The 288,358-nt window shown below is 41.1% G+C and overlaps 1 protein-coding gene and 3 long non-coding RNA genes across 4 annotated transcripts; 2 read left to right on the top strand and 2 right to left on the bottom strand.

Annotated features, from left to right (window-relative positions):
- The first annotated feature begins 32,514 nt into the window (after positions 1–32,514).
- Positions 32,515–56,474, top strand: LOC125319631. Its single transcript, XR_007200837.1, has 3 exons — positions 32,515–32,528; positions 52,058–52,064; positions 56,376–56,474. It is a non-coding gene; the product is annotated as an uncharacterized LOC125319631 (long non-coding RNA).
- An 18,724-nt stretch (positions 56,475–75,198) lies between these two features.
- CPLX1 (complexin 1) lies at positions 75,199–186,617 on the bottom strand. Its single transcript, XM_048290977.1, has 4 exons — positions 186,394–186,617; positions 185,480–185,582; positions 118,917–119,092; positions 75,199–79,946 (listed from the first exon to the last, which is right to left on the bottom strand). The coding sequence occupies exons 2-4, from the start codon at positions 185,508–185,510 to the stop codon at positions 79,749–79,751; spliced, it is 405 nt and encodes a 134-aa protein (XP_048146934.1). The 5' UTR covers positions 185,511–185,582; positions 186,394–186,617; the 3' UTR covers positions 75,199–79,748.
- A 104-nt stretch (positions 186,618–186,721) lies between these two features.
- LOC125319628 lies at positions 186,722–193,092 on the top strand. Its single transcript, XR_007200833.1, has 3 exons — positions 186,722–187,187; positions 187,995–188,052; positions 192,405–193,092. It is a non-coding gene; the product is annotated as an uncharacterized LOC125319628 (long non-coding RNA).
- An 83,383-nt stretch (positions 193,093–276,475) lies between these two features.
- On the bottom strand, positions 276,476–283,927 carry LOC125320518. Its single transcript, XR_007201146.1, has 4 exons — positions 283,733–283,927; positions 281,566–281,696; positions 278,913–278,952; positions 276,476–278,833 (listed from the first exon to the last, which is right to left on the bottom strand). It is a non-coding gene; the product is annotated as an uncharacterized LOC125320518 (long non-coding RNA).
- Between the last annotated feature and the right edge of the window lie 4,431 nt (positions 283,928–288,358).

Below are 288,358 nucleotides of genomic sequence, written 5' to 3'. Positions count from 1 at the left end.
GTCAGACTCCTAACATGTGAGGTCTGTTCACGTCACCTCAGCTTGTAATACTTTTTGGAGAAGCATCACTTACACAGAAACAGTCACTTTCAGAACTCAAAAGCTGTGCTGTGTGCCAGGGTCACTGTTGATCCATGTGAATCCCTTCCTTGGAACAGTTCAATCTTGAAATATGCACACAGGACTTTGGAAGCCCACCACCTTGACTTTTACAATACTTCAAACAGATAAGGGATGAACATTTTTCAGTCTTTTCCCTGACAATTATAAGATGTATCCTTGCCCCTTTTGTGTGTTCCTTGGCCTGTTCTTTTGTTTTTTGTCTTGATTTGCTTCACTTTCAAAAAAAGAAAAACAGCTTTCAAGATCAATAATAGTAACCCATGGAGAACATACTGTGTCCAGAACCTGCTCATCTCCACAGTTTGCTACTGAGCCTTCCCTGTTCTTCCCTGCCATCTGAGACCTGTGAACCCTGAAAACCCTAGTACCTCTGGTTGTGGTTTTTTTGCTGCTGGAACACCTGTGGACAGTAGCTGTTTTTTATCTTTCTCTCCCATATGCAGGTTTGTCAAAAACCTGTGACTCATGTCTTCCTTGACTACAGCCAAGCCTTTAATGGTGGTTTTCTCCCACTGGGAGTGTTCAGATTTCTCTGCTATGTGGCTTTGTAGTAAGTGCAGAGGTAGAAGTACATCAGGGCAGATGTACTGCGAAGTCGCATCCATAGCACCGTCTCCTTATATATCTCCTTATTATACTTCCCATTACTGTTCCCTGCACATACTTGGGTGTAGGTGTGGTCTGGTCACCAATAGACAGGGGTGTAGCACTGAGGAGTCAGAGCAAGCTGTCTTCTTACCTCTCAGCATCCTCACCAGATGGGAATTGCAATCCTGTGCTCACTTCAGAGAATAAAAAGCACTTTTTGCTTAACCTGAAATGAAATTCTCAGCACCATGAGGTGGGGTGTGTTGCAGAAGCTTCTCTCCAGCTGGGCTGAGTGAGACCAGTGAATCCTAAACACTTCGATGTTTTTGAGTACCCCATTTTCAGCACTGGAAGTGTTAGACTTACATGATATTGTTGCAGTCTCAGAACTGAGTAATATCCCTGTAAAGCTGGAGAAGACCTCACAGTTTTAGTAAGGCTGTCTCTTCTTCCTTTCTCCTCTTATTTAAAATCTCCGTAAGACCCTCTATGCTCTGCCATTTTGTGGGGTTTTTTTCCCAGTGAAATAATTCCATTCCAAGATGGTTGATCATCTTAATTAGAAGTCTGGGTTGGTAAGCAGAGCTTGTTCTAGATATTTACCAGCTGTGCCTCAGAAACAAAAGCACAGGATTCGGAAAGCACATGACAATGCTTCCATGTAACTGTAATCACAATACGCCCTGTACAAACGAACCCTGCAATCTAGTTAATCTTCTTTGACCAAAGAGTCAGAAAGCAAAGCCAGAGCATAAGATGAGATGTGGAGGGTTAATCAGTGAGACTGGGACAGAGAGTGAATTCAAAAATGTGCAACCTTTGTCTCCTTTAGTGATGAACTGAGATGAGGTAAAATGTGCAAGCAAAAAAGTGCCTACACCTGAAGTGTCTGAGACAGGAACCTACTAGTGCCTGTATTGGGCCCTCAGGGCCTGATATCCACACACAGTTCCATACCATCCCATGGTTGTCATAAAGTTGATTTTACCTGGATCTTACCTGTGGAACTAGTGCCTGATGAAGCATGGCATAATGTTTGTTATCCTTTTGTTCCCCCATATGCCCATCATTCTGCAAAGGGCTTTCCTTCCTCACTCCAGAAGCGACCAACAGAGGGTACCCATGGATCTTTGCCAGCCTCCCAGATCTTTCCACAGGCTATAGCTCTGCTCACTTTTCAGCTATTTGGTGAAATCTCAACTCTCAGTTTCTGTAGCTGCAATGATTAAATGCCTCTGCAAGGCATTTGCCCTGGCAAATTCCCCATCCTGCTGTGTTCGTCAGTGGGGTATCATCCAGACCGTGTTCCATTCACAGTAATCTTCTATTAGATGACGGCTTCCTTCGTTCCAGACTCTCCCTGCCCAGGCAAGACTAGATATGATGACAGAAGTTTTTTCTATAGCAGTGCATCTACAGAGTTCAATGCTTCCTGCAGCTTTCTCAGGATGGTGGCCCTCCAGCACAGTTCACAGCCCAACAAAACAGCTGTTGTAGGTTTTACTTGGTCTATGTCTTCCTGGATTCAGAAGCTTACAGATTAGATACATGTTGTTAGGTTCTGATTTATCCAGTTGTGCAAAACAAAACTAATGTTTTCATTAATTTTTGTGGGTCATATCTCAAGTGTAAGACTCTTCCACTTAGATCTATGGGAATACCATGTCATTGTGAGAGATGCAGGTTAATCAGGGTGTGCTGTCTGCATTGTTCTCTTCCTGTTTGGCAGGGTTCTGACAGAGCCTAAAGCTCAGTCTGAAAGAAGAAATGGTCTGAATGTCATGGAAAAGACAATATGAAGTAGTCAGCATGGAAAAGGCAGTGATAACAGGCTCTGGGAGACAAAGCAATTCTACCCAAAAATTCTTCACAGGTGGCGTACGTACAGACAGAAGCAACATGTGTGGTTCTGCAGAGCAAATTCAGTCATAAATGAAAAACTTGAGCTGTTGATTTGGGTCCATGCCACAATGGGAAGAAAGAACTAGTGAGACTCAGAAGTCTGCTTGCGCAGAAAGCATCCTGTCTCTGGGATGCCTTCAGTTTAGGGGAAGTACTTTGACAAAGAAATGTAGGATACAATTTCCTCCATCTAAATGAACAGAGAATACTTCAATGACAAAAGCTTCACACAACTGTATTTCTCAGGAAAGATACACGACTATTTTAATGCTTTGTATTTGCCAGTTGCTTATTTCCTGAGACGACTTCAATTTCCTTTAGAAATGTACAGGTGAATTTTTTGTGGGAGTCAAACCCTAGAAGGTCCATGACCCAACAGATCTGTGATGCCTAGAGCAAGAAAAGTGACCCCTAAACTTAACAACATTGTGGGTAATTATAGGCTCTGGTGAACCCTTGTAAATGACAGAAACAGGGTTGTGCTATTCAACATAATAGACACAGTATGTAGCAAAAAGATTCACTATGCCTGTGGTAATAAAACTCAGTCAGTGAGAGGAGATGCTCATCACCCTGTGCTGACCAAGTGTACCTCTACTGTTTTCATTTCCCATCCTACTTCCTCAATTTCAGGTGCTTCATATTTTTCTACTTTGCTGTATCATTAGGCCTGTTCTATGTGATTTTTCTGCTGGTAAAGGAATGATACTAATGAGAGAAACTGCCATTTAATTTTAATCTCTCATTATTTCATAAGTCATATATTCATTGAGATGTTTTTCTTCAGTAGATTGAGGGGGATTGATTTCTCTAGAGCATTGTTGGCTTTTGAACCCTGTAATTTGCAGGAATTTTATGCCATGATGCTGCAGAAAAGGTGACATTTAAGAGCTTTTATTATTGTGTACAATCTTTGCTTAGGAAGGATAGCTACTATTCATGAGCTGGGTCTATTCAGAACCAATTGTTAAGGTCTGGAGACAGAAAGCTGTCTGTATAGATTGTAAACAGAATTTCACAGCCTTAAACTTTATTGTTTTTTAGAGATACCTATGCAAGACTACTTTTTATTCATCTCTTAACAGCCCCACATCTGATCTGACTGGGTACCTTTCCTTTGATTCAATTGCATTTCCTCTTTCTTTTACGTGACTGGGAAAACACATGCATTTCTCTGTGCTGACTCACACTCATTTCTTTAGCTGTCTTCCAAGGATGCAGTCAAAGATAAGGCCAAAACTACTTTTGTTGTTCTATTGAAAGCCTTTAGAGCTAGGCTGGATTGAACGATGTAGTCTTCAATTTTGTAAAGTCCTCTTTCTCCTTTAATTTTTACCCTGTTCCTTGCCCTGAAAAACTTTCTAAAGAACTGAGTTTGACTGTTTTGTGTGATGAGGTGCCACCTTCTCCTGAAGTCTGATAGTTGGGAACAGTACCTAATGGGATTGTCTGTCAGTTATGACACCTTCCTGCTCAGCAAAGAAATAAAGAACAACCATTTATTTGGAACTTCATATAAATGGATATGAAAATTTTTATGGTGAATTACTGTCAGTTATATTCTCTTTTAATTACTGTCATATCCTTTTGGTGAGTTGTTTTATCACTACAGGTTTTTTCTGCAGGTTGGAAACTTTTGATGATTTAATTAATTCTCCTGTTTTGTGTTTCTGTCCTACATGATTTTACTTTGGACTAAATTCCTCTAAGAAAGTTCACTTGCATCAGAAGCAGAGGAATATTTATTATTAAAGTATTATGAAGCATGCTGGCTACATTTCAATTTTAGTTGCAAACACACAATAACTCTGTGGTGTAATTTTTAATACATTGCCATGCCCTTTTTTGGTATAGTTTAGAAGAATGTTTCTAAGTGTACTGAATGTTAGAGGTCTTTGTTAATGGGCATTATGCATAGCTATTTTTTTTTAAGAATACTTAAGTAATTTAGTTCGGCTTAGCTTTGTATGAGACTGTAAATGAAACTAACTCATTACACAGTTTTCTAGTTCATGCCAACAATCCCTAAAAAGCTGAGTGACATTTCTGGGTGTTGAAGAAAATGAAATCTTGAAAAAAAATAGAGGAGTGTCACTTAATGCACTAAGGTTCTTCTCTCCAAAATAAGTTCTTCCTCAGCTAAAGCATTTCAATTAGAAATGTGGCTATTCTGACCCATAATAAGGGACTTCCCCTACTCTCACCTGTCTTACCAATTACATCTCAATAGTCACAGTATAGAAGTGTCAGTAATTGCAGTCTTAGAAAAAATCTCCTCCTGAAAGAGCTGTGGATGACTCACTGGCTTAAATATACTCTCTGACTCAACCGATAGCACTGTGGTGATGTGCACAGACTAAGAAGTAGAGCCTTTTCCCAGGAGCCTGGGAGTCTGGGGGAAGGTAAGACTGTTCTACCTGTGGTGGACTAATGGGAGAAAAGCTGGAAGAGAAAAGAAGAAAGAACAAAGAGCAGGATACAACTGAGTCTCTGAAGTTGCCCGTCTGAACTTCAGATCTGTTCTTCACATGCTGAAGTAGACATCTGAGATTCCAGACAGACTTCTGAAATCCCAACAGGATTAAGGTATTTTTCTGGAATACCTTCAGTTTAGGATGATTTGCACAAAGCAGTGTGTTTCAACTCTCAGCCTGGCTCTGAGGTGCTCTCCCAGTGCATATCCTGGTTTCTTTTGGTTTGTGTTCAGTGGTGGCTAATTGTTCAGGTACTGCTGTGCTTGCATCTGGGAGACTGGAGCTGTGAGTGAGCAAAGCACCTCCAAATACACCCTTCCTAAGGAGAGCACAATGAGCCTGTACACTGCCCATAATGTTTGGTACTCTTTCATGTTGCTCAATCAATTCTTCTTGAGAAACAACTCATACTTAGGGAAGGAATGGATCTTTTCTTGTTGCATGTGCTATTCATGCTTCATCAATAGGCTGAAAGAATGATCCAGCTCTGCTCATGGCTGCCATAAGCTTGCACTTGCTCTTTTAAAACAGACATTCCTGCAAAGCTTTAAATTTCCTCATCCATTTAGAGCAGACAATGCTTCTCATTTGATTTTTCTTCTTTTGAGCGTTCCAGCTGTGAGAGAATTTAATAAGCCATATACTTGAATTTGTCCTAGAAAAGATGGGTTTGGAGCTGCCCTTTCATTTTCAGACTCTGACAGTTCTCATCTGGAAAATCTTTTTATATTTCTTGATAACTTCTTTTGTACTCATACAGTAGTCACTGCCAATTATACTCTTCTCAGCTATTATTCTGGGAAGTGTTTATCCATGGCTTTGAAACTCAGCTGGATGTACGGCTGAGCTGAAATACACAAAATTGTGTCCTTCTCCATGAGATCACAAGACTAGCTTATGGCTTGCAGCTTTTACAGATGTCGACCTAGTTTTATTTGCCTTATGCCTTTAGAGCTCTTAGATATTGTTGAGTCATGTTATCTGGCTCTGTGCTATGATCCCAAAGGATGGATAATATTGTAATTTGTGTAAAATTGGATTTTTTAAAATGTATTAATAGTAGTTCAGCAGCTTGAAGAGAAAAGATCAATTCTCACAGAACTGTCAGCAGTTGCAGACATCACTTCCAGGGTTCTTGGAGATGTCACTGAGTCTGATAATTTGTCTAATAAATGTGGTCCTAAAAGCTCAATAAAAAATAAAAGCTCAGGTTAAAAAAAAAAAGAGAGAAGTATTTTAGAAGCTGTCAACTCTCTTGTTTAAAGTGAGAGACAGCAGATGGGCATTTCTAAAAGTCTGTGTGTCTGTTCCAGGACTGGGTTTCCTTAACTAAACTGAGAAAATACCTGATCCTGTATACAGCATTTCTCTAACAGTAAGAAACCAGCCTAAAAGCAGACCCACATATCTGCTACAGATCTGAAAGGGACAGTACTGAAAGGGACAAGACAGAGACCTGTCTCTCTCCTGCCTGTGGATCACTTCTTGCTACTTAGCAACATTTCCCTTGGCCCAGGTTCAGGTAACTGCAGAATACCTTGAGCTCCTGGATGCCTTGTCACTCACTCCTGTCTACCCAAGCCTTACAATTCACTGGTCTCTGTAAGGTGCTCTTCATGCCCAAGAAGAAGAACGGCCATTTGTAACTGCTTTGCATGGGATCTATTTAGTGCAAAGTACAGTACAGAAAAGGGGAATGAACAGAGATCTGTGAGGGCTTTGGTGATGAGTAAACAGACTTCTACTACTAGGGAAAATAGTAAATACACTGCATCACGGAAAAGAGAAAACTGAGAAGGTATTTGAGATGGTTCTGTAGATTCTCATGCAGTTTGGGAAAGGTGAATGGAGTTTGACTATTCATTCCCCTTCAAAACAAAAAGTTACAGAGCAACACGTGATATTAGAAGGAAGGAGTTTCAAAACAGAAGGATTTTTTTTGTTCTTTATGTAGTTTACCATTAATCAGTATAATTCCTTGCTGCAGGATACTGTGACTGTTAAAAGTTCACACGGGTTCAGAAGGCAACTTGACAAATTCATAGAAAAGAAATTAATTGGGGGCTCTTGCATATAAAAACATCTCCTTTGGCTGGGGAAGTCCTTGAACTGCAAATTGCTCGTGATTAGAAGAGTATTGCTGCATGCTTACCCTGTTCTGCTCTCTCCTGTACATTTGCTCTTGTCTAGTGTTACAGACAAGCTGGGCTAAATGGTCCTTTGAGTTAGACCAAAAATAGCCATTTTTATGTTAAAAGAAGAGATTGTGTGGACAGTGTTGCATAACCCAGTTTTAAGATTTCCACAATGTTGTAGCTCTCCTCAAACTTGAGAAGCTGGATGTTATTTATGATAGAGAAATAAGGTGCAGTATTTTGCTCTCTCTTACCATGTTGCTGATTGCAACTATGTGATCATTGTTTGCTTAACAAATACAAAATAATTGTTTCTTCCCTTCTTCAAAATATACTCAGGTAGAGAGACGACCACCTTATCCTGCTACCTGAATACCTTCCAGCTGTGCACTAACTCGCATAACTGATGACCAAGGGGCAGCTGGGGGAAGGGCTGCATCTGTTCTGCTCAGCCCAAATCTCAAGTGTTACTCTCTTTTGCCTTTCTTCTGGAGAAGTTCACTAACAGAGATATTTAAAGCCTTTTCTCATGCTTGTAGGACTCTCTTAAAGGATAGGTTGATTTTGCTCGTTTTTTCTTTGTTAATTAATGTGCCTCTAAGTCTCTGCTTTATGAAACTCAGCTTTTCTCCTATCATGTCTTTTGATGTTTCTGTTTTAAATTTCCAATTGTTCCACTGCTGTCTTGAGGGATCAAGACTTATATTTACTTTTTAATTTCTAGCAAATTCAGGATTTTTCTTTTTGCATTTTAAATACAAAAAGAAATGTGATTGTTCTGACCCATAATTTAGGACTTTCCCCTACTCTCACCTGTCTTTCCAGTTATGTCTCAATATTTACAGTATAGCATCCTTGCTTATGTCAGTAATTGCAAACTTAGAAAAACATTTTTCAACCACCACCTTATTCTCCAGTGTAAAAGGGTTCTTTGCTCTGAAAACTCCATTTATGAGCCCTCTTAATGATAGTGGCTAGGATTTGCAGTGCACTTTTGGGTGTGTAACACACCAGTGAGGCACCTGGCCTAAGTCTTTCTGATTTATTCTGCCCAGCCTTCTTGTCAAAGGAGATTTAAGGTTGCTTTATCACTTCATGAACAAGAGGTTTGTCTTACGCCCTTTATCTCTTTCCTTGGCTACTCCAGCTGAGAGCCTTGTGCTGCTTGATGCATGTAACAGGCTGCAGTACAATGTCCTGGAGCTCTTATAGTCTGAGACAGGCTTGTTTTAGGTGGGGGAGCAGAAGTAACTGTTGCCTGGTTGGCTGTATATTAAAAAGGACAAGCAGCCCTAACCCCCATGAGGGCAGTCTAGTTGGTAGTTTGGATATCAAGTTCTCCTGGAGTGCAAGAAGTCAGAACTGAATAGTTGTGCACTCCTCAAGCCATTCAAGTATGGTTGTACTGGGGAATGACGTAGGCAGAGGGAGGTTATGTAATCAGAGCCAAGAAGTGAGTCTTGTTGACCCGTGCTGGGCCTTCAGCCCTACATGCCCAACAGTGCCTCATTGCTGGGTTAGTTTGGCCTTGTGATGAGAGGAGCTTGAGTCTGTCTATAGCCCTTACAGCCAGACTTAAAATGTGGTGAACCAATCTGTGTGGATCATAACAGTGATCTAGAACTCCACAGGGCTCTATGGCCAGATCCCGTTGCAACTGGACAGCACTGGTCTGTAATAGTGGTGATGGATATTCAGACCAGATGTGTAGCTCTCGGGGCATCCCCTCACAGAAGAAAAGCCTGTTGTCTGGCAGGGTTGGGCATACCTGGGCTTCCAGTAAGCACTGCTCAGAGCCTGTGTTGTGAAAACCTTTCTGTGAAGGTGAGTTGGTGTGCCCTACAGACAGTGTAATAAGATTAGAGACCAAAACATACAATTTCCAAACCCTCTTATGGCTGCCCATCTGTTTTAGAAACTCACCAATACCCACTAAGCCTTTGTGTTGTTCCAAGAGCACTGGGAATGTCTGCTGACTGATCCCAACTCCTTCAAGAATGCACATTCGTCCCACTCCAGTCACTGCTTCTTGCACAGAGCACTTGAGGTGTGTCCATACCAGGAGCCAAACTTCTCATGTTACCACTGGAGCACCTGTGACACTTAAGGTTCATTAAGCAGAAGACATAGATTTCAGTTTTTAATCAAGAGGTCTTGACTCAAAAATATGTAAATGCCTCCAATCTCTTCTGCCTTTTCTTGTAGTTGGAAGGACTTGAAAGTGAGCTTACTACGCAGTGAGGAAGGGAGAGGTCAGTACTCCATAAAGATGAAGGCTGCTTTGGATATATTAGTGCATCCTCCAGGGTGCTCATAACTTACAGCTGAAACAGGGAGTTCTCCATGGACTCTGGCTGCTCAGAAGAAGGAGGCAATTTTCTGTATCTCATTAGCATGCTTAGGGAAAGATTTACATATAAAAGTCTGCCTTGTTGGACAGGAACAACACAAGGTAGCGATATTTTTAATGATAGAAACATCCAGGCACAATCTCCCCAGTGTATTTCCCCACAAATCTGCTTCATATCTACAATCTGTTAGATCATCCAGGAGACAGAATGAGTCATGTCAAAGCTACCCTTGTTAAGTTGCTGACTCCAAGCAGAGTAGGTGAAGAGTGCTAAAAACAAACCCAGGGAAACAGGCCATTTTCTACAGCTAAGACCTCCTGACAAAAGTGAGTGATTAAGGGTTAATATGAAAACTGAAAGTTTCTTTAAATTAAGAAAGATGATGAATCTATGTTTCACTTGTTTAGCTTGGTGTATGAGAACTCTGAAAGGGTACATTTACTGTTCTAACTGTATAGGTCCTGAAATCCAGTGTGAAGTCTGTATTAAAACTGCTTTCAGCTTATTGTACCACAGGGAAGTGATTAATTTTCAGGCCCACCTGTTGCCTGAATGTCCATGGGAGTAAGATTAGTTCCCAACTTTTGTTAATGCTGTATGAAGACCTATCCTGACTGCTCAAATTCCTCCTCTACAGCCCAAATCTGCAGTCACTGGCCAGTGGACTAGGGCAGATTTACAGCTGATGGGAGAAAATAAGTACTGTTAGAGACACTGGGAGTTAGAGGAATATTAATTTACCTCTCAGGACAAGTATAGAGGGTTTATTCCTTCTTGTGCTCTCTAGAAATATCTGAGAGGAGCAGATTCAGTCTCAGCCAGTTCTGCCAGAAGTAACATCACTGTAGAAACATAAACACCTTGAGAACACTTAATGCAAAATTTTCAGATTTTTTTTCCCCAAAAATTGCATAACATTCTTCTGTCTGGGCAAAATCAGATTCAAAAATTACTTCCTGAAGTCTAAATGCCTTTATTTTTCTTCCCTCTCTTTTGTGTTCACTTGGGATTTTGTTTAGTTAGTTCATTGGTTTTGTTGCTACTTAAACAATGAGGGATTTCTAAAATTATGCTTTTTCCTTACAGCACATTTTTCTGTGTCAGTTCCTGAAAATTTCTTTTCAGAATAGATGGTACACGTGTTATACAGTAAGTCAATTTTGAACCCAGTTCTTGCAGAAATAGATGGCTCCTTCTTTTATGTGCTTTTGATCACATAAGAGATCATTTAAGCTCGATAAGCACTAAGAAAAGTTTAATTAAGCATGTGATGAGCTGATAATGTAGACCTGTGAGGGATTATCTGTCTGAGATTATCCCTCCAAATCCCCGAATTTAGTAGGCTGGAGGGTTGTTTGTGAAAATCTGGGGAAAGAAAAGGAAGATGTATACACAGTATACATGAGCATAATTTTTGACATGTTAAATCCTTTACTTATAAATTTTTTATTATGCCAGGTGAAATAAAGTGCAAAGATTGAGCCAGCCATAGTTTTTCCTAGTAATTCATTGAGCAGAAGCTGTTTGCAGTCTGCACCTTCACACTGCCGGTAGGAGGGAGACTGAAGGTGCTGATGCCTCAGTATACTGCTGTTTGCCGAGGTTTATCTTGCCCGCACAGATGATTTTTCTTTCCCATCCTGTTGTCAAGGTAAAGAATTGCTACTAATCATACATTTGGTAAGCTATTACAGCAGTTCCTAGCTTCCTATCTTTCAGCACAGGTGGCATTTTCCATGAAAAAGGGGATAAATATCAGCTGACCACAGATGAGGATGTCCAAGAAGTTTGAACTGTGTGCTTGATGTGCAGTCTGTACATTCACAAAACCTCAAAATAATTGCTATCTCTTATTTTATTTCCCACTTCCTTTGCATCCTTCTTTCTTTAATTAATTTGTCCATTTGGGGGAGGAAAATATTTTGATTACTCACAAAATCACCAGAAGGAGAGTAAAATCACCAGGTGGTGAGGGCAGGAAAGGCTGGCACTAGGGCAGTAGAGTCTAGTCTAGCTGTGTTGTCCAACCCAAGTTTTTTTAGGTTTAATGGCCAGATTCTGCTCTGTGGTAGCTCATGCTGGTAAAACCATGAGCTACATAGTCCATCAGCAGAGGTTTTATTCTCTTCTTTAAAAATTGAGTAGGTGAAATTATTATGGCATTGATAACTGCCTTTCAATTAACAGGCTCTTGCCATGACTAGTAAGGACAAATAGATAAAAACATAACTGGCTGCTGAGTCCCAGGGACAGCAGGTGGAAAGAAGATGAATTGTCATCTTTCTGAGACTTGGTCTTGGATTTTATCAGTGAAGTGCAATTTGGGCCCAAATAGCATATCCCAGTATAAAAACATTTTTTTAAGCATTTCAGAGGTCAGAATGAGACCAGCACTTGAGACATGCTATTCTCACCTGCTTGTATACCTTTCAATTTCCATTTGTGGAGGTTTTTCCAGGCTATTATTCTTGCTCTGCTCGAAATGATCAGGCAGTGCTGTGAGAATTACTACACAAGAAAACAAATTTGCAGCACAGCAGGCTAGGACATTCAGACTTGCTTCAGACAGGCAGATGATGATGTCCTAACTTGTTGAGGGTTTCAGATTTGCATAGAGCTTTTTATTTTACCTTAATTTGCCAACAGTTCTTGAAAATCAGCTGTGCAGTTTCCCTCAGATGCACAGAATTCAATACTGTGCATAGGCCATTGTCTCCTTTACCTTGTATACAGTCGGGATAAAGGAATGCTCAGCCAAGACCCAGGACTGGTCCCAAGGGCTTGAAGTAGAGAAAGGTAGCAGAATTCACAAAGGAAAGGAGGGAGAACAGACTACAAACCTCCAGGTCTTTCAAAGTGTTAGGACTGCTAGGATTGTATTATGAATCTGACAGCATCCATCTTACTTCTTCTTGACTCCCTAGTCCCACAGTTTGGAGAAGGCACCTAGATTTTATCAGAAAACGAGAGACAAAATTCACTATGTCATTTATCTCTTAATTGCCCCCAAATGTGCCTGATCCATCTGACTGAACCCCTTTCAGCAGAGGTGCAAATATGCACAAACTTACCAATAATGAGGTTCTGAGACCATAACTGCACCTGGTTAGTCCAGCTAACCATCTCATCTGTAGGTTGGTACTGGCTTCCTAGACACATCCCCCTGCAGACCCTTTTCTGAAGATCTCAGTGAAACCAATGTATTCAAACAGACTAACTTGTCATTAGATATGCCACTTGTTGATATATGCTTTTCAAAGAAAAAGAGCTAAAAAAGTGAGTTTGGACAGAAAGAAAATCACGGTGACTGGTTCTGTCACTTTTGGGAAAGCAGATGGAGTGCTGTGTCACAGATGTTTTCTATAACATCCCACCTGACACAATTAGCATTTTTCTATACACTCAGCATCCAGGATGATATTTTTCCATGCCAGGTGTGTAGCTCTGGCTAAATGCTATTTAGAAAGTTTCAGGTGAACCTGCTCAGCTGTTTTGAATGAGACTGAGAATATCTTCATTGGCATATTCCTACCTGATATCCAAAAGAAATGGGCTAACTGAGAAGGGAGAAGAGTAGAGAGAAGGGAATTTCTGGTGAGAAGGTACAAGTGTATGAGATGTCTGATCCAGATGTGCTGGATAATCTGGCAAGAAACTATGCGTGTATCTGGGGCCATAGACTCTAAACAGACAGGATTCTTTTCTCTCACCAGCTCCTGTACCGTCAGTCAATAATTGTGTCAGCAACAGCAATCAGTCTCAGACATTGCTTCTTGATAAGGCAGAAGATATTTCCAGGTCAAATCAGAGATTGCTTTGATAGTTGAAACAACTATAAAAAAAATCACTAACTTCAGAGCATAAAGGAAAATTCCTATAGAGTTCATTTCTCAATCCTGTAATGACTAGATTAAAAGAAGCATTGCATTTATGAATTGTCTAGAAATCCTCATAATCTTCCTCTGTTTTTTAAACTAATTAAAGTAAGTAATTTTCCATCCTCTGCCACTGCTCTGTCTTGGCACATAGTGATAGCTTTTTAGCCTTTAGATGTGCCATTCACATCCAAATTTTTATTGATTTGCTCCATGCTGTTTAACTCCAAAGATCGGTTTCCTGTGGCCTTGTAATATTAAAACAGCTACAAAGATAATCTAGTGCATCTATATTCTGTGCATGTATGGTGTGATTGCTCCAAATACTGATGGGTTTTGTTTATTACAGAAAAATGGCAGAGCTTCCTTTCCTATAGTACATTAATTTCTCCATATGTACAAAAAAATGATAGTTTTCTTCTTTAAAGATAGCTGTAGGGAAGAAGGGATGTGTCTTGTTTGTTAGTATGCCAGCAAGGGAAAATAAGCTAGTTGTGAAAGCAAATAGTTAACCAAAAAGCATAGCACTGCTCCTGGCTTCCTCACTGTCTTTCCCTTCCTCATCATGACCCTGGCATGTCTTACACATTGCCTGCTCTCTCCACACGTTAGCTCCCCATTCTGCCTCGTGCAGGGCAAACATATCTAGCCCATCACCCACTTCCTCTCTGGTTCTTCAGCCCCATGTGCCAGATCTTTTCCTCCCAGAGTAAGGAGAAAGAGCACAGTAGAAAGAAGGAATATGTGCCACTTTACAAACTGGCCATCATGAATTAATATTTGATATGGCAGAGACAACAAAGCCTCAGCTGTACATCTTTGCTGCTTAACTAAACACTTGCTGTTTTCTGAGTCTCCAGTGTGAAAGAAAGGTAAAGACATTCCTAATTTGCTGAAGGCCCAGATAAATGGCACCATGTCTCTGCTACTGTTGCAGGGAAAGGGATTGAGAAAGCCTGGGAAGAAAGTTTAGCTTTTTCTTGCCAAGAACAGCTCATTTAAGATGCAAGGTGACACAGCAATCAGTGTGATGGATTGTGACAAGTCTGGCAGACTAAAATTTCTCAGGAGAGATGCTGTGACAGCTTCAGGTTGTAACATTTGCCCATTTTTCTGTTCTGCTTCTGTTTTCTGTAAAGAGAAAAGTTAATTTTAATAAAAATAAAAGTTTCTTTAAGTAAAAATAAAAATTATTAATGATGATGATGACAACAGCATTTTTTTCTCTCTTCCAGAACTGCAAAGTTTCAACAAGATACATTCCTCATTATGCCTTTTGAAAGGATGTCTGTATTCAAAGAAGAAGGAGAAGAAAGGAAAAGTCTGATTTCTGGACTTAAAAGAACTCTTATAAAAGGCAGATATTTAGATCAGACTGAAATGGCCTGAAACCATCTTTATTATTCCGGCATTCAAGCAGTCAGCTTGCCTGCTTGAAATTCTACACATCTTATAGATGAAACATATTCTTTAGGTGTGCTCAGTGGCTGCATGACTCCTCATCAAGTAAAGTATTTTGCAGTCAGTGGGTTGGATCCACACTTTGGATCGAACTGGGTGCAAGATTACTCTGTACATGTCATTTCTTTCAAGCCACTGTGAAGGACTGTTGCCAGCTAAAATCCATGTATTGCCCACATTATGCAACAATAAGCCAGCATGTATCTTAGAAGCTGTCTAGATACAAACTAGTCTCTGTAGAGAATTGCCAGACTCCTGTATTTGGGTGAGCAACCAATAAATGGCTGATAACACCTATCACTTTCCCAAGGAGTTTCACCTGGATTGCACTGGATTTCACTTTCACTGTGGTCCCGCCTGTAATGGAGCACCCAGATAATGCGCAGAATAGCAACTTAGATGAATTTGGGCTCACAAAGCTGAACAGAGGAGGGAATACATATACAGTGGTTTGAATTAACTATATAGAAAAAGAAGCTCCTAACAGCTTCTAGGGATACAACTATACACAGACAGACAGAAAGCAATAGACACCAAATAATGGAATTTGGGTCGAATTAGACAAATAAGTGGAACTGGTAGTTAAGGAGAAGGAATCCCTTAGCAATTTTTTACGTCAAAGGTGAATACCAGAAAGGGTCTGAATAATTTCAGGAAAGAAGGGCCATTCTATACCTAGCAATCTACTTGTAGCCAGTGTTGACAGTTTTTTGAAATGATAAGCAGAGGCTGTGCTTAGGGCTGTGCTTTGAGATCCAAATCTCTTTAAAAGATCATCCTACTTTTTTTCCCAGCATTTGGGCAAGCATGGTTCTGTTGTATATCTGAGTGCAGGGTCTGAGCTTAGGAAGAAGAGCATGTCAAAGCTATTACCTATTGCCACCTACCCCTACACACTGTGCGTTTCAAAGCCTGCAGAGGCCCATTCACACCAGCTGGGCCGAGTGTATTCCCCCCACTGAGGGGTTTCCTGCAGGTAGCAGCTGCGAGGTCTGCCTTCTCTTTCCCACTCCAGGACTGGCAGTCCTTGGCAAAATGGAAGTAGTGTCTTCAGCATCTGTATTTCGGTGCTGTTGAAGCTGAGTAGTGGCAGCTGCCTGGAGTACAAGGAAAACACTGCTTTTTCTCTTTGGACTGGTACTGTTTTGGCAAACTTATTGTCCTTCCTTTCCTTATTCAAATCTTGTTGGTAAGTATCTAAGCTGATTTTCTTGGGCCAAAATGCTTTCTGACAGAAGATCTCAATTTCTGAGACAAATGATGGAAAAAAATTTTGAAAAATTAAGGAGACTTTTTCTGCTGTTGGTCTGCCAGTCTGTTTTCTAAAGTAGACTGTTCTTTGAGCTTACATCTGCCTGTGGTCTTCCAGTAGTTCTTTTCAAAATTTTTTTCTCTACTTCTTTTTTTATGTAGCTCTAGCTATATGATGGGTCAGGCCACCTGAACATTCCTAGCCTTTCAAGAGAACTGGCACAAATAGGAATCACCTATCTTCATTCATCGTCAATCATCCATCTAGAGCAATCATCTCTCTATATCTAGAAAATTGATTATCTACCCTAGAGAGCCTCTTCCCTCTCATGCCAGTGTTGTTCCCTGCTTGCTCTCTCCTGTTGGAGACTGTCAGAGAGGGTACCTGTGAGAGTTGGCAGAGGTGAACCTTAAGGGAGATCATGGAAACTTGGTTGTTTTCTGCAGCTCTCCTACTCAGCTTGTCACTAGAACTGAGAAGTTAAAATTTAACTACATAATTACAAGCTCATGTCATGTCCATGACTTTTGACATGGTCTGTTTCTCTATTCTCCTAAGACAGCAGATTCCACAAATTTATTCCCCACTGGACTCTTTCACTTCTTTAAACCAATTTCGTGCTAATTTTATGGAGTTTCCCTTTGCTCTAGGACTGCAGAACAGTCTTTCTCTGGAAGTCTACCACCTGATTGCCTTTACCTGTCCAATCCTTGCTGTGACCCATTTTGAGTGGTACAGAACATAACTGCACACAATGGTTATGAAATAGAGGTACCATGGTTTTATGTACAAAAGAATGATTCCCCCCATCTTCTCCATCTTTCCCTGGTCATGCTTAGCATTATTCTGGGTGTTTTTCAACTAATGCTTTTGTATGCTGAAGCAATATTTACAGAGGCCTGTCTGCAGTGACTCGGACAGCTCTGTTCTTAGCTGAATTACCAGTTCTGCTCCTAGTGCCACAGTAACAGGGCTTAGAATTATTTATCTGTAGACACACTGTTTTGTGTTCATGCTGGAGGTCATCAGCCATTCTTTTGCCCACTAAATCAGTTTTGAAAGGTCGTTCTGAACTGCCTAATCATTAACTGTGGCATTTGACTGAAAGGCAATCAGACTATCCGCAGCAGGATTGGAGGTTTCACTATTAAGCTCCTTCACAAGTTTTCAGATGAGGATGCTAAATAAAACCCGAGGGACATAATTACTGAATATTTTCCACTCAGCAAAATGACCATTAAGTTTCTTTTTCTTTAACTTAATATCAGTCTATGAAAGAACCTAGTTTTCTTAACAACCCCTCTGATTTTGGGATGCTTTCCACTCCTTCCCCAGTGCACCTTTGGGTAAGTGATCCTCAGGATAATTCTGGGCCTCTGCTTCTACCCATTTCTGGATTTCCAATGATCATGCAGCACAGGCAGAGCAGACCTCTTGTTTCTAGGACTAGCCCTGATTGCCTGCTGATTTCCTGTTTCTCCAGTGAGCCTGTCACAGAATAGGTTGAGAAGCCTTACAACCTTCAGTGATGTTGCACCCTCCTCCTTCCATTCTTAAAACTCATAGATGGTGATTGCTGGCAGCAAGATGCTGACTGAGAGGTGAGCCAGGTAGAGATGATTATTCACATTGGCCACCACAATGGAACAGCTCCCTCTGACACTTCCTGCCATGTTGCTAAGATGCTGCAACTGCAGTGTTACAGATGCATATAGAATATTACAGAATGCACAGCCAGCACCTACACAGAAGACCAATATTATAACCTGTACCAAAAGAGTAGGTCTGCAAGACCTTAGCTATGTGCTCTTACTGAAGCTTAACTCACAATCATGTGAAGCTAATTACTGTGGTTTGTGCTGGCCTCCAGGTCACCTTCCTTAAGATAATTCCCAAGAGACAGAGCAGGAAGACTGGGATATCCAATCAGGTTAAGCTATGAATTTCTCAACTCACTTAAAAGAGAGTGCTTCTGGAGAGAAGAATGGTGAGATCCTGAAGGAAAGGCAGAGTTGATGGCACTGGGAACCTGAGAAGGGTCTGGTGTATGATGGTGCAATGAATCTCAGCTGAGATGTGCTGGGCTCTCCCCTTTGTGTACAGAAGAGGCCTCAGCTTGCACACGCTCAGATTTATCTGTATCTCTTAGAACTGTCCTGATCTTTCATCTTGTCTGACATGAGTTGCACAAAGACATTTAGGAATCCTGTGGCAGGACAGGACAACTCACTCATTCTATTCGTACTCTCCTCTGTTTTCAGCCGCAATGCAATCACTATTAAACATTAATGCACAAACAATCTCAGCTTTCCCTGCTGAAAGAAGGAAGGCAAAGCTGTTGGAATCTCTGTAGATTCAAGAAGGGGGCACATTAACTGTTAACAATCATGCAAAGAAATGAATGGTTCTTCTCTGCACTAGGTACTTCTTTCTACATTTTCTGTAGAGTAATTTACCATTTTTTGCCCTAATAGTTGTTTCTAAGCAGATGAAGTGTGAATTTTCAGTTATTGTGATCTATATTTGCTATGATTTGCCATTTAAGAAATACTGGTTTTAATTTTATATGTCCTTTATTCTTCCTTGAAAGAAAAATTAATTTACCATCTTCATTCAATGGATAATCCTCCTCTCCTGCACTGATGTTCACAAAGCATTCTGAAAGGACACTGTTTTCTTCCAGCAAATTCTCTGCATCTTCACTTCAATGCTGTACAAGTAAAATTTGTTTCAGAGGCATATAAGGAGAGATCTCTTTGTATATTCAGTGTCATTAGCATCTGAAAGTCTCTAAATAATGGGTTTGTGGCAAAAAACACCTGTGTCATTCTGCTTTTACAGGGCTGTGAAGGGATGAATTGGCCAGAAAACAGCTTCTTGGATTTCATCCATAGAGAAAGATAGCCAATTCAGGAGTCTGGAACTGCCAAGAGAAGGTCAGCAGGAGAGTTCAAAGCTTTTGGAAAGACCAAGAAACACAATCCTTTTTGTCCAGGAGCTGACAGATTGCAATAAAGAAAGCAGGAAATAGCGAATTTTTTTTTTTCTTCTGTGGAATGATATGTTGCTCCTGAAATATACACCAAAAAGCCCCTGCAAAACAAACAAACAAACAAAGAAACAGACCCACACAAACCTAAAAGAACACTCCATCTGAAAAGAAAAGTAAGGATGAGGCATTAAAACTCAATTTTTATGCTTACCTCCCATTTTCTTTCAGTGAGGAAACCGATAGTGGGAAATATATCACTGCACAGAAAAGTTTCAGGAAATTATTACCACTAAAGGATTTCCATGTGAAATCCTCACTCCTCAGTCTGGGGCCAGGCTCAGAACTCAAAGGTTCAAGGTCACCTGAAATTCAGCCGAAGAACAAGATGGGAAAAATGAGCTCCATATTACAGTATTTCAGGTCACTGAACTTGTGTTTCAAAAAATCCCCTTCTGATATTTATTTCCCAAAGGTCTTCAGTGAATGAAGTGATAATTTGAAGGGATTCTTGGCCCAGGAAAATAGTATGAAACATCTGTCCTTATTTTTCTGCTGTAACTGGGAAGGTTACTGGTTTAGCTCTGCTGAGACAAGGGAATGCGTTCACAGAAATGACGGTAGGACATTCATTTCCTCACTTCACCTGCCTTGTTGACAGGACAAGGCTGAATTCCCCTTAAATAACAATAAAGGGTTTAAGAGTGGTGTAGACTCACAGGTGTACTCTGCTAGAAAAGAGGGCACTTTACTATTCTGGTGAATGGTACCTTTAATAGTTATATTGCAATGCAGCAGTAGGAAAGGAACATATACCTTGATTCTTGTGCCCGTTCACAGAGACACACCTTCAGTGATGCTCATGCTTTCTAACTGCAGGAGTCATTTCTGCATTTTTCAACTACAGTTGCAGAAACTACCCCTAATAATAGCAAACTGGTCTGATGACTTGGTGGCTCCTGAGTCTTGGATGGAAGCAGAAGGCAAGCACCAGGGGGACAGAAAGAGAAGTGCCATAACTGAGTTGATTGTATCCTCCTGTCTGCAAGACACAGTTATTCCCGAACAAGACAGGGTTCAAATGTAAAGGACACAAGCAATCCCGTGTGTCCTGTAAATACCATATTTCACTGTAGTTAACAGTCATTGTTTAGACTCCTTCTATAGCTGGTGGAGAAAGAGGCTTTTTCAAGGATGATATTGCCCAGCCAGAGTCTGCATAACTTTTGGGAAGAGGAGCTCTCCACAGGCCACAGTTCCTGACAGAAAATATCTACTTCTGGCATAAGATCCTCCATTTACTGCAATGTGGCTTTGTGCTGCAGTGTGATCCTCTCCATGAGCCACAGGGGGAATCACTGCTCTGGAGCTTGGAAAACTTCCTCCCCCTTCTCCTTTTCTGACCTTGGTGTTTGCAGAGTCATTTCTTGCATTTTTTTTACCTCCCCATTCACAGCATTGCAACCATTCTTAAATACCTTTGCTCATAGGTGACACGAGTGTGACTGAGGGGATCACTGATGTTCTGTGTTGGGTCTGTTGGAAACAGCTGGAACTGCCTAGAATCAGCTGTGTCCAGGACAAGTTAGCCATTGGCCTCTTCTCACAAAGGCCACTGCTGCAGACCCTCTGCTACCAAAGTCTGGACACCTACGTCAAATATTTTCCACCACTTGTCTCTGTGAAACTGAATTGTCATTAAATTATATATTCACCATACACTCCTTAGAAACTCACTTGTATCCACAAAAAACATTCTACACCTGAAAATCAAAGTAACATCATCACAAAACCCAACAAAGATGGACAGTTTATACACACAAAGAAAGTCTTGCTCTTGTCCTTTCTCCACATTACAACTACAAAATTATTGCATTATCTAAAAATGTCCACCCTTTTCCAGGAAGGTGGGACCTCAGCACATGTGGTGGCACCTTGGGAAGACAAATGTTATCACCACAAATACGTCTCCTTCCTCCTCCTTTCCCCCCGCTTTTATTGCTAAGCACAAGGTCATATAGTATTGGGTATCCACTGCATTCCCAGCTGTGTCCCCTCCCCACTCCTCACCCACCCACCGCCTGCTCTCTGCAGGGCCAAGTGAGAAGCAGAGAAGGATTTGTGCTGTTCAAGAACTGTTCAGAAATAACTTAAACAGAAGTATGTCACTGACATTATTTTAGTCACAAATGCAAAGCAGGGCATTATATTAGCTGTTAAGAAGAAAGTTAGCTTCATAACTTCCTCTCAGCCAGAGCGCAGTACAGCAGTAAGCCACTACTAGTCCTTCTTTCTACAGCTGAAAAGTGGTTTGCTTCACAGACATGTCCTTTCACCAAATAAATCATCTCATGAGAACAGTGTGCATAACTGATGCTAATTAATCTGCATATAGAAAAATATGTATTTCTTTGATTCAAGGTATAAGGTAGGCTTTTTATCTTAAATAAGTTTTCCAAGATAAGTTTTTCAAATGTCATTGCAGAAAAAAGTTCTGCCAGAAATGTTCTGAAATCCCCCAAGCTGAACAGAGAATGGCTCAGTCATGCCAGCTGCAAAAGCAAACAAACAGAAAGTGAGCTGTTCCATAGCTGACCAACAAATGGGAGAAACATGACTGAAATTTTCCATGTTAATTCGGCAAGCTTCAGTTAGGGAGAGAAGAATTTGTTATTTTAAAAGACACCACTGTGGCCAGTTGCTTAGATACTAAAAATGTGTTCACTGTGTTCCTGAAATGTGTTGCTTTACTGAGAGATGGATGGTTGCTCCATTTCTATAGGCAGAGGCACGTTCATGGGACTGGAAGAGTGAAAATCCAATGCTTATAATGCTCTTTTCAAAGAATCACTGTAAATTTGCCTCCCTTCCCTGACTCGGCAAGATGAAAAGGCATCTGTTTGTAGGCAAGTAGCCAGTGCCTCTCATTAACTGAAGTGTTCTGGTTGGGATTAATGGCTGTATGAAGATGGAGAGTCCACTTCTCCTGAAGCACATCTCCACAGGTTTCTGGAGCAGCACAGTGGGGAAAGAAATGACCATAGACCATCAAGGGTGTTTCTGAGAGAGAGAGAGACAGAGAGACAGAGAGAGGGAAAGAGATTCTTCTCCGGATTTATAGAATTAAAACAATTCGATGACCTGGACATCCACTCTAAAAACTCATTCCACACACTATGAGACTCTGAAGGAGTTTGCTCACCATTTTGAGAAATGTATTGCATTCCATGGACTATTTTGTGTTCCAGCCATTTTCCTGGCCCATCACTGAGAGTTAGTGGAAAGAATTAAAGAAAAACATGCTTAACATTCCTTAATTCAGTATTGAAGAACTTGCATGCAAAATTCCTTGAGGTGTCTTTCCTGCATGACATGCAGGATTCATTCCCAGCTGAGAGGGTGGTAAACAATCAGGGCAGAAATATGAAGTATTGTTGTCTTCTCATGTATGACTCTCTCCCCTTGACTAGGAACCTTGTCACACTTTTGCCCTGTAGCCTGTGTCCCTGGCCTATGGAAATGCTTTGTCCCTTTATTCTTGCTTCCCTAAGCTGATTGAGTGTGGGCTGTGTTTCTCAGGGGGTCTTTCTGCTTTTGCAAAGGGCAAGTGTTTGACGTATGGCATAAATTGTAAAAGGGCAGTCACCAACAGAGCACAGCAAAAGCCCATGTTGTCAGAACATTAATTAAATAATGAGTCCCTGTAATTGTGGGTAGGCAGGTAAGGGAATCACTGGCGAGCTAAGGTTATGGCTATAAGCAGTATAAGTGCTCTAAGTTTGATCTTTCAAATTCAACAATGTACGTCTTTGTGTATATCTGTTGGGGTGGCTCAGCCCAGTCTTGGGCTGAGGCAATGCCAATCATACCAGGGCCATCCATTGGGTGGATTTCCCCGCCCAAGACAGTGGGTCAGAGGGCAGATCAGGGAATGGCACTGAAGTCTAGGCCACCTCCCCTTGGGTGATCCCCAAGTTTAAGCTACCTCCCCCTGTTCTGGAAAGTTCTACGTTGTCCGGTTATGCACTGGTTTCCTGTTGTGACTCCCACCTCCCTGTTTTCCCCATTGGTTCAAGTTTAATTGTATCCTCCCCCTTGGTTGTACTCCATTGCTTGCTTCCCTTTTCCCTGCCTTGTTCCACCCCCCCCTTAAAAAGCCATGCACGGCTTTCCTTGGGTCCTTTCTGGTCCCTGGACCCTCTGGCAATAAACCTGTGTTGGAACCCACACCAGCGGCCCCTCTCTGTTTCTTTACCTCTGGGTTGACACGAGCCCAGACACCAGCTGCCTGTCGTGCCTCCTCTGAGGAGGAAGCAGCACGCGTGTCTAGTTTGAGCCCTGCTTTGCCACCGAAGGCGTTCCTTGGGACGTTGTGGAAGTGACACTGCGTTCCGTCTGACCGAGGGCATGCCAGAGCTTGACCCTTCAAGCCAGCCTGCGTCATATATCTTCAGTATGTCTTCAAAATATAGTTCCTTTACTGTAATTGTTATAGCTGAAAATTTGTAATTTTTCAGTTTATGCAAATCCAGTATAGCTCCATTGTTTTTTTAGTGAAGCAATCTCAGTCTGAAAAGATATGACTCCAGAAGGAGCATTATCTGCTGGTACATTGATTGCCTAAAAAATGAATTGATCTTTCAAGCAGACAATGGTGCAGCAGGCCTTTATGAATGGGTTGTTTATGCAGTCATTTGCAAATGTCCTACCTGAATAATTTTCTTCCACAAAAGGCCATTTCATCAGAATAAAAACTTTACCAAAATTTTCTGATGAAATTTCCTTGAAAAGAAAAGGATGCAGTAAAGTTCTTTGATAAGGTCAGCCCATTTAAGAGCAAGCTTTCAATTTTCTGTGATGTACCATTGTTCTTGTTTAAATTTTTGCTTTTATTATAACAGTAAACAAAAGCAGTTCATATGTGAATGCAGCATTGTGATGATGCCATGGCATTTGACTTCTTCCAAGTTCCTTCTTTTCACCAAAATTTGCTTCTAAGGAAGAACTAACAGGGTTGGTTTCTTTTTTTCTTACCTGCTTGTGATTTAAGAGTCTGGTATTTCTAATGGCCTTCTTAAACACATAGCCGAATTATTAGTGGGTCGTCATGAGCAGTTTGAGTCCTGTCATTTCTTATTATTAATCTCTGCTAAATGTTGTAATGTTTCTAGGCAGTGACTGAGGGAAAACCTGTATTGTGATCTTTCAACTCAGACCAAGGTTTAAGACAATAATAATAGTATTATTAATAATAATAATAACAACTGGATTTCATAATTTCTGTGCCATGCCTGAAAGGGGCTTGCAGTTGAGTTGAAGGAAAAAGCTTCATCCTGCTCTCACTTGTTGCCAGCTAGAACTGAACTCCACAGAAGTCGCTGGGTAACATTCTCTTCTTGAAGCCAGGAAATCAGTTAGGAATCTACTATGTGAGTTAATTTTCTTCAGGACACTGGTCTGTTTGTTTTTTACTACATTGAAGAAAATTTTTGGGCAGACACGGGTGACCAGCAACATAGAAATATTTCAGCCAGATTTGCAAAGTGAAGTTGGACTGCCCATTCCTAAGGAGGAATGTCCAACTAAACAAGTGTTTGCAGTGGGACCAGGAAATTTGGAGGATGTGTGGTAGTTTTTTGATCCTTATGATACAATGGGAGTTAGAAACTGGTCTTATTTCAGATGTTTTCCAGTTTGCGATGCTTGATTTAGAAACTCTCTTTAGTTGTAATATGTTTGTCTACTTTAGGTAGGTATATGTGGGTGTATGTCTAATTATGTGGATTCTTTTAAATTGTGCACCAAATGAGAAGTCTTCCTATTTCATTTAAAGAATCAGAGTTCAACATTTGTACCTGAGCTGCCTCCCTTTTGGATGTTAAGAAGCACGTCCAAACCTGTTGTGAACAATTGTTTGATGAAGTAAATGTATATGATGGTCCTATCTTTTCCCTTTATGTATGAAGAAAGTCTTGATTAATTCACTCTCACACTTCAGACTTCTAGGTAGTTCATTTAGGGCATATGAATCTCCTTTCATTGCTTCCACAGTCAAAACAAAAATGTGTGAGTGCTAGTGAGAAATCTGTTTCATGGCACTTAGCCATACATTAAATATTCTGGCAGAAACATATGACAATTACTAGTTCATGTACAAAACTCATGAAATGTCATCTATTTCAGTCCCACAGTAGCTTTTTCCTCAAACAACAATCGATTTCTGTAATGAGTGTAACAGAAAATCCCGACATTAATCCCTTAGTAGAAACACAGTATATTGTCATAGATTAACAGGATGACTTCTCAAATCAGATTAAGCCTTCTGCTTCAGTCTCATGACTTAGTTGTAAGGTCATTGTTAATGACTTAGAAATTAGTACCATGAGGTATGTGAAGGTCTTTTGGAACTATATGCAGCTAATAATTCAGCTGTGCATCTCCTACTCATTCACAGACTCATCAGCCAAGTTTTCTGTGCCATAACTTAAGATTGAGGAGATTTTTCATGTTGTAAATCTGTATAATTCCTGGACACAGCTCCTGCTATCTCCACCAATTTGTTTTTTCCCACCTGCCTGGCAGTAAGTATCTTATAGGTACTTTTTTCAGGGCTGGGTGTGCATTGAACTCTCCCAGGCACTAACATAAACCCATTCTCAGGGACTTCTTCCTTGGTTTGGAAGACAGGCCTTCAGTTTCATAAATGAGTATTGCATTAGTGTCTCTGTAATAGATCCAATGCCTTATTGGACCAGGTGCAATACGAATAGATGGTAAAGCCACAGAACCTGTCTGAGAGGCTGTTAGCTCATGTAGTCTAAAGTTCTTGCCATCAGCCTAAAGCTGACAGTTTTCTTTCTTTTATTTTGTGTGATTTTTTTTGGTTCATTCCCTGGAAATGACACCATGGAGTCTCCTACTTAAGATGCAGACCAATTGCAGCTGTATATGAGTCATCATCAGAATGACGGAGAAAAGCATCTCAACAGGGTTGTATGATCTAATGAAACTGCCTGTGCTGCAGTTCTGTGGGCTTAGCTATTCCTCGCACACAGTCTTTGGCAAATGTAACAGGCCACCCCCAGTATCTTCCCCACCCATGACCCCATCTACCCAAACATGCATGTCTGAATGGTATCAAGTATTGAGGAGGAGCCTGCAACACTGCCGAGCAGCAGAAGGGAGAGGCTTTTCCTGCTGATAGAACGTCAGAAGCTCAAGTTCTTGAGAAACAGGACTTACAAGTGGTGCTGCACAGTCATTCTTGTCTCATTCCTATAGAATTCACAGTTCAGGCTGAGCTTCTGTGAAGAGGAAGCAGGAGAAATGCAGTGCCACTGGCAGCTCAAACAATTTACATAATGCAGGGGACCAGTGCAACACATGGGACTTCTTGAAACCATCTAAGACCAAGTTTCCTCTGTTTTATGCTTCTTAGCACCCAGGCTGTTTAGTTTGGCTCTCTTAGGCTCTGTTTTGTGGATGCTGGAGATACTTGTAATGCATTCAGTGTAAATAAAGGCCTCCCCCACTCCTGCTCTCTCCATGTGTGACTTTCTTTTTTGAGTTCTTTGTGTATGGGACAAAATGCAATAGCACTCACACTGTGCAGTCAGCGCTGCGTATTTATGCATTATGTGTAAGCACAGTGTAGGAGGCTCAAGGGTGCATACAGTCATATCTGGGGTTTGTGTAGCGAGCCTGCTACAAAAGGTATTTACTTGCCTTCCACTTGTTTGGTTGGTTTCAGGTAGCATTTAGAAGGAAGATCATCTGTTTGCAGAAATAAAAGGCACTGTCTCACTGTAGTTGGAGACAGGCTGTGCCAAGTCTGATTTTTGGGTTGAGAAGGCACAATTGAATTTTTTAAAAGGATGAGAAGATAATCCCTTTCTATTAAGGTCATAGAATTTTAAAGGTAAATTCCATAAAAGAGAACCACTCAAAAAAAGGAGCACAGCTGTCAACCAGAGGTGTTTCTTTGCTAATATTCTGACTCTAACCACTGCTATATTAGCATGCTATATCCATTTATATATAAATTTTCGTTAATTAGCTGTGAGATCTTTCTGAGATGCTGTAAGCAAATGCATCCTTTCCAGAAGACACTTCCTGCTTCATTGCAGCAATGCTTATGTGTTGAGTTATACCTTCTTCAGTTTAAGTTTATTTATGTGCTATTAAAGCACTGGAGATAAATGTTTCTTATTTCTTTTTTCTGATATTCCAAATAATGGGGGTTTTATGTCAATAACCATCCACAGTATTCCTTATATTTTGTTTTTGTGCCTCTCCCTATTTCTTTAAATACGTGTCTTGGTCCTGGGTTGACAGAAAACCAAAGATGTGCATTAATCTCAGCAGAGAGCACCTCATGGTCTGAATTGTCATTATCTCTCCAGGACATTATCTGCTTGTTTTTTCAAAAGACAGACAAAAAGGAGAAAAGTCTGAGCTGTTTTGTTCTTCCCTCTTGCAAGATTGTTAAATTCTTTTCACAAATGAATTTGTGGTGGTCCCACTGGCTGTACTAGAGATTCTGTTTCATTTGGTGCCTCTGTTTTTTTAATGACATTGCTACCTGACTGTTTTGAAAAAGCAATCTCAGAACACACAGTCCTGCTCTCTGTGCTGGCACTCAGTTCAGCCAGTTCCAGCTCTGGGTCATAACCCTGATTTTCAGAGCTCTGTGATGAAATGCACAGAAGATGCAGGTGGAGTCCTCTGATCTCCCAAGTGGACTTTTTGTGTAACACAGAGAACAACTCGCCTGACAATTCTTGGATCAGTCCTGGAAATGGTGGAAGAAATGGGATGTGTTTTAGAAGGACCTTCAGCACAAATCCTAGCTCTGTCAGAGTAAACGTCCTCCTCCTCAGCCAGCATACTCTTTGACAGCTGGCTTCCAAAGGTGTTTCTCACAGTAAGTGAAGCTAGACACGCAAATGGCAGAGAGGATGGGTCAGAAGGGAAAGTGAGGACATTTCGTGAGAGCTAGACTGACTGCTAAAATCTTCTGCTGGGAGACATAAAAATAGCTTTCTCTGCAAATCCAGCTTTTCTCTTACACAAATGTTCTTCTTCTTTTGAATAGAAAGGAACAGCTAATAAATTAATAAAATCCCATTGCTCCTCTTTTGTGAAAGGGGAGAACAGTCATTTATTATGAAATGGAAGCATCTTAGACAATTACCGTTGCAGACATAATTTTGGGATTAACATTCAAGCTGCAAACTCTTCTATCTTATGACTAAAATGGTTTCTGCTTAGTGGTTCATTGAAATAGAAACACGCCAAATTCATTTCATTCAGTGGGACTGTGGAAACCTCATGCTGATTACTTATGCTTTGGCTTTTATTTCGATGACACCAAATCTTATAATTTCTGCAAAATTTCCAGTTTTAGGTATCATCACAAAAAATATGTAGACAGGAAGTCCCACTGGCCTTGAACTTGCCTTCTGTTTGTTGTTTTGAGTGAGAAGGGTTTCCTCCATGTAGCCTCTATTTTGACAAAGAGAACTTTTATGGGGGCCATCTTCTTTCTCTACATTTTCCTTGACACCATTTCATTTACCAAAACAAAAACTGGAGCTCTTTCCTCTTTTGGCCTCATGACATTTCGTTTGGATTAATTTTGCCATTCCACTGAAGGTAAACTTGCATATAATAATGAACCACATAAAAAATTGTCAACCTTTTCTTTTTGGAATAATCAAGTATCTGCCATTACAGGCCCTTCCTTAACCAGCTGTCACAGTTCAAGTCCTTCCCTTTTAAGTAGAGCTCTTCACAGATGTTTATTGATCTGCTACAATGAACTAAAATAGATTAAACCATATTAAATTGTTTAGAGACCTTGTCTGCTGAGTTGACTTTTATATAGTGTCCATCTGATGACATTCACACTGCAGTTCTTAATTTCTGCTCTAGAGGCCTGCCTGAAAGTCACAGTTTATTTTAAAGTTTATTCAGGGGTTAGGTCCTCTCTCATACTATTTTGTGCTGTTGTTTGGAGATGCAGGGCTTTTATCTTATTAAGCATTTCAGCAGTGCTCTGTGTGATAGTGCAGATCCTTGGCCAGTTGCAACACAAACGTAATGGCTGCTGCCAGTTAACACCATGCTCACTCTGGGACAGGGGCACTTTGGCAAAAGCAAGGCCTGTCTCCTCCCGTCCCTGAAGCCTCTGCTGAGGAATCATAGGCACTCTCTACCATGCTGAGAGAAAGAGGGCTGCATATCACAGAACCACATAATCATTCAGGTTGGAAAAGACTCCCAAGATCCTCAAGTCCAACCTTTGACTGAACACCTTCATGTGAACAAGTGCCATGTCCTGTCATTCCCTAAACACTTCCAGGGACAGTGATCCATCTCCTCCCTGGGAATAGGGAATGTTTTGTTGCTGCCCTTCTGTATTTGTCAGTTTGGGTCTGGAACATTAGTGTGGGACACTCCAGAGCATGGACACCCAATTAGCACCAGCACATTGCTCCTGATGTGTGACTGTGGGCAGAAGCAACAAAACTGATCTCCAGCATTACATCCCAAAAAACCCTGAAAACTGTGGGAGAAGAGAACAAGGCCCAAACAAAGCCCAGCACTACACACAGAGTCCTCATCTGGAGCTGCTTGTTTAACCTCTGTTTGGTAACTGAAAAAATCTGGGCTAAAACCTTTCACATCAAGCAGTCTGATGAAATGTATTTGACGGCGTTCATCTTTGTTCGTAGGTGTCATACTAGCTTTAGTTGGGTTTGGAACCACCTGAAGTCAACAACGAATCACAAAAGCTCTGAACCAGAAACTCAAGTTAGTCAGTGTTATTTGGATTTTAAAAAGTTCAGATGTGCTAGGTGCTAAGGAGCTATATCATATAAGGCTACAAGAAGCTAAACTCCCTGTAGGAGTAGCCAGTGAAAGCTGACCAAGTCTCTCAAAATGCCCTAGCGTTTGGTAAGCTGATTGGAGACTGAAGAACTACCAGAGTCTTCTTCTTTTAAAGACTGACTAGACACTTGTGCTGGTAGTTAACTTACAGGAATAGGACTTCCTATAGTGAATGCTTTTCAAGGGGGAAGCAAGTTAAAATAGCTTGTTGTTGTTTAATACATGGGAAAAAATAAAATATTTGCTAGGTTTTTTGAAAAGTAATTTGTAATTTTTATGAATAATCTTTCTTGTTGATGTATTGAGAGCACAGGAATGGCCAAATTCCACAAGATAAATACAAGAAGCCTAGCATGCTGACTTTAGCAGGAGCTACTGCTGGTTCTTCAGGAAACAGGGTGAGAAAAGAGGCTTTTTAGTGTTTGTAAAGGGACTGAATCCCTTTAGATGTTTTGTTAAGATTCCAGTCTTTCAGACTGTTTGTTAGAATACTCAGTTTTTTTTATTCTGAAAGTTTTTTCCTGGTCATAAGGAAGTCAAAATTCCTTTGAAAAACTGCAGTAAACTTTTTGTGACAGATCTATCACCACACAGAAAAGCTGCACTGAAATGTGAAGAGAGTCTACTTGGCCTTGTTTAAGGCTTACATATAGATATAAAAATTTATATATTTTTTATATGAAAGGAGAGTACATGGGCAGTAAAGATAAAAACCAAAACTCTTGGGGTTTAGGTGTTATGCTATATCCTTTTTTTTGTGCTGCTTTATTCTTCATCACTGCCAGAGTGCTTTTTTCTTATTGTTGTGTTTATTATTTTTGTATCCATGGCAACCGTGAGTCTTTGCCAAGGAGCCATCCCTGTGTGTCTCCTTTTGAGAGGCTGTAATCCTAAAAACTATGCTATTTCTGCTTGAATGTTTCTTACATTGAACATGTCTTAATTTGTAAGTGTTCCGAAGCAATGAAGAAGCATTTTTGCTTTTTTATATTATTGGTGTTTAAAAAAACAACAGAGGAATTTGGGAACAGAGAGATATAGGATTATTTTTTTATGTGTGGATTTAATGCTTCTGGAAATCCCATCAAGAGCACAGCAGTTCATATTGGTTATTTATGTTCATGTGAATAACCCTAATGTGTTAAAAATCTGCAGTATTTCAGATAGACTAATATATTTCTCCCTTTCTAATATTCACACCACAGTTGTAGGCTGGCAGCTGAGAAAAAAAACCCATCTGGAATAACCAAACAACCTTACAGACCACCTTTTTCCTAGAGCATTAAAACAGATGTCAACCTCTGCATCCCCCACAACAATGTCCATGCTATAGAGGGCAAAACTCATTTCAGTGGAAAAAAAGTGAACGGAGTTATTCTATTTTGGTTTCATTTCTACCTGTGTGAAGTTTCATGGATTGTAGTAAACAAAAGTGGTTTATACAAATATGCTTTGTGGACACAAAAATGCTGCTAGCAAGAATTTTTCTTGCTATTTTCTAAGTCCGTGAGAGACTTTTCTCTCTCACAGAAGATAGTAGCAGAGTTCTATAAACAATGAACACCTGCGACCTTGCAAAAGCCTTGTTTATAGTACAGTAGAAAAATATTTTGACAATGGATGTTTTAGGATTTTAGCCAATCACCCCCAAGGGGTGGCTGATCCTTTGTCTAATCAGACTATGAAGAAAAAAGTCTATAAAAGAGTTTGTAAAATAATTAAATCAATCTTGCTGCACAATTCCTGCCTGTTGGATCTTCTCTCCTCCTCACTACAGCTGTGGGATATGGTATAATTACTACGGTAATATTTACATCAGTAATAATGCTTTTCTGCCATTAAAATCTTTGTGATCTACAAATTGCGTTAAGAGGAAGGTAAAAACACCGGTAGGAAGTTCTTGTCTGTTTTGACCTCATCCCCACAGCTCAGCGTACGCTGTCTGAGTTCTGCATAGCATGACATTGTGACTCCCTTAACAGCTCTTTAAACAGCCACAGACCTTTCTTGCAAGTTCCAATATATATGGAACAGGTTGCACTTCCTTTTAACCTGGCCCACTTTAACAGGAATCTTTGATAAGTGGCTTCTTGAGATTCTGAACTAAAGGACAACTTCCCATACAAATGGGAAAGAACCAGCCAAAATCTTAACATTATATCCCAATGCATCTGCATTTCTTTTCCCGTTTCCTGTAATCAGATGGCTCTCAAAATACCGTTACGTAGAAGAAAACTTTCTAGCATTATCACAGAAGATAGCTATTTTCTATATTGATATTATAAACAACTGAATCTTAAAGTGGACCCCCAAAATGTCGCCTCCTTGTAGAATTTCTGGGGGACAATAAATGTACTTATGAAATAATACGTGAAATGGGATAAATTTCCTCCATAAGTACACCAGGAAAACTTCTTGCTCCGGACAGTAAATTGTCCAAGTGAATACATGTCTAACACTCTCTTAGATTGTCTGTTCAACACTTGTAAGTATCAGGACGTTAAGCTGTGATACACCCTGCAAATTCAATGGAGTATATTTCCTGCCTGCGGTGAGATGTAGGTATAAAGGAAGGCCTTTAGCAGCTCTCATGAGGTACTGATGGACATTAGGTGTTTGTCAGGATGTGGTGGAAGACTCCATTCTGTGGGAAGTCAAGGACTATGGAAGCAGGTGTACTAGTTTGAAAACAAACCAGTGGGAGGCACAAAGTCAGAATAACAATTTAATGGGGAAATAAAAAAGAGGCAGAAAACACTGGTTCAAACTGACAGCGTCAGGATACAACCCGACACCCTGTTAGTCAGGGTGGTGCTAGCAGTCCGGTAAGATGGTGGCTGCAGTCCTCCTGAAGTGGTGGATGTGGTTCTGTCAAAGTGGTGATCCTGTAAAAGGGTCTGCTCTTCCTCAGAAGGTCCAGTGGTGGCAATGTAGCTCCTGTCCTCTGGGAACCCAGTGGAAAGGGTGTCTGTGGTGTTTGGAATCTCAGATTATATCCAGGATGGAATGCTTGGTTCCTCCCCTTTGGGTGGAGCATCTCACAATGGGATGATGAGTCATGAGGCCAGGCGTTGATGGGCTCATTAACAGAAGATAGTCCAGAGGGAGGAGGCAAGGGAACACTGCCCCACCTGGTTTCAACATCTCATGAGGATGGTAATAGAATACACTGCAACCCAGGACAGCAGGATTTGTGGAGATACTTTCAGAAAGCCTAGAGGACAAGGAGAAGGCAGGATCATGCAGCCAGCTCATGGCAGTTCAAGGTATCAGGTAGTGTAAACACTGTTTCCTGCTGCCCAGCATGCCTAGAGTGCAGGGATGGAGCCTGGTAAGCGGCTGTGCTCTGAGGTGCCTGCTTTTGCATGCAGTCTCAAGCCGTCTTTACTGGGATTTTGCACCCATGCTCTGGACAGGGTCAAGTTGTCCTGCCCTCCAGATCCAAAGCCCAAATGACAATTCTTGGCTACTTTTCACAGAATCATAGAGCCATTGAATAAACTGAGTTGGAAGGGACCCACAAGGACCAGCGAGTCCAACTCTTATCTCTCCTATTCAGGACATCCCCAAAAATCACATCATGTGCCCAAGAGCATTGTCCGAACACTTCTTGAACTCTGGCAGGGTTGGTGACCACTTCCCTGGGGAGTCTGTTCTAGTGCTCAACCACCCTCAGGGTGAAGAAACTTCTCCTAATATCTAACCTAAGGACATAGCAGCCTCTTTCAGCTGTACTGTGATCCCTGGAGCACAAGTATTGCTGCTTGGATGGCATTGCACTCCCTCTGAGTTTCCTGAGGAGGAAACAACCACTGCCGAGTGTTTTCATGTTGCTTCATGCGCATGTGTGGAGGGATCCAGTTAACCAGAGGGCTTCTCTTCTGCTGCTGGAGATCTGTGATGGAGGAAGAAAACATCCTGCAGCCAGTCTGGGAACTCCTTTGTCATGTTGGAAAGAAACTGATGTGGATCTACATTAACGGACTCCATAGAGTGTTTTCCCAGGAGGAGTAGCTCTGGACCTTCTGTTCCAGCCTGCTCTGAAATGACCATAATTTGCCCTGGCCAGGTACTTGAGCCGCTGAAAGGTGGGTGTTGAACAAGAAAGGACCTCTCAGTGTTCATGCTTTGCATCCTATTCTCCTCATCGATAGCCACAAATTACTTCTGTAGGATGCAGGATTAGCCTGAAATGACCACTGGACCAAACACAGATTTTCTCTCTGCAGATGAACAGATCTAAGAGTGCTCAACAAGCAGGCACAGTTCAGAGAAAACTGCCAGCTGTCCTGATAAATGGGTCCCCAAAGCATCTGTGCTGCAGCAAGGAGAACACTGTGCTTAGATACCTCCAGATAATCCACTGTGACAGAGGTGTGAGCATCCTTGGCCACACCACTATTTAATAATTCACCTTGGAAGGAGAAGGGTTTGTGAAGTTTATTTAGATAGGATGCTGATGTACCTTTTATTCCCAGGCACACTCCCACTATCGTCAGTGATAATTTTGGGAGGAATTGGCTACCACTGAATGTTTAAAACTTACACAGGAATTTTCAGAAGTCCACTGTTTGTGACCAAAGGGCCACGCTGCATTTCAGTACTTCCCCAGGAGATGGTGACTTGTGGCATTTTATCTGCTGTCTACTCTCCTCTTGAAAGTTTAGCTTTGAAAGCCAGTCTGGGAGCAGAACTTCTTAGAAAATTACTCTTCCCACTCTAATTTGTGATGATGAGTGCCTTGGCTTTAAATATTACAGTCATAAAGATTTTACTGACTTCTATTTCATGCTTAATGTGTACCCATTACTAGCTAATGACAAACTAAAGAGTGCCTCATGTAGTGGAATTTCTGCTTGGAGGTGAAGTTTAAAGATGCCTTTTGAATTAATAGTTTAATGATTCTGTTTGCATGTGAATACAACCAATTTCTGCACATCTGGTTTGCTCTTCCCAGCAGACTGAAAGTGTAGCAGGAGGGAGTTTAAATAAATGGCATTGCCTAAGGTGCAAGGAAAACCCAGCAAGAAATTAAAGCGATGAAGCTGTGATGAAGATGTTGTTGTTGTACCCAGGCTTCTTCTTTGTTATATCTGTAAGTACTCTCTGGGTTACAGAGCTCAGGAGTGAGTGGCAGGCAGTGTGTGTTCCCTCATTTCTCTTTGGAAATAGTATTCAATCAAAACAGTGTGCTTTACCACCAACTCCCACCACATCTGTCTTGACTGCTTTTTTTTTTCCTTTTCATTTTGTTTGTTTGGTTTTGTGAGAGGGAGATACAAGGGTTATAATAATTTGGTCTCTACTGCTGAAACACGGTGACTGCTGGTAACACTTGACTTCTCTGAATCTCATTTCTTCTCCCTTCAGCAATGCCTGCAGCTCCTCTCCCTCCCTGTCTGCCTGCCCCTCAGCTCTCCTTCAGTCTCCTTTCCACACATCACCTCAGCATCTCCCTGTAGCTCATTTGTGTCTTCTCTTTATTAAGAAATGAGGCTAAAAAAAAGCAGAGGGAAAGTGGAGAATACCACAGGGCAGAGCTGGACTTAAAATTATTTGTTGGTCTCTTCAAAATAGCAAACAGGTAAATTTCTGGATATTTCTTAACGTAAGTCAAGATATTCCTTTTCCATCCCAGTATTTCTGTGTTTAGGCTTAAGTGCCCCAAACTTCTTTGCTAGTGTTGCTGTAATTTCACAATTGTAAATTCACAATTTAATTGCATTCTAATCATAATTATAAATGTATAGTTGTGATGTCCAGTTCTGCTGTAAATGTTTCTGGTGAGGCATCTCCTGAAGCATTTCCTTGCATATAGTATTTTGGTTCTGTTGGAGGATCATAATGCCTCTTGTGTTTTAGGAGATACTGTTACAATTTATTATGCCAGTGAACGTAATTTATTAGGCCTTTTTCTAGTTCTTATAGGGAAAACTGGATGTCTGTATCAGCTGCCAGGGCAAACATGGTGGACTGTGTGATCATCTCCTTACTTTACATATAGTTTTGGTTTTTATATATGAAAAAGATATTGTTTTTTTGATTTTCAGTCCTAATTCAATATTGCACACCACTGAACCAGACTTGTTCTGACTCACTGTAAAGAATAGAGACACTTGACTTTTACCTCATACTTTGCAGGACATGAAGTGTAATGCCATCTGATCTCACCCTCTAGCTGTCCTTCTTGAATTTTAGCCTCTTCAGTGTTGCATCTTTTGGCACATCTAAAACAATAACGGATGCGTTGATAATACTGACTTTTAATCAGAATGTTGGCAGCAGCCAACTTAATCTGTTCATATATGATACATGTTTTTTTCACGTGCAGGTAATGGCCAAAGAGAGCTCCTGAGGGCTGTGAGATGGGTAGTATTGATAGTAATTTTCTTGCCTTCCTGTTGGGGTTCCTCCCCCCTGGCGTGGGGTCCAGGGGGTGAGGGTCCCTGGAGTAGAGACATGACCTATGGGGTTTCCCTACTCCCTGGCCAATCTTGTTCCCCATTGGTTGTTTTGTGTTCCCCTGTGCGAGGAGGATTCTGCTGGTCCCGTGATTATGACAGTTCTTGGGCAAGACCCCGGACATGCGGCTGGAAAATAAACATCTCTAAAACATCTATCAGGAATCAGTCCCTATTCTTCCACGGGCCTCACTGTCTTATGCATGTTGCAGTAATCCCCACTGCAACAATGGTGGAGAATGCGGGCATAACGAGTCAGCGACTGTGAAACAATCAAGATTTTGAAGATCCCCAAAAATTCGTGAGTAAAGAAACTTTCTGGATCTCTCTTCTCACCTTGGTTTGGCTGTTCTCTCTGGACTATGGAGGAATCGTGGGAAATGTGGCTGTCTAAGCCGCAGAAAGAAATGTATCTAGAAGGTAAAGGAGTCCTGGCACAGCAAAACAGGAAACTTGCTCTGGGAGATCTAGAACATTTTTTTGACTGGCTTTTCAAAAATTTCTTTTATATTTCTCGAGACTTACATTTTGATATTAATCCTCCTGGAATTGGTAACTGGAATTTTTGGTCTGAAATCTTGGGTGAGATATTGGCTCAGTCAAAATATGGACTAGTGATAGAACTTCTCCGTGCATCTCCTGTAATCAGTGAAGCTCTTCAGGAGCATTTGCATGGTCCCATTACCTCTGTGGCGGAAGATGACCATCATCGCATGGCTGAGACCGCGTGGCAGCCATCCTAGGAGCATGTGACTGCAGCCACAGGGTCTCCTCTACCCGTGCCGGCAGAGGTGCCTGCGCTGGATGTGCCTGGCCCCCTTGGGAGCCCGCGCCTTGTTGTTGACCCCATCCCTGTCTCAGGGTCCCCTGCCCCACGACCACAAGTGAGGGAACGACGCTGCAGGTGCTGCAGGTGCCATGGGCCACGTGCAGCAGAGAGGCGACCCCTGCGAGCAACCAGGAACCGGGGGTCAGTGTGGAAGCCCGCTCTGAGCACACGGCTCAGAGAGCTTTGTAGAGTGAAAAGCGGCAGTTTCCACAGTGACACGAGAAGCTCTGCAGTGCAGCACTGAGCTGAAGCAGTGCTGCTCAGAGGGTGCGGAGCAGCAGCAGTGCAGGGGTCCGACCGCTGGAGTCAGCAAGGCAGTGGCCACACAGGACCAGCAGCCACAACACAGATGCAAGCATGTAATGGGACAAGTTCTAGCAACGAAAATCACAGGAATTGTGAAATGGTAACAATGTCAAAAACAACTGTGGTTTTGTAACGAGATGTGACAACCAGGAAGATGTATTCATCCATAGAACTGCCATTAAAAGGAATAACCCTGAAAAATAGCTCCAAAGTGTAGGAGATGGAGAAGTTGTACAATTTGATATAGTGCAAGGAAGAAAAGGCCCACAGGCGGCCCACGTGACAGGGCCTGGGGGTATTCCAGTCAAAGGCAGCCGTTATGCACAAAATTATAAACAATATCCATCCCAGCAACTTCCCTACCCACAACCTACTTTCCCCTTTTACCCTATACCCAATATGAACCCTTTCCTAAGTTTACCCCATCCCCAATTTATTCCTGATCCGTTTTTCACCCCGTGGCTTCCCTATACAATTCCTTTTCCCCACAACTCCTCTCCAATGCCGAGGGGGAGATGAAAAAGGGGCGGGAAGAAATTAACTGTTATTGTTTAGAGTTTCAACAGGTACAAATGGAAGAAACCCTCTCCTGCCTGAGTTTCCCCACAAAGCATGCTCAGAGAGTCCTGTCTCCCTTCTGCCAACCCTAAGATGTTCCAGAGGAAAATCTGTTTGGACATTTAGAGACTCAGGAGGGTGGCTTGTTTACTTTTGAAACTGCTCTTGTTATCTTATGTTTATCCAGTTGTTTTCAATGTTAAGTTTTAAATCTCTTTTAGTTAAAACAAAAGGGTGAAGTGTTGGGGTCCCTCCCCCCTGGCCTGGGGTCCGAGGGGAGGGGATCCTGGGGTAGAGGCACGGGGTTTCCCTACTCCCTGGTCAGCCTCATTGGTTGTTTTGTGTTCCCCTGCACGGGTCCCCTCCTCGGGTCCCATGATTGCAACAGTTCTTCGGCAGTCCCCGGCCATGCAGCTGGAGAAATAAACATCTCTGAAACATCTATCAAGAATCGGTCCCTATTTCTTTCCACAGGCCCCGCTGTTTTATGCATGTTGCAGTAATCCCCACTGCAACAACTTCCTGGCTGGTGATCGACTTGAGAAACTGTTGTGTATAAAGTGCTGTTCTGATACACCTGTGATATGTTCTAGTCATTTCTTTTCAGTCAAACATGCCATAACATACAAGGGAAGTTCTTGCTCTTCTGTATGCATTCACAGTCACTTGGAGTTTACAATGTCTAGAGAGGCATCATGTATCTCAAAATGTATAGCAAAAATCTTTCCTTAATTTATACTACTACATAATACCCACCTTTTGCCTTCTGGTGCCATGAATTTTTTATTCCTTCTCATTACGTTTAATGCTCTGTCCTTTGGCACTGGCTCTGACTGGTCTAGAAATCTAGATTTCAAAAATTTTATGAAACTTTTCTCTAAGTGTGAACTCTTCCATTTTCTGTTGCTCTGTTGTAGGCAGGCACCCTTTGTTACATTGTATGGTCTTTTTTGTTTCCTGGATTCTCACTCAGTACTTATCTCAAGATATTTATGAATTCTCCCTGAAAAGTACTTTCTTTTCATGCTAATATTTGTGTGAGGAAAGAAAATAGTTTATGCAACCTGCCTGAATCTGTTTTCTGCTTGCTTCCATGAAATATCAGTTGAGGTCTATGGGTATTCATTGGCTTCTTCTATGCAAATATGTACCAGAAAACAACCAGAACCTGGTATGGTGATTAAACCATTACTTTCCTCAGGCCCTGCCAAGCTTGATTCCTGAGTTTTCTACAGTACTTCTGATTTCATATTCCAAAAGCAAGAGAATTTTTGTGACAATCTTTATTTTGTCTGTTCAATGCCTAGTGTAACTCCAGACCAATTCTTCAACCAGTACCTCATCAAAGAAACAAGACACAGTATTTTTTGAGTGACTTTCAGTGAGACACATGCAGATCCAACCATACATGGCTCAGGTTTTTAGGCTATGCATGGCCAGAGTGAGAAAATTGCAAAAGAACTATGGAAGTCTAACATACATGTATAATGCAAGCAGCAGAAAGCAGAGTTAAAATTTCTGCTTTGTGTTTTTTTCACTTTTGGTCTGTGACGTTTTTTTTTTAATTTATTATGGTCAGTATGATTCCCAGTGCAACAATAACCCTTTTGAGAGTAAAAGCCTTCATGGCAAGCAATGACTTTCTGCTAAAAATTATGTTTAAAATAAATCTGCTAAAAATGGTTTCATTAAACAAACATCCCAAAGGCTCTCATATTCACAAGAAGCTACATAAAGCAATTACTATGTTTTTTACAAAGCAAAATCCAAGTAGTCTGTTTGTATGCTAAAGGAAATTTCTAGAGAACAAAGCAGTAATGAATGAAATGCGAGTACCAGCTCATCACAGCCAAACTTACTACAGTGATTGCATGAAACACCTTCAGAACAATGTTCCTCACATGGCACAGAGCACTGACAGAGGGCTCTTACTCATACACCACCTCCTGTTTTGCCAGGTTTTAAATGCACGCTGCAAAACTGGGCCTGCTCTAGTGGCTAGTTAAGATTCAGGACTAAGTTAATGGCATCACATTAGTGATGGGTAATTGTGAAATCCACTTTATGCCTGGTAGAAATCTTATAGACTCTATGTTAAAGTCAATTATTTTGTTCTTGGCGCATAATCAGCATGCAAAGAAGACATTCCTTGCTACAGAAGCTTGTGAGCCAAACAGAAGTTACCAAGCATAGGGTGGAAAATGTGGAAGAAGAAGAGCATAGAGTACTTATCAGCATGATGGTAAGAAAATCTTCTGGAGGGGTCCTTCCGTGACTGGGTTCTGGAGACTATTGTGAATCAAAGGTTAGTGATCCACAGTACAGCTAACCTGAGCGTCCAGGAGCCACTCAATGCTGCAAAGCCATGGGGTTCTCAGCATCTGAAGTGATGTAAGATTTACTTTATATCTATATTTCTTCCTTTTTTCTAAAGCAACTCTTTTATTAAGCAATTTTTTGTCAGACCTTTCTTACTGAGACCAGAAAAAGACCTGCACCATCTCACTCTCTTTTATCTCACCTCTTTTCAGCTTACCTTCACCCTCTCACTAATGCAGAAGAGGCCAAAACCTGGGCTACAGGGGAGGAGGTTCCTTGGTTTTGGCTCACTATGCCTAAGTAATTGGATGGAACTGAGGGTGTAATAGAGATTTGTCTCTTGATAGGGGCGGTAGAAATGGAGAATGGAGAATCTGTTGAGTGAGGGAGCTCTGTGAACATGGAGCACGAGGCCATGCACAGGCAGATGGAAGAGCCATTGCAGAAGAGCAGCTTTCCAAAAGTTGCATTATGTAGACTGGGGATTGGGTGTTATGGAGACAATGCTAGATATGGAGCTCAGATGTCAGGCCAGTCAGTTCTGTGCTATTATTTTTGCTAGCCTTTGTCAGAGGGGCTAGGGGGGGACATCCTGGAAGTAAATCTTTTAACATTTCTTCAAAGACAGAAAAAGAAATAAACCAAGATAAAGTGTTTGCAATGTGGCTTTTATTCAACATTATCCCTTGCTCCATTCTATTTAGATGCTGAAATACTTTTATTATGGAATGCCATTTCTGGCAATCCTGTAAAGAGTATTAAAGAGAGAGGGTGGAAGGCAAGAAAAAGAGGACTGTTTAGTTGTCTGGAGGTGCTATTGTCAGTCATCTGTTTTCTTTCAGACATACCCATAAAATTGTAGAGAAACAGCAGAAATAACTGGGGCTTTGCCTGTGGTCATGGCTTTATTTTGCAGTCTCACTGCTGTAGGTGAAGAGCTATTCAATGTGACCAGCCACTCTGCAAAGCAACACATCAATTGAATTGCCTTCTCCTGAAACATTTCTCTTTACTTGCCTTCAGATCTCATCCTAAAAGCAGGGACAGAAAAGGTAAAAATTACCAGGGCTAAATGGTAATGACCTTATGAATCAAACAGAGAGAATGTGCCATAAGCAGTGTTATAGCACTGGAAATATAAGGACCCCTCATATAACCATGATGAAGAATGGGAAACATCATCTGCTTTCTTCTTGCTGATGGCCTGGAGGTAGGGAGAAAACCTGTGTGGGAAGGGAAGAATGGAAGCAGGGACAAGCTCCTTGCAGAACCATTTCCCACTCACACACGAGCAAAGATTATGTTTTGTCAGCTGGTGGTGACTTTGAAAGTATGTGTAAGACCACAGCCTCAGCTCTCTCTCTGTCTGCACATCCCTGCGAGCACTGTTGAGCCAGAGCTTGGAAATGTCTTACTAGATTCTGCCATCCCAAAGATCAGGGGGAAGCTCTTTCACATCCTCCTTTAGGTTGTCTACTTCCCTCACAGGGCTAAGTCACCCCTGAGTGAACAGTATTCAGGTGGCCTACTGGGCTTTTCATGCATTTGCCAGCCCAAAATTAATTGGTTTTGCATTAGCTTCTCCTTTCAGCTGTTCTTCTCAGTTATCATTACAACTCATGCCTTTACAGCAGCATCCCTAAGAATGCTTTTAGTTCATTAATCCTAAGCAGCTCCAGCTCTGGCCCAGGTATCCTGCCTCTAGGTTTTGTTGATCCTCACAAAGAACTTTATAGACCACACTGAACAGAACTTCTGTTGCTATTGAAAATATAAGAGGCGTGTCTTTGAACAGTAGAGGCCAAATAGAGCTTTTGAGAGCAAAGTAAATTTCTTTACCAAACCTCTTTGCAATCTAAGGATTGCAAATAATGTTAAGACATTATCTGCTTTATAAAGGAGGTAAGAGTGGGTTTCTTCCTATGAGTTAGGAAGGGAATTAAGTGTGCATGTGAATATGCAGCAGCCTTTCTAATGGTGGTCCATACAGTGGGTCAAGGATGGAAAATGCCTTGTTGAAAAAGAAAGTTAAAATAATGAAAAATATGGTTGCTATGTGCAACTTTATTTTACATTTGAATTCAAGCTACCTTCCTCTGATTGCAAATGAGAAATAAAAGCATCTGTCACTCTCTTAGAGGTTGCCAGCCTGCCTAGCACAGGGGCATTATGGCAGAGGAAAGGAGCTGCCATATCTGGGGTTCTAGAAGTGGTCACAGAGAGGTTTGGTCTTGAGCGGTTCCAGGGAGGTAGCAGGACCTAGACCAGTAAAAGTCAGAGTGCTGTATAGCATGTTCAAGAAGACAAGGTCCTCAAGAAACAACTTTCTTCTGCAAGTGGGTATATCCATAAATAAGGTTTCTCGGTGACTTTTCTAGGAGTCACACAACTCAAAACTGCCTTGTCCATTGCATGCAAAGAATTCTGGAAGAAATCATTTTTGTAGTCAGACAGCAGTAGTCATATAGGAGGTGTTTCTCAGCCTGCCACTTATTTCAGTCAAGTCACTTCATCCCACAGGGCCGCAGTTTCTTGCTCTATAAACTGCATAAATGGTAAGGTCCCTCTGTGAGGTCCTTTCAGCTTTACCTGTATATAGCTTATAAAATAGTGATCCCTAATTGTCCTTCCTTAAGGAATGGATTAGTGGGCTATTTCATTCATGTCAGGTCTGTTATTAAGGCAGAGGATTTATTTATCACAGGATGTCTGTTGGGAGTGAGCCTCAGGTAGAACCAGAAAGAGCTCTAGGACCTCTGACTCATTCTCAAAGAAGCCACTTTCTTTTGTGTTAACCTGTGAGAGAGGAAACTCTGGCTGTGAATCCATTCACTCTTTCCATTTCCAGTTTACTCAGGAACCGGTTCAGTTAAATGTCTGTCTTGATGCTGGATATGGCTTTCAAAACCTGTAGACTTAAAATTATTCTGAAAGTGAAACATGTTTTAAATGTGGTGGGATTTTTAACAGGCCTTGCTTGTTTTTTTTCCCTTAAGCATACATTTCTCTGTAACAACCTTTTATTTTTATTATCAACCTTGAGTGTATTTTTAGCTGTCTATATATGCATGCAGGATCACGAATACCTTAAATGTCACATATAAATGGAGGAGTCATTTATCCCATCATACTGATAGCACAGCTGGTGGCAATCATTCCAACTTCAAGCTAACTAAGGTTGTCATGTTTAAAATTCTACCGAGAATGAGTTTAATAAAGAAAGACTCTGGCAACAGGCAAAGCTTTGCAGAGACTACAGATCATTGGACGTTCTGTGAATTTTTTTTACTGTGATGAGTCTTCCTGTCTATTAATTCTGATTTTTATATCAATTTCCTTATTGTGATATTTTCTCATAGTCTATCCCCAAATTTTTCAATAATCCTGATAATTCTTTGCAAAGATATCTTGCTAACTGCACTAAGTTAAAGTCAAATAATCTGTGGCAAGGAAGAGGAACATACTTAGAAGAAGTTTAATAATGGTATTCAATATTCACATTCATGTGTGTTTTTTTCTGGTTGTATCTCTCCTTGTGAAATTCAATTTTTAATATCTCCTGAGGTGTTCTTCAGCATGATACAGCACAGTATAATAGGACTTACTAGATGTAATTAAAATCTCACAATTCTTAAGTCAAACCTCTTGCAGGAAGATTACCTTCCACTTCTAGACACCTATTAAACATCCACAACAGCAAGCAGTCTGTTGGCTATTACAAATTTCTGTGAGACAGCTCTAATCCTAAGCCTGCTACTGCCTCAGACTAAGGTTCACTAGCCTGTCAGGGACTTAGCTAGCTTTGCTAACATGACGCTGTCCCAGTTCACATGCACACATGCACATTGGTGGTTATGACAAGTACCATCATGGCCCCTCTGCCTACCCAGTACCCCTTCCCCAGTCTTGTGCCCCCTTTCCTGCCCTTGAGTGCCTGACTCACTGCTGATCCAGCTTTGTGATCACTGCAGACACACAGCACTCATGTACTCGTCCCACAAGCAGGCCACACTCTCAGGTCCCCCAAATCCCAGCATGGGCTGTCTGCACATCTGATACCTCAGCTCAGAACTGAGTCTGCCCTGCTCATCAGCTGGTATCAGCTTGAAGATTGCCAGTGAATACACACACACACACACACACACACACACACAGACTTTCCCCATGCACAGCAGGTTTTGGGGAAGGTACAAACATTCACCTCTTCCAGCAGCTGGTACCAGCCCAAGGGCTCTGTGTGACCTGTGCTCCAACTCCAGCTGTTGGTGCTGAGCCATGGACTCACACTGGTGACCCCAGAAGCTGCTTTTCAGGATACAAACTGTTCCTCCCCCAGTGGCTGGAGGTTAAAGACCCCCCTCACTCCAGTTGCTGGCACTGAGAGCCCCCCCTCACTCACTCTGAAGCCAGCACCTCTGGCTGGAGGCGCCCACAGCCTGGTCCGGCTCCAGGAGCTGCTCCCCGCTCCTCACGCTGCTCCCCAGCCCCTGGCACTGAGTCCTGCAGCAGCCACGTGCCTGGGATAGGGCATGAGGTCATGCAGAGAGGTGGCTGAGAACAGGCAGGACACACTGCGGTGATCAGGTGAAGGGCTCTGCCGGACAAGCCACTGAGCAGCCCCAGCTCACAGGCGACAGGCGCCTTCTGTACCCTTGTCTGCCCACCCCACCTCTTTGTTCCTCCCTGCTCCCTCTTCCCTGCACATCTCCTCCTTGGCTGGCATAGTTCCACTGACCCACCCCAACACCCTGGATCCTCAGCTTTACATCCTTATGCTTTGCCAATTTCCAGGTTTGCCTACAGATTCTTATAGTTCATCAGCCGTTGTCACTGACAAGGTTTGTTTCTGGTTATTTTTTCCAGCAAAGATAATTGCACAGATTTGAGCCTGATTGCCTCTTTTCCTTTGTTTATTGCCACAGCTGAGAAAATAAATTCTCACACTCCACATATCCATACATAAACATTTAATTTATAAGCTTTCCTGTCTACCCCCATATTCTGCCCCTTTCCCCTGCATGTCCCTTATGCATCTGTACAACTCTATCGATACTCTCACTTTCCCCAACTGGTTGTCTAAGAATAGTTTGGGTTGGAAGGGATGTTAAAGATCACTCAGCTCTTACCCCTTTGCTGTGGACAAGGACACCTTCCACTACAGCAAGTTGCTCAAAGTTCCATCCAACCTGGCCTTGAACAATTCCAGGAAGGAGGCATTCTCTAGGCAACCTGTTTCAGTGCCTCACCACCCTTACAGTGCTTTGCTGGTAATAAAATTCTCAGCTCCACTTCTTTCCTTATCAATTAGTGCAACTTAGCTGGCTTCTTTTGGGCCTTTGTCTTTGTTCAAGCAGTTGATCAGAACTTCTGTCCTGTGAGAGAACTGTTTGCTCTCTTTCCTGTCATCCCAAATTTGCAAAGCCCCTTGTTGGAAAATCTTCAAGGAATAAAGTTTCTCACGCTTCCTATGTTCTTTCAGTCTTGTGTAGCAGTTGTCTCCAATAGACTTGTCAAATAAATGGAAAAATTCTGGAGTAGGTATTCCAGCTATGCATCTGACCTGCCAGGTCAGGCCATCAGGTAGGTCAGATTGCTACTTAGCTTGCACAGCTCCCAGATTTCCAGTATTCCCAACTATCTGACAACTATCTGTATTTTTTTCCACAAATGAAATTATTAAACAAATTCAATCCCACTGCAAATATTTCTTATCTGTGTTTTCATTCCAGTTCAGGATAGAATAAATTGATATCAGAAAACTTGTTTTTTCCAGAGAATTGAAAAGTCCATTCTCTAGCCTTCTCTTGGTCTTGATCTCCTTCATAGAAACGTGGAGAAGTGCTAACTGCAGTATGCATGGTCACATACTAGGGAATTAATTACATGTTGTTGTATGCATTTTTATCACAGACAAAATCTCTCAGCCATCAGAAATCTCCAGAGTTTTCTGTGTAATCTCACTGAAAATATGCAACTGAAAAATATTCAGGAAAATATCAGTCAAGGAGAGGAAACTAGCTGCGTATTGTCACACCTGGCAGATTGATGGCTGAGGGAGAAATTAGGATTCTAACTGAGCACCTTAATAAATTGAGCTGAATTAGATGAAAAATTCTTAATTGTTAGGCATCATTCTAATTTCTAATGACAGTGAAATATTAAGCACAGAAAAATAACTATCCGTTCTGTATTCTTTAGTTACCTGTCAGGGTAATGATCATAAACTCACTGTGAATAGTGGGAATGATCTTTTTAGCAGAAGAAATTGCCACGGGCCTTCGAGTACACATATTAATCTTCTTCACAAAAAGCTCTGTATGAATTCAGCATACTATAATACCAGAGCAGCTCTGGGGCAAAGACCATTTCTTTGCTGTAGGTTCCCCATAACTTGCATAGAATTTGGTTAATTAATGACCACCCAGTACATAATTTTCCTTCTCCTCAGCATCCTTCTCTTAATATGTAACTGCAATATTCATACAGTTTTTACTGGGGGACACCCATGGGACAGCTTCTGTCAGAAACTGCATTTCTAATTTGTGTATGGTTGATCATTTCCAAAGGAACTCTGATGGGCTTGAAGGGTGCCCCTTGCCTTTGACTATCACATTCTGCAAAACTAGACTGACAGGGATACCCAGCTGGAATTAAGAGTTTAAGATTGCACCTGGCTCCCTACTCAGCATTTCTTCACAGTGTCTTGCGACAATATTTAGAGGGCCTCATGTGACCCCTCTGCCAATCCCATCTCTGCATACAGAGATGCAAGTAGAGAGCCTGGCTTCTCCTGTGAGCAAAGGTGAAGATGTAGTCATTCATTGAGCACAGTTGCCATGTGAACCCACAGCATATAATGTGGACTAAAATGACAAGGCTTTGGTTTGGGAAGTTGTAAGATTTCTGTATCCAAACACTTTGAATCAACCAAAGCCTTAGGGCAGAAGCAGCTTGTAAACATTCAGGAACTAGCAGAGTAAAACTGCTTCTTTCTAACCCTCACAGTTCAGCAAATATTTTGTGGAAAATACAGATTTTTAAAATGAATGTCAGCAGAGCCTTTTCTTTAGCACAAGGCATCTGTATTTTAAAAGACCCTTTCATCTCATCTCAATTTGTCTTCTTTAAGCATAACTACAATGACCAGTATAATAAAAATGTTGTCTCTTGGCCTCTGCATTGTCATTTGTCTCTCTCTGTTTATCTCACTGCAGACCTTCGGAGTGGATCTGGACAGATTTTCACCAATCAGAAAATGGCTTATCCCTTTCCAAATACTATTTTTCTCTCCGCTTTCTTTCTTTTCCTTCCTTCCTTCTTTCTTTTCCTTCCTTCCTTCTTTCTTTTCCTTCCTTCCTTCCTTCCTTCCTTCCTTCCTTCCTTCCTCCCTCCCTCCCTTCCTCCCTTCCTTTCTTTCTTTCTTTTTCTTTCTTTCTTTCTTTCTTTCTTTCTTTCTTTCTTTCTTTCTTTCTTTCTTTCTTTCTTTCTTTCTTTCTTTCTTTCTTTCTTTCTTTCTTTCTTTTTTCTTCTCTTTGGAGTAGCAAGATGAAAACTGTAGAAAACAGCAACAAAATTCCTGAAAAATGAAAATGCCACTGCTTTTCAAAGCTCCAAATCAAAATCTTATTGAAACATCTGAAGGGTTTCACTGGGAAAAAAAAAGTTTCTGTTTTTCATAGGTCTTTCGGTCCAGAAGGAGCACTGACAGGTAGGTGGGAATATTTGTGTGATACACCATGTATCTGATCCTCTGCAGGCCTGACACACTTCAGGTGGTCCCCATTCTTGTTCTTTCTCTGTCCCTCCCGTTCACATGCAGCACTGTTTTTACTCCCTTGGGATTTTTTGTCCAAATCATCTTTTGGACCTTCCAAATCCATCAGCTTTTTTTGCCTCCAGTCACTGACCTGCAGAGTGCTATCATTGTGTGTGTATCCTGGGACATCATTATGATTTCCAGTAGCTTACAGGCGCTAGGCCAATTCAGTCAGCTTTAGAACTGATTTTATTAAAATGCATGGATACAGAGAACTGTATTTAGATTCCCCAGTCATGCCTACTTGAAGCCATGTGTGGTATCTGTCTGGTTCTGGTGTTTCCTGAACAGTTTCTTTCAGTTTACACAGAACACCCTTTCCTGTTATATATCTGCCTTTTTAATAACATTTAGATTTCTTTTTACAGCTTATTCATTTTCTAGATATTCCAGTTGTTCTGCCTTACATTTTAAAGGATTAATGAAAATAACAGGACCTGGTGTCATTGTGCCCTTTACTTGTGAGCATTTTGAGTGTCCTTAGGGATTTCCTTCATGCAAATGACAATCTTTTTTCATCTGGCTTTTATAGCTCAATTTCTCCCTAATGAGATGAAACTTTTTTATACTGCTTTGGGATACTTTTTAGCATTTTTGTCTCAAAGATTATGATTCTTTGGCTGATTCAATTAAATGGAGGAAAAATTCAGAGAATTTAAAGAACAAGTATTTTGTTTCTTAAATGACAACACAGATCCTTATGACTTCAGCCTGTCTTGTACAGATTTCTGATGTTTCATAAGAATTTGAATTACATAATCCTTTCTATAAAACATTATTTCTGCTATTAGTTGAAAATAGGTAAAAAATGCCACATATAAATAAAGGAATATCTTTTACTTGCACAAAGAAACAGGAAGACAGAAAAATATTTTTATTGACTGAAAACAAAGGCTAGCTTAGAAAACATAACAGGTGATCCTGGCCCTCTACTGAGTCTTAGTGAGGCACATCTGGAGAGCTGCGTCCAGTTCTGGACTCCTCAGTACAGAAGAGACATGGAGCTTCTGGAACAAGTCCAGAAGAGGGCTACGAAGATGTTCGAGGGACTGGAGCATCTTTCTTACAAGGAAAGGCTGAGGGAGCTGGATCTGTTCAGCTGAAGGGACAATGGAGAGGGGACCTTAACAATGTCTATCAGTATCTGAAGGGAGGGGGTCAGAGGATGGATCCAGGCACTTCTTGGAGGTGTTGAACAATAAGACAAGAGGCAACGGGCAGAAACTGATGCACAGGAAGTTCCAGTTGAACACGAAGAAGAACTTCTTTACCGTGCAAGTGACCGTGCTCTAGAACAGGTTGCCCAGAGAGGGTGTGGAGTCTCCCTCACCGGAGATATTAAAGAAACATCGGGTGAGATCCTGTGCAATGTGCTCTAGGAAGACCCTGCTTGAAACTTGAGCAGGGAGGTAGGACCGGATGGCCCACTGTGGTCCCTTTCGATCTTACCCATTCTGTGAGCCTGTGATACATTTATAAAAGAATTGGTTTGGACAAAAGCATTTGTTAAATTTACTTGCTTATTGTCCTTTAAATCTAAACACATTCTCTGTTCATTCCTTATGCTTAGCCAAGTTCTAATTACATTCTCTGTACTGTATACTCTTTATACTGTAGTATCTTTCTGCTGATTCATGCAGATTCCCAGAATATTCATTGTTCATATGAAGGTGCATTTCCCATGTCTACCCTATGCAGTATGATTTTCCCCTCAGTTTTTCATATTTTTGCAGCAGCCAGTAGTGAGAAAGCCATTCTTGGGCCATTGATGGAGAGCACTGGGGTGGTTTTATGCAGTTAGCCTGAGTTGGAGGGACCGAGAGACACAGTGTTTCCCTTCCTGCATGCAGTAAAGTAGTTCTCCAGCCAGAGATGGAGTTCTCTCTAGAGAGTAGAAAGTGTAGTCAGATGAGATGGGTAAGGCACAAGCCTCCAAAAGTCTGAAAAAAGAGTAAAGCTGCTGGGGAGACTCCAGTCAGGGATAACGTCTCAAGGGAGGATACAAAAAAGCCCAGTGTGACAACAACAACATGACACAGGATTGTTGCGTTGAACCATGACCAACCCCAGGGCCAGCCGGATCAAGTGGGCCAAAAGGTCCATTGGTTTGATGCTTCCACAGCCCAAAAGCCCTGAGCATTCAAAAGGCTGTGAAAAATACATAAATCCGTGCCTTACCATTGGCCGCAGCCCTCCCCTCCCCTTATTTCTCATATTTGGTTGTAATTCCAGAGAGTTCTATGGATTTCGGTAGTTAATTTTCCCCTCTTACTCCTCCCTGCTTACCCCTTCTCCCATTTGCTGTAATTCCTTCTCCCCGCCTTGGTAACACCTGCTGGCTGATGTTCCATTGGTTACTGTGTGTTTTCCACGCCCATATTGTGGGGGTACAAGACCCCCTGCAAGCCACGCTTCTTTGGCTTTCTCCATGGATTTTTCTTCTCCAATAAACCCTCTCCCTCCATGAAGGAGTCCCTTCGTTTCTTCCCTACCTCCTTCACACACCCTTGCCATCAGTGGGCAAGGCGAACCCCGAGCAGGTGCTTTGCCTGCCCTCCTGCACCGCGATCGGCTTCCATCCTTCCCTGCTCGGAGCAGGCAGAAGATTGCCTGGTGCTGGGACAGCGTGCTAGCTGGCTACAACAGTGTGGCACAGGATCTTCAGATCCATCTCTGAGATGTATTTGATTCACTCCAGGCAAATGATACAGGAATAACCTATGGTCCCAAGGGACCATTTGAAAGGGAAGAATAGCTTCTCTAATTATCTTCAGAAGGAGCACACATTTTCTGAAGATCGCTCAGAGTGGTGAAAGATTATTAAGAGACATACCAGGATGCATCACAATTCCATGTCAGCTGAGAACAGAACTAAATTAAAAGAACTTGGGAACATTATTCCAATACACAAGTGTTTGAAATGGTGATTGTTGCGAATGGGACACAGAAGATCATTGACTGAAATATTACCTCAAGTTTGTGGACCTTACCTGTCCTGGGAGTTGAGAGGCATATCTGTCTTTTGTGCTGATGGGTATGAATGTGGCTGGAGCTAACATTTGTCACCCTTCTTGTGGTGGCATTGCTCCACTGTACAAAACTACCCCAAAGAAGGTGGAGCAGGAATCATCAGGCACAACTGCACAACCAGGTTAAGTTTCATACTAAGTACCATGTCAGTACCATTTTTCTCCAAAGATGGGTGAATGATCAGCCTTCTTGCAGAAGAGGCGATATTATAGATGACAAGTCCTGAAACTCTTTTGAAGTTCAGAGTAGGTAAAAATTGCCACTGTGATATTTTTTCTTTCTGCGCAACAAAACATTCTATTTTAATACCTTTATCCAAATGTTGTATTTCAGTTCGAGCTGTATCTCTATGCAAGATGCTGTAACACCAGTACCTACACTGTGACTTTGTGCAGCATGTCACGTAAGAAGAAAATTAAGCCTAACATGCAAAGTGTTTACTGTGAGTCTTACGAAGACTTAGCAAGAAATCGTGGTAGCAAGAAATTATAATACACATTATTATCGAAATTCCAGCCATTCCTGGACTTCTTGCCAAGTCATCAAGACTCAAGTAGGATGTATGGTTATGAATAGATGAGACAAATTTTGTTTCAGACAGGAAAAAAATCCACAGAACTGAAGTATTCTATGTTAACCTATGAGAAGGAAGTAAGGATGTGACAATTAATAGGCTTACTCCACTAACTTCTGAGTTGTAAGGTGCCTCATTATCAGCAATTCCTACAGTTTTGGAAAAACGAACTAATATTATGCGCTGGGAGTCATTTTCCATACTTGCTCTCAGCGTCAGAAAAGACTGGTTACATTTGGCACTTGAATGTGTCTCTAGCAATCAGTGTAGCTGCATATATTCTGCATGATGTTGATTAATTAGATTTCTGATCATAAAGGGTAGTAGAAAACAGATGCACAGATACTGAACTCTATATGAAGGGCAACTGCTCTTGGTAAAAAGTCCTCTTTTTTGCTCTGGCAAAGCCTTCAAAGTTGTTCAAAAGCCTTACATTTCATGATGGGAATATAAGATTTTTGTTTTCCATGACTGGTGATAGGCTGGGGGAAGAATTTAAAAAACAAGCAAGAAAACGAACCCACACAAACCCCCAAACAAACAAAAACTGAACAACCAAAAAAAAAATGTAGAGCCTTTCTGAGTATCCAGCTCTTATTCCAAGGCAAACTTTGTCTGTGATCATGCTCAGCTCCAGGAAAACAACAAAACAAAATTATGATATGTTATTAAAAGGAAAACAAATCCCAGAATGATTAATTGTCTAACAAGAATAGAAGAAGGCAGTCTCCCTGACCAACAGGTAGAGTGGCTTTGAAATGCCATTGAAGTCCTTGCTTCTACAAAAAACACAATCCTTTATTGGAAGTGAAATGAAAGTGAAGCAGTGGAATTGTTTGCAGAAAAGGAAGTCATAAAAAGCACATGTGGACGGAAGGAGGGTTAAGCCACTTGAACTTATTTGAAGTGTACTTGCCCTAGGCAGACACAAAATGCGTATTGCTGATCATATGGCAAGCAAAGAGTAGTGTTTTGCAGACTTCTTTATAGGACACAGCGAGACTCAGAGAGAGGAAGGGAGGGAGGGCTGCAGAATGCAGAGGCCTTCCAGGTTTCAGAAAAATGTCTTGTTTACTGAAGCTTGGAACCTAAAGACATCCTTATTCTAGCTGCAAGACTAAGATTATCAATGACATTAAGAACATGTCCAAAGAGGTTCAGTCTAAGGAAGCAGAAATCTTGTATTTTGTCAAGTCTTATACCTGTGGATTGCTATATGACTTCAGGCCAAGTGGGGACTGCAATTTCTTCTAATATCCCTTAAGTAATATTTACAGACAAGAACTAATCCAGACAATATTTCGTTTTTCTCAAAGTATAGTGGTCCATTCTGGACACAGTATTGCATCTGAAACCTTTCCCCTCCCATGGAGTGTCTATTCAACATTACTATTACACATCCCAAAAGAGGTGCAGTGGAATCTTGCTGCTCTTTGTGAGTTAGTTTCACCCTCAAACCCCTAACATTATACTAGCCATCTGGTTGCCTTTTTCATATGTGACATTTGGTTTTTTCCCCTCACTATATATCACTTGTCTCTGTGGCATTTCATCTAGTTGACCCCAGGCCATCTGTCCAATTTGTAGAGGTAATTTTGAATTCTGTTCCAGTCCTCCCGAGTGCACCTTTCAGTTTGTGTCATCTGCAAATACTGTAAATGCACTTACTCTTCATTCTCCTAGTCATTAATGAAACAACTGAATAACACAAGGCACAGGACAGACCCCCCCATGGGAAACAATTTGCATCTCTCCCCACAAATTACAGTGAATCTCCAGTAACTATTCTGACTGTTTTCTAAGAAAAAAATAGACCACCACTCAGCCAGATCTCTGCTCCCTAGAGAGCTCCTGAGATCCATGGGTTCATTGTGCCCTAACAAGAAAGTGATGTGCAGGTTTACGGAAACTGGTATGTATTACATCCTCTTGTAACCTTACAAGTGAGGCCAGTTACTCCATCCTTGACAAATGCCTTCCTCCTGTCTTTTTCTTCCTTTCCTCTACAGTGAGCTTCATTTAGTCCCAAATTCCGTGGTTTCTGCAGGAGAAGTTAGAGTGATTACTTCAGAGCTCTCAAAGGGTCAGTTTTCCCCTTTTACAATAGTGGATATATGTTTGCCCTGCACTTTCACAGGGCTTCACATTTCCTCTACTACTTCTCAGAAACAGTAATCTTTATGTTTGCTTTGGCTGTTTCCTTCACCTTTCTCTAAACTTGGCCAGCTTTCACAGTATTTTTATCCTGTTCTTTTCCTTACTTTAGCCAGTGTTTTTTTGCATTGTAATGTTGTCTGGTGACAGTTTCATGAAGATTAGAGAGAGAAAACAAAGAAGTGCAGTATTTGTTTGTGTCACCCATTGTTTGCTCTCTTTTCCCATGTAGTAACAGATCTATACTTTGCTGTCACGTATTTTGTTGTTCTTAAAGAATATTTTTTCATGGCTTTCTCACGTGCCTCGTACATATTCCTCCCTGTTTATATCATGGTATTGTGGCTTTTGAGCCTCTAGGGTAACATTTGTAGTAAATGTTTGCACTTTTCTCCACAGCTGTGAAGACTTCCATCGGTGGAAAGGAAATTCTCCTGAAGATGAGATTACCAATAAAAATGCAGATGTGATGCTATAAAAATGCAAAATATGAGGAGCTGACGTGGCAAACATTAAGTGTGGTTGGTAAGGTCATAACAGACTAGTAGAACAGATCTCTGAGAGGTAAGATAAGAACATGCCCTCACTATTTTGCATTCCCTTTGTTTTGCTTTATTACCTACTTTCTCCTTGTTAGAATGTGTGCTGATATGATCGAGAAATAGATGAGAAAATAAGAGAACCTAGAGAATTCGGACAGTACACTTACTTTTCTGCTCTTTTGGTATCATGTTTCAGCTCCAGTCAGTTCACTAGGAATAATCACATGTAGTTGCTTTCTAAAGACAGCTGAATATCTTAAATGGCTTGATGGCATAACCATTTCATATGTCTCTCTCAATGGGATGTTTTAGGCTAACGCATATTGCAGACTGTGGAACTTCAAGTGTAAATTGTTAATCAGAGTAACTGGAAGCAGTTTAGGACTATGACATTGATGGAGAAGTAATATTTGCAGTTTTCAGACTAATGTAAGAAAATTAATGACTAATCTTGTTGTTGGCCCAATCTTAAAAAGTAAACACCCACAAAGTGACAGCACAGATGGCTTGAAAAGTCTTGTACGAGAGAATTGGCATTGATTGCAAGGCTGAGCTGGAAAACAGTTTAAGATGCCTACTGTTCAACAGGTTTTCCTTACTGCAGGATTAGACACTACATATCAAACTGGATGTGAAATAAATTTCTACTGGCTTGGTACCTATTGGGCAGAGGGATGAGTGACAGTACCTGTACAACGCTCATTTCCTAGCTGCCATCATGTCTGCAGATTCTACAGGTTCAGGAGACACCAGAAAACTGTTTTTTTCTTAGTGAAGGTGACTGGCACAGCTTCTTGTGCCATGTGCTTCCCTGCTTAGGAATTCTGACCTAATGGCTCTGGTCAGCCCATACTACAGTGATGATCAGGAATGACTGCATGTGAGAAGACTTCTTCAATTAGGTCAGCTTCTGCTCATGTGAACAAGAATACAGAGACAATGTGGTCACACTCAGCAGGGTCATGTCTGCCTTTCTAAAGAGCTGGTAAGCTGACCTTTTTTTTTCTTTGGAATAAGTGTGGGGATTCATCCAGTTGGCCGCCTTCAGGATTTTTATCAAGATTCTGGTCATCACACATCCATGTTGAGTGGGCAATAGGCAGCAGATATGTGAATATACTTAGCTGACTGAGGTTGTGTGGCCTATTTGGTATAAGCAAGTTTGGAGATATTATGTGTTTTTAATTTGGAAGCTACTTCTCTGTAGAATTAAATTTTTGTAGGTAGGACAAGAAGCAAGCAATAACAGACACTCAAGTAATGTTTAGATGTAAGTGTAACTGATCTGCATTATGACAGAGATCATTCTCATACAATGCTACTTTCAGTGAAGCAGTATTATGTATAGGATATCTTTTGCTGTCATTGAAAACTGTTAAGTATATACAGCATGCCTTCTTGGAAAAAGTAGTCTTAAGTCTGAATTAGAAGAGTCCTGTCCCCATTTTGCAGCATTGTGTTGAACGTGAAGCCAACTGGTGCTGTTTTAATGAGATCTGGATAGTGCACACAGGAAGTTAGAGACAAGATGCAATGTGTTTGACACTGTCCCACATGATATCCTTGTTTCCAAATTGGAGAGGCATGGATTTGATGGATGGAGCACTTGGTGGATAAAGAGCTGGCTGGATGGTAGCAGGCAAAGAGTTGTGGTCAACAGCTCTTTTTCCATGGGGACACCAGTGACCAGTGGTGTCCCTCAGGGGTCAGTACTGGTGCTGATACTGTTCAACATCTTACAAGCGTCATGGACAGTGGGATCAATGGCAGCCTCAGCAAGTTTGCCACCAACACCAAGCTGTGTGGGGCAGTCGACACGCTGGAGGGAAGGGATGTCATCCACAGGGAGCTGGACAGGCTGGAGAGGTGGGGCTGTGCGAACCCCATGAAGTTCAGCAAGGCCAAGTGCAAGGTCCTGCACCTGGGTCAGGGCAATCCTAGACACAGCTACAAGAAGAGAGGATTCTGCCCCTCTGCTCTGCTCAGCTGAGACCTCACCTGGAACACTGCATTCAGCTCTGGTGCCCCCAGCATAAGAAGGACATGGAACTGTTGGAGCAAGTCCAGAAGATGGCCACGAACCTGCTAAGAGGGCTGGAGCACCCTGCCTATGAAGACAGGCTGAGAAAGTTGGGGCTGTTCATCCTAGAGAAGAGAAAGTTGTGTGAAGACATCATAGCAACCTCCCAGTATCTGAAGGATCCTACAGGGATGCCAGAGAGAGACTCTTCATCAGGAACTGTAGGGATAGGACAAGGAGTAATGGGTACAAATTAAAAGAGGGGAAATTTAGGTTAGATCGTGGGAAGAAGTTCTTCACTCTGAGGGTGGTGAGGCACTAGAACAGGTTGCCCAGGGAGGCTGTGGAGGTCCCAGCCCTGGCAGTGTTGAAGGCCAGGCTGGATAAGGGTTTGAGCAACCTGACAGAGTGGGAGATGTCTCTGCCCAAGGCAGCAGGGGTTGGGGCTAGACAGTCTTTGAGGTCCCTTCCAACTCTTAATATTCTGTGATCCCGTGAATCTGACCTATTCAGCTTTGCCTCAATTTTCTGTACAAAGCTTCATGTCTCCTCTCCGAGAACTTCTCTCCATTGGAATAGTCAGTCTGCAGTCCTGGGGCTTCTCTTTATTTCCTTCAGAACATCTTACCACTTAATAGCTGGTGCCTCTGCTTTCAGCAAGTTCCAGATTATTTGGTTTTAGTCTGGAGAGTACAATGAGAAATTATAACCTGTAAATTCTGGGTCTTCATGCTCAACCAATAGGCACTTCCTTTTCTGTCTTCTGTCAGAAAAAACCAAAAAGGAACCTGAGTCTCTGGTCCTGGCTTTTTCTTTAGGAAGTCTTAATTTTTTCTGCAGTTTTGAAGGGTGAGACCAACAACAGAATGAAGCAAGACTAAGGAAAACTTTTTTTTTTTTTTTTGCATGCTTGCTGCCTATAGGACACTCCTCTTCCTCCAGTCTGCAGTCCTGAATGGTTCATGGTTTTCCCTTTCTTCTCCTTTATTTTTATTCTGATTATTCTCCTTTTCTTCCATCAAGCCCTTGGTTATTGCCAAGAATTTATGCATTCAGTCCCATTCACTCCAAAGCAACTGGATGGAAATGTGTCAAGAAGGAAAAACAGTTTTTGATGGCAATATCATAATAGAAGAAAAAAGAGGTTATTCTGGAAATGTTCTCCTTTATCGTATTTCTTCATAACATCTGTGAAGACAACCTTCATTCCAGGTTCCCTGAGGACAAATTTACCAAGCATGCTTCAAGAGGAAGGGAGGAAATTGAGAAGTAAATTTTGGAGTTACGGAGAGTCCTGCCTTGCAGATTAGGTCCATGTGGGACTATCAGACTATCTTAAGCATCAAACTAAATGTGAGGTGTTCTGTTTATTACTGGTGAACAAAAGGTCTTATTGTAAGAAAAGTGCAGTTTCCAAGGAGTAAAAACATCTTCATGCTTAATTGACAGATATCATTGTTTAGAAAAGAAAAAAAAAGTCAAGGGAAAGGGTACATATAAGATTTGAAACATTTTTAAGCTATGAGTTTTCTTTGAAGTTTGACTTTAATATCGGAAGATTGCACAACCGAAGAGAGTATTAAAGTCATTTATTTGTTTGTCTCAACAAATAAACAGGCTCAACACATCAAAAACCCAGACACCTTTGGTCATAAAGGGTAGAAAAATTAAGGGGGACGGAAATAGTCCTGCAGTTCTACACTATTTGCTTCTGCAACTGAATATGGATCCAATGTTCGTGTATAGGGAGGTTTGCACTTCTCTGGCTGAGAGCATTATACCAACACATGCAGATGTCCAGCATTTCCTGGTTGTGTATGTTTCACCTTTCACAACAAACAGGTTTACACAGTTTGGGACTGAGCTCAGATTATACTGGACTATTTATGTTTAGCATTGGGAAGGCTCTTCAGAGCACTCATGTGGTAGGCAGTGCTCATAATGCACAGTAAGTAGAAAAGGCAGTGCTGCAGATGTTTTCTAAGAAAGAAGACAAAGTGGCAGGACCCTAGGGACAGCTTTGAACAGAGATGAAGGAGTTCACAGGGATAAAGAGCTGAGGAATGTCATGGAATACCAAATTCTGAAGAGGATGGGGTAGAAGGATCAGTATTTGCTACAGAATGTGTTGACCTGGTCATGAAAGCTTCATTAATTTTGCAGCTGCTCATTTTTTAGCACTAATGGAATGCATCCATAAATATATAACGTTAAAAGAAAGTTTAGGGTTATCCTTAGGAAGATATGAACAAGAAGGTTAATAAACCATCTCTCACTCAATGCTCTGCTAACATATAGAAAAAGGCATCACAGCTTTGCGATGAAATGGGATGAAGCATCAACATTTTTGAGATGGAAGAATTTGAAAACTTCAAACATTTTAGGAATTCAGTTTTGCAGCAGAAGTGGTTATATTTCCTGGTGAAAATTGCTTCTGAATGAAAAACAGGTTTCTAGTTATGGAAAATATTTTCTGTTAACAACTTCAGAAAATTTTAGGCCTTTGCTAGGGGAAGAAACATGCAGTCAAAAATTCCTGACCAGGAGTAGCTAAAAAATAGTGAGATTGATTTCTTCTTCTCTTCCATACTATTAAAACAAAATGCTATTCATGTAACTGTGTCTTTTGAGCACTGTGCTCTCACTTACAGCATAAATCACCGTATTTCCATGTCTCTTGAAGGTACAGAACAGTGAAAATGAGAGGTCAGCCAGAGAGTGTGTTAAGTATAATCATATCAAGACATAGAAAACAAGCCTGGTTTCCTGCTAAAAAGAATTGGTCCGAGAGAGAAGAGTTCACATACCTTTAACCAGGGAACAATGCACAGCGAGTTATATGAAGAGGCTGGATATATTGGCTGTGCAGTTGAGTCTTACTATCTGATTGTGATAGAAAAAGCTAACAATTGTGCCAATTAGACAGCCATAAATCACCATTTGAGGCTAGATGTTGGTGGCAACCATAGGAAATAACTAATCATGGCTGTGCAAGCAGTATGTTGTTTCCTAGCAGCGGGTAAATGAAAATGAGCTTGAAGCAGGCTAGTCAAGTGTGTCTGTCAGGTGTGGTGTGGAACACTGTACCAGTTGCTGTATTGTGTATCGATATAGCTCTCCAGAAAAACTACAATTTGTTTTCCTTTCTCTCGTATATCTACTGGTGTCTTCTCTCAAATGGGAGAAGTCAGGTCCTGGCCTCAGGACAATTACCAGATGTTCTGAGCGTGATTTCTGGTTTGGTTTCAGTGTCTGCTCTTAGCATTCCCTGTTAATGGAGCTGCCTGGAATAAAAGACTATTTTCTTCTCAGCAGTAAAGAATTAAGTATTACGTTGTTTGTATTTTTTCTATAACGTCTTGATGAAATTAGCATTTTCTTTCCCTGTCAGTTTCCAGAGGGAAATTTCATTTTGCTCGAATTTATGGGTAAAAGAAACTTTTGACTGGCAAGTTTCCTCACTAGAGAGGACACAGTAAACCCTCAAATGGCATGAAATATTTACCAAAATAAAGCTGAAATATTTACCAAAAGAGCAAGAATGCTTTTGATGCTGCTACTGAAAAACTGCAACAAGCACATTCCCTTTTCATGTTCTTTCATCTTGTCAGAAAACTCAGAAGAAAATAAGAAGTATTGTGGGAGCATTCTCACTGCCTCTGATAAGATTCTTTCTACTTACTCTAAAATCCAGAAGATCCTTTCATTCTAAAGGAACATCGTTAAAGAGTTCAGAGCATTCCAAATACATTGATATTTCTGGGATAAATCTGCAGAAGTGAAAGGACCTTCCCTGTCATTTACTTTGTTGAGCTAACCAAAGTACCTATGGTGCTAAACCAAACAATAATGCATGCACTCAACAGTCTTGCATCTGAATTTTTGAAAGAGTGCAAGTCCCAGTTTATTTCAGCAGAATGAGTTCTGCTGAAAAATGCCACAGGAGAGTTATGGAAATAATCTCTGTGTACCTGCAGCTCCTCATGTACTTCTTTGACTTGCTCCATCTTCATAGACACCAGTTGAAGGAGACCTGAAAGGTACTTAGATAATTATGCCTGTACTACAAGATGACTTCTCTTGTCCCCAGATTCAAGCTTCACTTAGGAAGGCACTCTACCGTGCTTTCATGTCTTGAGAGAAACCTCCAGCTCCTTCCTTCTTGTGCTCAGCATTGCATGTAGTACACATATTTTACTGGAGTCTGGGAGGAAGCCTATCCAGATACCTTTGCTGTTTCAGGTTTGTAAGGTCCAGTGGTATCCCATGCAGGAATCAGGGGATAATTGCCCACTGCTTCTTCTTGCCTGCATGAAAATGAATGCCTAGAATAATGTCACTCAACATGGGCTCACCAAGCCCATCTTCCACTATGGAACTGGGAAATGAAAACAGGCTACCCAGGAATGAAGGATTTCTTTTTTTTTCCAAGCCACCTGTTCTTGCCCACAGATCTGCTTTAAGCTGACACTCCTGCAAGCAAGAAGCATGAACTGAAGCAATGGGAGACATACCATAACTTTGAATCGGGGAGCAGATGTCCCACTTGGCCTGCAAAGGTCCTGTTGAGCATAGTAGCATCCCTAAGATAATTTATTATCTAGTACAACTGGGATTTACAAGGATAAATATCTGATGGAGTCTTTTTGTGTGAGCTAATGTGACTAATTCATTTGGTTCCCTATAAAGCCTGGCACGGGCCCTCTGAGACCAACATTTTTTGAGAACTTTTTCCTGTGAAATTCTGTGATAGTAAGTCATTAGGGAAGCTATCAGGAACAGGTGGCAGCAGCAGCTTCTTCAGCTGTGCTTCCAAAATGTTTGTGTTTAATATTACTTTGATGTAGCAGGTTGTTTCTTTTTGTATATTAACTTTAAGAAATATATGGATCTTGATAAGTGCTCTCAAAAGTCTCATACTTGAGCTGTTCCAGTGCAGGAGCTGAAACTGAAGAAAGTACTTGCATTTGAAGAACAAAAAAACCATTTAGGCTATTGTCAGAACCTTAGTGGGTGGTGACAGACTGACATGTACATACTGTTGGAAACAATAATATTGCAAGCAGAAAAGCATCAAATTTCCCAAACTGACATGAAAATGATTAAGGCCCTAAAGCCTGTAAAAGCTGAGTTTATCAGGGACTCCAACTTACAGTTTCCAGGGAACAAAGCAATTAATATTTGCTCAAGCAAGAGATCAGTCTTCTGCTGCAGGTGTACTTCCCTGTACTGAAAGATCAGAGCAAGCCACAAAGATATTGATGTCAGCAAATGACCTCACTACTTAGTATAGACTCACACTTCACTGCCTCTGCATGTAATGCTTAAGGGTGAAAGAATTAGCTGTATTCTGTACCAGACTAACTAAGCAATCAATTTTCTATGAGTGCTTTTTAAGTACTAATTTTTATAAAAGCTGGTATCTTAAAATTATTTTTGCAATTTTATCTCCTATGTAGTGATTAATCTGCCTGCTTTGTACCACTATTAAAATCATGTACAAAACCTGCACTCTTGCATCAGGTTTTGGTTGTGATGTTATTCATCCTTGTTAGTCAAAAGGTTACCAAATTAATGAATGAGAATAAAGAATGGTGACAGAAGGACCAGGAAGTAACTTCAACTTTCTGAAGAAGCAGGCCTAGTTAGTAGTCAGTGCTAAACTAAGATTAAGGATTTTTCCACAGCTGCCATGTAGGAAAGTCCATGCTCTGTAATTCTGTTCACAGCATTATTCTGTGATGCCCAAATACAAGATAATCTTTGATGAGCAGCCGCCCTATCAGAACGTGTACTTTGAAAATGTTGTCAGGAGGAACTGAGCGAAGCTCATACACACCACAAGAAATGCCTTGATTTTCAGGTCACAGCACAAGAGCCCTTGTCTTTGTCTAAATCTGAATAGCCACGAGTACTTTTATTTTACCATCCACATAGATAATGCTCTGCCCAGAGTACTGGCCTAGAGAATATATGAGTGTCTTTTTTTTTCTAGTCTCTGGGGCTGCTATGAGAAGAAATCCAGGAAGAGAATTTACCTTCAGTCACTGCACAATGCAGATTTTGGTCACAACCTTCTTACAGCCTGCCTGTTTGTAGTTTTACTTGTTAAGCTCCTTATGGGTAAAAAACCATCTGTGTCTCCTAAGTAACTCCCAGTCTTACAGGAATGCAAGCACCCACATTAGCAGGAAGAGAAGCAGTTCATAGACAACATAGAAATGCACTGTGGTCGTCATTATGCCTGTCACAAAAGGAACTATTGAAAAGGACTCAAAAAGGGAAAGAATCAAGGAATTCTACAAGTGAGGCTTTAATTCAGCAGGAGTATAACGAAAGGCTCAAAGCTGAATTTTCTTCTCTCTTCCCTGGCCCTTTGAATACTTCATGTCTTCAAGAAAAATGCATTCATTTTGATAGAAACAGATTATTCATTGTTTCAATTTACCTATAAAGGCAACAGATAAATGCAAATTATAAAGAGAGCACTAGTGTGAAATGGTAACTTCATGTAACCATCTATAAAAATACCTGGAGGCAGTAAAGCCCATTCTGAATAGCATTTCAAGGCTGTAACTTCCAAAGCTATCTAAGAAATGCTAAAACTTTTTTCTTGATTACCTTGTCCAAAAATCTTTTAAGCCTTCATTCAAAATCTCAGTGCTACCTCTCAGAGAAAAAGTGTGAAACAAGACAGAAATTAAGCTGAACAATAAATGGTGGATTTTCTCCACATCTGCAAGCAGGAAGAAGGTGTCAGTGAAAGTGTGAGATAATAAATACAATTTTTTTCTGGTTAAGGGAAGAAAGTAGAACAAGGAAATCAAAGGTAAAAAAAAATCTTTTTCACAAAGCAATAGCTAGACCAGCTATGTAACAAAAAGTCCATGGAAAACAAGTTAACAGAAATACAATATGCACTGGTCTCCAGTTTCCACAAGATAAGTTACTAATGACAGGGAACAGTTTTTCAGAGTTGTTGGACAGTCCACTCAGTACTGACTACTGAACTACTTACAAAAATCATTCTGGATTAGCTTTCAATTTTTGGATGAAAGACCTAGAAAGCAAAGAACTATATAGGTCTAAAAAAAACCCCTTTATCAGACAATGAAAATATCCTTCCCTTTGATGGTCTTAAGACACTTAAAGTTACTTTTCAGATTTAACTTTTGCCTTATTATAGCTGAGTTGGAGGATTAACATGGTGCACATTTCATAAAACCATATATATTCTCTTCTGGGAGAATGCTGTCCCTGCTGTGCCTTCCATAGCCTGGTTTCTCCTGGCAGGCCCATTCAGAGGATTGATTGAAAATGAGTCATTCTAAAAATACATTGGTTTTTAAATCTTCCTGAAAATTCAAGAAGATTTAATAGTGCAAATATATCACTGTGACAAATTTAATTAAGAAAGAAAAAAAAGGCAGATTAAACGAATGTCTTTCCTAAATGATATGAAGTTACTTTCAGCCAATTAAATGATGTCAGCTTTTGCTAACCATTTCTTTGAGAAAAAGTACAATTAGAAAAAAGGCCCCTCCAAAGACAGCTGAGAACCTGCAGAAAATGTTCTCATCTGTGCTGAAACAGCACCCTCTAAACTCCAACTTAAAACTTTAGCTCTTAGAATACATGCATCTTTGTAGGATGGCCGCTGCTGAAACCCATTCATTCCAAGAAGTAAATGCTCAGCTGGAATTACTTTTCACATGCTAGGAGTGTAGTGATTCATTGTATCCTCAGAAAGTTGTCTCAGATTAGCTTGGGAATGATGCTGATCAGAATTTGACAGCATGCCATCTTAGTTTGTTTCACAAGAGCTTCCCCTTCTTCCTTCTGGTGTGGAATGAGAACTGAGCACAGGTACTGTTTGGGACAGAACTGGCATAGTCTCCATTACTTAGCCAAGCATGAACACAAACCGATGTTAAATCCCCTGCAAACTAGGACTGGAGGAGGGAGAGAACAGCAAATGACAGAAACTGGATTTTTACTAAGTCGTCAGGCTGTATCCATGAGGAAGAAGGACTGAAAAAGGATTCAGAGAGAGAAAATAGCAGACCTGATGGCAGCAGGGTAAGAGTTGTTAAAGCAGGAGTTCAGAGTTTTACAGACAAGGTAAGGGATGTAAGGTCAGTATCAATCCTCCATCAAATTTTTTTTTGCAGAGAGGCAGCTCTGAAATCAATGAACAATTAGAATTCTTAATTTATTAGAAGCTTAGAGCAAGCACTTAGCAGCAACAGGACTCAATAGTATTCTTAACCCTTGCAAACTTGTTCATGTTTTTAATTCAGTTAATGCACAAAGACATGAAAAAATACTCTTCTATTAAACTCCTCCATGGAATCTGCTAACATCATAAGCCACACTTAGAAAAGCTGTAGAAGGAAATTTATCCAAGGTTTACAAAGTTTGGAGATGTTTTCAGTTTTATATAATTTACCTTACTACCACATGCAGAAGTTTATAAATTATATCACTCCCATAATTAATATTTGACACAAAAATTAAATACAAGTCAATTAGTAAGAGGAAAATTTCAGTAAGTTACTGTCTCTCTGCATCATTAGAAATGCAAGACATTTTCTATTTCCATTTTCTCACCCCATACTCTATAGCTCATAAACTCAAGATGCTCTCTTTGCTCTGCTGAAGTTAAGCTGTGTGACTCTATCTTTATTCTGGTATTCTCATCAATTTAAAATAGCTCTGTCATTTCTTAACATGCAGCACATTGAAATGCACAATAAGCATGTGGTTAAAACCCAGTATTGCCCAAGTTTTGTCAGAAAAACTTTTTACTGTCTGTGGATCTCTCTTTTTTTACAAAAGTTTTTACCATTATTGATTATACATCTAAATTTCATGCTTATTCTTTGGTACAAGTCCCATTTTCCAGCATGTAACGAAAAGATGGGAAAACATTTCTCTAGATGTGGAAGCATCCCCTTGAGCATTTTGATAGCTTTAAAAATTTGATACTCTCATATATTTTGCATTTATAATTCATGCAGATTTCAGTGTGAAACAGGCTCTTTCTGGTAGTTTTTGCAGAAGGAAATCTCCTTGGAGTCTCAGATGGTTGCTTTTTCCTTGCAAGAAGAATCTAATAATTAATCCATGCCATAGGATATAAATACCCAGTTTCTATGGATTTCAATTTGTCTTATTTTTAAAGCAGGTTCAGTTCTGCCTTGGCAGTTTTCTTCTTCAATGTAAATAAATGTCTATATAATGATTTATATTCTAGGAGCATCTCATAGTTACAGACACCTGAAGCCACAGTGGCACACAGTACCTGAAAAAAACATCAATGAAAAACTTCTAGATTCAAAGTGAAAGTAAACAAAAAGAAGAGGCAGAGAAAAGCCACCCAATCCTGGTCTGGTGACCTAGCTCCTAGTCCACCTGGTTTTCTCCACAGGTTTTTCCAGCATTCTTCCTCTGGGATCCAGTTCACCACCGCTGAAACAAGCCAGTTTTTTCCCAGGGTGTGAAGAGGAGAATATTGTTCATCTGTCACTCCTGTATTCATTCAGTTTGGTTTTGCCTCAGCCATAGAGTATCCTAAGAGCAGGATAAGACACCAAATACTGAATCTTCATCTTACTGTAATGATACCTTTTGCTAGCCAGGTCTCAAAGACAAGAAAATATTCAAGGAAAAATAAGCACTTGAGTCATGTTTGTCAATGAGAAAGGAGAATTTTGCTAGCAAGAACTCAGTGTTTGTGACATAACTTTAGCAGGTTTTTTAGTGGGCTGGGATATTTTGTCTGGCATTTGTGTGTATCTGTGTGTGTTTGACTGATTGCACATTCTATAGCAGCCTTTTCTCCCAGGAACTTCACATGCCTCGTGGACTTTCTGGACAATTTGGATAGGTCACTCACTCATAGCCAGCTCTGACAAGTGCTCTCATCTGCAGCTTCCTATTAGCTCTGCAGTATTTATTTGGTTCTTTTCCTTGCATGGGAGGGAGGTTTTCAAGGCTGCGTTTGTTGCTGTGGGGTTAGTTCCTCCATTGCTCCCATCGTTTATAATTGTTATTTTCTCACAGTTCCTTGACAGTGACAAATCTACACTTGCCTACAGGTTTTCATCCTCAAAACTGTGACCGCAATTAAATCCAGACCTCAGTTGTTGGTCTGTCCTGCCTTTTTTCCCCCCACTTTTTCTTGAACAGTTTGACTTTTGCCCAGCCTCAAAAGTAACCGGGGTTTTTTTAAAGTACTGGTAAACTGTAATGCTCCAATTCAAAGTAATGCCTGCCTTGAATGTTGTGGCCCCACTGGACTCTTTTCTGTGGTGATTGCTACTAAAATATCAGTGCTTGGTAGTGACTACTGCATTTAGAAGTTATTTTCAGGTAGGGTGGACACAGCTTAGTTATTGTGTTTTATCCAACACTCTCTCTGTGAACAAGCACTGCCTCTTATGGCAGTGGAAGAGGTCAAAGAGGTCTAAGGCAGAGGCTAAAAAGAAAAATCCATTCATTTAATTTTTACCACTTTACATGAAATATTATTAGAAATCATCCTATGCTTTATAGCTGAGCTTGAAGTTAAGAGAAAATTGGTGAGTAATTGCCAAGTAAATTAGTAGATGTGGTTTTGAGGAAATGACAGGGTAAACACTGCTAACTGGGGCTTCAATTTGTTACTTTTTCTTAGCTTTAGAGCATGAGTTCACAGAAAATGTGGAGGACTTCAAGGAAGGCGTAACCTTGTTATTTTGAATTTCTTTGTCCTGTGCTCTGTCCCATCTCATATTTATTTGGAAGACGTCTGCTACTTCAAATCAGGGTGTTTGGTTGCTCTCTTTTCTCAAGGTCTTCTTGCCAAAGAAGAGCCAAGCTGTATCTGGTGACTCACAGAGATATAATAGTATATTCTCCTCTTAAAAAGACATTTTCACAGCAAGCCTGACCACAGGGGGAGATTAGGAGAAGGGAGCTATGGAGGGACGGAACCCCTACTCTGTGGAGTCAAGTCTTGGTGGCGTACCGTAGCCATTCATCTTCTGCCTTAACCTTTTCACAAGAGCTCATGACACATTTGGAATATGTTCATTGGCCACATGTCCTTGGAAGGCAATTTGTCCTCAGCACATAAACTGCAAAAGCTAGTAGTTTCCCAGTGCTGTCTGGTCCTCCCTTTTCTTGTCTAATCTCAATTTTCTTTGTACCGCATTCTGCCCATACTGCTGCCTTGCAGCAGCTGGCCTTACATCTTCTCTTTGGCACAAGGCTATGCTACAGTCACATGGCACCCATGGTCCTGCAGGAATGTGTTTCTCCATAAAGTCTCATCTCGGAAGCTGAGAGAGTAACAGAGTCATGTTGAGGTGATGCCTGCTCATGTGACCTCCGTGCCACTCAGAATCGCTTTGAACCTAAACACCTGGCTTTGGATGCAGTGCATTTTTTGTTTACACAATTCAAAGTTTTAGGCATTGGAGGATTATTTTGTCAGATAAGTATCTCTGATCCCACTGGGAAATAGTAGGAAGTGTCCACTGTTTGATGAATCAATTAAAACTAATTTCTCAACAGCCAAGCCATCTTTGGGCTTATTAATATGGGTAAATTTCTTGTTGATCTGTCATTTTTCATCACGTTAATACCATCCCAATAGCATGGAAAGCTTAGTATAGTTAATCCTCTTGAAGATGAGAGCTGTTGCTTTTTTTTCCCCTCCCTAGAACATGAAGGTCTTCTTTGGAGAAGCATAAATAGAGTTTCTTCACTGTCAACTGCCAAAGTCTATTGGCAATAGCAAGGCAGTCTGTGAAAGATGTAAGCTTAAGTCTCCACCAATTAATGAACCAGAGCACTGTTAAATGCCTGCAGAGACTTAGGATGGACCAGAGCCAGACATTCTCTGCCAAACAGCAACACACTGGGGAAAAGTGGATGTGCACTACCTTCAAATATGAGCTTACAGATGTTGCTGTTATTTTTCATATTTAAACATTCTGTGGTGACTGCACTTAAAAATGTTGCATGAGCCTGGGTGAAGCTCTCACTCTTGGGAAAGAAATGGATTAAGCCTGGCAGAGAAATATGTTTCTTAAGCCTACCATTCACAACAAACAAATCCTAGGTTCCTAGGCAAAAGGAAAGTCCTTGCATTTTAACTCAAAAGCAAGGAAGCTCAGTGAGAGCTCAGGTGTCCTATTTGAGGGAAAGGATCTGTTTCGAATTCCCTTTTTGGCCCACTAGCACTCAGAAGTTGGAGAAGTTTCTTGACAAACATATTGGTAACCAAATAATCAGGATTCCAGTAGGCAGAAGGAAAGAAATACGGAAGCAGAAAGCAAAGTATGAAGATGCTGTATGCTGTCACTGACCTGTGTTCCAGTGACAGCTGGGGAGCTTGCTTGCACAGTGTGCCATTTCTGGGGTGGTTTCTCAGAACAAATGTGGACATCAGCTTGCCAAGCTGCCCTTGAAGGCCAGGCTGAACTGTGTGCTCCACTGCCTGAAACTTAATCCTCACCAGCTTCTTTTCTGCCTGGGGAAAGCTCCTAGTATGCCTGCTATGTTGGGATAAGGGACAAGGGAACAAAGAAGCTGTTGGTGAGGGTGATTGTTGGTGGTGAGGGCAGAGGTCCCAGGTCCACATCAACAGACAGACACAGAAGCAATGAATCCTGTAAATGTGGCAATAGAGAAGTGAGTCATTTAATGCAAGGGCGGAGCTGGCCAAAAAATGTTTTCACCTGGAAATGTCTCGTCCTTTCTCTTTCAAGGTAAAAAGGAGACAGGTTTGGAAAGCCAATTATGTGAGGTGTAGGTCTGTGATTTCAAGTAGACTATGTGTTGCTTTGTGGTCACTATGCAGAGCAGAAAACAGCTTTCTCTGCTAGGCAAGGAAGGCAAATGTGTTTTCTGGCAGAGATTAGTTGACAAGAGAGATAAACAGACAATGCTGCAGCTCTAGGAAGCTCTTCCAATATTTCCCTAGCCAAGCCCTGAGTTTCCCAGGTTTATGAAACCTTTCCTCTGGCAACTGCAAGTCCTTCACCGTCAGCAAACAGGAGCACTGCCAAGAGTGACTGTGCAGAGACTCACAAACTGCAGAAAGGAGAGATATGTACCTTAGCTTTGTCTCTCCAGAACATTTCAAGGGTCCCTCAGTCTTGCTGAGCAGTCATTCCCTATTCCATAGCATGTCACTTTACTATTAGTATGTGTTTGTGCCCTTCCTCACACCTTTTGCTTTTATTTAGTCATAAAATCTGTGTACTCTGCAGAGAAGCAAGCCAGGAATTTACAAGCCGGGGCAGTTGAGGCTTAAGGGGTCTTTTAGGGTCATCAGTGGAGAAATGTGTTTTAGCACAGTAAATCACTTTCTCAATACGGTGCTCTCTCTCTCACTCACTCTCTCACTCTCTCTCACTCACTCTCTCTCTCTCACTCATTTCTGCCCACTTGACCAGGCAATAGTGTTCTGGCACATGAGATCTGCTGGGCAGTAGGCTCCTTCTGGCAGACCTGTGCCTCTATTGCTGCAGCAGCTGCTACCTGATATTTGATACCCTGGATGCAGCCCAGCCTGGTCTTCACTGCAGACTTCCTGCCACCTGTCTGACAGTGACCATGACCAGTCACGGGACTGTGGAACATCACTTACAACGAACCTGGCTTTTGTTCAGCCCTAAGCATTGTTTTCCATGCTGACTACAGTCTCTCTTGGGCCCTCACTCAGAGCTACTAGTGGCAAAGAGGCAGGAAGGGGTCTTGCAAAAGTTCTGCTCTTTGTTATCTCTTACATTATTACTAATATGTAAAGTCTTTAGAGGGTTTTTTTTTTATCTGCTTTGACTAAAAAAGAATTTTTTTAAAGCCAAGAATTTTGTCTTCACTGCTCTTCCTGGAAGATCCTTGGCCCTGACCTGGAAGAAGAACTCATGGTGAGGTACTTGATATTCTACTTCTGCTGAGACTTAATTTAACAACCATGCAATATCTGCTGAATTCCTTGAGTGATGCAGGGCTACCTCTTCTCAGCTTTTAGAAGAGGAAATGATGAATGAAAGAAATTTTTTGAGTGGAAAACACTTGTAGACCCTGAGAAGTAAAAAACTTCTAAGTGAAAGATGGTTGCTCCCTGGTCACCTTTTAAGAGGCTTAGATCAGCTCATGCAGAGGGAAAAAAGTCACCAAGAGGTAAGTTTTACTATCAGTGAACATTTAATTGTATTGAACTGACTGTGCCTCCCCTGTTTGCTAAGCTTCTTTAAGGGGGCATTCCATGTGCTCCACTACATAATTATGTAATAGAATTTACAGCCGGTAAATAAATTTCCATTTGAAATTATATGTATTTAAATATCTGACTATCCGCTAGGTTGCTCTAACCAATTTTCTTGGTATTATAACCTGCAGCAACGTTTGGTAAGTGATTTCTTTTTAATCTGCTTCATCTCATCATTCCCAGGAGTCTTTCTGACATACATTCCTTTGATATTGTTGACATCTGTTTCAAGAGTCCTCAGAGAAGGCTGCTTATGTAAAGGAAAATGTGTCTTGCTGGAACAGCTCAGAGATGGTTCAGTATTATTATTCTCATTTCACCAGTGGGTGAAAATGATTAGTTCTGTTGCTCTAGCTTCCCCTACTCAGGCAAGTGAACTATACAATGGCAGTGTTCTCTCTTGTTGCTTTGCACAGGGGTGGATCTCCACAAACTGTTCTTGTGCACAGTTTTAGTGTTCATGCTGAGCTATCCTTCATAACCACAGTGAATAAGAGAACTTGCATAGTCTGCCTAGCAAATTTGCACTAAAATATTCTACTCTCATTTTTCTCCCCCAAATGTAGTGCAGAGCTGTGTTGAGTTGACCAAAAAAACCCCAAACCCATGAGCAATCACCATCTGCTTGCCCATTATTTTAAATCTGTTGTGGGCATTTTAGTTTTCATCTCCTTTTCATAGCCTTTTAAGTTAGTCTGGCTCATGTCCACACTAAAAAAGGCCGCAATACCACAAAAAAGGATTATTTTATTTTTTAGGTAAAAACATGAGATCATTAGGAGCTTCCTAACACTATACTATAACAAAATGTGAAAAATCTCCAAATGCCTTGCATCTCATTCCCATTTAGCACTGAAACCAAATTCTTTATTTAATCATCTAAATGAGAAGGGCTTTCAATCTGTAACTTGATTGTCTGCTAACAGTTGGCAATATATGTGTTGGAATTTCTTCAAATATTACTTTGAAAGAGATAATAATGGGTTTTGTCCCCAAGTGTCCCAGATGAGTTTCAGTAGCAAGATGTTTTTTCAGATAATCAAATGTCTATTAATCTATTTATTTCTAAGCTCATTCACTCTAAAATGTTCAGGTTTAGTCTGAGATTCCCACAGCATTCTCCTGGTGAAACTGTGTTTCCATGGTGTGGTCAGGTGCACTGTTTACTGGGTAAAAACTGTCTGGATGGCCAGGCCCAGAGAGTGGTGGTGAATGGAGTTACATCCAGCTGGGGACCACTCACAAGTGGGGCTCCTCAGGGTTCAGTTTTGGGGCTGATCCTCTTCATCAAGCACCTGGACGAGCAGCTCCAGAGTAGGGCAGTCCCTGGAGGGTGTGGAGCACAAGTCCCATAAGGAGCGGCTGAGGGAGCTGGGGTTGTTTAGTCTGGAGAAAAGGAGGCTCAGGGGAGACCTTATCACCCTCTACAACTACCGGAAAGGAAGCTGTAGGCAGGAAGGGCTCAGTCTCATCTCCCAGGTGACAAGCAACAGGGTGAGAGGAAATGGTCTCTAGCAGCCCCAGGGAAGGTCTAGACTAGATATTAGGAATATATATTCTTTTTTTTTCAGAAAGAATTGTATAACATTGGAACAGACTTCAACAAAGAAGTAGTGGGTGGAGTCACCATTCCTAAAAGTGTTCAGAAAATGCCTGGATATGGCCCTTGAGTACATGGCTTAATGGTAAACATAATGGTGGAGCTACATTGATGGCTAGACTTGATGATCTTAAGAGTCTTCTCTTGTGATTCTATGATTTGCCACACTCAGTCTTCACAAAAAGGAGGTTTCTTTGTGGCTGAGGGGTGAATATCTGAAGAGTATTTGCTCAGATCTTGATAAGATATGGAAACAAGAATAGGTGTCTCAATTTCAATGATTTAAAAGCAAGCTGCTAGATACTGGGTTCACATATGCAGAAAATTCACAACTTATCCAGCTATGAAACTGATAGTCCCATATCAGCCATGCACCAGCTTCAGGTTGATGACATACATAAACAAAGTTGCAGTGATTGTACACATATTTTGGCTATTTTCAGCAAAAGTAAGCTGAAAAAAACAGAATATGAAGTATTAATACTTTAATTATATTTCAGTACACATTGTCTCTTTTTGTGCAGGTCTTTTGTGCTGGTCTTTTCTTGGGTTTGACTTTTTTGACCAGCAGCTGACAAATTGGAAAGATATGTTCTGTTTTGTGTAAATTTAAAAATATTTTTTAATTAAAAATTTAATAGAACTTAACTATATTTCAGCCAGACAGTTGTTGTTTGCGATGGTCTAAACCTGTCATAGCCCTGCTGAAATGTTCACCACACAGGTTTTAAATAAGTCATTTTCTAATTCAAAATATGCTCAGCTGCTGCAGCTTCAGCTTCCCAAATACAATGTTCTATCTGACCCTCTCACACAAGAAGAGGTTTTCTGAGAAAAGCAAATCTCAGATGAAAAAATTGTTTCCACCTCACAGCACTAGCAGAATTCAGCTTCTCAATACCAAAGGGTCAGGAAGGCATGGGTGTTTGACATCACATGTTCCAGCCATTTGTCTTTTTCAGATGTACTTTTACCACCTATCTCAAACTACCTGTACAACCACAGGTGACCGGCTGTAGCAGAGTTATCTTCAACAAGGAATACCCCAATGCAGTGTGGGTTTTTTGGTGGTGGTGGCTTTTTGTTGGGTTGGGTTGGGTTTGGGGTTTTTTTGTTGGTTTTTGGTTTGGTTTGGTTTGGTTGTTTGTTTTTTAACTGAAAAGGGGAGGGTCAGTTACAGAAGAAATAAAAATCTCAGTTGGGATTTTTTAATTGGGGATGTTTATGGTTGCCACAAACCTCCTGGGATGCCACACACAGAATAGCATTGTGCCAGCAATGCTCAGAAGCCTTCATTCAAACTACATTTTCAAAGAGAGCTTTATGGGGCCTAGATCATCCTTGGCACTTCAGGAAGAAAATGAATTAAGACACTAAAATGGATGTAATCAGGACCATGGTGAGTACCTTTGCACCCACATTTTCATTTGGAAGTTTAATATCTGTCCCAATTATATAGTCTGTGCCACCACTGCTGTCAGTGAAGAGTGGGATCTTGTAGTAGGGCTAATCATTGCATCCCAGGATCACTGTCTGAGAAATAAATCACTAATGCGTCTTCATAACTGGAGTAATTTTTCACTCCAGAGGCACTCATGATGTGTCTGCTGTTTTCTTTTTTTGTTCTCCTCTGGAGAGGATTTTACCTGACAAAGTGTACTTTTAAAATGGGAAAAGGTAGATTGTACCAGCTTAACCACTGGAATTTATCCTTCTGTATTTCTTTTTAATAAGAAAGCAGAAGCTGTTTAAAAAGAATAATTTATCTCCATTGCTAAATGAAGCCTGTCAAAATCACCTGCTTTCCTTCTTCAATATTTGGATCTTGTCCCCAACACTTCTCTGATATGATAAATCTGGTTCCCTTAAGCTGTCTGTTTCTTGGGGGAACCAGTGAAAAATATTTTCTTGCCCTGTTAGCTTCCTCAAACCTTGCCTGAAACCTGAAGTACATGGAGAGCCTGCCCTTGAACTCACAGTCTGCAGCAGCATTAGCATGTGTTAGTTTTAGCAGTGTTATGCTCAAATTCTGAGTAGGTATTCTGGCATGTAAATAACATGGGTTGATTCTCTGTGACAGTCCTGTGGCTGCCTCTGTTAGTAAAAAACTCAGAAAAACCTGAATGATTATACAATGGTCCTAAGGAAGGATCGGCAAAAGGGTATCAGCTTTTCCTATGAGATGTATGGTAATACCTTTTTCTAACATGATGCAACACTTTCATGCTGAATATTACAACTAATGATTTGTGCCTGAGCAAGTAAGATGAGGCTTAGCTGTGTGGAATTTGCCATCCAAAGAGTTTCATATATATCATGGATTCTGGATCCTGAGATGCATTTTGTGTCATTTCACATCAGTGCAATGTATTTTGTCTTAAGATCCAAACATATTCTCACTAAACCATAGCTAAATGTCTGCGTTTCTTTCAAAGGAGTGTTGTTCTGCTCTTCCTAAGGAAAATTAATTCCTAGTAGCAAACTTATTTAAAATTTGCTAATCACCTGCACACATTAAACCTCATCAGTGTTTTTGATAAATGAAAAAATGAGCATATTTATTCAAATAACATCCATGTTGCTCCTCAATTCTGTTACCATTCTATTTGTATATGAGCAACCATACTTTGATTTCCAAGTGTAGCCTGGAAGGAATTTCATAGGAAAGCATTGCAAACAATTTATGAAATCACTGGGGTTTTTTATTGGCTGTGATTCCATTTTAAAAGAACATCATACCATTTACCCACATCATGCAGGAAAAAATACCAGGAAAACAACAAATTAAGATCACATTCACAATGTCTCTACTTTTAATCATCCTCAAGTACTGCATGCATCTGAAAGAAAGCTGGGGAGCATTTCTACTAGAAAATGCATGGCTAAGTTAAATTTTGCTCTGTGTGTGTGAAAGAGAGAAAACAGGCAATTTTTTTAATGACAGTACTGAAACATTTTACTAACTCAGTGCATGAGGAAACAGTTATCTTGATAACATATATTCAGAACAAATACAGACAACTTTCAGATACATAAGACATTACATTTAGATCACAACAGTTAATTTCTAACAATGCTTGTTCTAGCACAAAAAGCTTGGCAAAAAGATGTATTCAGCAGCACTGGTATGGTGTTTCTTGATGAAGGAGAGAGGTTGGGAGGGATCTAGCCAACGTATGATACTAGAAACATAGAGGAACTCCAAAGTGATTAAGCACATGATCTTATATTTTGTTTTATTAATTTTAAACACAAGAGTAGCATTGATATTGCAGTCTGATTTCATATGGCTTTCTCTACATATAAATGTGAGTTCACAAGGTCAATGGCAAACTTAATCATTTACCCTCCAAATGTGAAGGCCCTTTGACTATTTTTTTACTAACCCAGTAAGGTCTTGGAGCTGTGAGGGAAAATGACTGCAGTGTCTAGCCAACAACCTTTCTGTGTAAATAAAAACCAGTTATAAAACTAAAATACCTCATTTACCTGAGATTGAACAGACCAGTGATGCAAATAAAACAATGTCATGAAAGACAAAAAGATATTCAGAATCCAAACAATGAACCATGCTTCTCTTTGGTCTCTTAAGTGCTTCATCACCTGCTTGAGTGCCAAGGGGGAGTGTGTGAGACAATGCTTTTAACTTCCATACGTGAGTCAAAGGTGTCTGTGTCCCTTGTTACCAGTTCTGAGTCGGAAGGGAAATAGACAGGCAGAAGAGATGGGAGAGTGCCTTGCTCTTGAGTCTGTTCAGCATGGCTTAGGCACTTTGGGACCATGTAATGACTTGAGGAGTGCCAAAAGTTATGTGAGGCAAAACCAGGCAAAACCTATCCAGTACCTGTGGTAGATTTTCTCACATGTTTCTTATGGCAAGAAAAGGAAAATGGGATTAACTCTCTGTTGTCAGTGGAGGAAGGGCTGCTGCAGGTGTGGCGAGTTGAGACACAGAAGTGATGAGATGGTTGAGCTGGGAAGCTCCCACAACAAAAAAGACTTAAGTAAACATTATTTAATAAAACACCCTCCCTTACCTCCTGCTTTGTGACCCTGGAATGAGGCCTACCAGACTCAGCATGGAGATCCTATAGCCTTCTTCAGGGGTTCAGTCCAGATGTTCACACAGATCAGGAGCTCAGCTCACAAGGGCAGTATTTTTAGTGCTCTGAGCCCAGGGATAGCAGTACCTCCTTAAGAAATTTCAGTACAGGCTACACAGGATCCTGACTTAGACCACTCATTCAGTGTCACAGCTGCTGAGGCACAGTTATCAAGAACAGTACCAGTCTTCCTTTCTCTCTCTCTCTCTTCTTCCTTTCTTCTCCAATTTCCTCACCTTCCACAGAGGAGTGCACAGACCTGCACATCAAGCTACCAGAGAGACTGTGAAAACAATCAGTATTAACATTCTGCAAGGAGGATGCTAGGCAGAAAATTCTGATCTTATATCAGGAACAGTATTTGGTTGGATGAGGAAGGGAGTCAGTGATGGGAGTTAGGGAAAGGTCAGCAAACAAGTAGTAGAGAAAAACCAAAGTAAAGTGGAATAAGATTATCTTCTCGTTTGTTTATTTGTTTGTTTGCAGAGCTCTGCAGCACAAGTCCAGGAGAATATACGAATGGACACATTCCTTTTAGCACAGGCACACTTCTGCTGGTCCTGCTTATGTACTAGAGGATGCATGGCGCAGAGATTAATCAGGGCATTTCAAAGGTATTGACATCTTTATGTCAGTGATCTAGGTTAGGAGATCCAGCTACCAGTAAGTGGCTGAAGAGCCAGGCTCTGCCTTTTAGCTTTTGGGGATGTTGGATACTCTGTGGCAGAGCATCAAAACGAGCGCTCCTTTTGTCTCAGAGTTTTCAATTCTGTGAGATTTACTTAAATAGGCTCAAATTACTAGTTGCTGAATTTGCATGAGCTGAGTAGGACATTCTGCCTAGAAATGGTAAATTGTTCAACACTACCATGCTATACCCAAGCACAGATTCATAGAGTGTTCTGGATCATTAAAAGTCTTAGGAGGGAGACATTCATCTTGCTTTAAATGAAAGTTATGGGGGAAAAAAGTTCCCCTGACATTATCCAAATGAGTAAAACCTGCCTTCTCTTTCCTCTGGGTAGCCCTTGGCAGCTTGTACTAGAACCAACAAGTCTTGTTCATAGATCCAGCCTGAAACAAGTTGTATCCTTATCAACTTTTTCTGACTTGTATATCAGTCAAACCTCTTCAGCCTCCACGTTGGATTCAATAGAAAGGTGTGTTTGAAATTACTTGAGCCTGAATAAAAATTGTGCAAGGAGAGCATGCTATATTTATTCTCTTTCAAAATACTTTTTCCCTATTAAAACAGATGCTACTGGAAGGTACAGAGCTCTCATGCTCAATTCCTTAACCATGGTACAGATTTCTGTTTACCTGAAAAGGTGTAAATGTCTTCTAAAGTATCTTATTTAGGAAAATACTGAAATGTTTGCCTAAACTCACTTACACTGAACCAGTGCAAAGAAGGTCCATTGAAATAAAATGCTTAATTTAGGTACCTAGTGAAATATCTGAGATTATCCTCCTTTTCTTTGCCAGCAGAAAGAGTGTATTTGCTTTCAAATCTCATCCATGTACTTAGGATATTTTTGTTTCTCTCAGGACAGGGACAAGCAATGCTAGTTCTGCCAGACAAATCCTAATTTTCCTGACAATACGGTGAGACTGAGATGGCATGATGGTCTCACAGCATCAACTACAGAGACCTAGCCAGATGCAAAATATCAGGATTAGTTCTTCAGATGACAAGCCAGATAACTGATCATGAGGACTTGTGTTCAAAATAGGTATATATATATATTGAATCTATGTATGTATTAGCAAGTCAACATCTCCCATAGAATTTGGATTTTCTTACGCAGTTTTGTGATATCTCCAATGTTTCATTGAGGAGACCTCTGTACCTGTGTCTGCAAAAGGCCACAAAGATAATGGTGAGAAAAACATTTTCTCCCACCCTGCTAGCATCAAGGGATACCACACACTGCTGTAATATTAATTAGCTCCTGCACAGCACTGGAGAAGCATCCTCACTTCATGCCTTTGTTGTAGGTAGAGACTGAAACCTTCATTTTACAGGTGTAGAAGCTCAGTGGGGCAGAAAACAAGTGACCTCCCCAAGGCAATGCAGTAATTTAGCACAATAAACATCATAGATATTTATGGATCTGCCATGACTCACATTCAGGCCACCACACACTCCCACACACTGCAGGAAAGGGTGGGCAGGACACAGCTACTACAATATGCTGGAACCCAAACGTCCAACCCACAAGCACTGCTGGGAATGGGATGGTTGAATACGGCAGAAAGATTGGTTAAAAAGAGCAGCAAATACACTTGTCATTGGCTTCAGAGGGGTTGGGGAGGTCCTCTACCAGAGCACTATGCACTCTCCTATGGTTTCAGCTCTCTGTATGGCAAGTGCCTGACCAATTTGCTCATTCAAGGTAAATATATGGCTAATTCCCAAAGTAACATGACTCTTGCTTAGATTCTGAGGCATTTAACTTCTACAGTATCTGAGGGCAGATGACTCACTTCTTCCACAGTTCTGAGTGATGTCAGCTGTGTAAGTCATGCATGATTTACTTTCCAAACGATCTTTTATTTATGTCATGGATGGAATTAAAACAGAAAAGCTCTGCTTCCATGGGAGAACTGAGATATCCCTTCCAAGAGCAGATGTGCTCAACAAAAAATGGCTAATGTGATCCAATCAATAGGAATATTACAATAATGACTAATTATTATCAATAATAAAAATAATATAATTTTTAAAAATTAAAGAGGCCACTGTTCATACTTAGTGAACACTCCTTCTTGCATTGGATGGAAATGAGATTGTTCCTTTTCTATGCCTGATGTGCAGTTGCCTTATTTAACATACATAGTACTATGGCTTATAATAAAAGTTGTGTAGTCTGCAGCTTTTTAATCTTTACATCCATTCAGAGGCATCTACTGGACTATATACAAAATAAAGGAATGGATGAGTCTGGGGGTGGAGGAAAGGGAAAGAGGCAGTCAGAAGGGAATGGGAAGCGAAGGGACTCCTAGTGAGCAGTAGAGGGCAGAGGTGGGGAGGACTGCGGGATGAATGGCAAGATTGTAAATCCCCATTGGGCAAAAGAGAAATCCTTTGCAGTACTGTTTATGCCCATCTAACAGTCTGCAGCTATTACTTCTTGAACATGTCCTGCAGGGGGCCTGGTAAGTATTTGATGACTGTGTCTAGGATGCTCTCTTCTTCTTCCTCCTCCTCATCCCCACAGCCAGGAGGGATCGCCTTCTTTGGGCGTGTCAGACTCCCTTCAGCATTAGCTTCCAGTGCAGCCTGCGCCTCTGCTTCCTTTTCTTCCTTCTTCTTTATCCCATACTGCAGGGGAGAGATAACACATTGTCTGAATCATATGAGAAATAACACATCTGCTGAACAGGATGGCTGATGAAGCCAGACACTGCATGTGGTGCCTCATATTCTGCAGTAAGAACATTCCGTATTCTCATTTTGCTCTTTTACACAGACACCAAAAATATCCATCCTAACAACCCTCCACTAAGTATAGCCGAGTGGATGGACAGCCTTTACAAGACAAGATGCTCAGATCACTCAGAAACAAGCACAGGGGAGAAAATGGGACTATGCAGCTGTGGCTCTCTAGTAAAGAGAACATAAGTTCTGCGTTAGTAAAGTGTTAGGGTGGCATTCTACTGATGTTGATCCTCCTTGTCCCGGTTTGAGACTATCATACAGTCACCTCAGGACACTCCTCTTTTCTGTCTCAAGTCCATCATCCACAATGATATTGAGATTCCACCCGCAGCATTTTATAGTTAAGGTTTACAGATGTGGCAAAACTTCAGGGAAAAACTAGTCAGCAACGAAAGAAAGCAAACAGATCAGGACAGACAGGACAGCAGTGAAGACAACAATTTTATGTATTATCATGTGGGACATATACCATTCATCCATGTTGTCATTGTGTAAGTGGGACAGAAAGAGTTCTGTGAAAATAAATCTTCATGAGAAAATCAGCTGACTCATACTATTTGAAGAGAAACACTCTTAACCATGTGAGTAGAATGGGTATTTGAAATTTGCTACTTCCACTAAGAATTAGAGGCATGCCACTAACACACTACATGAGTAACCAGACTTTTATTTTATGATACTATATACAACAAGCTAGATTTAATAGAGGACTAAACATATGCATATGCTGCTCTTTCCGTAAGTGTTTGTACTGTTTCAGAGATTCATGTCATATACAACAACAACAAAATATCAATTCAAACCATCACATGCAAATCTAGAGCAACAAGTACACCTGCAAGCTACCCTCTGTATTATCAAATCATAGAATGGTTTGGGCTGGAAAGTACATTTCAAGGCCACCTAGTCAAAGAAATGAGTAGGAACATTTTCAGCTAGGTCAGGTTGCTCAGAGACCTGCTCTGTTTATTCAGACCAATACAAATTTCCCAGGATGTTTCCACTTTTTCTGATGATAAATGGAGGTTAAACTTTCTTGGTACTGTGATCATGGTGCAAACTCAGGAAGTGTAACTTTTCAGTGTCCAGCTGTGCTTCGAAGAGGCCAGCTGTACATTTCAAGGATGCTTGTGGTCCCCAGGCTCACAGCTCCCTGTCTGGCAGCAACATTCTTCTGTTTATCCTTTTTACCTTTTGAAAAGCCACCTTCATGGCTGCTAAATATCAGCTCCTCGGCCACCAGTCACCTCACAAGCACCTGCACAATTGCTTACAATTCATTTTGCATGAATATGCTTGAAAAGAACGTTGAAAAGAAAATTAAATATGATTTCAAAAACATCAGAGAATTATGTTGGTACCATGCTCTCAGTATTTTCAAGTATCAATAAAACCTTACTGCTGAATAGAGATGAATTCGATGCTATTTTCATTCTTTTTTCTTTTCATTTTTTTCCATGAAGATTAGTACAAATTGTTAACCAGTAAAACCAAAAGTGCACTGCCGCAACAGCCTCTGTGCCCAACAGAGGGCTGTTGGGTTTGACTTTTCCTCCTAAACATTTCTGAGCACAGGCACTATTTTTGATTCCTTTCTTCATCATCATTTATATTTAGGATGACAGCCTGCAAAGTTGAAAGCAGTGGCTTTGAAACACTCTAGTTCTCTAATAAATCAATTCTCTCATGCCAAAATGTTCATTAAGGACATTTGTCTTACGATTTTTATATCCACTGGGTGCTGGTCACACCTTGATTTCATGGGAAAGGTATTAAAAACAAATGATGTCTCCATTCACATGTGAGACAAAGAAAGAATTTGATCAACTTACGGTTACAGGGCTGTATGTCACAAAGGAGATTGAACACAGGACCAGCTACCACACAGATGGAATGACATGCAGTGCTAGACAGTGGTCAGTCTGTAGGGTTATATTAACCCCATTCTCCCTCTCAGGCCACAAGCAGATGTCCCTGACTCCCAGTGTAATTTAAGTGCAGATTGTGCCTTCCTTTGCCAGCTAGAGGAGAACAGTAGTGGAGACAACACAAATCAGAGTAACACATGGGTACCCTGCATGCTTTCAAATCCTTCATCACAAAACAATGTGTTGATCCTCTAGCTCAGGAACAAAATCAACGAGTTATCAGAACTCAGTATTATAATTTAAATTTGGTGGTATTTTGTAATGCTTTGCATTAATAAAAATCTAAGATGTGAAGATTCATAGGTTAATAAAATGGCATACTTTAGGTTTGAAATTGTTTCAGAGGAAATAAAATTATAGAAAGGAAAGTCTTAAACAAATTTTTCAAATAGTGTCTTCAAATGAAATCATTTGGGTGAAGTCAATAATTAATTTTTAAAAATATTACTAAAAACAATCTTTCTGGTGCTCTGGTTTTCCTGGGGATAGGAAATATTGCATTGCTTCAAAAAAATTTGAAGGATGAGAATAGTTTCATTTTTATTCAAGGTTCAACCCCACAAAATTTAATATCAGAAGCTGTATCATTACCTGCTCGGCCTTCAGTCACATATCCATGTCTTCTACTATATGCAGAATTACGGTCCTAACCCAGGAAGATTCTGAAACATTTTTAGTATATGTACCATCTGCCGCTCCTAGAGTTATTACTCTTCTGCCACCCGAGGATTGTTGTCACCGGGTCATGTTAGCGAAACATTGTCAGGCTGGAGTCCTCAGTCATCAAGTGGGAAGAGGAGGGAAAAAGTACCATGGCCCTTGGCTTAACCAACACTCACCAACTGCCTGTCAGGAAAAGACCAGACTAACATATTAACATACTAACATACAACATCAGCTTCCTCCCCATCTCTTTTCTTCCCTGTTCTTCCCTATTTTCACATGTCAAAGTAGGTTCATGAACTAGAAACATTCTGAGAATTTGATCTAACTCTAATGACAGTAAGAGTGTCAGGGAGTAGAGGACTGTTGAGCCAACAGGATCTGCAGTCTAAAATGTGAACCTACCGTAAATATAGTTACAATTTCTTAAGCCAACAGTTGCTACTAAAAATGAACATATTTACCTAGCAAATACCTAGGTCATGGAATGAATAAACAGTAATATAGTTAAGACACTTGCGGAAGTTAACTGTGTATCTTTGGGTCAGGTGTGGAACTGACTCTGCAGGAAGACAGCCACAATCAACGTGCAAGTGAGTGGTTTTCCTTGGATCAGATTTGGAACTGCCTACTTAGAAACAACAAGTGATTTACCTGAAGAAGCTAAAGAAATAAAGAAGGAGTTTTGTGGGGGATACAAAGACAACTCGAAGACTGTATGGTGGGACCAGAGAACTCAGGCAACAACTTTTCCTCTCAAGGTGCTCTGAGAGCTTGAAACTGGCCCTCAGTCCAAATATTACTGCATATGAAATAATACTGCATGAAATAATACTGCATATTACGTAACACTGAGCTTTAGTTTCTGGGAAAATGTTGGCATGTGAATTACGCTGGTTACATTTCTCTTCAGGAAATTTTTCTTCTCAGTGGTTTTGTGTAGCTGCAGGTAGTACAGAAACTATGTCTGAACAGCTGTGGCAGATACAGCCATCTTTGGAATTACTACTTTATTCACTAGCTAAGGTTTGAAAAGCTACTGAGAGATTTAAATGCTTATTCCTTATCTTGCTTCATATCAAAGTTATGGGAGCTATACTAACAGTTCTGTCTGTTAAATTTCATTCATATTCTGAACCTCAGTACAAAAAAAGAAAATAATTTTCAGCCAGACTTGAAAGTGTGTGGTTAGAAAACACACTGGGAGGGCAACAAGCACATAATTTTATCTCAGGAGTTAACTTGACCTGAACAAGTCTTTTTCTTAGAGACCTCAGCTATTGAAAACCTCTTACCTGTTCTGGAACTTAACTACCCTTTGCAATAAAATATTTCTCCTCATGTCTACCCTGATTCTTCATGAAATGTCTTCAAAAAAAATCTGGAAAACTGAAAATATGCATCTACTGCAAAAAGAATTATCTTCCATCTGTCCTTTTGGACTTTATTTATTAATTGTGCAAATTTCTTTTTTTCTCTTCCATTACCAAAGAGAACACCAGCCCAATTTAGATCTTTCCATCATTAATGCATGGAATTTTCTGCCAGGAATATATGTAGGACTGAAACAAATCGAGAGCAATATGCAGAGTTCAGCACTGACCTTTAGTTCCACCACTGTGAGAGTCTAGGGTACAGAAAAAGACTCCCCTTTTATTTGATTTATACAAACTTGAAGTCTTTTTACATGATTTCTTTTGTCTCTCTGTGTCAGGCTGTCAAACACAGGAGGGTACTGAAACCCAGAGCCCTGAATACTGTGTTCTCACCACTGTTTAAAGCACAGAACCTACTTTGATGTAGATCTGGCCCAACAATGTGTCCTAGCTTTTCTTTCACCTCAAATCTGCTGATTTCATTTTGTGTTAAATTTGGCTCTTTTTCCTTGTTTGTTTTTCTTGGTCTACTTGTCTTTCTAATCAGTTCACTTGTCCCAAGCTTGATAGAGAGGATTAGTCCTCAGAAAACTTGTGAGGAAGTCTTTTAACACATATGAAAGAGGGACACTCTCTTTGTCTCTCAATTTACCCATTTAAGTGCAAGGTCTGCCATGCTCTGTTAGAATTACACAGAGTGTTTCAGGCAACTCAGACACACTGACCCTAGATAATCTCTGAGCTTTGTGAGGAGAAATAAACAAAGAATCACAACTTTGCACCTGGGCAATCATGCAAATTTCAAGCTGTGGCAAGGAATGAAAGGTATGAGAGAGAATGCTGGGTGTCTCAGTCCATGCCATGCCAGTGGGGTGTGGGGGGGGTCTGCATGGGGGGGTCTGTGCGGAGTGAGTGTAGGTGTGGACATTTTCTTGTCTCTACATGCTGCTGCACAGCTCTGCTGGCCCTGTCAATGTGCTAGTGGAAGACAGCTGATTAATAATGGAAAAGAACAAGGCAAAATCTGGAAACTGCAGTCCTAAATTACATTGTTCAATTGCTTGTGAGCCAGACAGGAGCACAGCTCAGGAGAGAGGTGGCAGAGAGAAAGGAAGGAGGACAATTAAACTTCAGGAAGAGGACACTTGAGATGCAAAGGCAGGGCATCGTCTCTCCTGGAAAAGATGTTCCGAAACCATCTCCGTGGGGGCCCTCAGAGTTTTTCAGGCAGTTTTCCAGCAGCAGTTATTTGTAAACCTGGCTCATGTCCTTTGAATCCTTTACCTCATCCAAGGTTCCATCTCCCCATGAGTTCCCTGTGGCTACACATGACTTGATACTCTGTGCCATCACAGGCTTTCAGCTCTGTCAAAATCACAGTAATTCTTCATGCATGACCTGTCTTGTTTCAGGTCTTCCAGTATGCTCTTCAGTTTTATCCCCCTGTTTCTCTCAGGGGGCTCCCACAGCAAACCCAGAGGCCTACGGGCTTCCTCTTCCTCCACAAATACAGATCAGATGCAGCTGCAGATTTCAAAGGACTCATCTGATCTTCATCTGCCTCCCATCAGCATCTTCTGGTGACACTGGGTGAATCTAGCAGTCATTTCCTTCTCCCCCATGGCAATATTGATGGCTGAGAACCACACTCCTGGTTTCCATTCCAGTCAGCTGTGGAAATGCAAAGCATTCCTATGGGAATGCCAAATGCCCCAAGCAGGAGTAGTGCTACCCTAAACTAGGTATGGAATTTGCTTTTCTGCTGCTCCACAAGAGATGGAGTGCAAGATAAAGCACTGCTCTCTGGAGGAGATCAGATCTGTACTCAACAAGCCTTGTTTCTTCACTTTGATTGAAAACAACATCACATCTGTCCACTGTTTGCTGTTTAAGGGAAAAACAGAACTGTATCAGGTTCCTGGTTGCAGAATCCATCTCTGAATTTTCTGCCAACTCAGATCAAGGGGAATCTTTTCATTAGTTTCAGTGGAGACCGGCCCAGACAAACCTAGTTAAAAGAAAGGTGTCATAGGATTATAGAATGGCTTGGGATAGAAGAGACCTTAAAAATATCTCCAAATCATCCCAAACCCCCTATAGTCAGGGACACCTTCCACTAGATCACTATGCTTAGAGTCCCATCCAGTCATGGGAGAGAGGACAGGTGCTCCAGCCCTCTGATCATCTTTGTGACCCCCCTCTGGACTTGCTCCAACAGGTCCACATCCTTCTTATGTTGAGGGTCCCACAGTTGGACACAGTGCTCGAGGTGGGTCTCATGAAAGCACAATAGAAGGATAGAATCACTTCACTAGATCTGCTAGTGACGCTGCTTTTAATGCAGCCCAGGATAGGGTGATTTTCTGGACTGCAAGTGCATATTTCCAAGCCATGTCAAAGTTCTCATCCACCCTCAAGTCCTTCTCCTCAGGGCTGTTCTCATTCCATTCTCTGCCCAGTCTGTATTTGTGCTTGTGATTGCCCTGGCCCAGGCTCTTGCACTTGGCCTTTTTGACCTTCATGGGGTTTTCACAGCCCCTCCTCTCCAGCCTGTCCAGCTCCCTCTGGATGACATCCCTTCCCTCCTGCCTGTTGACTGCCCCACACAGCTTGGTGTCAGTGGCAAACTTGCTGAGGGTACCCTCAATCCCACTGTCCATGTCACTAACACAGATGCCCAACAGTGCCGGTTCAACACCGAACCCTGAGGACACGACTCATCTCTGGTGTCCACTTGGACACTGAGCCTTTAACCACATGTAGAATCCAAGGAGACAAGGGGCCTAATGTGTATGTCTCAAACACTGATAACCCAATAGCTATGGAGCCAACCATGGATTGTTGGTAATAACAGCCAAGAATTATTGGTAATAACATGCCATGGGAAAGAACAAGAAATGACTGGAGATGGGGGGCCATGTGGAGGTAAGAGCAGAGCTTTTCCAGGACAAACATCCTTGTTCTGGCTCCTGTAGATAAGCCCAGCCCAACACAAGCACAAGGATGACGTTAAGAAGTGGGCATGGACTGTAAGGGGGGATCAAGACCCCCCAAGACCCCTGACACTAGAACCAGTCCCTGGCGATTCTTCTCCCTTTTCCTTTTCCTTTTCCTTTCCGTTTCCTTCCTCTCTAATTCATCTCTTCCCTTCTCTCTTCCTTTTCATCTTAACCCTTTACCCAAAATCCACTGCTGTGTGCTTATATAGTAGGTCAGGGACTAACTAATACCAATATCCATGCCAAGCATGTTATTTACTAATAAAACTTCGTGAGTTTTTGTGGACCCTCTGACTTTTGTTGTTACTTTTGACCACAAGCATTTTTGAATCTTGCATGCTCCCTTCCCCTTAAGGATGGGATGTTATACCACAGCTCTGTGTCCATCCAACCAATTCCTTAACCACCAAGTGGTCCAGCCATCAGATCCATGTCTCTACAGTTCAGAGGATCTGCTCCATGATCTTGCTGAGCACCTTTGTTGGGATTCATGGCTCCCGAGTTTGGAGGTGGAGATCCTTATATATTGAACAGCTTTTTTGGGCTCCTATTTGCTCCAGGACTTTATCTCATGGTATTCTGCCAATCAGATCTCTGAGGACCCTAAAGTCTGCTCTCCTGATAGTCAGTTACAGAAGCCATCCACCACATCTCTGTGATGCCAATAAGATCCTGGCCCTGCAGGCATGCGCGCGTCTCTAACTCCCCTTGTTTTGTCCCCATGCTGGGTGTGTTTTCATAGAGGCAGATGGGAAACACATTTTGGCTTAATCTACTATGCCTACTGACTCTGCTGAAGCAAACTGGCCATTCTGCTCATTGCCCAAGTTGCTAGACTATGCTAAGTTTTCCCAGGAAAATGGCTCTTTTCCCGATTACTACATATAGGTGGTATGAACTACAAGTTGTGAACAAATTTGGAACAAAGAGTCAAAGACAAAAGAGTCTTTGGAAACAAAGACTCTGAGAAAGAACAGACGCAGGTATCACATAACGTGAATTTTTCAGAATACTCAGCAGAAATCATATTTTCATTTTCTCTCTGTTTGCAAATATGTTTATTTTCTTCCTCTTGTGTATGCAGCATCCATATTAAAACAATGCCTTTCTGCAATATGGTCAGCCTCAGTGAAAGGGAATGAGGTCTTGAAAGCTTCAGGAATGGAGATAATTAACTTAGTGCTGGCTAGCAAAGTCTTCCATCTTGTAATCAGAGAAGAAATCTCCAGAGTAAGCAGAGAATATCTGACTCATGAGGAAGAGCATAGGATCAGAGGCTCCAAAATACTGATTTTAGGTACCTGGAGGGTTGATTGAAATCAGTGCACTGACTAATGACCACAGGGCCCAAGATAAGTACAGTACATACTGTACTCCTAAGCCTGTTGGGTCCTGTGGAAAATCTCTCCCCCAGAATCCAACTTGCAGGTCCAGTTAAGAAAATCTGGGTCAATTCTGTTCTTCAAAGCAGTTAAACAGGATAAGAAAAAAGAAAAGTTACATATTTCACAGTAACAACTGCAGCTTAATTGCTCATAGGTCACAGCGAAAGTTTAGTTTTGCCTCATGATCACCAGGATGGGGTCAAGCTGCAGAAGGTTCCCGTAAGAACAGAGGTATTTTCCAGCGATGCAGAGCAGGTGTACTCCTAGGCAAAGCAGGTTATGATTTCGTGCGTTTCCAAAGTCTACATTTAATTCTCTACAAGGAAAACTTCCCAGAAGCCAATGGCAGGGTCCCGGAAATGGATAAATGCAGTTGCTTATATGAGTTTAGCAGAATTTATGTTACAGCTACGTATCTGATAGCATAAATAAATCCATAGGATATATCTTTATGTGTGCACTGTGTAAGATCAGAACATGGAGTACAAGCTGCTCATCCTTCTTCCTGCCTCCTGCATTTATTTCCTTTGCCAAATGAAAGCCTTTCTTTTAGTACAAGGCTGGTAAAATTATTTCCCCAGGATACTGAAGCAATTTAGATTAGACACAACTATCTCTTTTCCATAGCCTGTGTTTACCACATGTAACAGCTCATTTTTGTTTTGGGTCTTGTTTGGTTTAAGTTTTTTGGAATTGTTTTTATTTTTGCATTATTAAATCTTATTTTGAAAGCTCTAGTCCAGTCAGTGTGTTTTTACAAGAATGTAATACAAGTGCTCCAGAGGATAAGGAGTGGTTCACCATAGGATGAGGAGTAATATTTTTTCTTGTAGTGAATCACATGATGAAGATCCAGGTAACAGCCAAAAGAAATATAGTTTGTACTCTCCAGGGAAATACAGAACTCATTGTTTACTCATGAGGCTTAAAAATTTATTATTATCCTGCCTTGCTAGGTTTGTTCTTCGTGGGGTTCAGCATGCCATTGCCTTATTGATCACAACACTTTGGCAGATTGGAGTTTGAGGCCAGCTGAAAATTCAGAGGTTGAACCCTAAATGGCTGATTCATTTAAAGTTCAGCTTTCAGTAGGTAAACTGCATGAGCTCTCTGTGTCTTATCTCTGCAAATCTCTGGAAAGCCACGAAAGGCAAATTTTTTAAAAAACAGTTTCTGACTGTCAGTTTTGTTTCTAGCATATTGCTAGAACATTTCTCTGTGCACGTATCAGCTCTAGCTATTACAAAACTTTAGGCACTCCTTGGCATTTTGTTATACACTAAAAAGTGCTCATGAACACGTAGAACTGTGTTATCAGCAAAGAGCTTATCACAGCAGGGAAAGAAGGAACTTAGAAAGGATTCTGGAAGTAGCACCCTTGTACGTGATTCAAAGTATGCTCTAGGTAAATTTGTGTTTCCTAGTGTCGTTCAGCACAGAGGTACAGTTGCATTTCATTGTAGTCTTCTATTAGACAGTATGTTTGAGGGAAGTGAAAAAGATTAATTTCTATCTTAAAAAGTTCAACACATCATAAACATAGCTAAATTCACAAAAAAAAAAAAAAATTAAAAAAAAATAAAAATCAAGACTTAGAATAGACTCAACTAAGAGGCCCAGATACACAGGCAATACTCATATCACTGCTGCCAAGAATTCTGGGGACTAACCTGGGGGGAAAAGAGTCCCTTAGACCAACATTTAGGTATGCATCTGCAATTTTTCTCAGCTTTCTGTGTGACCATATGAGAGACAATTCTTCTCTTCTTGGTGAACATAGAATTTAAATAAGATTTACCCCTCTAAAGGGGCTGCAGTGAGTCTGCTCTGAAACACAGTCATTGCTGAAATTATGCCACATTGAAATATAAGAAGTTGCTTCTGTGCCATTTCCATACATTATACCGTCCTCAGTAACTCCCCTGAGTTGGTAGGATGAATTTGACAGACAGTAAACAGCCTCAAACTTTTCAATAAGATTTTTTTTTCAGTAACCTACACCAAAATTGCAAATGCTGACTTTGTTGACAGCACAAGATAATGTAATTCAGCAATAGTAAGAGATCAGGAAAGATTAGCTAGATTATTATCTTTAGTCCCTGCTTTGAGACTATTTAATTGTTGTCATCAATTCCTTGGAGATTCTTCTGTGTGGAATAAATCCTGCACCCAGGATCTAATTAGCACAGCCATCCTGCCAGTACATTTGTGGAGACAAGGCATTGTCACAAACTCTGAGCTAAGACTCAGTAAAATCAAAGGTGGTTAATCAATTAGTTTCAAACCTTTGACACATTCTTCCCTCTGAAGTACAAAGGGTATTTCTCAATCCCATTAACTGGCAACAGAGGTGAGAACTCTGACATCAAAATGCTTAAAAATAGGAAGAAAACTTTTGACATCCAAAAGAGTGAGTAGAAAATTACAAGTGCTTATTCATATGCTGTAGCTTTTCATGAGGGACAGGTCACTTCTTTTTCTCTAGCCCTTTTGAACAGGCACACCAGCATCTTTCTTGTGTAATTCAAGGCAGTTTTCTTGCTTCCCAAGAGACTAGAGAAGACATGTTTGTAGTGAAATTTGGTAAGGGAAAATATCTGGTTCATCTTAACAATCCAACAAAACAGCAGTAATGGTGCTAAAGTGAGCGACCTACTCAGTCTGTATAGTGTTGCAAGGCTGGGTTGCTATGACAAACCTGGAAAAGAGTTTTCATCTGTAAACAGCCATGGCATAAAAATATCTCAGACCATTGCAACAGCAAGCAACCAACTTGGGCCAATAGCTCAAAACCGTTTCTAGAAATGAGGTGCATGTTTCTCATTTCCTCTATGTGGAATCAGCTGTTGAGTTTGCTCATCCTTTCCCTTGGCTGGCCGTGGTCAGAGAACAAATGTTTCTATTGTCAGGGGTATGTGAGCAGGGGCAGGTCCCATGGAGCTCACAACCCCCATAAAGCTAGGAGCTGTACAGCAGAAGGGAGAGATGAACCTTACGGAGAGGACTTTGCTGTCTCTACTGTACATTTCTCCCAGGCATACTTTTGTTTTATGGCAAAAAGACAAAGGCATTTCATCTCCTACCAGCTTTGATGCACTAAAGTTACAAAAGGAGCCTTTTCAAAGGCTCTTTAATAATTTTAATAAATTTCAAAAATTCTTGAGGTCTTGGTTGGGGTCTCCAGTATTTCTTGCCTTCTCCTTATATGCAACAGAAGTGAGAACTCTGACACCAAAATGCTTTAAAAATAGGAAGAAAACTTTTGACATCCAGTATATGCAGGAGGGTATGGAACTGCTGAAATGTTATCCTCTTGCTGCATGGAAGCATTCATCCTCCAGACAGTGAGTCAAGACAAGAGCAACAAGCCCATTTTCTTTCTCTCTCTTGATCTAATTGGGTGGGCTTTTTCTGACACAGTAATGAGTGGGATGCATGCAGCATGTTGGCTTTTTGTTGTGCCTATGTCAAAAAGCAGCAGCTCAAAGAACTTACTTATGGGGTAGTTGATACCCAGCCATGCTCATCCTCCTCAAGCTAGAAAAAGGGAAGCTGGCTCTCTATTTTATACTGTCTGAGCACTTTGACATCATTAATGAGACTTTCAGTAGCTGGATGTACAGTGTGGGAGGTAGTGGAAGAGGACAGAGAGAGACATTAAATCACACCTTGGATGACATCAAGGGGCAAGGAGTGCTGGAAGGAAACACATCAGTAACTGACCCAGCGCATAAATGGGAACATGCAGACCACCAACATGCTCAGCTGATTATGCTGTTCTGTACCCCGACCACTATTTAGTACCTTCCCATCACAAAAGATCTGTGCATGCCTAGCAAAGCAATGGACCAGTAGGAATCCTATAACTTCAGAAAATTACATTGCTTCAGGCCATTAATGAACAACTATTCTTCAAATGTAAAAAAGGAGAAATTAAAAAGATCAAGAAAGAATACACTTGAACAGCTTTTTTGTGATCACATGAGCTTTTTTGGATCAGCTGGTTGGGGTTTTGGCCAAAGCCTCAGCCTATTTGGTAATGGCCCTGGTTATCCCAATTGCTGCTAAAACCTGGAACCTTTTTGTGTAACAGTTTTTGTTGAGAAGCTGAAAAAAAAGCCCTTTCAAATCTCAGTGTTTGCTGCCACAAGAGAGATTGTGTGTTAGTGGAAGCATGTCTTTTACTAACAGTAGAGTTCTTCAAAAATTGCTACCATGAAAGGACACATAGAAGAAGCTAGCACAAACTCAGTGGCAACCCAGGAACTCTGATACTGAGAGAAGGAACACTGGGGCCTTTGAGAAGCACCTGAAAGAAAGGGCTCTGTGTGTGCAGAACAGAGAAGCCACCAATAAGCTCAGCACAGACTAGAGCCTGGGCAGAACAAATACAAAATGTAGAAACACTTCTCTGTGTCTGAGCTAGCTGGGCTGCAGGATTGAAAAGAGGTGTTGTTTCATGTCCACTGATGGACAGGTCCTGGCACCACAACAGGTCAAGCAAGTATATATACCCTGTGACTACCTTTCAGATCTTGCTTGCAGATGCTGATGTGTGTGAGTTCAGGTACTTATTGCTCTTCACCTTATGTGCTTTGAGGGTGGAAATCTATTCTCTGCAGGATTTTTGTCAAAGAGACTTGTAGAGTGTGGGAGGGTAGAAAGTTTGCACATTGGCAAAAAACTAGTGTGCAGATTTTTAAGTTGGGCACAAGCTTCTAATTCTGGAGTACTTTCAAGGAGAGTGGGAAACATGGTGTGCATCTCTTTGCTGATAGAAAAAATCTCCCTTTTATTTATATACTCATGCTTTCTCATCATCCTTACTGGTAACAGCTTGCCTGTCACTTTCCCAATGTGGCAGGTTCCTCAGCCCCAGTTCCTGCTTTTGTTTGACTTCATTCTCACCACAGAAAGAAACTAGCCCCTCCCACTTATGTGTCAGGAGAAAAAAAGCATGAGTCTTAGAGACACACAGTCTCTGATTGTCTGAAAACAAGCACAACTCACTGACATAGCATGATCATAGCTGGCTCTAAAAGCACCTGCTTGCTCTCTAGACTGCCCATTCCATTTCTCACCTGCCTCCCAATGCAGCCACTGCAAGCCTGAGGACTCACTGTTATTATTCAGTAATGCTGTGTGAAAATATTATTTGTCTGGTTATTCAGGTCTGTGTTTGGGAAATAACTTTTTTGGGGCACTAACTTCATCAGCCTTTAGCAGAGCAAGTGTGTGGCTCCCAGGAGAAGAAGGTGCCAGATCATGCTGGAGGAGAGACAGAAACACCGCAGACAATGGAAAACATAGGAAGCAGAAAGATGATTTGCTTCAATGAATTTAATTAGAAGACATTAACAATATTTTTCCACTTTGCCCTATGGCTTTTCCTGCTTTGATATCATCTGAAAAGTATGTTCAAAACAAAAAGCAAAACTCCAGACACTAGAACAATTATCCTCTGAACCTTACCTTAGAAATGCAGGGCATTTCTACAGCAGAAAGGACAAAGTCTGGGAAGCTACACAGTATTGGGTTCATGTGTCCAGGTGCTGACAGCAGGGGTTTTACAGGAGTGGCCTCTGTGATGAGAATTCAGGGGCTGCCCTTTGCCAGACACAGCCATCTCCAGCTCCAGAGAGAGAAACAGACTGCAAACTGGTTTAAGACCATGATTAAGATTAACTACGCTGATTATTTAGCATGATGTTCTCCCATTTTTGCACTCCTCTACACATGGGCTTTGCAATGATTACATAGAAGTAATAGAAGAAGAGGCTCCTCATGAGCGAGCACTTGCTCAGTAGTTTGTTAGCTACAAGTTAAGCATCTGTTCTAAGCTCTTCTGTTCAGTGGGGAGAGGCCACTGTGGACAGCAATACATCCCATTCTAAGGCATTCACCTGGGACATCATGCTCTGAGGCAGCCCTTTCTGTATTTCTCCCTACTGAGTACCAAGGAAGAGATGACTGCCAGCTCAGGTGGAGACAATGAGCAGTTTGAGAGCTAAAGCTTGCTAAGGCAAACTCACAGGTGAACCTGGTTATCCCTATAATGATACTAAATATTCCCAAACCTTTCTCCTCACCTGAACTCATGTCTTTCTCACTCTGATCTCTGTAGTTGCCCATTGTGAAGTCCTTTAATTTTTTTAAAAACAGATACTTAATTACCCATTCTCATTCTGACTGATTCACTAAAACTACAATTGAGGTTCTTCTTCCATCTCCCTCCCTCCCTCCCTCTCTCTTCCCCCACCCAACCCTGCCTCCTCTTAGGCATAATCCATTCCTTCAACAGGAATGGAAACAACCATAAATGTGGGTTCAGCTAATGAAAGCTGGCAATAGCTGTGAGATAGTCTTCCTGCATTTCTCATTTCTCTACAAGACGTTTTTGTTGCATATCAGACACTTAGCTCTTTTTAAAAGTAGTGCCTATCACTTTGAGCAGACCAAAGATCAGTTTCACTAGCTCTGATGACTAATAGGAAAGACCTTCCACAGAGTTAATGGGTTTCCAGTCAGGATGATAATATGCACTACCTGCCCAAAATGATAATTTCAATAGGGGAATGTACAGTAGGAATAGATGAGCTCTAGCAATGTTAAGGCTTGATGCCCCACCTCACTAACTATCCCTGTTTCCCCCTGCAATCAGAGATGCTGCTAAGAGGGATAATTCCTTCCAGGAAAAGGTCAAGGAATGAGCCTGGAATGTTTTTCTCTGCACATCCTGAGCCACAGTGCAGTAAGACTCATCTCCCAGTACCTATTCTCTTTGGGTTCTGGCCTGCCACCTCTGATCTCCAACAATCTGAGACCCTTGCAGACTGCCTCCTTTAAGGGAGCTGGTGGGTCTTAAGATTTGCATGGTTGCAGGGTATTTAAATCTCATTGGCTAGTCATAGTTTTGGAGAAAATTTTCTTTTTCTGATGAGAATTAAGATTTTAAGAAACTTCCAAGAAAGAGGTTTCATCAGGTATCACTTTATGACAATCTAAAGAAATTATGCCAGTAGCTGTGTGTTGGGACAATCTGTGAAACTGAACATCAGGTATGTTTCTTGCAGCAGAGGGGGGATAAGACTGAAAGAGAAAAGAGCCTTGGGCAGAGTGTGTGAAGGTCCATAGCTGTCAGAGTCAATGCAGAAGGATAGAGCATAATGCTGTGTAAAAATATCATCCCCTTAGTATTTTTCTGGTATGTACTATCTAGAAGACTACAGTGACTTTGTCTTCCAGCTGTTACATTAAAATTTTATAGCCCTACCCCAGCATCCCAAGTTCTTTCCAGTCCTGGCACTCCCATAGCAACTGCTTCCTTCACTGCAGAAGATTAAAATCATAACATAGTCTTCTGCTGGGCTTTGAGCAGAGCAGTTGTGCTGTGGTTTGAACAATGGACCCCATTCAGGTTCTTTCCTTTCTACCTTACAGTATGACATAAGACTCAGATATATTCCTTAGATTCAGGATGAATCAGGAGGAAATTTGAAGTAGAAAATATGGATTTGCGGTAGAGTGATTTCTGTGCCCACCAAAAGTGGGGGAGAGGAGGGAGACACAGTCACCAGTGTTAACAGCCTAGACTTTCTCCGTCCTTTATATGCAGTAGAGATAAAGCACTGCCTGGACTTGGAAAAGGAAGGAGAAAAAACCCACCACAGCTGCAAATGTGTAGCAGGAATGCAGTGGCACGGGAAAATGTAAATACTATGTTACAAGGGCCCAGTTAGACAGCCAGAAGTTGCTGCTCTGAGGAGATTACAAGAATTAGGGTAATATTAAATTATTCTGTCTCTGGTAGCAACTACTTTCAACCATCAACAGTTTAGGGACATCATGAAACCAAGCTTGCATTTGGGTTGTCATATTTAGCTCTTCTCCATGAATGGATGTAATATTTTTATTTTGTTTTTAATCCTGTTATATTTCTCATTTTCAATTTTACTTAATGATTTCAGACATGACACATGAGAACAGATGCAACCTGCACACAGAACCACTGCAACACACCTGAAAATTTCATAAGATTTGCAAAGTCTTACATCCCTCCTCCTCTGATGAGCTGCTAGGGTGACTTGCCAAACCCCACTCCTACTGTGCTTCTCTGAAATTGGCTGAGATGGGTGCAAAAGTCATACCTTCTTCTGAGCTTTCATTTTGCAGCATCACCCCTCAGGTGCTCTTTCAACAACAGCTAGAGACTGAACTTCTGCATTAAGATTAAATTTCAGAGAGCAGGAAAGAGAGTGAGCGTTGTGGGTAGATGTGAGCATTCCTTAATCTGAAGGAGCACTTGTTCACTAAAAAGGTTATTATTCAACCAAATGCAGCACAGTTAAATACTCTGTTAATAGTTCATTTTATTTATTCAAATATATATGCATAGGGCTAACTCTACAGCCACATGGAAATCTGAGTTCTACCTTTATTCAGACTCAGCAAAGATTGAGTCCTGGAGGACATGCCTTCTAACTGGTTTCTCTCATTCAAACCTGTAGTACAGAGTTGGGGCATATGCTTAGAGAAACACTTCGGTGTACAATCTCCCCATTCTGTGTATTTTAAATTTTTAAAGCTTTTTGAATAAACAAGTGACTCTTCAATATTTATTGAAATCAGTTCTTTCCAATTCTTCATTTGTCGTCTCTGTCTCTTCTCTAGGCAAAACTGAAATGGTTTTGCAGTGTGTGCCTGTCATGAATACTGGTAATTTACAACTGGTAAAAAAAAAAAGCTCAGAAACACATCAGCTCTTTGCTATGTTTTGGAAGTGTATAATTAGAAAGAAAAAAAAATACGCTTGACATTTCACTAAGTACATACCAAATAAACATAAAATCTATCCTATACATTTACCACGCTGTTCTTTATAATTGAGTTAAGTGTTGTCATAGTAAGACTTTACTGAGCTTACTTAATACTGGTCTGAATACCAGGACACAGGTCAGAAATTACTTCCTAATTTTCCAGATGTATTCATTTCTAATTACTATGCTTACTCTTTTCTGAGGTAACCACATCCATATCCCACAACAATTTACATTTTACAAATATTAAAGGCATTGGGGCTGTATTTTATTTATTACTTTGTGTCCTCTGATCTTCATACAAACCTACATTTCTTAATATATTTCTTATTATAAGATTGCATTTTCAACTGTGGTTCAAGCTGACTTAATGCTCAAAAAAAGATCAATCAATTCCAATTAACATTAATTAAAGTCTCTCAGTGATTTCTCTAAGCAGGAGATCAGTCTCGGGACTCTCTCTATTTCTTCTTCTCATCTCTATTAAATTGAATAATTTTTACAAATATTACTCTGCTAATCTCTTCAGAGCACTTGCACAAGACAGTCTGTTTTGCCTAGTCTGCCAAGATCTAATGAACACGAGTGCTTTGCCTTTCTCCACACTCATGAATAGTGTCTCAATCACATTCCTTCTTTTCTTGCAGTATTGGAGATCAGTGGGATTACCTACTCATGCTGAAAAGACATACAGTTAAGCAGGTATGGTGTTCAAGGAACATGGAGGTTTTCCAGATTTGCCACTGAATTGCAGTGTCATCTCGATGATGTCACTTAATTCATTTTGCCTCCATGTTCTTTGTCTTTTCTCAGCTATCCTGAGCTCCTTATGAGCAATTTTTTTGACATTCCCTAACACTACAGAAGTCAATGGTAGTTTTTGCTTTACCTTTGGCTTTAATAAAATCCTCAAACTTTTGCTGTTTTGAAAAAAAACTTTCCATGTTTGATTTTTTTCTTCCTCAGAGGCTGAATTTATCTGTTTTAGTAAAATCAAGGCATTCCACTTACACTGATCTTTTTACTTGCCATCAACAAGTCCTCATCTGAAGAGCTACTTCAGTGTTGAAGAAAACTGTTTACTGAGATGGATTTATCATCAGGCCACAAGCATTTGGTTCTTCTGTTTCTAGGTGAAATCTCTTTCAAACTGATGTATTTTCTTCAAGGGTCTTCAATATCAGTTTTTTCAGCAACATTTTCTTCTCTGGCAAGGGGGTGATGGGACTTTCAGAGCTACCCACTGCGTACACTCTTTTTGCTGAACAGTGATTTTGCTTTAGGTCTCCAATGCTCCTTTGACCAGAGCAGAGATATACTTTAGGCAGTCAGATTAAATTTGTCTAAAATTCATCCTGCACCTCTCTGTTCCTCTGGGAGAGGCAAACAGTTTAGTCCAATGCAGCTGCAAGCTTCTACTCCTTTCCCTCTCCTCACTCATACCAGGAAAGGGGAAAAGCAACCTGAAACCCATTTGTATTTCAGAAAGGTTGGTGATACAATTCTGGTAGCATCAGTGGCTTAGGGGTAGCTAAGTGAAGTCATTAGCAAACAGAGCTGGTCTCCTATCCTAACATCATCCAAAACATAATTAAGTGTTTCATTGTTTCCTTTATTTGTCTGAGAGAATGCAAGGCAATTTGCAACTGTAGGAAACTTTTTATCATTAAATGCCTTTTCCCCCTTTTTCTTTCTTTTAAAAATAATATATAATTTTAATGTGATTCAACAATGGTTCTCAGTAAAGCTGCAATTTTTCAAAACATTGGATCTGCCTTTATTTCCATCACTGAACCACAGGCTTGATGGCTGAAATGAAATCCACTGCCATTTTTATGCCACATGATGAGTCACATGAATTTTTCATGGAACGTAATTGCTCTTAATCTGTCCTGCAGAAAAGGAAAAAGGTTTTCTGCTCTTTCTATACACAACTGTCTATCTCCTTAATAAAAACATTCAGCCAAGGACTAATCATCCACAAGACTTAAAAGCTACCTATTTGAAAAGGATTCTGTCGGCAAAACCTTTATTCCTTTAGTAAGTATTTCAGGCTAACAATTTGGAAGAGATAATACACCAAGCATAAGAATGTCCTATTATATTATGAACCAAACTTCTAAACTCATACAAGAATCAGTTCTTCCAACCTCATATCATGAAATGCAGGCTTACTGGCTCTATGTATTTGTATTTCTGTTCCTGATGTAGGTGGCCTGATATCTAGTATCTACAGTCTTAGTCATCCAAGTTTCCTCTTTTCACATCAGCACTGTTATCTAGCATACCTTTGGCTGTGAATGACTTTTTAAAATTTTCATCTCACATGCACTGTTTGTGTCTTCTGTATCTGGAAAAAACCTTCCAGAATTATTAACAGTTGTGCAAATTTCATTTAATAACCAATTAATGTTATTGGAACTATTATTTTTTGAGACTGTTTTTTTTTTTATTTTTTTAAATAAGCATCTTATTGCCTTTAATTCTGCCAATTCTATAGTTCTGCTTCTGCTCTTATTCTTCCATTACAAATTCTGGTATGTTTTTATAACAACCTTGATGGAATTATTATTCCACATTTTCTTCATTCCAGTGTATATTCTATTTTTAATACTGAAATCTTTTTCCCTCCAAGACTTCAGGATTTTTGTATAATGTGGGCATGCACATGAAAAAATATCTTCAACAGTTTCAAATTATTAATTATGTTTTCCTAGTTAAATATGATGTTCTAGCTCATTTAGCCCATTATTGTTTTGAACCTTCTAAAGCCACCCATCAGAATATTTAAACCTAGCCTTGCAAACATATTCAGGCCATAATCAGTTGAATCTGAGACTAATCCACCCTTAAGTACTAAGATGGATTTCTACTTATCTGTCAAGATGAGGCCTTAAGATAGAATTTCCCTGTGACTGGCAGCTGCCCAATTGGCTTCTGGAACAAGTGGCAGAGAGCTACCTACCACCATTTGCACACACACTGAAGTTCCTTGCATGAGTTATTGACACAAGTAAAGCAAAATTCATCAGGACTTAAAGAGTTGAAGGACAGAGAAAATACTGGAAACTCTTTTTAATATATAGTGAATGACTCCAATCATGTAAGATTATATTACATATAATATCAGGTTAGGACATTTTATTATCAGTTGACAGTGATATTGTTTCAAGAAAGTAAAATCACCTACAGGCTGTGTGAAAAGCAATCATGGAGCAGAAAGACTGATACCTTGTGTCAGATAAACCACAAGGAACCATCCCATGGACACACACACCAACAAAACATGTTTAACTATCCATACAGAAAGCATTGGCAAGCTTCTTCCTTTGCACCATGTGCAATATACTAGGCAAAAAGAACCCTGAGCTTTTTCCAAAGAATGTGCTGGTTCAGAACAAAGAATCAGAACACAGCAGTTCTTATAGATTCAAAAGACATGAAAAAACAGCCTTCAAGTGGAAAAGACAAAAAATATTTGAATTAGCAGTAACAATACAATTTTTATTGCATTGATGTATAAATTGTACATATATATGTACAATGTATTGATGTATAAATTGTACATGAATAAATGTATTGATCTATAAATTTGCCTTTAAACAAGTTAAATACTGTAGGATGTTTCTCTGCAGTTTCTAAATAAAATTATAAATAAAACTGTCAGATATTTTGAATTGTAGATCACATTTTGGATTTTCTAAGTGGAAAAATATCCATGCATTTATTATCTTGTTTAAGCTTATAATCAGCAACCTACTGTGACTTTGAATTAATTGGCATACTTTACTTTTTTCTCCTGCTCTGAGGGTGGTGTGGAATCCAAATTTGATAGGGGTCATAGACTCAAAAGAAGTTTTTACCTGTTCTTGTTACACTCTGTGATGGTTTCCACACTGGGATGTCTTCTTAAATGAATGGTGTAGCACAAGGGATAGGAAGCATGACAGATTTAAGTTCTGCTGTCATTAGCAGGATAGCACTCTCAAGCAGAATGATTAACACTTCTCTATCACAGTATGTTTCTCTTAGTTGTGGTATCATCTTCCTAAAGTGTTCTGCCCCCCAGCTCAAGGCAACCAGATGAGTAAAGGAGCCAGAGAAGGACCTGCACCATCACAAACCACTTGTTCAAGTAGGACAGAAGAAATCACCAATCTGTAGCCCAAGCCCTGTCACGTACCTAGACCACACCACACCCCCTTCTCTGCATCTGCTTTTCCTGTCACTTTTCCCAGCTCTCTAGCAATGCCCACAAGACGGGGGTAACCTTGACAAGAAGCATATGCTGCCCTTCCCCTGCAGGATTGTGGAGACCATATCAACAATGTTCTAGCTTTATCTCAGACAAGAGATGGAAACAATAGCCAGTCAGAGATCATAGAATCATAGAGGCATCACTAATGTTGGAAAAGACCTCCCAGATCAACAGTCCAACCATTTACCCATCACCACAGTCTTCACCTCTAAACCATATCTCCAGGTGCCACATCCACACATCTGTTTAACACTTACAGGGATCCTCTTCTCCAGGCTACACTGGAAGTGAATGTTTCAAAAATGTTACTTCACCTTTTACCCTCTCACAGCCACCTGAGGCTGCCTGCTGGGGTGGAATTTACTGCAATTCTCAGATTATAAAGCCAATAAAATTCCTTAATTTTCACAAGCACTACCCATAACTACAAATTAGGTTCTTGCCTTTAAGTTTCTACTTTTGTAAACCAGAAACCATCAGAAGTTTTAGCCACTGTGATTAGGACCATATCGCATGCAAGATTAGAGGTCTTTAAAGGAGCTGAGCTGCATTAAATAGAGTAATTGCTAGAATTACCCTTTTAATTAGACTTGTGATAACAGTTTTGTGTTCTGTTATCAAAACCATGATAAAGCAGTCCAACACAGCCTTTTGTTAGCTCTGCACCAACTTATAAATTAGTCTACTTCACAGGCATTGTGTTGTTCAGCTTCCAGTTTGATTCTTCATTCATATTGTGATGTTGTTCACTGTGCCCTTGAGAACAGTAAAGTCAGGGAGACCTGGCATCTCCCAGCAAGACCCAGGTGCTTTAATAACTATTACTGCACTTAGCCAACACTTCAGAGCTTTCAGGTTTGATTTTAATTAGAGGAGCTGTGACATTTTTAGTATCTTTTAAGCAACTTCCTTACTTCACAATCACGATGCTCTGATTACAGAAGACTCGGCAAACAGGCACTGTGCAATGCTGTTGTAAGATAACTGAAGTAGGAAGAGCCATAGTTTTGTCCTATGAGGCTTTTACCAAACTCCTTCAAACCCAGAGTTAAGCTTTGAGCTTTTTATTTTGGATTTATTTGTCAGAACTGTGTACAAAGTTATATTTGCACAACAGTGCAAAGCTTACCACATTGCTTCTGAGTCATCACTGAGCAAATGTCAAGAAATTCTCCTAAAAAAAGTAGAGTTACATTTTATGTTAAAAGCTTGCAGGCTGTATGAGTGAGGTAACAGAATGGATTTCATGCTGTTTGGTGCTATCAGGACAGACAAAGCACCCGCAGTGGCTTCTCTACATCTAACTACCTGCACCCTCCGTAAATCAATAGCTGGTTCCTCAACTCCCTATCACATCAGATCTGGGTGGAATTGAAGAATTTTTACATTTAGATTTTGAACCAAAAATTCAAATTTATTTCTAAACTACTTTCCACAACTAGAGGTAAACAGTCCGTGTCAGCCAAATAAATAACTTCACTAAACTTGAGGTATACCTTTTTCATTCCTGGACATCCTGGACTAAAAGCAGATGAAAAATCAAAGACAGTCCTTCATGGATCTGTTGTGGTTATGCCAGTGCTCTTATTTACACTGTTCTGTGTGTAGAACACAGAAGACACTTGCCAAGATCCATGTTGTAGAATTAGACATGGAAGAGCTTCACACTATCATCTCCTACTAGGATTTCAAATACTGGTTTTGTCTGCCTCAATAACATGTATAAATAATATAGGAAAAACACAAGGGGTGCCCAAAGTGCCAGGACTGGAAAACAAGTTGTCTCAAAACTGCCCAAATGGTGATACTTCTTATAAAACCTGTCGCTGAGCTTAAAATCTTTCACTAAAGAACTTTTATCAAAGGTATGGTTTCATAACTGTCTTTAAAAGATTTAACTTTAATGGGTTCAAACTCCGTGTTACTGTCAGATATTTGCTCTTGTTACCTGTTCCGTGGCATCTCTAACATACATGCATTCATGTATGGATCATTAAACTAAACAAAAGAGACAAAAAGTTTAGACAGGTCAGTTCCCAGTTACACCACAGTGTGAGAGTGCAGAATCTAAGGCCTGCCTTCTGTCCCTTTCCTGACGTCTGTGCAAGCACTCTCAGTATTCAAAAGTCCCAGGTTTGCCCTTGAGAAATAGCTGTATTTTGTAGAGAGAAGATGCCTGTTGGAAACCCAGAACCATTCAGTAGAAGGAAAGGAACACAGTCTTGTTTGTTTTGAAATCTAATTTTGGATTTGTGAGGCAAGAAGAGATAAGAAGCAGAGCTGGAAACATGAACCGACCATTTTATTTGAGCCTCACAAGTGAACAGCCAGAAGGCAGAAGAGAAAAATCAATACAAATGTTGGTCTGTTGAGTTCTCTCATAATCTGTGATTTCTTTTGTCCTATCACTGTGATGCCTTCTGCCAACCAAATTCACTCACAGATTCTTGTAAAAAATATTGCTGATCAGACCTGTGACCTCAGTTTCTGGAAGGGCCCAGAGGACACAAAATGCCTTTTACACAGGCTCCAGTGGGACGTGTCAGAATGAGAGGCAGATTATGAGTAGCGTGACAGGCCTTTCTCCTTGACACTCACTGAGCCTGTCAAACAAGGCCAAGTGCTAAATCTCTGAGAAAATTGAAGCTTAAACAAAGGACTTCACACACTTGTCAAGGAAAAGAGCCTTCAGAGTAGTCCTGAACCAGTTAGGTTCATGTTCCTTCCCTCACAGTGTCAGATGCCCTGCAGGAACAGGGATATCCTTATCTCTGGGCATAGCTTGCCAGCTTCTTATTTTGACATTCTCCCACTACCTTCAAAGGGAAGCCCTGAAGGGAAGCCCTTACCTCTCTCCACCTTCATATCTACACCTAAAGCATATGGCACCACAAAATTTGCCTTAAACCACTTGCCAGCCACCCAGTCTGAATGACAGAAGAGTGGACATTCATCCAAAAGTGGACCAGTGCTTTTCCATTTGTTTCTGTTTGCAGATCACCCTTCCCTAGCAAACATCTTGGGGGAAGAAAGGACACTTTCACCAGGCACTGAAATTTGACAACAGCACATTGCTTTCCTTTGCAAAAACCTGTAAAAAATAAAACACATATTTTTACACTAACCCCACATTTAAAGCCATTCTTTTGGGGTGGGATGATCACTTTTCAAACACCTGTAGAGAGATGTACAGCCTTCTCACTGTCCAAGTCACACTCCTCTAGCAAGTGCTTAACATAAAGTCCCCCTTGCAGCTCTCAGTTTGATCTGTGGTCCTCAATTCCTCCTCTGTAATCCGTCTTCTTTCTTTCAAAGGCAAGAAAGAAAGGCAAATGAAGAGCAAAAGCACACATCAAGACAGAGATTGTTTCAGGACCACATACAGGTTATTGCCTTTTTTATTGAAAGTCAGGATGCAAACTGACTCTCTGTAATAGAAAATACAGATATGAAAAGGCTGGAAGACCAGATGGCACATGGATAGGAGGCAGTGGTGATGTACTCCCTAATTTACAAAGCACCATCAAACTTTCAGGAGTTAACTAAAATGCTTTTGTTAATCAGCATCAGACTGATGGGCCCTGTGTGAAGTGAAGGAACTGTTCTCTCACATTTCCAGAAGGCTCTGTGTCATGTCCAAGACTTTGAATCTCCATTCAAGCGTGCCTCAAAAATATCTTTCTCTGTTAGTTCTTTATAACTTTCCATTCATCTCTCATATCAGAGCTGACCAGAAGCAAAAACACTGCAGAGAAGAGTTGTAGTATTAGCAATGAGGTATGGATGGAGACTGTCTCAGAAGATTTGGTCTCCTAAAACTTGCAGCCTCACTTCTGGATGAAAAGTCAACCAAATTTAAGACAAAATTTGAGTTGCCAGCTTGAGCTAAATCCTCATGTTACTGGAAAATAACTCAAAGTGGGCAGGGGCAGAAATGTCTTCCTTGTCATTCAACCAGAGATTTTCTGCAGAAATTGGACATGGTGCCCTTACTTCATAGAAGGCAGATTACTAGATCCTTCCCTTATAAAGAAATCTTATCATCCCTGCAAATTACAGTGCATGGAAAACTGTGATTACAACACCAGAAGGTAGGAAGCAAGAATTTTCTAGCCAGATACACAGCTGTATCAAGCACACAGACATGTTGAAGCTGATCCTCTGCTTCTCTGCATCCCTGTTTTTCCACTTTCACCTTTTCAGGTCAGGTTTATAGTTTAAATTGGTAGGTTCTGCTTATAGCATCTTAGTCACTCATTAAACAGAAGAAAGAAATGCATTCAGCACCATCCACAAGTCAGCATCCAGGGATTCATCAGAAACCTCAGAATATGAGAGAACAGTTGAGGGATTTTCAAGAAATATACACTGGGATGCCTCTATCCCCAAAACAACTTGGCAACAGCTGGAATAAACTTTCAATCAGGCATGCAAGTCCTGATTGAAAAACACCTAGAAACCCCATTGTGCTTTCTGTATTATCCAAGGGACAGTTTATCAGCTGTTTTTCTCACATCAGGCCTTGGACTATTTCTGTCTCTGGCTGAAGAATTCTTCCTCTAATTTACAGTCAGCCTGTTAAACAAGGAGGCAGAACTTACATCCCTACAACTGAGAATGACAGAAATAATCCAGCAGCTGTAAAATTATTAGTGAGATCCTACAGAACTATATGGTGTCAGTTTTAAAAGTAAACTCAGCCCTGTTACGACCCTAAATTTCTAAGGGGCTGCTGGGAGGTCTGGCTTGGAACCAAGAGCATAAAAGCACTGTACATACTCCACAGTACTTGGTTTAGGCTGAGAGTCTTGTAAAGACCATGCCACCAGTTTCAGGAAATGATGAGAAAATTGAATGTGGTGGTCTGCAGCTGAAAGGCTGCATTCTTCCTCCTTCCATCCTAACCACAGAAAAGAAATTCCTCCATGTAGCCTTCTTCTCAAATAAATAACCTGAGTCTGAGCTTCCCAACAGGAGCAGATGTAGAGACAGGATTCAAGCCTGAACTGAAAGGGAAAGAAGAGAACCCTAGAAAACCACAGACAATGGAAATTATGAAAGAGCAAATGTTTCCCCAAAATTCCCTGCTTCTCTCCCAGCAGCAGCCAGTCTGTTTTCCCCAAACTCTCACATGGTCAGAGGAAGGCTGCAGCCTTTCTCCTGCATGAGCAAGAGGATTGTCCCGGCCTGGAGCCCCAGAGAAGGCACATTGCCCTGGAGTCTGGCAAGGTTAAGTTGGCTCTATTCATGATGGTCTCAAAATTGGCCAGTGAGGAAGAGAACCCTTGAGACACTCTGGAAGGCCACATGAATTTCCAGTCACTATGAATGGGGCATGCAAACTGTCCTTTCCTTTCCCAGCTTAACCATAAGCAACAAGCATCTGTGGGGAATGTAGACACAAAGCAAGCAAGGCCGCACAACTTTGACAAGTAAAGCATGGTTCAAAAATTATCACCATGTCCCATGCATGAACTCAGACCTGGCCTTGGATGAGCCCTTCATCTTTCAGGCATGGGCTGACTAATTCTCTCTGACAGTCTTAAATCCCACTGCCAGAAGAGATGCAGAACTTCATGGTGATGCCAGGACAAAGTCACATCTTGCTCTAAGGAAGCACCAGCATTTCAAATGCTGAGCCTGGCTCTGATGACTTTCATCAGAAAAGAATGATACATCCATTAGCTGAGCCATGAAGGTGCCAGGCTGCATTCTCAAGTAGGCATAACTCCACTGGTCTCATTAATTCCTGGTGGGTTATCTGATCATTCAGGACTCAGATAACAAACTGCCAAAAGAAGAGACATAATGTGGCTATTGCCTGATTTGAAGCAGTAATGGGAGCTCTCTGGCTGCAGCAAAAATGGAATAGACCTTTCGATCTTGTTTGGTGACCTCCACAGTCCTTGAATTAGCTTGTCATAAAAAAGACTCAACAACTGTACAACACTTCCCCTTGCATCAGATTTGTAAGCTAGGAAAAATAAAGTTACATGAAAAAAATGGTGCAGCTGTGCTTATTAGAGGCAGTAGTACTGATCAAATTACTCTCTTGTAATTGTCTGCATTTCAAGGCTGACACGAGTAGTATGATCCAGAAGAATCCAAAGGACAGAGCAGTCTACTTTTAAAGACGAACTGAAAGATTTGAAGTGGCTGTGTTGGAAAAACCTCAGAACTCCTCCAGCCACTCAGACAAGTTTTATACCATCCTGACTACGTTTTTTTCCATCAAGGAAACAATATTTTATTCCCCAAAGCAGCAGAGCAGAAAACAAGCTCCTCTGCTTTTTGGTGTTTTCCCTTGTTGGGTTTTAACCAAGAGAAGATTCCATGTAGTCCTAGCTCTACTGGCTAACAGAAGTCCAAGTGGACAGGAGTGGGGATGGCAACCAATTCTAGAGACCAGTGGCAATGGGAACATGGGTCATACAGACTCTGGGATGGCCTTCATTTTTAAGTTCTTTTGTCTGCTCCCTGTGGAGATGTCCATGTTTTCAGGAGGAGAAGAAACCCCATTTACACAAGGGTTAGATTATAACCCTAGGCCTTCAGCACAGAAATGTGTTTCCCTACTCAACCATGATTTTGGGCAAACTGGCCAGTTTGTCCACCTGTAAATCACATACAATAATGCTAAATGAAAATTAATAATAATCACATTATTAATTTAATTAGTAATTACTATTTCATATGGTCTGTATTGTATTATACATTATATAATCTATATAATTTATATACAAAGAATATAAATAATTAATTAATAATAATTTAAAAATGAGATTTTGGAGATTTCTTGGGAAAAAAGCCGTTCCTTTGTACTGCTGGGTCTTACTGGCTGATGTGAGCAAGATTCAGCCACATTTACGATCACAAAGAGGCATCAAAAAGTAAGACACAGAGCTAAATGGTATTTCAGGGGTGAATGCAGAGCTGCACTGGAAAAGAACTTGCAAATGACCATTTGTTGAGGTACGTATTTTGTGTCTTTCCAAGCACCTGAGCCATATGCTAGGAGATTCAATGGGTCACACCCAGGAAGGTTTGAGACACCTTTTAGATACCCTTCCTAGTTAAATCACAGCACGAATAATGGAATGTCGTATGTTTGGGTTTATTCTGAACCCAGTCATTAGTGTTTGAACCTCTCAGTACCATGCCACAGGTTTTGTCAGCCAATAAGACAAAAGTTGTTTAAGTGAGGATTTCAGCTGAATCACTGTACAGGACACCCTAGTCCGTGAGTAACAGTAAAATAGGCTGCATTTCAAGAGATATTTCAGTAACTTCAGAAGCATCACCCACTGGGATTTCGTTAGCAAGTATCCAAAGTGACATCTACTGGTGTAAATTTGGACTAGCGCAAAACACAGAAATCAAGTCAGAGCAAGGCAGAGCTGCACAAAGGAGCAGACTAATGAGCCCCAAATGCACTAGTGGGGTAGTCAGCACCTGCTGGGTTCTGCTGAATAATTGAACCTCTAACTATTACGGAAGCAGATGAAAACTATGCCAGATTTCTTCTGTGCTCCAATGGTTTGCTGAAGGTGCCTTCCCACTACGAATTTTAAAAAATGGCCTACTGCTACAGCACAGGAAGGAATGTATGCAGTTTTTCCCAAAAGGCAAGTTCTGTTAGTTTTAAGCCAAGAGATAAAGCCTGGCACAGACATTTTCATTCAGAACCCCTGTGGAATTCTATAGATCTACATGGTTGGATTCACTAAGACCAAGACATGGTGCATATCCTGGAACTTGTAAGGCAATATAAAGATGAAACTTCTCAATTTAGGCAGGAACAGATTCTCTAAACTCACTCAGAAGAAGACTATGTTCAGTAATGGAGGTCCTTGGAGGTCCTTGGCAGGAATATCAATCCCTGTTCTGTGCTGAAAAACACATCTGTAAAGGCACCACTTCTCTCTCGTTTTGAAAAAGAGACTGCTAAACTTGGGCATATCCAGATAACTTTATTAATTTTTCAATTTGTGATTTTATTTCTTCTTACTGGAGTAGGCCAGTTTGTTCACCCTTTCACAAAAAAACAGTCACTGCCTTACAGACAAGGGGATGCTTTTGGAGATAAAACCAGAAACTTAAATTTTGTTTGGAATTTCCAAAGGTTGAAAAGTGCTAGAAAAGTGGGTGATTTAGTAAAATTGCAAAGGGCAGCAGTTTGGAAACAAGTTTGATACTAAAAATCTGTACTCAAAGCTATGGAAAAAACTGATAATGATGCCTTGAGAGGCCACCTAAAAACAGAGACTAGACAGGAGTAAGGGAATAAAGGTAGGTATTTATTTGAAAGGCCTTCAAAGGTACACCCTGGGGAGCCAGAGGCTATTGCCAAGATGGACAGATGGACCCCAAGATGGACAACAAGTCACAAGTTCTTCACACTTTTATAGGTTTGGTTCATTTGCATATCAGAGTTAATTCTCCAATTAAAGCTTCAGTTTAATGAACTCCGCTTGCCCCCCTGTAGAGGTTCTTTGGTTTATACTTTTGGCCTAGGATGGTCTGGGTGTCCTCAGAGAGCAGGCTTGGAGAGGCTTTTTATGTCTACCTAGCACGAGAACAGAAGTTAACAGGCTACAAGAAACTTCAGAGTTACACACTAAGCAGTACAGAATTTGAAAAATATAAAAGTTAAAACCTAAGGCATCAATGACAGAAACTCCAAAATCTGACTCAGAGGTAACATAGGCCAGTCAGGACATCCTTGCATACAACTGGTTGAGGGTAAAAGTTCTGGCAGAAGGTCAGAAGTCTAGTCCAGGTCAAATCACTGTATCCCCTTGGAAGCCTCTGAATACCAATATGAAATTATCTGCAGGGTTATAATGCTCTTGAATCACAACGCAAATGTGCTTCTTTCTTCCAAATCTCCCTGGACTTCCTACAGCCTGTCCTCAATAACCAAAGTATCAAATCTGGGCAGAACACAAAGGATGTTGCCCTTGCAGTGTCCTTCTTCCAGAACAGCCTGTGATTTAAATGCTGCAAAGAGTGCAATTGTTATCAGTTTTCACCGTTGGTGTTGTTACGACTGTTCCCACTCATCCCACTCATCCATTTCACTTCATTAAAGACACGATGTAATCCCCGTCTTGCAAAAATCACACTGGGAGTGTTATAGCCAAGTCTTTTGCTTTCTCATAGCCAGATGACCTGTCACCCAGTTTTAAACACTTTTGCCTATACCACATAGAGAATCTGCACTGAACTAAATTAAATAAATTATTTTTATTTTGTTTTTTATCCTGAATTATAAAAATCCACTATAGAAGAAGAAGAGTGCAGTTAATGTTAATGATACCTGTCCATCTGCAAAATGCATATAGATCTCTGAAAATCTATCTTAAGGCCCCAATAGTGAACGGTAGAGTCATCTTCATTAGATCACAAGGGCTGGATAAAAATTTACATCACTGGTATAATATCAATGATTTAAAGGGGACGAGATCAGACAGAGTCTTCATGTTCATCATAATATTTTTATCTTTTGAGTTACAGAACATGATTCATTGCTGAGGAAAATATTTTCTTTGAGATCTTTTATATCTTGGCATGCAAATAATACAATTTCTACACTTTTTTAGTTGCCAATAATCTCCAATGATAAATGTACTATATATTTCCTCCTCACAAGGTGAAACTGCACTATCAAAATTACACTTTCAGGCAGTGAAATTTCAATCCTTTGTGCAGGGATTTTTAAAGCCCTTGGCAATATCTGCATCTGAAGTTATACAAGAATGAAACACTGCATAATGCTGAAGAGTTTAGCTAACAGTGTGAAGCTATTTTATATCAACAAAATTTTATCAAAATTAAGTTTGCACTCCTGAGCTGGGAGTTTAGTTTCAAATCTCTGATGTTGCTGAAGAACAGACCCAATTCTCATTCTTCTATTTTTCCTGCCCTAAAACAGGATTTTAGCAGCTATGCACCAGTTACATAAGGAAATATGCTAATGAAATATTAAAATTAAATAATTATATGATGTTGCATCTTGATTATCTGACATAAAAATCTAGGACTGGAGCTATAAATCTTGATTGCCTTTTTGTCTGAGTGATTTAGTGCTAAAAGTAACTTCAACAATCAGATTTAAAAAAAAAAAGAAAAGAGGGGAGGGAAAAAAAGGGTTCATTATGAGAACACTTTCCCACTGGAAAAACTAAAGACATTAACTTAGGACTGTTCTTGTTGCCAGCAACCCAAATGTTCCTACATTCCTAAAAAAAAGTAAATTCTAATATCATCTACCTTGAGCCATGGAAGACCAGAAAATTACATGTCTTAAATATCCACAAGGAACTCAGTAGTTTTCATGGTTTTCCTGGGACATAGAGTGCTGCGTCCAGCTCTGGGTCCTTCTCAGGACATGGACCTGCTGAAGCGAGCCCGGAGGAGAGTCACAAAGGGCTAAGGAACCTCTCCTAGGAAGACAGGCTGGGATGGTTGGGGTTCCTCAGCCTAGAGAAGAGAAGGCTTGAGGGACACTCAGGGCATCCTGCCAGTACTGAAAGGGGGCTACAAGAAGGCTGGAAAGGGACATATACAAGGCCTTGGAATGATAGGACAAGGGAGAGTGGCTTTAAATTGAAAGAGGGCAGGTTTATATTACAGGTAGAAATTCTGTACTGTCAGAGTGGTGAGGTACTGGCACAGGTTGCCCAGAGAAGTTGTAGATGCCCCATTCCTGACTGTACTCAACATCAGGTTAGATGAGGCTTTGAGCAACATGGTCTAGAGGGAAGTGTCCCTGCCCATGAGAGTGGGGGGTTTGGAACTTGATGGTCTTTAGGGTACTTTCCAACCCAAACCCTTCTATGACTCTTTGGCCAATTTCAAATACTGCAGAGAATCTTACTGCCTAATCACTGAGAGCATTAAATAGCCCAATAAGAAATATGGGAAGAGTTAGTGGCACACACCCAGAGACAGAAGGGACTCAAACAGAGCAAGGACTGAACATTCTCGTGCTGTGTGATATGCTGCCTGCAGGAACAAACCTCAAACCCAGATTTGGCATTCCTTTTTTGCCTGCAAAGACACAAGCAGTCCTTAGCATTTCTTGTTGTGCCATTGAGGGTCACTGATGCAACAAGTTGTTAACACTCTTCTGCCACCAAAGCTTTAATCACGTAATTACCCTTCTGCATTCATACCTTGCAAACAGAAAAAAACTAAACAAAACTCTGTCCCCCACCCTGATAAATATCAGAAGAAACCATGCTTGAGATGAACTCAGCTACGTTAGCGAAAGCATAATAATAATAGCAACAGAGAATTAAACCTCAGATGAGGAAATTCATCATATTGCCATCAAAATTTTGATATTTCTTAGTAAATGAGCTTGAAAACATACGTTATAAGACACGTCAGAGATTGAATACTGAACATCTGTTTATTAAGAAAACAATTAACTTTGTCTTATGCAATGGGAGAGTTGAGGTTCCTAGAAGTATAAACAAATGATCACGCACCGTGTCACAATCTTTACACAGCACCCAACATGGAAAATTACAATGTAGAGACAACCTTAATTCTTCCAGATTAGAATTTCCCATTTGACACTTTTCCATACTTTTCATGCAGATTTCATGCTCCATTTGAAGGGCAGAAATCCTTATTAATATAACTAAACTTCTGCTTTATTGGACACAAACAATGTGTTCTGTAGGACATGAATCCTTAATAGTGTAAGCACAGAAATCCTTATTAATGTAACTGATTTTCTCCTTTATAGCACATAATCCATGTTCTATAAACCGTGTGCTATACAAGATATGACCAGTACGTAAGGCTGGTTAAAGATAAGCTGGATCAGAGACACTTCCCCCTTTCACTCAGAGAACTGAGTATATAAAAGCTACTGAAGCAGTTCATGCTCGATCTCAAGTTTGGACTAAAATCAAACCTAAATTCTGTCTTGAAGTCAAGCCATTTGGACCATGCTTTCACACTTTTTGGCTTAACCCAACTATTGTGAGGATATCCCTGAGCTTCTGCTACTTTTCAACAGGGGTTCAACCGTGCTGACTGCCTAAAAAATGTGTGAGATTTTCAGGAAGACAAACTATGGACATTGTCTCACTAAGACAGGTAGAAGGTTCATTACCAAGCATAGACTAGGAGTTTCTCAGGACTGGGCTCTACCACAGTGGTGAAAATAATTAATTATGTAAATAACTAATTATGGATGATTACACAAAGAAAGTAATTTGCTTTCACTGCTGAGGTGTGCACATACACAAACAATTTGTTTCTAGAAGGCAGTACTCCACCTAAGAGCCCTGGAACCAGGACAGCTGTTGAAGCATGGCAAGCTGATAGTACTTGCTATTAGCAAGGTAACAGAAATATTAGCTATCCACAGCCTCACCTGCCAGACAAAGGGACACTGGAGGCCTCTCAGTAGTCTTGCCTGTGTTGGTCAAGTGTGGCCACTCTCTCCAGCGACAGCTGTGCTAGGGCGCAGAAGATCTGTGAGGCATTAGTGTACAGACCAAAACCAGATCAGATCAGAATGCAAGCTGCGTGCACACCTCCTGAGGTAGGAGGCAGCTGGAGTATATCCCAGTTACACTCTTTATATTCTTTTAATCCATTTTCACTACCAGATGCTGGACTTTAATATTGGGTAGAAGCTCAGACAACTGCTGGTCCAGTTATTTCAAAATGTCATGTTCAAATGTTACTCCTAAAAATTCATTTCCAAATGAAAATGTGGCATATTTTTATTGGAAAAAACCCCACCTCATTTCTGTGTAATTCATACTACCCTCTCCCTAAGTAATTTCTGTACCCAGCTGCCATGCTGGGCTGAGGGCATATGTGTCTCAATTTAACAGATTGGATTTAAAAGTTAGCACAGGCTGGAACGGATCTGTGGTATCTGTCATCATTCCCTTTGAGCCCTGCCATAGCTCCCACATTTCCTGAAGCCCTAAACGAGACAGTGAATTCATCACACTTGTTGGAAAGCCAAGTCAAAAACAACAAACATGATGAGTCCATCCTTTCTGTCAGCCTCACCTAGACCCATACGAACTCTCTGGTGAAGCTGTGATTCCCTGGCTTGCTTCCCTAATATCTTGCAGTGGCACTAAGGAATAAATGTGACTGTGGGTTCATAAGCTAGGACATACAATTTCAAACTTTTATTCTGCATAAATAATCTGTTCCTACTCAGTCACTCAAACTAATTGCTCATTTTTCACTCTATTACGTAAGAAATGAGCAAATATCATCATGGAGCTTTCTAAAACTTAAAACGTCTTCCATTTTACTCATACCTGCTAACAATAATTTGTGCTTGTATACATACCAGACAGAACATCTGTTTCAGTTTTCTTCTTTTCTGCATTTTTGCTTTTACTAGAGTTAGAGAAGAAATGAAGGTAACTTCTAAATAATCAAGTAATTAATGAAATATTCCAGCTCCTTTTTAATTCTTTCAACATTTATTTCATATTTCCAGCCATCAATCAACACTACTAGAAGATAGTCTTGTAGATCATCAAATCCATCTCTTTGTCAGGACAAGGTAATCTCTCTTTTATGAAAGAAGGGAAGGGAAGGTGCGGGAAGGTGCGGGAAGGTGCGGGAAGGGAAGGGAAGGGAAGGGAAGGGAAGGGAAGGGAAGGGAAGGGAAGGGAAGGGAAGGGAAGGGAAGGGAAGGGAAGGGAAGGGAAGGGAAGGGAAGGGAAGGGAAGGGAAGGGAAGGGAAGGGAAGGGAAGGGAAGGGAAGGGAAGGGAAGGGAAGGGAAGGGAAGGGAAGGGAAGGTGCGGGAAGGGAAGGTGCGGGAAGGGAAGGTGCGGGAAGGGAAGGTGCGGGAAGGGAAGGTGCGGGAAGGTGCGGGAAGGGAAGGGAAGGGAAGGGAAGGGAAGGGAAGGGAAGGGAAGGGAAGGGAAGGGAAGGGAAGGGAAGGGAAGGGAAGGGAAGGGAAGGGAAGGGAAGGGAAGGGAAGGGAAGGGAAGGGAAGGGAAGGGAAGGGAAGGGAAGGGAAGGGAAGGGAAGGGAAGGGAAGGGAAGGGAAGGGAAGGGAAGGGAAGGGAAGGGAAGGGAAGGGAAGGGAAGGGAAGGGAAGGGAAGGGAAGGGAAGGGAAGGGAAGGGAAGGGAAGGTGCGGGAAGGTGCGGGAAGGTGCGGGAAGGGAAGGGAAGGGAAGGGAAGGGAAGGGAAGGGAAGGGAAGGGAAGGGAAGGGAAGGGAAGGGAAGGGAAGGGAAGGGAAGGGAAGGGAAGGGAAGGGAAGGGAAGGGAAGGGAAGGGAAGGGAAGGGAAGGGAAGGGAAGGGAAAAAAAGAGAAAAAAAGAGAAAAGAGAGAAAAAAAAGAAAAGAGAAAAGAGAAAAGACAAAAAAAGAGAAAAAAAGAGAAAAGAGAAAAAAGAGAAAAAAAGAGAAAAAAAGAGAAAAAAAGAGAAAAAAGAGAAAAAAGAGAAAAAAAGAGAAAAAAGAGAAAAAAAGAGAAAAAAAGAGAAAAAAGAGAAAAAAGAGAAAAAAAGAGAAAAAAGAGAAAAAAAGAGAAAAAAGAGAAAAAAGAGAAAAAAGAGAAAAAAGAGAAAAAAGAGAAAAAAGAGGAAAAAAGAGAAAAAAGAGAAAAGAAGAGAAAAAAAGAGAAAAGAAGAGAAAAAAAGAGAAAAAAGAGAAAAAAGAGAAAAAAGAGAAAAAAGAGAAAAAAAGAGAAAAAAAAGAGAAAAAAAGAGAAAAAAAAGAGAAAAAAGAGAAAAAAGAGAAAAAAAGAGAAAAAAGAGAAAAAAGAGAAAAAAGAGAAAAAAGAGAAAAAAGAGAAAAAAGAGAAAAAAGAGAAAAAAAGAGAAAAAAAGAGAAAAAAGAGAAAAAAGAGAAAAAAGAGAAAAAAGGGAAAAAAGAGGAAAAAAGAGGAAAAAAGAGGAAAAAAGAGAAAAAAAGAGAAAAAAAGAGAAAAAAAGAGAAAAAAAGAGAAAAAAAGAGAAAAAAAGAGAAAAAAGAGAAAAAAGAGAAAAAAGAAGAAAAAAAGAGAAAAAAGAAAAAAAAGAGAAAAAAAGAGAAAAAAGAGAAAAAAGAGAAAAAAGAGAAAAAAAGAGAAAAAAGAGAAAAAAAGAGAAAAAAAGAGAAAAAAAGAGAAAAAAAGAGAAAAAAAGAGAAAAAAAGAGAAAAAAAAGAGAAAAAAAGAGAAAAAAAGAGAAAAAAAGAGAAAAAAAGAGAAAAAAGAAAAGAATACAGCTCCTTTCTATGGCTTTATCCATGTTTTCTGATTCTGCAGAAAACACCTTCATCTTTCAAATGCATGCTACCTAGAATTATTACCAGGAAAAAGAAAACCACAGGAGAATGAACTCACAATTCAGATGTCCTGCCCAAAACAGGACTTCCTGATGCTAATCGTGAAGGTACTCCACCACACCACTAAAAACTGCAGTCCAGAGCCTTGACTGAGGTCAAATAATGTTCCTCCAAGTATTCTTGTTCTCCTTTTCTGCACACCCTACTCCTTGCCATATTGCTCAAGGACTCAGTGCATTTCTAAGAGATTTTGCTACTCAGTACTCAGCCAGCTCAGCAAAGTCCAGATAGCTGCCAGTATCACAGAGAAATCCCGTTTGGCTGTAGCTCAGGCTGTATGCATCCTACTCACTAACGAGATCACCTTGGAATTATAACAGAAGACACCTCAGACTTTTCAAATGCTTCTACAGCAGTTTGCCCAACAACAAGAAAAAGCCAACCCCTATCCACATCAGGGAACAATTCAGTGGTCCAGAAGAGACAGCCACCAGTGAAAACAGGACATTAGCTCATTTGCCTGCAACTCAGAAATTTACTACTTTTTTTTTTTTCCCCTCATGACCTATGTCACTTCTTAGAAACAGTTCTACCTATAAACATACATTAAATACATTATTGCTGGGGTTGTTCAGCCTGGAGAAGAGAAGGCTCCAGGGAGACTTCATTGTAAATTTCCATACCTTAATGGCGCTTATAAAAGGGAGGTAGAGGAACTTTTTATATGGGCATGTAGTGACAGGACAAGGGCAATGTTTTGCCCTGAACTGAAAGAGGATGGGTTTACATTAGATATTAGGAAGAAATTCTTTCCTCAGATGTGGTAAAGCCCTGCAACAAGTTGCCCAGAGAAGCTGTGAATGATCCATCCCTGGAAGCATTCAAGGCCAGGCTGGATGGGGCTCTGAGCAGCCTGGTCTAGTAGAAGGTATCCTTGCCCATGGCAGAGGGGTTGGGACTAGATGATCTTTAAGGTCCCTTCCAACCCAAACCATTTGACAGTTCTATGATTCTATGATTCTATGATTATAAAACAACAATTTTTGACCAGGTAGAGGTTGTGCATCTCTGTCAACCAGTACCTTCTTTAAACTATCAATGACCTTTCTCTGGCAGTGTCACAGGTAGACAATTCCCTGTAAGTCCTTTCTTTTCTTAGAAACATAATCACAAATTTCTTTATTTGCAGAACTATTCTCACTAACTCTTTGCAAGATGCACTGTGCCACCAGAAAAAATCACCCTTATTTGTGCTTCCATCCTGAAGCATAAGGATTGGGTCAGACATGTGACCCAATGCAGATACAGTTTTGTTTATGTCTGTTCCAAGATACGTTCTTAGAGCACAGAGATAGGAACTGCACAGGGAACACCTCTTATACTGAGCAAGACTTTATCATTTTATCTACCACTATTTTCTTTGGCATATGATGTAAGTCACCAGACAGACCTTCATCATTAGAAACCCCTTGTCCAAACATTGCCCACATTTCTTTCCAAGATATCTGAACAACAGGACCTCTTATTATAAACCTAAGTTACTCTGAAGAGACAGTTTTGACCTGGCTTTGAGAGTGAGGCATCAAAACTGCCTTCTCCCTCCTCACATCAATCCCTAATAGCTAATGTATGAAAACTCTCTTTCAAGTGAATCCCATGTGAGTGTTGGAAGCCTAAATATGAAAAGCAGACTAGATTTGTCCCATATCACTGGTCAACACAACAAATATAATGAAATTGATTTGGAATCAATACAGAAGATAGTTGCACCATACCTCTCAGAAACTCACTGAATTATGACTCTTATCACAAACCACAAATGCAAGCTTGGAAAGCATCCTCAAAGGGATAAGGAAGCCTCTAACACTTAATATAATGTGAGCGTTTAATAGATGATGAGAAAAATGGATGGATTTCTCGCCTCACCTTCACCCTCCATTTCAACTTTGCACTGCTTTGCTGTGTGGGAGGTGTGTTTGAACAGGGACAGGGCTTGAGGAAGAGTGCACAAAATCCGAAATTTCAGTGTGGCAGAGTAGTTACCTGGTTCTATCCAGGTGCCTAGGGAACTAGTCACAAATCGGCTGATAAAAGGTTTTCCTCACCAGGCATTACAAGTCAACCAGTGTGTGTTGAAAGCCAGATACCTACCTTGTCTCGAATCCCTTGTCTCATAACTTCTCTTTCAGCCTCCATCTTGGCATATTTGGCTTTCCTCTCTTCCTCTTGTTGCCGAAGGGCTTCCTGTCGTTCCTCTTCTTTCTTAGCAGCATCTGGGTCTTTCTCCTCATCCCCACCCAGCATCTTTCCCATGTCTTTGGTAGCCCCTAGAGAAAGCACAAGCGAAAATCAGCCCGGTAAGAATGTGGTGAAAATCCCTAGGATGACAGCTCTCTCCTTCCCCACGCTCAGGGCCATTTCCTTCTGCATCTGGAAAGGCTTCTTCTTTCACTGAGGAGGCAGCACACTCTCCCCCAAGGCAGGAGGTGGACAAAGCACTCAACCTGATCAGGTAAGTTACCTGACACTGGTGGGAGAAGCACAGCAGCACAAGGAAGACACTACATCTGCAGGTTTGTATGATGGCAGCACAGTTTGTTTGCAGTCCTGAAAAGGATAATCTGCCATCCACACCATTTTTTCATTTTATCAGCTCAGCCAAGTGACTGAAGATTGATTTTGAAAGGTCATTAATGTAATAGGCAGGTAATACATCCAGAACAAAATGACACCAGGGCTGGGAAAGGAATTTGAAATCTTGATTGCAGGGATGAGTAATCACAGTCTTAATTGTTGTTAGAAATTACACATCCCATGACAGGTAGGACCACATGGCATTAGTAAACAGTTGGAGTTGATGAATTCTAGGCTCCTACTGTGGATCAGAAGGAAGCAGCAGCTCTGCATGTCTCTTATCTGTTCTTGGATACCAATGCCTGTAATGCTTAGTACATAGGTGGGACCCTCTCTTTGTCTTGTTCTCTCTCTATTGCTGAATACACACTGTTGCCAAATTTTCAGTCCCTGTGTGTTCCTGAGCTTTTATGCAAAGCCCTTGCACAACCATGCAAATGAGGAGATTTCTTGCATGCCCCTCTATCCCCAAGGAGCTGCATAAACCCATTTACCCTGTATTTCAGAGACATTTTCATTAGCAGGTAACTGTCAATCATCCAACCAGGGAGAAAAAAAATTGCTGAGAAAAGGGGAAGAGCATGTACTGTGATACAGCATCATCAGGGCACTGGAGGGCTGCAGCAGGATCAAGCCTGGTTACATGGATAAAGTGAAAACACATACCCTTTGGAAGCAGTGTTGGACCTTGCCTGTAGCAGCAAAACATTCTGAATCTTTTACTAAAAGAGATTCCTTCACCCTGGAAAAACACTGTAGGTCCTTAGATGCTGAGTCAGGACACTTCTACATTGGCTCACTGATGGCTGAGATTTAACTGAATTAATCTGGGACAGCCTTGTTCTAACACAACAGTCACAAGTATACATATTCAACATCTTATTTGGCATAAAGCAAAGATTTCTGGCCTTTGCAAGTCTTGGGCTGGAAGGAGACACTATCAAAGACCTACCAAAAAATTGTCTGTTAGCCTTATCAAAGGCTAAGTGAAGGAAAGAGGTTCTCACAACCCCTTATAAGTTACCCTTATTAATTACTCTTCAGTGTCTCAACACTGCTTGAGGACCGTGTTTGCTCTTTCCTTCCACATCACTTCTTGGGATAGTGATTGTGAAACCTCGGTCCTTAAAGGAAGAAGCCTCTGCAACCTGTCAGAATGATTCCTCCTGAATTGCCCCAGTGGTGGCACTTATCAGATTAACCATTGCTTCCAATAACCACCAAGGAATTTGTAAAGAGGTAAGCAGATCACTTTTCTCTCCACATTTCTTTTCCAGGTTATATATTTTCCCAGAACTCTAAACTGAAAGCAACCCTGAATAAAAACACCCTCCAACTCACCCCCAAAATGCGACAGAGAAATGCCCCCTTTACATTCCCACAGAGAAGCATGGGGATACTGGTAATTTTAAGCCTTACAAGATCTGGTTGTAATACACAGGAGATTTTTTGCCAGGTGGGAAATAACAACAGTAAACATGACTGTCTCCATTCAGCTGCCTAACCGCAAACCTCTTGAAACTTCCATCATTAGGAAATCTGTGGCTTAAAACAAAAAGACACCTAGGGACCCCAAACAAACCCCACCTGGAATATTCATGGTCCCTGTCTACAGTCAGCCTTCCTCTACTACCATTTTGCATCCTTCATTGCAGGATCAGAGTAGTACAGAAATTCTTGCATATTGACAGAAAATTTACCCAGACCATCTGGTGATTTCTTTCCCATAGTGGAAGGAAGGCTAACTGAAATTTGAAGTAAGCTAAAATTTCATAGCAAGTGAAAAGGAAATACAGCCTAGTTGGGTCACACATCCGTACTGCAGGAACTTCTCTAAGCAGCTTTATTGTGCATACATCATTGATCACAAATCTCACTAACACCTTTAATTTCTGGGTCCCCCCCAACATTTCTCCACTGATGATCAAACTAATTTGGGTTCAATAATCTATCAAGTTTATTTCTTTTTAGCTTCTCTCCAGTTAGAGCTACGCAGAGAGTATAATACTCTAGTTACTTAGGAAACAGAATTCAGCAGCAAAAAAAGATTTTTTTTTTCCTCTAAGCACTACTTCTAGGCTATCATTAAGCTATAATGTCAGCTCAGCTCATCACATAAGAAGTGAAATTGCATAACTTTCTTTTATTTCTTAGACAAGACCAAGATTTTAAATACTTAAGGCATTTTGTTCTGCAGCCATTCAGCATACAGGACACTTAAAAGAACATGAATGTAGTTTCAGGATCCTCCTAGATTCTCTTAATTCACCTCTGATTTCAAAGTCACCTTCTAAATGTGCAAAAGGCTGCACTGTGGTATCATTGTTAAATAATTGGAAGGAAACTTATCATGAGAACCAAAAATTTACACTACATTTTAACTAAGGAGTCCTGCGTTACTTTTAGAAAAGCTTTTTTTCCATCTCCTTTGTTATTCATCCTAAACTGTAGACTTCGTTGTTAACATTCCTTGGATAACAGCTTCTGGTTTTAGCAGTTCAGCAGCGAAGGTTCCAGAGAATTCATCTCCATGTAACTGAGATGCCTCAGTAATGGGCAAAAGCAGAAAGAAAGAGCAGTTGTTCTGTCCTTAAGCCCACTTTCGAAGCTTCCAAGAAAACAGAGGAAGGACACACTTACTGAATCTGTCCATATGATAAGCGTGGGGTTTTTTGTCTTTATTTTGTCTTTTTGTCTTTCACACCCCAACCATGACATATACCTTGACACAAAGAGAAGTCAGAGACTGCCACACTATTCACTAATCAGTAAGAAGTTTCAGTCAACATTATTTCTAACATCTTTAGACAAGGCTACAGAAAGAAAACAGAAATGGCTATAGCTCCAGGACAACATGTGCCACCTGTCATCTTTCTAGCTACAAACAGGCCTGCCCTCAAAGGATAAAAACCTTCCATATGGAAAACCATCCCAGAAGTGGTGTGTTTCGAAAACAAGTGGCATGGTAGTTATTTCAAAGTAACAGTAATTCCCTTAATCCATATGAGCTAAATAGCTAAACCATCAGATGTTAAGCCAAATACTATGGGTGCACTCGGATATGATGTGCTGGTTTTGGCCAAGGCAGAGTTAATTTTCTTCACAGAGACTTCATGTGGGTTGCATTTTGGATTTGTGCTGAATAGAATGATAATAGACATGTTTTTGTTACTGCTGAGCAGGGCTCACACAGAGACAAGGCCTTTTCTGCTTTTTGTACTGTCACACTGGCAAAAAAGCTGGGGGTGAATGAAAAATTTGGAGGGGACATGGCCAGGACAGGTGGCCCAAACTGACCAAAGGGATATTCCAGAACAGTATTTAAAACTGGGTGCAAGAAGGAGGAAGGAAGGAACATCTGAGTGATGTCGTTCGTCTTCCTAAGTCACTGTGAGGCGTGAGGGGGCCCTGCTGTCCTGGAAATGCAAAACACCTGCTTGCTCATGGGAACCAGTGAATTAATTCCTTGTTTTACATTGCTTGCATGTGTGGCTTTTGCCTTTATCTCAAACCCACAAGTTTTCTAGGTGGTGGGGGAGCAAGTGAGCAGTTATAGAGTGCTTGATTGCTGGCTGGGGTTAAAACACAACATATGCTTTTGTATGAGTTTTGCTGGGTTAAATTGTCATTATGCATCTCAAAAAGAGTAATATGGTTGTTCAGGTATGTGTGGGAGACATTCCTCAGTGAAACAGCTGAAAAGCAGGTCATCTGTTTGGAAAGCAGTTTTACACTAAAGGCTTTGGGGTTGTGGTGGACAACAAGCTGACCATGAGCTCACAATGTGTCCTTGCAGCAGAGAAGGTTAAAAGTCTTCTGGGCTGCATTAGGAACACGGTTGTCAAGAGGCTGAAGGATCCTTCCCATCTACTCAGCCCTTTGGTGACCAAGTTTGGAGTGATGTGCCCAGTTCTGGGCTTCAGGATACAAAAGAGAGATGGCGCTACCAGAGTGAGACAGCAAAGAAGTGAGATAGCCATCAAGACATTTAAGATACTCAAAGATCTTTGATACAAGAAGAGCCTGAGAGATCAGGGACTGCTTAGCCTGGAGAAGAGAAGGTTCAAGGGGTTTCAGTAGTATGTGTAAACACTCAACAAAACAGAATGAATACGAGGGAATCAGACTGGTACCCAGTGACAGGAGAAGAGATAATGTGTACAAACTCAAGTACAGATAATAAAATTTAAATATAAGAAAAAAATAAATTGAGTTGCAGAAAGTCACTTTGGAGTCTCCATCTGTAAAGACATAAAAAAATTAATGAGCCACAGCCCTGAGCAACCTGCTGTAGGTAACTCTGTTTGAGAATGAGATTGGACTAGACAACCCTTGTAGATGAGCACCAACCTCAGATATTGTGTGACTCTCTGAGACCTCACAAGTAAGTGGTTTAAATAACATCTGAAAGTGACTGAAGTTAATTTTGCAAGGAAAATGGTGAAGAGTACATGCCCAAACATATCCTGCATCTGAAGAAACGGAAATTCTTAATGGCCAGACCTCTGTTACAGAAGTACCACCAACTATGACCAAACCCCTCAAAAGCTGACTGACATCAATCCAGCTTTCACCCGTAAAATATAAATTCGCAAATCAACTTGCAACAGCAGCACTGAATTTGCCACTTGATAAAAAAATTGTCCTAAATATGGAAGGCAAAGTTGTGTGCTGGAAAAGCTACAGGGTTAGGATTACTAAGGATGACTTAAGTAGAAATAGGAACATCTTACGCCTTCTTAATTAATTAAAGAATGATGGAAATTTGCACACACCATTGTTTCAGGTAAGGTAAATACGTGAAATCAAAAGCTTTTCCTTTGAACAAATCTCATTTCATACTGTAGACAAGCAACACCCAAACCTGTCTTTCAAAATGCCTGCGTGTGTGTATGCTTAGATCAGAGAATAGCGCAGAAGTTGTCCCTCTCAATGACAGGTTTCAGAAGAAACAGCAAGAGGTATACCTGAAACAGGCATGCGCTGAGGGAATTTTACAGGAGTTTTTTTTGGAAGTACTATTTGTGGCTGAGCCATATTTAGACTGGACAGGACGACTGAGTCCTCAGAGTCTCTAAATCACAGTATGTCTTTTTAGCACATCATCCAAACATAAGGAGATAATCACCAAGTACTGTTCTGGAGCAGGAATGGGTCACTCATTTTTGCAGAATCACTTCAGAACCTGAACTAAGTACTTTTCATTGATATCAATGAAGATCATCAAGACCATGATATACAGCTTATGTCTGAAAAAACAACCAAAACATCTGACTTCCTCCTGCTACAGTTTCAATAAAAATGAAACAGCCCTTCAGGAGGGTATTGTGTAACATTCGAAAGTGGTACTTGCATGAATAAAAAAACATGTTTATATATTAGTACAGAATAGCTCCAAAGGAACCATCACAAATTATTAATTAACTGTAACTAATATACCTGCTGAAATGGATTAGTGATTCCTCATGCAAACAAAGAACTTAAGCCAAGTTCACTTGAGGAGCTCATTTGAGAAATCCCAATATCATGGAGAATGCTATTTTCTGGTCTTTTTGGTACTGTAGGGATCTCTGATAAGAATCATTAACATTGTGTTAAATGAAGAAACTCTCAATGAAATTCAAAGCTCAGAGTAGACATGAATAGCTCTCTCTGCTTACTTTTCCTAATCCACTCAGCACAAATCTTACACAATAGAGACAGGACACATTTGTATGCACCTGTGCTTCCCGGAAAAATCTATGAGTAGATGCTTATTTCCAGGTCAGTGAGAAGCCTATCTGCTTCAGCATTAACTTTTCTGTGATATGGGAAAGATACTGGAAGGATTCAGTGAGGTTCATTTAAACATATCCAGTGATGAGCCATGGGTCCTGTGCAAGTTACACAGTGCCAGAAGAAAAAGGGGTAAGAGGGATTAGAAAAGGAGCACTGAAAGCTTAGTTCACTTTGTTTATAAATTAACACCAGTGAAAAAACATCTGCTACTGGGGACCTTTGCTGCAGCCATTCCCCCTCCCCAGACTCAGCTTTCTCTCTCTCTGGTATTTTACTTCAGTCTCTCCCTCTGAATCCAACCCAGACAAACTGTACTGCCAAACAAAACTGTTTTTCTTGAAGGGAAACTGGAAAGCTGAGCAAATTGTCTCTAAAGGTACATGAGATATTTAAGGATATCTGGAGGTATTTAGAACTCCAACTATTTTGAAACATCACCACTATGGTAATGTTTCACTTGCAGACACCAAGGTAGACTTTAAGGGCTGACATTGAAAGACCTTTTTCCAGCTTGGTACACAGCCATATGGAGGCACTTTGAATTTTCTAGAAAAAATTTTTCCCACATTATTTGAGGTAGTAGTAGGTTGTAACATGTGCAAGACCTATGTTTCACTCTGCAGATGGGTATTGAAGCCGAAAAGTGAATGAGGTAGATAGCCACGTTAACAGAAAAATGTTTTTCTTACCTTACAAGCTGCTGAATACTCTTTTTTTGCAGACAATGGAAAGCACGTTTTTTAGAGCAAGACTTTTCCATCCTCATTAAAATAATTTTTTAGCTAAAATCTTAGTCTCCATGTTTTTATCTCTGCAAAGTCTCCACCTCTGCACAGTGACAGCTGCAAAGGACAGTACACTACTTGCACACAAACCAACATCAATCTCCTGGTACCAGTACATTTGTGCAACAAATCAATAAATCCCTTTCCTATTGTCACCTTCTAGCTTACAACCAGCAATTCATGTTTGTAAGTGAATTCTTCACTTAGTATGTTATTTATTTCTTTGCACTGGTGTCACATCCTTTTAATACAACTTTAACTAAAACAATAAAGTTCCCTATGAAATCTATGTGGAGACATCATTTTCAGGTGGCATTCATTTGACCGCATCTTAGACCTCCAGTCACGATATCCTGGACCTTTGGAGCTCTTATTTTTCATGGAATCATAGGATCATTTAGGTGGGAAAAGACATTTAAGATCATCAACTTCGACTGTCAACACTGACAAGTCCACCAACAGCCATGTCCCTAAGTGCCATGTCTGCACATATTTTAAATGCCTCCAGGGATGCTGACCCTACCACTTCATTGTTACTGTCTGCTCCAACATTTCAGAGAATCCTTCTGGTGGCAAAAGTTTTCCTCATATCTAATCTAAACCTCCACTGGAACAACTTGAGGCCATTTCCTCTTGTCCTGTCCCTTGTTACCTGGGAGAAGAGACCAACACTCACCTGGCTACACCCTCCTTTCAGGCAGTTGTAGAGAGATAAGGTCATCCCTGAGCCTCCTTTTCTCCAGGCTAAACAACCCCAGCTCCCTCAGCCACTCCTGATCAGACTTGTGCTCCACATCCTTCACCAACTCCATTGCTGCTCTCTGGACATGCTCCAGCACCTGAATGTCCTTCTTGGAGTGAGGGGCTCACAATTGGACACAGCACTCGAGGTGTGGCCTCACCAGTGCCTCACCAAGCACAGGGAGACAATCCCTGCCCTGGTCCTGCTGGCCACACTATTGCTGACACAGGCCAGGTGCCACTGGCCTTCTTGGCCACCTGGGCACATTGCTGGCTCATGTTCAGCTGCTGCCAATCAGCAGCCCCAGGTCCTTCTCTGCTGGGCAGCTTTCCTTGCCACACTCTGCCTCCAGCCTGTAGCACTGCATGGTGTTGTTGTGACACAACAGCAGGACCTAGCACTTTGCTTGTCACTTGTCATTGAGGTTTTGTAATTGCCCATCACAATTTCCATTTTGTAACAAACTAGAAACCACCACTGGGCTGATACATATCTGTTACTGAAAATGATCCTATAGGTGTTTTACCAGGTTGAAGCAGGTACTGCATTTTATATTCAGATTCTGAAAGATGTCAAACACTCTTGATGGCCTGTCAGTTGCACCTCATTTGTATTCATCAGAGTTAGCATCTTTCTCGTACTCTGCCATGCACTTTCGATTTAATATAGTTAATATCTCTGAGGAGTGAAATTTTCACTTCAGTTCATCCATTAGCTTGCAAACCTCTTCTGCTGAAAAAAAAAACAAAACAAAACAAACAAACAAAAACACCAAAAACCAAAAACAAGCACACTTCCTAGCTGAAATCATTAATATTCTCTGATGGCCTCATTCATTCTCTTTCTGCTCTGTGACCTTTCATGAAAACTACAAGGCAGCATGAACAATTATTTTCTGATACACAAGTGTATGCCAAATAACTATAAATATCATATGACACCATTTCATGTTGAGAACTACAAGATGGTGGTACATGATGAGATGATTGACACAAACATACAACACAAGTGTGCAAAGGCAGAAGCTGCGGGAAGGTTATAAGCTACCTCTGGCTTGGGCAGGATAAGGCTTTGCAGAAGAAGGAAACCTAGTTTCAGTTCCATACATAAACACGTCTCACATTCTGCATGAGGCTGGTTTCATTTTCATCTGACTGCCACATTCTGCAATACTCAAACCATGCTGAAGCACTTCTGACACTGCCTTTGAAGATACAAGGGCCGTTAGGACAAGCTACTGCTTCAGTCACTCATAAAAGTAATAATTGGATTGATTGGAAACAGATTGTCTAGAAATGTAACGAGTTCACATAAGCAAGTCCTGTTGAAGATGAAAACAGAAAACTGGATGAAAGAATTTTCAAACACAGTTTTATATTCTAGTTTTGTTATGCAAGGTTTTGCTTCCGTGTGGATATGTGTTTAAGTAGCACACCTGTAACTCCAAACTTGTCATACAAGGAAACACCTGATGATGCACATGCAAAGGTCAGTATTAGGAGTGTCAATGTGTCTGGGTCAGCCTGACCCAAAAATGTGCCTTGGGCTGGGGGCACACCATCGGAAAAATGCAGTGAACCACCTTGATGGCTCAGATCCCTCTAAGGGTAGAAGTTAGGCTTTTGCCCACACATACTTCACACAGATATTTTAACAAACAGATACCGTGAAGGAGCACTCTCCCTCCCCCATTCCACACTGATGCCTGTGTCCACCGCAGAAGAGAACCAGACTGTAAGTCTTCAAGATCCTGCAGCTGTGCAAGGAGGGGCCTGGAGGAGGTATCTTTGTTCCTGAGACCAACACGCACAGCAGGCAGGTCCCTGAGACTCCTTTTACCTTCCTCCTGCCAGTTAAATCCTGCTGCAAGGCAGCAAGAGGAAAAAGCAAAAAGCTGGAAACAAAAGCAATCATCAGTCTTCGGCACCCAGCACTAAGAGAATATTCAACCACTGTGCCCCCACTGGCTACAGGCAGCTTGCACAGGAAGAGAAATGAAAATGATGCAGACGTAATGGGGGTACCAGACTGAGCTTCCAGCTGAAGAGTGCAAACCTGACTCCTCTTTTGGAGGGATCATTACTACTCCAAGATACCTGGAAGGCCACAGTCTTTTACTTATGCTGCAAAGTCTGTGCAACCCTACTTAAAAAGCACTCTGCCTTTCTTTGAGGCACATTGTATAAATACATTTCTAGATGCACTACATGAAAACAGCAATCCGCACACTGTTCTTTAGAACTACTACACAAATCTTTTCCCTAAAAGACAAGATGATGCTTCTTATTACTTGGTAAGGAGTTAAGAGACAACTTAATATTAAGAAGATTTACAGCAGTTAAGGTAAGTTTCTGTTACTGCCTCTATTCCAGAGCTGCTGCATGCACCTTTGGGAGGCACTCCCATTTCTCCTTCTCAGGAATTTTGTTGATCTTCATTGTTTGCATTGTAAAGCCTCTGGATGCAGGCAATTTTGAGCCAGATCTACACCTGGAAGGGTGCAGTCCTATTTTCAGGGGAACACTCCATGCAACCCCACAACCATAAGGCAGGAACAACTTCCTGTATAACATAAATGCAATGGCTTCTGTTCCTTTTTTGATCAATAATCCCTGGCAAATGCTTGTCTTGTCCTCCTGACCCCTATGACCGAGCTAGGATTTAGCTGTAAATAATCTCTGCACAGGTTCCCTTTCTAGTTCATGGAGGTCTACTCCAGCTAGTCACAGATCTTGGGATGAGATTCTTCAGGCCAAGTGGAAGCATCTACTTTAGGAGGAGAATTCTCCTCTGGACTTGCTCGCCTGGGATCTACTGATGGAGAAATGAATGTAGGCATCTTGTTCACATGAGCCTACCTGCATTGCAGCATTCTGGCATTAGTCACATGCAGCTTGTAGCTCCAGAAGAAAAAAAGGGAACTGGAAAGCAGATCTGCTTGCCACAATATTTATTTGCCTGTGATTTATGATTGTTCCAGCCCTGCTTTCCTGCTTCAGAGAAATTATTCACTTCAGCACAGAAAGAACAGCTGAATTTAAAAAAACAAAAAAAATTGCTAACTGTGTTAATCTCTGCTGCTCTAACAGATTTCCTAAATTCATCCTGGTGACAGATTCCAGACCTTCTCTGTTGCCTTGGAAAATGATGGGCTTCTCCATGGTTTCTGACTGACAAGGATGATGAGTCTATGCAGAAAGCCCAGAAACATCAGTCTGTAAGATAATCCTGCTGACTGGAATCTTCCCGTTGCTTTAAAGAAAGGCTAACAGAGACTGGAGCAACACTATACAACAGTAACTTTGGTGGCATATTTAGTACATATACATAGAATATTTCTCCATTGGCAGCTGGTGCAAACCTATCTAAGGACAGCTGTGAGACCGAGGAAGTCAAGAAGAACATGACTTCTCTCTGGTGGGAAGCAAGTCACCTATCTCTGCTGCCATGGAGGGGCATTAAATGCTGCTCCTATAGGGACTTCCAAGTTCCAGATTACTCATGTTATACCTGGGGCAGGGGTGGAGGAGGATGTGGATTAGATGACCTTTTAAAGGTCCCTTCCAACAAACTATTCTATGATTTCCTTCCAGATATCTTCAAAATATTAGGTTAGCACCAAAGCCAGATGAATTTGTTAAGTAATACTAAGAGCAAGAGAACTTTTTTTTTTTTAACATTAAAAAAAAATAAATAAAATAAAGCAAAGTAAAGCAGAAGACCAGACACATTAGCAAGATATTACGGCTGCCTCAGTTGCTTCCTCAGGGACTTGGGCGGGACATTGCAAACTGTTTCCTTGATCCCCCACAGATTTTCTAAGGCATGTCTCCTTGAAATAGACTAAAGTATTGGCAGGAAGAAAGGACACGGCATAAGGGCACTGGGACTAGTTACAAGCTAAACGATCACTGAAACAACATCGTCACACAGCGAAGTTCTAAAGAGACTGCAGTCAAATCTTCCAAGAATCTTCATTAACTTTTCCCATGTAGTTGAGTTCTTATGATGAGATGTCATTGGGAACTTCTACATAGCAGCAAGAGATGTTTAAACAGCTCAAGTAGAGCTTAGCTGGTAGAACTACTTACATAACAGAAAAGGTAGGAACTCCTTAGAAATAATTACTTCACCTTCACTTATTTTCTTAATATAATTCAAGAAATGTGAATGCTTGGTTGTGGAGGGCTGTGAGCACTTGGCACAAGAGCCCTCTGCACTCCCTTGGAGGAGAGAGGCCTGATGCCAAGACGAGTCTCCCCACAGATAAGCAACCTTCCTCGGGTCATGGTGAGAAAGTGAACCACCCCCAGCATGCTTTGTTTCTATATGGTAATAGCCTGTACCCAGTTGGCTACTCGGTTTCTACCCACCCCCTGCCTTTCTCATAAAAGGCCGCTGTTTCTGTCCCTGACCGGTGAGTGTTTGTTCCTGGCTTTCTTTTGACAGTAAAAGCTACCTCTGTGGAACAGCCAAATGAGGCTCCTGTCTCTCTGTCCCCAAGTTCTGCTGAGCTGATTCACAAGAGCTGGAATCACTTGTAGCTGAGAAATCGCTACACTTGCTGAAATCACCTGTCGCTCAGGGAAGTTGCTAAAGCCTCTGGAAAAGCCTTTCCCTGGCAGGACACTTTTTCTAGGAAGGTCGCAACACACTGGCCGCCTGCCCCCTGAAGGCGATCCGTGCTAACAGGAGCATAGCAATATGCTGGTGCTGTGGTGCTTCTTGGTAGCTACTGTGATTTCAGCAGGATGATACTACAACAGAGAAAAACGCTCTTTGGGATGGGCTTTTACTCAAGTCAGGAGTTTGTAAGTCTCATATTATTGAATAGAATCAAGTTTTCCTTGAAGAAATGTTAACATAATTTCTGTCAGTGATCTGTCATGTTTTCTCAAGTCTGAAGGCCAGTAGGCAGGCTGTGAGTGGAGGAGACAGGGTTTTCATAAGAAACTGTGGAACTTCCATAGTGAAGAAGTAACCAGTGATTGCAGACACATAGTGCCCAGGAAGAACTCTTTAAATTTGTGTTGCTCTCAGCAGTTTCTTTGTACACCCACAGACAGAAACATAACATACACACTCACGCACACACACACACAAATATTGTATCTGCTAGCCAGAGTAGCTCTCTCTCCTCTCTCTGTAGCTTGGGTTATTTCAGTTCTATGTGGGAGTTCCAGCCAGGATGCAGCACTGATGGAACAGACAAATCTATCTGGAAGAAAAAATTAGAGACTAAATGTCTAAGTGTGCCTCCAGGACTTTCAGAAGAGAAGCTATCAAAAAGCCATTACCTTCCCCTAATTAAAAAACAAAAACAAAAACAAAACAACAAACAAAATACTTCAGAGATGTGACTTCTTCTCAAATCACTAGTTTTGTAACCACCACAGGCTTATTAACAGATTTGACATCACATGACATCATTGAGGATTCTTTGTCAATGCCACTTAGTGGACTATTTTCAGAAAGCTGCAAAAATGAAAAAAGTTCCCAAAAATAGGAGAAGAAGCAGTGCTGGAGTACTTGGTCCCTTTTAAGTTCAAAGCTTTCAAGAGATCTGAGATGTCAAAACTCTGACATGAGAAGAAAATAACTGAAGTCACTTTCAGTCTAAGACTGACAGATTTATTTGAAACAAAGTAAGAAAAATCAATGGCAAGGCAGTCATTAATGTATTACATTGTTTCATATTCTAAGAGACTGGATATGCAAACATAAAGTTGAAAATACTTTTTTAAAAATAGAGAATAAAAATAAAACAAGAGAAATAACTTATAGGAAAGGTCTGCTGCCCTGTTGATCATGCTTCAAGAATGATAATTAGGTAAGATGTGTAAGGTCCTTTTCAAAGCTGCCATAGTTTGGTTATTCTGTGATGGTTGTCTCTCACCTACAAGCCTTAAAATCTTTGTCCTGGCAAGATGCAGATTCTGTATGAAACGTTTGATCTGCCTAAACTTCCATACATAAGTTGCCTTCACAAGCATGTAGCTAAAGAGTGTCAGAATGTGAATCCCTATGCCTCTGGAGTCAGGAAACACAGGTCCCATATTTGCCTGTGGCTATTATCTCTTTTCATATACACCAGACTGTGGCTTAGCCTTTAGTGTTGATTAACACAACCCTGAGCTCCACATCATTATCTTCCCCTCTGTGAAGGTGACTTCACACTATTTTCATTCCTTGCAAATGCTTTTCAAGGATCTCATTCTGCAGTTTGCAATTCGGGCCTTTGAACACCTCAACAAAAAAACTACCTCATAGACTGTGAGTAGTAAATCTAATCTGACACCCAGAAAATCCATCTCTCAGGACTAGTCCATTTCTTTCAAACATCTGGAGCGAGCAAGAAACATCTTCTATTCCCAAAACAACGCATGTATCACTTCTGTTGCACACGTTCGTTCCTTGTAGGTAAGCCTTCTCTTTCACTCCAACATTTGTGATTCTGGGTCCTGAAGACCCCTATGGGTAACACCTTCAACACAAAAGCTGTTTTTTCTTTTTACATGGACAGAAACAGATTTGTGAGACAGTTCCCCAGCTAGGCTTCATCATTTGTTGACAAGTCTAAGGCCACTCCAGCTATCTAACATTATTGAAGTCTGTGCTTCAGCTTTGCTCTCAGTGCCGCTTTCATATCCTGGTGTCTTCTTCAGTCTGCATCAGAGTGGGAACTGCACAATCCATTTTGAATATGCAGATCTCAGTACAAATATTCTGAAAGGAAGGTAGGTACATTTTCTTGCAGAATTTTATAGTAATTTGCTCCAGGAGACAAAAGCCCCACAGTGCTGCTGAACAGTCAGGGAGCAAAGATCTCTTGCAAGTCACTTTGTAGCCTTGATTGAACAAGATGTGCTTGCTCATTTTCGGGCTTCCATTAGTATCTCTTTCTTTCACCCTTTTTAATATATAGGCCATGCCTGCTATTGATCCATGCACTTTTCAGCATAGTATGGAGTTAGTCTATAGAATTACTCAGAAAAGCTCAAGGGATCAGAAGATAATTGAGCAAGAAAAATAATTGATGCAATTTCTGTACTTTTTACTTTTTACTTCAGGAGAGTCAAAAGAAAATGTAAGGGCACAAAACACTTTTGAAACAGAAGAAAATCATTTTTGAAAACTTTGCTATGAAAGACTTTGAACTGTTGCCTAATTTGAGATTTCACATCCTCATTTAGGGATGAAAGATGACAAAAACAAGATTTCACAAGCTCGCATTTCTATATTAACCTTGACTCATAGAAATATTACATAAATGAAAAGATAACAATAGAGTCCTAAAGCAAAAAAATATTTTTATGTATGCCTATCTAGTGAAAAGGACAAGGGAAGAGTTGTGTAAGACTGTTGCTCTGACTCCTTAAATTCATCTGGATTTACATGGAGAAAGCTTTCTATGTAAGCAACACAGCTACATTCACCCTGCAATCATTACTTGTATGAGTATCACTTCTCCTGTGCTCCAGAGGAAGTACTGCAAATGATGGCCAGGTCTGCTCAGACAGCTATAGACCAAGCAAACACTTCTTTGGGAAATGTTGTCTATTGTTGTAAGTCTACTGAGCCCATTCTCCAGACATACTCTGTCCCTCTTGTTTCCTGAATGGAAGGTACGGCAGGAGCGTGTAGAGCAGTCCTCCACAATTTTCTCTTTTCAAGCCACAGCCACATCTGTTGCCTTATCTGAGCAACAGAAAAGTCAGGGTTTGAAAGAGCCTCTGAGGGAACAGCCATGCCCAAAAACTTGATAGTACACTGTGGTATATGTAGGGCAGGAAGTATCACGTATAGTTCTAAATACCCAAACATCAAATCCAGCACAATCAAGAAGGATTATATCCTGCCCTTCTTTAAGCATTTTAAGGTGGAGGCAGCAGAATCCCTCAGATCCATGAAGAAAGGACAACCACATTCATTTGGTGTATAAAATGACTGCTTCGTAATCTGAGTTTCCCATATCATGCTAAAAAGCTGCATTTTTTTCTTGTGGTAACTAGATATTCTATTCAGGCACAGTCTTTTCATTGGTCCTTTGTATTCACAGATTCACATCTGAATTACTACCAAAACAATTGTTTTACAAATGTGCAGTATTCAGTGGTTTGTCAAGCAGCTTAATCGTACCATGGAAGCATCACAGCAGGGTCCCTTACCTAGAGGAAAGACGACTATCAAATTAGCTTTTTCCTTTTTTTTGCACAGTCCATCCTCTATGGACTATATTGAATGTAAATATGACTTAATATGTCTTTACTGCCAAAATTGAACGAGAAATAGTGTAATTCAGAATTAAGAATGGACTAATTGGAAGATAACATGATACTTTGGCAAGAGCTTACCCTGAATGGAAAATTCTGCAGCTCTGAGTTTGGTCCTGTTTGACGTTTCTGTCACCTGTCCTCTAGACTCAGGAAGAATCCTCACACAGAGCATTGGTTACACTGACCTCTCTTTGCTGTGACTCTGAGCACTGCAGTATTAGCAGGTGGCAAGAGGAGAATACTGTCATCAAATACTGTCAGGACAGTATTTCTGGTGGCTGCAGAGCTTCTCCTGTATCTGCCCTAGATGTGTGCTCCCAATAGTAACAGTTGTACTTGAATTAACCCAGATGAGACATATTCAGGGTACGTCCTCCAACACACTACTTTCCAAGCTCTTGGTGAAGTTAGTAGTGCTGCTCAATGCAGGCATTCCCAGCCAGCTGGGCTCCCACTGGCCACCCAAGACTTCCAAGAGAGAGCAAGGCAATACCAGAGCATTTCAACACATCTGTGGTTATCCACAGAGTCATCAGCATCCAGAACCAGAGTGTTCTGTACACTATTAGTGCTGTCCTTCCCTACCCCAGGCCAAGAGAAAAAAACAACTGGATTTTTAATATCTACTTAATATGATCGAATGTGGAACTACCATCTCATAAAAACCCCTCATTGCGGGAGGGTCTACAGCTATTACACTACCTTTCTATTCTCCATGTCCAGAAGCCTTGAGACCCAAGGGAGCACAAGGACCAATTATAAAGCTTTCATAACCAAACAAGAAAAGCTGAAACAGAGAGACCCAGGCCCTCAGGCTTCAACTGGGAGGGACTGGTATGAATTCCACTGTCAGCAGTGCAGTATTGCCACACTTCCACAGTGAAACCCAGTGCTGACAAACTCAATGCTTCATCTGCTATGAGGAAAATTGTTCAGGGTTAATTTCTTTGTACTCTTAGTACTTGCTCTGGAATCAAAGGTCACTGGAGCAAGGCTGACATGACAGCACAATCAGAATCCTTTCAAGGCTATAGCTTGTTTGCTGTTTGAAATACAATCCAACATGTAGCCTGCTGTACTTGCTGACATGTAGTGCTGTAATCACACACACAGACATATGCAGAGGAAAGGAGGGAAAAGCACAATTAAAAGCTTTGCATAAAGGAACAAATACTGGTCACTCCAATAGCCAATTAAATACATTTAGGATCCTCATTTGCAACCGAGAGCTGCAGGGATAGAGAGGGATATGAAAAGGACAATTTCAGCATTGAGATATTTAATCAGTGCTCTCCAGAAGAATCAGGAGGAGGGACTGTCATTTTCAATCCGTCTGCGATCACAACTGCAACTGGATTCAACCTCATTTTTGCAGACAGATGGGCTGCAATACTGAAAAGCTGCCCATTTTTTCCTGTGAAAAGCCAAGAGCTCACCATTCACTCTGTGCTTTGGGGAAAAAGTGATTTGGAATGGGAGAATGAATGAGAATTAAGGCATTTGTGTTAAGAGTCCTTAAGAAACAAAAAAAAACCCAACAAAAAAAAGATGTTACAATTCTATTACAATTTCTAGAAGCTGAGGCACATCATATTTCCCAGTGCCCCATCAAGACATGATTTTTTTTGTTGCCATTTGTTTCCCAAAGTGAAAGCAAGCTGTGGGTATTTTTGTATTTTACATTGTTGCTATGTGACATGGGTAATTTTTTTGGTGGTTGGAAGTTTCAAATGGGTTGCTACCATCAGAACACTTTGACATACCAAATCTGTTCTACCAAAAAGATCCTTCAGTAAGTAAAATGCTTGCTTCCATTTCTATCCCAGATGGGGAAAAATTCCTTCAGGCCACAGGAATGGACTCTGTCAAGGGAAGGATCATGCTGACATCACTTTCACAGATTAACTGAGTGCTGCAACAAAAGTCTCTTGCAAGAAACTGAACTAGTCCTTCCTGTCCCTCAAACACACCCACTTCTAATGGCATTATTTTGTCCTTCTTGTTCAGGAAGCAACTGTATCCAACACTAAAATGCAAGGAAAATGTAATGACAGCCTGACTTTACATAGCTAAAATTGACCTCATGTCTTCAGAGCAATTAAGAATAGCTTTCGCTTTCCTATTTCACATATATGAACTGAATTTGTGGATGACTAAGTAGATAAATGAGCTTTAAACCATGTTAATAGTCAAATAACTGTTAGTGAAGGTGAAAAATAGAGCTGAAGAGAATATTATCCTTTAGCATGTGGAGCATGTTATATATTGGCTTATGAGTTTAAGAAAATAAGCATACTGCTCAAGGTCATGAGCTCTTTGGTTACAGAAATTCAAATTAAGAATTTGGATACTTATTTCTGCTAGTAATTTAAGTGCACAAGCAGCACAGTTACTCAGGAAAAGTGTCTGGAAGATAATAACCCCAATAACAAGTAATTTCTATCATAATTTTTTTTTGCCTTGAGAATTAACACTTTCTCTGTTACAAAAGGAACATGCTTCTATCAAACAAGAAGTTTTGAAATAACTAGATCAACAAGATATCCAAGAATACTTCAGGTTTTTGGAATTCAATACATAGACTAACGCTGTACTTCAATGCAAAATTGAAGGTCACAATACAAATTAAAATGAAGTTAAGAATGCCATAATAATTTGTAGCAGGACAAGGAGATCATTCCAAGCCCATCATCAAACACTTTATTTATCCATAAAAAGATACTTTATACTTGAACAGAAAAAGATAAGTTGCTTATTACTCATTACTTCATTCTTTTGCAAGAACATGGATGTATCTTCTTTAATCCTGTGAAGTCCAGAAGTTTGAAAACAGTTCTATTTTTTAAAAAAATCCCATGATGTAAGCCTACCATTTCAATAGGCTGCATTTTACCTCATCAGTGTTTTTCCATCAGCAGTTGTCAAACTTTAGCTGTGAGGGTTCATCTGTGATGTACAGTGTGCTGTCTATATGGAATACAACGAGCAATAATCCTTCATCTCCCCATCTGCTCAGTGACAGAATTACAGGGCACCCCACTGGTCATGCTTTGTCAAACACTGACACAAGTACTTCCAATTTGAATTGCAAATTTGGTGGAGCTAAATACAAACTCTCCTCAAAGAGGCATTTATAGTTATTGGACTGTCCCTTGAAGAGGGAAGAAGGGAAGTATATATATTCAGGATTTTTCTATTCTGTATTTTATTTCAGCATTTTCTTATTGTCATAGGTTAGCAAGCATAGTCCCGGAAGGGATGTCCTTGCTAAGGGGTGCTTACAGTTTCCTCTGGGACCTGACAGAACCTATCAGCTGGGCAGTTTGAATATGGACAATTCTTTAAGCCACTTAAAGTTGTGATCACCTCTGTGATCCACACTTAAGAATAGACAAACTCCCCCTCCAAGTTCTCTCTCGTTTCCGGCGCTGGCACAGGTGGCTGCGGGCCCCGTGTGGGGGCCAGCGGTCCCGGCCCCTGCTCGGGCCAGGCCGGGCCGGGCCACGGCTCCAGGATGACCCCCCCAGCAGGGCTGTGGGCAGCCAGAGCGGCTCGGAACCCCCCCCCCCACCTCCACTGCGGCCAAGATTTCAGCGAAAGCGGCACCGCTGTCCGGCAGAGGCCAGGTGACCAACAGCGATAAGACACACAGGCAAGGCCGAGGTGAGATTAACCCTTTTAGTGCTGTGAAGAGCTGAAAACATGAGGGAAGAGAAAGAGGAGATGCTTAAAGCTGAAATTCTGTTGTGAAGCTATGATATAGCAGAGTATCCCGTTGTAATTTCATGAAGATATGGGGGGTGGAATGTTCAACTCGTGAGCAAAAGCGCCTGCGCTGAGATAGGCAGATGCTGACACAGCTGTAATTTCATGAGAAGTTTGGACAGGGAGAGATGGACCAGATGAAGACTTTTGCTCCACACGGGAAAGGAGAAAACCTCAGTTCCTAGAGATGCTCCCAGAGATAGTCCTAGAGATGAAGATGAGGAAGACCCTTTGCTCCCAGGGAAGGCAGAGGGCCTCTGTTCTTAGAGATTAAATGTTCCCAGAGATGGGTGAAGAGAACTTTTGTTTCTGAATGGCTCAATCTTAAAATTGTACCCCAAAAACTTCAAGAGTGGACCCTCGAAAGCAGTTGTGGGAAAAGCTGCAAGTCGGGGGAAGGGACTCACATGCGAGCAGAGAGACTCCTCTTCCTAAATGGACTGAACAATATTTGGAAGTGGGCGGCTGTCTCATTGTGATACTGTTTTCATAGCACGAGCAAGAAGAGACTTCTCTTTCTAAATGGACTGAACAAGGTTATTATGGAAGTGGTAAACAGACTGAACATCTCAAGGATTGTCTTTTTACATTGTCAGTGGGAGAAGGGAGGAAGGTGGGGGGAGGAGGAGAGCTCTGAAGGTGGTATAATTTTTTTTTTCCCTCTTTTAGGTCTGTTAATAAACTTCTTTATATTCTTTCAAGTTTGGTGCCTGCCATGAATTTCTCCTAATTCTTATCTCACAGAAGCTAAACAGTAATGAGTATTTTGGACCAAACCACTACACTAATGTTCCAGGTTTTAACTTAGTGCATGTGTGTGACGTTTGCCTGTGAACATACTTTGTACTAAATGCTGCTCCACAGTGTAGCTGAGATATATGGATGCAGAAAAATTTGCCATGAAAGAGTCTGGTGCCCAAAATCTTCTTTTTTTTTTTTCTTGAAGCAGATAAAGAATGTCTTGCCAGACTAAAAGTTTCTGCTGTTACTCATCAAATTTTACACACTGGTTGATATTTTGCCTTCAGTCACAGGACTGGATGAATTCCCAATTCATTCCTCTTACTCCATTTTTGCATTGTAATCCCAAATGTCCCTGTGGAAATCTTTTCAGAGCTTTCCTGAAGGCTGGGATCCACTATAGGCCACCAGATCAAGGGGAGCTGTGGGGATCTGTTAATCCACTGCCTTTCCTATTTCACATGTTCCCCCTGTTCCCTCCCTAGCCCTGGCCACTCCCTCGGTTTCTCCCTATTTGCTCCTGTACCCCAACCCTGACCGCCCTTGGGCCCCTGACAAAACCACCCCGCACTCGGACCACGCTGTCTCTCTACCTCTGAACATCACAGGGATGAGATGTGATTAAAGCCATCTCAAACCCTCATGAGAGACCCTTCTCTACCTTCTTTACCACCACTGCATTGCAACGCTGCTGGCTGCCGGAGCCAGATCGCAGGGCTGTCTGAAGTGGACTCCGGGATGTGACTGATCACATGGCCCTAGGAAACCCTCAGTGAGCTTTCAGGGAGCAGCAGCCTGCTAGGCAGAGTCCAGCGGTTACAACAGGGAGCCTGTCAAAAAAAGCCTTCTTGCTTCAGATACAGGAAGTGTCATGCTTGCAAGCTCTCATCCTGATGAGGGATTTCCACCACCTGGACCTCTGCTGGGAAGGCAGCTCAGCTGGCTGCAAGAAACCCAGGAGACTCCTGGAGTATGTGGAAGAGAACTTCCTGGTCCAGGTATCAGACAAGCCAGCCAGAGGTAAGGCGTTCCTGGTCCTGTGCACTCTTCCAGTGCAGAGGAGCTCATTAAAGGGATTGTGGTTGGAAGCAGCTGGGGATGTAGTGGTCACACCCTGGCTGAGTTCAGGATCTCAAGGATTGCAAGCCAGCAAAGAGAAACTCTGGACCCTAAAATTTGGAAGAGTGAAGTTCCAGATACTTAAAGGGTTAGTGGATGAGATGGCCTGGGAAACTCCTTAAGGACAGAGGAGCTGATTAGAGCTGGCAGTTCTTTAAAGACACTTTTCTTAGAGCACAAGAGCTCTTCATTCCAGTGTGTAGGAAATAGAGCATGGCAGGCTGGAAACTGGCATGGCTGAGCAAGGATTTGCTCCTCAAACCGAGGAGTTAGAAGGAAATGTACACCCACTGGAAGCCAGGACAGATGACACGAGGCGAGTAAAAGGATACGTTTTGAATGTGTAGGAATGGGCTCAGAAAAGCCAAGGCAACACTGGAACAAGACTTGGAAAGGGATAAGTATGGAGGTCAGAAAAGAAAGGCCAAGGAGAGTGTACCTCCACTGATGTACAGGAAGGGTGAACTGGTGACAACTGATAGGCTGAGGTAATCAATGAGTTCTTTGCTTCAGTCTTCACATGTAGTCAGGCTTTCCACTTCTCTCAAATCCCTGATCCTCTGAGTGGGTGTAGCGGGGAGGGAAGTCCCTCCCACTATAAGCAAAGAGCAGGTTCAGGATCACTTCATGAAGCTACATAGCCACAAGTCTATAGAACTTGATGACATACATGAGGAAACTGGCTGATGTTGTTGCCAAGCCATTCCACCTCAAATCTGACAAGTCATGGTGGTCAGGCAAAGACCCCAGTGACTGGAGCAAGGAATATATTCCCCGTTTTTAAAAAGGGGAGACAGGAAAATCCAGGGAATTACAGATGGGTGAGCATCATATTTGTGCCAGGGAAGATCATAAAGCAGATCCTCCCTGAGCATATGCTAAGACATATAAAAGACCAGAAAGTGAGTTCAGACAGCCAACATAACTTTACTGTAGGCAAATTGTACCTGACCAATCTGGAGACCTTCTGTGATGGAGGTTGGTGTGATGTCAATGGTTGACAAGAGAAAAATGACAGATGTCACCTACCTAGATTTCTGTAGGACTTTGATACAGTCCCACATCACATCCTTATCTCCAGATTGGAGAGACATGGATTTGATAGATGGACTATTCAGTGGATGAGGAATTGGCTTGATGGATGCAGCCAGAGAGTTGTGGTCAATGGCTCTACATCCAGGTGGAAGCTGGTGACAAGTGATGTCCGTCAGGGCTCTCCTGGGACCAGTGCTCTTCAATATCCTCATCAATGGCACAGACAGTGGAATTGAATGCACCCTCAGCAGGTTTGGAGATGACACAAAGCTGAGCAGTGCAGCTGACACAACAGAAGGATGGGATGCCATCCAGAGGGATCCAGACAAACTTGAGAATTGGGCCCATGAACTTCATGAAGGTCAACAAGTCCAAGTGCCATGTGCTGCACCTGGGTCAGCAATCCCAGACATAAATACAGACTGGGAGATGAACTCGCTGAGCGCAGCCCTGAGGAAAAGACTTGGGAGTTCTTGTGAAGTACTTTTAGGGGGCTTATAAAAGAGTAGGGAGAGGAACTTTTTATACGGGCAGATAAGGGGCAATTAAACTGAAAATTTTAAACTGACATAGGACAGTTTTAGATTAGGTGCTAGGAAGAAATCCTTTACTGTGAGGGTGGTGAGGCACTGGCACAGGTTACCAGCGAGAAGATACGGATGCCCCACCTCTGGCTGTGTTGCAGTTCAGGTTGAATGGGGTCCTAAGCAACCTGATGTAGTGAGTGGTGTTCTTACATGTGGCAGGGGGATGGAACTAGAGGATCTTTAAGGTCCCTTCCAAACCTAACCATTCTATGATTCTATGGATGGGAACTTGTGACAGAAGAAATTGCTGTATTGAGGACACCAACATCCTTGGAACCATGACTTGCACTATTTGCTTCACAACATGTGAAGCTGAACATAAAACCAGACCATTTTTCAAAAGCCTCAAGAATCCCATAGCAATTAAGGCCTTTTCAAAAAGCAATCCTCTTTTCTGTGTACAGACAACATACATATTGCTAGGACTCATTATGTTCTGCCATTAATTCCTGTCCTTTCTTATTCCTACCAGAAGTTATCTACCTAAAGTCTAAACCTAACCATGTGGCTGTGATACAGGGTGACTGTGAAACCAAACTGGCCAATCTGATTGGTCTGTGAAGTCTCCAGTGTCAATGAAGCAGATGAATGAAACTTTTTCTGAGCCTTTAATATATTCAGCTGTACAAGGAATCTTGCTATGAAATACACACTAGTATAAAGGTGTTTCCAATCCACTGTTAATTGATTCCAGGCCAGGAAAAGACCAGGTTAAAAGAGTATAAGGCACTTTGATACAAAGCCTGGTTATGTCTTTGAATGCAGTCATGATATCAGCACAATTATGTAAATATATAATTAGGTAATTATACTGGTATACTTTCATATTCATCTAGCAATTTTTATTTGAGACCACACTGCCAAGAGTACTGGGACTATACAAAATACAGTTGCCTAATAATAGACTCTGAGTTACCCCATTGTATAGTCCAGGCTACAATAATAAGAGACTCCAGCTTAGTGTTAAATGACTACGCTCGCAGTTACTGTAGATAGATATAGCAACTTCCTGCTGACCCAGGTACCACAAACACCATTAACAGCCACAAAAGAATGTCAAATTATTCCATAAGACTGCTCCATAATGGAGCATCCAGTCTCAGTATTGGTGGCACTGCAGACCATTCCCGGTAGTGTATTTTTTCCAGCTCCACCTAGATCATTAAGGACTATCAAGAAAAGATTTTTCACAACTAGCTTTGTCCTTATTCCTGCCAGGCTAACCAAGGAGAAAACTTATAATCTGCTCCAAAATGGAAATATCACCAACAAAACATTTAAATCTATCTGTACAATGCTGGGGTTTGTAGAGACACTCTCTCACAGGGGGCTTTTGTTTAGTGAAACTGGGAAAACAGACATCAGAAGGACCAAGATTCTTGTGATGTACTGGGACAATCTTTAGAAGAAGCAGTGCAGCTTGCTAGCCTATTCAGGCCAGAGCAAGTATTCAGGCTAGGGAAAGTCTGACTCATGCAGAAATGAAAGTTGTAACAAAAACAGTGAAGAGACCCTTACTGACTTCAGCGCATGGTGGAACATACTGCATCTGTGAGCACTATTAAAACTACAGATTCCCTAATCACAAGAAGTGTAGTGCTTACAGTGTCTTATCACCTGAAAGGGATTCTGATAGGAACCAAAAGTGCTAACTTCTGCCACAATTTTTGGGTTAGACTAAAGCTGCCAGTATTGAACTTTTCCTCTAACTCTTTGGACACCTCAGTGCCTCCTGCCCTGGGAACAATTATCCCTTCAAAGTCCCCCAGACCATTTATTACTCACCAGAGGACAAGATAACCATTAAACTAACACATAATATAGAACTTAGAGAAAGAGTTTCTTTTAACTAGTTTCTAGGTTACCACAGCATACATGCCCTGTACTCTTCTGTCTTTTGCTTTTCATAGGAACATAGAACACCAGGTTGAAAGTAACCTCAAATATCATTTGGTCCAAACCTTGCTTGACAAAAGCACAGGCTAGACAAGATGGGCCAGCACCCCATCCAGATGACTCTTAAAAGTCACCAGTTCTGTGGTATCCACCACTGTCCTGGGGAAATTATTGCAATGGCTGATTTTCTTGTGAAAAATTTTCCTCTTGTGGCCGATTGGAATCTCACCAGGAATATGTTAGTACCCTTCTCCATCTTTTCCATGAGATTCATTGTAGAAAGGGAGTCTTCATCTTCTTTGCAGTCACACTTTAAATACTGGAGCCTGGTGTTAAGGTCTCCCCTAAGCCTTCTTTCCTCAACGAGGAACAAACCCAGACCTCTCATCTGCTCCTGATATAATGGGTTCCTCTGTCCTTTGATCCTCTTTGTTATCCTTCTCTGGACCGCTCCAGTCCATTCATAATTTTTTTCTTAGAATCATAGAATCATTTGGGTTGATAAAGACCTTTAAGATCATCAACTCCAACTACTAACCTAACACTGCCAAGTCCACCAACAACCATGTCCTTAGTGTCACATCCACATGTCTTTTAAATACCTTCAGGGATTCTGACTTCACCATTTCACTGGTCTGATGCAATGCTTGAGAATCCTTCTGGTGGCAAAAGTTTTCCTCATATCTAATCTAAACCTCCACTGGAACAACTTGAGGCCATTTCCTCTTGTCCTGTCCCTTGTTACCTGGGAGAAGAAACCAACACTCACCTGGCTACACCCTCCTTTCAGGCAGTGGTAGAGAGATGAGGTCACCCCTGAGCCTCCTTTTCTCCAGGCTAAACAACCCCAGCTCCCTCAGTCCTGATCAGACTTGTGCTCCACACCCTTCACCAGCTCCCTTGCCATGAACATGCTCCAGTCCCCCAATATCCTTGTAGTGAGGGGCTCAGAACTGGACACAGCACTCGAGGTGTGGCCTCACCAGTCCGAGTACAGGGGGACAATCCCTGCCCTGGTCCTGCTGGCCACACTATTGCTGACACAGGCCAGGATGCCCTTGGCCTTCTTGGCCACTTGGGCACATTGCTGGCTCGTGTTTAGCCAGTTGTCAACCAGCACCCCACGTCCTTTACAGCTGGGTCACTTTTCAGCTCCCAGCCTGTATTGCTGCCCAGGGTTGTTGTGACCTGAGAGCAGGACCCTCATACAAATGGTCTCAGCACTGCCCAGAACTCGTTGCACAGGTTTCCTACTCTCAAGCAGATCAGCACTATTCTTATGTTCATCTCATTTGCTGCTGGCAAAACACAAAAAGCCTTGAACATCTTCTGAGCTTGACATATTGACTCTATTTGTCACTTACTGACACATCTCAAAATGTATTTGTTCTTAACAAATTCAGGATACATCACAGCCTGCCTTCATGCCCAAATTGTGAAATGAATGGATTTGTTTTTTCTCCGTCATTTTTCTCGTCCATAATATAAAACATGAACAAGGTCTAAGAGAGACTTGACAAGAGCTTTATTTACAATGCAGGTAAGGTAAGATTTGTATGCAGCCATCAGAGAAATCTACTCTGAATATTAATCCGATGTTGCTAAAAAATAATTTATTGGTACAGCAGCTTTCATATTAAGCTCAAAAAATCCATGCAATGAACTTGTCGACATTTATAACTCTAAATTAATTCTCATAATAACTCGAAATACAACCCTCTTTCTGGGTTTCAGGCTGCGTTCAAGGTATCAGTCAACAAATGGCAGTGGCCTGGTGCAGCCTGACCTTCCACTAGCTGGGCTGTTGCTCACAATATGTAAAACACAGCTTTTTTCACAGAGCCCCTTGCTTGCATCAACATTTCTAGCCTTTCTTTTATACTTCTTCAGGTACCTTGAAAAATGTCTGGTCTAAGTCTACTGTTGATTGTCATGTAGTATAAAGGATAAGCAAGCAAAGGAGACCCCTTCTTGCACATTTGCATGGACTGTCCCATCTTACTGCTAGCCCAAACCATAGAAAGCTGCTAATATATACTGTCATACTGGTCGAGAACACATTTTTTTTCTAAAGTTGCACAGAGGTGAACAAGAAGACACGAGAGGATGGGGAATGCTTATCTGCTGTCCCATTCTGACCATGCTGGAAGTACTGTCTCATTTTAAATTAGGCTTGTGTATTCACAGTTTAAATTTGAATACAGAATTCAGTTGTTTTCACCACAAAGCACAGGCAGGCCCTTGAATACATTTCTACCCTTGAGAAGAAAGCTAGGCCTATTCTCATTATCAAGTACATAGTCCATCCTATCTCATCGCTAGAGAGTGATCATTTTGCTGCTTCCCCCAAATCTCCAAGGAGACATTGGGAGGTAGAGTCCAGGCTCCTCATCTTTCCTAGGCTGGGCAACCAGTTCACTCCAGCAACAGCAAGATGAACATGTCAATACGGAACACAAAATTTGAGCCTTCTGGTACAGACTTCTCTATACACCTTTCCCAGATTATGTGTGTTTGCACATGCAGCATCCTAGAAAAGCTGCAAAACCTTTCCTGGCTAATTCACTTGTTGAAAACACTAGCTGAAAAGCAATTGAGCATCATACACATGGAAAGAATATTGCAGATAACATGGGCAGTCTTGGCAAATCTGTGTACAAGCAGCCTTAATTCTCACTGAAAGCCATTAACCCATTACTTAGTACCTGCCATCAGTGTGCCATCAGAATAATGCAGATTTTTTTGTGGCACTTTTGCAGGGTCACAAGACCAGCTGAACAAACAGCAGCATGGTGATTTACATTTACTTTTGTCTATCTGGCACAGGCTCAGCAGTCCTTCTCTTGCCAGTCACCTAACAGTGCACACTGTAAACTCATGTCTTCTGTTTAAAAGGACTTTCTGAGACAGACCAAGGATTCAGATTTAATCTTTCAGAATATATCCTAATGTATTCAATAATATTTAATATCCTAATATATTCAGTAATAGCATTCAGTGCCTACCTTCCTGTGTTCCAGAACCTGAGGTAACTGGGTTGCAACAATACTGCAAATTTGTCTTGCATGTCATCTCACTTCCAAACAGATTTGGCTTAGTATGACATGATGTAATTTTAAGAAAATGTATGTTGACTGATATTGATCAAATCACACACGTTGAAGGATGCACTTACCTTCCTTGTGTCAGATATTTTGTTGATCTTTCCAACATACAGATGAAGTTGGGTCACCCTCTTTCCCTTTCAAGATTTAACTGTGGAAGTAACATCAGTTTTCTTCTGGACTTCCCACAATATTCAAATAACTGACTGTGAAAGCATAATCTTACTTTTTCAGATTTCCCTGGGCAGCAATTTTGACATCTTGCAAAAGCTCTCATCATCTTAAGATGGAAAGATTTCACCAGTTTTATGCAGTGTGACTGTACCATTTGTTCCAGTAAAAGTACCTACCAAATTCATTCCCTCTTGTGCAGAACACTCCAAGCTCAGATGTCATTGAAGAAACTAGGTGTAACTCTTTGCCCACGTGGTAATTCTTCATGTCTCCCTTTGCATCTGAGTTGAGTTTCCCTTTCTATGGTAGCTTGCTCCATTTTGCCCATACATCCACATAATTCACTCTAATTTATTGCCAGAAAAATATTGCTTCGTTGGAAGTTTTCGCTCAGTACTTAAAGCACATACATACCATCTTCAAAAGCAAGGGTGAATGGTGATCAGGCAAGAAGTGTGAATCTGACAGTAAGAGAAGTATTTTATCTTTTCCAAGATAAAGTATTTGCTGAACAGATTTAAATTAGTGTTTTTACAGCTCTATCAGTATGTAGATAGTTGTTTGCCTAGGCATCACTCTAAAATGCATACATATTATCTCATTTCCATTGCTAAGAAGAAATGTTTTTATTAAAAGAAAACATACACATAAAAAAGCCCCACAGAGGCAAAATCAATTACCATCATGTTTTCAGCAGTTAATTCTGATAGCAGCCACAGACAGCTCTTCCTTTAACCACTGGTAAGAATTGTGTGCTAGTATGGTCAACACTCCTACAAAATGCAACTTGTCGTGTGGCGTATTTCACCCGAACTATCCTTCAGGTGAAGAGAAATAGAAAGTGTCAAACCGAAAATCTATAAAAGGGAATTAAGCTACCCTGGACTCCAACTGATTCTGGAACAGGCATGTCCAGACACACAAACATTCCCAGATGAATTGTTCCTGAAAAAAGAACATACAAGTGTATCTTAAGAGAAGATGCCTTTGATTGCAATACTTTTCAATAATTTGTGGAGTTTGCTTTACAAACAGAGTCACCTGAATGCTAAGACATAGTGGAAATACCAGTGGAGCTGCAAAACTCAGGGCTAAATGTCCAGAAGTGAAAGTGCAACAGTCCAAACTATATCAGAAGCTGGAAGAAAAAGAACTTACAGGTCTCCAGTCTTATGAATGCAAGCCTATGATCACCTGAGAACACGAGGCTCCACCAAATCTATTCTACAGAAATGCTTCATCACAAATTCATCTGATTTGAATCAAAAATCAAAAGCTTGTCCCCAAGAGAGGAAAGACCAGGACCTTTCCTGTCCCTGGTTCTATTATGACACCCTTGACAATAAATCAACAGAAAGTTTTTTGGGTGATCTTAGAGCAGTAGATAAGGGCCATTGCATTACAGTGATGAATAGAAGATTTAACACTGGATGAAGAAGGATCCCAGGGACAGGTAAAAATAAAGCCTGCGGAACTGATGTAAAATATTGTCCTGGTTTCAGCTAAACACAGGGTTAATTTTTTGTAGTACCTGTGAGGGGGTGGAGCCTGGAGCTGTGTGGGCATGGCCAAGACCCAAGTGCAATTTGGTACTATCTTCAGCCACTGACAGGTGCAAGGAAAAGGGACTCTCTCTCTTCCAAGAAGAAGGATGTCCCTTTCTGGTCAGGAAATCAAGTGTGGTGGGCACAGGGTCTGTCCACCATTGTTTCATTGTCCTAGGTTTGGTGAGCATTTTGCACATAAATCACCCTCTCTTTGTACAATTTTATAATCAGTATTAGTATTGTTGCTGATGTTTCTGTTTAATTTCTTATCTCATTGCGTTTAGTCCTTATCTCAACCCAGGATCTTTGCCTTTTGTGCCTGCAAATCCTCTTTTCAGCCACCCATGGGCAGAAGCAAAGGGGAGGGGAAGTGAGCGAGCAGCACGTGGTTTTGGAGTCTCAGGGAAGGGGGCGCTAAATTGGGGGATACTATTCCTAAACAACTACAGATGTATCTTGAAGCAGTGCCAGACCTTGCTGTTTGAATACAGCTTGGTCTATCAACCTTTTGTCTTCCTTCTCTTCCTCTCCTCCTTTTTCCTCCAAAGATAGACAAGAAAGTACAGGGAAGCAGGCTACTGAAACACATCTGGCACCCACGTAGGCTTTTGGCAACAAGGGTTTGGAAGGAATTCTAGGACCAGCTCTGCCATGCACACCATCTGCTCATTTCTGATCTGTCCTTCATGTCTTATCCCCACAGTGCACAGGATGGACTGGTAAACTCAGGTCTGGATCACTAGCTGAAACAATAAGGTCTGAAGCACTTGGCATTAGTGTAGCATCTTTTGGCTGTGGGTACAGACCATCATCCTGAACATTTGGGAGCTCTAGAGGAGATTATGCTACATGCATCAGAGTGACACAGGCAGCAAAGAGGTCTTGATGAGCTCCCAAAACTGATTTTAATTGCGCTATTTCTCATCTGCATCCCAGCTCACTTGTTTTACTTCACACATCTCAAGGACAGCCTGAGATTTCACACTCAGTACAGAAGACATTAGCAGAAAATCTCATCATGTCCAGAACTTTTTAATGACATAGGGGCTTTTGAAAACCTCAGTTAGTGATTGATACCTCCAGTTTCTAAGTTCAAGCATTCGGCCTCTGGTAGATCAGACCATCAAGGTTTTTCAGTTTGATACTGATAAACCTCTGCAGTCCCTTGACTTTCTGTTGGCTTTTGAGAAATAGATGTTTCTGAAAACATAAATCCAAATCTATATTATTTTTCTCTGCTTGCCTTACCTGCTAAGATCAGCTTTCCACCAAAGATAGAGGTACAGTTTGTACAGTGAACTGTCCTGCACCCTGTCTCTTTTCTCTGTGTTAACTATTTCTGTTCAGTTGCAATGCGAGACAAGCTGCCTTTGAGAGTTCCCCATCTGCACTTTGGGAGTTTCACAACCTCTGCAGTCCCAGTGATTCATCCTTTTCTTTTTTTTTTAATTGAGAAACATATTCTTGGGGAAAACCAGGGCCTTTGAAGTATGGCATTTAGGAGCAAAACACACAGTAAAATGTCCAGAATACCCTTCCATGATTCTGACAATGACTAAATCACAGAACACTTTAAGCTGGAATGGATCTCTGGGGACTTTTAACAAAAGCCTTCTCTAAGCAAAGCTAGCTACAAAGTTAAATCAGGCTGTCTAGAATCTTGCTCACTCATGTTTTGGGAATCTCCAAGCATAGGAATACCACAACCTCTCCTTTTAAAATTATTTTCTAAGTGAAAGAGCAAGAATCATAAAAGCTTACAGACAGTGCTTGCTCAACCAAAATAACTGGAAGGTAAAGCCTCTTCCTCATCCAGATGTCTGATATTCTCCAGCATCCAGGCCCCTAACATCCCTGACAAAAATATAAAATCATAGCAAGATCCTCAATAATGCCTTGAGATGTTTATATCTGCCCACTTTGTATCATGTCCATTGGCACTTGCACATCTTTGACTCCCTTTGGAAAAGCACTGGGAAGTTCTCTTTAGAAATTAAAACAGACTGGTTGACTATTCATCTTGGTTTATTTGCAAGGGTCTTCACCCTTCTGTTGCAGGACTGTGCTGCTGCTGCTGCATCCCCCTTCCCCTCCCCCCCTATAATTTAGTGATATTACTTGCTTTTATCCTAGACAGCTGTCTGTCATACTCAAGAAACTTCTATCATCCAATGCACTCCCCAACTCTGCCTCTGTCCTTTCTTCGTTTTAGGCTTTACAGATAAATTAAGGACTTCAAAGAGAAGGTCTAGGAAAGAGTCTTTCTTTTTCAACTTCCCCTCCTGTTTCTGTCAGACTTGGTTTGATTCTGCCATCCCTGAAACATAATAAATAGCAGCACACAACCAACTGCATCCCATGGCTCACAGATTCAGTTAACTACTTAACTACTTAATGCCTCAGAGGTAACACTTGTTTGGGAACTGACAAAACGGCTCAGGCCTGGAAGAGAATTTCCCACATATTCTCCAGGCTTCTTTGCCTGGCTTCTTTGCAGTCTTTTTCTTCATCTTTGCATTAAGTACAGCTAGTCCAATAACATAACGTCTGCCTGACTTCAATTTTATGTTTAAATATTAGCAGAATGGATTTTCTTCCCATTTTAAGATTCAGTGTACCCTGGGAAGATAAAGAAAATTTATTTATTTGACTTCATTCTGTTTAAATAAAAGGAAGAAATCCTTAGCAAATAGCAGCATTGCTTGGGGTTGTTTTTGGGGGGGTTTTTCTGTTATAGCATAGAGCCATTAGGCATGAGCTCTAAAACCAAGTATCATACCAGACATTGAAGAACTAACCTTAGAAAACCCAGACAACTCTCATACATGTCTCTGTCTGATATTTGCTGAAGATTTACTTCATGGAAATGTGTTCTGTGTCTCCGTGGGTTTCATCATTTCATGGTCCACAAAAGAGTGATTCTGTGCATTACCAATGTCTCATTTCCTGGGAATTTACTACATTTTCTTGTGTGGTTTCCAAGAAAGAATGTGTGAACAAGAAGTTGACCCCACATTGCTTCGTAGTGATCATGAAGAGGGAAACTCTTACAAGCTTACTTCAGGTCTTTCACCATGTTGATGCTATTTCTTCAACTGCTTAGGTGGGAGTTTAAGAAAGGACTAAGCTTTAAAAGTTGTAGGGAGAGAGTAGCAGGCAGATTTCTTACCTTCCACATGTGTCTTCTTTCTGCTGCAAAGCAGGTCCAGCTAATGTAGAGGTAAGCAAACCATTTCCAACACAGCTAGGGTCAAACTTAATATAAGGATTTGTGCCCAGTATGAGGAGCCATCCAGAAATGTAGCAACGGATGTGGAAAGGGTTGATCAGGCCAACCACACCTCCCACCCTTATGGCATTCAGACTTCTGCAAAGACAGCTTTGCAGCTAGGTATAACCCACACAAAGGTTCATCTCAGGTATCGCAGTACAGAAGGTCTGCTGGCAAGGGACATGGCCAAAGTGACACTCTGGCTTCTTGAATTTGGTCATCAGCAACCAGGGTTCACAGACTAGAGAGAGTCCTGTCTAAGCAGAAGAGCTTTTTATCTCAAGTCATTCATGTCCACATATTTTCCTGCTACTACTCTAATTTCTTCTTTATTTTGCACCTTCCAAGGGCATGACAGAAGGCTATGCAGACTTCACTACATAAATAATGACAGAACAGCCTTCGGCAGAGCTGAATGGAGAAGGGGGTGTCATTCTGCTTTTGCTGTTGAATAATGCTGAAGCCAGTGTGACTCATCAATCCCAAAGTTAAACACCCTGATAGTGAGGTGAAGATGTGGCAGAGCAGGTAAAGGACCTGAGACAAAGGAACAAGCAAGTGATACTACTGATGACTTACCTAAAGATGCTGAGCTGACACAGCTGGCCTGGAGACATCCATCTGTCAGTCAATCACCCCAGTCCCACTTTCTAATTTTTTTTAAAATACCCCTTCTAGGACTGGCTATGGTAAGTTTTGATAGCTTTAATATAATTGCTTCAATATAATTAATATAATTGCTTCAATATTGTTTCCAAAATAGTGCACTATACTATACTAGTAGTTATAGCTACCTATACTAATAATATAAGTAAGTAATTCTATTTAAGATCTCTTAGTTTAATCAGTATAATAATAAATCATTAATATTTATATAAATATATCTGGTTTGCCATCCTTAAACATGCAAGACAAAGTTGTATAAAGAGTCAATTACACCTATATAGTCCTTTAGACATAAACCATTGACAAAGTCTGAGGCTAAGAGTGGATCTGCCACACGCAGACTCCTCCCTGAAAAGAACTTTAGAGAGCAAGGTGGTCCTTTCTGCACCTTGTGACTCAGTGGGAGGGCTTCTCTGATCAACTTTGTCTGAAACTCCCATTCTGCCCACAACAAGCAAGGAGAAAACACAAAGGTTAAAACAAAGGTGAGAATACCTGAGGTCCAAGCTTCAGCATCCAGTCTGCCAGCTGGGCCTGTGTCAGTGTTTCATACTGTTATACACCAAGTAAGCTGAGGATCACTCGGTCTCCACAAGGCTTAAGGTGTCAGTCAGTGCAATGGCCTTACCCATTCTTACACCACTTAGTCTTCTAAACGCTTGGGATTCACATCCTAGCTTTGAAATCCCAGGTAGATACAGGGCCAGAATGGACAAGAAGCTGCTTTTGACCCAGAGAAAAAAGGCTTTTCAGAAAATGCCTGCCTTGGAATATTCTGTGCTGATCAAAAAGATCAAAGATGGTAAGAGCTGAGCATTGCACTAGTGTTTTGCAGCAAGATCATAGGTGTTCCCTCAGTTGCTGAACAAGCAGATCCATAATGGCTCTGTTCTCACTCAGCACACCGCCTTTCAAAATCAGAAAGAAGCTTCCCTGTATTTTCTAAAAGCACAGAAAATGGTGGAAAGGTATTACTCATTTCAGTCCTCTGCATTGGCAGAGGTCATCTGGACTCTAGACTGCAGCACAAAGGGGTGAGCAGAGCAGTGCCCATACCAGTGTGAGCATAAATGAATGCAGGTACACTTCTACCACCAAAAAAACTGTTCAAAACAGGATACAGTGACCCAGGTATGACATGTACTCTATTTGACTTTATGCTCTTATGGCTCATTGCAGAAAACAAGAAGTGAAGCCAGTGCTGTCACTGGAGGTTGCAAGTTTTCCCAGAACAGGAGACTGATAGGGGCTTGTAAAATAAATTGTAGAAACACATTTATTCATTAGCACAGACAAGAAGAGACTTCAATGCTGTTTTAACGTGCAAGTGGCTGCCAGTCCTGCTCTCTAGCTTATTATCCGGGCAACATACCTGACACTTTATCTGCCTCTGTGTAACAGAGGTCGCACCACCCTCTCAAATGAGGCACTTCTCTTCCCCACCTCCTACACTCGAGCACAACAGTGTGCTCAAGTGGCTTGTGCTTATTCTTCTAATGGCTTGTGTTGATCTTCACCAGCAAACAAATACAGATTAGTCAGATCTCCTCTTTCCCACCAACCAACAGATTCAGCTCAAGTCTTCAGAGGATTTGGGAGTAAAACATATTTTGTAGCAGTGGAAGAATTTATCCACTAAAGCTATATTCTGTGCCTCTGAAAGAGACGGGGAAGAGAGGAGCACAGCATTAGGCACAATGACAAATCCAGTCCTGTCTTGGGAGCTTATTTTGCCAGTAAGTTGTCTCTTAAGTTTTGTGACAAAAGAAACCAACCACAGAGAAGATGAACCCTGCAAGCTTTAGGAGTGGCAAAAATTATTCTTTATTTCCCTGATTACACAGGCTGGAAACCTGAGTTTTGGCTGAAACCTAGCTTCTCTTTGAACTTTGGAAAAAAGAAATTATAGTCTGGCATACTCCTTAAATTTCTCTGTGGCATGAAGGCTGCAATTCAGTGAACCTAATGACCAAGCTTGAAGATTTGAGCAAGATCAGTTAATTCCCTGGTTAGGCTGTGAGCCCTTGAAGTGCTTTTCTCATTATCCTTCTACTTTGATTTCAGTCTCTCCCACTAAGGAAAAACCTAACTTAATTCAAATGAGCGGATTTTCCCTTTTTCCACTTTAAACAAGAAAGAGAGCAGAAAGACTAGTAAGGAAAACTTTGCAATCTAATAATAAGATTTCTGTATATCCAGATGTTCAAAGAACACCCCTGTGGCAAGGGTCCTAGTTACCAAAATGCAGCAAACCCCTGCAAAAATAATAATATTTCAATCAGTGTTCCTTAGCAAGATACTCATAAACCAGATGGTTTATTCATCTACAAGATTTTTCCTACATCTTTAAGTGATTACTTGCTACAAAAGCACTACTTCCAGTGAAATCCTGAGAAGCAGTCAAAACCAAGTTTATATTCTGTAAAAATACCTGGAACAGTTGGAGCATTGTCTTTCCCTGAAAGACCTCCCTTGGCAGGGTTGGATGGGACATTTTCATCTCCTCAGAAAAAAATATCAACTGTATTACCTTCTGCATCTTTTGGTTTGTTGTTTTGATTTGTTTGGTTTGGTTTGGATCTTCCCTGACTTTTAGCTTGCTTCCTTGGAAGATTATTAATATGACACCACCCTGTGGTATAAACTGTGCCACATCATCCTTCTTTCTGCTCTCCCACTGACAGAGGGATACAAACAGTTTCAGCCCTGTTTTATGGTTGTACACAAATAAAATGGAACAGGCCACGAGCACTAGCTTTCAAACAGTATCCCAGCTATTTTTCATATCCTCTTTGCTCCCACTCCACATTTTCTTTGTTCTTTCCTATACTGCCCATCTGTATGGTCAGCATTGGTGGCTAAAGAAATGCAGAATGGTCTTCTGATCAGTGCCTCTCGGGATAGTAAAAGTCATCATCTCTGTCCTTGTGGGTGCTCATTTCAGTTCATCAATCTTTCCTTATCTTCTGCTTTTTATGTAACAAGTATCTTTTAAACTTACTGTGACACAACTGAGCGGTATTACAATAATACATGGAGGCCTTGTTTTGAACAGTTTCACTTTCACCAGGAAGAACTTCCTAAGAATATCAAGGAATTATGATAGGTGTTAGGAGTAAGACGGTGTGAAATCTACCCAGCAATAGAGCCAGGAAGTATTTCCACTCTCCTCGTAATCAGCTAGCCATGCACCTGGTGCTGACTTCATTCACTGCCACAGAAACAACTGTGGTAAGAGCCAAGCTGGATCCTTAATTTCACATCATGATGACTTAGCAAACTTCACTGACTAACCCTGGCAACAGATCTGTATACTGGACGCTAAAAAGTCTTGGGGATGACATCCCAAATCAAACCACAGAACGCTGCAACCATTCCAGAAGAATAGCTGTCTACCAGGGAAAAAAAACTAATGACCACCACCACCCTTCTCCCAAAGCCCTAAAACACTTCTTAAACCTCTTTAAAGATAGCAGAAACATGCAACATCAGATGCGTTGCATGGTAGAACTCAGGCTAGCTCTACAATCAGAGTGAGAGAATTCCCACTCACAGGGCTCTTAAAGAGGTATTTGGAAGTCATTCCTCATTTTACAATGACCTCATCACAGATTCATACTAGTTTTTGCACCATAACCCATCTTATCAGAAACAAAGGGGCCGGGGGGGGAAATTTAGTGTAACTTGAACAGGCCAGGTGAAAATACATCATCCAAACTGCACAGTGAGAAAAACAAATGTATCTGAAGGGAAAAAATCAAGGACAAGCAAACAACTGGAAAAAAAGAAGTTTGGCAGTTCCCAAAGAACAAGTTAATTATTACTAATGAAGTAATTAACATTTTTTAAAATCTCTGAAAAAATGAAATTGGCTATGCAAGTTCTAATTAATACTGTAATAATTTATCACAACATAAAATGAGAAATCTTTGCTCCTCATTAAAGCAATAACTCAGTAGAATTTTATCAGGAAAAAACAACCATGGGAAATAGGGCTGGAAAAATCCCAAAGAAACCAAACACTCCATTCTCCTACCATGACTGAAAAGCTGTTCCTGCATCACTTTATCTGATGGATTTTTTTAAACTGCAATTTCTTCAGAGGAAGAAATTCTACCCCAGCCCACCCCCAAGAAGGAATACAGATTTTTTTCTACCAGGTACCTGAATTCTGTCCACTTTTTCCCTCCCCCTTCCTATGTCAGTATAAAGTTTGTCATCACAATGTGCATGGAGAACAGTTATCTCCTCCTTCAGTAGCAAATATGGAGATGTTTCAAGCCTGTCAGTGTACAGTCATGGCTAGTTTAATCTGATGCTGCGTAGGCAGGGAAGTTGAAGATCTCAAGTCAAGAAGTCTCTTTCAATTCCTGATATTCTGTGCTTCTGAGAGTATAAAATACGAATTAAGATCCAAACCAGCAGGCACTATCCGTCAGGTAAGGGTTTGGTCCAAGACAGACCAGTGTGCTTTTCTGGGATGGAAAGAAGCTGCTGCAGACTTCATTAGTTCACATTCTCTGGCAGTCAGGACAAATTTTGTCAGAAAGATCTGTCTCCATGTATTACAGGCAGCTTGTTCAGGAATCTGCCTCAATACAAGATAATGTGATGGTATGGAGCAAAAACTGAGCTTTAAAAGGCAGCCATCATCTCCATGTCCACTTGGTGCAGCAAGGGACCTTGCTGTCACTGCTGTGACACCCCACCTCACAAAACGAACATAGCACATGGCCCAGATAACAACTGTCCTCACAGCTGAAAAGGCAAGAGCCAATAAAGGACAAAGAAAGATTCACAATGCTTTTTCCTCAGTGCTAAGGAAATTCTGGGCTGTTGGTTGAATCACAAATAACAGTTTGCTGTGTGCCTGCAATAACAACAAAAGCTTCCAAGGCATCCATTTTTAAGTTGTTTTCTGAGTTTCAGGTGCACTTTAGGACTTAGATTAGCTACCATGAAAAATAAAAAGCACAATGAAAGTAATATTTTTCTTTTCTCTTACTATCTTATCCCTTGCCTTCCTGTAGTATATTTTTTCTCTCATCACAGTGAATTATGAGCAAGCCAAGTGTCTAAATATCAAAAAGGGATTTTAATTTTCTGCATGTGCAAAATTTTCTTCAGGATGACACATGAAAGGCTGTAGACTGCAATAACTGGTATACAAGGAAGCCACTAAAAGCTGGATACTTATGCTTCCTCAAATCTCTTATCCCCTTCATGATCCCACTCACTCCTGCTGAACATCAAATCTAAATGGTGTTTTCTTTCCCTTGCACTCTGGTAATTGAACTGTAAACTGACTCTTTATCCCATCAAGGCATCCTATCAAATGTGCTATAGCACCATGTTAAGTGAAATATACTAACAATTCTCCTCCAAAACTGCTCTGGCAAGGCCAATAGGTAAAAGAATGCTGCCAGTAATTTCATCTGCTAGAACTCATATTCAGAGCAAAATATTAAGGAAAAAGCTGGAACTTCTCTGCTTCAAAAGAATCAGCAGCCATGTGTGTATTATTCCCCACAGAAATTATTTTTTCACTGTGACACACGACATTGTGCCCTGCAGAACAATGTGGCACTAATGGGGTTTTCTTTAGAGGAGAATATCAAATTGAAAGGCACAGTCAACACAGTTTACCTGAGACCCTCCGACAGTTTGACGAAGACAATTGTGGACTAAAGACTGTGGCTGTTTTGTAGGAAAAAAACCACCAACGCTTACACCACAGAAGCATGCTAACATCTTGAACTAAGTTTTGCCTTGTAACTTCTTCATGGAACACGGGGAAATGGCAAATTTAATTCCGAGGAATCAACTGGCAAGTTTAACTCCTTGAAATTAATTTACACTGAAATATTTGTGTTTCCAATAGCAGGATGACTACCATCCTGGTAAACCCTTCCTAATATATCTAGGCTACAGGCATAAGGTTAAACTGTTGCAAGGCAAAATTTCTTTTGCTAGAGGAAGGCAAGAGAAGCAAACAAGTTCTTTAACTTGCACAAAATACAAGGCTCCTGGGAAAAGAAAAAATAAAACAAAACAAAGAAACAAACAAACAAAAAAACCACACAAAAAACCCCAAATAAAACCAAAAAAAACAAAACCAAGAAAAAATAACAGTGAAAAATGGAACACAGCAACAACAGCACTTGCGCATTATACTTGTAGGTAGAGTTTTCAATTTAATTTCAAAAGCATTCTTACTGCCATCTCAGGCAAAAAAACAAAGCCAAGACTTGACATATTCCAAGGCCAATCCTTATTCTGAACATTTTACAGACATCTTGTGTTAAAATTGTTATTCTGAGTTGGATAATAAAGGAAGTCTGAATTCCCAGCCCATGAAAGTGTTTAATGGCTTAATTCATGATGTAACCAACTGGAAAGTCTCTTGGAAGTTCTTAGGTGTCATGGCCACCTACATAATATTTGTACAAAGTCATGTGTCTGGTTTTACCAAATGAGAGAGGGAGTTATGAAAAAAATTATGGAAAAAAATAAGGAAAAGTTGTCTCACACCATCCTATTTTTCTAAGAGCTGAGGTGCACACATTTCTAAGCATCTACCTTTAGCACCCTTCATGCAGAAGAAATTTGTTCCAAACAGGTGGCTCTCACAAAAAAAAATGAAGAGAAAGCTACAACTGCCAAGCTTCTGCTCTTCTGTAAAGACTTCCCCACTTCAGCCTCAACCATTTGATTCACCCATCTCTTGTCAGCATTAGAGCAGAGCCTTTTTCTCCATTTTTTTCATTAATGCTATTTTTTCAGACCAGCTTAAAAATTAACAACAACAATAATAATAACAGCAATAATAGTTTGAAATTACCAAGAGGGAGCTGTCCCCTTCATCTGAAAGCAAAAAAGATAGAGAAAGCTGATCTGTTTTCTTTGTTGCTTTTCTTCAAGAACTTTCTAATCAAGTAGGTGGGGCAGTGACCTGGGTTCCTATCGCAAGCCACACTCATCAGCTTGTATAAAATCAAGTCATCATACCTAAGTAAATCGGGGAAAGAACAAACAAGTGAGCCATAATCTAATTATTCCAAATAAATTGTTATTTTGCTGCAAATTTAGCAGTATTACTCAATCTTCTTTAATATCTAGGGTGCTGTTGTTTATTCTTCACATTGCCAGAAGATCATAGGCAGATGATTGGCAAGTGATGGAGCTTTCAGAACTCATCCTGCTTCTTCTACCTTCCATCAGAAAAATAACTATTTGTTTAGGTGAGGGAGCATATTCTATGGCTCCCTAACTGATCTAGTGAATATTTAGAGACAGCTTTGCAGAAATAGAAATGTTTATGGCAAGGTAGACGAATAAATTCCATTCATTTATGAAGGCTAAGCAAGCGCTGTATAGCAAGAAAACTGTACAGAGGCTGTGCTCTTGATTGATCGGATTCAATTACTGCCAGGATCAGAGCTAGTGCTTTCGAGAGTCCCATTTCCTACAAGTGCTTTTCAAGAGTTTTTGTGAGTCTGCTTCAATGGCACAGCAGTGTACCTTATGTCTTCCACAAGTCCTCTTAGAGTACCAGGAGACAATGTGGATTTTGTCACTGAGAATGCGATTTCCACTTTTGATTACGCAACTGTCTTCAATAAGAACTTCTTGAATACTTGAGATACGCACTGGGAATCACACACCTCAGAAGAACCCCTTCAGGTGTGGGGCCATAACAGATCTCACTGCATTTCCCCATTCCAATTTGAATTCCAGAAAATGGGCTTGAAGATCAAGTGAAGGGATGAAGGGCAAGATACAAAGCCCTCAGGCAGAAATGGATCTTCAGGCAATGTCTAGCAGGCTGGTAGAACACCTGCATGTAGTGCTGTAGACACGAGAAGGTTCCAAAGGTTCAAGGATAGGCTGCACAAACTCACTGCAGATAATTCCACTGAGGATCATTAAATACAGAAAACTTACCTATATTCAGAAAGCCACTGGACTAAAGGTAGAGAATGAGAGGGATGGGAAAATACTATGGGAAGTTATTATTTTGTCTTGAACTTGTATTTTCATAAAAAGCATTCCTTTGGCCAGTACTGGAGACAGCTGCTGAAATATAACAAACCATTGGTTTGATACAGTGTAGACCTGCCCTCCTACACATGTTTCTAGAGTATTGGATCCCAGAACAGTAAAAAGGCCCTACAGTGAGCAGATGATGTGAGACTCTGGTGAAACAAACAGTGTGAGCTGCCCACACCACACACAGGATCAGTAAGGTCTGTGTTTCTCCACTCAGCCTTTTCAGAACTTTAAGAAACCTACACATTAACCTCAGTGGTACAGGACGTAGGCAGAAATCTGCCTACCTCTTTGCAGAAAAGGACAGCCAAAGCTAGCATCTAAATGACAGTAGGCAACAGCTTTTTGGTAAGATTTTCTAAATATTATGTATCCTAATTACACAAATGGACAGCCAATGAGTTGCAAATTCCCCAGTAAAGCCTGCCTAGCACAAGATCTTTTAATTCTACCTTTGAAGTGAGTGATTTACAGGAAATGAGCTGGAGATTTCAGTGCTGACTGCAATCAAGACCCTTATCTTTACAATGAGCATGATTTATAGCAATTTTATGCTAATAGCTCTCACCCATCATTATCACGAGAGAATATATGTCAAAATTCTTTATTCACCCCAAATCACAGATCAGCCAGATCCCATTCAAACTATCTGATTAGGACCTACAGAAACGGAAGGCACAGTGTGCTGCACACAATGACTTTCACAACCTTTTATGCTCTCATCTTACTTTAGACAGCTTATAAAATGGCAGAACTTTGTTTTGAATGACAAATACAGTTCAATACAAAGTGCAGGTTTGGGGGTGGACATCCAGCTCTACAAAAATGGGGAATATCAAATTCTTGTCCTTCTTCAAATACCATATCCAATTAATTTTTCACGTAAACACTCCCTAGCACCCAAATAAAGAACCCTTATGACTATCAGGTATGTACAGAGGTAACATGCATGGATTTGAAAGCCACAGCTACTGCAGGCTGGACAGTGTTCTGGGGTAGATCCCCACTATGCTCACATAGTTGCTGCCTTTCCAACACACCTGCTGTTGGAGGCAACGCTGGGGTAGACAGTCCTTACATTGGATCTGACAAGAGTCCTGCCTTCTAATATGCTTTTGAACTGACTATAAACAGTGAAACAGACTGTACATAGTTATTCTGGTGTGCCCACTGTTCAAAAGGAAAGATTAAACTTACAGCATGAGGCAGTACAATAGGAATTGAATCTTGAGGGAATTTCAGTGATCATCAGTGCAAAGCAGCTGCTAGGAACTAAAAGGAGCTAGGGCACAGAAACAGAATTTTCTGTATTAAGATTTGTCTGGCCAGTGCTTATTCCAACTGGATTTGAAGTGAAGAATTTCAGTTTACACAACTGGAACTGTGTTGTTTTTTATGAGCCAGCCCAATCCTGCTGCATACTGAGCAGTGCTGAGGGCCACAAGGTGGTATCTTTCTTGCTCAGCACTTTTTCCCTTCCTATCAGGATCCCCTCTGCGTTCATCCTTGGTCTATTTATAACAAATGCTTTCCTATAGGCCTGCTATGCCAAATACCAAAAATTGCTCCCACTCACTGCAAGACAGAAATTCTATTCCTGTGTAATTTATTCTGTCTTTACATTTCTAACCTAGGGGACAGTGCAGATTCAAACCATTTGCAACCTTTCATCATTTTCAGATATGTGTATCCTGCAGTAATCTTCTCCCACATAGATTAGTCAGTATGCATCACCAATAAATAAGTACATGTAAGCACAGAAGCTGCTGCTTTTGAGAGATACATGTAAAAGCTGAGTTCTTAAATTCTGTAAACTAGCCTGCATGTCTGTGAAGTCATATCAATGGAGAATATTCCCTGGTGATTAGAGACCTGCAATCTATTTTGGTACATGTCAGAAAAAGTGCAAGACGGGTAACCTACATGCACAGTGAAAGTCAAAATTTTAGCTCATCCTCAGAAAAAAAAAACCTGTTTTCAGACCTGTGTCCTTGTTGCATAAAACTTTGGACTGGTTCAGGCTGTAATAATGAGTGTTTGATCAAGCATATATCCTTCCTGGGATATCCTTCCTGGTCATTCATTATCAGTAAAAATATTGGTATCTTTTTTAATACCCTCTACTTTCTTCTTTTTAATCCTTTCCAACTAGATTGTGGATGATGCCTGCATTACATGTATTTTCTTCTTCAGTACTCTAAGTTTGCGCATGAGAGTTGGGGCTTTTCCCAAATCCATAGCTGGGAACTATGCCCTATGCTCACCTGTGTGTCTGCACTAAAACCATACCGAAATGAAAGGCTAGCCAGGATGAGATTCTCTGTGGGAGCTTCTCTGTATGACATCTCCTTCACTGAGAACACCTGGTTGACCCCAAACTCCATGATGTGGATCACCTATGCAGAGACCCTTTTCCACTGCTGATCAGCCACACTCCTGGGATCAGGTTGGTCAGTGCTGTGCAGGCAAGACCTCTCATACTCTATATATATGAGTATAAAGGTAAGTGATTGTATGCATATACTTCCTTTTGGTAATCTTGTAATAACAACAGGTTGCCCTGAGAAGTTGTGGATGTTCCATCTAGAAGTGTTCAAGGTCAGGTTGGAAGGGGCTTAAAGCAACCTGATCTAGTAGAAGGCAGAGGTATTGAAAACAGGTGATCTTTGAAGTTCCCTTCAAATCCAAAACGTTCTATGATTCTAAGAACTTGATGAATGATTCCCAATACTGATAATTCAAGCCCCCCCTGCCCTCAATCAGATCAAAGCTATCTTTCTCAGGACCTAAAGGTGCAGTGAAACAGCAAGCATCACAAAATAGGATAGGAAAATAGATACTAGAATGAGTGTCCCCATCATAAATTTATCTCAGGTACCCACCCCCAAGATATAATCCCCACTCACTGAGTACAATGTATGACTAAAGTCACTCAAGCTCCACCTCAACATGAAGAAGTAGTATAAAAATTAGTTAAAAATACAGAAATGTTGAGGGGAAAACTCCATCCTAACTTCTGGGATCTGTCATCAGGCTGAACCTGTCTTCTCCCCTCAAAGGGCTACCTCTTAGGTAAGAAAAGTACTCTGTGCCTGCTGAATGATTATCTCGAGGGGGAAGTAGCGCTTGCTAGTGTATTGCTTTGAATTAGTATATTACTTTGAATATACTTTCACAGTCATATATCACTGGCAATTCTCAAACCTTAACCTGTCACAATTTTATTAATAAAGAGATTTATTCTCGTCAGGATGGCAAATTCACCCAGTTCACATCTCAGTGGCTGGGCTTTACCTTTGAGCTTTAATTCACTCTTCTGTGAAAAACAGTAAAGACCCTTCCATCCTTTGGAAAATACCGTACTGTCTCTGGCAGTTCTAAAGAAGCAGGATCCATTGTTAATACAGAAAAATTGTTCCAGTGCATGCAGGAGGGCTGAGGAGGGTACCACCTCTATGGCTGACAACAGTGTAAGAAATCTAGCTCGTCTCTAAACAAATGGTTAATTTTGCTGCTACATATCAAATGAGCAGAAAAGCAGTGGCTACTCAGCCCCAGGAAGATGGAGAGCCGTCAGACATTGTAATTACAGGGTATCATAAGCTCCCCCAAAAATGGAAATGAAAATATAAGTGTCTCTGTGAGCTAATGAGCCCCTAAGCCTCAATTCCAACTAGCAGCTGCTTATCACAATTTTAAAACTGCTATGCAAAAGAACCGAGAAGCACAGCTGCATCTGAAGCAATACTGGAGACAGAACTGATGCAAAGAAAGATGGGACATGACCTAGAAGCATGGCTAGAAAAATGTGTGACTTCACATTCTTCAAATGGGCCGAACACCAAATGTTTAAAATGAGGGGTGAACAAGGTTTTCTGCTGCCAAGAATAAATGCCAGTGGCTGCACGAAACAAGGCCTAAGGACTATCTTATATAGAGAGATAGCAACTGATGGCTGTACTCTGCATGTCCTTGCAAGTCTCAACACATCATGGCTCTCACTGATGTTCTTGCCTGCTGTCGATAGCTCTGCACACACTTTCAGCTTTCTGTCGTGCAGAGATCTCAGTCTAGGCCAAGACAACAAAGAAGCAGCAACTATAAAGGCTTGACAAGTTCTAGTTTCCTCACAGTTTACAGAAAATGACAGAGCCCCAACCAAGTAAAGGAGCAACACATATGCCTAATTTTAGTTCATGCTTTTTACCTTACTGACCCTCATTTATAGCATTTCAAGATTAAAGCCACAAAACATTAGCTGGGATCACAGCAATCCCATTGATCTACATCTTCTTATGCTAAACATCCCAATTTTTCAGCTGTAGACAAAGCTATGTTTTAACATAGAGTGAAACTTTATACTTTTAAGGTGAGAACCAATGCAACTGTTAAAAACTGATGGTTTTTTTCACCCCTTTTAAGTCTGTGGCAAGGTAAACAGTGACTTAGAGAGAGATCAAGAGCTGGGGAGAGATGGGGAATAGGTTTTTAAACATTTTTTTTAAAGCACTGTTTTTGCTTAGACACTAAAACAAAGTTCCAGTTTCAAACATAATGAAAAAGAGAGAAAAACCACTAATAGAGAAACATTTGAATGCTCTTGAGGTAAACTTTTTTGTTGAGTGTCATGCCTCAATTGCAAATGGGACAGTGTGATTAATCCTTGAGTCACTTCCATTCTGTTTCTTCCTTTTGCAAACACCACCAATGAATTTCCAGTTAAACAATTTTAAAAGAACAGGCCAAGTTAACTTGTTTTGTGAACTAGTGCACTGTTTTCCAGTACAGAAAGAACTCTTCCCACCACCCTATAGGCAGCCTACACACAAGCAGCCACTATACTGGCCACAATCACTGGGAAATCACACCTCCTTCTAATAGCTGGCATGAAAAAAAGATTAAATGTCAATGCTGCTAGAAGAAAGATCAAACATGGTCCTAAATTAGTACACCTGAAGACAGCCAAGGGTTTAGATTTTTTTTTACAGAATGGAAGACAGAATTAAGAAGCAATGTCTGTCTCTTCAGGCTGGAAACTTGAAGTGGTGTTTGACTGGTAAGTATATTCAAAATTCAAATGTCACCTGTAAGTTTATGCCAGTTACTCCTATTCAAGAAAAGTGCAACTGTCAGGGATAGTCAGAAAGAAGGACAGCATATCTTATTCACAGCAGCTTCCAGCAATTGCTCAAGGGACCTACTCCCAGCACATGACACTGTACTCTTTTTTCAGCTCCTGTAAACCCTACTTCTCTTCTTGTGAAGATGGCAATCTCAGGTATTTGCCCCCATATCGTCACCTGTCATCTTCAGTATATTGGCCCTATTTAAGATCAGCCTCTTGTTGATTCTGCCAAGGGAGCCACAGCACATAAAAATGGCTCATGCTAGTTGTGTCTTCCTTCGTTCCTATACAAAACAAGGTCCCTGAAATACATACCACCATACAAACTGCCTCTTGCATGCTGAATTAAGGTTCAGATGCTTCCTTTTCTAATATGAATAGAGTACTCCTTTGAGAGGACTCCCACACTGATAGAAGGTTTTAGTTTGTTCCAAAAAAGACCAATATCCATCAAACCACAAAGCAGACCGAAGAGTACATGGAGAGAGGTAATAGCACAGTGCTAACAAGCAATAACCTGTTCCTTGCACTTATGAAGAATGCAATACTTTAGAAGACATAACACTAATAACAACTTGGTTCATTGGTTAGAGTGTAACACCAATCACAAAACTCATAGATGCTTTGCCAGCACTCCTTTCTAAATTCTAGAAAATTAGGGGCATGTCTCAGTTCAAGGATAACCCCAGCTCTGAGGCAGCTAATAACATAAGATCTGTCAGACACCATATTCTGCTGTCAGGATACCTCCTCATAGCGCTCAAAACCTTCTTTAGTTTCACAATACTTCTCCTAATTCCACTGCCCTACCAAACTTTCACAGGAGCAAGCAAAGAAATAAAAGAGTAAACCATTGCAATGAAGCAATAAAGTTGACTGCTGTTTAGCAGGTTTGAAAGCAACTACAGACCTTCTCCTTTTTGCAAGCATTCCAAGCCAATTTTGTCTGTAGCTGTGACCTTCTGCCAGGAAGACAATCCTGATAGGAGCAATCTCAGTTGATGTGAGCATCCAGCAGGTATGGTAAAGCAACATTGCCTGTGTTCTCTCCTATCACCCTAAGTGAAGGCATTGCCTCTCACAGGTTCCTTAAAAGGTCAGTTAATATTGCTTCTTTGGGAGTACCTCAGAATTTCCCAGTTAACAGTAGTAGTTGTAGCCATCACTGTTTGTAGAAGCTACCACCAAAAGGCTTCTGGAAAACACTTGTATTGCTTTGTCAAGTATGGAAGCTGATGCACAATTGATTTGCTGTCAGGTTGGAAGAATGTGCTGCTGGTAGAATATTCTGCAAGGTCTATCCTTCATTTTAATTAATGGTTTGAATGACAACATGGACACTTATCCCATTGTAAAGTGCCAACAAGGTGATATAAGAAAGTAACAAATGCAAGTCTTGTTAGGAGACAGAATACTTTGCATTACAAGAGAAAAAAAACAGAGCAGCCATCAAGCACAACAGCCTTTCCTCAGTTCTGTATCTGGATGAGGGCAACCAAAAAAGGGCTGCCACACAGGGCAAAATTAGCATTATAAGTCTTCTCAAATACTGGAATGCAACAGACAAAGTGCAAAACCAACAGTGCCTACTAAAAGAGGAGTATTCAAGTGCACAAGTACATGAATACTTCCTGCAAGGAACTCACTGGCAGTTTTGCTGAAAAGATGATGACAGATATCTAAATTACTGTCACAGCTAAGGCATAGAATACATGAGATTACATTTTGCCCTGCCCCTACAATTATTACAAGATCACAATGAGAGGAAAATCAATGCAGTGTGCCAGGAAATAGCTTATATTGGAGTTTAAAGAGAAGAGCTACTAAATACATCTCTTCCTCATCCTGACATAATGTGAATATATCAGGCAGAAAATCATCCCAATGTTCTGAGTCATTGTATTCTGCTGAAAATGTTTAAATGACCTTATAACCTTCACCCTGCTCTTTTTATTAGTGGCCAGAATATATGCCAATGCTGTATTTCATCCTTCTCTGCAAGGAAATATTACAGGTCCTTTTAATCACTTCATTATCACCTTTTGGGCCAGAGAAGGAGCACATGCTTACTCATAGGAAGAAGTTGTAAATGTTCCCCAGAGATCTGCTTGGGGAAGACACATCTTTTAGATGTTAAATAGTGAATCACTAGTCTCTAGTTAAAATGATTTGTGTTACTTTCCGTTATCAAACTGGTCTATCCACTTGAGTTCTGTAATGAGCTTGGTCAGGATCTTCAGCTGGAATGTTACACAGACAAGTTAATCAAGCTGAAGTTGAGATAACAAATAGCTTTTCATGACAAATACATCCTTTCACCAAAACGAGTCCAACTCTCTGCATCTTTTGGTGTTGTGTGGCTAAGTGGTTTGAAGCACAGCCATGTACCTCTGCTTATGCTTACCTGCATAGATCATGCAGCAGTGAAACCATATCACCATTGTTTTTCAGGTAGACCATGACAGCTGGAGTCCAGCCTACTTATGCCATGACACTGAACTGGAACACTGAAGGTCTTGCCCCAGAACGCAGTGACAGCACCACTGCCTGTCCAGCTGGTATTCTCTCACACATTTTTTGCTACAGGCACAATCTCAGAAGAAAGTAATATTCAGGCAGACATTCTGCCCTCTGGTATAAACCAGACTGAGCTGCTCATAACCTGGAGGCCTGCTGACAATTCACTGGCAGTGTTGAAAAAATGTCTAGCAATTGACTGCCATCCAAGGCCCAGAAGTCAATAACATGTCAGGAATGAGAGCTAAAGAAGGAGTTCTGCTTTTGATAGTGGACTAAGGTGATGGTAGACAGAGAGAAGAAAGCTCTTGGCTCACACCTTCTGTTCCTCAATATCCTTCAGGGGCCCAGAATATTCTGGAAAACAGACAGGACTTCCCATATCACCTTTGAAAAATTATCCTACAGGCCAGAAAATAAGAGAGAAATCTGTAGATAGACAATTGGTCTCATTTACCATGCTGGCATGTGCTCATGACCACAGAGTCAGGTAAACTCAGCCAGGTTTCTGAGTAGCTGATTACATGTGTTTTGCTCTCTATTCTTAAGCAACAAGGCTGCAAGGTTAGGCCAGCTTCTACAAGGAGCAGACAAGCCGTGACAGTACAGTTCTCTCCTCTCACTATCCCAGGTGGGCTGCTCGTTTTGTTTTTGAGGGCATGGAACTGGATTTAAATGAGAAGAAAAAATCCCAATAAATCCTGTTGTGCCCAACACAAGTAATTCCTTATTTTTGAGAGGGCAGTTACTGCCAGTTTTAATACATGTCTTAATGAAGACTGATTCATGAGCTGACTCACTTATAAGGGCTTTGTAGTTAAAGAGACTGGGAATAGGAACCTTGTTAAAATAAAGCTCTACTGAGCATTTTGCATTTCAAGACAGTTACCTCTTATGACTTTCTCTATTTGGTTCTCTAATTAAAAGGTTAGCAAACATGAAAAGGGAGCATTTTACAGAACATAGGGAACCTTAGGTCTCTCCACTTGAGCCCTGAACTGAATTTAACTACTCAGAGGCCGTCAGTGATATAATCACAGTGCATTAACCCCTACACATATGCTCCACTGGCAGTTGCAACACCTCTTTCAGCAGCACCATGTGAATATCAGCCCTGTAATCCAGACCGCTGAGCGGTGCAAATTCATGGCTATCATTTCTTTGTCTCTGTCCTCACTGCTGGGCCCAGCAAACACCTGGCTCTAAATAGTGGCAAGCATCAGAATCTAGACACATGGTTGCAGGAAAAATGTTGCAGCAGTCCAAGAAAGGGTTACAGGTTTATCAGTGGATAAGCAGAGAGCTGAGCCCTCAAACAAGAATTAGTGTTTCACTTCCCTCCTTCCATCATTGTGATGGTCCTGACAGGTCACTGGGAAGAAGAGCCCCCAGAATTTCTGTGGTGCACAGACAGAAGCTCTAGCTGTAACAAATAGCATTAGAAAAACGTCAGTAGATTCATGCTGTTACCACCCACCAGCTGCACCATTAAAGGGTGTCTACTCCTAAGGAATACATGACAAAGGGATGCCCAACAGTGACTGGAGGTAGACAAGGGTGATTTACTGCTCTGTGCAGGGCGATAACATGGGCATGAATCACCAGATGCCTTCAGAGAGAAGCTAGATTGGAGTTTGTGTGATAAGGTGAACAGGAAAGAAAGCATTTTCAGGACTAAGGCCTGCCTATCTTTCTTACATGAAATATGTAAAGCATTCTTGATCCTGGGCATGACTAAACAAACAAATCCCCTCTGTGCCTTCTCAGGACACTGAAGCACTCCTGAAGCTGAGACAAGTGATGCCAATTAGATTCTCCTGTTGGGCACTGCATTTTAGATGAGGAATACCACACGGATAGTCTGATCTCAAGTTACCATTACCTGATCTCAAGAGACCATTCCTAAGCTCTCCCGTTAAGTAGTTGTAGTGCTATCTTAGCACAAAAGTAAAACAAAAGGATAACATTCTGACATGAGGGTTCTTGGCATGAGGAAAAAAAGGAGACTGAAAGACAAGGCAATAATGTCCATGTCTGTGCCTGTCAGCTATTGAGAGGAAAGAAAATTAACTGTTAAAGTCACTATAAAAACACAAGTAGAAGAGGTACAGAAAAGAATCTGAAATCATATGTGTCTCAGATACTTTCAAATTTCAAATGGCACTCAGACCATTTGAAATTAAGTGCGGCCTTCCCTGTGATGTCAGTCATCTTTAAGTAAAGGCCTTCTAGGACATTCAAGGTCCTCAAATTACATGACTGTCTATTATATTCCGCGGTATCTCTGATTAATCCTTCTCTACAGACAAAAATTTCCCTACAAAGATTAATAGCACTTCATTCTTCCAAAATGTTTGAAGATGGAACAGTGTGATCTTTCTCTTTTGCTTAAGTGAGCTGCACTTGGAGCAGATCTGGCCCTTGCCATAACCAATGAACTCAGTCATCAGCCTTGTACACAGTCTCCCAGGATATCTGCATACTGCTTCCTTACCAGCCCATTCCTTCCTTCCTTATAGGGAAGTTCAGCACCAATGCAAGAAGGAGGATTTCCGAAGGCCCTTGTCCATGAGCTCTTCTCTGATCCCTGAGTAAGTTCTTAAGGCCCAAGATACGAAAGGAAGATTTTGACATACACGGACACTTCTTTCCCATTTTGCTGAAGCTGGTGCCTTTTCCTGATCTTAAAATGAGGAGTCAAACATGGCTAGAAGCGAAGAAGGGATTTTACCTTGGTGTTTATTTTAAGGATCTTTAGGTGCACACATCCAGGTCGAATGCACCGAAATGCACACCACAATGCCCCCCCCCCCAAGAGATCTGGTAAAATATTATAGGTCTTACTAATTAGCATATCTCTCAAAAATTCCCCAATGAGAGGCTTGAATGAGCCCTCCTCCCCAAGGAACCTTCCCCATGATGATTCTATCTTAGTTTACAGAATGTGTTCTGGAGAGGACCTTGGGGTCTGGGGCACACTAACCCTTACTTACAAAGCTTCTAAAATGTTTAGTCTCCTAGCTGAACAAACAAGTCCAAGAATGTAGGGAAAAAGCACTAAGAATACAGAAGTTGTAAAAAGGTATAACAGGGGTATAAAAGAAAAGGCAAAAATCTTCATGGCATCAAAACCAAATGGGAATCCAGGCAGGTAAGGAGAGCAGCCACCTCACACTGCAGAGAACAGACTTTCCAGCTCTGAGACAGCTTTCAAAAACTGAAGTGGTAAGCGAGGAGCAAGATAGCACACAGCCGCTGAAATTGGGTAATGAGACTTTTCAGAGGAGGAATGGATTGGAGGCAGGAGGCAGGCTTCCCCTGCCCTGTCATCAATAAATGTATTTACAGAATCAGCTTTCCCACTCTCAGAGACAGAAGTAAGAACAGAATTCCCATTGCTTTTTTCACCTGGCTAAGTCGTCATGCTCGAATGTGCAGGTGGCAACACTGCAAAGGCACATTACTCAGCTGCAGGTGATGCCATAACACAGCAACAAGCCATGCTAAGCATCCAGCCCAAGGAGACAGAAGGTACTCCTCTCAGCACTTGGAATCCCTTCACAAGTCTGGTGCTGGGTTCCAACCACAGCTTCATCCCTGCTGTAAATATCTCCCAAGAGATATCTGCCTAGTAATGTAATTGATTCTACACGTGTTCAGGGCTTATCAGTTCTTACTGGATCATTTCACACCCTGAACTTCATGAGAAGAGGAGTTTTACTTTCCAGGTTGTCCTGCACTGAACACATTTTCTTTTGTTCTGTTCCCTGGGCACAGAACAAAAGTGAGGGGAGAGAATAGATGAGGAAATTTATACAACACTAAGAGAATGTCAGTTTTCATTAAATACAGTATTTTTAGCATGGACCACATGCTACCTGGCTGTCATGTCCTTAACCTAAAGGGTAATTTTGTTATGAAAGATTGCAGGATGGGAGTTTGGTCACCTCCTCCTACGTGGATGACTTATTTACCCTCCTAATGTCTCAAATAATTTATCAGAGAATTTGCACTGCATAAAAGTTATCAATAATGCACCAGTGTCAATGTGTTTTATGTACTCACTTCAAACAAAATATGAACCATGCTGTCCCTGCATGTGCTGACTTTGGGCTTCTTTTGGATTTAAAGCTTATTTCAAATCTTTCATAAACTAGACTATTACCTTTTTTTTCTTGCCACAAAATGGACACCTTTTCCTTGAATCACTTTTGTATTCCATACTGCCAGCCAAGGCTACTGTGAAATATCTGTCATCCAAAAGCTACTAAACCCAATGTTTGTCACTTAACCCTAATCATAATTTCCAGCTAACCAGTAAGGCAAAAAATAAATTTCTTTATCAACTCCACTCTCTTTACATCTGTTTTATTCCCAACTGTAACATAACCAGTTATAATTGAGTTGCAGTTTAATCAACTAAGTGGGCCACCCTGTGAGGAAAAACAGAGGGAAAAAAAAAAGAAAAAGAGGAAAAAAAAGAAGAGAGAATCTAGGTCGCTCTGTCCTTAAGACAGCAAAACAGATAATTGCTTCACTCCACAGCATCCATGCTGCACTTGAGGTATGTTTGAAATCTTATGTAACTAATACCATCCCTAGGTTATCCAGACCATCCCTAATAATATGCCATAAATACCTCTTCCATGCACATGAAGGTGATAGATCTGACTAATCCTTTTCAGAGTGTGTGAAAACAAGGAATATTGCAACCCATGAGATTATGAGGGGATTTTTTGTGAGTTTTTAAGGAAGAAAACTCCTTTGATTATTGTACTTGCATCTGCAAGGACTTAATAGAAATGCTGGTCTTCAGTTGCTGTTGATTGACAGATCTCTGTCAAGAAAGACAGCTGTAATTTTTCAATTACATTATGCCGTATCAAAGAAGTGCCTATGAGTGCCCAGGACCTTGCTGTGCAGATCGAGCACTGGGAGTCCCTGGTCACCCAGAGATTGTCTCTGTTGGGCTAGATTAGCTCTACTGTCTTTTAGTTAGAACTAATTTTTTGAGTACATAAAAAGGACCTAGTACAGAAGGATCTTGTACAGTGCAAAGCAAAATGTACTCTAAGGTGATCCCTGAATAAAAAACAAGACAAATGACTACATAAGAACCAGCAATAAGACAGCATGCCTATAAAGAGAGAAAAAAAATAATGGGTGTTGTTAAGTCAGGGCAGCCAATTCAAAATAGTCCGCTGGAGTAAAAACAGCATTGAAACTGACACACTCTACATTTAACCCAGGGAGAGGATTCAATATGTGAAGCAAATTCAAAACTTTGTGCACTTTGACTTCACTTCCCTGTGTGGAAACAGAACACTCTTGTCTGTGGTAGTGGTTGAGAGGATGCATTTTAACCACTTATTTTAGGCAACTGTTACTGCATCTGCCAGCATAGCAGGAGCACATGCTGTGGTCTTGGAGGAGAGGTGCTGAGTACCCAGTAGAAGGAGTACCAGCTGAAAAGTTCTACCAGATGACATTCAAAACACAAAACCAGAAGTCCCAATCAAGCACCTCAGCCATGAGGCAAGTCATTGTCTCCTCAACAGGGGATCTCAGGCCACATGACCAAAAAACATGTTAAACACCTTGACATGGTGTTCAGAGAGATGTGAATTGCAGTGGGATCTCTGCCTGGCACAGTGTTCATCGGCAATATAACAACATGCACAATCAGAAGAAAGGGATGGCACATTCCTCCTCTTCCAGAAGCCAACAGCTTGCAATGGCAGTAATCTGGATCTACCACTCACCTGTGTGCCCTTGCTGAAGGTTTCCTTTGATCAGGCACTCCTGAATTAGTCAGGCAGTTTTAAGGAGACCTGGTTGAAAAGTTATCAGCCATGGGGAAGGAGAATACAGGAGGCATTTGGGCCCAAGAGGTTCAGTCCTGCATATAAGACATGGGTCTTTCTCTGAGTGCTGGGCCAGCACAAGGCACCCTCTGAAATCACTGCCAAGATAAGAGATCTAAGTCATGCTGCAATGTAAGCCTGTGTCCAGAATATTGACAGATAGCAGGTGCATAAACTATGGCATGTAATCTGAGTCTAACGATCAAGAAAATAGTAAATATTGGTACTGAGGAAGAAAGAACAGCTTATTTTCAGACAATTGTTGAAAACCAGGAAGAGGTCCCAGAGAAACACCTAATTCTTAAATTACTTACATCTCAACTGTAGCATAAAACAAAAAAAATTACCAAATGCATTGAAAACAGCTGCTTCCACATAAATTGCGGGTAGAAGTTACCATGGAGGGAATTGCAAGCTATGCTTGTTACATGAAACTCAAAATCATTGCCTGGGCTGAAGAACCACAGCTAGAAAGATACCCAGTGCAGCCATCTATTCTAGAAATTACTTTGTAAATCCACCAAGTCCTTTGAAATAAAATCACTTTCAATCTGAATCCAAAAGTTGGTTCCAAATCATCTGTGAGCATGGACATAATATAGCTGGAAGACCTCTTCTGTCACACAAATACAAGGGGGCTGAAATGTTTCCAGAAAAGGGAAAATTTACCACAGCTCTGTAAATAACTGACCCAGAGGGACATGAAGCTGGTTCCCACTAAGCTGCATTCTGGACACCATCAGATGTTATCACATATTGGAACAAAATCAAAATTTAGTGTAAAATTGAAACCACTTTTTAGGGAAATTCTGTTATTATGGACAATCTCACAAGTGAAGACTCAAAGACATCAACTCTCTGTTGAGGTACCCAGGACCAGTAATTACTTCCTGCCTCACTGGCCCTACCTCTCTGAGCACGTACAGTTATTTCAACTGCACCCAAGACTCAGTTTCCATTTATTTGTGCTTGCTGCAGCAGCAGGATTCCCCAGAGAGAGTACCTCTCTTCTCTCCCACTAGTCAAGAGAAAATAATTACTGACTCAAGGACGCTCGTGGCCAATTTATTCACATAATCCTTTTACCAGTATTGTCTTTCACTTTAAGTAGCTCTTCCTTCACTGCAGTGTTCACCTCTCTCATGCATTTAGAGAGAGTAGTTGTGTCCCTGCTTAACCTTTTTCCTCAGCATTTTAATTTATCTCCATGCAATTATAAATTTCCTTTCATGCACCTTTAAAGCTTGTCATTGTGCAGCCAGGGTGACATGGAACAGAAACTTCTGATATTTAAAGGAAAACACAGAGGAGAAAGTTGCAATTGTCAAGAGAAGGGTTTTAAGTACATAGAATTAACAAAAAAAAAAAGAAAACAAACACCAAAATTAAAAAAAGATTCATCTATTTCTAATGAAGTCTAGATTTTTTCCTAAATTTTTTTCCAAGAACTTTTATTCCCAGCTAGGACTGTGTAGAGGAGGGACTATATACATATGCTGGCAAAATCTCTGAGTATTTTCTTGTTCTCCTCAGTTTTTTTGCTTACTTGTATTCTGTTTGGGTTTTTAATTTTTTTTTTAAGGCAAAAATAAATCTGAAGGAAATTGCAAAGAGAAATCTTATTCACAAAGAACAAAACATTTCACTCAGATTCAGGGAAGAGTAGCATGCATACACTTAGCTCCAGCATAAAAAAAATATCTGTCAGAGATTAATAATACATTTGTTTGGACATGATGTCTTAGTCTCATATAGTCTTTCATGTGTGCAATATGTCTTCTTTTCTTGGTTGCTGAGAAAAAACAACCTGGATGTTTAAAAGCTTTTCATAAAAAAAACCAAAACAGCAGCCTTAGTAAAAGCTTTCCAAAGTCCTCTTGCAAATTAAGACTTTGATTAATATATGCATTTTCAAAGAATTCAAGAAGACAGGCACTGGAACAGAGGCCAGGCAGTCCCACACAGTTCCTGCCCCTTCAGGGGGGCTGCAGAGAGTTCCACACTACACACAGTAACACCATGGCAGTGAAGTAGAAATAGCAAGAAAGGATCATTGCCAATATCAAGTCAAGGACAGATTTTCAAGTCCATTAATCTGGAAGTTCAGCTCTGTCCGGCAGTAAGAAGCAGAAGGAGTGATAGAAGGACAGAAGAATGCTGTTCACTTCCCATGAAGGGAAGGGTAGTGCTCAGAGGCCCATGTGTCTAGTTGAGTCTGTGGTTTTCTTGGGATAACGGGGTCCTGTACTGCTTTCTATGCAAGGAGACTGGGAGAGACACCATTTAACCTACAGATCGGGTTACCTTCCCAAGCATACCCAGGGTTCTCCCACAGACAAGGCCAGCAATAGAGGCAACCATCTTACACTTGGTTACCTTCAACAGAAGGTTCAAACTTCTTTTCTGCTGGTCAAATTTGCCTGAGCTCACCAGCAAAAAAAAAAGAAGATGGAGATCCAGGGACACAGAGACATGGCAGCTCAGCTATTTGTCAACCTAGGCATTGACACACATTTCTTTCCCATCCTTTTTCCTTTAATTGTTGCTTGCCTTCCCCTTCATTGCTCCAATTCTCTCAGGAGACTGGAGTTATCAAAACAGCTCCACCATTCCCCACCTGGATTTTTTTTTTCCTTTCCTTATTTTCCACAGAAGGTAATTCACAGCCATTTGAATCCCAAATTTATGTTGATTTTGTTGTATGTTTGACATTCCTTCAAGGTCAGTATCACTGCAAATAAGCTACAAGATTCAAATCATGATGCAAAAATGTAGCTACTAAGCAGCTTCATTCTTGTAGGTAATGACAAATTCAAATTGCAAAAAGATGCACAAAGTCAGCAGATTAAATCTGTCGTTTGTATTAATGCACTTCTGCAGTGACTGCATCCCCTCAACTTGAAAGTAGCTCGTTTAAAAGTATGGGAGGAAGGGGGTGAAAAAAAAAAATCTATCCTCAAATTGCACAGGGTGGTCGTCAATTTGTCCCTAGCAGAGAGATACAATTAGTTTGAAGTATTTTGTTTCTAATGTGCACAGTGATTCGTACCAGTGATAGATCACTAGTAACCTTTGCCATGTCTGTTAACTGCAGCTGTTACCCTTTAGCAAACCACATGAGCATCTACTCAGCAGTTGTTAGAAACTTTCAGCCTTCTCAGCAATGTTCTGCATGCTCAGACACGTACTCCAGACCCAAAAACTAACCTGAGAGAACCATAAGTGACTATATCCAAGCTCTCACAGTCAAACTGTACGTGAGAAAGTATGATGGCAACCAGCAAAGTGCTCAAAGCACTAAGTTAGCAAATGTTTATGGTTCTGTGTTGCCTTGATCAAGCACTAGGTTTCAGCACATGGAATGAATATAAAAAGGCAGTGCAAAGGTGCAGCCTCACAAAGAAGAGCATCCAAGGCTAAGGCAGAGTGCTTTCTGGCCCACTACTGAAAGAGGAGAGCAGAGAATTTGGAAGAGCCCTAAGTATGCTGCTGAGGGTCTTTACAGCTGTTGGAAGTGCGAATAGAAACTCTGCAGCTTTGAGGGACTAACATCCCAGTTACCACTTCATGAACCATATCCTCTCTCCAATGGCCTAGAAAACTATGAATTCTCACTCTAGATAACACTAGAACCTGTATTTGTCTCTGAGTCTCAGCACCAGTGCCTATTCCCTCTCTTTCTTCTCTGAACACTATCACATAAAGATCAGAGAAGGGACCTTGACCTTCAAACAGAAGAACATGCCTCTTGCATGTAGCCCTCTGATATGAGAAAACCCAGTGGCAACAAATTAGAGATCTATCCCTTTCTTTCTGCCTGTCTTATTGCCATTCTTCTTCCAGGCCTCCTCAACAATTTGGCAGACTGCTGGATAACTTCTCATCTCCATGCAACTTCCGCATGAAATTTCCAGTGACACCGTCTTGTTGCTAGGGTGGATTTTTGTGCTGTTGGCCTTTGGGGGGTGTCCCAGCACAGAAGAGACATTCTTGTCTTCTCTAAGGGCAGGATGCCTGTCTTCCCTTAGTGGAGAGCCTTTACTGCAGTGCTAACAAATACAGACCATACAGTCTCAACAAGACTTCTAAACCCAGGTAGGCCTCATAGATTTGATTTCATAGGTTTATGAATTCAAACCTTACCCTTCTAGTCAGAGAACAAAGCCCTTCCACGTACATCAGCTTTGGTATACATGGGTTTTCTCTAATGCCTGTCCTTCTGCCAGAACATGAGCAAGTACCTAGGTGTCCACAGCTAAGACTTGAACTACATCCTGCACTTCCCTCTCCTTAAGAACGAACACAAAGGCAAACCAGTAGCTTATATTTAGAGCAACCCATTTCACCAGGAAGATCTGAGTAACTGTAATACATCATCCACTAAGCTCCAGCCCAGCTCCAAATCCGCTGTGGCAGATAGCATATCCTATGCAACACAGGCCAAAATTTCAGCACTGACAAATTCTATTTGTGCCAAAACCATGCAGCTGGCAAGAAACCACCACTTCTCTCTACTTCGATTATGAAAGGTAAAAAACTATAAAAGTCAGAAAGATTCATGTGTACAGCAATGGATATTAAAATCAAAAGTATGCAGAACTTCCTTCAAAGTGGACAGAAATACCAAGGAGAAGAATCTTTTTTTCTGCCATGAATCAATCCTAGACAGACTATTTATTATATGTGAAATTTCCTTATTTCTCCCGCTCTGAGAGAGAAAACTTCCTGCTTATCCATGTCACTGCACTCCAAGCAGGCTTTCGGCAAGCAGGTGACCTGCAGGACAAATCTTAGTTAAGCTCTTTGTGGCCTACCTCTACAATCAGCTGAAGGTTGCACATTTCCTCCAAGGATACTTCAATAAGCACACTGCTCTCAGTGCCTGCTTGCAAGTAAGACAAACATAAGTAAGATCCCAGCAGACACAAGGGGGAGGTTTTATGTGAGTCTAACAGCAGCAGGCCAAACAGAGGCAAGCAAATATGAAAGGAAGAAAGGACCTGCCAGTTTTTCATCTCCTGTTTCGGATCATGGATGGAATAAATCAGCTGACCATCACTGTAGTTGTTTCACTGGTATCATCTCAACAGCAACCATTTGCTTCCTTGGAAGACATCTTGCAACTTTATCAAATTCCTTGAAGAAAATCTCTTTGCCACAGTACACATTAGGAAGAAAATAAGGCTTTTAATACCATTCCTTGTGAAAAATGTATGCATCAGATATGCCACCTACCCCAGGTTCCTGCCTCCTGTCACTGGATCCCAGGAAGAAGGGATCAGTACCTCCTTCTCCACTTCCCCTCTTCAAAAAGCTGTAGAGAGCAACAAGGTTACCCCTCTGCCTCTGTTTCTCCAAAATAGAAAAAACAAGTCCTTAGCCACTCCTCAGATGACATTCCTTCCAGCACTTTCACCAGCTTTGTTGCCCTCCTCTGGATACATTCAACTCCCTTAAAAATCTTTTTTATTTGTGGGACCCAGAATTACACACAATATAGGCAGAATTTATCTGAGAATGAAAGTAAGTGGCCCTCCAACACCTATCACATGCTACAGTGGGCTTAAGATCTCGTGTCTCTTGCCACATTCTCTGTTCTTTGTGATTTGGATGCACCTGACTGCAGAGTGAAAGACCTCATGTGTTAAATGTTTCAAGGATCACGGACAAAAGAGACCCCAGAAGTCAATACCAGCACTATTTGTTGGCATTATGAATTGCAGTTTTGCATTACAGTTTCTGTCCTGCTCCAGAACTTCATACATTAACACAAGCAGTGGAGCACAGCCTAGTTGATGCATGAGGTCCCAGAGCAGCACAGAGGCTCAGCAGAGAACTGGAAATGTGAGAAACAAGAGAGTGAGTTGGAGAAGGACAAAACAGAAATCTCTGTGTTTATTTCACGGTTCCACCCTGAACAGGTCTGTATGGTCTCTGACTGCACTCAATCTTGCTAACTTCTGCAGGAAAAATTAAGAACTAAATCCTCACATCACAAGCTACTAAAGTTAGGCAAATGCAGCAGTAGAATATACAGAAGGTCACCGCTAAGATGTTAAACACTAGTGTGGTTTTCATTCAGGCTTATCTGGTGTTCACACACCCTCACATATTCCCTAATGTAAGCTTAGCACAGGAGCTGCTCCTTCAGAGCTTAAGTCACACAGTGTCTTAAATCCCATTATCTTCATGAGGGCTTGGATCTCTGTCTGCCTTCAAGAACAAGGGGACTCCCTCTGGACTGTGTTTTGTGGTATACCTAGCTGAATCAAAGTTGCTGGTAAGGGACACGAAGTAGGCAGCGCACCCCCGCTGACGTGCTCCAGATGGCAATCTGGTTGCATTTGTTTTCTGCCTGCACTATTTTCAGAATCCTTCTAAACCAAAACAAGTGTCCACTGATTCTTGACAGAAGAAGCAGATGTGAAGCAGCAGTTCCCACTCTAAACTGCTGCCAATAAACCAGAAAATCATGCCTGTAGTATCTATCATAGTGAATATCTATCCAGAAACTCAGACGTACCCTTCCTCCTAGTGGGATTTGCATTGCACAATTAATTCAAGGGGTGCTGGAAGCATGAAGAAGAAATTTAGACAGTACCATTCATATGCACTGTTAACACGTGAAAGGATTTTCGTAATTTATCTACAGGCTGACATTAAAAAAAGTCAATATTTAAGTCAGGCATCCCAACCTTTTACCGTCCAGTTCTTGCCATTTCCCCTATTCATGTCAGTAAAAGCAGCACACTACAAGGGCTCAGTGCAGCATCATATCTAGAGCTACTGCGCAATCTGTATATGCACAATTTCACAATATTCTGGTACGCAGAATGTTGCTTTCTGCACTAGGAAATCTCTCTCTTCAAACACATCATGATCCAATATTCCAGTAAATTCTCCTCACTTTCCATAGGTATCCTCTTTTCATTTTCATAAGAAAATATCCCAGACCCTTGGCCCTCAAATCACCCAGTAACGGAATGACACCCAGAAGAGCTTCATGAAGTTCACTGTCTTCTATTTCAATCCAGTTTCCCTATTTGTCCAAGCCAGCAGTGACAGAGGAAGTGATACAGTGTAGTACAACATGGGAGTCAGGTGTTCATGCACAATTTGCTTTCACACAAACTTAGGAAGAAATAAGGCACGCACAGTGAAAAGCATTATAGCTAAACTCCTTCAGGACCCTCTTCAGATCCTCCAGTTCCTGCTCTCTCCTGGGAAATCATTGGTCATGATGACAGTAGCCCAGCTCTCACCTGACTTGGCAAAGAGCACTTCTAACATAAAATATAGTCATGAAATTACTCTGATTGTCTTCATTTAATGAACTGTCACAGGAACAGCGAAGTGACCAATCACCCTGGCTACCCACCTCTGTCAAAGTCTGGTGATGTAGCAAAGTCAGAGGTGCAAAATATCCCCTTGCTGTTACTCCTGTGGAAGAAGAAGTAGCAATTTTAAACCTTTAGGTTTCCTCTTACTATTTTCTTCTTGTTGTCTTACACAGCTAATCAGCATCATGACTTCTCCATAGCTTCTCTCACTGTAAGAAAATAAATTGTTTGACTTCCATATAGGGTGTTGAAAGGTCTGAGAAGCACAAGGGAAAAAAAAGCCACAGAAGCAAATTGGCCAAATAACCTACTATTTTGTACTGTTTTTCCTGGACCACAGTCCCCACTGCTAATGAAACGGTCAAGGATTTTTCCATGAAGAAGCCACAGATTTAAAAAGACACATTTCAAGCTGGTCAACCTCCAGGCAGAAACTCTGCTGCCAACACAGCAGCAAAATCCAAGCGCTGGCAGGACAGCAGAGGATGACCTTGCACTGCACAGAAACAGCAGGCTTCTGCAGACCCTCTTTAACAACAAGTCAGGGAAAGGACACATTCTACTTCAGCAATACAGTAACCTGTCAAACTGATTTCACAAAACCTAAATACCCTAGTCACACAGACTTCCAAACAAAGCAACTTGACACCGCATAACTGCCTTTCCTTGCTTGTTAACTTCAAAACACCTCGTTGCCTTCTTCCCCTAAGGGCAAAACTCCAAGGAAAAGCAAATCTGATCATTCTGTGCCATTACAGACAACAGTAATATCTTCAAAGTTTGCTTAAAGGCAATGGCAAAACTCCCACAGAAGCGTTCTGCTAAGCTTAGTGTTACTGCTAATTAGCAGAGAGGGAGACCTCCACTTCCTCAATAAGGTGAGTGAGGAGGTAGGAGAACAACGACATTTTTCTTTCAGTACCTTATCTGATCACTCCCTGTGACAAAATCTGGTCCCAAACTCCTCTAGTGCTTCAGAGACCTACATGGTAGGGACCAATAGACTTGTCCAGTAGGGAAAGGTCAAAGGCACCTGCCTGCAAACAGATTTCAAATCCAGGCTCTTAGCTATCATAAGCTCTGACCTAAGCCTCATTTTAGGGCTCTACACTGGGAAGAGAAAATGACATACCCATTATAAAAATGCTCTGTCAAGGACACCCAGCTGGCCCTCAGCCTCTGTGAGTTGTCACCAGCTGAGATGGTTGAAGGGTTAAGCTACCTTAGCTGTAGGTGGTCTGCAAGCAGAATCTATAGCAGGTCTGACTCTGTGTAGATAAGAGGGGACCTTACTGACAAAATTGCAGATTTTTTTTGTTTCTTCTAGGAGCGCCATAAGAGATTTTCAGAATGGGGTAAGAACTTCTGCACCATTCAAAAAATCCTATCAAACAGACAAATTAATTCAGAGGTGTTCTGGGAAAAGTCATATTAAACTAAAATCAAAGAGCCATGAAATCCACACAAAGGCCTCCCAGAAAGTGAGGATAATAAAAATGGTCACTAACAGATCAGACCATGTATCCTAGCCAAAACAAGCCTATCAGTCACTAGAGGTTTGGTGCTTTGCTCAATTTGACCATCCTTGTGGACACAATTCACAGATTATTCTGAGTTGGAAGGCACCCAGAAGGATCATTGAGCCCAACTCTTAAGTAAATCTCCCTTTGGATATCAGAACTGGCAGACAGAAAGGGTTCTGGCTCCAGAACTAAGGAAGAAAGCTATAACCTTTAGACCTTGGCTTGCTGTGCCAGTGTGGCCAGCTAGGGTGATTTGCATCAGCTTGGACTTTAACTCCAAGGAGAAACCAGTGTCCAAAACCACCTTTATTTTCCATATTATATTTGCACTGGGAGAACTTGTTTTATCTTGTTGAAACTATTTGTAATTTAAAAACAGGACTCTGCTTAATGAATTAGCATTTCCTGGATTTTACCACTCTGCAGAGGCTTCTCCTTTATTGAGTAAGTGGGTAAGTTCCAGACACATTAAGTCATCTGGCAGAAGAGCTGGTGCCCTGGGCAGCATCTTGACAGACATCAGGAGCTCAGACCTCACAAAAAGATGCTTTTTGAATTTAACCTCTCAGAAAGTCCTATTATCATATAAATCCTGACCCTGGCATGCAACATCATCTTAGAATGAAGGTCTGCCCAGGGTGAATGTTGTTAAGCACAGGCAGACACTGCTTCCAACTCATGTAAGTCACCAAGCTGCAGAAAAAAGCAGGCACCATAGACATTATTCCTTTGCTGCAGCCCTCCTCCCCCTGCCTTTAACTGCAGTCTCTAAGCAGTTATTTCCCTTTACTGGATTCATGGATCTCCAGCTGTAGTGACTGTATCTCCAGTTTGCAGGTACATTAGTTCATTTCTGAGCAAGCAACCTTGTTCACACTACAGGAACCAGTGCAAAGCCTGCACATCTTAACACTCATTCTCCTTCAAAACAGGCACTGAAGAGTGAAATGAAACAGCATTGCTACCACACAAACCATTACCTTCTCACGTAGATGTCTTCATACCTCGCTATTTCATGCAACCAAATTAGTCCCTTTCTTCTCCAGTTTGATCTCCCTATTCAAAATAGCCCAACTAAAACTTGGGTTGCTTGCTCTGTTCTTAACTGTGACATTTTTGTTCCTGTGGTGAAAAACACCCACCACTTTCAGAGATGAAAATATTGTTTCCGTGCCACGGAAGAGAGCCCTGCAGTAAACATTGAAGTTGTGTATGACATCAGTATCACCACACATTAAACATTTACACAGCCCCATGATTCTACAGTTTCTTCGAAGAAAAAAGCATGAAAAATGCACACATGAGATAGAGTACAAGAGAGAATGATCGAGTTCCCCTGAGGCAAATATTTCAGTTCCCAAGAGCATCCAGCATGGCCTCAGTGATGCTTAGACCAAATGTACAGGTCAAGCAGCCTAGAAAGTAACTGTGGCAGAAAAAAGGAACCTCATTCCCAAATATTTGTGCAGTATTTTCAATTTCTCCTACACACATCCCTACTCTTTCTATTTCCCAACACTAGGTTAAAACAACTCCTCACACACATAAGCTAATATACAGAAACAAATAGAAGGCTGGCCTCAAATCCAGGTAAGGTGTGTAGGAATACATTCTTTTATTTTCCCTCTTTTTTTGTGGCATTGTTCTTGCTTAAAAAAATAACTCTCAAAATATCAGGGACAAAAATTTCTGCACTGGCCATTTTTTGTTCAGGATTTGGCCAATCTTTGGAGCAAAGATGAAAGAGGGCTTACACACGCAGAAAAAATGCCACTCTTTTCTTTGGGTTTACTCTGCCTAAACCAGTCTGCATCCTTTATAATACCTGCCTCAGTGGCATGGCATGAAGAAAATCAAGACGTGCATAATTCACAGCAGGATGTGCATCCAAATGGTAGGGTGCCAATTAGGCATGACCCAGGGCCAGCACACCTTGTGTGGGAGGGCTCTTCTCTGACATGGGGCTTTGGTCTCTGCTAATTGCTGCCCTCTCCTGCTCAAACTCTTCAAACACTCCACTCTGGGATAATGAACCAGTGACAAGCATGCTCTTCCAAGTCCTCAAAGAGTTATTCCAGCTGCAGACTCTACCACAGTAGACCATCCCTTCTCTCACCAGGTGCAGAGGGGAGAGGTAGGAGAGATTCAAGGCCCCTCGTGTGCCAACCACACTTACCTCCTAGAGCTTGTTTCATAACAAAATCCATGATTTGTTGCTTGGGGTCCCGCCCACCTTCACACCTCACATGCACAGAGACCAGGAATCCTTGGAAGGCAGCCTGCAAAGAGGCACAGTTAAAAGAGGAATAGTGTCTCTAGGAGAAGAAAAGGCGAATGCTTGGTCTTCCTCAGCTCTCTCCCCTCAGCCTTCCTCCCTTTGTCTGAGTGCAGACAAGTTTCCAACCCTCCATCCCTTCAGACCCTGCTTTGCAAGGCACCTGAGGAGCAGAGCTGCATGCTGGCGAGCGGTCAGCGAGTGGGAGGAGTCAGAGGTACACGGTGGTTCACCCAGACTGGGCAAGTGCCCGGGAGCAAGTGCGGAGGAGCAATGCGGCGCTCCATCAAGGCTTGTCTCCTGCACACGGGCAGGAAGGGGTTAAACCTTTGAACTTTCTCGTTTCTCCGCCTGCTTCTCGCCCTCTCGGTTTTTAGAAGGTTTGCTCCGAGGTGGCAGCTCCGCCCGGGACCGCCGAGGGGGCATTTGAAGGTGAAGCGCCCTGCAAGTGCCAGGGAGAACAACCGGGGTATGCTGGGCGATCAGGATGCGGATGCAGTCCGGGTGGCGGGATGGAAAGTCCCCCACCAGAACCCCTCGGAAAGCCGCCAGCGGAGTGCCAGCGAGGGCTGCACCTCCTCGGGGTGAGCCGGGACGGTTCAAGGTTGAGACCGGCCTGCCCCAGGTGCAGCACAGCAGCCTCGCCGCTCCGGCTGCTGCCTCCCACCCCCCGCCCGGCTCCGGCACCGGGTCACAGCCGTGCCAGCACCTGGAGGGACGAGGGCTGTCCCTGTCTCTGTGTGCCCGCACCCCGCCTCTCCTCTCTGCCCTTCCCGGCTCCGCTCGGCACGGCCCGCCCGCCCCGGCGCCGATACCTCGCTCGGCGGCAGGCGCTGTGCTGAGCCGGGCCGGGCCGGGGCAGGTGGCTGCGGCAGGTGGCGGCTGCTGCGGCTCCTCTCCTCTCCCACGGGCTCCGGCCGGCGCCCGTGTGCCCGAGGGTTGCCGGGGAAGTTGCGGGTGCGGAGTGGGGGAGAAGGAATGAGTCCAGAGCTTCTCCCTACTTTTCCCCCGCGCCCCTCTTTTTATCACAGCATTTCCGGACCATCCCACCGACACGGTCCCGCCTTCCTCCTCCCCTCGTTGCGGGAGCTGGACTCTCTCCCTCCCCCTGCCTCCGGCTCCCCCGCCCCTTCCCTGCGCCGCCCTCGCCCCTCGATGCTCGCCGCCGAGCAGGCCCCCAGTGCTTCCCAAGCCCCTCGGAGGGGTGCGTGTATCTGCATGGGGGTCCCCCACCCCATCCCCGGCTGTCTCCAGCAGCCAGGTGTCCTTGTGCTTTGCCGTGGGGGGAAGGAGGGGTGGTTGTCAGCCCGCTGTTGCATTTTGCAATTGCTTCCTTGCCTCTTCTCAGGAGTCAGTGTGTGTGCTAGGGGAAATCTCTGCAAACACGGCTTCCTGCAAAAGGGGGAGGGTGTGGGAGAGCGTTCTGCATCCTCTGTTCTGAGTCCTTCCCGGAGATCCCCTCTTATTCCCTAGGTCCTGGAACGAGTTGGAGAAGCAAGGAAGAAGATAGGGAGGGAGCAGACCCTTCTCCTCTCTCTTGCTTCGCCTCGGATTAACTGTGGCCGGAGAAGAATCGCCGGCTGCTCGTCTCTGTGCTCTCCCTATCCAGGTGGGGGGGCGAGGGCGGGAGGGGGGGGGGATGGAGGGGAAGGGTGGGATGGGGGAAAAGAGGAAAGTCATCTCCCTGCGATTGTCGCTGAAGGACGCGAGTGCAGCGATCCGTTGTCCAGCCCGGGTTCGGGACGGCATCTGAAGGTGAGAAGGAAGGAGCTGTGCGAGCGCTACGTGGCAAAGCAGGGCAGTACCCCCTCCACAGCACCGGCACCCACCTTTAGGGATGCCGACAGCCGGCTTGGAGCTGGGTGCGGAGGAGACGAGTTCTGCTGCTGATCCGCCCTTTTGTCGCCAACAGGACAGATAGGACAGCAAGCCCCAAAGTAACCTGTATGGGTCTAAAAGGAGGGAGGGGGCTAGGGCGGAATGCTGCCGGCAGTAGTGGGAGCCCGGGGATAGGGAGCAGCGGCGCCTCCTGGGGAGCCGCTGCCACGGCCCGTGGGCGACCTCGTCTGAAGGTCAGGAAGGACGCCGGGGCTGCACCTGGCACCGCGCGGAAAGGCACGCAGATCCAGCAGGCATGACAGGCAAGTCAATACCTCCCGGGGCACTGATCGGGGTCTGCAGCCTGCAGAGCTTACAGATCCCAGCGGCAGATGCGGGAGTGCATGTTTCTACACTCAGGACAGTGTTTACCACCTCGGTCTGCCTCTGTGTCCCATGCCTGTCAGTGTTTCAAAGGCATTTGGATAATGTCCTTTGTACCATGTTTTAATTTTCGATCATCCTGAAGTGATCGGACAATTGGATTAGATTGTCTTTGTAGGTCCCTTCTACCGAACTGTTCTGTTCTATTCTGTAGTCTCCCAGAAAACCACTTTTGCAGCAGACACTAGTGTTACTCTAAGAAACTCACCTAGGTAAGCATCAGCTGCACTTTTACTAACAAGTTTCAAAAAGGAAAAAACAATACCAAGATGGGGTGGAAAACCCTCTTGTTTTGAGTCTTAATTCACCCCCAGAAATTGCGGTTCAAAGGTCATAATGCCATATTTTTGTTGGTTTTTCATACTTAACATAGGACTGTGCCAGCATAGATAACTGTGCTCAAGAAAGGAACCTAGGAGCCTGCTGGAGCTGTGTGCCCAGGCTTTTGTTCTTATAACACAGTATTTCCAGATCTGTATTGCCTCCCCAAGTGCCTATATGACTAAGCAGGGCTTATAGTTTGAGTCTGTCATAAAACATCTCACATTCCTTTTTCATCATATGATTGCTCTTAGAGAGAAGGACAGTGTCCCCATCCCACACTACTAAACCTCCATATGCACACCTTGCTCTCATATGCCGGAGTCTGGGAAGGAACAATTCAAATTACCTCAAACAGAAGGATGAGAAAAGTGTGGGCTAATAGTTAGAACACCCAATTGTTGGGGAAGATGAAACAGGAAAGCCTTATAAATATGATTGCCTGACAAAAGATTTTGGGAATATGAAAACTACAGGCAACATCGAAATGAAAGCCACTTTTGAAATACCAAGTCTTAGTTACTGAACAACTAGAAAACAATGGTATGGCCAACTGAAGGTAATCCCCTCTTGATGGAACAATACCCTCTGCTTGCAAGCAGGTCTAAGGGTCAGAGCAGACCCTACTAGCTCAGCAGAAGGGGTCCAAAGAGTAGTTTTTAGAAGTTAAGATGTAACACTCTATGGTAATATAAGAACTCTTATAGGCTGTATGTAAATGCTATAGGATTTGTATCTTGTATTAGATTGGTTAGTGACAATTAGAATATTCAGTACAGAAGATGATTTATTGTATTGTAACCAGGACTTCAGACATTCCTTACTACCTCTTCCACTCCTGCTCTTACTTCCACTCTTGCTCTTACACTCTCTCTCTCTCTCTCTCTCACCCGCTTACTCTCTTGCTCTCTTGGGCCTGCTCAGAGCTGAGTCTGGCAGCTCTGAGCAGTGCCCCAATACCCACGCCTTTTGCAATAAACCGACTGTGTCCCAAGACCTGCCTATAGAGATCTCTCGTCACCGTCTACGTCCGGCCGTCCGGTAACCTACACCCAATCACCTAAAATCAGCTTTCTTCTTCCTATTTTGGGAATCCTGGACCATGCTACATCAAGGAACTCCTGTAGCAGCCGAGGGTCAGCATAGCTGAGTAGGGTTGCTCAGAAATGTCACTGTTCTGCTCATAAGCTCCTTACAAGCTCTCTAGTATTGAATGTCCTCCCTTCTGTGCAGAGAATGGTGATGTCATCCACAGGGACTTCAGAAGCCAGACAAAAAAACAGAGACATCAAGAAGTCTCTGGGAGATCCTTGAGCTTCTTGTTGACCTGTTTAAAATGGCTGGTCTGTTTCCGGAACCAGCTGACTCTCCGAGGGTCATGCACTCGTGATTCTGTTTCCAAACTGCACCCACTTTTTCCAGATTATACAGCTGACACAGAAAATCATGACACATGAGACAGGGAAACAAAGCTCTGCGCACCAACTACCTCACTAGTCCCTTCCTCTTCAGGAGAACAAGGTACATCATTGTCAAATCACTAACTCCACCAAGATACTCGTAGTCCCAGCTTCAGTCTCTCTTCCCTGCCTCAAGCACCAGCTTCCAAATAACTCCCACAGAGTACCTTCCAGATGAAAATCCAATCACCTGTGAGCCTGATTTGGGTACATCCTGTCCAGGTGATACTCTGGCTATTCAGTCAGGAAAGTTCCCACCAGTACACTCCTCACCACATGAGGATCAGGCACAGAGGCAAGAAAGGACGCAGTTGAAAGAGATGATGTAGTCTATAGATCTGGGTCTATTCATAGTCTCAGAAAGGCTTCTGGGGAAGGCTTTTACCTTGGAGGCAGAACCTTTACTCAATTTGCCGAGAAACCCAGCTGGAAAGATGGACTCATGGGGATCTGTTACGTGATTTACCTGCCATACATGATGTCTGCTACAAAAGAAATAACAGCTCCTGCAGCCATGGTAATGATACGAGCAATGCCACATGCATCTTCTTTCTGATGGCATACAACAATATACTAGGTTCATAATAATTTATGAGTATGAATCTGGCAGTAATGCAATTTTATAACACTTACTGGACAGCAACAAATCTCAGAAATAGCAGTGTTTTCTCAACAGAGTGAGGCATAGAGACTAGTATTTGTGCATGGGAACTATCCCAGCACCACGGACAGAGGAGAGCAGCCACACATGCCAAGGCTACATCTGACACCTCTAAAACTTCCCCAAATACCAAAGCCAGTTCTTAGTCTGGTTGGCACTGTATAGCTGAGATATGCTTGCTCCTGATTGTGGGAATAGGCTTGTTCTTCCTTACAGAACCAGAACAGTAGGAATCCACTTTGTGACCTTGCTTTGTGCAAATGAAGAGTACAGAAAACTGAGCAAAAATCTCCTCTGCGGAGTTTTGTACATGGAACTCAGATTCCTTCCTTGGCCACCAGCTGGGAAACTGTGTTTATTGATATCCATGTAAAAAGTGGAATAAGCCAATAATTGTGTTTGGTGACGTTTTCCATAAAAAAATGTATATTTGGATCTCCAAAAAGAAGGAAAGGGCTGTTTTCAGGAAAAAAAAAAAAAATTGAATTAGTTAGGATGTTTCATTTCAACATCTTAAAATGCAGTGTTTGATTATTCAGTTCCATATGGTGTTTGACTACTAAACTGAAACCAATGCTATGTGAAAATGATACTAATAAGAAAGCTCACAAACAAAATGTAAAGGTTATAGAAAATACTGAGGCAGCTGCCCAAAATGAACATAGTTTGTTTCTTTTTCCCTTTTTTTTTCCCCCACTATCTTATTATGAGCTCTCACTGTTGTAACTGCTGCGCTGCTCAGTGGACTGCAGGAGCAAGATGATTAGCTTTTTATCAATACAGCTGCTGATACAGAGGAGTTAGGTACTTGCTAAGGGTAATTTGTGTACATCAGTTGCAATCCCTTCAGTGGTTTATTTCACTGAACACAAATCTACTGTATGTTTCATTTTCTCTCCAACTGTCAATTCTGACTGTCAAAACATTTCAGAATTCGAGCATTTTTTACTTCTTCAAAAGTATTGCTTTGTTTCTTGTTGTTTCAATCAACTTACAGCAGGCTTTAAATAAGCTCTTTATTTTCCAACCAAATAGAAGAAAAAACAACATAATATTCTTTTTAAGAAGTGTGTGTTTCCCTTGAACCAAAATTACAAAAGGACTTTTCAGCCATTTCGGATAGCTCTGAAGACCTGGTCCATTGAAATCTCTTGACAATGAACTTTCTAGTTAAGCATTTGCTTCAGCTATCACAAGACCAAATTTTATCTCCCTGCTCTTAGAAAAACTAAAACAAGCATGTATTGATTGTTCTGTCTCAATGACATGCAAACACAAGAATGCAAATTATATATATATTATATATATATAGATAGATACTTTTTTTTAATGCACACAGATGCCCCAGCCTAGTTTATGAATAAGCCCCTTGGTAGGCTGCCATTTACAGCTTCTAGCTCCTAAGCTGACAACTTCTTGTTTGTACTCTACCTTTTCTACTCTCCTAGTCCTTGTAGCTCCATTCCTTTATTTGTTTCCTGTTGTCTGAACAAGTCTTGCCTTACCGGACTAATTGAGGGCTCTGATTCCTGTGGATAAGCATAATCAGGTAAATATCCCATAGCTCTTATCTCCAGGATTTACAGCTCTACATTACAAGGCTTCTTTGGCAGACAGAAGTTGATCATAAAGCCAAGAATCCATCTTTATCACTGCAGTGATTAAATAATGATGTCTCTATCCAAAGCATATCAAGTTTTTGTCATGAGGTTATTATTTCAAGTACTTTTGGCAGGAATTTTTCCACCAGTGAATAAGCCATCCAAACCAGAGCATTCTGTAATGTGTCAGGTTATACAGAAGTTTAGAGGCAGAGAAGGCAAAAAAAAAATCTTGCTGTTTTGTATTTGATGCTGTTAGACATTCTACTTTGATGTATCAAAAGTGCTGCACCTTTTCTATGACCAAATCACTTTGCCTTGACTCTTTGCTTCAAGCAATACATGTCTGTATTGTATGAAAAATAAACAAAATCATAGCAGAGTAACTCAGGCTTTTTTCAGAATTCTTATGTCATGGAGAGGGAAAGAGAGGTCACACTTTTCCTCCTTGTTGCAATTTACAGTGCAAGCAAGATTCAAAATGTCAAACACACTTTTCAACAGAATTTCTATTTTCCCAGGTAGTTCTGTGTCTCGCCTTCTTTTATTACTCTACGTCTTGGAAAAGAAAATGATCAGAGGGAAACAGCATACTTGGCTGAGATGATAGCTTGGTGTCAGATGCTACAGCCTGTAATTCTTTTCCTGTGTTGAAAGAGTAGTCCCAAGTTCTGACCTCGACTTGGAAGGAAGGCCCTCACCTCAAAATGTCAATCTCCGAGCCATAACAACAAATTTAATTGTTTAATATTTTAAACTTTTCATTAAGTGTTAGGTGAATGTGTGCTTATCTTTAGATACTTCAGATACTTGTAGAGCAATTACTCTTAGGTGTGATGCAGATGCTGGCAAATTAAGCTGTTAAAATATTATGCTCTTTACACTCAGATGTTTCTGAAGAGACCATGCAATATGACAGCTCAGGAATTCTCATACCTTCCTATTTCAGTTTTTTTTCACTTGCTCTCCATTGCCTCACTTTGATAACAAACCTAAACATGTGATGAAGTCATTTTCCAGGTAGAGTATATTAGCTGAATCAGATGAGTGGAATAGCAGTACTTGAAAGTAAATCTATGTAATCCACAAAAAGTAGACATATGTGTCACCCTTAGAATGTTTTTGTTGGGGTTTTTTTTTTACCTCAGTGGAACTGTAAAAAGTAACTTGTAATGTCACATAAATAAATTAAAGTATGCAGCCAGCTCATTCCCTGCCTTTACTGGCATGACATTTCTTCTATTGATCCATTCAGTGTCAGTGAATCAACAGCTCCACAGTGTTGTGGGAAGAAGGTTGCATGCAGGTAGCAGGGTTGGAGATTCTATCCTCTTGCATTGCACAAACCAAACACGAGGAATACAGTGCAGTGAGGAAACTCCTCCACTAGGACATCCACAGCTTAATGCATCACATTGTTCTTTCATCAGCTTCTCTCCATGAGGATCCAAGGACATCCACTACCATCCCATTTCCTGCTTAATCCTTGTATTACCAGTTGATCATATATGTCATTGTCCCTATAATTTTCTTTTCCTTCTGGTATTTTTTTAAGACTGCCTCTCTTCAGCAACTGGCACAGCTTCTCACAATACTGTAGCTTTGCATTTCATCTCTCTGGCTCCAAGTACTCTCTTTTTGTGTGCAAATCAATGCAATGGAGATGAAATGTTACATCTTTTACTGATTCTTCTCCCGCTGACGTATTTTTTACACCACATCTATTAAGCCTGTAATATTATCCCACTGTCTTCAGGGGCTATGACACTAGTCAGACCCCAAGGATTTAGTCCAACCCTGTAGTAACTCTTACAGCTAGAACCGATTTTAAACAATAGTTTATAATTTTCTTCTTTTAATTTTCACATCCTCCCAATGTCCAGTTCATGAAAGTGAATCCCTTAACAAAAAGGAGAAGAGTTAACTATGCTGTATAATGTCAGCACAATACATCAGCTCTGACCACATATATAGTCACAAAATGGGTGACTGACTACTGGCCAATAGAAATTAGAGTTTAGTAGCCTTAATAAAGTTCTTACAACTAAATATGATGAGTACTAGACAAGTGTGGCCAAAACACAGGTTTCAATTTAAGCTAAAGCACTAGAGAGTTAAACTTAATAGACTGAAATAGCTGGACTTGGACACTTCTATTAGTGCATGTGTGCTGAATCCAAATTAGTTCTTCTAAGCCTGAACATCTTATATGATGGGTTTCCCTGAAAAGAAATTATGTGATTGTAAACATGATCTGTCAATTTAACTCTTACACAGGGCCTTCCTGTATAATCAATCTTTGCTAAAAATTAGTAACAAAGTGAAGGAGAAAATTCACTGTGTTTATAGAATCCTTGGGAAATGCAGATCTAAAGAAGAAAATTTCCTGTGTTGAGAGTCCAAGCATTTCAGAATTCAGTAACTTGAAAGCCCAATAATTAATATACCTGAATCTCTGTGAAGTACAAATATTGTTCCAAACATGCTCATCTGCCTTTAATTTCACATTGCTTCTGTCTAATTAGCTACATGCCATTTCTCACCTAACCTCCTTTTGTAATATTTAGTCTTCAAATGATAGCATTTATCAGCTGGATGATGTGCAAAAGCAAAGCAGGTCACTATTCTTGCACATAAAAATGAATGTCTCTGTCCAAGCTCCCTCTTGCTGCGTCAGTAATGTTGAGTAAGAGTGAGGTCATTTGCCCACTTTCTGAGACCATCGGGCACAGGGTGCCAGGGTTGGGGCAGCTGAGCTGGGGAGGCCTGGCTGATGTTGCGTCAGGCTTGGCCCATTGAGGACTGAGAAATGTGTGTTCAAAGACAACTTAAGCAACCACACAGAAAACTTTGTTTTCCTATTCCATTTGTGTTATTTCTCAGGTTTCCAAGCTGCCTGGGAATGGTGGCAAATTTCCTGCTGGGACTTCCTCTACAAATCATCATTTCTTTTACTCCCACTCAGTCTCTACCACAATTACACTTTGGACTAAACCCTTCACTTCGGAGAGTTCTCTGCTCCAATATCATAGTCGGATTGTGAAAAACACTCAAATAATGGGTTAGGACCCTGTAGTTAAGCACATATTTAAGCAACCTGCCTGAAAAACAGATTTAAACCCCCAAAGGAATATGAGCAAATCAAAGATATTTAATGTGGAAATAGGATATATACAACCCACCTGAACATTTATTTGGTATTGTCTATCCATTCCATGACTTTTTAATCCACCAGCAAGTTTCAACCTTAAGTAACACAGGAGTAAAAATCTCACATTATGAGTTTTGATTAATTTCATGGAAATTGTTGGCTTGTTAGAGGAGAATTAAATTTTATTAAGTCTTCATGAGAGACTAATTGTAGTAAGAATCCCTACTAGGAAATAAAGAATATACTCAGGAGAGTTTTCAAGGAATTGACATTATATTAAATTGGTGTATGTTTGGGTTTCTTTCCCCTTCAATTTGAAATGGTGAGAGACTCAAGAATTAATCTTCTCCACACTTTTTTTTTTCCACTTGGACTACCTCTGTCACAAAATTACTTTATAAACTAACTTGAAATGAATGTACACTTGTGGATATGAGATTTGCCTTCTGCTCCATGACATATGAGACTTCACTGTCACTAGAAAATTAAATAAAAATTAGAAATTGAGCTCTGGGAGGCACTAAAATCTGCTGCCTGTTATGTGCATGGATTTCAAATTGCCTTATTCATTTACTAAAAATTCCTTGGACACGTATTTCTTTCACTCCTTATAAAGGTATACCCATCTTAAGACAGTCTTACACCATGATGAGAAAAGGTAAGCAAAACAAGAAAGGCATCACCTTTCTGCAGGAGCGGAATTTGAACACTAGTGTCTGGAAATGAGTGTGGAGTGAACTCTTGCTCCCAACATGAACCAGCAGGTCCAGTATTAGCAATATTGCACCATACCACAAATACAGATACGTGAAGTTCATCAGCAAGGTAAAGCTGAAGTATTGAGATCGTTACTAAAGGAGGGCATGAAAGGAGTTTGACTCATGAGAAGAACAGTAGTGTGTCCAGGTTTCTCTGGAAGTGCCCTTTCACTTTCAAATGAGATGTGTGATTTTTAATGTCCTAGAAATAGACAAGGTGTCAGTCCCATATGATCATCTTAGGAGTTTGTTTATGCAGAGGTGACACCAAAATACTGATCATGCGTGGATGGAATATTTTCCTGAACAGAGACATCAAGGAACAAGTGGGATGCCACTGCCCATGTAAGGCCAGAGAAGAGCCAGACACTGGATTTTGGCTTGGAACCCAGGGGAAATCTTACCTAGACTGAACCATGTTCATCCATTGGCTAGCAGAACTGATATGGCTAGATACCTCTCCTGTCAATCAGAAGTGTGTGGATACCCAAGGAAGAGCACTTGTCCCTAAAGAGCTGATCTCACTTCCAGGGACTGCAGAATAGGATGCTGAGAGAGTCAATATTTGTTAAGGTGAAGTGTGGCGAGGTGGCAGTGGGAATAATTTGCAGATCAGAACTACTTCCTTCTCAGATAGCTTCATCCTTAGAAAAGCTTAGACTTCTTCTAGTCAAAAGAATAAAAATAATTATTCTCTGTGCTACAAATATCTTATAAAGGGAGTCCTCTGACTCTCAGATCCTGGCAGTATCCTGTATTCTTGGAGGTAAATAAGGTTGAGGCTCTGAAAAAAAGTACTGACTTCAATGGTGAAGTGCTGATTTTGAGGTCATTCTAGAAAGATTTTTAACAGAAATAGAACAATTTGTTTGAAAGACGAATTATTAAAAAAGTGTACACTTGTGTATGCACCCAAGAAACTGCAGAGGAAGTTTTACATGAACAGACTGTATTGGTAGCCAAGGACATGAGAGATAACAATCAAACTGCTAAACACTGACAAACTGGTGGTTTTTGAATTGAACCCAGAAAATGAGTGCTCTTGTAAGGTCACAGCCCATGCATGACCTGTCACTGACACCTTTCTTAACAGGAAGATGGCAATGCACTTACAGCATATCCTTTGCTGATTCTTTTCCCCCTATGTCCACAAGAAAACAGACCACACTCTTAAAATCATCTAAAAATCACGAAATGAGGACAATGGACTTATCTTCTTTAGTATTCATAGAGGTTCAAGTAAGTGTCAATGTAAAATAGCTGAGGATTCCTGAAGTGTATGAAAACCAGTTAATCCAAGAACCTACCACGACAAACCCAAGAGATGCAGTGGAGACTCAGGAGTGAGTACCCATTGTCCTCTGTCCCGTACATCACTGATCTTAGTCGGGGCAGCTGGGCACACTCATCTTGGTGCCGGTGACTGGATGTGAAAGTGTAAGTGTCAAGCTTCAACCTACTTAGAGACAGTTTAAAAATAGTCCCTCACCCTCCCATAAGGTCTTGCACTGAGTTTCATTAGATTTGTCTCCTACAGCATATATTAGTGGAAAAATACAGAATAATATGGTGTAGGCTGCCTAAAGACCCAAGGAGAAGATTAGTGGGACATGTCAGGTCACTTTGGGACAGAAAAACAGTAGAAATGTCATTGTTAATGGGTGACCAGTTCCCACTTAGACTCCCAGCATAGAATAAAACTGTGTAACTAGCAAACAAACAAGTTTGGGAAATCTCATTACAGTTCTGGGACTGAATTATTGTCCGTCTAGGATGAAACGGGTATTTAGCAGGTAAAGGTCGAGCTTTCTCAGTTGTACATCAGTCCAGAGGGAATGGAGAACCCTATCTATTCAATTCACAAATCCCAGAAGAAAATTCAAGTCATGGTGTTATATTTAGCTGTCTAAAAAGGACACTCCTTGTGATGCAGCTGAGATGAGAGTTCTTCTGACTTCATGAAGGCTGCAGCTTAAAATATCACAGAAGGCAGAAACTGAAATAAATGAAGCAGCATCTACCAAGCAAACACTAATGAGAACTTAACTCCCAAGGAAATAAATGCAACTTGTGAGAATGGTGTTAAATCCCAGCCCTAAAAAAGGGAATTGAAATAGAACCCACATGATGATAGTATCTTTCGTGACAGTTTCTATAAAAGGACTCCCTTACTTCAGTTTAGTTGTGCTTTTTTTTTCCTTTTTTTTCTTCAAATTATTTTTGATTAAGTTTTCACAGGGTCCAAGAAACATTAAACTAAAAACTTTAAACTTCACACATTTCTATCAGAACCACCGAAAATCAAAAACTTCCCCAGGAAAGGCTACAGATAAAACCTAGTTATTTAAAAAGTTATTGCTCATTTCTGCTTCCAGTTTCTAGAAGAAACATATTTTCAACCACAAAAAAAATTTTGCTTCAAAAAACCTTTTCTTTTAATTTTACAAGGAGTTACTTTGATCATAAAGAAGTCTAAAACAGCTTTGTTTGTGGAATGAGATTCCATAGAGCAAAAGGTAAGGGTTTGATATATTTTTCCTAGGAAAGATCGCAAAATACCATGGTGGGATCCCTTTGCCAGCTTCTGGGACTAGATGAGCTTTTGGAGAGGAATAAAAAGGATATGAACACACTGTTCCTCCTTTTAAAATAAAGGCCTTCAGAGCAAAGACACAGACACTCTTAGAAAGCCAATTCTCCTGGGGCTTCAGGGAAGATTAAAGTGTCTTCTACAGTTCAACAGTGAGGGAAACTACTAACTGAAAAGTAGTTCTTTTTTCTGACAGGGCATTTAAATATTGCCCGGGTCTCACCAGAAATTTCAAAATTGAGAGGCTTAATAACTAAACAACCTTTTCCACATGATTACCACACTGGATACAGAGCTGTGATTGAGTTATTGCTTGATGACACTACAATTTCATGTGGGTCCCATTTTAGGTTGATTACTTGCATTGCTTAATTATAAGGTACATCACTGCTTGAACTGATTTACTGTTTTGCTTATTGCATCATGTGATTGCCTGATTCACAAAAGCAATTATGCTCAAACAAAATCACTACCAGAAGCTTGGAGAATCGAACTCCTGCAGTGAGCAGACTGTGTCTTCCCTTGTGGGTTTTCATTATTGTGGATTTTTTCACTTTACCCTTTTAATTTTTAAGCTTTGTGCTTCTTCATAAGTATGAAATTGCATATTGATTATTTGCTCTGGATGGATTGTGTGAGCTCCTCTTTTATGGTGCCTAAAGCAACATAGGTGAATAACATCCCTCAGCTGCCAGCTGAAATCAAACAGGCCTGACATTGCTGTCATGGGTGGAGGATGGCAGCACTCCCAGATTGTCACATTACCAGCCCTCCTCAAAGGAATTTACAGTGATAGTTTCTCCTGTACCTTCCTGCAACCAGATAAGAAGATAAGAAGAGGTAATGTATAAAAGAGGAATTACCATAAAAGTTCAAAACAGAGGGCTCTCTTGTCCCCTTTTGGGGGCTTTAAAGGGAGGCTGGAGCATAGTTTGGAGAGAAATTGGCCCAAGAATGCTGAAGATCATGTTACAACTAAGGCCATACATGATGTAGCACTCTTGGGCTGTGGTGGAAAGGCTTCTGTATTGTCACATCAAAGGTTAAATCCAATCTTAGGCTCAGATCCTGACCCTTGTTGGGGAAGGAAGTAACAGCAGGAGGTATAGGGAAAGAATAGCTGAATTCTTTGATATCACTGGAATGGAAATACCTGTAGTAGTAATTCTCAGGAAACATCCTCTCTCCTGCATCCAGATCTGCTTCATCTGACTTGCCAGAAGCATTTTAATCAGATTCAAAACTGCAGCAGGCAGGAAGGAACAGTACCAAAAAAAAAATTATATGATCATCATATAATCATAGAATGGTTTGGGTTGGAGGGGACCTTAAAGATCATCTAGTTTCAACCCTCCTGCCATGGGCTGGGACACCTTCCACTAGACCAGGTTGCTCAGAGCCACAACCAACCTGGCCTTGAGCCTCTCCAGGGATGGGGCATCCACAGCTTCTCTGGGCAACCTGTTGGAGTGCCTCACCATCTTCATAAGTAAAGAATTTCTTCCTGACCTCTAATCTAAAACTACTCTCCTTTAGCTAGAAGCCGTTACCGCTAGTCCTGTCACTCCCTGACAAGGGCATGAAGAACCTGTATCTGTCCATTCCAACTCTCCCTGTCCTCCCTGAAGAACCTGTACCTTCCATTCCAACTCTCCATTCAAGGAGGCATCCCTTCACGTCTCAGTAATGCCAATAAGATTATGGCTCAGCAAGTGGGCATGCATCCCTAACTCCTCTTGTTCATTCCCCATGTTCTGTATGTTTGCACAAAGTCATTTAAATTTGGTCCCCAATGAAGCCAACTTACTGGCTGGAGTGTCAGGAATTCCTCTGTGGATTTTCAAGTGTTCTCCTCCTGACCTGTGATCCCACTCCAAGCTCTTGGATCTCCTGCTGACACTGACATCAAACTGGTTGGAGTGGAATGGATGAAGGTTCCCATCTCCCAACACCATGAATTTAAAGCCCTCCTCACCTGCCTGGCAAGCCTATGGCCAAAGATGCTCTTCCCCTTCTCAGACAAATGGAGCCCATCAGCCCCGTGTAGACCCCATCTTCCAAAACAAGAAATAATGTCAGCAGAGAAGGGAATAGAGAATCAAAAAACACTTACTACAAGCAGAGCCTTGTGTAATGAATCCTCCTTTAAATCTGCCATCCATTCAAAAAGGAGTGGGTGGCATGTTGTCAGGGTGGATTATTTCTGACAGAGGCACAACTCTGATGTTTGTCAGATAAAGCTATCTACTAGTGGGTTGACCAGCTAGACTCTTAGTCCTGACTCTGCGGTGAGAGCACATCAGACATCCATAGTGAAGAAGAGCCATGCAGTTATGTGTCACAGGGGAAACTGTTCCTGTTGAACTAGGTAGATCTCGCTGCAAGGCAGACACTAAAGCTTGTGCAGAAAACTGCTGAAATTTTCAGTTACAGTAAATAAAGGAACACGTGTTGAGTGTGATGCTAAAGGGAAGGAGGCCTGTTCATACTTCAAGAAAACTCTGTTCTTGGATTCTGAATAACTAGGCTGAATTCCAGGCTACCACTACTGTTGTACTGGTTTTGGGTGGGATGGAGTTAATTTTCCTTATAGCAGTTAGTGTGGCGCAGTATTTTGGATTTGTGACCAAAAGATTGTTGGTAACATAGTGGTGCTTTAGTTATTTCTGAGCAATGTTTGCACAGGGCCAGAACGTCTCTGTTTATCACTCTACATCACAGTGAGCAGGCTGGGAGTGCACAAGAAGCTGAGGTGACACAGCCAGGACCCCAACTGACCAAAGGAGTATTCCATACACCATGCTGAGAAATAAAAACTGCGGGAGAGAAAGAGGAAGGTGGGGATGTCCAGGGTTATAGTGTTGGTCTTTTGAACAACTGTTCCATGTAATGCACAGAGAACATCGCTGATCTCCTGGGGAAGGCTGACCGCCTGCTGGCCTTTGGAAAACAGTGAAATAATTCCTTGTTTTGCTTTGCTTGGTAGCACAGCTTTTGTTTTATCTGTTAACGTGCCTTCATCTCAACCCCCAAGTTTTCACATGTTTACCCTTTTGACGCCCTTTCACAATCCTTTTGGTGGGGAGTGAGTGAGTATGTAGCTCTGTTGGACTGGGGCTAACCCACTGCAAGCGGTCGTGCAAATGTGGATAAATCATCTAACCCTGATGTTGTGAGGTCTGTGACCAACATTCTGCTTTTACTGTGCACAGTGCCATTTGTACAGGCTATGTATCATCTGCATGCATGAAGGTAGTCTCATACTGGAAGTTCACTGCAGTTTCAGAACCACTGCCTCTCCACAGCTGCAAAATAACGTGCTGCTGCACATATCCCCCTTGTCTGTCTTCTCTGTTTCTTTAGAAAAGTTTTTTGGGTAGCCAAAGGAAAGTTCTTATGTGCCATGTGACCCAAGGTCACACATCTCCTGACAGAGTTGATCGAGAGAAGCTGTAGAGGGATTCCTTGAGGAACAGGGGCATATGATACCCCTGGAAAAATTGGACAACCCAGGTTTTCTGAGGAGAAACCCCTGAACTGGCCCCTGGCTGCAGGCAAGCCTGGAAAACACCTGGCTGCAGGCAGCCCTGAAAGTCCTTGGCAAAGTTATACACTGGTCGTCTCCCCTGTGGATTAGAGGCCATCTAGAGGGACTGGGCATGAATCTTTGCAAAAGTAGATATAAGCTTGTGTAGGTAAACAATAAAGGGAGAACAATGCTCAAATCGTATCGGTGCATGGGTCGTTACTCTGGCCAGCTCTCCAGCACTTGGGCTCCCCCCGAAAAGAAGCTTCTGCCTGGAACTAAGACCTGCACTCACAAGAAAAGAATTCTGTCCTAGCACTCTTCCTGAGTTGATCTCCATTTACTTCTGAGTTTTTCAGTGCTGGAAAGAATAAGTGATGGCAGCATGAGGTTTGCCCCTGTGCCTTGATATAAAAATTGCCAGTTTGCTACTTAGATGAGTTGGTATTGCTCACACAGGGCCTGCACAAGCCATACTTGTTACAGTAGCCATGGAAGTCAAACTCCCTCTGAATGGCTGCACAGCCATCTGGCGTCCAGTCACTCCCCCCAGATTTTGTTTCATCTGAAAACTGCTGAGGATTCACTTAGCCCATGAGGCTCAGTCAGTATGAGTCTCAGTAAGACATCTGAGAATACTTAAAGTGAAACAGTTTCACAGTCACCAGGACAAATGAGCTATTCTAAGCCAGTCATTCCCATCCTTTGGCCCAGGTGCCTAGGACTTTTCTGAGACACAGAAATATACGGATATTCAGACTGATGACATTTTCTAGGTACACAATTCTCAGGGATGTCACTAACCTTTGCTGTCTTCTCTTTCCTGCTGAATCCTGGTGTTCAAGACGCTGGCTTTGCAGCTTCAGTGCTCAAGTGAGCCTGTTTAATGATCATACTGAAAACTGCTTGTCCCCATGCACCAGGATAACACAGATCTGCTGCTGCATGCAACAGTCAGGTCAAACATTGCCAGGTACTTTGACACAAGAGTGGAGTAATCAGAAACAATGACTCATTTCAGAACTTTGCCAGTAGCCCCTCCTAAGGATACAGAAAACTTTTCAAGCACTTGTATTGAGACAAAATTACAGAAAAGTTTTTTTGGGAGGAAAGAAATGGTTATGTCAACATATTGTTTCTTTCACAAAGGCTGTCTTTCCAGCAAAACAGGACTGAGAAGACTGAGAAGTGAGATGTTTCTGCACACTTCTGCTCTTTACTTGGCAGTGGGAAGCATCAGACACTTGTTTGATTCACCAAGGCTGAAGAGAAATGAGGCTATATGCTTACAAAATGTTTGTGACAAGCAAAAACTTGTGATAGAAGAGGTGGAATTCCCTTTGTTTTACATTGGTTCCATTTTAATTGCCCTTTCTTGCAACACTGTTTCCTCTGCATAGACCCCTCTCCCATTAACTCCCTTCTGACAAACTGCTTGAAGTGGGTGGATTACTAAGATACACACTTGCATCAAGGATTGTGCAAGCAAAGCATTTTCTTCCATCTGAATGCAGATTTAAAAAAAAAATCAAAGATCATAATACAGCTGTCTAGATGGGTCAGCTAAGACCATGTCAAGGAAAGAATATTCTGGTCAGTTCTTTTGTTTCCTTGGTTTGGGGATTTGGGGGTTTTGGTTTTAGTTTTGATTGTTTGTTGGTTGGTTGGTTTGGGGAGTTTTTTATTTGTGGGGTTTTTTTATCTGAGGATAGGCAAAACAAAAGTCCAATTCCTGTTTATTTTTTAATACTATGCTTTTTAAAAACTTCTGTATTAATTATTCCACTGCAAAGATTTAGTATGTAATTAACTAGGGCTAAAAAGGAGTTTTTATATTTAAAATACCACCTTTTACAAAACCAGCAAAAAAGCTTTATAAGAGGACAATCTAAAAAGAACCATTTATTGTAAAAATGAAGCAAGCAGAGAATAAATATATGAAGCTTTGCTCACTACCACATTACTCAGGGTTTTATAAAGCTGACCTTTCACCTCAATTTTAGTTTCTCAAAGTCTGTATTAAAGCAAGGTTTTGGTAGGTGTGAACTTAAAGCTAATTAAAATGAAATTACTTGTAGATGTGAAGACATCTGGTTTTGCCATACAAAATGTCAAGTAAGTTTTTAACACAGCAGGAAAGACTTGTCCCATGACTCACCTCCAATTACTTTACAAACTTTTTACCTTTCCCTTTTTCTCCTAGTAGTTAACATTATGCTCTGTAGGTTTATCTCAATAGACTTTCTTGGGGTAATTCCCATGATATTCAGCTAAATCCTATAAGACTATGCAGAAGGAGAGTCTCTGCTCCTTTAGGGTATCTGGTCAAAGGAGCTATAAATAAGGACATACAGAGACAGAAACCAGACTGACAAGTTATAAGGGAGGTCTGTGTACAAACAAACCTGATCAGCCACACCAGCTGCTGGGTTATCAAGCGTCCATTGGAAACCTTGGAAGTTTGCAAAGCATAAAGATGTAAAAGTTGAGGATCCAGGGTGTTGGGGTGGGTCAGTGGAACTATGCCAGCCAAGGAGGAGATGTGCAGGGAAGAGGGAGCAGGGAGGAACAAAGAGGTGGGGTGGGCAGACAAGGGTACAGAAGGCGCCTGTCGCCTGTGAGCTGGGGCTGCTCAGTGGCTTGTCCGGCAGAGCCCTTCACCTGATCACCGCAGTGTGTCCTGCCTGTTCTCAGCCACCTCTCTGCATGACCTCATGCCCTATCCCAGGCACGTGGCTGCTGCAGGACTCAGTGCCAGGGGCTGGGGAGCAGCGTGAGGAGCGGGGAGCAGCTCCTGGAGCCGGACCAGGCTGTGGGCGCCTCCAGCCAGAGGTGCTGGCTTCAGAGTGAGTGAGGGGGGGCTCTCAGTGCCAGCAACTGGAGTGAGGGGGGTCTTTAACCTCCAGCCACTGGGGGAGGAACAGTTTGTATCCTGAAAAGCAGCTTCTGGGGTCACCAGTGTGAGTCCATGGCTCAGCACCAACAGCTGGAGTTGGAGCACAGGTCACACAGAGCCCTTGGGCTGGTACCAGCTGCTGGAAGAGGTGAATGTTTGTACCTTCCCTAAAACCTGCTGTGCATGGGGAAAGTCTGTGTGTGTGTGTGTGTGTGTGTATTCACTGGCAATCTTCAAGCTGATACCAGCTGATGAGCAGGGCAGACTCAGTTCTGAGCTGAAGTATCAGATGTGCAGACAGCCCATGCTGGGATTTGGGGGACCTGAGAGTGTGGCCTGCTTGTGGGACGAGTACATGAGTGCTGTGTAGTCACCAATATCCCCCCACTTAACATCCCTTAATGCATAGCAGAAAAGAAAACATATGATCTATTTTATCCTTACACTTACTATTAATTGGCAACTTTGTGTAAGAAAGCAACAAAAAAGCTGCTCTTCAAGGGAAAAGTGAGCTGAGACCAGAGCACAATAACAAGGCAGACATGACGTGAGCAGGTACCTCACCTACAGGAAGCCAGGATGCAGAGCAGAAGGTCCAGGTCAGGATCAGGTCCAGAGACATTGCTGAAGATCAGATATAGTCCACTGATCAACCAGCACTTCTGTAATGATGAGACAGGTCTCAGCCCCAACCAGGAAGCCAAGCTGTTGGATCTGTGTCAGGGTCAGGACAGATAAAGTATAAGATCTGGCACAGATGTGGCTGTTGCACAGCTGTGGTATGCGTGGCCGGCAGGGGACTGCAGTAAAGCTTCAGGTGAAAGTTGGTCCCAAGGCAAAAGAGGGGCATGCTCTTGTTTCTACCTCTCCTCAACAGAGCTCTTAAAAGCAAAGGACCTGATCTTGGTCTCAGTCAGACCTTTTTAACTAGCCCAGCTAAACTAGAAGGGGAATGTTCTCACATTGTGCTGGGCAACTCAGCCAGATTTTCCAGACTTAAATGTGCTGATGTACCGAATATTGTCAGACAAAGCTCGGTATCACATGGAGAGAAGACTCTTCACACCTTGGAGACAAAGCTGGCAAAGGCTCTGAATACCTCCTGCATTGCATTTTCAAAGCTGTCTCCATCACAATTATTTGGGAACTGAAATATTAGACCTGCTTTTGATGCAAAAAAGACATGAACAGCTGGGTGCAATGTACATTGAAAACTGGGCATTGTGGTGCTCATTTCTCAGCAGCAATTTTCTGACCCATCAGCATGTTACTAACCTACCTTCTTCCAGCAGCACTTCCAGGAGGTAGGAAGGATTCAATAAGTGTTTGAGGATGATAGTATTGGACAGCTCCATTGCAGAAGTTGTCTCTTATCTCCGGACCAAAAGGTATGAATGTGGTTGTTTCCTAAGCATGGGAGAAAGACATGTTTATCATATATATATATATATATATATATATATATATATATATATATATATATATATATAACATTTATGTTATATATAGCAGGGGCAAAGAGCTAAACAAGGACTGGCATAGGCTCCTTGGGCACATCACTTCAAGGAGGCAAAAAAACACAGAAGCAGCTTTTTAAGGTCACTCATAGTGACAGAAGCAGGAGTTAATCTACTTGTTTTATGAGTTGACCACCTGATTTTGAAACATTTATGGGCCCCACCTTGCCCATAGAACTCATAATTTATGACATGTATTCCTATGCTTACATGTCTATTTGTAGATATTCTACAAATATTTTCTACTTCCTGAAAAGGAAATTACAAACTCAGAAATAATCCTCAAAGGAGACCAAATATATCAGCCAACCTTCAGGTGAACCCAGATGAAAAAAGAGAATTAATTAATATAATTTGACACTGGCAACAAATGTATTTTTAACTCAAAGTAGTTGAAATGCCTATTGCTGTATTAACTGTGGTGAGTACTGCAGTAGCATAAATGATGTGTTCTACTCACACAGAATCCCCTTCTTTCAGCGTGTTCAATGTAAATCTTATCATGAGCACACTTGCTTTTAACTTGTGCATTTTACATTCCTCTTCACCATGTCAGGAGTCCCTCTTCACCTACATTTTTATCTGAGGTTCATAGAAATGCAAAGGATTCTCATACCGTATCTATGATCTATCTATAATCATTATGATTATTTGTTTAAACTTGATTTCTGGCACCAGCAAGACTGAGATTTGCAAACAGAAGGATGAGAGTTTTCAGTTACACTTGAGCAGCCAGGGAAATCCCATCTCACACACCTTTTCCTTACAAGAGAGAATGAGGAACCAAAATTTGTAGGTTAGAATGCTATTCTCTGCCAACAACAGGCTTCAGTCTTACTGAAAGCTTTCACATCGATTCCTCTGGATGTCAGAGCAAAACACTGAATTATTATTAGATCCAGTATGTCATCAGTGTCAATAAGAACCTGTCCCATTTACAGCGAGAAAATTCACTCATGGATTTTAGGAAAGTAAAATGTCAGCCTATCCATTCTGTCTCTTTCCTACTTCATGTTCTACTTTCCTAAATATGGTTGTTGTTTCACCAAGGTGGGTGTAAAAAGTCCTCTGAGGATACTATATCTTCTTCATACATCTGCAAACGTGGGCTCCATGCCCTGCTTTGCCATAATTTGTGTGAGCTTGGGAAAAACACTTTGTTTATTCACTAACAAGATAATAACATGAAAGAACATTTCCAGCTGTATCAGGAGAATAAATATGAAGCAATGCAGAGAAGATTCACTTGAATGAAGTAACAGGAGTCATTAGGAAGTGAAGACAGACAGTAAGTTCTATAGAAAGGACTTTTTCTTGGTTCCCTGTTGTTTAACTCTGACACTTACTCCATCAGTATAGGAAATTATTTTCCCCTCTAAGCCTTGTTAAATTTCTTGTGGTCCATCAGTAGTGAGATACCAGTTCATTTACTAGTGAAAACTGAATCTGCCCAAGCTACACAAGTTTTAATTTGACTGGTGCATATCAGAAATGCACTTACATTTTCATGATAGTCTCAATTCACTGCTGCATGGGGAATGTGAAGTAGTTAACACAGGTCTGTAGATTCGATCAAGACTCAGAGAAGTAATGATAATAATACACCAAGGGAGAATACCAGCATAAAAACGGTGCTCGCTTGCAAGTGATTTACAGTACAAAAGAAAACACTTAGTAATTCCTTCATCTTCAAGGTTGTAGTCAGTTCTAGCAAGAACTATTTTGTTAAAACACCATAATCTCATTTCCAATCTAAATTACCAGAAAAATGCAAACTCTAAATAGAGATGACAAATATTTTAAAATGCTTAGAGAAATTAAGCAATTATCTCTGTTTGGGACAGCACGGTCTCACTCTTCAGCTTAAATGAATCCCACCTTGGTTTGAGAATAGCACATCAGCGCCCTCACTGGGCAATTGCCACATTCTTGATGCCATTAATGGTAGATGTTTACTTGAACAGCTCCCATGTACTCTGCAGTCTTTCCTTGGATTGACTTCCGGTATGTTTTCAGGCGAGCAGGTACTACCTCCAGCAATTTTGACATTGCTCCAGGGCTCCATCTGGCCTTGCTGGATCAATCTAGACAGGTAAAGCACAGACATGTTTTGCAATCTTTCTTTCTGAAGAAGCGCCCAACTGAGCCCTGTGTCATATCTCTGTCATATAGCACTAACAGCCAAAAAAAAGGCAGACTTATCTTTACAGAAAGATGCATCACTAGCTTAGAAAAATCCAAGAGCCTAGAACGCATAAACCTAGTAACAGCTACAAGAGAAGAAATAATTTCTGTATGTGTAAGAATAGTTCCAACTGCAGCTCAGCAATTTGGTTAACCAGTCTTCCAAATGTCACCATGCAGTTAACTTCTGCATTTTACCAACAGAAAATAAATACTTCCTACCAGTCTGGGATCTGACATCTGCAGTGTTTCTTTGCAGCAACAGGACTTCGTTCAGCTACACATCTGAGTGCTCAGCTCCATGAAAGCACTGTCAGAGAAGGTCAGCATACCACACATAAGAAAGGACAAGAAAGACATGAGCTATACCATGTCTAAGATATTGCAGCTTCAAGAGTCTGAACCTTCAGCTGTAGCAGGAACAGACTGTGCCTTTGAAGTAAAAGTGAAAACCTTGGTCATGGTGGAGGCTGGAAGCTGGTGATGACTCACTTTAAGAGGAAGGCCCTGCCCCACCTAAAGACTTGCAGGTGAAGAATGCATTCACTGTCCTCATTGCTGATGAGGAAGTGGTGCCAAATTATCTTTACTTGCATCTGAGTCTGAACCTCTTGGGACCTCTAGAAGGAAGCAGTGAGTGGTAGTGGGAGTGGTAGGCGACTTTGCTACAGGTGATAAAGGCCCCCAAGCTGACTTTCCATCGAAGAAGGCTTGCTGCTTGGTGGAAGCTCAGATTCAGGATACCCAGGAGAAAGCTAGAGCCTATTGATTACTACTTCTTGATACAGGTATTTGAGGAACCAGCAAAGAAAGGTGTTCTGCTGAACCTGATTCTTATAAACAAGGAAGAATTGGTTGTGAATTTGTGAAAGCTGTGGACAATCCTGGCTGGAGAGACAATGAGGTCATGGATTTCAGGATTCTAGGGGGAAGGAGTAAAGTAAAAAGTAGGACCAGCAACATGGACTTCAGGAGGGCAAACTTTAATCTCTTCAGGTATCTGTTTGGAAAAATCCCTAAAGATACAATTCTGCTGAGAAGAGGGATCCATAACAGCAGGTTTATATTCAAGGATCCACCCTAAAATTTTATAAAGAGCCATCCTGTAAAGTAGGAAATCAAGGAAAGGCAGCAGGAGGCATGCATGGATAAGTAAGGCACACATGACTGAACTCAAACATAAAAAGGAAATACACAGGAGGTGGAAGTGGGTGCAGGTGAGGAGGAGCACAGAGATGCTCTCAGGTTGTGTGGGAGTAGGGTTAGGAAAGTTAAAACCCTTGAGAACTGAATCAAGTGAGGTACAACACAAAGACCTGTTACAAGTATACCAACATCAAAAAGTAACACTACAGAAAATATGTCTCCTCCACTAACTGGAAAGGACCATGGTGATCAAGTTCATAGAAAAAGCTGAGGTATTCACTGCCATTCTTGCCTCAACCGTTACTTGTAAAACCAATATTCAGGAGCTTCAGGACTTTGAGACTGAAACTCTTGAGCGAGGAAGACACACTCAGCAGAGGAGAAGCAGGTTAGGGAGCAGTTAAACTGGATCTGCAATCCTGTAGGCCTGGCAGGATGCACACACAAGTGTTGAGGAGCTGAACTGGGGCCACTGCAAGGCCACTCTTGATTATCTTGGAAAGGTCACAGAGAAACGGGGAGGTTCCTGAAGACTGGAAGAAAGCAAATGCTACTCCCATTTGAAGAAGCAAAAGAAGGAGAAACCAGGTAATCTCAAGAGGCTGCTCCCAACCTTAGTGCTTCAGTGATTGTCTTATGACAGATGGCTGAAAACAGAGAACATGCAAATACTAGAAGGACTCAATACTTTCTGTGGACTACCAGGTGTAATTGCTCAGAAACCCTCCTTCATCAGCTTTCAAATTTAATGTTTTCTTTTTCCATTTTCACCTTATGCCATTATTGCATAACAGAAATCTGATGAGAATAATCTCTGAAATTTCATTCTTAAAAGTTCATACTGGTGAAAATAAACATTTTCATGAGATAAAATATTTTTAAATATACATTTGCATCTGAGAAATATCACTAGAAACCATATCCTATAAGGAATAAATTAGTGCTGTAGCTCTTATACATGTACATGCTAACTATATTTTCCATGCTTGAGCAAGGCTTGCTCAGCACAGCCAGGTCACTCTGAAAGCTTTTATGAATTCTTTGTATTTAAAGCTTTCCATTTTCACATGTAAATTAGCTGATAGCATTTTGTGAAAAAAATTTATATAAGTGTCCTTGCCCAACAAATAAGGACATAAAATAATGAAAATGCTTAAAATATTTAGATGAAAAATGTGCCACTACTGTCTTTAAAGTGGTAGTGGTGTCAGCCTAAACTAATTTGAATTGAACAAAAAGAAAAAGACAGTTTTCAATATTGACTATAACAAAATCAAGCCTGAGCAGTTTCAAATCCTAGCCACAGACATTAATCATATTTCTCTTTCCTCCATCATGCATGAACTCTAAAAAAAGTGAGAAATAGCACACATAAATAATGTTATCTCTCCAAAGACATCTGTATGCCATAGAAGATCACATAGTCTAAAACTTACGCAAACCCAATGAAGTATAATTTTAACTATTTCAAAGACAGCTGGTTTCCATGCAACACATTTGTTCCACGCAGATCAGGGTCAAACAAAATAATCAGATATAAAGGAGAAACAAAATCCTAATCTATCTTTCTCTTTAAAAACCCAGTCAAGATGTTTTGACCAATTTTATGACAAATTCTACACCAGGTATCAGCTGCCTTGTAATTAGGCATTGAAGTGAGCCAGAAATGTTATTTGTGGCAAACCAAGCTTGGCAAAAAGAGAGAGGAAAACACACTAAAAATTGAGGTATTTGTTACACCATACCTAACTGTCCACAGTTGTTGACCGCATTAAAATATTAGCTATTGTACTTGCAAAGCAGTAGAAAGATCATAAAATTTTTGTACTTGTTTTCAAAGATCTTTTCACAAAGCTGTCTTAGAAATAATGTCTCCTGAATGGCTGTAAATGTGGAGATTCTAAGCATCCAAATGCCTTTTTCTTTAATCTTAAATAAAAAGGTTTTAATTCCTAAGAATATAATGTATGTGAAGGAGAAATAGGGAGAAAGCAAATTTCTCAGCAAGTGCTTAAAGCTTGTCAACTTTGCTTGGGGCAGGCAAGAACATCTCCCCTAAGCCAGCCTTGTCTCCACACCAAGCAGGGATGTGAGGATTCCAGGTGTGCAGGCATCATAAAACCTCTGGCAGGGTTGTGTGCACTAAAGGAAGCTCATTGTGCCTGGGCTGTACAAGCTGAGATTTGAGACAGAAGCCATGTTCAATGGATCAAGTATTTACTGGGTTCATTCATTCAATTGTGGCTAAATTTAAAAAAAAAAAAATAGCTTTATAATAGGAAAGCTGACAAGATCTTAATTAGAACAGCAGGTATAGGTACTACAGCAATAAATTACATCCCTGCTCTTTTTCAAAGACAGGAGGAGATTCGGCTTTACCTACATTTTCTATTAGTGCCTGAGTGTTTCTTGATAATAACAATGGCAAACCAGCATACAAATCACCTGAAATAACAACCAGTGACTGTCTCTACATTAGCTGGAGTCCTGCAAAGACCCTAGTTTATTGCATTTATTTTCTGTAAATGAAGGCTGTATTTTCTGTGGCCTTTATAGGCTTATTTTCCTTTTTTGTCTCTAAAAGCGGAGAGACACCATTGTTCCTCTGGAATGGAAGGGAATTTAAATGAAAAAAACAATAATATCGGCCATTTCTGAGATCTAGGGGCTAAGGGCTTTGCATTAAGTGTCACAGGACGCTAGTCCTCCTTCAAAAGCTTACTATCTAAATGGGATAGAGCTGGCAACCAGAGCTCAAGTCCAGGCTACAGAAGGGTTGCTCAGAAGAGTTCCCTAAAATAGCTTCCTCTACTTGATTCTTCTTCCAAGAAGGCTTCTTTACATTGCTCTGATGGCATTACAAATTTTACACAGAGATGTTTTTTCATACCAGGCATGTGTCACAGCCCTGTTAAGAGATTCCTAAAACTGAGGTGGATACTTGACCTGGCGAAAAAAACAGCAGAGAGGCTCTATCATCACACCATAGAGACCAATTAATACCCGGACAAGGTCTACAGAGCACAGAAATCCACACCTGGGTTTTGGCAAAAAGGAGTCAGTGCTGCTTTCAGGGAGAAAGGGAAGGTTTTGCTCTGACAATCAGACCCATATGCCCATACTTTTAATTTTATGACTATTCAACTTTCAAAATTCTTCCACAAGGAAAAGCCAGGTGAAAGGTTGACACAAAGTTGGGACCCCAGATACCACTTCTGAGCTGCTCTTGTCCTTTCTCAGAAACAGCTCACAGCTTCAATATATCTAAAATCTGTCATGAATTCAAATAATTCACAAATCATATGAGTTGAAACACTAAGGATAAGTTGTTTGTAGAGTTTCTTTCCCAAAACTGGTAACCCACGTAAAATATCAAGAGTTTATTTTATCCAGAAATATTTATTTATTAAATTTTAGGTGGTGACTACATCCCATATGAAATATGGAAAAAGATGAGAGCTTTCCTGCATCTTGAATTTAATTTAAAATACTAGCCAAAACATATTGAGTCACTTTAACTTATTAATATTGTCTCCTCTTGCTTAAAATTGGAGACTATTTTGCCTACAGCTACAAAAGTGAAAATTAACAACAATCTATCTGTATTCTGTAAATTACAGAACGCACCAAGTCCTACTTGTATCACAGGTTGCTAGACACCAAACAAGTGTTTCCCAAGCCTTCTTGCAGGCCAAGCTTACAATCTTACATGTACAGCAGGGAGGTCTCCTCACAGAGAGACCAAGTTTGAAACAGGTGTTTTCTGTGAGAAAAATCCCTCCTGCCCTGTCCCTTGTTCAGTTGCCTACTCACCCTTTCTTTTGCGGCAGATCACAATTGTCAGCTGTGACTCTATGCAGATCACTTCCTCAGCTGCATGCAGCCACTGCACAACCTAGTGTTTTGGGGTTTCTTTGAGTTGCTTACACTCACAAACCTTCTCCTTAGCCAGTTTCTTCACAATTCTCTCTACCTTCCTATTGTTCCTGTTGAAAGGGTCATCAGGAAGACCAAACAGATGACTTTATGGCCTCTTCTTCTTCCACAAGGCAGAGAACTGAAGAACAAATTGGGAGGTCGAAGCTGGCAGAAAATTGTCTAGAAAGCTGAGTGACATGCAGCAGAATGACAAAGATATCTCATTGTACCCAGCTAAGAACTGTGGTTCTTCAGAAAATCACACTATCTCCTCTGCTTTCCATCTGGAACCTTCAGGCTTTTCTAAATATGACTGGAAGCACAAGTTTATGAACATGTGCTCATAATAATTAGGAAGTACTAGCACTCTGAAAATCTCTGGAAGAGGATTTTATCAAGCAGATAAAATCCAGATCAATACTGGAAATCTTCTAACCAAGTACTTGTATCTCTTTTTGTGGCAGGTTAGCCTTGGCTGATTGCCAGACTCCCATTCAGCCAGGCTCTCACACTTCCTCCTTAACAGGACAGGGGGAAAAATTAGATTTAAAAGCTTCTGAGTTAAAATAAAGACAGGGAAATCACTTACCAATTACCACCATGGGCAACAGACTCAACTTGGAGAAAACAATAAAATTTATTGCTGGTTAAAAAGAGAGCATGATGGTGAGAAACAAAGACAAAACTAAAACACCCTCCCATATCCTACCTCTTCTTCCCATGATCAAGTTCTCTCCTTCACTCTCAATTCCCCCTCTTGAAAATGGCACAGAGGGGAGTTACAACCAGTCCATGACGGATCCTCTCTGCAGCTTTCTCCTACTGACACTTTTCCCCTGCTTCAGTATGGAGTTCCTCCCCACAAGTTACAGTCCTTCATGAACTGCTCCTGTGTGGGTTCCCCCCAGGCTACAGAAAACCTGTTCCCAACAGAAAACCTGCTCCTGCGTGGGCTCCTCCCCATGGGCTGCAGCTCCTGCCAAGATTCTGCTGTGACGTGAGCTCTTCACGGCTGAAGGTTCTTTCAGGATACCTTCACCTGCTGCAGTGTGAGGTTCTCAATGGGCTGCACTGTGGATACCTGATCCACTGTGGTCCTCCACAGATACTCTTCTCTCATCTAGTGCCCTTTCTCCTTCTCTCCCTTCAGTGTTTACAGGGCTGTTTCTCACATGTTTTTCCAACTCTTCTCTCTCAAAACTGCTGCGCAGCATTTTCTGCCCTTTCTTAACTGCCTTCCCAAAATGTTCTTGTTCAGGTGTGGGGTTCAGCTGTGGGACTTGGCTCTGCTCTGCAGTGAGTCTAGCACACAGCAGCCTCAAGCCTCCTCACAGATGCCACCCCTGCAGCCTCTCCCATCCACTCAACTACCAAAATGTGGACAGGTGAACCCAACACACATTTCTAACACTTTCTTCCTATCGCACCAAGCTAGCACGGGAAGAGTGAGAACTCTTCTATCTCTTTTCCCTAGCCTTAAATTCATTGTGATAAGTGAGTTAACAGAATAAACCAGGACAATATCCATTCATAGGCATATGTATTTCATAAAAAAATGCAAATAACTATAATGAAAACTTTTCTAGATAACCCTATTTCTAGAAAGAAAAGTTTTCTATGATTTTTTTTCCCCTGCTGTACTTCAAAGTAAGCAGCAAACTCAGGATTCCTTTACTTCTTGGAGCTGGGAAGTTAGGACTGGGACTTTATACATCTGATGGCTTCTACAAGGATATTGACATCACCTTGTACAATTTCTGTTTCAGTCAAATGGCAAAGTGGGTAGAGTAACCTTTGAGGCTATGGGAATGTGGCTCAGATAAAGCAGGTGATATTCCATTAGTGGTTTTTGTCAGTATGAAACAGCTTTTAATATGTGTTCATGTAACTTCTAGTGGGAGAAACTTGTTCCTTTGGTTTGATGAAACTGAGTTCCACTCTCCATGTTCAGTAAGGGAGTTTGTTTTCTTTTTTCAAGGCTGCAATATATAAACAGCTTGCTTCTGGAAAGGGTTCCTTACTGAGAAGCTAGGGAGCCACTGGAGTATGCTCCCCATGAGAGTGTTCAGAGTTCAAGGAGCATCCGGACAATCCTCTTAGTCATGACATGGTTTGGTTTTAGGACTTGTGAGGAGCGAGAAGTTGGACTCAGTGTTTCTTATGGGTCTCTTCCAAATTGAGATTCTCTATGACTCTACAAGTGAGGCCGGAAGTTCCACCTGTGTTGTTTCTTTTATTTGTAAAAGCCCCAGCTATTCATTAAGAGAAAATCTCTCTATATGAGCATGTACTTTGTCTGAGTTTGTCTCAGGCTTCATCTCTGCACAGGCAGGGAATTTTCTAATTTTAATATTGGAGGTAGGTGGCATCTGCATGGGTGGATCTACCAGTGTCTGCAGAGGTTGCACTGTAAAGTGCTGGAAGTAATAAGTACTTGTTTAAAGGCTTCATGCCAGCTGGGAATCAATCAGGTACTCTGAAAACAATCCCAAGATAGGCAGGAAATGTCACCTGGAGAATTACACCAGAGAGATGTTACTTCAGGACAGGACCAACAAGACAAAGAAATCGAGCAGTTTGCAGAGATCACTTAGGGCCAAGGAAGTGATCTTATGCACACAGATGTAAAACACTAACTCACAAATATAACTGGTTTTCAAGTTAAATTTCATTATTTTTAATACCTACCATCATAGATAACAGTATAAAAAGTCCCACAAGCCACTGTACAAGAAAGAAGGCAGAATATATTTTTACATCCCTGCCTGAAAGCATAAAAGCCAACTAAAAGTTAGCACTGGAAAAGAAAGTATTATCGAGGGCACTTTCCAACTGAAACCAGACCATGCAGACTCTGTTAGAATTACTATCGGTGCCGACTAGGAAAACACAAGAGTCAAACATCCTTTCCAAGCAACCCAGCCAATGGACCCCTTCATTTTTCAAAGCCATTCTCACTATGCTGAGCTGTGGTATTACCCATCTGTAGCCCCAGCAGGGATGGGCAAGAAAGCAAGTAGGGAATACTGGATTTGGCTGTGATGGAGTTAATTTTCTTTATAGGAGCTCATGTGATGCTATGTTTTAGAATTGTGATCAAAAAAAGTGTTGGTAAGATAAGAGTGTTTTAGTTATTGCTAAGCAGTGCTTGCAAAGTGTTGTGATCATTCCCCCACATCTCCTCAGGCTGCTCTGTGATCTCAGGAATTCTTGTGAAGGCTTGGTCCTAATTAATGGCTGCCCAATAGTTAAGCTCCCCTTGAGCATATCAATAACACTGCCTGTTCCCCAGGACTTCTGTTGCCTAACAAACTTCTGTTTTCTAATGAATAGCCTTGGAAACTTATTTTTGTCTGAATCACAGCTGGAGTGAAATAATATTACTGTTACCAGACTTCTGAGGAAAATTACTGACCTGGATTGAGTCCAGGATGGCAACTGAAGGAAGACTAAAGCCAAGCATCTCAACCCTGTGAACAGAGTTCCCACAGGAGGACCTTTGAGGTCCCTTGGCCCCAGTGGCTGTGTCAGCACCTCCCTTGGAGCAGGATGTGCCTCGGTGCTTGTCAGCACCCACACATCTGAGAACTCAAAGGAGCTTCGTCAGAAACTGACAGTGGGCCCAGCCTGGTACCCCCTTCCCAAGGCTCAGGCCTTTGCCCACGGAGAGATGCAGAGGACATCCAGCGTGTGTCTTTCACTGAACTCTGGGGGAGTCTGTAACAGGTGCTTTGTACACACGCACACACACACAGATATTTTAATATAAAGTCTGTATCTGTGTCTGAAAACTGTACAAACTATACTTTATAGCAAGTGTAGCACCAATGTTGCCATTTTAGATTCAAAATTAAGTTACTGTTGTAACAAAATTAAGTGTACTGTTATTATTTATTCCATAATAAATCTTATGGAATCATTCTGTAAGAGTTAAAGCAGTTAATGATTAAGTGCTGCCAAATCCTTTAGACATAAAGCACTGAGGAATTACATGGGTAGGTTTGGCAAGAGGTCCACTGCGAACCTTGTGACTCAGTGGGAGGGTCTCCCTTCCCCCTCTGCACCCTTACATTCTCAGTCCTCACCCTTTTGCATCCTGTGTATCATTCCAGGCTGACTCCTATTGAATGAGAGCTTCGGTGGATCGATGCCGTGTTTATTCCTAAAGGGTCCCTCATGGACACGCTTAGGCGGCACTCTCGTAGCACCTACGCACGCACACAATCTCACCTTTGCAGGCAGTCACGAACAGCCACTCACACACACAGTCTGTGCACGAACCAGAGACAAAGAGGCGAGAGGGGTTCTCTGCATGCAATTCCGAGGCGTTCAGTAGCAACACACCCGAAGGGAACAGAGGCAAGAAGAACAACCAAACCAAAAGCCCGTGCCAGTTTTATCCCGAGAGCTCCCAGAGGCGGGCAGAGCATCCAAAACCAGTAGTCTGAGGGCTAGGGGGCAGAGGCAAGGCTGAGTGACATAACAAAGGCCAATGGGAAAAGGGATGGGAGGGGGGAGAGGGCCAGTGACCAGCAGAATCTAGGCAAAGGGAGAACTTTCTAGCACAGTGTTGTAGGGAGAGATCACTTTTAGGGTAACTTGGAGGTGTGTAAAGTGGCCTTAGCCACCTCAACAGACTCCAATCCAGTCGTCCTTTGCATATTTTATCTGTGTTGTACCAGAGTGAACTTTGCCATTGAACTTCATCGTGCTTTCACAGATTTGTAATAAAATTGCTTTTACTGATGCCTTTGACAGAGTTTGTTTAAGCAATCTTAACCACCCATTCTCAACAACCCTTAAGGCATTTTCTGTGAGGCATGCCACCCCACAAGTGGGAGTGCACAAGAAGTTGGAAGGAGATACACCTGAGACAGCTGATCCCAGTGACCGAAGGGATATTCCATACCATATGGCACTACATACAGAAAAAAATCTAGGGGAAAGAAGGAGGAAGGGGGTAATTTCAGAGTTATGGCATTTGTTATCCCAATTAGCTGTTAAAAATGCTAAAGACCTGCTTTTCTAGAAATGGCTGAGTAATTGCTGATGGGAAGTAGTGAAAGAATTTCTTATTTTGGTTTGCTTGATCATGCAACTTGTGCTTTTCCTATTAAACTGTCTTTAACTCAACCCATGAGTTTTATCACTTTTATTCCTTGGATTCTCTTTCCCATCCTACTGGGGACAGAGTGAGAAAGCAAGAAGTTATGGGGTTTAATCCACAATACAGGGTTTTGTCAAGAAATTGAACAGCTTGCTTCTGGGACAGAAATAGACTTTCTCAATTACCACTGCTTTTTGGCATGCCATAGTGAACATCCAGAAAGACAGCTGGACAGCACTGGAGCAGCTGTCCATGGGCAGTAGGATACTGCAGGCGACTGGGGAGGAGTATCTGTATTCCTAAGAGGTGTGACAGAAGACAAAGGCCTCACCTGCCCACTTCTCCATTCCCAGTATCCACACTAGTCCCTCAATTCCCATCCTTATACTCTCCAATACCTTGCATTACACAGGTAGGTGCAAGGAGAGAGACTTCAGTCCTTGTCCCCTTCTCCTGACAATGACAAACTATTCTGCTTCCCTACTCACCTACAACTCACCAAGCAGAGTAAGAGGCTCAAATAATCTTCAAGTGAAGTTTTTAAGTTTAGCACTTACCAAGTAGGTGTTTTCTAGTCACAACAAACCAATTTACAAAATTCCTTTAACAGAAAAAAACTAGGAGAACTCCTAAAACCCCAACAGTACCGTGACCCAAATGCAGCACCCTGCAGTTGTTCTTGTTAAACCTCATGAGATTCCCACATGCTCACTTTGTGAGCTTCTCTAGGTCCCTCTGGATGGCATCCCATTCAGGAGTGTCAACAGCTTGCAGAAGACCAAGATAGTAAGCTCAGGAAACCAAAAAACGAGTTCCATTTTACAAGAATTCACCTGATTCGTGGGCACGACTCTGTCTGGACTTGGTTCAAATGTGAAAAAAAAAGCTATACTCAAAAGGTACTCACATGCTGTGACTAAGAAAGTGGTTTTAAGAGTAAATTGAAGTGTATAGTTTGGTCCTTTGAACAATTTCTATGGAAAATCAAACACAGTATCAACATTCTACAGGGCTGTGAATAGAGGAAGTGTTGAGAATTACAGCTCTTCCAGGCTACTCAGAACCCATGACAAAAAAATGTACCCTGGTCTCCTTATCAGCTCCATAGAGACCTGCACTCAACAAGTCTTGGCAGGAGCCACTGGACCTGGTACAGGCGCTTTGTCTCACACTAGTAGCATTCCCATTTCCATTTAAAGAGAAGGCCAGCAGCCTGTTCAAAACCAGCCCTACGCTGCAAAGACCACTGTTTTATTGCCCTTTTGGAGAAGCAGGTTGCCAATTGCAGCAAGGAGTCTCAGTCTTTCCTGAACAGGGCAATTTTCCTGCTTGGATTGCTAATTCCCAGGATGCTCACAAGTCCAGTTCTAGTATAAGAAGGAGCTTGCTCCAGCTTGGTACTCCTCCCACTCAGAGCACCAGGAGCATGCCAAGACTGTGCCAAGAGAAAGGTGTCCTTCTCCACTCTTCTCAGCGCCAAATCTCCTACACCACTGGACTACGGCTTGCAGCAGCTGACCCTCATTCAGACTGAAGCTCTGGCAAATCAGCATGGTAATTTAATCATTTTCGTATTGGAGATTCTCAGAGAGACAGAATGCAAAGCAGATAATGGTTTTGCTAGACAAAAACAGAGTAGAAAGCCCAGGCTTCTAGCAACACCAGATCTATTGTAAAATTTGTATTTAAAAGGGGCTTTGAAGATGATCCAGCACTTTGCATCAGATGACAGGATGTGATTACAAAGGAGTCAAACTCCAATTATGGTGTCTTTACACTAAATATGCTTTTTTGGGTAATGTACAACTAATTAATCCAAACTAGATTAGTAATTACATTTTCAAGATTAGTGTCCCTTATCTTTCATACTCAATACATGTGGCTGGGACTCTCATTGGAGGTTAAATATTTTCATTTAAGAGCTAGAGGGACTATGCAAATCTTAGCCTACATTTTTGTGACTTAAGAACATTGACCATTCTGAATTGATGCAGAAATAGATCACCATACTGTGGTTAATCTTGTGTTTATGTGAAGCCACTAGTAAGTGTGACTATTAAAAAAAAAGTTACAGCATAATTAGACACTGACTTGTAGAGTAAAAGAAAAAATTTATATGAACTATGTCTATTTTCTGCTACTTTCTCTGTGTGACAACAAGTTCCCTCAACAGTGGAAAACAACAAAAACCCAGTAACTCTTAAATAGCACAGTTCAGATGAGAAGCTGATTTAGTTTTGAACTGGAAAAGCAGCCTATTTGGAATAAGATCACAACCTCCTAAAAAGCCTGCAATATGAGAGCTCTGTATTTTCTGAGCATTGCTCAGTCACTGCTGAGGAAAGGCAAGACAAAGAAGTTCTGATGTGGACAAGGTCATCTTCAGTTTTCCTATTTTGTTCATGGTCTGTGCAAGAATGAGAAGAGAAACCCATAGAGCATGCTGGCTCAGACACCTCTGGCAGTTGTTTGGGAATGACAGATATATGTGACAGTTTGTAGTGGAAAGCCAGCTTTCCATAGATCTGGTTGTGAGTGTCTACTGAACAGCAAGACAACTATGACAGCCAGCCTCTCCAGGGGGCCTGGCTCATTCTTCTGCAACGCTCTTTTCATCTACAGAATGTTTTTTTTCAATCCTGCTTATTAAAAGAAAACAAAGAAAACTTCCTTGAACTTCAGATTTTAATTCTCACTGCTCAAAGAAGCCATTCCTTCTTGTGCTTATTTCTCACAACCCTTTCATTCTTGAAGTGGTAGGTTAGTCTTAGCTTGACTTGCATCTAGCCGCTTATACCTGGTATCAGTTCAAAGAGGACCAGAAACTGACTGGTGTCTTTCTCTGTACTGTAGGAAAAAAGATTTTTCCAGCTTTTGTGACAGCACAGAGGGAAAATGTAGCACTCCTTAAAATGGTGTCTGTTCAGGGTGAGTGATGGAGGTGGTCTCTCAGGATCCGTTTTAGGTCCATTTTGAAGCACCTGGGAATCTCACCAAGATGAAGCCAAATAAGAATCTCACTTGAAATGGCTTTCCAGTGAAGTTGTGGATTGGCTGAAGCTCAAATTTTTTGGTAGCAAGGCAGCATGGACTGTCAGTGTTTAGATTTTTCCCCACCATACAGTATTCTCTTGATGTGAAGACACTCACAAGAATAAATGTTTTCTCCTTTGGTTTGATAAGACGGATAGGAGAAATACCAGGAGAAAGGAATTTTTTATACAAGAAAGTGTTCATAAAAAATTTTTATACAAAAAATCACTTGTTCCAGCTGTCACAGATCCAAAGTTCTTTTCATGCCTCAGCTGCAGCATTTTTTATATCTCACAGGCTAATTCTAACTCAGCTTAAGTATTCAACTTCCCAAGAAGTTTAATTATGTTTATCATGTTATGTCATAAAATTCCCTGAAAGGATAGTCTTTAATTACAATCCTGTTTGCTTTGACAGCACATTTGTGAATTGTATGTAACATGATTATTATTTTGACTACCAGTAAGCAGGATTAAAACGTTTTTCTACAAGAATGAATTAAACCTGCCCCAAGGCTATTAGGTTCTGGTTATTTATTTTCTAAGTAAGTAGATCACCTGGCAAAACTAAGTTGCTAACATTATTCAAATTGTCCTTTTGCTTTATCATAATTAACATGAAATATATAGACTTAATATTCTCCTGATTAGTACCCAAAGCTGATGCACAGCATGGAGTGAGTAAATGCAGCATAGTTTACTATGCTCTTTCACAGCTTTGTTAATCCTAACACACTATTTGGTTTATGCAATCGCCTGAGTGATCCTCTGGAAAATCAGGGTAGACCTCTGATCAGGACAAAACAAGCTGCTGTTGCACTCATTCAGGATCCAGAAAGTGAGGGTTTTGCTCAAGTGTAGTTTGAGGGCTGGAGGACCATCTGGAGAATTCTAAACACAATAGTTCAGTTCTGGCATAAGCAGAACTTTATTTACCACTAGAAGGTTTCTCTTAATGTCTTCATGAATTAAATTCTCCTTGTGTCTTTTAAAACACATTTCTAGTTCTCTGTTCTTGCTGAGAATAGAGAACAGCTTATCCCTTTACTCAATGTACCAGTCTTCTTACCTAAAGAATTGATAATGGCCATACCTTGTCACTGTAACCTGGATAGGAGCAATCTCTCTTTTAGGTGACATCATGTCCACAGCTTGAAGAACTACCTGAGACACAGCTTATCCCTACTTTCTGGATCCCTCCAGAAGTACTAACGTAAAGGAAAATCATGAGAGAGACTGTAAACAAGAAAACTATAGAACATGTACCACTGTAAACATTATTTTAGAACAAGATACCCGCAAAATGTTTTGAAAATGGTGAGGGAGTTATGTGTGCCAAACTGCTGTTTGCTGAGCTTGCAAGTCTGCCTTCAGTCTGAGTCAACATCATTGAAAATGCAATATTCTCTGATTACTTGTGGCTCAAGAAAGGAAAAGAAATTCCTCCTAGACATAATAAGGTCTCCCAGTGAATTAGGGGGAAAATGTGGAAGGTACTAAGAAAGAAGATAGACTAATCAGCTGAAATGACAGTGAAAGTAAAAGATCCATAGTATCTACCATTAGCTGGTCATGTCTCATTGGAAGCACATGAGAGAAACCTCAGGGAAAGGGGACTCTTTTATAATGTAAAACCTGCCTTTCAGTCCCTAGGTCAGTCCTTCCTACACAAGGTTCCACAGAAGCAGCAGGAAGGTCATACAGACGTCCCACCCCAGACATGCTGTGAATCACCTCTCCATAACCAGGACTCTTCCCCAGCTCTCATGGCCCTTCTACTCTTTGTGACAGCAGTCTTTATTTCGGTATCAATTGCCAGCCTTCAAAATCAGTCTCAATCATTTTCTCCTTTTCCTTCAGCCAAATTCATTACTGCAGAGGGCAATGTGATTATCTCAGTGGTATAAGCAAGCCTTGGTGGGAAGAGTTCTGTGACTGGAATAATGTGATGGACAGTAACAGGCTCTTCAATAGAGATAAGCAGGGCAGTTGAGGTGGAGGGATTGCGCTCTGTGTAAACCAGGGGTTGTACTTTACAGCAATTGGGGATGACATGTTGAGACTTTCTGGGTAAAGAATAGCAGAAAAACTAACAAAGTAACAAAGTAGAAGCAATTCCGGGGGTCTACAACAAGTCATCCAGCCAGGATGGTGACAGTGATGTATGATTATTCTGTCAAGAGTTAAGGGAAATCTCTAGATCAGTTGTTCTTATGGGCAAATTCAACTTCCCAGATGTACTGTTTGTAAATAAAAATGGTCTTGTGGGTGCTGTGGTGATCCATGGCTGATTTGGCCACTGTGATCATTAAATGTTTAAGTTTAAAAGCTGTGGTGGTATGCAGAAAACGGTCAGCAGAGCTACTACCATGGCTTTTGGAAGAGCAGACTTTAGACTCCTCAAGAAACTAGTTAGTAAAGTCCCCTGGGGATTGGTTTTCAAGGGCATTGGGGTTCATAAAGGCTGATCAATTTTAAGAGCTATCTTTTGAGAATGCAGGAGCAGAAGCATGTGTAAAAATTCAAACAAGTGAGGCAACAGTTCAGCTTCACTGGACAGGAGTTTCTTTCTGGAGCTTGGAGGAAAAAGATTTGTATGATGTTTGGAAGAAAATTTAGGCTACACAGGAGGACTACTGAGATGCTGTGCAGAGAAAATTCACATGGCTAAAGCTCAGCTGGAGCTGAAGACAGACATACTATGGTAGATGGCAGAAAGGCTCTTAAAAATATTTGTATTTTAGCTGTAAAAATGTTGCCCATTGCATGAGGAGGTTGGTCACCTCAGAAACAGAAATGAAGCTAAAGCAGAGACATTTCATTCCTTCTTCAAATCTGTCTAACATCAATGGAGGGCCTTGTGACATTTGGAGCTCCAGGTGGAGGACCACAACTGTGGGAGTTATAAAGATCCCAGCCAGCTTTGAACTTATACTGTATTTCCTGCTGCAGATGAATGCACAGAAGTCTATGGGTCTCAATGGGATCCATCCCAGGATGCTGAAAGAGATAGCTGATGGTAGTGCAGGACCTCATTATTTATCAACAGTCCTGTGAATCCGAAGAGGTCTCAGTCAAGAGGAAGCTAGCAAATATTATTCCTATTTTCAAGAAGGGCAAGAAAGGAGACCCTGGTAATTATAGGCCAGTCAGTCTCCATTCAGTGTCTGGTAAAATTATGGAGAAATTTATTCTGGGAGTTATTTAAAAGCACTTCAGAGGAAATGCAGTTGTTGGTCAAAGAAAACATGGGTTTGTGAAGGGACTGTTATGCCTTACTAACTTAATATATATCCTTTTATGAAAAGGTTATGAAAAGGTTACACATCTAGCAGATGAATGAAAGGCAGTGGATGTGAGGGGTTTTTATTTCAGGAAAGTTTTGACTCTGAGTCTCACTGTATCCTTCTGGACAAAGTGCCCAGCATCCACGTACACAGTACACTGCATGAACACTTGCCTTGAAGCCTCTGGCTCAAAGATTTGTAGCAAACAGGGTAACATCTGGTGACCAGTCACTACTAGTGCTCCCCAGGGCTCAATTTCAAGCCCTGCTCTTTTCAGTGTTTTTGTCAGTGACCTGGACACCGGAGCTCAGTGCACATTAAGAAGGTTTGCAGCAGTACTAAGCTAGGATGAGCTGTGAATTCCCTTGAGCATAGAGTCTGTCTTACAGGGAGATCTTGATAGATTAGAGTGCAAGGATTCACCAACCATACGGATTTAACAAAGATAAATGCCTGGATTCAGCTCTTGCAATGGTGTAATCCCAGATGTCTATACAGTTGTGTGGACTAGAGGCTGGAGTGCAGCACAGCAGAAAGGGAATTGGTGGTTTTCCTTGATGATTAGTTCAGTGTGAGTCAACAGCATGCCCTGGAGCCCAAAAGTGCTTTAAGTATTGCATTAAGCACACTATATGTAACCAGTCCAAAGCAGTGATTATCCCATGATACTCAGATTGGTACAGCTTCACATCAGGTGCTATGTGCAGTTTTTGGCTTCACAATACAGGAAGGATATGAAAAATATTAAAATGTGTCCAGAGGAGGTCAACAAACATGAGAATACATGCGAGCTGAGCAAAGAAAGGAGGAAAGGATCCAGTCTGATCATGTTTTGCTCAGCTGGCACAAAACGTATTTGTCCCATGGCAGAGATCATGGAGTCACACAATAATAGAAGCATCAAATGCTTGGGTTTGAAGTGCTCTTGTTATTATAAACAATAAAAAAATATTTACTTTCCTCATAGACTTTAAAAACATATAAACGTGTATTACTATGTATGTATGAGCATAAGTCAAGCTGATTAGAAGTTCATCCCAATAGAGAGAGAACTCAGAAGGAGATCTATTGGTAGAGAGGGATTAATACAGGAACATAATGCTTGCCACTATCTGCAGCTGCCACTGCGGTATTAGATATTCTCTTGTCCTTGAGATTTTCTTGTCAGAATATCCTGAGACTGCTTTCATTACTGGAAGAACTTGTGTCTCCATGACATAGGTCAAGTTCTACCCCAAAAAAACCTTGCAGTCTATTTAGATTGTGGATGAGAGAACAGATATTATTGTGGTCCCACATTCAACATTGTACCAGGACAGTTTGAAAGCTGTCACCAACCTATTCCACAATGTTGGTAAACTGACCAGAAGCAGTCGAATGGCTTGCACAGATCTTAAGGAAGGCAGTGCTTGGGAAAGGGCTGCTCTAGAAACTAAGACTGAATTAATTCCCCTTGCAAGCAAACTTAGAGGGAAGTCAGCTCTGGGAGCAGTTGTTAAGTAACTTAATTGCTGATTTATAAAGCAGCAGCAGGAAAAAAAAACCTTAATTTTAAGTCATCAGGTGGTTTGTGGTGTTAAAGTACACTTTGAATTCCCACATGAGTGACGTTTAAAAGGAGTTAAAGGGCAGAGTACATATTAGTGAATTAAACTGCACAGATGGTGTAATTATGCAGAAATAAGCATCAGAAACACAGGGAAGTTAGTGTTACACTTAAAATGAAATCTTAATATATGAAAATCCAGTTAAAGAAGTCAAAGAGCCTTATCTTTGCCTTGTAGTGACACTATGAGGGAGAAAAGGGAAAGGGAAAAAAAGCACTAAATTAAATGTGCCTTCAATTTCACTCACAAAATCTAAAATATTTAAAGTGTTTATCATAAATATACAGACTTCCCTCTCCACTACAGCAAGAGGGCAAATCAACAATTTCCATCTTTTAATTGCTGCTAGGTTACAGACATGACTCTTTCCTTGCTTTGAGGAATTCTGTGTGAAGGCAACCACATTTCTAGACTTAGTGACAATACCTTTAAGTCATGTGATTTTCAACAAGCACAGGAAATTACAAGCAAGCAGCTGATTATGAGCCAAAAGAAACTGAAAAGTTTAGTACTGGAGGCAAAGAACCAGCCTGGGAATGAGAGTATGCCATCATGAAAGCAGGATTACAATCTGCTTTATGCAGATTTGTAGCACAGACCACTGCTTGAAGTTTCCTGGAATCAAACAGTGGAAGTCTGAAGTGAAGGACCAGCATCTGCCCGGTAGGCTACTAAAGGTCAAGTTGTTCTTTTGAAGGACAGTGAATTGTGATGCCTATCTGAATCAGTGAAGAAAAAGAGTCCCAAATACTTTATTAACCTGATCAAAATTATGATAAGTGGCCAGCACAAGAATCCAGATGAAAAAAATATTTTTGATGCCAACAAGAAGGAGAAGAATATAGAACTCCTTGCTCAGAGTGCTTGGATATCTCAGTTGTTGGTTTAGAGATTAAAAGCATTTTGTTGCGTATCTGCCAGGTAACCAGGCTTCCTCACACACCTGTTTATGAAGAAGCATCAGTCTTCTAGTACAGACCATCTTCTAGAACGACAATTCAGATTACCTCATCTTGTCAGACATTTCACATACAAAGAGCAGATGCAATGACAGAATGAAGTCCAGAAGTGAACTGTCCACCAATCAGACCGCCAGTGACATTATATACGGAAAATGGGAAGTTCTTTGACTTTTGGGAAGTCATGGAAATATGACTTCATTTTCAGCACACTACCTCTTACAGCTCCACTGCCCCTTCATGGAAGAAGTCTCATCAGGTTAGCACTTCCCATTGTATACCAAGACTTCCTTTCCCTAAGGTAAACAGAGATGCAGGGGAAATCCAGGGAGAGGCCAATCAGTCATTCATCATCTTGTGCAGTTCCTGCCCAGCTGACTCAGCACTCCAGCGTTTGGAAGAGATTATAAGAATGAAAGCACAAACCACTGGGCCCTTAAAGCTACAGATGCATTTTTCTCACCACCCAGCGAATTCAGCATGTATCTGAGGTTAATCATGGTTACCACATTCCATTTGCACTTGTCCCAAAGCTAGTTCTTTCTTCCCAATCAAAACAGTTCGAGCATACAGGTCTCCATGGTCTCAGGTGTTTCAGACACACATCACTTAGTAAAGCACCCACATGTGCCAGGGTTTTTTAGTGAGGAGCAAGGAAGAGCACTTAGAGGTCACAGATTCTGACTTGAGGCTCAGGATCCAGCCATTGTTCTGGTGCCTCATCCAACAGCAGGCCTTGGAGATAACTTCAAGTGAAGCTGATTGGTTGTGCCTTTAGAAAGATGGGAGCACCTGTGTGTCCCACAGAGATAGTATCTCAAGACACAAATGCTCGCAACTTCTTGCTGATGTGGATATCTTTCAATTTAGGAGAGTGGCTGTCAAGTGTTCCCTGTTCTCTGAAATACACCATGTACCTGCACATCCTTTTTGAAAAAATCAGTTTTCAAGAAGTTCTGGGTGTCAGGACCTGACCACTGGGATATGTTGCCTTGCAGAAGTTGGTTTTCAAATCTCTGGAGGATGGTTCTTACCTGCAAGTGTTTTTAGGCCGTCTTTAGGAAAGGCCTAAATTCACCAGTGCAAAGAAGAAAATGGGGTCAGATCAGATAAAAAACTCACTAAATCAAACACTAATCAAGTGCAAGAAATATCGTCTTGATAAACGGATCATTTTAGGTCATGATTTGAACAGCAGTTTCACATGAAATTGCAATAAATACAGCTGAAAAAGACGTGGGCATCTTCATTAAGGAATACCACTACCTTATTTTATTAATCTCAGCAGTGAAAAGTGCTAATCACAAAGGTGAGTTTCACAGGAAAATAAAGAGAACTCCAGTTGACAGCTGCCTCCTTTTCCAAGACTATGCCTTTCTTTGAATGCTAAATATGGGGACTTTTCTTGTGCATTCATTGACCTCATCAAACTGTCTGGATGAAAGGAAGAGAATATGATGATTAGCTACTGAATATGCTGAAATAGGAACAAGAGTAAATTGTGTGTGAACTGAAACGGGTTTTTGAATTTTAGAGTTTCTAATTTAATTTTCATTAACACATCAGAAATACAATTTGTCCTGCTAGCTGTGGTTTCGGTAATACCAATTAGCCAGTCTCAGGGCGTGTGTGATTATCAAGACATGGGCATAACCTTTGAAAGACGGAAAGGTTTTTGTCTGTTTCTTAATTCTCTTCTGTGACAATTATCTCTGTACAAGAGTATCTTTCACTATTACTGGCATTTATTAGGCACAAATCAATTTTAGCAAAAACAGAAAATTAATTTTATTCTTAGAATCTCAACAAAATTAAATCAATGGCATATTAAAGGTCACACATAAAACCAAGAAGGAGAAAGAATTTGGCTATTACTAGTGCAAGCTCAAAGATGACAATTCCATCAGCAATTGGAATTTCCACCTGAGCCCTCACAGAAAAAACCTTCCTACTTCTCCAGTTGTGGAGGACTTCCCTAAACCTTGGATTAGTCTCTGCAAAAGGGTCTTTGCTGAAAAAAGGGAGGAGGAGAATTATCTTCAATTTGTGTTATATGCTTTGGATTTTGGGTGTACACACCCTTTCTCAGGTGTGAAGAAGAATCAGTAAAGTTCGAAGAAGCGCCACAAGCTGAACTCCTAAATGTGAAGCAGAAACATTTTGCAAATATGTCCCTGGAACTCATCTCACACAAGTCCAACAAAATACAAACTTGGTAGCAAAAAACCCAAAGTTAACACAAAGTATTCAGTCTCCATAGTAGTATATGTGTCATGTCACAGCTTCTTTGTTCATTACCTATTTTTACTGTTCAACAGACGAATAACTTATAAATCAAGAAGACTCCTAAAGCTGTAGACAATAATGAAGGGGGTCAAAGAATTAAAAGTGATGAAGAAACTGTCATACTCATGTAATTGGAATTCTTTTTTCCCTGACTGCATGGAAAACCACAAGGACATTTTTGCTGCAGGATGTACATGGCCATCAGGCTGAGTCTGCCTTCCTGCGCCAATATGGCCAGGTTCTTCAACACAGTCTTTCACAGGTCATGCTTAGCCAGTGTTCAGTTCCTGAAAATACATAGTAGAGGTCAATCACTTGACCAAATACTATCAAATGTAGTTACCACGAGTATTTACTATATTATGAAATTTATGTCTTTTGAATGAGTTTTCTATATTTATATTCCTTATTTGCCTTTAAATTGCTAAGAAAAATTGCATTCCTTTGGAGCTATAAAGAAATACAGCAGCCTGAGAATGACAACAGGGTTTTCTTCAGGCAGGGATATCCATGTTTCTCTGCAGAAACAGAAATTAGGCAAAGCAGCAGACCTTTATAAGTCACAGCCAGTAGGTGAGGTATGAAAAAAAACCCTGTACAGCAGTAGACCATTTTGTTTTCCTCAGTAGTTGTCATATAGGAATATGCAATTTTGGAAAACATTTAACTACTAGAATCAGAATCTATGGAATTGTTTGGAAATTCCTCTCTGGATTCATGCTTTTTCTTGTGGTCATTTCCCATGGAGTCTTTCCTCATTCCATTAATCCCACCTACATGTCTCTTTCAGGATGTCTCAGTGCTTAGGCAAGAGAAGCACAGCTGCTTCCCACTTCCAAGTGACCTTGTAAGAACCATTAGCTAGTCACGCAAGAGAGAAAATAAAAGAGCATCTGAATAGCCTTAAGGTTTCTTGACACAAAAGGCCAAAAATTGATGCACTTCTTTTTCTAAATATCTGCATTTCCAGGCTTGTTGACATGACTATGGATTTCAGGAAAAAATCACCTTCAGCTACAGGACCCCTCTATATCCTGCATTTCTTTAGCACCTCAGAAAAGGAGCTAGTTCCAGAAAGGTACAAGATCTGGGTGCATAACACTTACTGGATGTTCTGTAAAGGATCTAAGTTCATGCCTACCACTCCAAGCCTGGGTATGAGCCATGTGTTTCCCCATGCAGAAATGGAACTGTTACCCAGCCTTACAAAGTTTGCCAGCTTTGTCTCTTTGCAAGATTGCCACATCACAGTCAAAGCAGAATGTACTACCTTTCATTTCTGGTTGTACTACTTAAGAGGCAAGACCAAGTTCACTGGGTTCTCTAGGCCTGTGCCACACCTCTACATTTCTTCTTGTAAATGTCCTCAGAGGTGATAGACTACTAAAAATGAACTTTCTCCAAAGGTCTTTAACCTCAGAATGCCCAGAAAGTGTGGTGTATATTCAGCGTGCAAAGGCCAGACTAGTACTGCTGTCTGCACTACAGAAAGCACATCCTAAGGCCCTTGATAATGAGCAGTGTAGAACAAAGCTGTCTTCTCCCACAAGGCAGCCAGTGTGCAACATTCAGCTCACACTTCATCAGTGTCTTGGGTACATCCAGCGTAAAACACTGATCTGAAAAAAAGACTAGCCTCAAACACAAAAGACAATGTGGCCTAGAATAACCTACAAGCACGTTGCTACAAAAGACAGTACTTTAGTCAGGTCTGCCTAACATTTAGGACATGAAGTGTCTTTGCTAGATAATGTACAAAGCTTCACAAGTACAAAACATGTAGTTAGGATCTAAGAAAACAGGAAATCAGAGCACACCCTGGCAATAGAAATTGGTCTTCAGGACCAGGTTTGGTCTTGCACTTCCCTTCAAAGGCAAAATGTGAACACATACACATAAAAACACACACACGTGCATAAATACAGGTTCAGAAAGACATACAGGCTCATCGGACAGGAAAGACAAAGGAAGTGTAAGGAAAGTATAAGGAAGAAGAGGGAGGGAGAAGGAGAATGGTAGACACACATGAAGTTACACAAGGACAACACACCACACATAGATTGCTTTCTCTTTGTAGAGGACTTTGACTGACATGGTCTTACTGTTTGAGAGGATTGCCTTGAGTCTTCCTTTGCAATTGTCCCGAACTCCAAGTGTACAGGAATTTCTCTTCTCAAGGAAGTTAGGAAGGGAGGCAAAGTGCTATATTATCCTTAGAGAACCAACACACCTCTCCCGTAATGTAGATGAGACAGTTCAGCAGACATTCAGAAAAATACTGTTTTACTTGCTGCAATGCTGGAGACTGATACATTAAATTATATGGAAATCCTTTCTGGGCAACTCTGAATTCTCCTAGATTGCATCCTAAGAGAAAGAAAGCAAAACATCAATATGTTGAGCTAAAAATTCTGGTTTGTTTTGGTGTGAGTCAGAGGTTTTCTGCAACAGTGACTTTCCCCATAAATAGAAAATTCTGGTTCAGTTCCATTACTGAGAAGATATCTAGCAAATTCAAAGCATCACAGAGATCCGTGCATAGCAAGTGCGTTGAATTCCTGTGAAACAAACACCAACTCCTTATGGCCTGGTTAGTACTCATTGCACCAGAGATTGACTTCATGGTTTAGAAGATAGAATGAAGAATCATAAGGCCATTTTTACTGCAAGCAAAATCCTCAATACAAAGGTGATGAATAAATTAGTGTTTTTTCAAAAACAAAAAACAAAACAAACAAACAAACACCCACACAAAAACAAACTAACAGAAAAAAAACCCCAACAACACAAAAAAACCCACCCCATAATCACTTGGCAGCAGGAATTTATTTTTGTGAGATATTTTTGGAGATTTCAAAAGAGGAAGTTATGCTTTATTTAATTTCAGACAAGGACACATCAAATTTTTACTTTCAGCTCCTGAAGAACATTTTACAAGGGATTTAGGAAGATTAAATTCCTTGCAGATTACATTTAACAGATATGCCAGCTCTGACAGCAACTTTGCTCTCTGCACTGGCTCACATTTATGTCAAGAAGCAATTTCCCAGGTCTTCCAGTACTGTGAGAAATTCAGTGCTAATTAATGCTTTTTAAAAGCTTAGTAGGTTTTCTATTTTTCAATTTCAGCTTTAAAAACACAGCAAAATTTTCTGTATTGACAGATCTATCCTGACACCAGGTCACAGCTCTTCTGGAGGCATTAATAATGATCTGGAAGCCCAGCACATTTTATGTATTATGCAGTCTGATGGAGATATTTTAAAATTTCTTATTAGACACTTAGAATGCATTTGAGCTCTTAAAATTATGACACATTAATAAACACTGTAAAAGGGTGACATATATACTGCAGTATATACTCAGGACGTTTTCCATCAAGGAAGGTGAAAAAAAACAGTGCAATTATTCAGAAAACACTGTTTTCCTATCAACTGCCTTTCAAAAAGAAAAAAAAAAGTTGTCTCTTACATAGGGTTCCAAGAAACGTGAAGGTGTTCTGGCTTGCTTCAGCAAGCTAATTTTTTTCTATCTGAGCCAGTTCTGCTTGCTCTGTTTGTTTTTGTATGAGCATCGCAATCCTTCAGACCTTTAGTTTGATTGTTCCTCTGCTCTGTCTCTCTTACACAGTCTTATTTAGGTTCCCCACCTGGATTATGGATACCTTACTCTGAGAAAAGGGCATTACTTATCTTGGGAACCTCTATTTGCAGAATTGCAGAATGTGGTGGTTTTTTGCCAGCATTGCAAAGACAGGAGTCTGACAGTATGAGTTTTTTGTTCAAATCAAATCCAAATATTTCATCAATTCTAAAATGAAATGCTGAGAATCTTTTTTTTAAGCAGAATCAAAATATTTTGACCCATCACTATCATTTGCTGTAGGATAATATTTCACAACATTAACATTTTCCACAGGTTTGCTATTTACACAAAAACGTAGCCTGGTAGAGATTTCTAGCACTTTCCAGTACTCTCCCTTTGCTTAAAGCAGGGTCAATGAGATAAGCTTGCTAAGGGACTTCTCCAGTAAAAGGCTGGATATCTTCAAGGATCTCCCCAGCTGTCTTGTGGGCTGCACAGCTGTAAAGGGAAAGAAGTTTTTCCTCATGTCAGATGAGGATTTGCTGCATTTTTATGACCATCATTTTTTATTTTCTCACCATCCATAAGTCTGTCCCCATCTTCTCTCTATTTTTCCTGTGACAATGAATCATACTCCACCACACACTGCCCTGGCACAACTGGTAACATGCAAGTGTGAGTGCAAAATATGTGTGCGCATGATACACTCAAAATTGCCTGAAACAGCTTGTGCCCCAGCTGATAGTGTTGAAGAGGAGGATGACCATCAGACAGATCAAACCGTAACCAGGAGATTACCAAGCAACTTTTGAAAACAGGGAGAGTCAAATAGAAAAGCAGAAAAGGAGCATTAAATTGTAGAGATGGGAAGTGAGGTTGGAGCAGCAATCAGGCCAAGTTTGGCATTGCAAGAAACAGCACTGCTGGTGTCACACCCTCCATCACAGATGAAGGCATCTCCACAGCCTGGAAGATCTCCCTCCCCACTGCCAGCAGCAGCACTCCATCTGGCTGAGGCTCGATGGCATGCAACCCTCACCCTGGGTATGCACAGGGACCACACAGCACCTTTCCCACTGGACCAGGATATATGGACCTTATAGAGCAGCCTAAGCACTCCTGAAGATTAAGTGTCTGTATCTCCTGCAGCACGGAGGAGAACTGTGGTAGGAGAATCACATTGCCAGGAAAGAGAAAGGCATGAAGCTCACATGTTCAAAGTGCAGGAGGGAACTGCACGTAAGTGTGTGAATGTGGAGGAGGTGAGGGCTTTTGGAGGTTCTTATTTTGGAGGCTGGAAAGTGTTTATTCACATTTTAGTAGTTTATCTGTTGTAATGCTGATAACAGTGTCATATACTCACAGGATGGCTGAGGTTGGAATGGACCACTGGAAGTCATCTGATCCCACTCCCTCTCCTCAAGCAGGGCCAGGTAGAGTCAATTGCCCAGGACCATGTGAAGTGGCTTTTGAAGATTTCCAAGGAGGCAGAATGCACAGTCTTTCTGTGTGACCTGTGCCAAAGTTTTATCACCCCTACAGTGAAAAATTATTTCCTGGTATTCAGGAGGAACCTCCTGTGTTTCATTTAGTACCCACTACCTCTCACCGGGCAACTGAAAAGAGCTTGGCTTCACTTCTTTTCAGCTTCCCTTCAGGTCTCTGCAGGCATTGGTAAGATTCTCTCCTGAACCGTCTCTTGGCCAAGCTGAACTGTCCCAGCTTTTTTAATCTTTCCTCACATGAGAAATGCCCCAGACCCTTAATGCTGTAGCGGCGCTTTGCTGGACACCCCTCCCCCAATATGTCCATGTCTCTCTTGTACTGGTGACTCCACAACTGGAACCCAGTTCCAGCACTGGTGTTGTCTCAACAGTGCTGAGCCAGCTTCTTCAGTACTTGCAGGTGTATCACATTAGGACTCATGGATTTATCAATGTCCAGTTTGCATAAGTATTCCCTGACCTGATCATCTTTTCACGTGTTCTTTCCTCCAGACTTTGCCTGGTCTCTGGGCCCTGGGATTCCTGAAGTCCAGTCTTGCCAGTAAAGTTTGAGGAAAAGGGGGCATTAAGTACTCAAGTTTTGCAATGTCCAATCTCAGCAGGACTCCCACTTCATTCAGCATGGGGCCCACATTTTAACTGGCCTTCCTTTGGTCACTATGTACTTATAAAAGCCTTTACAGAAGCTCCAGTCTGGATTCTGAATGCATCATCATGTGTACAAAATTATGTGTACTTAATAAATCAATAAACCACTTGGATTTTCTGTGGGGCGAGAAAACAAAGGAGGCTCAGTAAAAGAAGAACAAAGACCACTTGTTTAAAAAAAAGAAGCTCTTTCTGCTGAGTCAGGGAGAAGATGTAACAAAGGTTCTAAAATATATATAGAATTAGTAGTTTGCAATAAACTGTAACAAAACGCTTGGTCTGAAAGAAATGGTCTGATGCTCGAATCATTTATTCTGTTGGCTGTCTAGAGGCATGTTATTTTAATCTGATGGTAAAAATATTATAAAACCTGTGTGCTTTTCTAATAAATGTTTCTGGCCTTATCACTGTCTGGGGACCATGCTTTTTGTGCCAATGTGCTGCAAATGGTGTCCAATTAACAGGGACATGAAGCCTCTGAGCTGATTCTGGACTGGTGGCATATTTCCAACTGAACCAAAGGGTGGGTTTCAAGAATCGTCAAGGATGTCCTTCTCGTTGTGGGCTAAGGAGCGATTACAGATCAGCCTTGCAAGCAGTTGGGGAAAAAATTAAATTTTATAGATAAATATAAAAAAAAACCAAAACAAGAAAACAACCTCACAAAAACAAAACAAAACAAAAAATATATATAGGATGGGGAATAATATAAGTAAATTAGAAACTTTTCAGAAAAGCTGTTTCTTACGTATCACAAGGGAGCAAGGTTATAGAATTCAAGAAAGCAAGCTTATACAACTCCATATGTGGGTGAAGGCTAACTGTCCATGTGTCCTGGGTTGCAGTGTATTCTATTACCATCCTCAGGAGCCGTTGAAACCAGGTGGGGCAGTGTTTCCTTGCCTCCTCCCCCCAGACTATCTTTCTGTTAATTGCCCATCATTGTCCTGCCGCCTGACTCAGAAATAACTCCCTCCGGACTATCTCCTGTTAATGAGCCTAATCAACACTTGGCCTCATGACTCGTTACCCCATTGTGAGATGATCCGCCCAGAGGGAGGAACCAAGCATCCCATCGTGGATATAATCTGAGGCTGAACACCAGAGACTCTGGCTTCCCACTGGATTTCCAGAGGACAGGAGCTACACAGCCCCCATTGGACTTCCTGAGGAAGAGCAGACTGTTTTACTACAGGATCACTGCTTCAGAGGACTGCAGCCACCATTCTACCAGACTGCTACCACCACCCTGCCTAACAGGGTGTCAGGTTGTACCTTGACTCTGTCAGTTTGACAGTGTTTTCTTTTACCTTTTTTTTTCCCCTTTTCTTTAATTTCCATTAAATTGTTATTCTGACTTAGTGCCTCCCACTGGTTTGTTTTCAAACTAGTACACCATGGTATGAAGTAAAGGAATTGTATAACCTTGTAAAATGGAAGCGACTGAGTGATTCTTTAAAGACTTATCAATCAGAGAATCAAGAGGTTAATGCTGATGAATTTATTACACGGCGAATTGTTTATTCTGCACTATGAACTTTTCACGATTTGGACAAAATTAATCAGCCTGCAGTAGATCTGTTGGCAAATACTTCTTCAGAATCAACACCACCACTTTCACATCATAACCCGGTAGTTTTGCAAAAGGAGGAGAGAATTAGTGAGGACGAACTAGAGGGTGATCCCATACATTTAAAAGACTGTAATTTACATCGTTCTGTGAAATGACAGCCAATGAAAGCTATGGCTACAGCACCTTCTAGTGATGCAAAGCTGTTTAAACAACAATTAAATCCTATGTGACTGATAATGAAGCCTTGCTGCCCTCTGAGCCAAAACACCTTTTAGACACTTGCCAAAAACAGTGATAGATCAAGGGGATGTTGAACTGCTTAAAGCTATGCCCATAATTTATCATAACAGGCATCCTTGTCATGAGCAAATTTCTTATGGTATGGCTAAGGAGTTAATCTTGACTATGAGTGAAAAAGATCTGCAATCTTCCTATACGATGGGACTCACAGAGTCTATGGCAGAAAGCTATATAATGTTACCTGCTTATTGGAAAGCTTTATTTAAACTGGTTATGACACCAGGACAGTATTCAGTTTGGTGATCTGAATACCAAGATTTATGTCAAGAGCAGGCATTGGCAAATATCAGTACTGGTGATGCTGAAATAACAAGGGATCATCTGGCAGGGATGGGAGCTCAGACATCTATAAGGGATCAATTAAGAATGCCCCCAGAAACATTTAACGAAGTGAGAGTGCTGGTTATAAAAGCTCTGAGAAGAGTATCGAATGTTAATAAGACGGAGCCTGGCTTTTCCACCAAAGAGCAAGGACCCCGAGAGCCTTACATCACCTTTATTGATTGTTTGCAGGCAGCTGTGAATAGGCAAGTTGAATTACCAGCTGCAGCAGAAGATTTGTTGAAATCCTTAGCCTATGAAAATGCTAATCCTGACTGTCAAAAAGCAATTAATCCAACCAGAAACAAACCTGGTATTACTGTAATTGACTTTATCAAAACCTGTACACATACTGGTACAGAAAAACACAGAGCAGATTTGTTAGCAATTGTTCGGCTCAACAGCTACAAGTGGCTCAGGCAACAATTGAATGCTTTGACTATGAGGAGGAAGGCCATGTGAGAAATCAGTGCCTAAAGAATGAGCAAAGAAATAAAAAACCTCGCAGGCTGTGCCCCAGATACAAAAAAGGCTAACACTGGAGTAGCCAATACCGTTCTAAATTCAGCCAAGATGGAAGACCCCTGCCAAAGCTGGGAAACTCGAAGGGGGCACAGGATCCAGCGCACCTCAACAAAACAGGATCCAGCTGCAGCTAAACCCCACAGCTCCAGCTATATCAGGGGAACCCCAGGCAGTGCTGGCTTGGACTTGGCAGTTTCCACCACAACCACAATAATAATAATAATACATTGGTTCAGCTAATACCTACAGATTTAACTGGACCCTTTCCTCTTAAATGCCATGCATTGCTACTTGGGAGATCATCAGCCTCTATAAGTGGACTTTTTATTTTACCAGGAATCATCAGCTCTGATTCTAGGGGTGAAATAAAAATCGTGGCTTGGGGTGACTTTATGATATGTATCCCATATCACTGCCCTATGCCCAGAAATTAATTTTTGTACCTTTCTATGCCTTTAAACTGAGCCTGAGAGGGGGAAGGAAAAACTGAGCAAAATTTTTTCAAAGCAGTTTACAGCTTTTTCAAGGAGACACAGAGATAGAGGCTTTTATTTTCAGCTGCAGCAGGAGAGCGGGAGGGAAGGGAAGCACCCAGCTTGCTTTTCTTTCCAGCCAGCTTTCAGCAGTTTTTTTTCCTCAGCTCTTTTTCCTTTGGAGAGTTGAACTTCTGTTTTCCTGGGACTTAGGTTTTTTTACTTTTCTCTCTGCTGGATGGTTTCAACATCAGAATAGATTGGGAGGACTTTACACTGAGGCCTTGACCCTGGAGGTGGGCCCACCACCCCGTCCCAGCTCCAAGGAGAGGGAGAGAGAGATCTACAGAAGTACTCTGAAATTTTCCCAGGTTTCTCTCAGCAGAGCGAGGGGTTTTTTTATTTAGCATTATTATCCTTTTCCTGTGTGTTTGTTAAATAGTTTTTATCTCTTTCACTTTCCTTCGAGGAAAATTTATTTTTCCTGAACCTGGTGGGGGAGGGGTGGTTGTGCCTTCTCTCAGAGGATATATTTCTAAATTTGACCAAACCGGCACAGACTCCTAACCCACCTTGTATTATTCCAGCAGGATAGTGCGTTACTCAATGGATCTCACTTCCTATATTGTTAGATACAAAATCAATACCATCTATCAATGCTAACAGGGGCACTGGAAGTTTTGGGAGGACAGGTACTCCTAACATTTATTGGTCTAAACTTATTTCAGTGCAACAACATTTTCTAACCTGTGTTGTAGACGACAAGTTTTTACAGGACTAATAGATACCTGTGCAGACATAACCATCATCAGCAAATGTGAATGGCTACCCACATGGCCCTTGACAACTCCAACAGCAATCATCACAGGCATTGGAGGTCACCAAATGCCACAGCAGTCAGCAAAAGAACTCACAGTATATGGGCCAGAAGGGAAACAAGCACAGCTTAAACCGTATGTAACTTTCTACTCCATATACACTGTGGGGAAGAGATCTGTTGTCACAGTGGGAACTGATTTTGACAACAAATTTTTAAAGGGAGCCGAGACTTACACTCACAGGGAACACAAGTACTCCTGTGTGGGCTCTTCAGTGGCCCCTCTAAAAAGACAGGCTGCAACAAGCACAAAAATTGGTCAAAGAACAATTGGATCTGGGAAATGTAGTTTCTTCTACAAGCCCATGGAACACCCCAGTATTTGTAATTCCAAAAAAGACTGGCAAATGGAGACTTTAATAAGATCTGAGAGCTATCAATGCAATAATGGCCCCGACAGGTGCACAACAACCCAGAATTTCTAATCCAGCAATGATCCATGAAAATTGGGAATTGCTAATTATTGACTTAAAAGATTTTTTTTTCACAATTGCATTACGCCCTGATGTTGCACCTAGTTTTGATTTTTCATTACTATCCTTGAACAACAGTGAACCTATGCAAAGGTATCACTGGATTGTATTGTCACAAGGAATGAAAAACAGTCCTACAATATGCCAATTCGTGGTAGCAAGTGCTTTACAACCGGTGCCGCAACAGTTTTCAAAGGTTTTGTTGTATCATTATATGTATTATATACTGATAGCAGCAGATGACCCTGTAGTACTGCAAAATTATTTTGCCTTTTTGTGCCTCTCTCTTGACAAATTTCATCTTTGTATTTCAGCAGACAAGATTCAAATTGTACTACCTTGGTAATACCTAGGGTTTCTATTATTTGAACAAAAAATTGTTCCTCAGTCTGTTGTGCTAAAGACCTCTATTAAAATGCTAAATTATTTGCAAACATTATTAGGAACTATTAATTGGCTCAGACCTACCCTTGGTACCTCCACTATGGAATTGTCACCCTTGTTTAGTTTCCTTAAGGGAGGCATAGATCTAACATCTCCTCGCAAGCTGGATGCAAAAGCCCGAGAAGCATTGCAACTTATAACAGATAAAATTCAGACCTCTTTTGTATCCAGATGTCAAACAGAATTACCACTGAGACTTTGTCTTATCCTGGCTGAATTCCAACCATATGCACTAATAGGACAGTGGTCTGATGATAAACAACAGTTGTGAATGCAAGAGTGGATATTTTTACCTCACACATTTTCAAAAACAGTAACCACATAACTTGACATGATTGTTAGACTTGTTTCCACTGGACGAAAAAGACGCCAAATCCTAAGTGGGGAATATCCTTCTCACACTCACATTCCTTTGTCTGCAGACTCTTTTCAGAACATGTTCCAAGAATCATTATCTTTACAGGCTGCCCTGGCAGACTTCTTGGGAAACATTGTTAATTCTTTGACTAAAAATGAACTCTAGCAATGTTTAAAAGATCATTCTTTACAGATGCATTTTCTAACATCATCACAGCCCCTACCTGGAGCAAAGACAGTTTTCATCGATGGCTCTGGGAAAACCCAGAAAGCAGTTGGTGCCTGGAAAAATTCAGCAGGGGATTGGGAAAACTCAGTGACTTTTCAACCAGGATCAACACAATTCAAATTAGGTGGTCAAATTAGCAGCCGCTGTAGAGGCCTTACAATTGTTCAAAAATGAGCCCTTCAACTTCATATCAGATTCCTTGTATGTAGTTGGTATTTTAAACCAAATTGAACATTCCTTTCTAAAAGAAATACACAACAAAAATTTATTTATATTGTTATCTACTTTGTATGACTATGATCGATGCAGATCTCATTGTTTTTATGTTATGCATCTTAGGTCTCATACATCTGTGCCTGGACCTCTGGTGAAAGGCAATGCAGTTGTGGATGCCTTAACTATGATAACAACAGTTCCAAATCAGATTACACAGGCAAAACTGTCACATGAATTTTATCATCAGAATGCAAAAGCTTTGAGTAAACAATTTAATCTTACTCCTTCTCAAGCTAGACAAATTGTTCATTCTTGCCCTAATTGTGCACGCTTAACACCTTTACCTACTACAGTAGGTACAAATCCAAGAGGATTAGGTGTCAATGAAATTTGGCAGATGGATGTTACACAAATTTCTGCTTTTAGCACCTTAAAATATGTGCAGGAATCAGTTGACACTTATTCCAAATTTTTTGTTGCCTCTGCTCATAAAGGGGAAAAGGCAAGAAATGTCATTAAACACATGTTGTGAGCTATTGCTACTTTAAGAGTTCCTAAAGTAGTGAAAACTGATAACAGTTCAGCATATGTCTCGCTATCAATGAAAACCTTTTTTCACCCTTGGCGTGTACGTCACTTAACTGGCATACCTCATTCCTCAATAGGTCAAGCTATTGTAGAACGCACACATGCCCTTTTAAAGAATACACTTCTTAAACAAAAAAGGGGGAATCCCCTTGGTACATCACCTCTGGAACAATTGGACGAAGCAACATTTGTTTTAAATTTCTTAAATATTTCCAGATTTGATAACAAAACAGCAAGTGAAAGAAGGTTTTCCCATGATGCTTTAACAGATTCTCAACCACTTGTTTATTATAAAGATTTGCAGAGTGGACAATGACTGGGCCCTGTGCCTTGGGGACATAGCCCAGGACATGAGGGCCTGGTTATGGTTGTGTTTCTCTATCCACAGGAGCTCACTGGCTGCCTACAAAGAACATCAAACCTGCTGCAGAGGGAATGAACTCTTGAAGGCATCACAATTTTGGTTTGGCAATCAGTTACAATGAGTTAGGCAAAATATACATGACCTTTTTTGTCATCCTCAGAGGATTCTCGAGGATGGTGAATGAGGCATGAGTCCCACAACCAAAGACCAATGTTTGGCTCACAATTAGCTAAAGCAATTAACCAATCTACCCTTTGTATATCCATGACCAGTCCTAGTGATCCATTTCAAACATGTCTGGTTGGCATTCCTTTGATGAAGGATGGCCGGAACAAGTTATACAATCAAAGATTTACACGTGGTTGTACAACTCCAGGTAAGCATAGATTGTCGTGGTGTTTGGGATCATGGCAATCTAATGCTGACCAATCTGTGGGATGGTACTTAGGCAGTGCTAATGGAGGCATGAGAAAAGTAAGTGACTTCCCTGCTCTCTCACTGCAGCCTCAAGAGCTAGTTGTGCTAGGTCCTATGACAGCTCCTGTGTGTTTTTATTATAATGATCCAAAAGCAGATAACACAGCAGTTGATAAAAGTGGCACTGGCATTTACCATAATGCTTCTGCCTGGTGCAATTTTACTACTCTCTCACAAGTCACAACGGGGACCAATGCAATAAGTTTGCCTGATAACATATTTTTAATATGTGGAAACAGAGCATGGAAAGACATTCCAGGAAAAGCAGTGGAAGATCCATGCACTTTTGGTCATTTAACCATGTTTCATCCCAGTCTCAAAACCCTAATTGGACACTACAACACAAGCGAAACAAACGTAATGCTGAGTCACTTGGCCCCGACTGTGACTCTGAGGCCAAATTCTGGAATACAAAAATATTTTTTAGTTCTTTAGTTGCTTCTATTGGTACTGCGCATGCCTTGAACACAATTAATAAACTAGGTTGTTGGCTTACAAAGGAGAGTAACGCTACCAATAATGCTTTAACAGGATTGTTAACAGATGTCAATTCTGTATGTCATGCAACACTGCAAAACAGAATAGCAATAGACTTCTTACTGTTAGCCCAGGGACACAGATGCGAAGGCTTTGAGGGAATGTGCTGTATGAACCTGAGTGACCACTCTGAATCCATTCACAAAAGCACCCAGGAAATTAAGGAGCTCTCTGGAGAACTGCAGCAAAACCAGGGATGGGATCGTTTTGGCTTGTTTTCTTGGCTGGGAAGTTTCAGTTTTGGACATTGGGTCAAAGATGTAGTTGCCATAGCAGTAATGGGACTTGTAGCACTTTTGATGATAATGCTGTGTTTGCTTTGTATCTTTTCTTGTATTCAGCAGCTTATCAATCAAAATGCAAGGCAAGTAATGCTAATGCATACACACACTGTAATGGCTTTGCAATGCTTAACAAATAAAAAGGGGGGAGACATGGGGCGAGAAAACGAAGGAGGCTCAGTAAAAGAAGAACAAAGACCACTTGGTTAAATAAAAGAAGCTCTTTCCGCTGAGTCAGGGAGAAGATGTAACAAAGGTTCTAAAATATAATATATAGAATTAGTAGCTTGCAATAAACTGTAACAAAACGCTTGGTCTGAAAGAAATGGTCTGATGCTCGAATCATTTATTCTGTTGGCTGTCTAGAGGCATGTTATTTTAATCTGATGGTAAAAATATTATAAAACCTGTGTGCTTTTCTAATAAATGTTTCCGGCCTTATCACTGTCTGGGGACCATGCTTTTTGTGCCAATACGCTGCAATTTTCTTGGATTAAAACTAAGAGAATTGACCAGTTTTCCAGTGAGATACCTGTCCAGGTTGATGTACAGGCAATACAAGCTCCCCTTCACATCTTCATTTACAGGCTGATCAAGAGCTTTTCTTTTTCTTGAGACATCTCTCTAAAAGATGTCTGTCTAAGACTGTCCTCCTCTCAGTTCCCTCCGCTGACTTGCAATGGAAATTATGAGACATCTTCCTATTTTTCTGCTGTTTGCCAGATAGTATTTACTAATGGAACTCTGCCCCTACACCTGGAAATCTATGTTAGCAATCCTCCATATGATGTGCATGCAATTTTAACTCCTGGAAAATGCAACTGCTGGCAGAGTGTATAGAAATCCTGAGTACTTCAGTATCTGCTCATTATTTTTGCCACTCTGTAGGAAGTGGTGCACTTAGCGTGTCTCATGTCAAAGAGGCAATTTTATTCTTCATAAGCCTTGAAGGTTTTAAGTGCATTTTACTCTGTCAGTATGAGGGTTATGACAGACATTTGCGCCAAATGGGAACAAGCACAAGAGAAGCACACAAAGGACATACAGATTATAAAGAAGATATTTTAACTTTCTTAAATCCTAAGTTTATTCCTGTATCATCATTAGACAGGCTTCGATTCTTCTTCCAGGAAGCAGGATTATTAGGAATCACAAAGCTTTATCTGTCAGCTTTCTGCCAGTCCATGATAACTAACCCTTATTTTCAACTCCTTGTAATTTTTTAACTTTGTGGTGACAGATATGGGATGGCACTCGGCAATCCATACAGTTCAACTTTTCCCTCTTTTTGCTGTCAAAGTTTCTTAATTAGTGAGTTCACAGCATCCTCATAGTCACTATTCTTCCCCAGTTGGATTTGTTTGCTGGGTAATCTTGAAAGAACCTCTGAGGACACGTGATTTAAGACAAAGAAACAAAACAATCTCTCTCTAAGTCAGCTGACTTAACTCACAGACATTTTGTGAGCATTCTTTAGAGAGCTGTCTGAAAGGAAACCATGGTGACCTTAGGAAAGGAGTAGTTTCAAAGTGTCATACCTTCTTCTGCTTTATATGCTTTATATTTTCTATCTGACTTTGTAGTGTCCTTGTGAAGGTGGAGAGCTAGAAGCTGAATCACAGAAATTCCTATAAAAAGAGTGTTTACAAGTGCTAACTGTTTCTCCCTGAATATGAGTTAGACAGTTTGGAATGTAAGGAGCTGTCAGCCAAGTCAGATGAAGCTACTGAAGTAGTTGTACAAGCAGTCCTGTAAACCACTGAGTACAGGTTTACACTAAAGGGACCGGTTCTGATACAAAGACAATGGTAAGATCTTTGAAATTGAGGTCTTTTTTAGACTCAGTACATCTGATAAGTCAACCTATGCTGCTTTATTTCAGCTTCATTCTGTCTAACAAAATATTAAAAAGGAAATGCTTCTCAGAGTTATCCAAAGAGTCAAAAACAGGCACAATTTTCCTGTTTCTGATTTGGAGGTTTTTTTCCAAAACATCAGTGACACTTGTCATTGGGCAGTATTTAATCAGTTCATGCCAGAAGAAAGGAATTTTTTATTGGTAAGGGGAAATTAGACTGGAAGCCATTCTTTGTGGAAAATACTCTTTGAAGGCTTCAACAAAAATGTGGGAACCTGCACAAAAAATTAGAAAGTGAAGGAGAACAGAAACTACAGAAGCAGCACTTACTGTCATAATGAAACTAAAAATATTCATTGTTCGTAATCCAGTGGCCATTATTCTTAATCTCAAGGCAATGAGACTTTCCTATGAGCAATTTGGGATAGAGTGATGTCATTGACATCACAGCTATCAGGTGGAATCTGATCCAGTACTACAAGGACAGAAGTAAGCAGGAAATAACATTTTTGAAAAATATAGTACAGTCTTTACCCTGGCACAAGACAGACTGGGATACTGATCTAGCTGAAACAAGCCCATGCAGTCATTCCATATCAACCACAAGAAATCTAGGTAAAAGAAAAATCTTAAAAAGAAACTATAGGAAAGTGTCAAAGATCCTTCAGACCAGGCATCACCAGGCATCACTAGGAACATGTTGAGCCTTTCATTGTGAATGATAAGCTCTCATAAACTACTCTCAGAAAGACAGAATGGGAAACTTCAGTGAAATGAGAAAAGTTCAAAGGAGGATGAAACGTGTCTCTCACATTGCCTAAAGCCACTGTCCAGTGTCTCATGGGAAATATCCTTGGGATTATTTTTATTCCTATAAGAAATCTTGGTCTATTAAAATCACAAAGTAAAATGTTCCTCAATTTTAATTAAGCCAATTTTCTTTCACGCTTCCTCACAAATGACTTAACACGGTTTGGCATCTAAGCAGGCTGCTCTGATGCTGTCCCTCAGATCAGCTAAGCCACTAGCTGGACAAGGCATAAAGGGCAAAAGCACCATGTGTGGAGGCTAGTGTGTTCTGTTTGCCTTTGTAACAGCTGCACTGACAGGTACCATTAGAACAAACTTGCCTAATACATATGTTCTGTCTTCTAAGGACAAAACAGAGACCACAGGCAGATGCAGCCAAAATGCATGGAAAGTTTACAGCTGGACTGCTCAGAGTGAGCAGCAATCTGGGTCCTCTGGTACAGAACTAGAGGTGTCTGCCTTCTTAAAGCCAAGGAGAATATATTCTTATCAAGTGGTTCATGCAGGGATCTGAATCCGAAGCGGAAAGGATATGAAATCCTATGTAAAGTATAGAGTTTCCTCATGAAAAAAAAAACAGCAAATGCTTAAAAAAGGCTAATAACAGGCTAGGGGGAAAATACCACCTCTTCCTGGCAGCAGCACAGACATAGGCATGAGGGAAGTTAAAAAGGGTTCCCAAAGACATATTGCTATTCAGCAGAGCTCATGTTTTTTGTGCTTGTGACAAGTAGTAATGCAGATCCTTCCCTGAGCAAACAGCTTGGGATCCCAGCTTACATCTTGGCAGAGAGAAAATAGGAAGAGCTCTGAAGGATGTTAGTGGTGACAGATCTGACCAGTCATCCAGCTTGGCAAGTGGAAATACAGCTTCACCATCCGCCAGCTATTTCCCATGTACAGAGCTTTCTGTGGATGACTGGATTTCTACTGTTTCTTTTGCCTTCTGATTCCCAACCCAGAGACTCCTTCTGTAATTCAGTAGAAACTTTCTTATTGTTCTCTGGTCATTCTGCACTGGAATTTGCGCTGGCTAGTCCTTTTCATCAACTCTTGTAAGCTAGCACTTCCAGTTTTGCAGACCTTATGCACTCCTGTAAAACTGGACCAAGCCCATAAAGAGAGATCTTTGCAGATGTAGCTGAAAAGTTAATAGGTTATGTTTGCAGCAGGCTGCCTAAAGTTCCATTTTGTTTGGGGTCCTGGTGGCCTGCTTTCTACTCCAAGTTTTCTCTTGCATAGCTGACTATACTTTCTCCTCCCACCCCCATGCTTTTCTAGCTCACTGTGATCCCCAAGACAGCTCTCCTGCTTGCCTTTTTTTTTTCCCCCACCATCACGCCCAAATGATACGTGTTTTAAATACCTCTGATTCGTGAAAATTTTTGTAGGTGCTGGAGCTATCACTGTCTGAAAGGACACAGACAAAGCACATTAGAAAGACCAACAGAGAGGCTTAGCACCTCAAATCTAGGTTTTCCTATGCAGAATGCACACTTTCACTAACCCAGTTCAGTCATATGCTTCTAGCAAATCACCTCTTCTGTACAGCATAAGGATAGGAAAGCAGTGACAGTGGCAGAGCGTCCTCTCAGCAGCAGAGCTGGGGTTACATCCTGTGAAGGACAAGCAAAGAAACACAGAAAAGAAGAAGTGGGCTGAAGTATGGCAGGAAAATCTCCTCCAAGCAAATGGTTTTGAATGACCAAAGCACTAGAAGCAAAAAACATGACATACAGACATAGGGTTTCAGGGAGAAGAATAAATAATCTTGATGAAAATCTGAAAAAAAAAAAAGGCTTTGGATGAGTTCAATACGTTTGTTTTGAGCACTTTGAAACTAAGAATCTTACATTTCCAACTGGGACCTTTTTTTACTGCAGAATCTTCTGCAACATTTCTCAAAGGTCAAAACTGAAGCTTAACTCCCTTTTTTGCAGTGGATTCTGTATTTTAGAGAGGAGAGAAAGAGTCTCTGTCATGAAAAGTATTAATTGATTATGGGCAATTGAACAGTAAGAACAGTTCATAGTACCATAATGAAGCACAAAGAGAGGAACATCCCTCTAATTCTCAGGTTTTAATATTTCTTATCTGTTTTTCTACAGAAATCAAAAGAAATATATTCTTTTTCCCCTCTCAAAAAGGCCTCAGAATTAGTTCATTTCAAGCACCCATAGCAAAGACAAACCATACCAAGGAAGAAAAATTGCAATGAATATGTGTTTTCTAAAGCGCTGAAGATAGCACAATAGGAGGAAGACTATGAAATAATTGGGGATTTCCTGTGGGTCCACAGGAGGGTTATCCTACCACATGGAACAACAAAACCAGAAAATTCTTTTATGACACCTGGTCTTTCTACATGACAGGACAAATGTTAGGAACATCACAGAGAGAGATTATACATTAAAAAAAAAGATAAAATTGTTTGACCCCTCCTCATCAATTTTATGAATGTCACCATTATATTTATTGTTTTTATCTGAAACCAAAATCCTTTGGGGCTTTTTTTAGTCCTGTACCCTTAAATTTCATCTGTTCCTTTCTGGTGTTAAAAAAATGAAATATGAGACCAAAATCAGTTACACAATTCTGAGAAGCAGCTTCCACATACCTATACAGTTTTCAGCCTACTGTCAGTTCCACTTGATCTAAAGGTCTGAGTAATGACAGAAATGCTAACAGATCTCACTGTTTCCACTGCATTCTTTCTTTGCACTACACCCAAACCAAACCTGAAGGAAAGTTCCCTTTTTTCAGCTGATTGTTTCAGAGGAAAGAGCAGCAGATCACTTTCTTGTACTTTGAATATGGAAATATCATAATACCACTGTTTCTGACTAGATGAAGACTGTTTCCTGTATTATTGTAACAGCAAATATCCATGAGCTGTGAAAATCCATGCACTATCCAGGTTGTGAAAGAGCCACAGTACTGAGAGAAATGGATATAAAAATTTAAATGCCAAGTCTGCATCCAGAAGAATTCTATAACATCCAAAGCTGGTAGAACACAGAGACAATCCTTTCTAATATCAGCTCAAACTATGTAGCCATATTATAGCAAACTCAGGAAAGGAATATATTGCAGTAAAAAATTAATGGGCTGGCACCATCCAGCTGAGAACACAAAACCAGCTCTCTTGAATCAAATTAAAACTGCTACTCAGGCATCATGTGCCCGCTTGCAGGCTACAATAGATGTGTAAGTGAAGGGCAAAGTGACTTTTTATTTTATTATGCATACTAAACTTCTGCCAAGAGGAGCCTTAAAAATATTCCTGCACTGAAATACCTGGACTATCGTAGTACAGTTGTTAAAGTACCCAGGAATAAGCATATTCTTAGACACCCAGGAACAAAGAGTTTTCAATCACGTTCTGAGATGTCTTACAAGTCTGTCAAAATCCTGTGACAGTGAGTTCCACAACATAAGTATGAATTTTAATCCTTCCTTAGACACAGGTGGCTTTCACCTAATCACCACAGAAAAAGAATAAGTAGATGAAATACAAGAAGGATAGAATTTGACGACTTAGCACTAACCTTAATAATGCTAAGAAAAAGTTTAAAAAAAAGTACTTGTAGTTGTTATAAATTAACTGCGTATTTCCACATACGATTCAGTAGAATTTCTTCACTCCTCTCAGAGTCAGGCTGTTGTCCTGAAAATGTTCACTGTGTCCACCAATAAATCTGTGTGAACGAGCTCCAAGGAACATCACAGTGTCTTCCTTGACAGGAAGTTCTCCCTGTAGCTGCAAGTACTCCCAAATATTGGTACCCCAACACAGAACAGCCACAGCATCTACACGGTGTCAACAGTTCTGAGACAAAGTGGAACAATCAACAGTGCTGTGGCACTAATGCTAGAGAACTCTCTCACAGTGGTGCCTTATTCAATGTCAGGAGTACATTTGCATGTCATTGTCCTTCCTGTTGTTTAGACAAAGACCAAAATACTTGGGTAAACGCAGCAAAGATGTGGAGAAGGGGAGGAGGAGTCTTCAGTAGAGCTGTTTATACACATACTTACTTTCCATGAGAACAGGAAAGGCAGTTCTGCTGGATGTCTGCTCTGCAAGCCAACAGCTCACAGCTCCAAGATCCTGAAGACAGCAGACCCCAGAGCCCTCTGCCTCCTGGGCGCATGCTCAGGTCACGCTTGGCATGCTCCTGTCACCTCCATGGGCATTCAGCAGCATGGTAGGCCAAGACCCTTGTCTGGGGCTACCCAGCTGGGCTTAGCACCAGTTGCCAGGCTCAGAGACAGGTTTCAAAGGCCAGAAACAGGAAGATCACAAGAAGGTGCCAGCAAAATTACATGACGGGAGCTGCACAGTGCCTGCCAGTATTCTGCTCAGGGTACAGGATGTTCTGTGGCAGTCAGTGGTATGGCAGACGGTATGTACATAACAGAGTCTGAAGGACTGTGAGAAATGCACCATTAACAAGGACTGAATCCTCACAGTTTTGGGATGAGAGGACACTACCTGTGTGTACATGAACTAGGCTGCCAGGCCTTAGAGAGAAGTATCTTTTATTTAGAAATGTAGTCCAAAACTCCTTCAGAAAAGAGGATCTGTCTTTTTAGAGAAAATACAGGCAAAGCAATTGGAAGTGCCTGTACAATATTGTCTCCAAGACACTGAAAGCTTCTTGGAATAAATCATTTTCCGTTACAAATGTTTGTCCTTTTGAAGGAGTGTTTGGGAATAGCAATGGCTAAGGTAATTCATCCCATGTATTAGGGGCTTGCCTGTGATAAATAAAAGGGAACAGATAAGAATCTTTTCATTTTTCAAACATTTCACTTGTTCAAACTTATTGATAAATAAGGGGAAACATGCATTTGAGAGTTTTTAAAACTGCCTAAGGGCGAGTAATAATTTTATCACTGCAGTATTTCAAGTAACTCCAGCTTTAGAAACAGTAGTTTGGGGTGGGTTTGTTTTAACATTGAACAGAACCAGCAGAAAAGAACATTGCCAGATCTACGATCTCAGATTTTCAGATGCAGATGCGAAATTTGGGAACTCAAATGACATATCAGTGAAAGATACAGAAAATTTTTTTTGGTTCAACACTAAGGACTCCTGAGTCCTTGTACAGCTGAATGATATAATTTTCACATACCACTGTGATGTAGCCACATGATAGGAAGTCATTGTACATTGGATAAATAACCTCTCTACACTACATGGCATATTTATTTCCAGTAGGGTGTCCAAGCCAGTTTTGAAGTTTCAGCTCTGGCTCAGATCTTGGCCAACAATTTACACCACCTGAAGTATCCATGAAAACCGTTAGTGCAAGTGCACTTGGAGTACCAAAGAGCTTAGAAGACTCTTCCTTTGGCAAAGGCTCAAAGCAGACCCTCCATGAAACATCAAATAATCATGTTTGTCCTGACCAGGTACCTGAATAGATACCTCTAGAACACTTAAGTATGCAGAGAAAGAGAATGCAATTCCCAGCAAAGCCTAGACACATGCATTGAGGAGTCTGCTTTGTTAGGTTTGCAGGAAGAAGTAAAATCCAAGGTATTTCTGGTTCCATGTGCTGACAGCAGCACCCCAAGTCAGGTAACATTGCTCATCTTCCCAACTTCATATTGTAAAACTCAGCTGCCACAGTAAAAGATGTCCTCCACAACACTCTCCCTTGCTTTTTATCCTGCTGCCTGTCCCTCTTTCCTGTTTACTTCTTTTCCTTCCTCCTCATTGTCTTTGAATATCAGTTTTATGTTTTGCTCCAGTTTGTACCCAAACTCCATGCCACTCCCCTACCACATAATTTTTAGCCTCAACCTTCCAGCACCAGTCAATGAATAAGCTGAAGAGGCTTAATTTTAGTTGATATGGGATGGAAAACAACAGCTCTTCAAAGCTGTTCTACATTCTTCCCTGTACTAAATTAGAACAAGGAAAACCTGAGTCAATTATTTTCCTGGAGCACTCTGTTTGTTTCTCAAGAATCTCCAATCTTCTTCTATTATTCTCTCCCTTGAAACTCAATCTTGCCAAAGATCTAATTAAGTTATAAGTTGTGCAATAGACTTCCTATTCCTGTTCATCTCTGCTCAATCTAATTAGTTTCTGCATACACTTCTTTCCAGTATTTCTGATTGTACATGGAAGTTTGTTTTGAAAAGATATTAAAGAACAAAAGGGAATTTTGAGTTGTCTGCCTTAAGGCTATGAGTTTAATTAAACTTGTCAGGAAATGAAGTTGCTATTTAAACCGTATTTTCCTCTTTCATTTACACATTTATTAGCAACTACCAGTTTTTTAAATACTTGGACCTTTTAACAATTTTTATAACAAACAGGTCCATGTACCTCTTCATAGACTCTCCATAATCTTTGAAGAACTAAATCCTTTTGCTGGAGTTTTGTGGGGGGAAATGCTGTCTTTCTGTACATTGCCAAGTATACTGGATGCAGGTGTCCAAGTTCTGGCAGCAGAGGGCTTCAACATGGTCAGTGAGAGGAGAAGCCAGGGTTATCCTGTCCCAGACTTGGGCATTTTTCAGCTCCAGCAGACCCACACAGGGTCAAAGAATGAAGGTGAACCAGGGAAAGGGAGGAAGACTAGAGTTTACCCCAACTTGGTAAATGTTTGCTTTCCAATGGCCAAATCAATAATTCCATAATTGTATGTTTATAAATTTTATATATATATAATTGTATTCTTATAGCAATGTTATGTAATCATATATACTACAGAAGGTATATAATACTATAAGGTATGTATTTTTATATTTATAAAAAGATACATCTATAAATTATTTCTAGTTCATATGTCAATATAAATATTGCAGGTACGTGCATATGACAAACAAATCTATTTAGACTGGCAATCAATCAAGCTCATTTTCCTAGATCTAGTTGGTTTTTTCCATAATGGTAACTGGTAAGTACTACCCCTGTTTTCACCTCACTCATGAGCTTCACTTCCATTCTTCCTACTCTCTCCACTCTCGCAGTTGGATGGTGGGAATGAGCAAATGGTTCAGTGGGTGTTTGGCTCTCACCAATCCACTACACAGCTAATGAAAACTAATAATAGTCATGCCTTTGCTGCCTCAAGAAAAACCTGTATCTTAAAGGACTTAAACTTAACCAGCTTCTGCTCTATTTTCATTTAAAAAATTTACTTTTCGTGTGGAATTTTGAGCCATATTAATTTTCTTCCACCTAGCTTCCTGCCTTTGGCTCTTATAACATCAGGGGGGAAATAATAAATTCATTTTCTCTAGATCCAGAGGGTGCATTTTCTCTCACTGGTTAAGTGAATCAAAGGGAAAAAACCTAATATTTTGCCTGCTTTGCAGACAGCATAAAATCCAATGGGTTTTACCCATAGCTATTCTTGGGATGTCAACAGCAGAAAATCGTTCTTTCTGTAAGCAGAAGATTGGGAAAAATACATTCTACACAGAGGACAATCAAGCATTCCCAAGAAGTTCCTTTCAGCTTAAACTTACTCAGATATAGTCTTACTATTTCTCTAATAATAAAATAAACAGACGTTATTTCTGTGCCCATCTGTCTGTCAAATCTTCCTCCTGCCTGTTCATTTTGGAGACAGGTAGTTCACTTCAGATTTGTCTCTGAGTGACACAACAGCCAAGAAGGCAAACACTACCTAAAGTTTTCATGAAAATACATATGTTTAATAGAGAAGAACATCAACATTTAGTAGACAAATGCTGATCTCATCGTAAGGAGATCCAGAAGACACCACAATTAAACAGAGCTGGGCAAAAAAAGTGGCATTTAAACTTCAGTGTAGGCAAATATAATTTAGCACTTCATCTCTAGCCAAAGGTCATCCAGACCCAGACTTACGGTTCTCCATGGTTGTAAAAGAGCACTTGTGGGTTCCCATGTACAAGAGCCCTGATGACATCTACCTATCCTTTGGGGACAGTGGTGACAGGAGTAGCAGGCATCCAGGTCCCTTGCCAGCCAGGTCTCACAAGCATACCACTGCTAAGTACCCTGACGTGGGACTGCCTCTGCCTGGAGGTGGCAGGTCACCATGAAAGCATCAGGAAGAGAGTTCCAACCAAAAAAAAGCTGTGTGATCTACTTACCAACCCAACCATGATTCCCTTTCCACACAGCTCTTAACTGAACATTTCTGCAGTGTTTTGTGAATTAGGAACATGCCAACTACTTCTTCTTTTCTCTTTCCTTCCTTCCTTCCTTCCTTCCTTCCTTCCTTCCTTCCTTCCTTCCTTCCTTCTTTCCTTCCTTCCTTCCTTCCTTCCTTCCTTCCTTCCTTCCTTCCTTCCTTCCTTCCTTCCTTCCTTCCTTCCTTCCCTCCCTTCCTCTCTCCCTTCCATCCTTCCTTCCTTCCTTCCTTCCTTCCTTCCCTCCGTCCTTCCTTCCTTCCCTTTCACCCTACCCTGTTACCCAAAACCCACTGCCATGTGCTTCTATAGGACATCAGGGTCTAACGTATACAGATTTCCATTCAAAGTGTGTCATTACTAGTAAAATTTACTGAGTTTTTGCAGACCCTCTGACTTCTGTTGTTCCTTTCAACCACAAGCACCTGCAAGTCTTGAGTTCTCCCTTCCCCTTTAGGGTGGGACACCAGATTCCCGAAGACAGTGCAGCCTTGGACATCGATAGATTGATTACTCAGACTCTGCACTCTGATGATTGAATTACTCCATCATAATCCAGTTGTTACCTACCACCTGAAAGAGATGGCAAGGCCCTGAGCAACATATCTCTGGAGCTGCTTTCTGGTTTAATGCATAGGAGGAAGCCAAAGACTGTGTTGTCCCATTCCTAGTGCATTATTCAGGTGGCCTGGAGGCCAGGCTAAATACCTGGCCTCTCGCACTGTGACTGGGTAGACCATGTGTTTCCTCTAGAAAAAGCAAAGTCAGGCACACACAGCCTTTGCATGCCAATTTCAGCAACTGGGAATTGGAATGGTTTTGCTCTTTAAGTGTCGTAATGCCAGTGGGTAAAAAAAAATACTTCACCTTCTGTACTCTCCAAAGCCCCTTGACAATCAAGGGAAGGATTGCTCTAGCGGCCTTTTCTGCAAATGCCTTCCCCTTCCCAGGTATGATACGAGGCAGCTGCCTTCAGAATTTGGAAATCTCATCTTAGTGCAGTATGAACTGATTCTGCTCCCATAATAAGAGACCCAAGAAACCAGACACCAGCACAATTATTACTTCCTAAACTACCAAAAGAAGATTAGCATATACCTTGCAAAAGAATTTCTTCTCCTTAGCCTTTATTCTGTAAGAACAAGGTGAGCAAAAATCTGCCTAATTATTAGCTGACAAAAAGGAAAGGCCAATTCAGACACTGAGGAAAATTAGTTGCTTCCAAAGGACAGAGTTTGCCACGATATTCTAGCACATGGTTCATACATCAATAAAAAACATGGCTATCTTAGCTCATAGCTACTGATTTTTATCACCTTGTCAAGGCTTGCTGTGAAAACGCAGCCTTTCAGCTACATCCCAGATTGAAGAGGGTAAAAAACAGGATGCAAAGATGAGGTCTTCTTACCTCACAGGAAACAAGATCTGCGCATTCAAGTGGATGGTTGAGGGAGACCACAAACACCTTCCCACTTCACTTGAGAGATCACAATGACACTCGGTGTTCAAGTAGATATACTTAAGGCAAGAACGAAAAAAAGGGAATGTTTTAATTTGTTCACCAAGCCCTGAGCACAGTCTCTGTTTCCCTATTCCCACAGGGTAGAAACACACAGACATCTGGATGTATTGGAGCTGGTTTTCATTTTAAAAGCAGCTGCAATATTAGGGCAGAGATAGAGGTATCTAGTGTCAGATTTGTAACATGGGCTGCGAAAAGACCTTCATAACAGAGATTTCAAATATAAATAGAGCATCATGAGAGGACTTGAATAAGTTTCTCATTGATTAGTTGGATCACAGTTAGAACTATAGTGAGCACAGCTGGTTTGACCATACTGTGCTTTGTAGCCAGCCAGAGCAGGCCAATCTGCCACGTACGAAAGCTGTTTGCTGTGCATGGCATGCTTCTGTCTGCAGCAGCCTGAGAGCAGCAGTGAGCCACAACAAGAAGTGGGCCCACCCCAGCAGGTGGAGGGTGGGCACCATTTGACTATGTCCAAACAGATTTATTGACTTTCTGTATTGCATTCCATAAATGATAAATTGCATTCAGCACCTCATGCATGGACACAGGGACCAGAAGTGTACAACAAAATGAGATATTTTTTAGGAAGATATTTGCGTGTTCTCAGCTTGTCAAACTTTTGTGGTTGGGTTTTGGTTTTATGGGTTTTTTTGTTGAAGGGAGGTAGCAGAAACATATAAGACTAGATTATTTTGTTTGGCATCAGACTGGCATTTTCTACATACATTTTAACCAGAAAACAAACAAACAAGAAACTCCAATATGACTAATAAGAAAGGGGGAGAAGAAGATTTTGCATGTTAAAGTGGATGAGCTGGGGGACACCACACCTTCCTTCCTCACTGGAGAGACCACAACATTTATTGCTTACCTCTAACATTTGCTGTTACCTGTTAAATGTTGATCTGTAACTTTTATTGCTTATTGATGAAATACAGATATTTCTGAATAAGATGGCTGGTCCTCTTGCAAGTCATGACAAAATGAACTATGTGTTTTTAGTTTCAGATACTAATTTGTCCTTAAAAGCATCACTAAGATAAAGGAGAAGAGTGACTAGAATTCAACAGCCCAGACATAGTCCACACATCTGTACAGGAGTAGGAACTAGTTCTAATAGGAACTATGAGGTGGTGATTTCTGGTCCCAGTACTTGGGACCAGGGCACTGCCTAGCCACAGCAGTCCTCTTGCAGTCAGTAGCAAAACATTTTGATGCGAGGAATTTGCAGCTTTACCTCAAGCAGGTTTACTTTGAGAGTCATTTAAGCAGTGAGTCTTCCCTGATCTCAAATTCTTATTCTACTTATTAGGACCTTCAGTGCAGGAAAATCATGGGCAGCATTATTGAGGACACAGCCCAAAAAGCAAGTCTGTTCTGTCTGAGAGAATTCTACATTCTACACTTAATAAAAACTGAATAAAAACTTTTCCACACCTCTCATGGGAATGTATTGTGGCCAGCACTGGGTGGTGGAGAGCATCATCCTTTCTCTTTGCTGTATAGACTCTAATACCTGAGCTATCATAAAAGCCTTGGTATTTCCTGCCCCTGGATATTGCCACATGATCTCATTTCATGCTGAATTTTACAGGCAGTGGGGGTTCAGGGCAATACAAGCATTGTTCTTCACAAGAATATATCTGACAAAATATATCCATAATTCCTACTTGATTTTGACATTCCAGATTGCACTAACATCTGGAGAAGAGGTGTTTACAGAAAGCAGCAACCTGAAATTCTGTGTAGGTGGAGGCCTCACATTAATTGACAGGGAGTATTGGAATAATTTTAGTATTACTGCTCCTGGTAAGAATTTTTCTTCTGCCAGGATATATGACACATCATCAACTTTACAATGTTTACTGTTCCTTTCTCTGACCCAGATTCTAGATTCCTGAAGCCATATGAGACTATGTACTTCCATTTGACAGAGGTTATTTCTAGCCCAGAGAGTCCTGGGGTAGTTAACAGAACAGCACATGAATGCATGCTTTGAAAAGAGTAACTTTGCCAGTAATTTTTTTAATTAACTAATACATCATTTTCTTGGTTTTGAACAGTGACCTGCTATCTTCTGGTGATCTTGCCTATGATTTGGAAGCAAACGGGGTCAGTCCATCCTACCAATGTTGCCCCCTGCTCATCAACCTGGTCTGTGCATGAAATCGTATCAGCCCACAGGTGACTAATTAAAGAGGTCAATGCAGTATGTCATCTTGACCATATGAAATCCCTGTCAAAATACCTTAGTAACTGTTAAAAGCCGCATTCTCCCCACCCCCTTAGTCCCTGAATACTCATTTGCACAAGATTTTCATACTCAATATTTTTTTTTATTTCAAATCCTCCTGCAAGTAGAACATCTCAAAGATCTTTCTCCCCATCCTGCTCGCCATTATCCACACAGACAGCCAAACCCTTCTTTCTTTTCCCAGCAGTTTTATGATGCAACATTTTTCTTTCACTACCAAATTTCACTAAAAGCATCTGCTGACTTTCAGGACGGTGTGTTTCATTGGTCATGCTGTAGTGGGCTCCACATAAGAAGATTTTCATTGCCAGTTCTTCTACTAAAAAAGTCCTCTTTCTTAGAGATATCAAGTACATGGACACTTCTCAAATCAGAAAATAATTTCTGGTAAGGAATCATGTGTCCTGAATTTCTCCCAGGCAGTGCAGGAGAGCAGGTTGTTTAATATCAGCATGTCTGTGTAACAGATGGACTGTTGCAGAGCTGTGACCATACGAATAAATGAGCATAATTAGCTCCAAGGGGATAATGAGGAGAGAAGAGGCACCATTCACTTGCAGTGAGGGCCAATACAATATGAGGTGCAGACATCTTTTGTGTCTGGACACTGATGGCTCAGATTATGCCAGCATTCACAGATGCAGAACAATTTTGTTCACTCTAGATCAGAGCCAAGGATCAAAAACGTAGTATGGATAATGCAAGGCGTTGATCACTAAGAGAAAAAAAAACGTCATGTGAATCAGGATATATCCACTGTTGTTCACTGACTAAGTCAGAATGCCAAACAGTCATCCTGATTTCCATTTCTTTTTGATCTCCCACTAGGTTTGACAACTGAATTGAGGGACATTCAGTCATTTTTAAGCTATGAACTGAAGCTAAAAATGTTCCTGTGTTTCCTGAGCCTGAGACTGGTGTGATACAGGTTGTCCTAAAAATTCAATAGCTATAAAAAGTCACCCTAGTTTGTCTTCCCTTTTGAGCCTCACTACCTAATAACTAAGCAGGGCATCACAAAAATTGAAAAAAAAAGGGGGTAAAACAGATCTCCCCACTCCAGGGAGTCTTACAGGGAATAATGAAAGTCAAAATAATATGTGAGAACCTAAGGCAGTGTAAACTAGCATAGCCATGTTGTAACAAAGAGGACCTATCTGTGGGCATAAATGTATGAGAAAAGTGGGGACCTGATTTGGGCACGACATAGATTTGTAAGGATTATAATGATTCAACAAGTCATACTGTCTCCCCTCAAGTCAATGCTCAGTCACCCAAATAAGCAAGTTGGGATTTGCACCAGGCAGTGGTGGTTTGAGCACTGGGATTCAGCAATTGTTACAGCAAGCCACCAACACTATCATACCACAGAAATATCAGGAAAACCGCATCCTTCTGCTATTTTGTTGTCTCTCTGCAGCACTGTCATGCACTAAAAAGCATTTTCCTGGCTTGTTGGGATTCCTTTTCTTCTTTTACTTCCACAGAAGGATACATCTGAAGCCATGTGGACAGCACAACAAACATGGTGCTTGTAACAGTGAACTCTAAGTCTTCTGCCAAAGTGACTTTGAGCTGGTTCCACAGCAATTAGCCCTGCTCTGCATACTGTGAATGTTCCAGATGAGACCACATAATTCAATTTTTAAATGAATACATGTATGATTTTAATAAAATATATCATTTTAATTTATATTAGACTTGTTAAAGAAGAGGTAAATTGGTGTGAGGTTTGTCTGGAAGCTTCATACTCAAGAATATGGGTTCATATCTTTGTTCAGCCATGTGATTTGGTGATTATCTTTCTGGTCCAGGTTTCTACTGGGAAGAAATCCCCTGGGCAAGCTGAAAACCTGTCCTTTCCTTGCAAGGAGGTAGTTCAATCTTGGAAGGACACAGCAAGAGAATTTGGCAGCCAATATTCATCCAGCTCTTTGGGGAAGTCATGACAAATCATTCACTGTATTCATAACACTCCTAGATTCCTGATGGACCACTTTGCGCAGTAATAACCATGGAGGGAAATCAGATAAGCACCCACTAAGTTCCTTTTCCTAGTGTCCCAGGAACAACCTGAATTCAAGACTGCTGGCATGCTGGCTCACACAGTTGTTTCTCTCAGAGGGCATAAGTTCTGCTTGTGAGGAACATAGATTCTATCTGCTGTGGCAGTGGACAACACCACAGACCTTCTAGAAAGAGCACAGTGCTATTGTCAAAGGAGAACATTGATCACCTCTGACGTTGCTTATCAGCAGCTGAAGGACAAAGAGGAAAGCTGGGGGCTGACAGTAGCTAGGACTTTGTGATATTATTGTGAATGGCCTTTGTGGAGGCAAGATGCCCAAGGTTCAAGCGCCCTGTGGTTTCCCCTGATGACACCAGCAACCGTAACACCAGAAACCCCAGTTCTATAACTGTCCAGAGAGTGACGAGGGAACCATTTTGACTCAAGAGTGCCTGGAGGGAATATTCTACATGGCAATAGAGCCTTCCAAAGCTAGGAGACATGGTGGAAGCAACATAAAAGGGGAGAGACAAACACCCCAAGGTGAAGCACCTTAGTGGCTTTATCCAGGTGTGCCTCTCTTTGCCATATGCACCTGATAGGTTGAGGCACTGTGGTTAAACCCATATGAACTTGCCAGTACCACCAGGGATTCTGAGTTACAGCCTGCCCACAGAACCCTGAGTGATTCTTCCCTTTAACAAATTACATGCTGTTTACCATTGTGTCTGATGTTTCCTTAGCTTACATAAAGCAATTACTTTCTTCAAATCCCATTATAAAATACAGTTCACAACCTGTGGGTTTTTACAGTAGTCATATTATACTCTTTGGTATATATTAAGTTAGCTTTCACTGTCTGACATAACATATGGTTTCTCTCTTAAGAAAGAAAGCAAAATAGTCAAGGACTGTAACTTCAGCCATTTCCACATTTCTCATTTTGCATGATTTAATGCTTTTCCTTTGAATCAATTTGAAGAGAAGATTCTTCATGCAGGCATATATACATATCTCCTATGAATTCCAGTTTGACTAATATGAGTAAAATCACTCCACCCCAATTTTCCTTCTCTTACTTCATTTCTGTTTCTTTCTCTCTCTCTATAAAAGATAAAAGCACAACCTACCAAAACAAATAAGCCAGTTTTGTTTAAAACTTTCCTAAATAAAACCCTATACAGTATGCCAAACACTTCTCATTCAGATTTCTTCTTTAGAAGAGAATAGACACTATCCACACTCCTTCTGGCATCATTTAGAAACTTTTGGGAATAGATAAGCACTGGAAAGGGATAACATTTTTGCAGAATATTCCCGTTCTGTCTGGGGAAAGGCCTTAAGTGAATGCCTGGTATACTCCAAATTGGTCCTTGCAGCCCACTGCTGCAGATGGGAATGTTGCAGCCCAAAAAGCTGCGGCTTTGTTGCTTTAAAAAGCATTACTTTACATCTGTGTCTGCTGATGAGTTTGTCTCCAAATTTGAACACCTAAATAGTCAAATAATTAAATGTAATCACCCGGTGATTTTCATAGTTGAGACCCCAGCTCTATGGAATAAACATATCATCAACTCTTCCAGGCACTGACTCATCCCTCTTACACTATGTGTAAACACTTGATTTGTATTATCTCATGTAATAGGTCATTATTTCTGTTGGTGCAGAAGTGCTTTATTTTCTTTATGGCTTTGTAGGAGACATCACTGCCAAAAACCAATTTTTTTTGTGTTGAGGAATGGGTACTGGTTTATTTGAGACAGAAAGCACTCAGAGTCTTGAATTACAGGCTCCTCACAAAAGTGGTCACTGCCCCATGCCTGTCTGAGTTCAAGGAACATTTGGACAATGCCCTCAGGCACAGGGTGGGCTTGCTAGGGTGTCCTGTGCAGGACATCAGGACATCAGTGATCATTGTGCGTCCCTTCCAACTCAAGATATTCTGTGATTCTATGATCTGAGGGACACATCTGACATACTCCATTTCCTGAATGGAGCCAAGGTGGGAAGAATATGGAAAGGACACAAACTGCAGTTCTGATGTCAAGGTGAGCCCAGATGAGCAGGCCAACCCAAAACTCCTCCCAAGGAAACACATTTCCCACCTTTTCCAACACTTTGGAATGCCAGAGATACGACTCATCTCAAAGCCATGTTTGCATCACTATTCCCTGAAGGACAATGAGCGAATAGTTTTATTGTTCTCATTGACGTGATGGATTTTCTGTGACAGCATTTGTAAGTTATCAAGCAACATGTGGCCCTGCAGCTTTGTAGGTGACTCATGGGATTACAACCCCCCTCCCTACCTCATTAGCTGGAGTTCCTTGTGTCCCTTCAATGCTATGCTGAGGCCCTGTTCCTGTACTGTAAACCACAGTGAAATCACACTTTACAGCAGTGTTGATGATTCCAGGTTCCCCTCTAAGGAGAGAGAGCACAGAGTACAGCTCGGCAAGAATTTGATGAGAGAACTTACTGCAAAGTATGGTCTTAGGGATACAGAGCTTTTCTGAGTATTTTTGTAAAGTACAGCTTGAAATTACATCACAGTTCTGGTTGAAATTATAATTGTATTAACATTCTCTTTTTGTAATGGAAATGTTCCAGATATTGATTTTAAGAGGACAATTTTGCTTTTAAAATAAATCTGAATGGAGAAAGAGATACAGGAAAGTACTGCAGAATACTCTGAAAAAGGGAATAGAATAGTAGAGTTTATGATGAAGAAAATGTATATGGCACCCAGAAAATAATTATTTTTCAATACTTCTGTGTCTGCCACCAGAACAAAATAATCCATTACTCCCAGAGGTGTAAAATTCAGCAATTTAGAGAAGTTAAATTCTGGGTATCACAATAAAAGTTAAGATTATTATCTGGGAATAAAAAAGAAATCTAATTAATTTTAAAAAGAGAATGTGTGTTTTTAGTGAGAATTTTGCCCTAAGAAAATTGACCTACACAATAGATTTTTTGGTAGACCTGTTAGCTGGAAAACATTCCCATGCTTTTGGTGAGCAGTACATTGGCTTTTAATTTCTCAGCTCTTCATTACCTCTCTCTTTTTTTTTGGTTGCTTTTCTTTGAAGTCCCGGCTGCTATATCAGTAGGAATAAGTAAGAATCTAACCCTGTCATGTTTTAAAATATAAATTTTCCTTTTTGCCCTGTTGGAGAAAATTGGAAATATGGCTCAAGAAAATAGAGGAAGTAAGGATACCTGCTCATCAAAAGTTTCACCCATGATTTCAAGGATACAGCCAGACAATTACTTTTAATCCAGTTATGAGTAAAAAATTTCACTGAAGAAGCTTCTAGAGATCAATGCCCACACATTAGAAAGCAAGACCCAATGAAAGCAAGAGCTTCCAGTGGAAAACAGGCCTACAGAAACCTTCAGCATCACACACAGGGCTGTTCCTGTAGTGCTGCCCAGCAGCATCCAAGCACGTGGAACATCACCACAAGTGTCGACTTCCCCTGTGATGTCAGCCTAGCCTGGGCTAGAGGGGACAGCACCTACACGGCTGTGTGTGTGCCTATGACAGAATAGCAGTCCCAGAAGAGAAATTGCTAACAACCTGCTTTTTGCAACCTATTTAAAAATCTAAAGTTTGTGTCACTGATGGTGTGGTTTTGTTCTTGTGGTCACCTCCCACTTAAATGTCCAGAGACAGACAAGTCATTGCCTTCTAGACAGAAGGACAGACACAGGACAGGCCCGTGGTACTGTTATTCATTGTCCCATCTCTGATAGAAGGCAGGGACTTTGAAAGTAAACAAATTGCCCCTTCGTGAGGCCTGCACATAAAGGACAATTTGCCTTTCCTTCAGTAAAAAATCCCAGATTCTTCTGATCTCAGTTAGCAATTAGCTTTTTTATTAGTAAAAGCTTTTTAACAGTAGATATTTAAGTGGAACACTCTTGCAGAAGAATAACCTACACCTTCATACCCAAGTGTTATAGACCTTATATACCTTTTCAATCTGATAGTTACAATTAAACATTGTAAATACCCAAGAATAACTTATAGTGGTAATTAAGCAGCAAACCTAAAGTAAACCATTTGATGCTAGAGCAAAGACACAACAAAGAATCTTAATACAAACATACTCCTAGGAAAAAGTTGCTTAACACTTCACTAGGATCTGCCAAGCTCCTCAGTTAATAGCTCCTCACTTGTTATATCTTGTCCATTGTACAGCTTCCTTCCTTCACATTTTCAGCAAAGTCTGTGAAAGCAAAGGCAGGATTTTAAAGTGAAATACCAAAACCTTTGAGTATTTGCCCACCTTGGGGTTTCAGATGGGAACTGTTTCTCTGTTGATAGGGATGTTTCTATTTCTCTTCTGTCTGCCCCTTTTCGCTCAGACCGACATGAGAATAAGTAGTGGTCAAACTCTCTGAAATGGTGAGTAGGACCAGAACAGCTGCTCAGTGCTCTCAAAGAAGGGACTGTGTTTGACCGCCTTGCACAGGGCAGCTTCTTCTGCCAAGCAGAGACTCAAATGGAAGTTGCCTGGGGAAGAAAGTACATCGTCAAGAAAATACTTTCTTGTCAAGGCATTGATTCCCCTATTTAACTCCCACACGCGTTCCCTGACTTGTAAAATGGGTGTTATAGAACCATAGGCTCTCAGACTGGAAGTGCCTGAATGTCTGCTGATGAGATTCTTTGCTTGAAAGGCACAGACAACAGTCATTATTGAGCTATTACCATCCACAGACCCTTCCTTCACCAAGAAGTTAAGAGTAAAGCAAGTGGGAGGATGAGCTGACAGGTGCACTTGCTGGCTACCAGCAGCTACCAAGAGCAGGTAACAAAAGCAATAGCTTTGCTCTTCAGGGTAAAAAACTTCAGGAGATGCCTCACGGACCACACGGTTGCTGGCAAGAGCTGGTAGATTTTCAGCCCTTGACATCTTGCCAGGCCAACAATTTATGTGTGGTATTGATGAAGGAGGCTGCATGGGAGCAGTGTCCTTGCCTTGACTTCAGCCAACAAGCTGGTCAATAATTTTGCCAGGAGCACTGCAATTCAGTCTGTTGAACTGGCTACAATCCCTGGCTTTAAAACCAACTTCCAAGATAACCTTGATAAGTCACTTAATTTCTGTGTGCCTTGTGGTTCACATATTGCTTACTTGAGCTTGAATTGTGAAGTCTTTGCTATACCATTTTTAGGCCTGGAGCAGTCTATGCTGGACCAGTAATAATATAATTCATATTTCAGCCTGGACAAGATGTCTAAGCTTGAATGCAGTCTGCTAGGGTATGTCTACACTGCTTGCACTTTGCAGCGTGTCTCAGAGCCCTGACTCCCTCATTGTCCAAAGCATGGGCACTGTTGCTTCTCTCCATGGCATACACCTCTTTGGACCGCTCAAGTCCCCAACTTAAACATTATATAAAGTAATATATTAAATTACATAAAGCTACTTTTTGGGGAGTAACTGGTAAAGCTTCAAAAATCCACCAAAAGGCAGATTTGCTGCCTTTAAAACAGGAAAACCCAACTCCTATTTTCAGCTAAAATCGTCATATTTCACCATTTGCTTAAGCATAAGCATCTAAGGCAATATCAATTCTGACACTGGGACCTAAAAATATTGAAGGTGCCAGTTAAAAAAAGAACAAAACAACAAGAAGAATGCTATACATCTATTTTTAACTATTCCTTTCCCTTCTAAGGTGGGTTTAGATATAATTGCTAAGCGATCCCTCCTTGTCATTGTCTCAACATACAAGATTTTTTATTTTATTTTCCCCTTCTGTCCTCTTGAAATGGAAGAGTGAAATAATGTCTTGATGGGCATCTGGCAACCAGCCAAGTCTAACTCACCACATCTTTAATTTCATTTATTCACGAAACCATTAATGTTTGTTTGATTGATTTTTCAATCTATCCATAAATGATCAAGTTTATTCACAGTCAGTCAGTTTCAGTGTTAAAACTTAACTAAAAAACAGCATTAGTACAGAACAATGATGTTTCTGCAGAACTTATTCCTTGAAAGGATCATAAGTTCTATGAATATATGAATATTAACTGTTGAAAAGGGGAAAGTAGTGAAGTTCACCTAAGAAAGTTAACAGTATTCATTGTACAAGATTTAACTAATTCCCTTCCATCCCAGTGACTTCAGGGATATGTGTTCTGTTAAATGCACATTTAAACTTACTGTGGGCTGTAAGTGTTCCTGTATCTGTACATAAGCCATTCCTACTGCATGTCCTACAGACATGCAACAGAACACACAAATGGACATCAAAACCAAATTGAAATCAATGACATTATCAGGTATGCAACTTCTGCAAGTAAGCTGATGTGTTGGTATTCCTTGCAAGTTTTGCTGGACTAAATACATTTGTATAGAGCTGGTGGGAGTCAATAGTTTCTGCATTTTACCCCTCATAAATCCCATATTGTCAAATTGACCTTTCCAACTTGGTAACAAGTGCAATGGTATACATAGAATTAAGCAGAACTAATGACACCTTGATATATTTTGCAATGCAGCTACACAGGACAGAGTTACTGCCAGAAGGTTTGGCCTGGAAAGCAGACAGTCTACAGCTCAAGAAGGAAATTAAGGAAGTTGGTTGAACAGAAAAGATTATATCAGTGTACAACATCATAAATATACAGCGCAGCAGCAAAAATATAAGTGAGACCCCCATCTGAGGAGCAGCCCAGTGGTCCAAAATTTCTTTCTGATGATCTGTACTCCCACGAAAAAAGGCAGTTCCTGAACAGCAAGACATAGAGAACTGTCCAGGTCCATGCCCAGATGTGGACAGGTACAATTCTACTTTGCCCTCCCTAATTTCCAAAGGCCCACAGCATTCTCCAGCAAGATTCTTGATACAGACAATGCTGGGCAAGACCACAACAGCTGCCAGCCTTTGCATTTGAGATTTCATCCAAGGACTTTCTGACAGTGAAAGTCGAGAATCCAATACTCATGGTACAATCCAGTTATCACTGTCATGAAGAGAGATAGGGATCTCAGTGTTGGATGATAACCCAAGGACACAGCTGCCTGGAGTTTATAAGAGCCTGCCCAACATATTTTCACTCCCTTGTCCCATGAGACAGAGGATCCTGACACGTGGATACAGAGAGTCCCCATACATACCCCAAAAGCTCTTTAAAAACCAGGACTCTTTTTATTGCCACTTTCCATTGTCCAACTGAAGGACTGACTGCCCTGACTTCAGAACCATCTGAACATGTGTCTAACATCTCATCCTCTCCTGCAAAAAGAGGAGAAAACTCCCTGCTTCCTACACTTTTGAAATTGGTACTGTACCTCTCAGAAGTTTTAGTTTTGATTAATTCAAATGCATTTCAAGAACCCATTTAAAGAACATTATTTCAAAATTACACCAGTGAGATTACTGTAAAACTGAAGGCTCATAGAAAATGTTTGTGGAGATCCAAATATTTCTTCCAGGGCTCAGAGAAGCAAATAAGATGGCTTTGAGCCAGACGAGTTCTAAATAAGCCTTGAGTAAAAATTCATTCTGATCATAATTTAAGATCACTATAGCAACACAATCACACTTGCCAAGTATGCAACATTATAAAATTACAACAGACTTCGAAAAAAAAATAAAATCTGTTTTCTAGCCATTTTTTAAAATAGATTTAAAACTGTATTATGAAGGTTGCAACAGTTGTTCAGGATCAAGATCTTCTTTTATTCTGTGGATGGTTGAAGAAAAGATACGTCATATGCTAATTAAATTTACACCAGGTATCTCCTGGAATATGGAACCAGGGTCTTCTAAGGGATTCATGAAATTTTACATCTCAGAAACAGACGGTACAGTAAGAGCAGGATTAAAGGAATGATGCAAGGAATCTCTGTAAAGTCCATTGTACAGTGGGAGAGAAGACTGAGAAGTAAGGTGTGCTAAGGCACATACTTCCCCACAGACTTCCAGCTATTTGCGTGCAAAAGGATGGTATACATTTTGCACAAGAGCAGAAGTGACACCTTTGTTCTGAATTCAGCAAGTTCATCTCAATGCAGAGCGGAGAAACCAGATAGAGCAGCAACCTTGAACTATGCTCTGTGATGTACACCACCCAATATCTGAGCTACAAATTAAGCTTCTAAGCTCATTTCTTCCCCATAATTGAAGCACAAATGAGTTCCTGGAGAAAGAACCACAAACAGTTCAGCCATGTTCTTGCATCTTTTGACAGCAGCAAAGATCCATGTTCCTCAGTGGGTGCACTGCTAGGAGGATCTCATGCACAGAAGACAGTGCACACTTCATTTTGAATGAAGCACCCTAACTGAGGCTGGCACACTCAGCTTCCTTGCACGGGAGTTCTACTGGTCTTATGTAACAGCTCTGCTGCAGCCTTGCAGGCATCTATATCCACTAAACACATCTAGCTGGCCTGCTGCCAAACCCAAGGATAATCTGGAACCAATGACAGATTTGAGAAAATCCTGCAGACTCAACCACGCCTGCAATCAGGATTTAAGGGTGTACAGGTACACACTTGTATTTACAGAAGTTTTGGAGAGTTCTTAATCTGGGATGCTCAAATGAAGAGGAGGGGGTCCCAACTTTCTTCTCTTCTCTAAGGAAAGTTCACTCCCTGACAGCCACAGAACAGCATAAAACACACAGACCATTGTGTACACTGCATCTTCCATCACAATTTCTCTGCCACATGAATGACATGGTGCATAAAACAATCTTTGGCAGCTCTTAGACCAGCCTTCCTCTCTTGTAGAATGAAAAGGGGCTGGGATGGAAAGTCCAGAAGGCTGGATGAGGCACAGATAACTGTTTGCAATGTCACTTGCTCTTGCAGGGGAGCAAGAGGCCCTAGAGGGAAGTGATGTGGGGAAGCTGCAGACAAGATGCAGAAAGCCTTCACAGCATGTTTTCAGCATCACATCTAAGAAAGGGAAAAATCAAAATGCCTCCTCCTCCCATCTCACTGATGGCTTGCAGCAGCAGACATACCTGAATTTAAGAGAAGACATGAAAATCTTCCAGACCCACAGAGTCCCAGAAGAGGGGTTACAAGAAGGCTCGAGAGCAGCTTTTACAGAGGCTCGAGAGGACACATAGTGACAGGACAAGAGGGAAAGGCTTTAAAGCAAGAGATACTAGGTTTAGATTAGAGGTTAGGAAGAAATTCTTTAAGGGTGGTGCAACACTGAACAGATTGCCTAGAGAGGCTGGGAACTCCCTATTCTTGCAAGTGTTCAAGGCTGGGTTGGATGGGGGCTCTGAGTAACCTGGATTACTAGAAGGTGTCTCTGCCCATGGCGGGGGGGGACGGTGGGGGGGGATTGGAACTAGATGATCTTTAAGGTCCCTTACAACTCTTTTCATTCTATGATTCTAGGATTCTGTGATCTATTTTACTCTCTACAGGATTTCTTAATCCTGCAATCTAGAGGGAATTGCCCTGTAGTCAGCCTGAACACCACTGTCTGGATCCAGCTACCCTGCAAGTTCTTTGAATTGTACTGACTGGTTTCATTTTTAACTCAAAGACCTTTGATTAAGCAGTGATCTTAATTACTCTGAATATCAAGACAGTTCAAGGTGTACCTAGTCAGCCTTCCCCACACTCCTAAGTATGCTTATGGAAATTTGCCTCTTAAAATCAGCACTAAAAGTATGAGCTTCCTGTGGCCCTGCTACACAGCTCTACTGTGCAGAGTGCACCTGAACCTCTGCAGTTATAGGAGACACTGATTCAGCATCTATCATTGCCCTGATTTTTGTCTTCCATGACGAAAGGGCTCTTTCAATTCCCTCAACACTCACATCTTAGGGGAACTGCTGAGATCCCTTGACATCAGGTGGAATCATTCCCTAAGAACCTCTATTTTGCTACTATTCTCTCCCATGTTTTTGTAAGGAGCAATGGGTAGAAACAAGAAGGAAGGTAGAGATTTCTTATTAAGATTTCCCCAGGACTGATAATTACGTGAATAACTTCCCTTGTTATTCACCAGTCTGATCTTTCCATAGGCTGACTCCTTTACACTACAGAGCTCTATCCTTTACCAGGAGCATCTTTCTCTCAGCCTCACTACAAGACAGCTGGTCTGCATCATTCAGCTGCCAGAAGGCAGAGAGCAGCGTTTGCTTTGATTTGCTTTCCACCCATTCAACCAACAGCCAGCTGCTTACCTTGTCTTGCTGCAAGTGGAATCCTGGAGAGAAGCAGGGACTAGGTGTTCTCCACATAAAGAACAGTCAAGCTTGTGTGCAGTTTTGGGTGCCACAGTATAAGAAAAACATTAAGCCGTTAGAGAGCATCCAAAGGAGGATGACAAAAATGGTAAAGGACCTTGAGGTGAAGCTGTATGAGGAGCAACTGAGGTCACTTGGTCTGTTCAGCCTGGAGAAGAGGAGACTGAGGGGAGACCTCATTGCAGTCTACAACTTCCTCACAAGGGGAAGAGGAGGGGCAAGCACTGATCTCTTCTCTGTGGTGAGCAGTGACAGGACTGGAGGGAATTGCCTGAAGCTGTTCAGGGGAGGTTTAGGTTGGATATCAGGAAAAGGTTTTTCACCCAGAGGGTGGTTGGGCACTGGAACAGGTTCCCCAGGGAACTGGTCACAGCCCCAGTCTGACAGAACTCAGGAAGCATTTGAGCAATACTCTCAGGCACATGGTGCGATCCTTAGGGATGGTGCTATGCAGGACCAGAAGTTGGAGTCATGATCTTTGTGGGTCCCTTCCAACCCAGCTTACTCTGTGATTCCATTTTGATCAAAATATATGCTCTCGGAGAAGCAGTTGTTCTGATCTAGCTATTTTTCTCCTTGAGACCTACTAGGACCCTGAGATCTTCCAGTATGTAGTTGCATACAAAATGCTAAAAATAAAATAATTTTACTCTTAAACCTAAAGACCTGGCTAATATAAACTGCATTAAGTAGCTCAGGTCTGCCACTTGATGTGGTACACATTTAAACCTTCTTTGCGGGGGACCTGAGAACTTTTAGCAGGATATTGAATAAGGCTCTCAGCTGCTATTAACTGTACAATTTTATAGACATCAACAGGCTAGATGACCCAAATAATCCTCTTCACAGTGAAGTGTCTACCTCCTCTACTTCCTGATTGTTTTCTTAGGCTGATGAGCATTTCTTTGCTGTCTTACCAAAGAAAACAATAAATGCTTTATTTAGTAGAAAATATCTCAAAAATGTTCCTCTTCTTGCCCAGGTATTTTCTCTCATTCTTAGAAGGCTGTACTTGAGCAAGCCAGATTGCATTGTCCTCTTAAGTCTGACTAATTTCAAAATCACTTAAGTGCTGACAGCTGCTTTCTACAGTCAGATATTTAGACATTACCATCATGAAATTTCATCCAACATGTACAATTTCTGTATGCATCCACAGTCAAAAGATATATCTCCTGTGAAAACTCCCTCCTGTCTCTGCACATGGGCTGAAATATTTATGTTGTATTAGGAAAATGTTCTGCCCAATGTATCACGGCTGTGGAGGACAGGTTATCAGGGAAAACATGAAAAATTCAGTAGACTGCTGCTTCTGCTGGTGCACGTTTTTGTTCACCATTCAGAAATACAGAAAGCACAGAAGCTGTGTTATATTTGGGCAACTATTTTTGGGCATCCTGACTAGCCTCAACAGCAACAGCACAGAGTCCTGGGGACGATAAAAAAACGGAGGCAGCAACAGGACTTTCAGGCAGTACTTCGGAGTGGTTACGTCATGTGTGGGACCATGACACATCCTGTATGGCAAATCCAACACCAAGCATGCCCACCAAGATCCAGGTTTTCATGAAAAACAGAGAGAGGGGAGTGGAAGACTGCGATGGCTCCTGTTAGCATTTCTGAACAAGATTATCTTAGTACACTTGGACAAGATTGGCACAAACAATATTCTTAAATGCCTGTTCCACATTGACTTGTGCATAGTGGATGATTGTTGCATATGTATTTTATATAATTCAGGATATTACTTCTGAGTACCAAACACTTCACTATCAGGAAACCTCTGATTTTTAATAAGAATGCTATTGTTTGCCTGCATGTCTGTCTCCATTGAAATGTATCTCTCTTTTCCTCTCAATGAAAAGACTATCAAACAATCAAAGGACAAAGGAGGAACTTCACAACAGGGAAGGAAAAATGTTTTAAACATGGAGCTTGTTTCATTTCATCTCATTGTTTACAAAATCTGTCTGACTAAGCATTGGTCTTAGCCACACCCCAGACAGACCTCAGTGAAGAATAGATGTTAAAAGAACACGGCCAAATGGACTGCATGCTGATGCGAAAGGATAAGGGTATGCAAGTGGTTTGCATACATGGATTTCAAAGTGCCAGCAGACTGAAATGAGAGCAGGGAGGCAAGAGAAGACTTTTTCCCAGTTCTAAAATGAAGACAGTTCTCTCCCAGCTCAGAAGGAGGAGGAGGAGGCTGGTAATGGGTTTGTAGATCCAGTGTATCCTCTGAAGCAGAGTTTACCCCTTCTGTGAATATCCCAAAAGCTAGAGACATTCAGGTGCTACAATGACCCTGAACAGATATTTTAGCTGGGTCATCCGTGATACCACAGATGATTGTAAGGGATACCAGCAAGCCTCCTCCCACACAATGAGAGTCAAAGGTTCTGTTAACTATGCTTCTAGCAAAAATCAGTGTCATCTCCTCTGTTAATGGCCCTATCACATTTGTGACATCAAGACTATGCTTTCTCAGGAACTGATTCTGGCAGACATATATCTGGACCAGGACAAAACTGTGGATTGTGCTGATGCCTCCTCTGATTGATGTTATCACGTCCTTTAAGTCTGCAAATTCTCTGGAGAACTCAGTGATATGGACATGACAAATGGATAACAGTAGTAATACACCATCTCCTTCCCAGCATTATAGCTGTGTGTGCTTGCACGTACAACCCACATTTGAAATCAGCTCACTATTACTCTGCAGTGACCAGAGCCCTTTTTCGGGCCTAATACACTTCTCCAGCCTCAGACCTAGTACCTTTGTATATCCATCTTTCCTTTTTCCATAGCTCATCAATCTCTGCATGTCAGCACCTCACTGTTGTGTTTTACAGAGCACAGGCACATTGAGTGTCACTCACAGGCAGCAGGGTGAGGGCCTGCCTGCCAGGTGACACTGACAGCAGGCCCCACACAGGGGCAGGAGCAGAGACAATGGTTCTTTGCCTGTGGACAAAGCCCTCTTCTCCCACCTGTGAACGCCTGGACCCTCTGGTCTGTTTCTTGCAGCAAGGACCGGGCCCTTTTTCAGCCTTTCTAGCAAAGGAACCACAAAACGGTGTCCTGTAATTCCTCTGGTGATGGCTTATGTGAGGAGTCTAGTAACCGTCCTCTGATGAGCTCTGGATTGTTGTGGGAAAGATAGAGTTCAGCAGCACATGTAAATCCATGCATAGTGCTGTTCAAAGTTGGGCTACAGACCACCTGAAAATGAATGTCACTGCAAAGAGAGGAGTGGCAGGTTACGCTCTGTGTAATTACACAGCAAAAGAGCCATAGGGGACACCGAATTTTATTGGTCGAGGTTGTGTCAGTAGAGGTTGATGGAAGTTGTTGACTCTCGGTCACTGAGGCTGTCACAAATGCAAAGTTTGAGAAAAGCTTTTCACTTTGTTGTTCAGCACTGACATCAACTAAAGCCTTGGTTTTGTCAAGGAATTATGTACCAATATATATGTCTTTTTCATCACCACTACTTTTGCTAAGTGCTGAAAGTAGGCTTTTTCTGTTGCTATTAAATGTGTTATTTTCCTGTCAAATTACTTTCTAGATTCATGACTCAGGTGTAATTTTGATGACACAAAGATGGTCCATTTTGAACTTCATGTACCATTCTTCTCACCACAGCTATAATTCTATTAAATCAAGTACAGACTGATTATTCTACAAATAACAAGAGATATTCTAGATGAAAATTGCTCTTCAATACAAAATATATTATTTTTATTTGCACCAAGGAGGAACTGTCAAAGATATTATTTCAATTTTTTTCATATTGCTTTACTTTCAGTGCAATGTCAAGGATACCAATGACCATTCAGTGCATGATTAACTCTATTAAAGCATATTAATGTCATTGAAGAAATCTTGGTTAAACAGTTCCCAGAAAAAAATTCCCTTAGTGAAAATATTTTAACAAACACAAATTTTAACACACACAGATGACTCTTGCTAGTCTCAGTAATGGTTATGTCTAAAGGCTGCATGTGGACAGCTACACGTCCTTGAGTGGTTTGTGAGCTTGGCCTGAGATGTTCAGAAGGGAACTGGTTTCTACATCGAGTGAGGATAGCCAAGAAGAGTTGAAAGGAACAGCTTGCCCACAAATGTGTTTATCAAGCCAGATCTATGCCTCTGACCACTCCACTAGCCCAAAGGTTTGGCTCATAAACTTCTCTTTTCTTACAAGGCAAGGATCAGATCTCACTCACCACATAGGATAGGCTGGCATTCAGAGGCACGCACTACACAAGGTCCTGGTAGTGTGCTTTCACAGCAGTCTCACACTTTCCTGGAAGGATCTGCAGTGCAGAGAGGACACATGGCTGGTCAGCTTTCAGTCAGCATCCAACTGGGTGAGGGCTTCAGTTGCTAAATGACGCTCAGCTGTTCTCTGCCTGCCCAAATAGGAGTCTATCGACCATAAGGTCACAACTCAGGCAAATGCCTGTGCAGGAGGGCATGTGGCACAAGCCTGCTGCAGCCAAGAACAAAACTTCAACCAGGAAGACAACCCCTGCCTTCCCTTCCCTACTGAGTGATGCACTGCTAGGGCCAGCCACAACATTGCCTCTGTCCTAGTTCCTCACAGCAAACAGAGCAAGTCAGAAAATCCTATCTGGCACATCACAGTGGCCACAGTTGAGGAAAGAATCTAGGATGCCAATCTGCACATGCTTCTACTCTACCTTCAGGGTAAAAACCCAGAAATTAGTTGTGGATATCCCACTGAGATTTCTGAGTCAAATCTCCAGTAATAGAGAGTGTACAAAGGTTTGTTTTCTGGTGTTTAGGAAAAGAGCACAAAACTGATTCTGTTGTGCTCTGGGAAGTGGTGACATGGTATGAACAATATGAACAGTTCTACTTCATTGGCCTCAGACACACAAAAGTAGAGAGGCATGATAATCAGTAGCAGTGCTGGCAAGACTGGAAAACAGAGCTGTGATGAGGCCTGATGAAATGTTGTGTTCTTCTGGACATGTGTTAGCATGCAAATCTCTTGATAGCGAAGGCTGATAGCTGTTGGGAACTTTTCCTTACCCAACAGACAGTACTTTCCTAAGAAACCAGACAGTTTATGTTTCATGAGCCACTGGAAGGCACGGAGATGAAAAAAAAGAAAAAAGAAAGTGTGCTGGGGACCTTGAGCATTGCACGCTGAATGTCCGGCACTCTAGAGCACTCACGAATACTCCTAAGGACCAGTGAGAATAAATAATTTTGCATTGACCTTAGTGAAGTAAGACCATCTTTGGGTTTCTATAATGAAATAATTCTTGCAGCACTAGTGTTGAAACATGAAGAAAGGCTAAGGGGATAAAATTTGTTCTCCTGATGGAAGACTTCAGGTGTGTATTACAGAGAGCAATGGTTAGAATTCTGGACTAATTCACACATGTGAAGACTACAGCTGACAGCTACAGAGGTCAGCATATTAGTTCTTAAGTACAAAATTTTGTCCAAATTGTGAACAACTGTTGGCGATCCTGAAGTCTTTGAGACCAAGGAGACAGACAGTCATATATTCACCAGACATGATCAGACTCAAAGAACACACAAACAGGAGATCTCACCTTTGCACTTCATATTTTCCATTTCTCCATCTTTAATGGCAAGAGAAATTTTCACTTTATGTGTAAGTAATATCCATGCAACATGCTGAAGAGTAAAATCTCCAGTAAGAAATTGGGTGGTCTTCTCCAGAGGGTTAATCATTATGCTTTATTTCCTATTCTCATTGGCTTGCTGAATCCAAAGAAGAAGACGTACCAGAAGAATTTTTTTTTTTTAAAGGCAGAAGCCTGATCTTTAAAATACATTTTTCCAAAATCTGTGTAACTTCTTTGCATAAGAAGAGCACAAACTGTCCTCCCCTGCAGTCTGTTGTAGACCAGGTACAGTTTTACACAAGAAAATTTTTCCACAGATTTGAACAACTTACCCACTTTAGCTTGTTGCGTGCTTTAAATACAGATAACACTATAAATACAGTGAAAACCAGGCTTTATTTTCAAAGTCAGAGTTTCTTTAACAGAGATCGTCATGGACGATGAAATCCCAGAAAGTTCAAGCTGACAGTCTAAATTCTGTACTGTTTTAAATCTCACACATATTACCCAGAAGGAAAAAAAAAAAAAAGGATTTCTGGAGATATTAGTTACTCAGTTATTGTTCAATTTATATTAATTGTCAATTAACATTTGTTTTTCTTGCATTCACAATACAAATGGAAGAAGAAATGCAGAACCTATCTACAGTAGAAGTTTTCAACTCCTTGACTACAGTCCTACAAAAAGCAAGGTGTAAATAATAAAAAGTTTTAAATTTAAAAAAAAAAGTTTTAAATCCAACCAGATGAAAATGCAGGCAGGTGTATTACAGTGTTTATAAGCTCGAGGTTCTCCTTGTAAAAAGTATATGTTACTTACAAGAATTCATAATCATTTTCTCCAATATCTTAACAAAACCAAATTCTGTAATTGAGACAACCACTCATAGGACTGCATTGTTTGCCTCTCACAGATATGGGGCACAGAAAGGATTCCTCTTATTTCCAGGAGAATGTTAAAGAACTCCTTTTAAAAGTAATTGTAAAGTGAGCAGAAGTAAAGTGGTTGGGGGACCTGGGAATGAACTGACAAGGTCCACAGGTACCAAGGAGAGTGACTTCAACCTCAGTTATGAACAAAAATAGCAGACCAGTCAAGAGGAGAATTTCAAAGACACAATCAATATTAAGTCTGGAGCTTTAGACTGTATTGATTTTTTGCTACATTCAAAGTTTGACCTTGCAAAGCAGGCTGGCTAGGCTATGGGAACACTAAGGAACAGGTGGGTCTTCACCCTGCCTCTCTTCTCTCATTGTGGTGACCCAGCAATAAACTCCAAAGCTGTCTACTCACGTCAAGGTCTCAGAAGAAGCTGTAGTTGCTGACCCAGGAATCAACACTTTCAAACTTACTTCTTCATTACTCTGCAAGTGCCTATTGACCACATTTTGGGAACACAGTACTCGAAGTTCTTGGAGCGATTGAATTGGAAACCTGAGTCTGTTTTCCTGACCTCTCTACTACAGTTACCTGCTCGCACAGATATACCAACCGAACAGAGGATGTGACTTTGGTGTCCTTCCCAAGGCCAGTCAAGGCAGCTGGATTTTGTAATTACAGACAGTAAGGTTTCTTAGAGGTTACTCAATTCTTCTTGTTTTGAGGGAAAACTCCAATCAGGATTTGCAAGCACCCCTTCAAAAATTCTTTCTTGAAATCTAGTACATTTCTTAGGAGAAAATGGCATTTTCACACACACATCACCTCTGAAATGTCCTCGTTGAACTTGTCCATTTACATGAGTAAACTAATTAGCAGTAAACAGAATACATCTTAAGGAAACTTCAGATTCTTATTCACCAGCAGTTTGTGTGTTACTTTTTGAATTGCTGCTTCAGCTGGGCTGGAGACCAGCTGTAATCTAAATAGAGCACTAGCCAGAGTTCCAGAAGGAAAAAATGCCATGGACCTCAGTTTCAGGCATATAGAGGCATTTGCAGCCTGCAAAAATATGCAGTCCTCAGCTGCACTACCCTAGGAACAGAGCAAGGACATACATAAGGTCCCATCTGCCCATTATGCTCTACTCTGCTGCCTGCCACATCAAGCAAAAGTAGCCTGGGATGCTCTACCATCTCCCAACATTTAATCTAGATTCTAAACCCTTGTGTTTGTATTTGTTGCTGAATATGCCTCAGCTGTATTCTCTAGCTTTGATCCTCTCTTAGGTTGAGATGGAGGAGAAGAACCAAACTTCAGCAGAAGTCAAGACTGACATTGTGAATAAGACATTGACAAGAAAGAAAAAGACTTCTTCCCTCATTCCCTGCTCTCTGTTTCATCTACTCCCTTGACTCATCACCTATTACTAGCAGCATGTCATATTTACATTTTCTTTCTTGGAGGGAAGTAAAAAATACATAAGTTGAAACTTTCTTACAGATTTGGCTGGTCATCACACAAACACTTCACATTTGCTTTCATTGCTGTCCAATAAAAATTTTATGCTTTTCTGACGTAGCAAGCAGTTTTCTGGAGCACACTGTAGGCAATGCTAGTCAATTTTGCAAAGCTGTGAAACGTCTGGTACGGCTGTAATATGTTGGCAGTGCTATCCATGCTACTCAGCTCCCAGTGAGAATTTTTTTTCCCTGTGTGCCAAATTGGAGCTGCTGTGAGCTTTGGGAAGACTGAAGCTTTCCCTAGCAGGTCATTAAATGAGTCATCAGTCCTGAATGAATCTTTGTATTACATGGATCACATGTTTAGTAGTCTCACTGAATACATTTTCACATCTGGGAAAAAAAAAAGCAAGGATAACATTTTGGTGATTCTGTTAGCCATAGATGTGATTTTGCTTGGATTGATTCTCACCTGTAGTCCTCCCTTCTTCTTGGATAGATGCCCTTCCTCCCTGGAAAAAAGAACAAATATAAGTTACTGTCTGTGATACATCTAAAGTCATGCCTCTTCTGTCACGTCTGAAGAACCTAGCCTCTTACAATCTTATGATCCCTGTGCTTCACACAGCCAGACCCCACACACAAGCAGCACTCTGGTTTCTCACTTGCATTCCAAGTTTCTGCATCAAGTGAGAGCTAAGGATGTGGGCAGCAACATCCAGTCACAGAATAGGAGAAAATCTGAGACTGCAAAGCATTAGGTACAGTGTCTGCTTGGTTTCCTGTGATAGTGTCACTGTTGGGTGTCAGAAAAAAAAGCCTTTCTTCAGGCCTCTTGAGAGCCTGCCTAATCTTTCCCACAGCTTGAAGCCTGCAAACATAAAAGCAGCCCAGGTTTTCAGCAATGGGAGGAGCCAGAAGATAACAACCTTGATACATTCAACATGATGCCACACCTGAGGATTTGCAAAGCTAGCAAAAGCTTTGAGTAAGGCCAGCTCAATGAGAACACGGTGTAGAATTAAGCTTCAGAACATATCCAGAACTGTGCAAAGCTTCCTTCTACATATGGCAAGGAGCATAGCACTTCCCAGAGTCCATTGACATTCCTAGAAAACTGGTTAAAGTCAGAATGCTCTGCCTGTACTGACGTCCCATGCACACCACAGTAATGCTGTCTAGTAGGTGGAAGTCTTTCTCTGCTTCCACTTTTGCTGCTCTGCAAAGAGCAGCAGTAGATTCATGAAGTCTTCTGCTGTTTCCAGTTCACCACCAAGCAGACCTTGGGCAGACAGAGCACATATGAGGAAGAGAGTTTATTTAAGTACCACCTCTGCTAATACTTGATGCTTTCAACCCCAATAGTGTCTGTAGCTACACAACTCAGTGCTGAATAGCAAAGGCTTTAAGAGGAAGGAAAAGCACAGGGATGAAGATCATCACTGTCTTGTCCATCGCAACCTGGTAGGGAAAAGCTTACCTTTTGAATCCAGTGAGCAGTTTCTCCCTCATATTATGCTGTCTCTGTCACTACTAACATACATGTGTTTTCAGTGCTGCTGGAGAAGCCAAGACTGACAGGACATGAAAGGAGGACCATAGGTCTCTTACTGTCTAATCAGCAAGAGGAAAGTTAGGAACAGCGCATGTCGCCTGATCCCAACTGCCCTTACATCCTTGATTTGCTGTGACCTGTGACTTTGGTTCTGTGGTTTTGTCAGACAAATGATTTAATTTCTCCTGCTCTAGAAGTGGGGCTGGGACATGGGAATATGACTTCCTTGAGGAAAGGTGGTAGTTCAGACCTATATTTAAAGTCAACTCCGCATCCTCCTACTTCTTGTGCTTCAGTAAGGTCTCTGCCCCAAAGCTGCACAGCAGCCAGGCTCTGAGCCAGGCTCCAGACAAAGGAGAAAACATCCTAAATACGAAGCATCAGGCATTTTATCCTACTTTTCCAGAGCCTTAGCTATATCCTTGGCCACAAAAATTAATCTGCAGTAAGGATAATGTCCCAGCATTCTGCTCTACTTTACTGCCAATTTCCACCCAGGCAGTTTCCATTAACACTGATCTGCTGCCTACACAGGTGCTCACTGCCCATCCAACAAGCTCAGACACAAGCAGGCCAGCCTCCACTGTCAAACATGTAGCCAGGTTCTCCTCTGCTCAGTCTGAGTCTGTTTACACCAGTATCTGGCCAGTTGCAGTCTTAACCTGTGTGCCCCAAGTCACCGAACAGCTACCGCACAGAAAATTGCAGACTAAAAGCACAGGCTTTAGGCATAAATCCTTGGGCTTTTCCCAAATGCTTCTCACCTGCTTCTTCTCAGGCCCAAGCCTAAATCAACAAACAGGCACTAAGACCACCCCAGTCCTGCTCTCTCCATGCCACAGACCTGCTTTTGGTGTTTCTAACATTAGCTATCACCAGAGCAGAATGTTTATGCGTAGCACCCCAGCCAAAGCTATGGTTACAGCCATCTCTGAAAGGATTCTGCAGGCTTACTTTAGTTCTCTCTCCCAGCTTTAGACCTACTAACATGCAGTTTCAGCCTTCACACACCTGTGTGTTAGTATGTTCCTGTGGAGTCAAAGCAAAAGAGGAAAATAGATGTTAAACCATCAATACCCAGAACTTAGCTTAACTTGAATTCAGATGTAAGCAATGACATTTTAGGCTGAAACATTTGATCCATAGGCTTTTCCTAAATACAACACATCATTTTCTAGCTTAAGAAAATTGTGTTAACTCCTATTAGCAAGGTGTAGAAGACTGCTAACAGGTGCGTGTTGTGAATTCAGTTGCCAAGACCAAGGAACAAATATAAGAGGATAGGTCTGCAAGTATGTAGTTTACAAGTCAGTGTGGCATTAATGGCCAAATCTCCTGCAACGCAAAAGACTTTTTAAATTGGAGCTGGAGTCACACTGTTCTTTGCATTTTAAAACAGGCTTTTCCAAAGCATTTTCTTAAACTATAGTTGGTATTTGATCCTGAAAGGTACCTCTTTATTCCTAAAAAAACCTTTTTTAAATAGATGTCATAGGCAATTCAATCTGAATTTTCAACTCCCATTTTACTTATCAAAAAGTAAAATGTTTTGGAAATGTGAAACCCTTACCTGGATTTGTCCCACCCAGCAATTCTGTTTCCATTTCCTCATCATTTTACTCAGCTGGAGCTTTCAACTTTCCTCTGGGGAGATAAAAGATCACCTTGATTCCTGCAGCTACTTGTATTAACTGTTGTTTGCTAGCAGGCAGAAAAACAGAAGGGCAGTCAGAAAAATAGGTTTCCCCTCATCAATCTAACCCCACAAGGCTTAGCTCTGCTGGCAACTCACTCACTTCCAGAAAGGAATTAAGTGTTTCTAACAATTGCGCAAATAACAGAAAGCTGCAAGATAAGAGCCACATCCTCTGCACTAGTCTTGCAGGGGTAATTCAGCAGGAAGTGGATATTCCCTCTATCATTTCTAGCAAGAAAAGGGGGCTCACGGGAGGAGGTCATTGCAGATGTGAAGTAAATCCCAGCTCACCCCTCAAACCACAAGGCTTTACTCCAGATGGGGGCTGTCCTTATGCTTTCAGAAACATCAAGGGATAATGGCTTTTTGGAGTGAGTTGGAGAAGGATCTGCCTCTGGGCATTGGGTAGTGGGTGTAAAAAATGAGTTAAATGTATAGTAAAGGGATTTTATGGAAGATTAGCTGTAAAAACAAAGTCACACGTTTGTCTCAAGGAAAGAAGTACCTGAAGAAGGACTAAATATTTGTCTTTTTGTATCTCTCTTCCTCTGTCTAGGCTTTTATCTTACATAAATGAGCACTGTGTACACAAAATACCTTGTGAACAATGTTTATAAACCTCAACTGTGTAGAGATAGGGCAGATAGAAATGCGGAGATCAGTCTTCCTGTCAATCAGCGCCACAGGTGCAGGCCTCTGCTTCTGATGGCACACATCATGACCAGCATCTGCTTCTGAAAGCTGCAGCTCTTCACTGGGTCAACTCAGAATGACATGTGGCATCAGCTAGTGGCATCAAGGAATCAAAGCAGGACTTGAAACAACTGGATTTTCTCCATTTTCCCATCCCTAGTCTGTGTTTCAGTGGAGGAGTTTGACATAAAGGCATACAAAATAAATTTATAATAGGATGTGAAGCAGTAGAAATAACCAATAAGATAGGCTTCCTTCTGTGGTAAACTTCCTTACCTACCTTCAAAAATGGTGATTGACTACACTCAGTGCAAATACAGGAGAATGAAATACCATTAACCTTTCCACGACTGATTTTCTTTATTGTCACAGCTGTTTTGCCATTATGGAACAAATAATAAGATTCCTCAAGAAGGACTTTTGGAACACATAGCATTAGAAAGAGTAAGAATTCGTTCTGGTGTCAACAGAAAATGGGGTAAAAGAACATTTCAGGTAGCATATTACTTTGCATGTGTTGAGTTGGGTTTATCCAACATGAGTCCCTCTTGAAATGTTACTTTGTTGTCTTGAAATTATATTATTTTCCAAGTGGCTCTAAAGAGAAACATGGCATTATATAAATCTGTACGAAATGCAGAGATTCAAAAATCCCTCCCACCAGAAAGTCGATTATTCTAAACTGTTCTCGTCTTCTACAAATAACTAATTCTTTTGCAGTGTTTTTTTGTCTATAAATCTCAAAGAACATCTATAAGCATGAGACCCTATTCTCAGCCAGGTGACATTTGTCAACTCATTGAATGTAGTGCAATAACTTCTGAAAGCTGCAGGAGTTTACTAAATTGCCCATGTAAAGAGCGGTAAGCACCTTATCATCTGCTCTCCTCATTGAGGCATCATCAGGACCTCCTCCTGGTAAGAAGTAATTCATCATTTCATCTAAGCCATCAACAGAAAAAACACAGTACAAACATCTGGGTGCTGAGAAGCACCCATCCCAGTGTCTCCAAGAGCTTTAACTAGATGTTTTATACAGCAGAGATCTCTCCCCACTAAATATGCCACAAGAGTTTACACATTCTCTGCACAAATATCTTCTTCTTTAGGCAATTCTTCCTGCTAATTACTTCCAGCAATTATGTAAATACATAGGGACACAGATATAAAAAGAAGAACATGTGATGTCAGCTTCCCATATATTTAGAGTTTCACTTTTCAGCTAAAGGAAGGAGAGGTAAACAAGTAGTCCAGCAAAAACAACCAAGGGACCACCAAGTATGATACACCAAATATAATGAACACAGCACAACACAGTTGAGGCAGCTATAGGTTTGAAAATACATACCATCCAAATGGAAAACATCAGCTATTTAAATTCTCTTTAACTACTGTTTCTTCTGTTTCTCTCTGTTAAATCACCATGGTTTGGAGCTTTAACAAAAAAGGGTTTAATCAGCCTGTTTCTGATGTAGGGAGTAGGTTGAAGTAATAATAGCAGACTGGAAAGATGTCTTCTGTTGCCTAGCATTGTTGTGCCAAATATAGACACCATGTGTTACATCCCAGCCCAAGTGATCCCAAAGCATCTTCTTCCGTAAAGTCCCTTTTGCTTTGGGAAGGCAACACCTAAACACACAGCCAACTGAGAGAGAATAGAATTTCAATTCCATTGAATATAGTGAATAACTGCCTACCAAAATCATTCCTCTCCAAAAGCAGTCTATCTGTTGTTGGAAAGTTAAAAAAAAAATTGTAAAAAAAAAAAGCTTTTGTTTTTCAAAAGAAAAAACCCTACATTTCTTTTTTAAAGCCAGAAACAAAATGTCACTTCATTTACTCTCAAGCATAAAATAAATAACAGCTTGGTAATCAGCTCTCAGAGGATGAAAACATTTGCACTGAAATGTTTACTAGCATAGAGAGTGAAATTTTCGTTTAACTGATAATGTAGGAACAGTCTGCTTCTGGAAAGTTCAAAGAACATAACAGTCAAGCAAGAGGTGGTAGTTTGTTTCTGAACCCGTAACAAAGCATTCACCACACATATAAGCAAGGTTGGAAAAATGCTGGAGGCTCTCTGTCCCTCAGTAACTGCCCCCTGATTTTGAAAAACTCTGGGTCCATACGCACACTACCATCAGTCTGTACGCAACCTTCAAAGGGTAAAATGCTTTTGTGATTCAAAACAGAGTGCAATAGAACACAAAACCGCTTTATTTTTTCTTTAGTAGTTCACAAGACAAATTGCCAGTTATTGACCCACAGCAGGGTTTTACAGATGTCTTTGATACTTTTCAGTGTAAAAGATACTTTAAGGTACACTTAAAAAACTGACATCTCTGTTTTTCCTTGGATTGTATCTAATTGACAAAGCCTAGATACTGAGCATGATGGTGACCAGAAATAATCTAATTTAATAGGAGAAGGCTGGGATAGGCTTAATACCATACTTGTAAACATTTACAAAATTTACAGAGATTCTCATTTTTGATGGAACAAAGTTCAGATCAACTCCCTGGTAACTTCTGGGGTAGAAGAGGGAGAGAAGGCAAAACCAAAACTGAGATCCCCTCATAACTGAAAACACATTAAAACAAACAAAAAGCTTGTTTGTTTTAAAAATGCTTACAAAATCCTCATTTGATGCACAAATCCAAATTCAGAATCCTCCCAAGCTATTCCAAAATGGAGTTGATTCTTCCACCCCCATCTGATCTACAGTGAGTCAATCACAGCCCCAGGAAACTACATAGGTTTTACAGCTACCTTGTAACACAGACGTCTCTCTGGCTTGTTACATTTGAAATTTAGGGGGAATTTTTAGTCTCTTAAAAAACCCTTTAGTTCCCAGGCAGCCTAAACTGATAAAAGCTTTCATGTAGGCCCACTGATTTTTCCCCACAGAATAGCTGATCCTTACCTTCTACCTCTGTCATATGCAACAGAGCAGAGAAGTCAAAATACCCCAAACATTCTCACATCCTTTCCATGATTGGCTTTTGATGCAACAATATAGACAAGTACGGCGCAAATGCAGCCCTGCTGCTCCAGAATTTTTCAAATGCAGCCACAGAGATCAGAGGATAAATATTGCTTTATTTATAGTAAGAACTAATCACATCCTCTTACCATTGAAGGAGGCAATAACTGTTAACATTCCCGCATCACAGGAAGCATCTTCTTGAGTCAGGTACAGGGGATCCTTTGGTTGTCACATGACTTCAGCATTGTTTCTGTGCTTCTGTCTGACTGTACAGGGCATTAGCGTGGGCTCCAGGAGACTGCAGGGTAGATCTGCCCTGCTGGTGGCCTCACAGAAGTCTGTGCTGCCATTTTGCCACAGTGACATGACAATAAAGGAGTCCCATTTTTTGTAAATTGTGTTTAGATTTCGAGGCATGGACTTCTATTCAGGGCATAGGGATTATTCTCTTTCATACACCAGGCTTGGATTATGAAGTGGTAAACAAGCTTCACAGCCAAGGTAAAGACATTTCCTGCTCTCTTTTGGTTCTCCTTCTAGTGTGTTTTATCTTGTAATTGTAAAAAACAGGGAATAAGCCTACAAGGTACCATTTTTAATGTTTAATCATATTTTGTACAAGAAAAGTTAGATTATACCTGGACAAAGGACACAAAATATTTGTTCTTGCTAGCAGGATGAAACCTGAAAATTCTGGTTCTGTATTTAAAAGATGGAACTTATTTCAGGATGAGATAAGAATTAGCATGATCTAGAGCATTAATAGGACACACACTTCAGATTTCTTATTCCTGCAGATACCTTCAGGGCAGCTAGGAGCTGATATTTCCTGAGATATTTTAAGAGACCATGAAAGAACATTGTTTTTCTTACTGGGACAAAAAAGCACTTTTCACGGGCTTTATTTGATCTGGAAGCAGGGGAAAAAAAACCACAATCCAATAGCTAAGCCTGGAATCGCTTCTTTTAAAGGTGTAGGACCCAACAAGTCCCCAGTGAGAGCAGCTCAATGCAGGTGACGTGCTCCTCTGGTCAGGCTGCTGGTCTGGCAGTTTGGGTGCCTAGTTCGGTTGACATCAGTTTTTGGTGTTTGCTATTCTCAGATCAGTGGCCTAACCAAGCATCCCCCTATGCAGCAATCAATCCATCAGAGGGCAATAAGAATAAAAAAAGAGTTGTACTACAGAACCAGATTTATTAAAAACTCTATCATTTATACCACCAGGAAAAGCAATACTGCCAGTTTGCAGCTGTCTTTTAAAAATAAGCTGTGCTGACCATTTTCTTAAAAATAACAGAAAACAAGGTAATCAATGAGACAGAAAAAGAGTGGAAAACCCTCCTCTGAGAAGCTGAAAAACAACAGTTAGTCCTACAGGAGAATATATCAGTAGAAAATCAGTTTGTTTACTCAGGAAAACCTGCTGAGATTAATTACAAGTGAAAGTCTGATATAATCTATTGTATTTCACATCACGTTCCCAAAAAAGATACGCGCCTTCCCTATAGAGTAATTCTGTACGTGGTATGTGGTAGAGGCAGCCATCACATTAATACGGTTTATTCATGTGATTTCCTAGCATGGGAAATAGGCTGGGATCACAGAATGAGATCCAATTTCTTGGCTAGAGAAGTGAGCTCTTTCACAGAGGAGCACAGTAGCAGTATGAAAATGCGTAGTTGCTTAATCTCCACTCAAATCGTCACCAGTATCTCAGCATACTCTTGATCTTCCTTGCTAGAATGCTGGGATGAATGCCAGGGACTTTGGCAAAAGCAATATGAATATGACCAACAGACGAAAGCACCAAGGCTAAACCCTGAAACTGTTGCTTGCAAAGTAATCCCACCGATAAGGGAGTGTGCTTACCCAGAAGAAGCACTTCTTTCTCTTTTTATGGAAACATCTGCAATTTTGACTTGACAGACAAAAAAGCAGAGGAAAGTCTTTCATCTTCATTCAAAGACTGAAATCTTTTCAGACTTGCCATTGCTGAGCTACCATTGGCATACCAACAGTGGCATGATATAAAAATATATGTGCTTTATTTCCAATGGAGAATATTTCAGGAACACTTCAGGATATTAAATGGCATTCCAAATGTTGCTGAACCAAACATTGTTCTGTCTTCTTTGGGAAAAACAGTTTTCCTCAGAAATCTCATACCTTCATTCCAACCATGGACTCAACCCCACAGGTACTTCAAACATCGCCCGTGACATCATAGATGTACTTTTTCCTACAGCTATCAACAAAAGGAACAGAAACAGCAAACACAACGAGTTTTCTCCCCAAATTTCAATTCTGTCTCAGCTCAAGTCCTCTGCCTCACATCACAGTCTATCTGCAGGTGGTTATTTCCACTTCTCAGACACATAATGCGAATAATTTCATAAGGACAACAATCTACTTGGTGTTTGGGTTTGGGGTCTTTTTGTTCCCTTAGGAGATATCCATGCTATGTTATGGCTCCCTTCCTTCCTTCTAAGCAGCAAATCTATGCTCTATGGCAAGAGGTGGCTTGAGATGAGCTGACACCCCTGGAGACTGAAAGCTTTCATATCTCCCCAGGCTATACTGCACCTTACTGCCTGGAGCTTCTGGCAGTGAATCTGACATAGAGTGTAACCACCATTGGGAGGAGAGGAAATCACACTGTCAATAAGAGAAAAGCCTGCTGGCTGGCCTATGGAGTCATGGACACTGGACCTCAGCAGGCAAGCTGTCCTGCTGTTAGAACATTGAAATTTAAGGGGAAACATTCCTTCTGCTTCATGCAAAATTTAACTCTTAAATTAGTTGATAGCTCTTGAGAGTCATCTGTCTTGAAGGCATTCTGGAAAGTTGCTGAATAGAAGAAAGACAGAAGACACGGTACTGATCTGTTCACATTTCACTTTTAACTGTTAGATTTGCTCCTTTAGGATCCACTCCTGCTGTTTGTATTATTCAAATAGATATGACTGGTTACTTTGACAGACCTTTCA

This window comes from Corvus hawaiiensis, chromosome Z (assembly GCF_020740725.1).
Source record: "Corvus hawaiiensis isolate bCorHaw1 chromosome Z, bCorHaw1.pri.cur, whole genome shotgun sequence".
NCBI classification, from domain to species: Eukaryota; Metazoa; Chordata; class Aves; order Passeriformes; family Corvidae; genus Corvus; species Corvus hawaiiensis.
The sequence above is the reverse complement of the archived record's forward strand: the minus strand, read 5'-3'. Positions and strand labels throughout refer to the sequence as shown.

Excerpts from the sequence above, each read along its gene's own strand:
- CPLX1 (XM_048290977.1), bottom strand. The coding sequence starts at position 185,510 with ATGGATTTTGTTATGAAACAAGCTCTAGGAG. Across the intron at positions 119,093-185,479 it reads TATGAAACAAGCTCTAGGAG|GGGCTACCAAAGACATGGGA; the intron begins GTAAGTGTGGTT and ends TGCTTTCTCTAG. Across the intron at positions 79,947-118,916 it reads GACAAGGGATTCGAGACAAG|TATGGGATAAAGAAGAAGGA; the intron begins GTAGGTATCTGG and ends TCTCCCCTGCAG.